A 288,358-nucleotide genomic window follows, 5' to 3' on the forward strand; every position below is an offset into this window, starting at 1 on the left:
TTTTTGTTCTTAACCAGCTACTGAGACACCCCATGGTTTTCCTACAGACCAGTTGGCCAAACACACAATAAATTTGGGCAGAATATTCAGAGAAAGGTGTAACCTTGGAAATCACAGCCAATGAAAGGGAATAAAAGATCATAACATGTTTTGGCAGAAATTTCACCCAGGGTTGTAGCAATAAAGACAAAAAAAAAAGTTATGGGAATTACTGCATAGTTCAGCCAGTTATTTTATTGTACAACCTTGCATTCAGAGCAAGGACCTTATCCAATTTCCCTCCGGTCTGAAAAGCCCTCGTCTTCACTGCATTCTGCTCAAGCGGCCGTGGGCTCGAGAGCCGGAGGACATCAGGGTCACAGGCTTTCCCTTTTTCTATCAACCAAATCCCAAGGAAAGGGAGCGACTTTACAAGTATGGATTTATTCTGCCCACGGCATTCACAACCATTATCGGACCGATTCCCCTTGTGAGGGTGACTTCTCAAAAACTGCCACCAGACAGCAGTCCTATCAACACTATGCATCTATTTCTAAAAACTCATTCGAACATGTTATACAACTTTTTTCAAGTGGAAATTTATAGTAAATGTGCGAAAGCAGGAGATGTATATCCCGGAATCTGTAGTAACTGAGTAACCGGCGTCATTCATATTGGCTTTAATTACTTGGTATTTCCTGATACTTAATATTCATTTATACTTTAAATGTGGAATAACTGAAGCGTTGAAAAGGGAGGTAAATATTTCATTTTAGACTCTTAAAATGAGAAATGCTTGATTTGAATAAACGGCGATTACAGTTAAATTAAGCGAATACTCATGCCGCTATTTTTATTTGCAGATCAGTTCCCTAATTTAGAATGATCAAGCACTTACATTCAGAGGTAATGTACTCCAAATTCCACAAATGACAAAATAAAAGAAAAATATTTTTATATTTCACGGTGGCGCAGCTGGTTTGGCCATGGCCTGCTCTCTGGTGGGTCTGGGGTTCGAGTCCCGCTTGGGGTACCTTGTGATGGACTGGCGTCCCATCCTGGGTGTGTCCCCTCCCCCTCCAGCGTCGTGCCCTGTGTTGCCGGGTTAGGCTCTGGTTTGCCGTGACCTCGCTTGGAACAAGTGCTTTCAGTCAGTGCGTGTGCACCACTTGCACTCCAGCTTCCCAACAATACTACGGTTAGGGTGCGGTGCACTGACACCTTATTACAGCTACTGCTATTCATTAGGCAAAGTGGTGCAAAAAGCAGCTTTTCTGCAGCGGTTTTAGTGATGCGCAACTCAAAATAAAGAGAGTGTGTTTCGCAGCAGTTTGTGTGTGTTCGATAGCACCATTCTGCTAGGACACACATTCCACTAGCTGCCCACAGAGTGCACACACAAGTAGCAAAACAACAAAACTACAAGTAGACAGAAGCAAAATGTGGTGAAGGGCGAAGATAAGAAGGTGTCAGAAGGTCAGGAAGGAGGGATATGGGTCCGACAAAGATGGGTTTTGAGGCCCTTCAGGAATGCTGGCAGGGATTCAGCAGTTCCGAGGGACAGAAGGACTTATTTCCCGAACTGAGAATTAGATTTGGATTTTTTTGGCCCTCATGAATGGGGCCATAAAGTGGCCAAGGAGCTCATGTAAACATTGCTCACTGACTCACTGATTACATTTCAGCTGCGAAGACGTTGGCCCACTGCGGTGAAGGGAGCTCTGGAATTCCAGCTGGCAGCACTGTATAATTATAAAAACTTGATTTTTTTTCTTACTTTTTTTTTTATAACTAGTTTTAATGGCATTTAAGTGAAGGTAAATGACGTTGAAATGCAATGGTATAACCATTCCGTGCAGAAATCTGAGAGAGGGATGATGACACAACAAAGAAATTTAGAATCGTGTCAGTAGAACCTACTCATATTTTCGCTGAAAAGCTTAGCCTGACTGGACAGTTTAAAACCTGTCTCTGGACAATACTCGTCATTTATGCTTATTGTTGCTGGACACGTCTTTCCTTGCTCATCCAGCCTCAGTAGTGCAGTCTTCGATCCTTCTGATGCGGCAGCATTCCATCTGTGGCGAGGTGGATTTGGAGAGTAACTGTAATATTTTACGGTGTATAATAGAAAGTGTATAAAAGCATTTAATATTTAATAACATAAGTAGATTATTAGTTAATTTATATGATTTAATCATATGTACTTTGTATGAAATACAAGTGTGAGAAGCGTTGGGCTGCAATGCGCTCATTCACCACAAGAGGGAACAATATCCATAAATAATAATAAAATTATTACATACAGACACAATATGCATGAAGAAAATAACGACGTTGGACAAAATGCTCCTTCACCATGTCTACTTTAATAGAAAAGTAATTAAAATACACTTTTTCCGACTTGTATGAGTGAATGAGTAAACCAGTTTTTTTTTTCTTTTTTAAATTAATTTCCAGTCCTTTCATTAATATTTCTTGCATTATATTAGTCTGACCTTGATCATGGAATTTTGCCTATTTCGGCTAATTATATGAACAGAAATTGCTTTTCATCTGGACCTTTAATTAACTAAGGCTTTCTATCTACCTGGTCTTGCTAACTTCAGATTTCTCGGAATCCCCCCCGTTCTCCCATAACTGAGAAAAATCAAATAAAAGAAACCACTGCATTTGCCTTGTTTAATAAAGTGCAGGGAATGACGTAGAATGATTTATTGTACTTTCCACACTGTCATCCGCTCATCTAAAAGAGGGTATTTATTCAGTCCCTCTTTCAAACGAACTGTCCAGGGACCCAATTACTCAGCAGGAGGTACAAATCCTGCTGCTTAGAGATTTTCTTTCAGGTTTCTGCTCTTTACTGGATGATCCCAACGAGGAAAAGCTCCTCTAACAGACAGAAAATAAGGCCCAACACGGCTGATCACAGAGGAATAACAATCAATATTGTTCCTCTTATGTGGGCTCATGTTACATTTCACTGACAGGTCCCATAAACATAATTTAATATGCCTAAGCTGTGATCTGAGAACGATTTCAATGTTTAAAATTAAATCCTTTCTATTCTTCTGTGATAATTTGTTTATAATTGTTTCAGCGTATATTCAAAGGCCTGACAAATCAAGGAAGTAATTTAAAACATTTTTCTTCTTTCATAGAATATAAAATGCTCATTGAAACCGTTCTGTTGGCGGAATGTGCGCTGCAACAGCGCTGGGAAAGAGTACGGGGGGAAATTTAATGTTAAAAAAATATTTTTGAAAATGTACTTCAGTTATTCGGGCTGGGAAATAAAACACTACTTCCAATGATTAAAAGAGCGCACTTTTCATTTAAGGGGCTAGAACTGAAAACTACATTTTTTAAACAAACAAACATGCCAGGTGGTCCACCGAGGTATAATACTGCATTTTTACTGCATCCCCGTTCACATCCAGAGTGTCCCCGCTGCAGGATGCTCCGTCACACGTTATTTCACAGGTACACCGCTCCTCATTTGTGGTAACGCAGTAACACACTTTTACCCCGCAGACACAGTATACACCAGACACTCAAGAGGGAGCATTTAATTACAAATACAAAATCACAGAAAAGTGTGCTTTAATATTTTTCATTTAAAATTATGGTCTTTTATGGTTTTAAGAAAATTCTGCACATCACATTCAAAGTTCAGCATATCTAACCCAAACCCACAGCAAAAAGGGGGACAAAAAAATCTCTGAAAAAAAACCACACGACAGTATCTGATACTAAATATTAAATTTAAAAAAAAAAAGAATAAGGAGACAAAGGTATTAACTGTAGTAATTTTTAGATAAGACTTAACTAATAATATCCTTTTTTTTGCGTTAAAACCATCTAATATGTTGTTGGTGTTTCCTTGCGAATATCATGATAGGTGCGAAGGTCCGGAGTCCCGCTATAAAAATCTGCGCTATTAGACGCGCTTTTCGCTCCATCCATGTGAGCGCAGAGACCTGTGCGCGTGCGTTTGCAGGACACTTCCGCCTGCCTCTCTCTCTCTCTCTCTCGCTCGCACACACACACACACACACACAACGATCAGGAGGAAAAACGGGTTATGTCAATTGCCGCACGCTGCGCGATGACAGTGGGCGGGGCTTGTTACGTCAGCGTCGCCGAGTGGGCGTGGAGGAGGAGGCGCGCACCGCCCGAGGCGCACTCGCGCTTGCCGGGGTGGCCCACATCGGCGTCAAGCGGCGCAGCACGCGCGCGGGTCTGGTGGCGGGTGCGAGCGGCGGCTAGATGCTCGCTGGACAATGTGAGAAGGGTGGCCTTTCGCGCGCGCGCGTGTGTGAGAGAGAGGTGTGCGCGCGCACTCCAATGGTGCTCCACGCGTAGGATGGGAGTAACTCCGCACGGCGCACACGTCGCGCTGCTCCTCGCTCTTCACTTAGGTGAGTTCCGTTCGGTCCTCTGTTCGCCGAGGGCACAACAAACGAGGCGCCGGCGGCGCGCGGATGGACCCCCCACAACGACGAGCGGAACTGTCGGTGCTTCAAGTTTCCTTCGGTGTCGATCGTCGCATTATTGTTTTTTTTTTTTAGTTAAATCAACACATGCCCGACATCTGTTTTACCTCGCAATCTTGTTAGAAACTCTAAAATGTCTGGCACGTGAATTCGTGTTACTCGGGAGGTCCGCAGTACGTACACATTTTTTTTGCGCGCGACCCGGGCTTGCGGAGAGCGCGCTCCTTCCCGCAGTGGGCGCGCGCCTCTCTCTCTCTCTCTCTCTCTCACCTCGTGCAATATTCGTAGGGCAGCATCAGACCCCGCTGTCTATAATATTTATCCGCTGAAAATAATAGCTGGAATACAGCAAAACATCACTCATTTCCCTCTAGTAGTGTAAAAACGTGCATTTACCACGGTATACCTCGCTCCGATTATGTACCACGGCTTCATTCTCCTGCAGCGGTAAAAGGTGAACTCACAAAATTAAGATTCCTAACAATTAGTGCTGCAAAAGTTAAATTCGGCCTTTTTTGTCTTTTATAACCTTTTTATTCTACATCTAATTATAATATATGCAATAATAAATAGTACAGCAGTACAATGGCACAGTTTTGGGATACTGGATTAAAAATTGGATAAATATATAAAATAAAGCAAGTAATAATTATCTAAATAATTCACAATATGACCAGACCACCACGGGATAAGAAACACCGATGTTTGAATTTTTTTTGCGCAAAAAATTATGCAAATATTAGCGGAGACGCGTATCTTACATCCAGGTAGAGATCGGTGTGTAATTTAAACAGAAATTTTATTATTTTATTATGATTGGGGTTGTTTCATTGCCAACAGATACCAGGTGAGGAGTAAAAGCAGCTCTTCTCTCCGTGCCTCGTTATTCCCGTTAAATGTCGCTATTTGTGTCACTTAGAATAAACTCGTATTGCGTGTGGAATCGGAAGTTAACACGTTTTACACGCTGTAGTGCGCTTTAAAAAATATGTAGAGGACTGCGGCTCTGGACGTTGTGTATTAAAAGCCGGAAAAATCGCCAGGCGTTTAAATACGTGTAAAAACAGAAGCGCGCGCGCGCGCGCTCACGTGAGGTGCGGTATTATGAAACTCGAGTGTTGCGGTTTCTTCGAGTCGCACGCGCGACTGATGAAATTAACAGCAAGAGCTGAACGGTGCCGATCCACGCCGACTGTGTCTGAACTGGATTACCAGGGTAAAGCGCGGTAAATACACTCTTCGTGTATCCGCGCTCATCCATTTGTCGGGCTCTTTGCGGACTTTACCATGGTACGCAAAGGGGCCAAGAGGAGGGAACAGTACAGCGGAGCAGAGGATCATCAGTCGGATATGATTTTATATGATATGATTCTTTCAATGAAGCGCTTTTTGCGTCTTCCTAGCGGGGTATTTACTGTGGTATTTTGTGCGTCCCTCAGGGGGCCGTGTGTCTCTGCTGAGATGCGACGGCGTTCCTGCAATTTGTATGGGATTTAATGAGCACATTTTATACTATAGTATACTATACAGTACTACACTGATATTGGACAGGCGTCGGCTAGAAGAATAGATGTAAATGTGTACTGTACTGTACTATACTGTACTATGGTACGGGGCGGAAATCGTATGCATCTGTGGATGCCATAATTTCATAAACCAGGAGGCCCTAATGCGAAGAAGAAACGGACCACGGATTGATTACTGCGGTCAAACATGGTTTTTTACTCCGTTTAATTATAAACTGGGGTTAATCAGCAGGCGCCTGTCTCGTGTAGGGTGTGGTGATGAAAGTGATGATTATTATTACTACTGTTGATTTTCGCACCCGTGTCTTGGTCCCTCCCTGGTGTCACGGTACAGTATGTCATAGGCTCGAGCCCCTCTTTACACACACTGCTGACACAGCTCCAGCATGAAACAGCATCTCAGATTCATTCGCGTGTTTAAGTAACTTCAGGTATCCCGCAATTCCATCTCTCTCTGTCTCTCACTCACTCACTCACTCACTCACTCACACACACACACACACACACACACACACACACACACACACACACACACACACACACACACACACACACACGTGTCCCGCTCTATTGCGCCCCAATTTGTATAGTGACCTTATGGTTTTTTTCTGTTATTTTTTTAATTCTTGTCTGATGGATTTCCTGAAAGTTATCAGTGTGTTTCTCTGGTTGATTAGATATTAATTTACTAATTAGTTATTAATTAGTTATTACATTTAAAAGTGCAGCTCTTCATTTTGTGACAGAGGGAACTTTCAGTGATGGACAAATGAAGGATGTTAGTACCAGTGATGATAGTGATGATATTAGTGTTGCTGATGATGATGATGACCTCAGTGCGTGTGTGTGTGTGTAACGCTCCTCTCTCTCGGATTGCAGCCCCTCTGCTCCAGGCTGCGGGAGCCTCGCCGACATGTGACTCCGTGTTCAAAGGTTTCTCCGACTGCCTGCTCGTGCTGGGGGAGAACATGGTCAGCTACCGGGAGCGCGCGCACCGCGGCCAGGACCTGCGCACGGTCTGCGCGTGAGTTCACGTGTTCATTTAGCGCCGCCACGCGAGCACTATTGAAAAATAGGGGACAGATGGCCCGAGACCACCGCCCCCCCCAACCCAACCCAACCCAACCCTCACTCAGTCCCCACCGCGTCAATGCGCGAGCTGGATCGCGGAAAAATCACTGCCACCAGCAGCGACGCGCGCGCGCACACACACGCAGAGCGCAGAGACGGAGCTTAATTGGATTTGAGATCTCTCCTCTCTGATGGTGTGTGTGCGGGAGACAGAATAAAACCCTTTTTCTCCGGGGGGACAGAGCCCATCTCATCCGCCCTATACGTGCAGTGCGCACGTGCTACACTCAGAACACACACACACACACACACACACACACACACACACAGCACATCCGTTACTCCGCGTCCGCAGAAGCGACGCAACAGCGTGAGTGTGAAGCGAGAGGGAGAGAAATTTGAAGCCAGTTTCTCTTCTGAAAACGTGGCTGCTTAAGAAATACTATAAATACCACGTGTTACCTCACGCACCCAAAAGCAGCACTTTAATACCCGCAAGGCCGCATATTTGGCGGGAAAAGAAAAGAAGCGACTGAACACGTTACACTCGAGCAGGTCGCTGCGGTAACTATAGCGCTCGAAGCCCCACGTGCCATTACCGCGCGCGCCGCAGGGTGACATACATGCCGATGACATGTCCCCCCGGTGTGTGCCGTTCCGTTCCGTTCGTTCGCAGGTACTGGGAGGACTTCCACGCGTGCGCGCACACGGCCATCGCGGACTGCGAGGAGGGCGCGGCCGAGCTGTGGGAGAAGCTGAAGCGGGACTCCAGAAAGCTCGAGCTCAGCGGGAACTTGTTCGAGCTGTGCGCGGGAGAGAGCGGCGCGTCCACGCCGGGGCTCGCGCTCCTTCTGCCGCTCGTCTCCGCGCTTCTGGCAGCATGGCTTACATTATAACAGAAAGGAAAAAAAAAGAGGGAAGAGGAAACAAAAAATAAAAATAATAATTAATTAATTAAAAAAAAAAAAAACCCGAACGGATTTATACACGGAATTGAGGTAAAAGCGCAAGTCAGAAGTGATCAGAAGTGATCAGAAGTGAGCGCCACCTGCTTCGCCTGGACTCACCTGAGGAAAGCGGCGCGTGAGCGCGCCGCGTGGGCCCACCTGCCCCCGATCCGTGAGCGCTGAGGAGAAAGCTTCACCTTCACCATGGCTTAACCGATCGGAGCCGAAAAACATTCACTAAAGTACCTATAAACCTCTTCGATATCAATTCCGTCATAGACACACGTGAGAAATGACGACATTGCAAAATGACGACACTGGGAGAAATATGACGACACTGATGAAGCCTAAATCAAACACTGGACTGGAAACAAGAGGCTGCATTCTCTGCTCCTTCCTTATTTCCACTTGTCATTTTCTTAGTGTTCTGATTTGCTGCCTGTTTTTTCGCTAAAAAAAAAAAGAAGGGTAATGTGTTCTTTCTACTTTTATAAGGTATAGTCGTCCTCAGAAATACAGAAGCGAGATGCAAAATAAGAGGAAAGAAAAAGAAGGGAAAATATCATTATGGGTTTACACCATTTAAGCCGGACTTCGCAAGGATGTGGACAGTTGCTGGAGGAAAACAATGAATGGGACACCAAAAACATGCAATGTCCAACTTTTAAAAATAATTACTTAATAGAAAAAAAAAGACATTTTAAAAATCCAAAGGGGTAGTATAGTACATGTTATGTTTCCACCTATATGATCGGAAATCCATCGTTGCATTTGTTTAAATGCTGAACACAAATACTCCTAAAGGCTGTAAATGAGTCAACTAGATTAAATTACATTTCCACGTTTTATTTCTCGTTTCCAGAGCACAGAGCACCTGTTGCTGCCTTTAAAAGTATAGCCTGTTTTATTATAATTGGTTTTGGAGGAGTGACCCTGCTCAGGACAAGTGGTTACTGAAATTGGATGGATGGTTGGATGCTTTTGGAGGATGTTGCATATGTAATATTACAAATTCACAGGTGAAAATAAGGACTGTGAAATTATTATTTTTTTGGGAGAATAGTTTAAAACAGATGACCTATTATATAGTCATACTTAAGATTGCTAAAAGAATAAGTAAATAAAGTATGAATAAATAACTTATTGATTGAACGTTGTGTGCTATGGTTATTAAGGATATTAATTGTGTTATTCTGGGTGTAACAATCTAGGAGGGAATAAATTTAAAAAAGAAATGACCACTTTCAGTAGCCTAGAGAATAAAAAGTGTGTTTATATGGGACAGTTTGGTATTTAAAGTATTGGACCAGAAGGGCAGAATGTCTCCCTTTTAACAGGACTAAACAGCAGTCACAGCTCCAGGGTTGGTGCTTTTCTTCAACTTAATGCAAAATGAAAAGCGAATTAATACTTTTCCCTTAGAAATATCTTCAATGTTTTTTCCCATGAAAGAGAAACACGTTGAGTGCAGAAATGAAATTACCTTGCGATTTAATTGACTGTGTAGTAATATATTTTAAACAAGTTATTGTGGAAGGCGCAGCGGAGTTTCTTTTAGATACGGTTTTTACTTGTTAATCATGCCATTTATGTCCCATTAAAGTTAAAAACAGCTTTTATAAGTCAAACACAAGTGCAATCCTGTCTAAAAACGGACTGAAATTTGCTCGTTAGTTTGGGGAGCTGAAACATTCGTTTCGCGTACAGTGGCTCCTTGTGTTACGAACAATCTACTTACGAATTTACAAAGATACAAACTTTTTTTTGCAGTTTTCTCACTTCTTGTTAATTTGCATTTTGTTCACTTACTGCTGTTTTGGTCAGGCATCCCATCAGCGGTGTACCCCTCCTAGCTTAGTGCCCAGTGATTATGGGATAGGCTCTGGACCACCGCGACCCTGAAAAGGACAAGGGATTGATAGCAGTCAGTGCGTGATTCTCTTCTCTTATACTTGTCTGAAATGTTGCACATTTCCACATCCAGGTATCAGGTAGCAGTAAAATAGCGAATAGTGGTAAAAGTGCCTTAGGAGTTACGAACAAATTGAGTTATGAACACAAACAAATGTGTTTGTAAGTTGAGGAGGCAACATAGTCACATATCAAGAGACATACTGTCCAGCGCCCACACACTCAGCATGACAAATCAGATTTTCACTCACTTTACAGATACCGCATTCTAATGTGTCTTACATGCTGATAAATTCCAAATCCATGAGGGGAGCTCTTTGAACTCCAAGTTTTTGAAATAATTACCATCAGCGCAGGTATATTCACATAAATCACTGAGTGTGTGGAATGGGTGCACTTAACAAAGCCACTCTTTCCAATACAAGGCTAAAATGTATAGCTCTTCCAAAGGTTCCCTGCACCCAAAGGGCCACTTATTCACTTCCGTTCGGTCCCCTGCTGCCCGGGTCCATAGAAAACGGAACAGATGGGACGCGGTAAATTCCACCCCGATTAGCATATTGATTAAGACTTTGACACCGTCTGTACCAACATTCTGCGAGTTGGTGGGCGGCTTTTCCCAGGCCGGGGGCGGGGATGATCTCGATAGACAGCTTTCCACTACCCGACCCCGCCAAGCCTAAGGGATAATGCCCAGCTGCCCCTGCTCGAAGCAAGAAACATGTCAGGTGGCTGGTTGGAGGAGCTCGTAAGAAAATGCTTTAGTTTACCTAGAAATAAACCCATATTTTTGGTGCATCTGCCCCCCCCCGATGTAGCCCCCTCTGCCATACACCAGGCTGCAACTGGTATTGTCGGAGTATTTAACCGTACACGGTCCTGCATGTAAGTTTAACTAACTGACAAACTGAATATTGTAAACCCGTTTAGATAAAGAATTCGTCAGCGTGAATACTGAAATACCTCACTTTAAACCCAGTATCTGGAACGAAAAAACTCACGGGTTGTGGAGTGTTACACTTTTGTGGCCGCTGCTTACATATACAGGTAGGTGTATTTCTAGCTGAGCAATAGTGCTCTTTACACCTCTGCTGGTGACGTGGGACCACCTGCGAGGTCATCAGCTTGGAGCGACCCGTCATAGATGTTTCACTCCTTTAATCCCGGAACATCACCTAGCGTTGGGCCAGCGGCAGGTGATGGAGCTCTAGCGCAGAGGCCGGTTTAAGTGCTCCTAACACATGCCGACCGAAACAGGATTTCTTTTGTTTGTTTAAATGAAATACCATTTAAAAAAAAAAAATTTCCTGGAGGTAATTTTGAGAATTACTGAGCATTACGTGAACATTGAGAGATGTGTTTTGACATTTCATTAAAGTATGTAGCGTGCTGCAACTTTTACCTTATTTTTTCAAACTGTTCGCCATTAAAACACACACATATGCAGGACATGAAAACAACGGTGGCTTTTGTCTGGCTGCTCTACATTTCTCCCACAAACCAAAGACACATTTCAAATGGATTCATCTTTTTGTTTTTTTTTTTTAATTCTTACAGTCAAGAATTTGAAGGTTCCTCTTCCTTGTTCAGATGCAATTGAAATTAAGAAAAAATTTACTTTTGTAGCTAAGCATGTGATTCCGTGTATGTATATGCATCTATATATTCATTTTTACTTTAATGGCAGCAGGTAGAACTCTTTTAACATTTAAGAACATCAATAAATGCAAACACTGATTGGCTCTGGGTATAAAAATGCAACTGAGAAAAAGGGGTTCAGTCGAAGCACCTCCCAAGGCCTGGTAGCCTTTGTTATCCACCCTTCTAAAAAGTGAGGAGTACAGTCGTCGCCCAGTTAATACCGTGGTTTGGGGCCGAGATCCTGCCGGTAACCATGGAAAACAAAGCCAATTCAGCTATTGCTAATGCTATTGGTAAAGACAGATGTGGTTTATTTCTCATATCAGCAAATATTATAGCCATTTGTCATCCTATTGGCATTACTTAAAAAATTTACAAAAATAACCTTTGACAGCTTGGATTTTTCTCAATTCACTTAAGAGCTTCTCTCTTTGGCTAAATATTCTATTTGCACAGTAAATCACAGCGTAAGCCCTTAGTCCCTGTAAGTGGAGACAGTCTTCTAGAATCTTCTAGACAGTGGAACAGGCAAAACAAAGTCCTCCGTACCTCTCTGATAGTGAAGTACATGCGACCCATCGCCTGATCCTCGCTGACCCTTACGAGGATGAAAGTAACCCACCTGGACCACCGCTGCACTGCCCTCTTTTGGTGTGTGGGGCTCCTCTTGTCAAATTCGATCGTTCAGGTTACGACGATGTCATGCCTTGTAGTTGCGGTGACCAATGCGGCGCTTGGACACCTTTGTCTCCGTTTCCGTCCCTGCACAGGGCTGACTGAGAGGTCACTTCGGACATCCAGGGATCCATTGCAGGGTCCGGCAGGAACGGTTTCACCGTGTCCTCTTAAAGATAGCGGGGGGGGGGGGGGGGGGGTTAGTTGGCAGAAATGGAGGCGCTGATCAGGAAGATGATGAAAGACAGAATGTCAGGTAGGCATTCGAGAGGGAGTGGAGGTGTGAGGTGATGGGCGAATAAATCGGCATCGTGGGGATAGATAATCAGTCAGTCTGGACGGAGAAGTCAGCCAGGAATCTAAATGTGTCCTAGTAGGAGGTGCGGAACAAGGGGCACTTCGGGACTGAGAGGCGAAGGAAATGTGAAATTTGCTGATCGAGTTTAAAAATGCGCCGTAGGAAGACAGAAAGAAGGAGTAAAAGGGATGAGGGGAATAAGAAAATGCAGAGAAACCACATTTTATTTGTGAAAATCATCTTGTACGCTGCCGGAAAAATGATGCATCAGGAAATCTAAACTAAAGGTATATTCCAATCATAAAAATGAAAGCATAAAGAGCAATTAATAACGTGATATTATCAATGGAATGATATCATTACTTAAGCTTTGCCCTAAAACGCCTTAACAAAGAGTAGATACAGTATACAGCTTTACTCCAGCCTCCACCGTTAAGGGATTCATACTGAATTTGTCAGCGTTAAACCTTCAGCCACACTGTACCTTAATCATCGTTTTATTGAAAATAATGCTCTAATGAGAGCTGGATTGCCATGGCAACCAGTCTTTGCTGCTACAGTCCAAAATACGCTCCAGCGTCGCTCATCTTTTGGCCCTCGGGCCGACACGAGCGAAGATCCTCCACCGTCTTTGGACGCCTCCGGAAGAAAGGTGAGTTTATCTATCCAGTGTGACTTTGTGTCCAAGGCTATGAATTTATGCAGTGATTTGCAAACACTGAAAATTAAAAATTGATAACAACGTCTGGTTGTTTTCTTCGAATGCAACCTTAGTTTCTCCATCTGCTCTTGTGGTTAACTTGTTATTTTGTTGTCATTTTACCGCGGGGAATTTGTTTGGAGTAATTCAATTATTTTGTTTGGCCGTGGAGTGTCATTTTATGCTTGGAAAACATATACCCATAAAGTACATACATTTTGTATAAAGTACAGTCATTATCGATAACGCTTGCCTAGCGCAGTGTCACAGTCAAAGGGAGAACATGCAACCTCCGCACAGAGCGAGTCCTCTTCGAACCCGTGTCAAAACACAGTGCGGCAGCTGTGAGGCACTGGCACTACCCACTGCACCGCCATGCTGCGCAAACTATTTCTGTACACACTGAGATTCAAGTTAAGACGGCAGTGCATTTCTGAATTTCTGACAATTTAAAGAAATGATCATTTGCACCAGTTCTGTACATTTATCTATATTTCCCTAAATCTATATCCTTAAGTATGTGAACTTTTCATTAAAAGAGAGTACAGACAGACTGTCCCCATACAAGGGCAGCATGTGGCCACGCTTCTTTCTGGGCCCACAGGAACCAGGTCCAGCAGGTCATCTCGACGTCGGCACTGGATCCATTCCTGTTCCTCCAAATATCTCCATCTGAATAATGGGAACTTTGACACCTTAATTATGAAGATTTTTTTAGTTTAAAAAAAAAATAAAGTACTGTAACATAAGACATCTTTTGGCCATATATCTTGCTCGAAATGCTCTTTATATTCTCATCTTCAGCTCCTCTACCTCAAATATATTCTTCATACAGCAGGGTTAAACTGTTCTTTGGAATCTGCCTTTTAGGAAAGTTCCCACTTTTCCAGGAATTGGATCACCATTATTTATAGGGAAAAAAGTCTCATAATGAATTAAAATGCCAAAAGTATGCATGAAAATAGCATCAATGTATTTTATATTTGTAAAATAATTATGTCTACCTTTTTTTTTTTTTTCCATTATTACATAAAAGTTATCCACTGCACTGTTAATTTAGCTCAGAGATTTTCATATTGCAAAAATGGTCCGAACACCAGTGGAAGAAACAACTATGGAGGTTTTCTCCTTTGGGTGAAGAGTCTATACAGAGAGCAGAGGAAAAGCAGTGCCTGTTTAAAATCTCTCATCATTTAATCTTACAAACATGCCATTGAGTTTTGAGGAAAGCTGCTGTTTGAACCTTTTTCTTGACCGTGTTTTAAATTGCGTGGTTCTCATTCTAAAGAGGCGTTTCGCTGCTCCGCTTTCCTCCTTTTCAATTAAAAACACATTGATACTAAAAAGCTCCTTTTCCGCAGCAAGTCCGGAGCACAGCACGTCGTCTCTGGTTTTAAAACGCCCCCTTTTGCTCATTTTAAAGAGAGTTTTTGAACACCGGGGGGAGTCCACTATTGTAACGGCCATCCGAGCTGAGCGTGGTATTTGCGAAGTAAACAACAACTTCGTAGTTTCAGAACGTTTTAGACGCTCAACAATGCCCTTTAAAGGACATCCGTTCTTCAGCAAGACATTCAGCTCCGAAGGGCAAAAAGTCCTTTATAAGATGCAGCTTTGCTTTGCGCTGCCATGCACCGGGACTGTGAAGCTTATTTAAAGTCCGGCCGTGGATTGGCTTCATGTAAGTCAACTCTGAATATAATGGGTTTCAGAAATACAGCTCTCTCAGGGACAAAGTGCAACGGGGAGTTTTCCTAACAGCATAATGAAAGAATAATTATTGTTCGGACTTCATGCCCAGATAGAACCCGAACGACCTTGCGTCCACCAGTGACCTCCGTTTCCAGCACGTTGGCTCCGTTGGACCGGAGGGACGTAACAAGCATGGAGCTCCTTGCTTCTCACTCCACAGAAACCAGTAAAGGTTGTCAGCACAAAATACTGGATGTAGTAGAAATCTTCATATTCCAATTTCTTCATCCCCACCTCAGATGCAATATGAGCATTACCATCTATTGTTTTTCCTTAAATTCGCTTTTCCTTTCGGCACCAGATTTTTGGTGCCGGGTGGCTATTCTTTGTATTTAGTGCGGTGGAGCGCAGCGACGCGGCTGGTTTGGCTGGATCGTGCTCTCTGGTGGGTCGAGGGTTCGAGTCCCGCTTGGGGTGCCTTGCGATGGACTGGCCTCCCGTCCCCTCCAGCCTTGCGCCCTGTGTTGCCGGTTCAGGCTCCGGATCGCCGCAACCCCGCTTGGACTAGCAGTTTCAGACAGTGTGTGTGTATTCAGTGTCACCAAGAGACAAAAACAACAAAGTCAAGCTCTTCCACTGTGTTTATAAAGACAAATGCAGCAAATTCAGCACAGGTAAATACAGACTGACTCCTTGATTATTAATTATTGTTATTACTATTATTATTTATTTCGCATCAGAACGACTTATAATGCTATATTTGAATACTGAGCTATAAACAGCATACGCAGTTATTTATCCGTTTATAAATCTGGGTCTGGCAGGGGTTGTGACATTCAGTGCACGGGAAGACTTGTTTTTCCCATGTAAGTTTTTGCTATTTAAGTCATTAACACTCAAAATAAGGAGATCATATACAAATGTCCACTGCTGCTCTGCTGCCATGGAGCGCTAAAGAGAACACATGAGGAGGTGTAATGATGGTGTGACGGTGCAGCTGCTGTTGGGGTCCTGAGTCATTCTGTGAAGGCGGTCAAGGCCAGCAGGGCTTCTTGCCCTGCTTGGAGCAGATGTCCAGATGAGTATGGCTTGCAGAGGTCAATACCTCCCCTGTACCCCCAGCTCCTGTTCTGCAGCAGCTTCGATGGCTCGGTGCAGCACTCGCACCTCCTCCTGTGTCAAAGTCCTCTCCATGTGGCGGTATGTGATTCGGTAGCAGTGGCTGGTCTTTCTCGTCCTGTGTGGAGACGGTGAACGATGAGGGAAACGGTAAATCGTTCTGGATAAAAGCATGAGAGAAAACTACAAAGTGTTAGCAGAACAAAAATCTGCCTTTTCCACTGAATTGCATAAAGCTAAAATATGTGTGTCATAAGCGAGTTATGAGCCTGAAAGGGAAATCACAGTGACTCCTTGCTATTTACACTGTTTGCAGAAACAAACCGAGATGCCGCACATTCCTGCTGAAGTAAGATGCTGCCGTAAGTGGCATCACTCGGGCCAAACTGTACTGAACCCGGGCTTTTAAAAATTCAGCCAGAAGTAGTTCAAGGCCGTACCGTCTGCATGCTTTCTCCAGCAGTCCTTTTGTACTTCTCAGTTATACAAAAAAAAATACAAAAGATGACATTTTTCCCTCTCAAATTTTAAAAAAGAAGTGTCAGTATGACTAAGGGGTATTTTAAATTCTCTGCACCTCAAATGCCAAAGGGAAAAATATGGATTTTCAAAGTTAATGATATCTGCTCTACATTTATTGGGTGTCTTACAAAATTGCCAGAGGTAATGCATCCATTAAACAATTTGGACACGTACTTAAGAATTACATATCTCACCCCTTTCTTATCCGTAAGAAAAGAAGTTACTCTGATGAGTGTAACAAAAAAAAAATAAAAAAGTGGCATTTTTGCTGAAGACAATGACTATATGAACATAATTCATGAGGATATTAAGACTTCTATTCCTTAAAAAAACCACTCCTTCAAACTAAGTACACTCAAGCCTCATATAATGAGATGCCATAAAATGAAAACCAGCTGAAGCAGCTTTTGAAAATATATACCCTTTTAATAAAACAAGTACACTATTCATTACAATGGCGTTTTGCCCATTATGCAACCATTTCACTTCCGCAGAGGGTGTAAAGAGTTGATAAAAGAAAGCCGGTCGCCTTTTCTCCAGTTTAATTTCAGCCTATGCCAAGTTTTTAAAAGGACCAGCTCAGTTCCACTGCTACACAGTTGCGGGAAGAACGAGTCTTTTAACAGCGATGCGTTTTGAACTAAAAAAGAGGCAAACTGAACACTCACCAGTGAAGCACTTTTTCAAAATATGAATCCCACAGTTCAAAACAAAAGTCGTCCAGGCAAACGTTTAAACAATATCTCCGCAGCCGTTTCTTCAAATGGTGTTCTGCACGTTTACACTTTAAAAACCCGGACCACTGCGACCCTGCATTGAACCCACTGCATTGGTTATTGACAGATGAAATACGTTTATTTTGTATTTTAATTTAACGACACATTTTTCATCTAAGAACCAGTTATTTGCTTCCGTAAGAAACGACGATAAGTCAATACGCTCCACAATGGGAATCTGCCAAGTGGGGTGATTTCACGGAACAAATTAACCCCGTTATTTGAGGGATGGGCGTACCGCTCTACCACTGTTCAGCTTGTAACTTCAATAGCTTCAAGGAATTTACAGTCAGACAGCTTTGCTTTCTTCACCTGGAAAACGTGACAAATTGAGGCCGCTTCCGATTGCCTCGGGGATACATGTTGAGAATTCACAGTGACACCTAACCCAGTTAACGGGAATCCTTCAAAGACGAGCTACCCCTCCTTCCGTAGTTGCATTAACACACAAAATAATGAACAGTGAGCAGAGAACATAAGAGCGAACAAAGCAAGGCACGAAATATCCAATGATTTTTTTTTTTTTCCCCACCAACTTTTATGTATTCAGAGTGTGAAAACACCCTAAGGCATTTACTTTAGAGATAAAGTTTGCCGGCATCAATTAATCAATGACTATAAAGCAGTCTTAGAACTGGCATTTATTCTTGTGTCAATCCTACTTATTAATGTATAGATTGCCACGTTGTCTCACAGCAAAAAAGCAACTGACATTTCCACAGCTAAACATGGCCTTAGAAGGCACCCAAAAGAACATTATAAATTACTCAGTTTTCTAATGACAAAGATTTAAGAAAAAATAAGGTCAGTGCATTTCTGCAGTACCGATAAAATAAAGGAAACATCATACATTTTGGAACCCATAACTACAGATGGCCAGAAAGAGCAAGATATATATTTTTTTTTAAAAAAACTTTGTTACTTTGACAGAAATAACTAAATATAAGGGGGAAATACACTGCCTGGCCAAAAAAAAAAAGGCACCACCTGGATTAAACTAAGCAAATAGGTAAGAGCCTTCCATTGCATAATTACTGCAGTGATTAATATGTTCAAGCTGGCAACAAGTTATTTACCCTAACTAATGCAGTGAGTAGCTTCTCATTTCTTATACAACCATGTCGGAAAACATATCCTGTGGTCGTGGAAAAGATGTTACTCTGTTTCAGAAGGGTCACATTATTGGCCTGCATCAAGCAAAGAAAAGAACTAAGGAGATTGCTGAAACTACTAAAATTGGGTTAAGAACTGTCCAACGCATTATTGAAACCTGGAAGGATAGTGGGGAACCATCATCTTCGAGGAAGAAATGTGGACGGAAAAAAATCCTGAATGATCGTGATGGGAGATCACTTAAATGTTTGGTGAACACTAGAACAGTAGAACTCACGGCTATGTTCAATAGTGAAAATAAGAGCATTTCCACATGCACAAAGCAAAGAGAACTCAAGGGATTGGGACTAAACTGTGTAGCCTTAAGAAAACCACTTATCAGTAAGGCTAATTGGAAAAAAACGGCTTCAATTTGCTAGGGAGTGTAAAGATTGGACTCTGGAGCAATGGAAAAAGGTCATGCGGTCTGATGAGTCGAGATTTACCCTGTTCCAGAGTGATTGGTGCATCAGGGTAAGAAGAGAGGCGGATGAAGTGATGCAACCATCATGCCTAGTGCCTACCGTACAAGCCTGTGGGGGCAGTGTCATGATCTGGGGTTGCTTCAGTTGGTCAGGTCTAGGTTCAGCAATGTTATGTGCCCAAAAAATGTGGTCAGCTGACTACCTGAATATACTGAAAGACCAGGTTCTTCCATCCATAGATTTTTTCTTCCCTGATGGCACGGGTATATTCCAAGATGACAATGCCAGGATTCATCCGGCTCAAATTGTAAAAGAGTGGTTCAAGGAGCATGAGACATCATTTTCACACATGGACTGGCCACCACAGAGTCCAGACCTTAACCCCATTGAGAATCTTTGGGATGTGCTAGAGAAGACTTTACGCAGCGGTCCGACTCTCCCATCATCAATACAAGATCTTGGCGAGAAATTAATGCAATTCTGGATGGAAATAAATGTTGCGACATTGCATAAGCTTATCGAAACGATGCCACGGCGAATGCGTGCCGTAATCAAAGCAAAAGGCGGTCCAACAAAATATTAGTGTGTGTGACTTTTTTTTTGGCCAGGCAGTGTACGTAAGAAAAACAAATCTGGCAAATTCGAAAGTTGGTAAAAACTTTGGTATATCGATACTTTCGTGTGGGTTTTTCGAAACTCTTCATCTGTATGGATTTGTGGTCTCATTTCCTAGTCTGATGACGGGATGGTTCTTGTGGAAACATCAGAGAGGGCTGTGGCTGCTCTCTGCCAGCTTAAGTAATCAGATCACCCCCTCCCCAACCCCCAACACAGCCTTCTACATCGCAGGCAATCCACCAGCACTTCGACTGGTAAAATACTGCATGTTTCCCTAACGTCTCGTGCATAAATCTGCCTCGTGAAACATCAGCGGCCAGAAGTTCCACATCTGGTGCCAGTCAAAAGAATTGATTCAGGTTTATGGGCGCAGAAAACCATTGATCCGAGAGCTTCATTATGAAGAGCAGACAGGAGAGTGGCATCTACGGTTTCGTTAATGGCGAGCCTGCAAGAGAGCATGCTGCAAACCATCACTTTTACTGGCCGACTTCTTCTCAAATGGGAAACGCGAAACTTACCCACAGATGCACTAATCCGCAAGTGCCGATGGAGGCGGGAACCTGAGCAGATGTGGCAATGCACCCCGATGCCTGGATTAAGAACATCAACACCCTGCGCTTTCTTGCAGCTCCTTTTAAATGTCTGAGGATATCATCAAGTACGGGAAACAACCTTCCCAGGACACAGTTTTACACATCATACTATGTTATATCAGCTACCTCTTATTTACTTTACTTTCTAAAGATATTTCGTAGATGCAGCTAACACAACGGAGAAGAACTACAGTAGGAGGTCAGCTATCCATTCATGCTGAGAGCAAGACGTCCCCAAAGAGTTACTCGACAACAGCGTGACTGTAATTCCAACAGTTTTTCCAAAACCCATTAACACGGAACATGGATCTAATTTCTTTACGGCTCATTTGGTGAACAAGCGTCCAGGAAAAAGCGTCTATCCGTCAACGCCTCCTTATGTTTTCAACCAGTCCGTCGGAGCGCGTACGAGGAACCCCTTTACCATAAGGCTGCAAAGGTCGCCTTCCTTGTCGTCGGATTCTACTCATTCGGGGCGATGGGCGGAGGCATCGCCAAGAACCATGAGCACGACCTCGCCACTGCAGGTCCAGTCACACGAGCGAAAGGTCAAGAAGAAAGAAGCACATGCCCCCTTCATGCCCCCCATTAAAAAGACGGCAGCATCTCCCCTGGCAGCGCTGAGCAGCGGATGCTCAGAAATCAATTTGCATCCCATTAACTGCAGCTGTCTGCATCCCATCAAGTGTTCCCACTGCACTGCTGGCAGCCAATCTCTCCCCCTGTTTACAGTCTCATTCATTTTCTCATTAGAACGGGGGCTCCCGGACCTCATCGCGCAACGCGAGGGACCGCGCATACCCCAAAAACTGTCTTACAAAGAGCAAATCCGACAAGGCGCGAACCTGGGGAAGGCCACGTCGGGGTTTACCTTTGGAATTCAAACGTTCCTGTCAGCCAGCCAGCGGTAATAAATTCCCATTAGGAGACATTTCATCTGCAGGGCAACATTTGAAACGTCATCGACAAGTGCCAAGAAAGTCAGATAAAACTGTTCAGTTACAGTGACCTTTCACTGGATAAGTGGTTTGTGAACATGGATAAATGCATACAAAATAGAGATAATACACTGAAGCACGTTCTAAAAATTAAACAGAAAATTATTTTGCTATGTTACACAGACCCAAGGGAAATGGGTATAATAGAGGCATGATTATTATTTGTTGCCATTATTGGGGTCTCAGAAGGGTCTGTACATCCCAACAATCTTCAGAGCCACGTGTGGTTTGATGAACATGAAAAAATACTTGAGCAAAGAAAGGAAGAGTTGTACTGTACTGTACTGTACTGGGGCGGCACGGTGGAACAGCAAGTAGCGCTGGTGTCTCACAATGCCTGGGTGGTGTGAGAGGACGTGGGTTCGATCCCCGCTCAGTCTGTGTGGAGTCTGCATGTTCTTCCTGTGTCTGCGTGTGTTTCCTCAGGGTGCTCTGGTTTCCTCCCACAGTCCAAAGACATGCTGTTCAGGTTCACCCATAGTGCGTGAGTGACAGCGAGTGTTTTCCAATGACGTATGGATGAGTGACCCAGTTTAAGTAGTGTATCTAGCAGTGTAAGTCACCGCGGTGAATAAGGTGTGTGGGCTGATAACACTACATAGAGTTCATTGGAAGTTGCTTTGTAAAAAAGCATCTGCTAAATAAATAAATATAAATGTACTGTGAAATATTTAAGAGCAACATCTCATGTTGTTCTCATTCATTATCTTACTTGAGATTTAAAAAGAAACTGTCAGCACAGTAAACGTAGCTGTTGTTCAACATTGAATCAATGGCTCTGCGTGGCTATAAAGAACAGGAGCTCAATTTCCTCGGGGAGCACAATCGGTGCCTTCGATTGTCCCTCACTGGTGTCATGCGGCGTCGCGGCCAGTCGAACTAATACATACAGCGATCCCCGAATAATGGAAACGCTACCACAGTACTATTATATGCCAGCGTATTAGCCTTTGACACTTCCGCAACTAGCTACTAATGAACGACTTCCAGAAAGACACGTTCTCCTTAATAAAAACTACCTACGTAGTTCCAAAAGGTATTACCAGGAACTGAAAAATACATAGAAACAAATTTTGTCTTGTGTTATATTTTGAAGTTAATTTTATACCTTATGGGCAAACTCAGCTATGCAGTAGCGGGTAACAGAACGCGCAGACAGACAGAAGAACTACAGATGCATGGGGGTACCATGAAAATTGCACAGAGTTATAAGATATGAGCATCATTCAAACACTGGAAGCTGGACAACGCAAATGCGATTATTACATTCTGCAGCTGGAACAGCTATGAACCTCCGCACCCCCCGGCTGCCTCCTGTCCTCCTGGCAGCCATACGCCGAGCTGCCGTAAATCATTCACAAGAGCAGCGGCTCAACAAAACTGACCGAGTGAGATAATCCAAAATTTATAAAAAAAAAAAAAATGCGAGAATCACAACTTGGAAAAGATGAGTGGGGACAAGACTAAATAAAATGGGCTTCAGCATTTAGACTGCATTTTCAGCTGAATTATATATTTAGTGTAACTGTGTAAGCTTTAATAAAAACTGAATATAATTAGATATAATCTTGCACTATCCAGAATTTGCACCGTACAACTGATGGTGTTAACCTCAACTAATATTTGCTGCACAACCCCATGTGGATCTCACACAGTAAAGTACTTCACAGTATACTGCAGGAACTGAAATATTTGGAAGTACAAATCTGGGTGCTGGAATCCCAGCAGTACCAACCCAAAGGCAAATCAATATTGTGCATTTATTTATTGTTGTGATTTTGCTTGGGGCAGATTGATTATGGCAGCTTTAATTTATGTATTCTCAGCATATCGAGGAAATTTGGAGCTTTAATTTCCCAAAATTTGCATTGTTCCCATAGCACAATATAAACAGCAAGTTTACCTATCTTGACTTCACTGTTAACCACAAAAAGCTTTTAAACAGTTTCTAGTCATTTTAAGTTTTTTTTTAAAAAAAAAAACACCTTCCAGTAAAGGTGGCAACACAAGACTGGAAACCAGATGGTTGAAATTTTTTTTTGTAAAACCGTCTATTCCCTGTCTTGGACACGATCAACTAAGATTTTCCAGTCACGTGACATGAAGAACATATGTTGAGAAGGGGCCATAACCTTGTGTCAGACAAATAAATAGATGAAGAAAACAGGGATCGAATCCTAAAAAGACAGAGCTCCTGCCATTTCCCCCCCAAATTGCCAGTGCCGAACAGCGACAAATTAATTTGTCACCCTTCATGTTGTGTGTCGGAAGACAGTTAAGGACCTGTCATGGCCACTGATGAGATGACCACATTTCCGTGGTGAGACCGCGCCCTGTCACGGTTGACGGCCCCCAATAAGCACGTCGTACCAGACTCCAGCTGTGAAGAACCAACCAAGATGACCGACCTTTGGAGAGTAAAACCCTGCCATTAACTCAGCCTTGCCCTTAATGTTCTATTTATGGCTTCATTTCCATAGTAGTTAATGTTAACTTGATAATTTTTTCTTTTGTTATTTTCAGACTTCTAATTAAACATTTCCCAATCAATAAGTTCTTTGAGAACATTTTTGAGAAATTTTTTCTGCTTCTTTGCATTACACTTAATTAAGAATAATATTGAGTAACACTAAGTGAGTCAAAGTCAACAAAGACACAACCAGTCAAACTTAAGAAACAAGGTTATATCTCCAAGATCTCTGAGGATTACATTACTTTTCTTTCCTTTTACCTACAATATTACTGGAATCAAATGTATAACATTGTTCTCCTCTTAAATTCTGGCATTAATTCAGACATCAGTGGTTTTTGAACGTTTCTACTGCTAAAAACTAAACATTTGTGACCTTTAATTGAACAAATGTCATTTATGAATTATCCATTACATATAAAGCTTAAAAACTGCAGCTAATTTTTAAAATATATTTATGGCTGATGCCTAAATTAACCGACTTACTCTGCACATTAAGGCTTCGTTTTATTTAACTACAAGTGTCACTAAATCTAAAGCAATTCGGTTTTTAATTCCATAAACACTGAATTCATCGACGTTTTCGTTGCATGAGGCGTAGGGGCCAGCTCAACGTCTCGCTGCACGAGGCCCGTGTCCTCCAACAGACTCCCCCAGCAGAGGACCGGGGAACGTGTGGGGTGCCGTGATTCTGTTGCCTAGAATTGGAAGCGCCTACAGAGAAATCGATGAGGGCAGAGGGCAGCCCTGGGCCCGCTAGAGGCACACACAGACACGGAGGATCACACACCCTGGACACACTATCACTACCACTTCTCTGCGATTTGTACCTACATTGTCTCTATTAAATATCAATCAACCGAATATTCCCTAATTAACACCCCCGGGAGCGTTACATTTTGAGAAGGGCGTTAAATAGAGGTCAAAAATCGGTAAAAATCGGTCTTCAGTTTTGGTTCTGTACGGTAACATATATTCCCAAATCACTTTATTAGAGCATAGAGCACGTATGGTAAAAGTCTTATCGTTCCTGCGATGCCTGAAGCCTTTCGTCTAAGCCGCAAGTCGTCGAAACTTGCACGCGCTTGCTAGTATTTTCGGCAACGTTGACACCTTTGATCTCGCCGGCTGCGTTATGTCGCGAACGGCGTCAAATGTCCCCACGTGATCGTGTCGTTCTTGCTGGATTATTGATCGGCAATACATGTACTCGCTCGCACGTACGAGGGCGTCGCGTGTTGAAAAACACAGGTCTTACTCTGCATCTTTCAAGCTGGAAGTTACAGGACGTTCAGAGCGAAAATGAACGAACTGTACGATCGGTGGTTGTTTGAGGGAACCGCTGAAAAAACGGCCAAGGGTAACCGCAAGCTGCCCGCAAAATCGATAATGCCACAATGGAGAAAGGAATCCTGGGCATATATAACACCAGAAATTATACGCGAATCGTTTAAGAAGTGCGGCATTACGTCGGCGCTCGATGGCTCTGAAGACCATTTATTCCTCCGGTCGGATGAAGAACAAGAGGATTCAAAATTCAAAGGGTTAGAAAACGCGGTGGCAGCAAACGAGGTCATTTTGTTGGAACACAGTGACATTGACAGTGGTTCCGAGGACGTGTTCCGATTATGATAGCCCCGGCCAGACATTGTATGCATGTTCAGTTCGTTTTAAAGAATGGTGTTTAAAAGTTTGATGGACTTTTAAAAAGTTTTAAAGCTTATATTTGCCTTCACTTATATGGATACGGATACAATAAAACAGTGACGGACTTAGTCATAACGGGTGAGTGATTCCCCCCCCCAGAAACAGCTGGGCGGGCGTTAAAAAGGGTGGGGGCGTTAATAAGGGAATATTCGGTATCTATATATTTTTTTTGCTGTTCATGGTGGAACAGTGACAGAGCCGATGAATCACAGCTTCAGAACAGTGCGTTCAGATGCACGTTTAAATAGGTTCTTGTAACATAATTACTGTAATCATTCATAATGCTTGCAACCCCTCTCTGCTGAACTATTCATAACATATCATGTTGAATAAAGGAATAAATAAAATCGCATAGTCATTGATAATGATATTGCCTTTCAAGATAATTCTATGTGTTTTATCAAGTTTTAAACTGATAGGTAAGGCTTTCCTTTGCCTTTTCAACTGACTTCAGCACTTTAAAACTTTTGTTTGTTGCAGGGGTCTTAGGACAGCTGAGGTTTTGGGCTGAAAGATAAGTGACAAGATTTCTGAGAGATACTTGCCATCAAGCACAGAGCTACAAGACAGATGTGACCAGCATGAGACAACATGTCCAGCATGGGGGGAGGCGGCTCACCTTGTGCAGTGCCTGATGTCAACAAGGCATGTATTTTGAATTGAAATTTGTGGTCTTATAAGGTGTTTCCCGTGCGAGTTCATAGCTTGCTATGAGAATTTTAGGCTCCAGATTACATGGGCTCGTAAGCATAAACAACAACAACACGACCGTTAACGTGAGGGAAAAATTCATCAAAGGGGATAAAGTATCTTCACGAACATACAGCTCTTTTTCAGATTCAGTCTCAGATGAAACAACATGGATTGGAATGATTTTACAATGGTGAAACACCATGCTGAACTAAGGGCAGCGCACCAGCCAGCTCGTGTACGGAGAACAACCTGAACCTACCGGGTCATCAATGGCCGGGCTGTGAGAGAGAGAATACGTTCAGCTTTCTTGGCAGAAACATCTTTCGCTTACAGAAATGAGAATTCAGCATCAGCCTTGACTTAGAAATCTGCACTTCCGACGAACAAAGCTGCAGTTTCTATGACAACTGAGGTACTCTGGGATCAATAAGAAATTATACAACTTTAAAGAACTGTAACTGACATGTGACCACATTCTCAATAACTATGTTGTATGTTAACACAACTGACCAAGACACACACAGCTGGAACAATCATGTGCTCTGTGTCCAAGACGACTACTGCAGTCTCCCTTCTATTGCCTTCATCTGTGATGACCATACCAAACCGTAGGGTAAGAAACTGCCCAGAAATCCCTACCCACCTCCCAACTCCTCTAGGAAATTTCCCCTCTTCTGGAACAATGTCAATTATAGAAAAATATTAAAAAACAGAACTGTTGGATTCCAAAGCAGAGCAGAACACTTTACATATGATGGTAAGAAAAGAAGCAGTGTGAACCATATTCTCAACAGAATACATTCAAAGCAGCCTGACCCAAGGTGGTGCTTAAACAAACACATACAGCACAAACAGGACAACACAATCTGATCTTGTTAAGCCACGTGAAAAATGTCATTTTTACATCTGATGAGAACAGAAGATATAAAAACAAAAACCAGTGAGCATATATTTAGCTTTACCATGAAATTTTACATATCGCACATTAACAAACACCATATTCTTTAAATTCTTCAAACAAACTTACAGTTTCAACAGGTCTGCAAAGTAGCATTGACGCAGAGGCCGGAACATCACATCATATGAGTTTTATGACTAGGTCAACACTGGATGACTTTGCCACCCCTAAAACAAGCGGTGTGTGTCACCTTCCAGCCACTTTCAAATCGATTTATTTGTATTTATTCATTCAGCGAGCTTTTCTCCAAAGTGACTTGCAATGTTACGCTACTTAATTGTTTGCCCATTTATACAGCAGGGTAATTTTACTGGAACAAGATGTGAGCTGTGGAAGTAAGTTGAATTAAAGTGGTCCTACAGTCTGTGTTCGGTGATTTTTACAGCTCAATCAGGAAAAAAAAGCATTTACTCAGCTACAAACATATTTTAGAAAACAGATAAGAAAATATACATTTCACTGTATAAAAGAAAAAAAAGCTTAATTAGGAGGGACAGTAGGGAGCAGTCTGGAACTTTAAACTTTAAATGTTTTCTCTGTTTTCATCTGTTAAAAATCATTTTTAAATGTTTACTAGGTAACTGTTAAATGAGTTGTTTTTTGCACTGAATCAAATTCCTATCAACTGTGTCGACATGGCAATAAAGTGGTAATAAAATACGGAACCGAATTAAATTACAGGTGGAAATGTGTTATAGGTTTTATTATAGGCTGAAGATAAACTCTAACAGACAAATACATGGTACTATTTCTTCGGTTGTCTTGAGATCAGTCATTGATTCTGAAAACTTAAATTGCTTTCAAATTACTTTTTTTTAATTCCAGCACCTCATTGTTACGAAACAATTATCATAGGAGGTTTGCCACAGTTGGAAAATAAACATAGTTCTACCTGGATGTATCTCAGTGCAGAGACAGGAGGGGGGGAAAAGAAAAAGAAAAAAAAAAAAAAAAAAAAGTGTTCAATCAATCTTCTATTTGATGTAAATTATTGCGGAAAACCTTTATTTCATTCTAGGAGTGAAAGAATCGCTCTCTGTTTGAGGTCTACAAACTCTACAAACCCTACAACTCCTTCCGACGGTCACCCCCCGGTTTTCCATTCTCTTCTCTTTCTTCGACTCTTGCCGCCAAACTTCTTAGAAAACTTTTATTAGCAGCTTCAGCTAATCTGGGTTCAGTTTGCTAGTCAGACATTGTTGAAATATTCAAAAGGTTAATGCTGGACACTTTTTTTCCAAAGCAACATACAACCCATCAACACAGATGAAGACTTAGACGATATAAGAAATATGAGTCAGAGATGCAGACGCACGACTCTCGGTCAAAGATTGACTAATTGTACAGACTAACTACACCCACTGGAGATGTACAGAATATATTATTTTTAAATACCCCAAAACAGCACTTCTGCTGAAGAGAATATTTAATGCCATTAATCAGTTCTACACTGATAGGTGTTCAACCTACAAAAGCTGAATAAAAACTAAATTAAAGACAATCTTTTTTCCTCCTCAGCGGCAGTGGTTCTCAACCCTTGTCCTAGTGTAAACCTGTGTACTTCTTTATGCTTCATTGAGATTGACTGTAAGGTATACTCCAACCACATAAAACAAAGCAATGGTGAAGGACTCTTGTTGGTCTAATATACAAATATTATATAGGTATATACATATTATATATATTTTACATTTAATTATTTATCAGACGCTTTTCTCCAAAGCAACTTCCAATGAACTCTATGCAATAGTATTATCAGCCTACACACCTTATTCACCGTGGTGACTTACACTGCTAGATACACTACTTACACTGGGTCACTCATCAATACATCAGTGGAACACACACACTCTGTCACTCACATACTATGGGGGAACCTGAACAGCGTGTCTTTGGAGTGTGGGAGGAAACCAGAGCACCCGGAGGAGACCCATGCAGACACGGGGAGAACTTGCAAGCTCCACACAGACTGAGCTGGGATCGAAACCACATTCTCTCGCACCATCCAGGTGCTGTGAGACAGCAGTGCTACTCGCTGTGCCGCCGTGCCACCCTATGTGTTATTATATATATTAAATATAGGTGCCACAGGTACATTTGTGCTTATAAAACATATTTAACAGAACTTTCAAAAAAAGTGAATTCAACACGACTGATTAATAATGACTCCCCATATGGCTCAATCAGTGACTCAGTTTGCAGCAACAAAACAGAGTTATGCTGGGATCAAGGCTGAGAACCACAGGAGTGGAACACTCTTTAAAAAAAAAAAAAAAATAAAAAAATAAAAAAACGGCAGATGGTGTTAAAGGCTGTCAAAACCATCCCGGTACCGCATCAACATTTAGCGAACATCCACTCTGCCAAGCAGCACAAAGTGTAAGATGACTCAAGGAGCCCAGGGGAAGAGACGCCTTTCTTTCCGTCACTCTTCGGCTGCTGACACGTGGTCAGCGAATAACATTTCCACAGGACTGCACAGCAGAAGTTCATGTAGTTAATAAATTTCCTGTACTGTGTAGTGAAGAAGTACTTGCCCTGTTACAAGTTTCCTCTATTTTATCATATTTTCACATTAATTTTGATGACATCTGTTCTAGTGGTATATGAACTTAGCCTGAGAGAGAAAAAGTGACACCAATGCTGTTTTATGGCGTTTCCTTAGTGTGGAAGATAAAGAAATGAGGGCCGATAGTGTAGTAGCTAGAGCTGCTGCCTTTGCGTCCGAAGGTATCCGATTCAATCTCATCTACTGCAAGGTACTTACCCTAAATTGCGCCAGTAAAATTACCCAGCTGTGTAAATGGGTAAAAAAAATTGCAAACAGCTTAATGCTGTAAGTTTCTTTGGAGAAAAGTGTCTGCTAAATGAATAAATATAAATCACAGCTGTGAGGAAAGTAATCACCTCTTTATAATAATCAATGACTGCAACTGAGTGCAACTCAAGTGGCTGTGGATTAATTTTGTTCTACCCTTCCATGCAGAACTACTTTAGCTCAGCAACATATGAAGGTTTTTGAGCATGAACATCTCATATCAGGTCTGATAGGATTCAAACAGTTTATACTAATTACCCTTCAATTAGGCTAATTAGAGTTGGGGTGGCAAATTACACATTTTCACACGTGCAACTGAACATTTATCTTCCACACCACGGAAATGACATTAAAAACAATTTTTTTTATTAATAATGTTTTACTCTATTAGACTTCTATTCCTATAGAACTAGATTTCACAAGACATCTGAACAACTATAATGCCAGAAAGCTGAAAAATACAGAAAACTGGAAAATACTTTGTAACAGCGCCATACCTCATGCTCCTGTCTCCGTACAGTATCGACAGGATGTCTTTCAGGTCCTTACAGTACCACACCACGATGGACAGTTTAGGTTTTGTAGGTCTCACCTCTACAGGGATTACGAGGTCAGTCGAATGGGATGGTTGGAGCAGTATATGGTACCTAGCTATAAATGACTAATTGCTATAAATGTTACGGTAAATAGTAATTGCCAAACATCGCAGACAACTTGGGCAGCGTATCTGTTTGTTCGGAGAGACTGATGAAAAGATGCTTTGAGCGTTGAGACATACACAAAGATTTCCGCTGTCTGTTAGGCACGGATTTTAAAAGACAAGACTGCCAATTTCAGCTGCTAATGTATTGGAGGGAAAGCCACATAAAACTGCCAGTACTTCGTTCTCGTGATTTTGCCAGCGTTTATTGTTTTTAAAGTACTGTTTACCCTTGGCTCATAAGGAATGTGAACACTCATAGATCCAGCCTCGACTACCTAGCCTGTCTCAAGAGAGAAGCAAGGGACTTATAAAAGAGTCCTCCTTTCTAAAAACAGAAAACCCTCTTCTCCAGCAGACCCAATTAAAGTCACATCTATACCAACTTTCGCCCTCCAACACAGCAGCAACAGCAGCAGAAACCAAACAACAGAGGAGAAAACTCTAGATGAAACAGGAATGGAGAAACATCTCCCTTACGGAAGCAGAATGCTGTTTTTGAAACCCTGAAGAGAAAACTCAGCACTTCTTAGGAGGCAGCTTTCCAAGGAGAGGAAGAACTTCCTAGGCCACACCTCCTAGGAGGCACTCTTATGGGGGCACAGTCAATGTTGCAAGAGAGGAAAAATAATTTCAGAACCAGATGGGATGGAAGGAGAAGGCAAGTCGCTCAATTAGATCAATGAAAGACTCAGTAAAACCATTAGCGTTGAAGTAACTGAGATGTCCGTTCATAATTTTGAAGCACGATTCAGATCAAAAGTTTATCCCTTTCATTTCCATGTCATCGCCAGGTCCTGGAGTGACTTGTAAGCGTTATCAGAAAAACCCATGTTCCATCTTGATGCTCTACAAAACATTCAGTATTCAACCACGGAATCCTAATAAGTAATCATGTGTCACAGAATAAGACATCTCAAAGTTTCATTCCTAACACAGAGAGATAACCTAACTGCTCATTTCCCCCAAGAATCTCACCATCAACAGCTATATGGAAACCGGTTTCATTTTGTGCTTGAAGAAGTTCACCCAACCGAAAGAGAAGTTAAAATCCACAAGGTGAGAGTTTTCAAACGGAGGCGCCAAGGTCAACGCTGCGTCATTTTCCGAGTGAACTTCTACTTCCCACCTGGGTGCCCATGCACACCGGGCTTCTGCTCTTGGGACCCTCAGGCATGTTATTCTCTCCCAGATGATGTTTCATTTGATCGAGAAGCCTTGATATTCCGATATTCTCTACCATTTCCACCACTGCTTGTACAACATCAGTCTTTCTGGCGTTCCTTTTAAAACCGTCAAGTCAAGTCTGCCATGACATAATTGGAGATCCTATAAACCTGGCAGTGTATTTATAAAACATAAAAACATACCTTCTGCAAATGTTTAATTGATCACCAAATCCCTGCATCAAAGGGACATGAATGGCTTAAACTCACCCACCAACACCAAATCAGCGTTCAAGAAACCTGTATCCTTCTCCATCAAGGGCAAAGCCCTACGTGATGATGAAAGGGCCTTTAAAGGAAGGTCTCTTCAATAATACATGAACACATTCAATGAATTTTTAAACCTCACATTGATCACACAGTATCCTACATGGGGAGAGCCATTTCACTATATCCTTCTACCAGATCCTTGGCAGCCAGCACACAACAGCTTCAGGTGAGCTTACTATATGTTAAAAGGCCAGGAGTGGACTGGCAATTTCCGCCAAATTAAATTCCAATTGGGGTTAATTTGTTCTTGGACAATATAAAGAATAAGATAATATAGCATAAAAATATTGTGGAAAAGATCAATGCCTGTGTCTTTCACTCTGCTGTTAGAGATGTTATGCCGCAACAGTAAAAAAGTTTCATTCCACATCCTGCTGTAGTACCACAAACAAGGTACTTACCCTGAGTACAGTAAAAATTTCCCTGCTCTGTACACAAGCAAATCATTGCAAGTAGCTTATGATTCCAAGTCACTTCAGATAAAAATGCCACTTAAATAAATTAGTAATAATAATGCTGTTTGAACAATATATATACAGAAACGTAGAGTATGTACATACTGTACATGTTTGTATGTGAAGAAACATAAGTAGATAAACAAGTCTGTTCAATTAATAGACAGATAATAAAATAAGCAAGTATATTTACACAAGTGAAGTGAGGTGGATTGAGAGGGCACAAGTACTTCAGCTGTGATTTACATTTACCTTAAGTGTTGCGACTGGCTGATGTACTGTCTGATGTGAAGCTGGAAGTGTATACAGTGGTTACTTTTATGCGAGAAGCATAGTGTCCGCATGCTTTGCGGAGTGAGACACACCAGGCAGTGAATAAAATACCCATTTTGGGAGTAAAATAACTGCTTTACGCAAAAAAATAAGCCGCTTCTATGGAAAAGAGCATATATTTTCATAAGCCATTGCAGCAGTTTTTCATTGCACGAAACTCAGTTATAAGAGGGAGGGGTGTATTATTCTTTCTTGGCCCAGAAAATGCCATCAATGACATATAAAGTCGATAACAGCACAGCGTACATTGACAATTCAATCTCTTTGTACCGATGATGTGTGAGGAAAGGGAACAAACAGGTGAAATTGTCCAGGAAATTCGAAATATAATAGGTAGCAATGCCATAACACTGCTTCAGTCAGACAACAGATTAATGACATGTTGCGTTTTCTCAGTGTTGCGCAGAGACAAGCCACAAAAAAAAAAAAAAACAAAGCATAACATAAGCTTGGCAATAGGAGGCCCTGTTCACATACTTTGTCTCCAATGTATGTTTTCCCCACTGTCCCATATTTTAACCTTTATTTTTCTGTCTAAGCAGGCTTCAACTGGCCCGATGCACTGAAAAGCCTTTGACAAACAAGAAGGGTCATGCACATGGTAAATGTAGCCTTTTCATTTTGCATCATTTGACAATTTAAACTCTCTGTGGGATCTTAAGTGATATTCCTAAATATACAGTATCTCATTATAGAGAAACGACACAACCGCCCAAAAGAAAAAGTGTTTATTACCAGCTGTCAGTGAGGAAATAATATAGCTGTTGATAAAAAATATAATACATATCTACGCAGAAACAATTCACCTATGGAACAATGATATACAGATACACCTTTGGTGTTCATGAACTATCCTTTAAAAGATGGTGCCAACGCTTTAGGTCTTTCTCATAAATCTCAATAGTCATAACAGGTGCAACGCTCAAATTTTCAAGCAGTGAAGTATGATAAAGTCTAATTTCATTCTTCTGCTGCCGCCGTACTAAGACAGCCATAACAGACATAACGCCTCCTCCGTTAGTTCACGTTGGCAAAAACTGCTTAGAATAAAGCACCAATAAACAGACCAGTTCCCCCAACTATAAATAGCCTGGTTGCAGAAGCCATAAGTTGCTTGTGGAAAAACGGTGTGAATAAATTTGAGCGCGTCTCCCTTCTTCACGCCTCCCTTCTCTTCATTCATGTCTTCCAGAACTTTTCACACCACCGCACAACTGCAAGGTGCATGCAACACCAACTTACTCCACAGCTCCGGGAACAGATGTGACAGCTGCAGAAAAATGGACCCCTTAACCACTCGTACATATAACAGAAGAGAGCATCTGCAAAGCCCTTAGCTTGGAAGAACACCACTTCATTTGTTACCTTCACAATTAATTTTAACCCTGCTTTTTGTTTGACCAAAATGTTTTTTTAACCAGAAAAAAAAATAAACAAACATATGAGGGCCAGAAAAAGGTAAAACACAAGTCTGTACTAATTCAGTATTCAATGCTGAGCAGATTAACATTCACCATTTAGAGCATGGACAATATTAACTATACTGCAGCCTCATTACACATCTATCAAAATCCTATTCCATAATGAAGTCAAAATCCCGTATTATAAAGAAGTCAAAATCTGCTACCATAATAAAGTCAAAATCCAGTACCGAAATGCTACATCTTCATGATGTCGACCTGCATGACAGTCAATCAATCAAAGTAACCCACTTTGTATTCAGCAATAATAAAAAAAAACAATGTCAACAGCAGGAAAACTGAGGCTTTTTCAATATTTATTTCCATCCAAACATGGATGGAAATAAATCCATTGCGTAGACCTTGAACCTGTAGAGAAGGGCTGCAAAATCAGCTCATAGCCAGCATGGTTTTCATGGTAAAGGAGGGTATAAACACACCCAGGGCTGGGGCTGGATTCAAACCTACACCTGAACACACATTGCAGGAGTTGTGAGGCACCAGTGCTACCAGCCTACCAGCCACCTCCCAAAAATTTGCAATGCATTATTAATGTCTAATAGTAAGTCAAACACAAGAGGCAGGAAAATCAGACTGTTTGAAGTTCTGTTTTGACCTTTTTAAAACACCTTTTGGAGAGTACGTCAGAGGTTACTCATGCAATTTATTTTTTTCCTGAAAGCATTTTTGGCTAGATGATGATGATAATCCGAGAGGGTGTGTAGGGGTATAATGGGGACTGGCTTATGAGGGCAGTGATAATGGATTTTTAATGCCATGCAGATGGTTCTGCTTCCTTCTTAGAGAATTCTTTCTTCATATATCTAATGTCTTCTGAGACGCACTAATTTTTCCCGTCTCGTGTTTCGTAAAATCCTCCATTTAGATAAACAGAAAAGGTATTAATTCAATTACTCAAACTTAGCACATTACAGCAAACGAACGCAGAAAAATTCACAAAAAAATGTATCTTCCTCCAGCGAAACGGATGAATTAATTAAAACGCGCTGCATCTGAAAAAAAGAATACAAATCAAAACTTAAGAGCATATCTACGGCAGACAAAAGGCGAGTAAAATCGATGTTTCTCAAGGTCACGCGTGAACTGTGCGGGGAATGTGAAATATAATACAAAACAATACAATAAAGCAAGCTGTGATACCCTAGTGTGGCCATTAAGTGTGCAGTATTTATGGCTGTCATTAACGGAGAGAGCAATGAGAAGACTCTGATAAAAGATTAAGCACGAGGCTGAAGTGCAATGTTGGTGTTTCTTGCAAAATGCAACTTTCTTTTAACGACTGCCCTTAATAGGTCCCGGCGAACAGTGCGCTGCACTTCTTCAGGATGCACCTCGTACATCTTTATCAACGGCCTTTCAACGGGAGAGGCGCAGATGGCCGCACAAAGGACCGGGGGGGACGCGAAAAACCTTCATTCTTCATCGCAACAAAAGGGGGGTAAATGATTAGGATGGCTGAGCCTCACTCTTAAAAATGATCGGTCATATTTGGACAAAGCACAAGCCACGCGTGTATTTCTGTGTCGGGAATGTATTGTGCTATTTGGTGCCACATATATGCCATACTGTGGAAGAAAAAGATGGGCCAGATCTGATGGAGCACTGCACCCATGGCGAGGTGCGACGGGAGGAAAAAGCCCTCGGTAAAGGATACACAAAAGCACGACTCCTGACTCTGACAGTGCAACATCATCTCCTTTGTTGGGAAGCATTAAAAAAAAAAAAAAAAAAAAGGGGGGGGAAAGGAAGCTTTCCACTTCCATTCTGGAGCTGTCTTTTATGGCTCCAAGTGAGAAGAACAATGTTTTACCACGTTTACAAGAAAGACAGCCCGAGACTCCATTCGTTCGAATCGTCGCAGCCCCACCGTTAAGTCCGTCCATTTAAAACGTCGCTACTGATGAAACACAACACAAACGTGGCAGCTAAGTGACCACATGTATTCTTCATGGTCCTAAGGCTGTTAACATGTCTTATGTCCAAACTAGAAACATTGGAAAAAGAAATTCCAAATTCTTCAGATTGATCCAGGATGATGGAATTTACTTTATTTACCTTCATCTAACATTTATTTACCTATCAGTAAAAACACCAAAAGAAGTACAGTTCATCTGCCCACAAATGGACAGACCTCAGGTGACCGGATATAGAATGACTGGACCAGTCCAGCACGTCACAACATTTTTTTCAAAAATCATTTTCTATATATATATTTTCGAGAATTTCAAAAAAATAAAAAAAGGAAATGGAAAAAAGAAAATTGGCAACGTGGAACACAAACTACCAGAAATTACTTTTCAGTATTTGAAGTAATTTACTTGTAAATTAAAAGTAATTAACTTTTAATAATAAGACTAAAAGTATTTTTTATAATTGCAGATTTGCTAAGGAAGTGTGCTATGCGCCATCTTCCAACATGGTATCATTATCATCAATGATGATAGTACATTTTCTCTTGAGTAGTTGGTTAATCAACTAAACGAAACTCAAACTGTACAAAAAAACTCACATATTTTCAAGCATACAACTGAGTACATGTCAAATAAATTATTTTATTTATGTATAACAAGATGATTACTGTCATATCAAAATGATTAAAAATGAATCACATATGTGATACACTGGAACGACATGTCAGTGGACCCCCATATATTAGTCTGATCATGTGAGGATGATTTGTACAGTATGAAAGTATGAAGAAACTACTAAAGTACGGTATGAAGTATGAAAATGTATAATTTGAGTGGACCTCATTAACTGAGGTGATTAAATGTAATTTTGTAAACATGCATGTTCTGCTACTGATATGCCATGATTGTTATTGGCAAAATAATTAAAAATTATTTAAAATTCTACGTAACATTCAAAGCCCCCTAAATAAGACGGGATTAATGAGTACATGGTGGAATCTTACTTTGGATGCGTAAACTGGTCCACCAGAGACACCTTCTCCACCAGATCCCCTCCAACTGTCCTCACGAGGTCATAGAAGTCATTTTCTCCGTATCCCTCGGTGGGTAACCAGAACGAGATGTCATTTGTCAGCGGAGGGTATTTACTCAGGGGCTATAAAGGGAAAAGAGACATTTAGTCGAAACAAAGAACCGAGACCCTGGAAGACAAGGAGAGAAAATAACGGAGGAAGAGTTTCTCAAAAAATCATCTCATATTAAAAACAAAGACAAAGTGATAATTGCAGCACGTGACCTGCATATTTCTTTCATTTTATTTCTTTATCAGCCTCTGAACCATTGTTTGATATTGTCTGTACATTTGGTTCTCCCAAAATAGGCGTCACATACAGATTTCACTTTATGAGGCTCAGTCTCATTAGAAGCCGCGCGAATAGACGACGGCTCTGGCGCTGCAGGTAGACTCACTCCCTACAGATTGGGGGCGAGTTATTTGCAAAAAGTGCAAGGGTGCCAATATTTTTGGCCACCACTGTGTGCGTCTGTGGAGAGGAGGTTTATGGAAAAGGCAGCGGAGGCACAGAGGAGGTTCTACAAAGAAAAGTGGGGAGAAATGAAAGACTGGAGGCAGTGAGGAGCCCAGCCATGAAGGAACCTGCAAGTCAGGTTGAGTGTCTTCTGCTGTAATGGGGAACAAGTGGAGTAGTGTGTGTATAGTGAGGGACAAGCAGAAGGATTTGGGGTTAGATTGAGAGACTGACTGCAAATGCAGGAAGACTTGTCCAAAGGGACTTGTTGTAACCCAGCTTGTAGAGAGCAAGGGATTGGGCACCAAGTAGGGTGATATGGTCAAGTGAGAAAGAAGTATATTTGAACAAAATTATAAACACAATGATATAAGGTTTTGTTTCATACAAGAGCCTCCTCCACTGCCCTTCTTAAAGTACTCGCACATACATGAAGCTTTACTTTGTAGAGCCTCAAGAACCAGTGCTGGGTCCTCTTTCAGTCTGCTTTTACATTAATTTCTTGAGTACACTCATATCCTCCCATAGCTTCTCCTACCACCTCTGTGCAGATGATGCACAGCTCTTCCTTTGAGTTCCATCCTTAAATCCTCAGGTGTTGGAACAGATATCCAAGTGCCTCTCAGCCACCTCCTCTCCCACAAATGGTCATCATCTCAAACTCTGCCACTCAAAATGAAACATCCTGTGCCTACCATCTGTTTCTCTTTATAAAACTTATTGGTTAATGTTTATCTGGAAAACACCCTTTCAGCAACACTTACTGTGAAGAACATGGGTGTGACCCCTCAAGTAATTTTTCAGACTGCTCTTTGCCCTCTTTCAGACTCATCATCTCTCTTGGTTGAACTACAGCAAACCCCTGTTGGCAAGGCTCCCAATTCTGCTGCATGTCCTCTCCGACAAATTCAGAGTACTGCTGGCCATCTGGTGTTCTCAGGCTCTTCCATTCTACACTTGCAGTACTGCCCTTCTTTAGTCTCTCAGCTGGCTTCCTACTGCTGTGAGGATGCAGTTCAAGATGCTGGTGCTGACCAACAGCTCTCTACCATAGATCCCCTCCTCAGAAGGATGGCTCATTCGAACTCCTGGGTGTAGGATGAGTTTCCGCTTAATATCAGATCAGTTCACAGGGTCTTGACTTTCAGGTGTCTCTTGAAGACCGACCTCTTCACAAGACAACGTGAGCCTGCCTAATGTCAACTCTAGTCTGACCTTTGACGTGACAGGCTTTAGCTAACACGTCAGTCTTACTGTGTTCTTGTTAATAAACTGACCCTGTAAAACAAAAAGTTTATTGTTGATCGTGGGATAACCGTAGTATTGTAATACAAAGACTGCATACCTCTGTGTGCTTAAAAGCACTTAAGAGCAGTGAACTGGGATTTTCCTGAAAATATTAGTCGCCTTAAACAGAAGCACCTTCTGAATAAACTGAACACATCAGTTTAATAACCCCCACATGAATTCAGATGCTGTGAGAAGCGATACATTCTGACACCCCATAACTTACTACAACAACTTAGAAGAAATAAATTATAGTTCCTACTGATATTCTGAAGGTCCTTTCTCATGTTACACAATTTACATGGATAATGGGCAAATCCACATCCGAATGTTTTATATTTTCCTCTCTTCTAACAGAAATACAAATATTTACAACAAATACTCTTCTTTCAATAAAAATTCTGAGTAATGATGGGAGAGCACACCTGAAGCTTGAACAGGGGGTTGAGCACCCAAGCCCTTCATTGATTCTTTTACCAGAAGTTAAGCGTGTCTTTTCACTTTTTCTTTTAAAAAAAAAAATAAAGTAAGGAAGTCAGTATCCTTCACATATATTAAGAAATTAATCTTGTCACATCTTGCCCACAATACTGGCAATTACTGACTGAACTTCTTAATTAAACATCCTTCAACCATCTGAAAGACTGCAATAGTCTGAAACAGTCTTCAGAACATCTATCTATAAAACACATACTACTCCTGATCTGGTAACAGAACTTACTGCTCTTCCTGCAGAGCTCAAAGTCCCTAAACTAGCAAGCTTGAGCTTCACACCCATCACATAGTGTAACTGTTTGGGACACAGACGCATGGCCTGAAGATCACCACTTAGGTCACCCTCTTGGAACCGTTAGCTTGGTATTACACTTCAGTTACACCAGTAAAATAAAGCTGGGCTGGTTAAAAGTATGAGTAAAGCAATGATTTTGATTCCCATCTATTCCCCCAGTGTCATATTCTGTGCTTACACTCAACATGGTTCAACAGCTTATTGCTCGGACATCTGTGTAGTTACAGCTGTAGGCTTATAACCACACCACTGGTGCCTGTCATATGGGGTCAAAGCCCAGCAACTCAATGACAGGCTAATCAATCAATGACACGTTTGTTGGGTCATTGTTCCAGAATTTCCGATACTGCCTTGAGCAACAGCGCTTTGGAGGGACTCGGCTGGAGAACTGTGATGTTACTAGTGTAAACAATGGCTTCATGACTGCAGAGCACGTTGAAGGGCGATGCCAGCCCAAAATCTCTCGTGAGCACGGGAGAGCATAAACTGACAGCTCCTTAGCAGAGAGTGACATGGCTATTAATGCAAAGCTAAAGAACTGCAGCAGAAAACAGACCTTCCAGCTTCCAGAGAAAAAGAGATTGATGCTTAATCATTTCTTTTCGCACAATCTACCCGTGAAAAGCATTTGCGCTGAGGATGAAGATGTGATGCGGAAAGTTAAAAGGTAAGAACTGTGAAGCATCACAAAGAGTATGTGATGAGCAATGATAAATTCATACATGAAATAAAAAGTGCACAACTAGGAAGCTAGCTGTAAAAAAATATCTGCCGTGAGGATTCAGGTACCTGAAAGGTGACAGGGTCATCTATGTGGGCCAAACGGAACTGCTTGAGGAAGCGCTCGTCTTGACTCCAGAAGAGGCGGATGTCGGGGATGCCGTAGAGAACCATGGCCAGCCGCTCAAGGCCCAGCCCGAAAGCCCAGCCCATCTTGTCCTCCACTCCGGCTGCAATGGAGACAGTTGTGTGCATTAAAAGCTAAGCTTAGCCATAGTCATCTTCACGCCCGGTTCAGCTGACATGTAGTACACTTGGTGGACACTTCGAACCAAAAGCTGTCAGGTTTTATGAGCCACATGTGAACTCGGTGAAGAATATGAGCGCACATAAATCTGAACACCCCATACAAAGACACAAAGGAATGGTTTTCAGGGCATCATCAGGAAGTCTGATCAGTCGTTCAAAGCAAAAAGATTTTCTACAGTTTGGTTTACAATGCTGAAATTCAAATTTCCAAGCTACCATGGGACCTTTTACCACGCTCAGCTAAAGTCTGGAACGAAACTTTTGACCGCGTGCATCTCGTGGCCACAAAGTGGCCAAAATGACCATTTTCACTACCCTCCAAAGATCACGTGAAATCCAGCACACCGGCTCACCTCAGCATTGCTCACCTGTGTTTTCAGTCATTACTTTACTAATTACTTGTAGTGAAATCTTTTAAACACTCTTAAAAAGTCAAAACTAAAGAAATTACACAGGGACAAGAAATTCAAATGTCAGGGCTTGGGTACTTAGGAAAGATACCGCAGAGCAGAGGTAAATGGAATCATTAATTCTACGCATCGTTTCCAAGGCTAGAGGGATCACAGAAAGTTATTAATGGGACAAACGTCTATATGTATTTCCATATGAGTGACAGGAGGATGAAATTGGAAAAGGTTTGTTGTGGCTGAGGTCCCTGACTTTGCGCAGTCATCATCATCTGTGTAATGACTATAATGACTAATTGCTTGAGCTAACGTGACCCCAAGGCTAAACGGAAGTGGGCTCTTCTATGTGCACACACCTTGAATAGGTAAGATATCTGTTTTATATGTTAATGAGGGTTGGACATGAGGTCTGGACTGCACGAGCACAGCTAACCTTGAGCGTTCCCCAAATACAAGAGGATAAATTGCACTTAAATGCATTTCTCTGCTGCAGATTACTGCACGACTGTGGAGATCCATGGCCTGCTTTGCCAATAATTAAAAAATGAAAGTAAAATTAAAAGAATGCAAGCAATTAACAAAAAAAAACTGATTTTATTTTGTATGTTGACTTTTTATTCCTTTAACAGAAGAAAGACGTTAACCGGTGCAAATGACCCTTACATTCAGAGCTTCATTAGTTTATCGTTCCTTGTCATTTCCACTTTAAAATCATAAATGCTACAGTTAGAACATTTAACAAAGGGATAAAGTAACTGAGAAGTACATTTGGGTCACTCAACTTCTAAGGAAATGGTAGTGGCATCTTAGCAACTTCTCCAAGGTTTGAATTGTCAAACAAACCTATCAATATTGCTGTCCCTACAAGGGGTGGTTTAAATATTTACAAATAAAGCATTTTACAGATAACATCATCAAAAGCAAAATTTAACAGACTTCCCTGTGAAAATGGTAGACCTTTTGCTCACTTTCAAACATTTCACTTCTAATTTACTATACTGAATTTACCGTGTATGCATTCCAATAGCCTCAGGCTCCCAGTGATTAGTCTTCCCGGGCATTCATTAATATGTGAGGAAGGGTTATTAAATACTCCAAACACTGCACAGCATTGCATCAGGGTAAAAATAAATCAAACAAATTATGATCTCGCAAATAACATCTTTTTTCCCCGTTTGCAAACAAATCATATTAGCTACATATGAGAAATTCACTGGTCGTAGGATGATGAATTTGAGTTAAATGAAATAATTCATACCTCTTCTTAACTTATACTTTCATACAACATTGTTAATTTCTAGCTAATTATGATGCATATTGCAGATAGTGTATATTCTGAGGCACATTAAAAACGTGATTTGTTAAAATGGTCATCTTAATTAGCCTTTCTTCAAATCTTGTTTACAAGTTTGTTGATCTCTGTCATTTTAATTAGTATTGGAACTTATTTATCAAGAATTCCCTAAAGAGAACCATGCAGCAGGTGTTTAAATCTCAATTTATGTACTATAAAGTATAAATGTACACAGCCTCAACACAGGGTCACGGCAAACAGTGGAAATTCGTTTTTTGGAAGATTTTCCAGTCTAATAACAGTCGGCTAGAACAAATTCATCACAGCGGTGAAAATTCCATAACGGACGTGTGAATGTTAAATATTGCATCAGATATCGAACAGCAATTCTGTACTGTACAGTACATTCAATTCTGGGAAATATACGAATGCAGTACAGCAGCAATACCATATATTTCAATTTCTGAGTTCAAACAAAAACCCGGGCACAAGTAACAATACCTCCCCATTTTGGGAGAGAATTTAAAAGGACAAAAAAAAAAAAAAAAAACAGTCTGACCTTGATAAAACATTCAGACTTTGTTAGGGGACTGCAGTGCAGCACAGTAGACAGTCAGATCATTGATCCTCTTAAATATTTAAGTGCCATTACCTATCCCATATCAGTTCTTCTTTCACTGGAACTGGAGACACCTATCGAATCTATCGAGTACTTATTTCTACCATTTAATCTCACATGAGCTAATTAACCAGCAAATGTTTCCATTTAAGTCACTATTCATTTTTGTTAAATACACTTAAAATCTTTTTTTTTTTTTTTTTTTTTTTAATTTCAGCAAGAACCATATCAATTTTTTTTTTTAAATCATTACCAAGACTGTCTGCATCAGCCAAACTAACTTTTCTTTCTGTCCAAACTTCTACATTTTTCTGTCCCAATATTTTATTAAACATTTACATTTATTCATTTAGCTGGCGCTTTTCTCCAAAGTGACTTGCAATATTAAGCTACATACAATTATTTACCCATTTATACAGCTGGGAATTTTACTGGAGCCATTAAGGGTAGGTACCTGGCTCAAAGGTACTACAGCTGGAGGTGAGACTCAAACCTGCAACCTTTTGGTCCAAAGGGAGTACCTATAACCACTACACTACCGTGTGATGACGTCTTATGACATATGGTTATAATCTGCCTCCCATGATATGGCTCAATGCCACGTGATGCAGTAAACATACCCTTTTCCCTCTGATTTAGGTATTTAATGTAAAGTGTAGCATGCTGTAGGAGGCACGGTGGCGCGGCGGGTTTGACCGGGTCCCACTCTCTGGCGGGTCTGTCGTTTAAGTCCTGCTCGGGTTGCCTTGCGACAGACTGGCGTCCCGTCCTGGGTGTGTCCTCCCCTCCTTCAGCCTTACGCCCGTGTTTCCGGGTTAGGTTCCGGTTCGCTGTGAGCCCACTTGGGACAAGTGGTTTCAGAAAGTGTGTGTGTGGCGTGCTGTATGTTGAAAAACATTGCCCCTTGTAGTCAACTGCCAAGAGCACTTCCTATCGGAGATGATCAACCGAAACCTTGATCTCTTTGTGATTTCATGCAGCGTGTTTCTGCAACCTGAAAGGAAGGGTTGGGGGTGTTCAGTTATTAAGCTGCAAAGAACATGAGAACGTTTCCAGTGACAGAGATGAAGGCTTTCAAAGCATGAATGGAAAAAGAAGCTGTGGTCTATCAAGCTTTGCTAGGAGAGCAGTGCAATGAAACCCCAACAGACCCAGCTTTGAAAAAGTCATAGCTATTTGTTTTCCTGAGCACAACCAGCCTTTTATCTTAGATTCTTATTTCATCTTCTCCAGCCAAGGTCATCTGATACAAGCAGGCAGTTAACAATAATCCAACATCAGCAACCACACTTGGACCTGTGCAGCACTGCGGTCCTAGAAACACTTATTTCATACAGAAGGACCACGACAAATGTGTCTTTTCATTGCTGCAGAACACACAATACTGTAATGGAAAAGATATGTACCAGTATTTTCTATAAATATTTATTATAAACACAATTACTAAATAAAAACAACAAAATAAGACCCCCCCCCCCCATTATTTTTTCATACAGTGTGCATCTACAAATAGATCTGTGGAGTAAAAGGTTTTTACAGCGAGACAGTTAAACATGGAATGTACTCACTTTTTATTATTTCAAATTATTATCATTACTATTTACTCTCTATTGTGTTACGATTTACACAAAATTTTTCTTTATTATATAATTCGCTATTACATGGTATTGATTTATGTCGCAAGGGAGGGAACTCTCATTTGATGTGACAGCACCAAGGCACGTATATTGACGTGAAATGTCTGATTTCATAAGGCGTTTCTCACATGTGAGAGCTGACAACTGAAATATTACGGTACAAATGAAATTTACCTTTAAGTCTGATTCTTTTGTTAAAGGGGTCTTTGGAATACAAAGGCCACCTTCACATACAGTCCCCTTGTTGGTTGAAATACGAGATTCTGACTGCAAAATTTTCACTGCACCATAATGTCCTATTGTGAAAATGACACAATGTAAAACTGTATTATTTAGATTTTTTTTTTTTTTTTTTTTTTGCATTTTCCATTCAGTTTTGTTAGATCAATCACACGCTTGGCATTAGTTTGTACTGTATGTCAGTTTTCAGAAAAATATTTCACATTCTTGAAATTAGCAAATTTTGGCACCGGGTTCCAAGAATCGAATATTCCAGGACCACTTAGTATCTTATACTGTCCTGAATGTTCCAGTGCCTTCTAGAATCTTCCGGTGGCTGTAAAGTACCAAACTAAAACTGACACTCTAGAAGAACGAGTGGTATTTTTGTAATCGGTAAACTAATCATAATCCACGCAAAAATAGTCATAAACTAAGAACTTTGAAAAGTTTTGTCGCGCTGCGCTATTTTTCCGAGACGATGCAAAACCCAACAAGAGACCAGTCACCATATAGCGCATCTCCTGACATCCTTGCTAATGAAGCTGCACAGAAGAGAACGTGCACCCAGCCACACACTGTGGAGTAAACTCTTTCATATAAAGTTCGCCCCTTTTTCGTACTTCTGTCTACGTCTGAATGAAACTCCGCGGGCGTCTCCACCATCCAGCTCACTTTCATCTTTCATTCATTCCTGCTCAGGCAAGCGCAGCGGCACGGAACAACACACGAACAAATTTTTTACTCTGACCCCTGGGCGTGGCTGTCTACAACCCAGACAATTAGGGATGCATTGGCAAGGGGATGAGGGCCCACCGGGGCTGGGGGGGGGTCTCCAGAAAGAGATGAAGGGGAAGCACTTGGATTAGTCGCAGACATGCTAACTCCAATCGGCCCCCATTGAAAAAAAGAAAAAAAAAAAAAGCTGTGTGATTAAAAACCACACACTGGAAAGAAACATCTTTGGTGGGATTAAGGTTGCCACCTGAAGCAGCCCCAGCTGGTGTCCCTTGGCTTCTCCATCCCCTGTGCCCCCAGGGCCTCGAGAGGTCCTTAATTGTCCCAGAACGCACATTTAATCACGCTGGCGTGGTCGGCGCGGCAGCTCCACCCCCCCCGTATGCGACGAACCGCGACTGCGACACGTGCCGTCATTAACGTTGGGTCCCATATGCTGCCGATGGCCCCGTGAGCAACCGCGGTCCCCAAGCGGCCCATGGGGGCCATCGTGAATGGCACTAATGGGGGGTAGCACTCGGGAGTAGGCGGTCCTTCTCTCCCACAACTTTAATCTTTGATTGCCCAGCCTGCGGCACACTTCACATATGGAGCTCGTGCTCAGGGACACACAAATAATGAGTCCCCCTGACCCCTCGCTGACTGCCGGCGGTGTGTGGCGAGCCCCGCCCCTCGGTCAGCATTCCATTGTCTCAGCGCTTTAAGGGGAAACACAAGGGTGTGTGTGTGTGTGTGTGTGTGTGTGTGTGTGTGTGTGTGTGTGTGTGTGTGTGTGTGTGTGAGAGAGAGAGAGAGAGAGAGAGAGAGAGAGAGCATAGCGTTGCCTTGGCAACAGGAGCCAAAATATCAGCCACAGCCCCCTACAAAGAGAGCCACAGACAGAGCAGCAAAGAGAGAGGGAGGCACAGGGGAAGTAACAGGCAGTGCGTTCCTCATCAGCACAAGGCCCTCAAGTGTCCCACAAGACGCGGTGTGCACTCGAGACAATGGTTCTCATCTCACGGCAAAAAAGCTGAGAAATACATCTTACACCAGCTCCTCAATTTACAAATACAACTGGGATGTGAAGTCTGTTAGTAACTGTATTATTTTGTAAATCTGACCACTGGGTCTGAGATTTTTCTACGGGATGTACGTCGCATTGGAGAAAAGAGTCCGATAAATAAATAAATGTAAATGTAAGTCACAGTCAACGGTAGCTTAATAACAGAGCCTTCCCTCAGCCGTCCCATTTATTCACAGGCTTGGTTCTCAGATATATCTATAATAAATTAAAAATTCGCTGCAAGACTTTATTTATTCCATTTTCTTCAAATCGTCCCACACAGGGTCGCTGTGTTCCAGACCCTGTCCTGGAAACACAGGGTGTGAGGCAGGGAACACCGAGGACGGGATGCCAGCCCAAGCTGCGCGCACTATGAGAGTGGGTTTAATTAATCGCATCCCACGCGCCTACTCTGTTTGGGTGCCATTTACTGCCAACTAATGGCTGCATGTGGAACTGCAGGTGACATTCGCTCCACAGGCAAAATAGGAAATTACAGTAAAAATAAATAAAGGGAAGAAAATTCCTATGTTTGTAAATTCAGATCTTCAACATATATAACACAAGGACTCAGGAACATATTTTCTCGTTTCTCGAAAGCAATCAATAAAATGTGTACTCGTTACTAGAACGTGTGTTCTTTATGAAGACATATACAGTACATTTGGCATCATCACCGTGTCAAGCTCCCTCAGTCAGGCAGACAGGTTCTGGGTATAACAAGGCCCCTCATAAATAATCCTCAATTATAATTAGTTTTTTAGCACACTAAGATTGACATTAAACACCTGAACTGGAGGTAAAGGTTAACATCCAGTGAGGTGTGAAAATTCTAGCATGTAATGACTGTCTCAATGAGCGTTGAGAGAGGTCCCAGGCGGAACGTAAACACAAAGGTGGGCAGGGACGTGGCTCTGGTATCAAATACGACTTCAGAAACGTCAGCGTTAATGAGAAACAGCAGACGGCACATTGGCTTTAGCCTGTTATGTCTAAGGAGAAGAGGGACAGAAATCAGCATCATTCTGACAACTCCATGCTTGGGAAAGTGATCGATCACGATTAACTCCTACGTGTATTGATCACGCGGGCATGACTCGAGCGCCACGTATAAAACTTCACGGCAGCTGTATGCACTAATAAACAGTGAACAGCTGTCAGATGGGATACTGGGAATTTATTAGAATGTGATCAAACTCTCACTTTTAGTATGAAATTTTACACATGGCGATCTGTTTTTTCCCCACTTTCATCTGAATATTCAGGAGGACAGTGAGACTGACTCGTACAAACTGGAGCTTGTTTCAGCGCGATGGCAGGAAGTGTAAAAGATATGATGAAGGCTAATGCAGAGATGATCGTGGTCCCAGAGCTGTGGGCTGCAGCACAGCCATTTGGGCCTTCTAACCCTGATCACATTTACACGCTATTTACCCTGCAATGGAAATTTATATGAATTTCCTCCTAAGTGCTTCGGCTAAACGGGATGAATTTTTAATTGCTCTCAGGAAGGAATACAGAAATGGAATATAGTCTGTCGGCTGGGCAGAGACTCACATAATTGGAGAAAGCCGATCCGGCTGCGGGCCAATGGGGACATTAGAACACTTATTCCGTTACCAGACTCACCGATACCAGGCCATTCCTCCCATGATTCCACTTCCTCACCGTGGCTGTGCTTCTCATACTGTGATTGTGAGCCACCGCAATATTTTTTTAGGCACTCAAAGTTACAAAAAAGTTATACATAAACTGTGAAATGTACATTAAAGCATCGTGCAGTAGTGTAACAAAACAAACTATAGTGAACACACACTATTTCAGGTACATTAGGTCCTGTCACTGGGACTCAGTATACGAAGCATTCAGATGAGGTTAAGAGGTCCAATTAGCACTCGAATGAACTTTGGAGGGGACAAGATGAGATTAAAGTGACTCTGAATGTGGCATGACCATTGGTGCCATCTGCACGGGTTCCAGCATCTGAGAAGCAGGCACCTCACTGAGAATTGTGCACACTGTAGTGTCAAGAGGTTATAGAGAAATTTCAATAAAATATAATAATACACACACACACACACACATTTTCAGAACCGCTTGTCCCATACAGGGTCACGGGGAACCGGAGCCTACCCGGCAACACAGGGCGTAAGGCCAGAGGGGGAGGGGACACACCCAGGACGGGACGCCAGTCCGGCGCAAGGCACCCCAAGCGGGACTCGAACCCCAGACCCACCGGAGAGCAGGACTGCGGTCCAACCCACTGCGCCACCGCACCCCCCTAATATAATAATAATAAAAAAAAAAAAAAAATAAACCTATCTAGTATCAGTCTTGGGGACCAAAATGCCTCTTCAATGAAAGAGGTGAGAGGAGCATGGTAACACTCATTAAAGTAAATAGGAAGGCCACAGGGGCAAAAATAACAGCTCAGGACAAAAGTGGTGAAGAGAAAGGCATCTCTGAAGGCACAATTTGTCAGTCCTTGAAATTGATGGCCTACTGCAGCAGAAGACCATGTCGGGTTTGTCTCCTGAGAGGTCAGAAGAAGAAGATGAAGCTCCAGTGCACATGCAGTCTTCAAAACTGTACTATTGAACGGGGGCAAAAAAAATGTTGCCTGGTCCGTCAAATCCCAATTTTTTTGTAACACGCTGATGGTGAGGTGAGAAACTGGCATAAAAAGACTGGACCCATGACCCTTCCTGCCTGGTATCAATGACACAGACTGGTGGTGGTGGTGTAATGATACGGGGATTGTTTTCTTGCCTCACATTAGGTTTGCACTATCAGCTAAGTGTACCTAATGAAGTGGCTGGTGAGCATACTGTATATAAGACCCTTCAGGAAACATTTTGTAGAACAACGAAAGCTTGATGACATAAGTAATTTATTGCTTTTATCTTAAGAATGAAGACTCCATCCCAAACATGCCTTTTATTTCATTTCATTAATCCTCACAAAGATTAAGGAAAAACCGAAGCAACCTTACTTGTAGGCAAGAGAAAAAGTTTTCAACAAATAAACGTATTTGTATTTCAGCAAAAAGGGAAATGTCGGCCTGGCCTTGTACAGTTTATTTTTGAGACGTCCTCACAAAAGCCCAAGAAAAACCATTTAAAGGGACTGCCGCAAAGATGCTCGGAGCCCTGTGTGTTAAATGATTAAAAACCTCAAAATGTCACGGAGCAGGACGACTCGCTTCAAAAAAGGATCCCAGCGGACGACACAAGTGCATCTTGCGAAAAGGCCGCTCTGCGTTCCACCTTATGCTTTTCTGTGCGCGGTTGCGAATGCGCGGCAACACGGCTTCTGCGGTGCCACGAGGTCCGGCGTCCTCGCCCGTTCAGGACCTTTTGCGGAATGAATTCCCGCAGCTTTCTCTGACACGCAGACAGAGTCCCTCATCCTCCTTTCTCTGAGCTTAGAAGCACTTATTTAGCCACCTCCTTCATATTACTACATCCAGTACTTATTATTACTGAAACTTTCATTTATTTTTAGAAAATAAAAATGATTTTACTCGTACTTTATCACAATTTAAATCAATGAGAAAAATTACTGAACAATTAATAAAATTGTGAATGTGGTACATGTGCGAGCGTGTGAAATATCAAATTTAATGCACTACTGACTGAAAACGCTCGGATTTGGGCACGTGTCATGCTGAGGATCATCAAGTTCGCAGTTTGGGTCATCTCTGGATATCTGCATCAAAAACCCTACTGCTGAACACCATGGCCTGTCCACATGTGATGCCACTGCCCTCCCCACCCCACCTTCCAACGGAAACATCCTAGTTTGAGCGGCCTGAGGCTCCCCCATGTTGCACCATGCTGCCATCTGCTGTGAGAGGCAAGAAGTGGCATTTGAAGGCCTCATAGGAGCTCAAGCTGTGGGCTGACATGGCCAATATTTTGGAGGCACTGATCCAGACCCCTGTAGGATGCAGTCCCTGTGCCTATGAGACACAAGGTCAAGAAAGATGGACAGAGTCACCTGATGGCCCCCAAACAAACCTCCGATAAAGCCGGCCCTTTGGAATGTAGCGTTGACGTCAACTGAGACGCCATGGCCTTTAATGGAACTAAATTCTGCTCCACAGGAGACAACATATCAAAGTGGAAAATATTAAGTCTACATTTAATTAAAAATCAGACCTTCTACCAAAGATTTGAAGTGTCTTCCGTTTTTGGCTACATACGCGTGACATTAAAAGCGGAATGTGCCAGATCTTGCGACAGAGAGTTACGCAGAGTTACGTCCTTGTTTGTGGAATTTACAGACCTCCTTATTGTGCTTATGCTGACAACATCTCGGAAAATGTCATTCATCTTGTATGAGTAATTCCCGTGGGGCTGGACAAATAGGCTGCAGTAACTCCCAACCCTTTCCAGAAAACATGAAGCAGCCACTGCCTCGTTACACTGCATTCAGCAGTCTGTTGCAGAGTCAGAGTCTACATTTCTATGAGGAGATCTGCATATTTCCCCACGCATATTTTACAGTGTGTGAGGAGCCTACTATGACTGTGTTTGTATTTCTTTGTCCAATATCTGTATGCATCTGCACACATTTATGCTACGCGTTTGCCTACGTTACTGGTGGGCAAAATTAAACCAAGTGTAGACGTGCTGTGGTCAGCATGGTGGTACCTGAGTGGACCAGCTGCTGCTCCATCACCCCGCAGCCCAGCACCTCCATCCAGTCGCCACAGAAGTTTACCTCCATCTCAAAGGAGGGGTGAGTGAATGGGAAATAGCAGTCCACCCAGCGAATTTCCAGGTCTGGTGGAAACATACAGCACCGTCACACAGTCGCTCACCTGCTCTACATGGTCATGAAACTGCTTGCATGCAAAATAAACAGAACACAAGGCAGGAAACACAGAGTGGAAAAAGAAAGAATCAGCGAAAACAGAACACAAGACAATGTAAATGTTGTACTTTAATACAGAATGCCAAAGTTTATGTCTAAGAGTACAAGGTTGAGGAACTCTGCATACAGGTGACAGTTGCACTGAGCTGAAGTCAAATCCAGTGTGTAAGGGGTGGACATAAATCACAAAAGAGGTTCATTCCCATCATTCATTGCACACAATAAAGAAGCCAAAACCCCACTGGGAGACAAAGAGGGGGTTATTTCCAATATCAAAGGAGATTAATATACCCGCCGGGGGGGGAATGGATTCTGCACCTAGTTCAATTCCTCTTTTCGAAACTAAAAGGGTCTCTATCCAGGGGAGTGCAACTGTCAACCAGAAGCGTCTCATCCAAGAAATGTCTACACATCCAGCTGATAATTAATGAAGATTAAAATTGCATATGATGCTCTAATAGACTACAACACACTGGGCACATTGACCTATTCTCTACACAATGTAGATTCTTGTAAATTACAAGTGATGAAAATGCTTTCAGGATACTGTACATAAAGGAGTGCAAGTAACTTACATCGCTCTCCTGCATAGATGAGCGAATGATTATTGGCATTTCGGTGTGGTGCATCTAGCTTTTTAGGTCACCCGTGATAAAGGTATCAGGTTAATACTAGTTAATTATCGCTGCAAGTCAAAGAGAAGCATGTAGTAAATGTAAATGAATTAAATTTCTCTTGCCAACCATCTGTTTGAAAGGAAGTAAAATTTGGTCACTGTAAACACAAAGATCTGCCTTCTAAGTCACAGCAGGGTTATTCAAAGAAGTTCCTCTTAAACTCAAGTTCTTTAAGCGACACAGTGATAAAGGGAGTTCCCAGGAAAGATACAGTACAGAAAGGCAACAGTTGATAAACAACTATTCAGATAATCCAGCTGACAGGTGAGGAGAGGAAAACAAAAAAACTCCCACTGCAAAGAAGGGGAGAAAAAAATAAACCTCTGAGGGTCCAAGTACCAGGAGCTGCCCATCCCTCCTTGGGATTCTACTGTGGTGACAGGGTAAACTGGATTACTGGTGAAGTTATTTTCCCACAATTTACCTGTTTTTATTGAGCTGATGTTTTTCTCCAAAGTGAGTTACAGTGGAGGCACATACGACACACATTATGGGCAATGTAGAGTCACTAATTAATCTGAAGCCTTTATTTATTTATTATTCTGTCTTTAGACTATAAAAGGAAACCCATGTGACCACAGGGACAGGTGGCCAATATTTATTTGTGTCAAAGCATTTATATGTATATTCATTTTTTGAATACTTTGTTGTTTTTGCAGTTTCTTTTTTTAAATTTAAAAATAATCACACACACACACACACACACACACACACACACACACACACACACACACACACACACTTGTCTTGATCGGGGTCATGGTGAACCAGAGCCTACCCCACAACACAAGGCGGGGCCAAAGGGGGAGGGGACACACCCTGGACGGGACACCAGTCCGTCACGCGTCACCCCAAGCAAGGCTCGAACCCCAGACCTGCCACATGGCGGACACTGGCCAAACCCGCCACGCCACCGCACCCCCCCCCAAATAATTATATTATGTTTTATAAACATGTTTAGTGTTATGTTTTATTTAGAGTCAATTTAGAGTCACCAATGTACTTGAAACACACAGCTTCTGACTGTGGAGAAAACATTAGCATTAGAAAAGAAACAGCTGAAGGAGCACACAAAGACAGCCATACAGCATTACAGAGTATTTAATGAAGGGAAACTGTATTATGACAACTCACGTTAGCTATAAAAGTAACTGCGTCCATTTTAATGAGGTTTTGTGGTACTTAAATTGGTGTGTATTTTGGGCTCAGGGACACAACATTTTTACCTTTTTTTTTACATTATGAAAATTCAGTATACAAACGGTTTTTCAGGAACTAATTATTTTTGTAAGGTGCGGAAAGGCTATATTTATTTCAACCCTGAAATATAACTGGGGAGCACGGTGGCGCAGCGGGTTTGGCTGGGTCCCGCTCTCTGGTGGGTCTGGGGTTCGAGTCCTGCTTAGAGTGCCTTGCGATGGACTAGCGTCCCCTCCTGGGTGTGTCCCTTCCCCCTCCAGCCTTACGCCCTGTGTTGCCGGGTTAGGATTTGGCTCGCCGCAACCCTGCTCAGGACAAGTGGTTTTGGACAGTGTGTGTGTGAGCAATATAAATAGAAATATATCAACTACGTGAAATTCCTGATGAAACAGAGGTGGCAAACCCTTTGCCTCTTGTACTTTCAAAACAAAGGACAACAGGACAACAAGCAAAGAAGAGTCAGAAAGGCACTTGAATCCGGACAGTAAGAAAGACTCTAAACAGCTGAGATGCCATGCTATACCCACCTTCACCAAACAGGTGTCTGATGAGGCGGGTGAGGGTCTGCTTCAGGTTGAACTCCACCAGCTTGACTGCCTCCAGTGTGTGTCTCTCCTGTTTGTCGCAGGTGCGCTGGCCGCCGCTCTCAAACAGGCACAGGTCCTCACCGTCCTTCACAGACGCGAACAACTGAAGGACAAGACACAGGCATGGGGAAAACAGACCGTTACAGGTAATTATAGCAGAAATGACAGGTGGAGTGCTTATTCACAGGATGACTTTGTCAGCAAGAGGCATTAACTACACTTCTTTATTGTAATTTCACACCTGTATTGTGGATCGCGACCTTATTGGGGTGCTAGAGCGATCCCAAATTTCCCGAAATTCGCGGTTGCATGGCAGTCAGAACTGTGGCTCTCCTCTTCTTATTCATCACTTTTAATCTTGGTCTCTCCAACAATTACCTTCCCCGGGAGACTCGACGTGACAGATTAAGATCTGGGTGAACCAGAACTTTACTCCAGGAGTCGAGACACATCTAGACCAACAGCTCTCGCACCTATGTTCTCCGCAATCTTCCTCCGTCTTCTACTCGAGCACACTCCACAATCCTCCCTTTCCCCACAAAACGCAGTCTGCGTTTTTCACCAGTACAGTGTGCCTAACCTGCTTGCGAAGCTTGAAGAGTTTTGAATTTGTACTCCCATCCTTCTATTTGGTCAACAACCCCATCCTCACATACACCCATGAGCTCTGGTTAGTGACTGGAAGAGCCCCATCCCACGGACAAGTGTTGGAAATCAGCTTTTTCCATCGGATGCCAAGGCAAGAACTTTGGTGGAAGTCCAAGTGTAGAAATGCTCTAATTCTGTAAGCTGCAGAAGCTACTTCAGAGGAAATCACCTTATAAAATGTTCAATATCAACGATCAAGTCCATAAAAATATTATATTTTAATTTTTGTAGGGACATGAGGGTGGTGCAAGACAAACTGGTGCCGCTCTCACCTCGTGCTTGGAGAAAAGCCGCACTCCCTCCATCTGGTGAAAAACAGGGTAGTGCGTGGCATCGATTTCATCACGCCGGTAGACGTCACCCGCCACCAGGAAGGCGTCCAGGCCGGAGCGCACGAGGTCGCGCTGGTGGGCCGACGTGTGCGCCCGCAGCATGTGTCTGCAGTTTAGGTAGTAGTTGTCCCCTTTGTTACGGCTCGCGTGGCCGGGAGGGATGAGGAGGCTGTCGAAGTTCTGCTCCACGGTCACCACGGGACTGAGGGTGTCGTGCACCGAGAACAGAGGGTTGCTCCTGCGGCCTACGTAGGTCTCGTAGAAGTGGGCCTTTATGCGCTCCTTGATGACCCACAGCGGGTGATGGGGTTGGCTGTGGATGTTGCGGCCCACCTTAGACAGGATCCCGCCCGTTACGTTCGTGAAGTCGTCCCGGGGGTACGAATGGCCGAGCACCTCGACGGAGTCCTGCCTTCCAGGGTGGAGGGCGGGGCCCTTGGTGGTGACACCTCGACGTGGGAGGAGTCTGCGAGACAGCGAGCGTGCATGGGCTCTTCTGCCGAAGGGCCACCACTCCAGCAACATTGGGAGGGACAAAGGGAGGGTTCTGCTGCAAAGCCTCATGATGCATCAACCTGGGAAAAAGAGTGAGCGAAATGAGCAAAGCAGTGAAGCAACAAAGAAAACGGGTGTCAAGGACAGACTCTTAAACATGAAGACCCACTCAACATTGCCAACCCTTCCCACCCTGTTCATGGCATGTTTCAAGAGCTCCCTTCTGGGAAGCAATACGTGGCCTTCAAGCAGTGTCCCTTGCCAACCCCTAAAGGGCACATTATAATCTATATCCACACTTGAATGCACATTAAGATTCTACTGGTTGGTCAACCTCACAAAACTGGCATACTTAAACAGATGTACTGTTTCTATTATAGTAATTCCATTTCTTCCACATTATGCAACGTCTGCAATGTTCTATCAAACTTGACTGAACGAGCACCAAATGTGCATCGCAGCCGTTACAAATAAAACAAACATCTGAGGAGCTGTAGCTGTGGATGTGCTGAAGTCGGTAAGGATGCAAAGGAAGGAACTGGGAAGAAAATCTTTTTTGGCGAAATTCCATCCTATACCTTGCTTTGAAATAATTCAAACGTTAAAATAATAATTTGTTGATCATATCTGGGCATAGCGATGTTCGAGCTTTTCACACCTTATTTCCCTGGTTTATTTCCCTCCCCCGTTCACGAATTCTCATGACACCTTCAGCATCTTGGGAAGGAAGAAGACCGACTAGCCATTTCCAAGGCACACCTTCCATACATACCTTACATGACACTCGTCCTGATGGCATTGGTGGTAAGAGTCTGCTGACTGAGTAAATATAAGTGTAGATCGTGTGTACCTATCGAGTAGGAAGGGTGGTCGCCGCAGCCACGCCACACTCTCCTTCTAACGCACCCAGTCTCCGTGTCCTTGTGTTTATAAAAAGCCACAGGGACAAATACCAAGAATCTGTTTTGCATTAAATTTTTTGTTAAAGACAGAGAAAAACAATACAAAGCAAAATAATTAAGCCAATTCTTCTGCAGAACAGATGTTATGATAAAGACCTCTGAATATTTTCCAAAGAACAGGCAGGCAATTATTTAAATGAGAAAACAATCAAGAATAATTATTTAAGACAACCAGTGGTGACAAATCCAAGATGTGAGATTTTAATGGAAAATACAAGGTGGGCCAAGTGACTATTTGGCATTTATCAAAGGGAAAATTTAATTAAAGAAACATTTTGATGGGAAAGTGGCATCTAATTTGGGTGTCATACTCACATTCAGGGAACTTTTTGATTTCCACAATGAGTTATTTCCACGATCACAAAACATGCTGAAACAGCTGTTACAGACTAGTGGTTAATGATTATTTCCCAGCTCTACTACCTTCATTCCCATTTACATTAATGTACAAACCAGTGCAAAGCATAAGCTTCAGCCTCAGGCTGGAATAATATTGAAATTTTAATCAATCAAATGTGCGGTTTTAGAGTTTTCGATATTAATATCAGCGTTTTCTATCTAGTAACACAGTCCCCAAGTGTATGCTTGCCTGAGAATTCAACACAGCTGTATGTGCAAAACCAGATGCACACGTGGTTCTCCTGTTCCAAACATCTGGAGATATAAACAATTTTCCATTTTGTCTGGTTTCAAAAATTTATTTGTGTCACCCTGCTGAGGATGAGCAGCTGCTGAAAGCAAATCTTAGCGTGAATTTTTTAATTCATTATAGCTTCATCGGAGGTTTTTACAGACCCTAGCCTGTGAATTAATCGACATAAAGGTCGGACTTATGAACAAACTGAGTTGCAAACAGACTTCCTGTCCCAGCTGTGTTTGCAAGTTGAGGACCCGGTGTACTTGCGTGTCCCCATATAAAATAAGCAAAAGCTGCAAGCAAACATAGGGTGGGGGAGGTAATGATCCCTCTCCCTCTCAACTCATGGCAAAAGCCCAGAAGCGAGTGCACAGGCTGCGACACGTTCAATACTGCACATCTGTCTGTCAGCAGCTGTTCAGGGTCTTGCTCCACGGGATCAAGCCCAGCGTCTGGCGTGAGCATAGTCGCAGACGGGAAAACTGGTGGGCGTTAGTAAACAGTGTGCGAGCGCAACTGCTCCTAGCGTCAAGAAAAGGCCACATGAATTTAGAAGGTCACAATCCAGCAGACGTGATCCTTCTGGCGGTTTCACGTGTCTGAACGGGAACAGCGAACAAGGTGTTTCATGCTACACTTACTAATGACGTCGAGGCTCTGCAAGTGTAGTGAATTCGAACGCAACAAATAAGTCGATTGCGCTTTCATCGATCGGATACTTTTCTCTATATTTACTCACTTATCTGACACTTCTCTCCAAAGTGACTTACAGTGATTTACCCATTTATACAGCTGGGTAATTTTAGGGGAGCAATTTAGAGTAAGCACCTTGCACAAGAGTACTTACTCCAGCCAGAGGTGGGATTTGAACCTGCGACCTTTGGGTCTAAAGCTAGCAGCTCTAACCACTACGTTACCAGCTCTCTCTAAAGGGACTTACAACACATCACACCAAGTGCTGCCCCCTTCCATGCACAAAGGGTGAACCGCTCCCGCTTTGGCAGTGTAACAGTGTAAAGTACCATGGATGTAACGCTGGATTTTTTTTTGGAAAACAGCACAGCTCATTTAACAAGCGACCAACTTCGAACAGAGTTCCTCCCTCCTACATCTTCAGCGGTGCAGCACTGCGCCCGAGGAACCATCTGCCTCATCGCGTCTCATTCTCACCCGCACCTTATTGTCAGCAGAGTAAATAAACACTTGGACCAAATTAGCCGATCCATCTGCTTAATGCATGCCATACGCAGGAAGAAATGCATTTCAAAACACTTTTTTTTGCAATAAATGTATAAAGGTGTGAAAACGGTCCTAAAATACATTAATTTTGAGGCTGTATTCAAAAATGAAAATACAAGGGTGGTGGACAAAATAAACACTAAATGAAAAGGGAGCTGAACTTCGAAGCAATTCAATAGAAGAGGTGAATCATACTAGACTGATTTCCAATTTTCAGTGTCAGCTATAAAAAGAAGTCTCACAATTTGTACTTCGATATGTGAGTGTTCAAAAGTTCCGACAATCGCTGCCCGAATCGCACTGGGTCACAAAAACTGCAAATTATCTGACAGCGGTCCCCGATTTACGATGGTTCGATTTATGATTTTTTCGATTTTACGATTGTGAGCTAGTGATAGACATTCAGTAGAAACTGTACATTGAATTTTGATTTTTTTCCCCGGGCAATCGATATGCGGTACTCTCTTGCGATGCTGGGCAGCGGCAGCGATCCGCATCTCTCAGTCTGTCACGCAGAGGTGTGTATTGATGTGTTAAATGCATTTTCACCTTACGATATTTTCGACTTACGATGGATTTCGCAGAACATAAGCCCATTGTAAGTCGAGGACCACCTGTATATGTTAAACGTTGACAAACTGCATCGGCGAAGAGGAACAGTGGTCGCGACTCAAAGCTCACCGACAAGGATAGACAAGACACTCCACAGGAGAGTTGGTAAATTTCACAAAAATTCAGCCTCAAAAATTACCAGGAAATTGAATCACCTGGCATTCGGAAAGTGCTTGTATCCAAAGGCTGGTGCACAAAGATGCATGAATGGGTATAAGGAACACAAAATCTGAACTTCTGTACAATGGAAAAAACAGTAGGATGGCCTGAGGAGTCACCTTTCACCCCATTTCCTACCTCTGGATGGATTTATGTTGGGAGAAAGCCATCCATCCATCTTCTGTCCCGCTTGTCCTAAAAGGGTCGCGGTGGCAGCAGGGAGAGCAGAGAGGCCCAACCACCCCCGTCCCCCGCAGCTTCCTCCAACTCAGCCTGGGGGATCCCCAGCCGTTCCCAGGCCAACTGTGAGATATAATCCCTCCAGCGAGTCCCGGGCCGACCTCGGGGCCTCGTCCCAGTTGGCCGTGCCTGGTATACCTCCAAAGGGAGGCGCCCAGGGGGCATCCTTATCAGATGCCCGAACCACCTCAACTGGCTTCTCTCAATATGGAGGAGTAGCGGCTCTACTCTGAGTTCCTCCCGGATGTCCGAACTCCTCACCCTGTCACGGGGAGCGAGTCCCAGCACCCTGGGGAGAAAACTCATTTCGGCCGCTTGTATCCGCGATCTCATTCTTTCGGTCATCACCCAGAGTTGATGACCCTAGGTGAGGGTAGGGACGTAGATCGACCGGTAAATGGAGAGCTTTGCCTTATGGCTCAGCTCCCCCTTCACCACTACAGTCCGGTACAGCGACCGCATTACTGCTGCCGCTGCTCCCGGTCTGTAGCCGATCTCGCGCTCCCTTCTTCCCTCACTCGTGAAGAAGACCATTGGAGAAAGCCGAAGGATGAATTCCACCACAACTTCCGTTGCCAGCTGTTAAACGCGTCCGAGAATCCGTAATGGTAGGGGTGGCCATCTCCCAAGATTCATCACATCCAACGATTGCTCTGCTTAGCCATATACTGGGCAAGAAATATAAGGGCTTTTTACAGGACCAAGAGCACCCTATGGTGCAATCACTGTTTCATCATGAGATTCCTATATTCCAGGATGACAGTGCCCGCATGGACACCAGGAGAAAGTCAAATACATTCCATGCCCTCCCCGATCACGGGATCTAAGCATCACTAAATCTTCACAGAAATTTCTGGAGCGCAGAACGCAAAGTCGTTTTCCACCCCCTTCATCCGTCAAGGAACTGAAAACTTGTCTTCTTGAAGAATGAGGCAATATCCCACTACACACAGTTCAGACCATATATGACAGCATTCTCAGGAGCACCGAAATTGTTCTGAAGGTAAAGGGTGGTCCTACTCCTTATTAGGTCCTTGATATTAATATATTATTTGGTAGCAAAACTGAATTTTTCCAATAACTACTCTGATCAATCTCTACACATGGGTTGAGCGCTTAAGCTATTTGGGGTGGCACGGTGGTACAGCGAGTAGCGCTGCTGTCTCACAGCACCTGGGTGGTGCGAGAGGACATGGGTTCGATCTCTACTCAGCCTGTGTGGAGTTTGCATGTTCTCCCCGTGTCTGCGTGGGTTTCCTCCGGGTGCTCTGGTTTCCTCCCACACTCCAAAGATATGCTGTTCAGGTTCCCCCATAGTGTGTGAGTGTCACGGAGAGAGTGTGTGTTTTGCTGATGTATGGATGAGTGACGCAGTGTATCTAGCAGTGTAAGTCACCACGGTGAATAAGGTGTGTGGGCTGATAATACTAGAGTTCATTGGAAGTCGTCTTGGAGAGAAGTGTCAGCTAAATAAATAAATGTAAACGTTTTGAATAAAAGCCTAAGCAACCAATAATGTAAATATTATCCGGCACTAATTATAATCACGTATTTTAAACATGGCAAATAAAATCAGTCCAACTTTAATGAGAGAAAGCTCGGGTTCAACGTGACCTAAAAATGAAAAAAAAAAAAACCTATCGCTCCTTCTTGACAAAAACACTAGAGCTGAAAATGCTGCGGCGCCGAATGACATTGAGCACTTTCTTCTGCCGGACATCAAGCGCCGAAATTTGAACGCGGTTCTAAACGCAGCCTTCCGCATCAGAGAGCAGGAGATTCCCTTCAACTTCACGTCTCTGGTTTAGATGTCAGAGCCAGGCGTGAGTCTGTACAGTTAATTAGGGCCCATTTCACTATTTTAAGGAAAAACATGCTGCCCCGCATAATTCGCTTACGGGCTTCTCGCTTTTTTCGTTATAAATGTTTCCATCCTGGGAAATGTTATGCTGCTTAGGTCTCAACAAAATCTGCAGAACCGCCTCACATTCATATATTATATACTATACTGTCCAACTGTATACATAATTGTACATACTTACATTTTTATCTTGTATTTTTCCACTTGTTTTATATGTTTTTTTTTCTTAAATATATATTGCAAGTATTTATCTGACTTGTGTTCTGCTGCTGTAACATAATTTCCCTTGTGGGATCAATAAAGTATATCTATCTATCTATCTATCTATTTTCATGATAATAAAAATACGTCATCATTTTTGTTAATTCCAATAAAATGTGGGTGTTACGGCCGTTTGAGAGAGGTTTTCCGTCGACTAAGAAAAAGGACGCCAACCTTTGTGGTGCGGAAGGTACCATCTCATTTAAAGCGCCTTCAAAATAACAGCCTTTCTTGCGTAAGAAAGCTGCAGAAATAGCCAATGTTTACTTGCTACAAATAGATGCTAAAAATAATCCTGCACTTCTGCAGTATCAAAACTCGGTTTCTCCAACTGCACCAATGCATCATTAGAAACCGCTTTTAAATTGCATCAAATGTGACATTTGGGACATTCATTAAAAAAAAAAAAAAACTTTCAGCACCGTATACTGCTGTGGTTCTGGCAACACGTCACTGGTTATTATTATTATCCAGTATTATTCACACTTGCTCTTCCTTGCTCCAGGGGCCTCCGCTGTGGAGGACCACGTTTCAATTCCAGAACCGTGGAACAATCCGGATCATTATGGCCAAGAAGCTGCAGTCCTTGCAAAACCACCTGGGAAAGTTCGGCGTGCAGCACAAGCACGCCTGCAATCGTTAACGTACAAAGCAATTCAAACTAAAGACAAAAAAACTTCAATTCCAAACCCTGACTTGAATAAAGAGCTCCGGAAATGATGTTCCCACTTTCATTCCCTCATCCTAGAGCGAAAAAGAAGAAACGGCTCTGGGAAAGGCGAGACAAGGCTATGACACCCCTACTCAACATTCCGGATCCGTGGGAAAGATTGGCAAAAAATCTCCTGCGGCACAGTGAGTTCGAGGGAATAAGTCTTTTAGGGAAACAGCACACGGAGGTCAGCAGGAGAGAGGGGAGGAAGAAGAAGAAGAAAAAAAAAAGATGAAGTCAGGGAACAAAACTAGAGCAAATGAACGTGATACTTACATTTATTTATTTAGCAGACGCTTTTCTCCAAAGCAACTTCCAATGAACTCTAGTACTATCAGCCCACACACCTTATTCACCACGGTGACTTACACTGCTAGATACACTACTTACACTGGATCACTCATCCATACACCAGTGGAACACACTCTCTGTCACTCACACACTAGGGGTGAACCTGAACGGCATGTTTTTGGACTGTGGGAGGAAACCAGAGCACCCGGAGGAAACCCACACAGACACGGGGAGTACATGCAGACTCAACACAAACTGAGCGGGGATCGAACCCACGCCCTCTCGCACCACCCAGGTACCGAGAGACAGCCGCCCACCCCTATTAAAAAAATAAGGGTAAAAAGACAACAAAGAAACCCATCTGTTTTCCACACCTACCCAGTACCAAGAGCCCTTTTGACTCGAGAGCACCGCAAACGATTCAACAAAGCGCAGGAAACGCTCCGCAGGGACCTCGGTCCGTGCTGACTCGCACCTTTTCCGCACATTGTTGGGCAGTACATTCATGCTGCGAACATCCTGTTCCACCTCATCCCAAAGGTGCTCTACTTGGCCGAGATCCGGGGACCGTGCAGTCGCTGTCGCGTTCCCGAAAGGACCCCGACACAATTCGCGCTTTGTGACACCGCTCATTATTCACCGGGAAGAATCCAACGGAAAAAGGTAGGCACGAAGGGATGCACCTGGTCAACTACAAGGGTTTTGGCACTTTGTGGCTTCCAACCAGCGCTCAGCCGGCACTAAAAAACGAACGTGCACCAAGGAAACACTCCCCACACCATGACACCACAAGCGACAGTCTGTGCTGTTGACACCAGACAGCAGGGGTCCATTCGTTCATATTTGACCTTCCCATCAGTATGTCTCAAGAGAACCTGGGATTTGCCAGCCCAGGCAACATTTTTTTCCGCTCTTCAATCCTTCGTCTTTGGCGACCAAGTGTGGCGATCACCCATGACAGTCTTATCTTCTTGTTCTGAGCAGCAAGCATGAACTCGGTACGGCCTTCTGCTGCTGTAGCCCATTTGATTCAAGGTTTGATCATCCGTTGTTCAATTCCAGGAAGCCTTCTGCCCGCCTGTGTAGAGCTGAGCAGTTACTTGCTTGCTTGCCTTCTTGCAATGAGACTAGTCATGCCTGTCTAACCTTTCTCATTAAGTAGGCAACCAACCTGGGTCTACCTGCCGATGGCAATAAGGAACGGAATGAGAGCACCTATTTGCTTCCAGTGTTTGAAGCTCAGGAGGGCGCGGTGGTGCAGTGGGTTGGGCCACAGTCCTGCTCTCCGGTGAGTCTGGGGTTCAAGTCCCGCTTGGGGTGCCTTGCAATGGACTGGCGTCCCGTCCTGGGTGTGTCCCCTCCCCCTCCAGCCTTACGTCGAGTTGCTGGGTTAGGCTCCGGTTTGCCGTGACCCCATATGGGACAAGCGGTTCGGAAAGTGTGTGCGTGAAGCTCAAACTGGCTCTTTTTCCAATTCCAGAAGTGCCAGGAAAATTTCGTTTTTTTTTTTTTAAACATTATACCGTTACCATGGAAACAAAAATGAAGACGCTAAAGAAACCTGAAAAGACGAGGAAAAGTTCCCACTGCTATGGGATAAACCGGTTAACAACTGGGGACTGAATAGTTATTCTCAGTCATTTTAAGTTAAATCCAATTTTAACTTCACTCAAAGTTAATACAAATAATGAAAAGTTTTTCCTTTTTTTTTTTTTTTTAAAAAAACAGCTGAAGTTTTTACAGAGCAGATCAGAAAACAAACAAATGCAAGTCTGTATTATTTTGTTTTTGTGATGTAAAAGCGGCTTTGAAACTACGAACTCTTCCGGTACCAAATGCGTTCACCTGTCGCGGAAGCAGCGTATTTTCGAAAGGATTCGATCTGAAACGAACACGGTTTCGCGACCGCTGTTGAACACAGACGTACAACGTGACCGTCACCGAGAGGCCCGACCCACCACTTTCGGGTCGGCTCACGCAACACCTACACTCCCCAATATCTCCGTACGTCTAAATTTAGAACGCCCGGGAAGGATGCGCAGCCAGTTGGCCTCGAATCCTCTGGGCTTTTTCATTCTCCTGAGCAGATTCGTTCTCTCCTTTCTGCTGCCTTCTGCCTTTTCTCCCCATAGATTTCTCCTCTGCAACACCGACGGACACGACATAGATTGCTTGTACGTCTCTTTGAACTTTGACAGATCACATGCAACTTGGGCAATTCGCTGAAAATGGTGCTATGAAAAAAAATAAAGCGAAATGCAACAAATCAGAGCCCTACACGACCGAGAACCTCACAGCAACAGAGAGCTGGATCCTAAGTGCACCGTAACGGAATGTATTATTCCTCTATTCAAATGCAGTACCGGTATAACTTGATCCGAAACGGCCCCTTTGTAAACGAAACCAATAAACAGTCAGAGCGGAGTCAAAATGAACAAAATTGCTCTCTTCCCATGCGTCAGGCGAAGGGTGGTCGGGTGCTGCGTTTGGAAAGAGCATCTTGCGCATCTGTTCTTTGTAGAGAGCCAAGCTGGCACAAGAGCGGAGCCATATGAGCTTTCTTTCCCCAAAAGGCTGGCAAATTGCGCGTCTAGCCCTGGCTACGAGTTCCACCGTATCACCCGGTACAACACAAACATCCATTTTTCCCCCCACATTTGTACCCAGACCGCACAGTGCAGGAGGCTGGGTGGGCTTATGGGCACTGACCTGCACCACTCCACTAGGGTCTTTCACAGTGACCACCTACATCTACATTCACATTTATTTAGCAGATGCTTTTCTCCAAAGCGACTTCCAATGAACTCTATGTAGTGTTATGAGCCCACACACCTTATTCAGCGCGGTAACTTACACTGCTAGATACAGTACTTACACTGGGTCACTCATCCATACATCAGTGGAACACACTCTCTCTGGGGGAACCTGAACAGCATGTCTTTGGACTGTGGGAGGAAACCAGAGCACCCAGAGGAAATCCGCGCAGACGCGGGGAAAACATGCAAACCCCACACAGACTCAGCAGGGATCGAACCCACGTCCTCTCGCACCACCCAGGCGCTGTAAACCCTGAAGACCTGACACCTGACCACCTGAAGATGAAGACCTAGAGCGAGGGAAGGCTGTTCAGTGAACATCACAGGCACAAGAAGAGACCAGAAGGATCTAATTTAAAGGCTAAAGAAATACAGCTCGCTAATAGTACCTGGTTATTCTGGTGGAGGGGAAAATGTGTGTAAACGACTTGGCAACTGATCAGTGACTGAAAAGAACAGCAGGCCACAACCGCACCAGCAATCTGTGGCTTCGATCAATGTGCAAAACCCTATGAAACATCAAGGTTGTCAGGGCGGTTTTGTTTCAAGTACGTCTCCGCAAGCCTATCGGATGTGTGAGAAACGGTTATCATGGTATTCATCTCCAGGCAGAGCAGTGTCTTCGGGTGCTCTCCGGTGGGTCTGGGGTTTGAGTCCCGCTTGGGATGCCATGCGATGGACTGGCGTCCCGTCCAGGTTGTGTCCCCTCCCCCTCCGGCCTTACGCCCTGCGTTTGCCGGATTAGGCTCTGGCAACCCGTGACCCCGCATGGGACAAGCAGTTTCAGATGATGTGTGTGTGTGTGTGTGTGTGTGCGTAAAATTAATTACAGACGAAATACAAAAATAATAAAAGGAATTTACAAATGACAATAATACCAACGTACATTACGATACTTACATTTATCACATTTTATTGATTTAACTGACACTCTTCTCCAAGGCAACTTACAGTGTTAAGCTACTTATAGTTATTTACCCATAAATAGAGCTGGGGAATTTTTTACTGGAGAATTCAGGATAATTACCTTGCTCAAGGGTACAACAACAGTAGGCAGGGTTTGAACCTGCAACCTTTGGATCCAAGTACTATCCAGTGGAATACAACTCCTAGTGAACACAAGCACAGTTTTTACAGTAAGTGGTTTACTGTTACCTTCTTGGATGTACGTATATACGGGGACAGCTGGTAGCGTAGGCGTTAGAGTTGCTGCGTTTAGATCCAGAGGTCAAAGGTCACAGATCACCACCTCCGGCTGTAATACCCTTGAGCAAGGTGCTTACCCTAAACTGCAACAGTAAAAAATTACTCAGCCGTACAACTGGGTAAATACTGGTAACCCTTAGCATTGTAAGTTGCTTTGGAGAAAAGCGTGAGCTAAATGAATACATGTAAATGTAGGAATTCGAGTTGGGAACGCAGCAAAAAAACTGCAAACTGCACACACCCTGAGCTGGATTCAAACCCGTGCCCAAACAAGCATCTCAGGAGCTGTGAGGTACCAGCATTACCTGCTGCGCCACTGTGCCAACCTGCTGTAAAAGAGGGTAGATCACTGTAAAAGGCTTTTACATTTACACTCTTCTTCAAAGCAACTTGTTACCTGTCCCTTGGGAAGAGGTGAGCGGTGCTGCATGAACGGGTCTGTCCGTGACAAAGGATGCTGGCGAACTGAAGCCGGCAGAAGACCAGGGACCGCGGTAAGTGCGGCGAGATGCTCCAGCTGGGCAAACACTTTGCCGTACGCAGAACAACGGACCGTGTCACAAAAGGACACACTGCACCTATATCCTTTAAATAATAACACATCACACACACACACACACACACACACACACACACTTTCTGAACCGCTTGTCCCATACGGGGTCGCGGGGAGCCAGAGCCTAACCCGGCAGCTCAGGGCGAAAGGCTGGAGGGGGAGGGGACACACCCAGGACGGGACGCCAGTCCATTGCAAGGCACACCAAGCGGGACTCGAACCCCAGACCCACCGGAGAGCAGGACCCGGTCCAAACCACTGCGCCCCCTCTTTAATAACACATCAAAACGTCAGAAATTCACGACTGGATCCCTCATCAATTAGTCAGGTCACTCCAGTACAGGGTTTAAATTTGCAGATTAACCAGCCACTCAAGGGAAAATTACTCTTGAAAATTACTATTGATCATCATACCCCGCAAGCATCTACAACACTTTTTTCAAACCATAACCGCATTTACAGTAAGACATATTTTATGTCATTACTGAACATTTTAATTTGTTTAGCGCTTTGCAGATTTTCTCCTTGTTTTTATTCTAGAAGGTATGCTGACATGGAGCTGAGGCACAAAGGATCAAATATAACCGACAGATGGTATATAAGCGGCCAATATAAGTGACAGCTGGAAGCGTAGTGGTTACAGCTGTTGCATTTGGACCCAAAAGTCGCAGGTTCAAGTCTCATCTCCTGCGGTAGTACCCTTGAGCAAGGTGTTACCCTAAATTGCTCCACTAAATACTACCCAGTTGTATAAATGGGTAAATAATTCTAAGTTGTTTTGGAGAAAACAGAGAGCTTGAAACAAAATGTGGCCAAACAATCAGGCCCGAGATATCGTGAGTGTCGGAGGAAAAAAAACCCCGTCTTTCCGATTGTGCCGATGCGTCTGATTCATTGGCCTGATTCATCTGTGCCAAAAGCAATGCATCTGAACTTTGCTTTTCACCCATAATACCGCAGTGGACAGTGATGGATTGAGGTCTCAGACAGGGCGCTATGATTTCTGGTGACCAAAACCCTCATACACATACAAATCATGTCTGGGTAGAAAATCGGAGGAGCTCCTATCAGCAACAAAGCCACAGTCTTGCAAAAGCATAGATAAACAAGAAAAGTTTATATTTATCCTTCTCAGCACAATTCCTGCCAGCATACTCTATCCTGGAGACAAAACCTGTTACATCTGTTGCAATAATATTCACACAAGCGTTGGGTACAAGGTCTCGAACAACCATCTGCACCAAAGTCGGACGTCCCACTTATCAATCGCTGCATATTTATTGGTTACGGGGGACGTTTTTATTCAAGTTGACTCTGTAAAGCACCAGGCAAAATGCATTTTCCAAAGGGAACTGGGAAAAAAAGAAAAACTTCAGCAAAAAAGGTCAAGAGTTTCCTAGCGGAGACTATGCAACCAAGAAAGACCGACAGGTATACGTTTATTTTACTTCACCTGTCAAGCAATGGCACACAAAGTCTGCGTCCAGTTGTTTGGTCACTCTTTTAAGTCTTTTTCTCATTTATAATGTTATCTGAGTGAAAATCTTTCTCTTCATTTCTGCGAAGAAGCAACTCTTTGAATACTAATAAGAATCTTACAACGAAAATCAGAAGACAACATATTTTTTTTTTTTTTTATGGATGCCATGAGTCACACCACCTTTCTGAATGTTTTGTTCTGCTTATAGTGCGTTCGTGTGTCTATATCTAGTGATGGCCTTCAGAGTCAATAACGTCAAGTAGGCCTTTTAAAAAAAAAAAAGTTTTTAAAAAAAATTTCTAAAACACTTGAAAGAAAACAATCAAGCAAAGTTTTTCCGGTCAATACTACATACAGTACTTTCTTCTTCGTGTTGATACAGAAAAAGCTGGCTGTGCAAACTCTACTCAGTTCCCAGAGTTCTTGGGTGTAACATGACCCCCGTTCTCCAAATGGGGAATGGGGGGGGGGGGGGGGTAGGGAGACAAGGCCAAAACCAGAGTTCTCATGTTTTCATAGGAGGACTTACCTTCTACCAACGTGCGTCCACCATCCCTCACATAACAGGGCTTATTTATTCTAACATCATCACCTTTGTCAAATCCCCACTGCCGGGGGGGTCAAATTAACATAGTGCCTTCTTGGGTAGGAAAAAAGTGGTCCCTGGATCACATATGTAACTAAAAAAATTCACTAAAATGTCACAAATAACAGAAAAAAAATATGACTATATAATAATTTTGAGTTTGGGGGTGCCTTGCAGTGGACTGGCGTCCCGTCCTGGGTGCGTCTCCACCCTGCTTGGGACAAGTGGTTTGTGTGTGTGTGTGTGTGTGTGTGTGTGTGATTATTTTGAGTTTGTTTTTAAACCCTATCTGTTCATTCATTCACCAATAAGTACTCGTCTAGTGCAGGTGACGGGAGTGCAGAGTCTATCCCAAGAGCAGATGTTGTGAGGCAGGAACCATCAGGGATGGGGACAGCAGACCTGTCACGTTGCTGACATCAACATTACGTTAAAGGCGACGTCCAACTCTAAGTAGACAAAAGCGAATTTCGCAACGGATGGATATCGGCGATACTCAGACACGCAATTCTCGCAGCAGCCGCTTGGCCCAATACCACCGTCTTTGCTGCTGCACGCAGAACTGAAGAAGAGTCCCTGGGTCTCTCCGTGTCACATTTGACTAACCAGTCTTGAATAATGAACCAAGGTCTCGGAACCCACAACCTTACTTGGTCAGCCCAGGAGCAAAACACATCGTTATCGTGACACAAACAAGTCTGCGGACGCATCCACCACCTCTTCAAGGCGAACCTGCTTTTCAATTTCAAACTATTCCATTATACTTTGTGGGGAAGGAAAAGAAAAAACAACATCACTGCCAGAGTTATTTTAATTCTGTTGAACTGCGCTTCAGTTTCAGCTTACGGACTGAAGACCGAACAGTCTCCTTTAGGATTTTCTGGTAGGAAGCAGAAGTTGTATTTTGAATATTTATTGGAAGTTGCTCAGGCCCAGAAGCAGCAAAGCATCCCCACACCATTATACTGCCACCACTGTGCTTGACAGTAGTTATGATGTTCTTTTGTGGAATTTGTTTTCGGTTTACACTAGGCAGGGGGTGCGGTGGCGTAGTGGCGCAGTGGGTTGGACCGGGTCCTGCTCTTTGGCAGGTCTGGGGTTCGAGTCCCGCTTGGGGTGCCTTGCGACGGACTGGCGTCCCGTCCTGGGTGTGTCCCCTCCCCCTCCGGCCTTACGCCCTGTGTTATCGGGTAGGCTCCGGTTCCCCTGTGACCCCGTATGGGACAAGCGGTTCTGAAAATGTGTGTGTGTGTGTGTGTGTGTGTGTGTGTGTGTGTGTGTGTGTGTGTGTGTGCAATGCTGAAAAATAAAAGAAATTCTAGAAATATTACTGTGACATTATGAATTGATTAATAAATACTGTACATCTGGGCATCTTTGTGTAAAGAGCGTGTAACCCAGGGGGCGCAGTGGGTTGGACCAGGTCCCGTTCTCCGCTGGGTCTGGGGTTCGAGTCCCGCTTGGGGTACCTTGCGATGGACTGGCGTCCCGTCCTGGGTGCGTCCCCTCCCCCTCCGGCCTTACGCCCTGTGTTGCCGGGTTAGGCTCCGGCTCCCTGCGACCCCGTATGGAACGAGCGGTTTCAGAGACTTTGCGTGTGAGTGTAACCCACCAGTTAGACTATTAGTCACAGTGCCGGGCGCACGTTATACACAAGGCTAACACGTTCTTCTCATTTCATTACCGAGAAATAGATTTACACAGTTGCTTAGGACATCGTTCCACTAGTTACACAAAAAAAACTACACGTTTGAATTAATACATACATTAACAGCAATGATCATTTTTATGAAGCAGAATGAATCGCTTTCTGAGGGTTGTTCTGTAAGCTTATGAACAAAGGTTCAAAAAAATAACTTGCAGACAATCGCACCCAAAAATGAGTCAGAGTAATTTAAAACTATTCAGATTATCACGGTGTGACCGTTCAGTTGCTGCTAATGTTAAAGATGGACTTTGATCGCGCGCACCGTGACCCCTGCCGACCTCCGGCAATCTCCTCCTCGCTGCACACCCCCGGTGCCTCGCAACTGCTCAGATTAATGGCCAGCCTCCCACCCAATGCTCCCGACAGCTTTTCCTGCTGTCCGTGGAGAAAATGTGCGCGTGTGTATGAGACAGAAAGGAGGCCTTGGCATCTCAGGGCACAGTAAAAAAGAACAGCCAAAAAAAAAAAAAAAAAAAATGTCTGGAACACCTCAAAACTAAAAGGGATGGATGAGGACAAAGGTATTCAAACTGAAGAAGTCCACAAGAAGCAAGAAGTTCAAAATGAAGAACGTACCACATTTACACTGCAAAAATCTGCTGAGATGCTGATCTTTAATAAGAAGATTAAGGCTACAAAATGCACTTACAACACAGCTCACATAACTAGTTTTGGGGCCAGCAGGTGGCGCAGTGGTTAAAGTTGCTACCTTGGACTTGAAGGACCCTGGTTTGAATCCGACCTCTTGTCGTCGTACCCTTGAGCATGGTACTTGCCCTGAACTGCTACAACAAAAACTACCCTGTCGTATAAATAGCTTATCAATGTAAGTTGCTTTGAAGAAAAGCTTCATAGACATGAATTAATGTAACATTAAAGATCCCTTATATATAATGTGTGGTTTATTTTAATCCAGATACACATTACTATGTAATTTGTAAAATCACTCAACGCACAGCGAGCTGATTTAATCACTACCTGAACGGAGAAGTAGTAAGGGAAAACATAATGGAACACAATACTGTTTACATTTATTTATTTAGCAGATGCTTTTCTCCAAAGCGACTTCCAACGAACTCTATGTAGTGTTACCAGCTCACACACCTTATTCATCAAGGTGACTTACACTGCTAGATACACTACTTACACTGGGTCACTCACTCATCCATACATCAGTGGAACACACACACTCTCTCTCTGTCACTCTCACACTACACGGGAACCTGAACAGCATGTCTTTGGACTGTGGGAGGAAACCAGAGCACCGGCAGGAAACCCACATAGACACGGGGAAAACATGTAAACTCTACAGAGACTGAGCGGGGATCAAACTCACATCCTCCTCCACCACCCAGGCACTGTGAGACAGCAGCGCTACTCGCCGTACCGCCGTGCCGCCCTCTATGAACGTCGCCCTCGTGCCTCTATTTCTATGAATTGTGTGTGGTGAGGAAGACCTCCCTCAAACTGCTCGGTGGGGTGGTTCTCTGCAGCCTCCTACTCCGCTACCTGCAAATGAGCCTCAGTAAAGCAGGCAGGGCTGGATCCTTCGCTGCCGCAACAGGTGCACTGAGCTGCACTTGCTCACTAAGCCTCCGACAGGCCCAGCAAGCACTTCTCTGAGCAGATGGGCAAGAGCTAGAGTCCCTGCCATCCCAGAATTAAGAAGCACCATCCAAGGAGCTGGCATCCACCCACTCTCTTTCTGCCCTCTACCAGTCTCATAATTTATCCTACTCACTTCTTCCCTCTCGCTTCTGAAAAAAGGCCAAAACTGGTTTACTTTATCATATATATTTTAAGAAGGGTCTCAAAACACCTCTTTCAGACTCAGTTCTCCCCTGATCTCCTAAGTGCTCGATAAACGTGAAATGTTATCTGTTTCACAACAACTTTTTAAAAAAGCCGACATGCAGCTACTTGTGTAATCTACACTGGTTCATGCGGCGGTACGTGAAAAATTGACTGTATTAAAGATTCATGTGTGTGCATCCAGAGTTCTCCATCTGTGAACGTAATGACCTTTTTGTGTTGTTTTCTGAAATGTATGTCACTTTGTAGAAAAGCATCTGCTAAATAAGTAAATGTAAATAATAATAATTAAAAAAATATTCTGTTATGGAATTGTGGTTTTAAAGACGTATTCGTGATAAGTACAGCTTGGGATGCCTGATGTTAAGACATGCAGAGAGAAGAATCAAATGTTGCATATGAATGTCACAATATCATTATCAATTGCCAAACAACATTCTTTAAAGTGTCTCTGCCCAAGAATACCCATCAAAGTTCTGCCTGGAAAGTCATTCCAATATTCCTCAGTTATGTGTGAAAGGTAGAAAAGAATAAGGGACCTATATCGGAACCCTGAGGAACCCCATACACATTCAAACTATGGCAAAGTAGCACCTGAAGCTCAGAAACTCATACTGACGCCAAGGTGACTAAACCCTGCCAGTTTAAGCATGACACTGTAGTGTAAAGGGCGACTTTCTTGTCTTTTGATTTGGACCGGACCCAATATCACATGAGGATCTTGGCTAGAAAAGGCAAAGTGAAGATGGGTTTGCACTTACTGAGGGTCAAAATCCATTTATCATACATTTGCATGAAGTTCACGTCATTTGATGTAATAATTATTCAATCATTTTCAATCATGGGAGGGAAGAACACAATATGAAACTGTCCCTCCAGAGAGTCGCAAACTTGTTAAGAATTGCAACAATTTATGCAAGCTCAATCAACCCCTACATTATTGCAACAGCTTGCAATTTTTCCCGCTCCCCACAATATTACTACAGAAGATGGTCAACTGAACAATAGAGAAATAGATTTAATAAAATTTCATAAATAATCATCCAATCCAGAACCATGGTTTGACTCAAATTCATTAACACACCATTCACGTTTAAATCAGTACCATTTACCAGCAAAAACAGCAGCCAAAGATTGTGCGAAACAATTCCCCAACGTTTTGCATGAGAGTTCGGAAAAACTTTTCTTTTTCCCTACTCTGTGCAATATTGCATTGGAACAAACGAAAATCGATGACCAACTATCGCTTTCTTACTGCAAAACACGAGAGAAGGGCGACTGAAACCACAAATCAGAAACAATCGACCATGACACAGGCTTTTGCGTTGATTTCCACAGCTAGTACCGAAAGAACGAAGGTGAGCCAAAAACAGTTTTTCACGTAAATCATTCATTAACACAATTAGAACTTAAAATATAAAAGAAAATGAGGTAGCAGACATGCATGCATGTGCCTGGATGAATTAATATTTTAATCTAAATAGGCATATGTGTCATTCATTGTGTGCTTAGATTTGTGAAGGATGGATCTCCACCTGCAGAGCTGTCAACGTTCCACTGTGGAAAAAACAATAATCCTGTAACGAGGACGTTTCTGAAGGAAAGGCTTCTCAGTGGAGATGCCACCTCTGGTGCTCACCAGCTTCAAAACAGTTACCTGAAGGTAGTCTATGAGAATGAAAAGGAATCGCTGAAGGCACGTCTTGGGGCAAAACTTGTAGATGTGGTATCTGCTGAGACTCCAGGTGTAGAGGGCAAATGCATCCCGAACGTACTTTTTAGCACCACTGCGGAAGGATACGTCTACCAGGGTCTTCGTCTACCTCGCAGACACTTTTCTTGGCAACTACTCCACTGGTTCCATGGCTGTGGTAAAATGCCTTCAGCATTTTCGTATTGCCAGTGTTCGATACAGATAATGCAACATACATGAGGGCGGCTTATACTGCGGCACTGAAGTCCTTTTCCCCAGAAGCATCTAGGCCAAGAGTTGTATTTAGAGAATTCCCTCAGTGACCAGCTTGTGCTCTACTCTATGCCAAGAAAGAACTTCCACAGAGTGTAAATGAGTCCTCAGCAGTAGTACGTGGTGTTGGGTGCACATTTTTAGGTAACAATGTATTTCAGTCTATTCCCACGTTCTACTTCTATTCACACACACTTGATGAAGCCGCTTGTCCCAAGCAGGGTCGTGCGAGCCAGAGCCTAACCCGGCAACAGAGGGCGCAAGGCTGGAGGGGGAGGGGTCACACCCTGGACGGGACGCCAGTCCATTGCAAGGCACCCCAAGCGGGACTCGAACCCCAGACCTGCTAGAGAGCAGGGTCTGGCTAAACCCACTACGCCACTGCACCCCCTACCTTTATTCACATAAACCTATATTCATAAGACTTCCCAGACTACTATTGAGTATTACCTTCGATTTCCCGCACGTTCTCTCTTGAAAAACTGACTTCCGAAAACTCGATTCACTTTATTTTGCAATTGCAAAGTTTGCATCTTCTGCCTGATCACCCCACAAGGTGCGTATTACACCACCGGTCAAGCGGCCAAATACGATGCTACGCCCCCGTGATAATAGACTGTTAAAAAAAAAAAAGGAACTTTAAGCAAAATTGAATGACGTGATACGAAAACGAGTAACAGACCATTTTCAAGTGCACTTCGCTCGCGCATATGTTGTAGTATGTGTACACAAGGGGATCCACACCTTATGCAGCATATTCTTATAAACTCCATCAAAACACACACACTCACGCTTGTCATAAACACCCACTCGCACAAACGGTTATGCAAATGCACACCCACACATTTTAAAACCTTGAACGTCTCCCATTTTTTTTGTGAATTCTGTTTCACTTGCCCATCAACTCCAGAATTCACGTTAAATATTTGTATTGGAATAAGAACAATAATTATTCACAGGTTTTGTCTCCCTGGCTAGACTTTCTGCTTAGTGCGACTATTGGCATCTAAAGTACCAAGTTACATGATAATATGTGTTGCATTCAATTACAGTGACACGTATCAGAAGAAACAAACTTTTTTTTATGACAACAATTGTGTTTAGGGAGGAACGGACTGGGCTGTTTGGGCATAGGTTCAAATTCAGCTCTGTTTCTGTGGAGTTTCCATGTTCTCCCCATGACTGCATGGGTTTCCTCTGGGTGCCCTGGTTTCCTCCCACAGTCCAAAGACATGCAGCTTGGTTAAATAAGTGTCACTAAACCGCCTGTAATGCACGAACAGGGTGAGTGAGCGCATGCATGTGTGGCTACGCCGCGATGGACCGACCTTCCACCCAGGGAGCCTCAAACCCGAGAGATTCCTGGATTATCTCTAGACTGCCGCAACCCTGACCAGGATAAACAGTCAGCAAAGGGGAGAGAAAGTGGGTATTTTCAGTTATGCAGATATCCACATAATTTACATTAGCTACTGGGTAAGAGCGGGGGGTGCGGTGGCGCAGCAGGTTGGACCGGGTCCTGCTCTCCGGTGGGTCTGGGGTTCAAATCCCGCTTAGGGTGCCTTGCAATGGACTGGCGTCCCGTCCTGGGTGTGTCCCTTACGCCCCGAGTTGCCGGGTTAGGCTCTGGTTCCCTGCGACCCCGTATGGGAGAAGCGGTTCAGAAAATGTGTGTGTACTGGGTAAGACAGAACTAAAGAGGATAGTAAAGTATGAAGCATGAGCTTATCGTTCTGCTCTTTGTATCAAGACAGGTGGCGTAGCGGTTGAGACCGTCGCCTTGCGGTATGAATCTACACAAATGTACAAATGGGTGAATCATCATAATTATACCAACGCTGTCGGTCCCTTTAGACAAAGTCACCAAATTAATAAATAACTCTTACTCTTTTTTTTACTGTCACTTTTGTTGGGTGACCTTCATCTGCTCAGATGTTTAGTATCAATAATCCCTCCGAAAAATAGGAAGGAACAAAGGACCCCGGGTCTTTCAAAACAGACATGGCACCATGGTGTATGCTACGAATTAAAAAAGTACTCCAGAAGAGCAGCGCACTCAAAAATAAATCAGAAAAAAAACATTTCAATCTCTGCCTACGCAGCAAAGCCAATGCCTGGAGGAAGGTCGAACAGTAAGAGAGGACAGCAAAACACACGGCTCCATTAGCATGTCAGCATCCATGGGCAGAGTGGAGCGATCAAGGCATTCTGGCAGAATAACCACTTAAAGTTCACCGAAAGGTCTCGTAGCGTCATTGTTAGCAAAGGTCGTATTCTAACGTTATTAGAAAAATAAAACAAAATGAGGAATAAAAACTCTTTTCACCCTCTCCCCATTACTGAGCTACTATTAAAAATACGCTAAACCATTATACCTCACCAAGTTATGAATTATATACACCCACCCCTGAAAACACAGGGTTCCTTTGTTTAGTCCAGCTACATCGTTAAGAAAATTCCCTCTATGAGCTCATCGAATTTGCATTATTTCTCGGGAAAGGAGAAAATGTCACCCAAAATTAAGCAGGACGACAAAATGAAACGATGATAAAACACTGACATATTTTGCAACAAAACTAATTTCTTTGCAGCTTGTCGTTGAATGTTATATTTTCATTCGTTGATTATCAATAACCAGTTGTCCAGATTTACATCTTCAATATGTAGTTTGAAACAACTACGGAGCTTAGTACTTAAAAATTCCATAGTAAAAATAGACAAAAGATTTTTAAAGCCTTTTTTGAATTATTATTCTTGTACCTTATTTATATCTTAGTAATAAATCTGCTTTAGCCTATTCCCAAACATGTTACATTTTAAACCGTGTGGTTCTCATACTGTAGAAATGCATCACTACTGCATGTTATGGAAGTAAAAAAGCAGAATGAAGGGCAAAAATGCCATTTCAGTGTAAAACAAACCCACTGAATTTAGAAAACAGTGTATTTTTTGTACCTCATTTTTGCTGTAGAGGTTTTTATGGTACAGAACCCTGTTATCTGGGGACTGGAGTACCTAATATTTAGTAAATAGGATTAAAAATAACACACACACACACACACACACACACACTTTCAGAACCGCTTGTCCCATACGGGGTCACGGAGCCTACCCGGCAACACAGGGCGTAAGGCCGGAGGGGGGAGGGGACACACCCAGGACGGGACGCCAGTCCATCTCAAGGCACCCCAAGCGGGACTCGAACCCCAGACCCACTGGAGAGCAGGACCCGGCCCAACCCACTGCGTCACCGCGCCCCCTTCCTATTAAAAATAAAATCAAAGCAAAAGCTTTCTTATTTTCATATTTTAAAAAGCGGCACGAAAGCAGTTAACGAAAACATACTGTCGGTCGATACTCTTCGGCTGCATGTAAATGAAATCCGTCGTCTCAAACTCAATTGCGGGATGTAATGAGGAGGCACTCTGTCTAATTGCTTCTCATAAACAGCAATCACAGAGGTATTAAAGGCTTCCGGCAGCTCGTGTTCTTCTGCGCTTGGTGCCCTTCCTTAGGCGACTGCAGGCAAAGGGAAAATAACTTATTTATGCATAAGTGAAATAACAGCCATTAGGCCTTTGAACGTCACATCGGCTCCTGATTTACAGCTCATTCCTCAATATAAATGTTAACTTTGCGATGCCCTAAGCAGCATTAACTTTGCAAAAGCAAAGGAAATTAAAAGATGTGGGCCAAGTGCATTCTACTCTCCACGCAACCCACGTAGCCCAGATGGGAGCGGATCTCCCGCGAGCCCTCTCTGGAAAGCAAAATAATGTCACTACCTCCTGAGCTGCTCACAACGACGACTCCTCCTGACAGCTGTCCTGCAAATCCCGGGCCAAACACATCATCCTGCACTGAAACGAGATTTGGCTTTCAAACAAAAAAAATTTTTTTAGAAGTCATCACCTCACATGGGTTCACGTTTTGCAGCTCAAGGAATAATTTTAAAAAGTGAAATGAAAAATATTACAAGGTATTTTATTAATATAGCTATATCTACATTTTTTTCCCCATAACCTTACTTGCAAAATAATTAATAGATCTGATTTATTAAGCTTTTACCGGTTGCGCAGGTAATAAAGTTGAAAGCGGCCCGAAGCTGACAAACATCGCACGTTTCTGTGATGAATCGGTCGACATCACCGAGCGGGAGGTTGTGCAGATCGCATATTTTTATTTTCAGTCATCTTAAATGAGTTGATGTAGTGGATCACCGGCCAGTTGTACCCTCAAACGGTGCCGTTACAGTACGTGCCTTATTTACCACATCATTGTCTTCTGTTACACTGCAATGCAGAGACATCACATCAGAGGCGTACCCTGCCAGACTCCCTACGCTTCCAGGAGCCTGCAACCGCTGCGGCAAGGCAAGAAAATTGTTGCATGAATTAGCAATCTTTTTTTTTTCCAAAAGCAAGTACAAAGCATTAAGAAATATTACGATGCTTTGATTTGTTTATTACATACATGCAGCAAGTATAAACATGACCTTGATTAATGAATGCAAACAAATTCGATATCTCCACAGCACAGATGGCAAGTTTTCATCACATATGACTACTCTGTACCTCTCAGGTGACTCTTTCATTAGTGACAAAACCTTTGATGGCAAAGAGAAAGATGCTCCATGTACTCGATCTCAAGGTAAATTACCGTACAATTTTAAAACAAGGAAAATCAGAGAGAAATCGAAAATAAAGATAACAATCATCACCCCTTACTTCGCCGATGCTTTTGTCCAAGGCAGTTTGCAAGCATCTTGAGCGTGTTTTATTAACGCGAACATTAGATTATCCTTCCGGTGTCAATTGAGGGAAAGCGCCTTGGCGAAGGGGACTAGAGCACAAGCGGGATTCAAACCAAAAACATACACACTTTTCCATGCAGCGAGCCACGTTATTCGTTCCCCGTTACACGATCATGTTATTTCCACACATATCTTCAGCACGCTTCTGGGAAACACGCAGAAACCGATGACTCCCAACAGCCCGACTCCCGTCCCTGGTTCGGGGCAGTGATCCAACACAGCAACTCCGTAAACAAAGAACACTCATGGGAGCGTTTCAGAAAACGACACAATACACACACACACACACACACACACACACACACACACACACTTTCAGAACCGCTTGTCCCATACGGGGTCGCGGGGAACCAGAGCCTACCCGGCAACACAGGGCGTAAGGCCGGAGGGGGAGGGGACACACCCAGGACGGGACGCCAGTCCATCGCAAGGCACCCCAAGCGGGACTCGAACCCCAGACCCACCGGAGAGCAGGACTGTGGTCCAACCCACTGCGCCACTGCACCCCAACGACACAATAAACACAATAAATTAAATTAACTACGTACACAAAATTATTTAAGCTGAGCTCAAGGGAAAAACGGGAGAACGATGTCCTGTCACTCTAACAGTCTCAGAGTAACTCAAGAGCTGACAGCAGATTCAATACTATTATTAAATCATGTAGCTGATGCTTTTCTCCAAAGTGATTAAGACGCTTCCAATGTTTAACCCTTTTCATAAAACAGGGCAATTTTTTTTACAGTAGCAATTCAAGATAAATACTATATTCAGGGGTACAAGAGCAGGAGACTGGATGTGAACCTTTGCAACTTTCAAACCCATACAGAAAAACAGTAAATCACTGCCCCCCTCCCCCCACCCCATTTGTGCTGCATATGAAGCTTTAATAATGCAAATATACTTACAAAATCATAAAGGGATTTCTTTTAGTGATACCGTGAAACAAACTGTAACACTACACAACACCCTGCTGCCATGCACAAAAATACATCTTATTCTGGTTTTTTATTAATTGCAGGTGACACATTTTTGGTCTGGGAATCCCCCCCCAGACAAATAATGTTATTTTGACCTCCCTCACAACAATTTGCTTCATGGAGGGAATTAACGCTGACAGCTGAGGGATAGGAGCACTTGACAGTAGCTACATCTCAGAGGAGGGCAGAAGACACCTGAGCAGGTGTGTGAGCAGCACTGTACTACAGGCCACCTGTCACCTGCAGCGACCACCATGTGCCACGACGACACACACACACACACACCTGTTTTTGGCTCTCTGAGCACTTGTCATTATTAGTTGTGTCCCCAGCTACTTTTAGGATTTCCAAACTGTATTATTACATTTACATTCATTTATTTAGCAGACGCTTTTCTCCAAAGCAACTTCCAATGAACTCTATGTAGTGTTATCAGTCCACACACCTTATTCACCATGGTAACTTACACTGCTAGATACACTACTTACACTGGGTCACTCATCCATACATCAGTGGAACACACTCTCTCTGTCACTCACACACTATGGGGGAACCTGAACACCATGTCTTTGGAGTGTGGGAGGAAACCAGAGCACCAGGAAACCCACACAGACACATTTACACTTTTATTTAGCAGACACTTTTCTCCAAGCAACTTCCAATGAACTCTGTGTAGTGTTACCAGCCCACACACCTTATTCACCATTGTAACTTACACTGGTAGTAGATACTACGTCATTCATCCATATACATCAGTCATCAGTCAGTGGAACACACTCACAGTCTCTCTCAGTCACTCACACAACCTGCTGCTGCAGATTGTGTTCCGTGGAGCAGCAGGTGTGAGACCAAGAAAGAACAAGGATTGAAAGGAGCATGATGACGAGTACATCATCATGACACGTCGTACACTGGCCCTCGACGACAGGAAACACACGGACGTAGACGCATAATTCATTGTATACTACCGTGCAAAGGAGCTTCTGCGGTGACGTTCCGCCAAGTCGCTCACCTTGCTCCACACGCAGCCGCGTTCGCGAACGATCGTCGATTTAGACGTCTTCACATGTGCACGAACAATATAATTAATACTTTCTGTTTAAATTAATTAAAAATTCCGTGTTGTACAATATTTTAGCTTAAATTTCATTTGTGCCGAATCGCTTCTGTTTTAATTTTAAAAAACATGTTTTTAAAAACAGCGCAAAGGGGTATATGCACAGCGGCATTGCGCGTCCCCTCAATTTCAGGGTCCTGCGCACGCGCCGCGGGCCTTTTCCGGCAAGATGGCGGCCTCCAGTAGGAGCCAGGTGCTCTCGCTGTACAGAATGCTACTGAGGGAAAGCAAGAAGTTCCCGTCGTACAACTACAGGTAGTCGCGGTCGGGCGCGCGGCGCGAGCCGGGGCGGGAAGTGTGACGTCGCGCTCGTCTCGAAATTCACTCCTGTATCGAACGTGTATCTAGATCCGCTGCACCTATAATAATAATAAATAATATTGATTCTATGATCTGTTCCACTTGTTGTAGCCGGTAACACATGATCAGTTCACTCGAGTCGGGGTTCCAAAGTTGCAATGGTGCAAACAAATCAGTTTGTTTTAGTTTACTTTGTATTTTTCTAACTTGTAGTACAAGTTGTTTATGTTCATAATCATATGATATGTGTTTTGTTTGTTTATTTTTTCCTTTCCATTGGTGACCAAACCCCGCACTGACCCCGTTCATTCATTGTGAAGCGCGTGTCATATTTGCTGTTGGGGCAGAATTCAGGTGACACTGGTATTAATCATGTGCAAATACTAATTAATTCTGGGCACTGCGAACATGATTAAGTTAAAATACATATTAAAATACATCTTTAGAAATGCTCTGGTTAGTTGAACTCTGTAATGGTTGTCCATCCATCCATCTTCCTCCGCTTTATCCGAGGCCGGGTCGCGGGGGCAGCAGTCCGAGCAGAGTACTCCAGACTTCCCTCTCCCCGCACACCTCCTCCAGTTCCTCTGGGGGAACCCCAAGGCGTTCCCAGGCCAGCCGGGAGACATAGTCTCTCCAACGTGTCCTGGGTCTGCCCCGAGGCCTCCTCCCAGTGGGACAAGCCCGGAACACCTCCCCAGGGAGGCGTCCAGGAGGCATCCGGAACAGATGCCCGAGCCACCTCAACTGGCTCCTCTCGATGCGGAGGAGCAGCGGCTCTACTCCGAGCTCCTCCCGGGTGACTGAGCTCCTCACCCTATCCCTAAGGGTGCGCCCAGCCACTCTGCGGAGGAAACTCATTTCTGCCGCTTGTATCCGCGATCTCATTCTTTCGGTCATGATCCAGAGTTCATGACCATAGGTGAGGGTAGGAACGTAGATCGACCGGTAAATTGAGAGCTTCGCCTTACGACTCAGCTCCCTCTTCACCACAACAGACCGGTACAATGACCGCATTACTGCGGACGCCGCACCGATCCGCCTGTCAACCTGCCGCTCCATTTTTCCCTCACTCGTGAACAAGACCCCGAGATACTTAAACTCCTCCACTTGAGGGAGCAACTCCCCCCTAACCCGGAGGGGGCAATCCACCTTTTTCCGACTGAGAACCATGGCCTCGGATTTGGAGGTGCTGATTCTCATCCCCGCCGCTTCGCACTCGGCTGCAAACCTCCCCAGTGCACGCTGCAAGTCTTGACTTGATGAAGCCAACAGGACCACATCGTCCGCAAAAAGCAGAGACGAGATCTCGCGGCCACCAAAGCAGACACCCTCCGTTCCCTGACTGCGCCTAGAAATTCTGTCCATAAAGATAATGAACAGAATCGGTGACAAAGGGCAGCCCTGGCGGAGTCCAACATGCACCGGGAAAAGGTCTGACTTACTGCCGGCAATGCGAACCAAGCTCCTGCTCCGGTCATACAGGGAACGAACAGCCCGTAGCAACGAGCCCCGAACCCCATAATCCCGGAGTACCCCCCATAGGATGCCACGAGGGACACGGTCGAATGCCTTCTCCAGGTCCACAAAACACATATGGACTGGTTGGGCAAACTCCCACGAACCCTCCAGCACCCTAGTGAGGGTATAGAGCTGGTCCAGTGTTCCGAAAACCGCATTGCTCCTCCTGAATCCGAGGTTCGACTATCGGTCGGATTCTCCTTTCCAGTACCCTGGCATAGACTTTCCCAGGGAGGCTAAGGAGTGTGATCCCCCTGTAGTTGGAACACAATCTCCGGTCCCCCTTCTTAAAAAGAGGGACCACCACCCCGGTCTGCCAGTCCAGAGGCACCGTTCCCGAACTCCACGCGATGCTGCAGAGGCGTGTCAGCCAAGACAGCCCCACAACATCCAGAGACTTGAGAAACTCGGGGCGGATCTCATCCACCCCCGGAGCCTTGCCACCGAGGAGTTTTTTGACTACCTCAGCAACTTCAGCCAGGGTAATGGACGAGTCCCCCTCCGAGTCCCCAGCCTCAGCTTCCTCTACGGAAGGCGTGTCGGAGGGATTGAGGAGATCCTCAAAGTACTCCTTCCACCGCCCGAGAACATCCTCAGCTGAGGTCAGCAGCGCACCACTTCCACTGTAAACAGTGTTCGTGGAACACCGCTTCCCCCCTCTGAGTCGCCGGACGGTTTGCCAGAATCTCTTTGAGGCCGACCGAAAGTCTTCCTCCATGGCCTCACCGAACTCCTCCCAAGCCCGAGTTTTTGCCGCGGCGACTGCCAGAGCCGCGCTCCGTTTGGCCCGTCGGTACCTGTCAGCTGCTTCAGGAGTCCCATGAGCCAGCCAGGCCCGATAGAACTCCTTCTTCAGCTTGACGGCATCCCTTACTTCCGGTGTCCACCACCATGTTCGGGGATTGCCGCCGCGACAGGCACCGGAGACCTTATGGCCGCAGCTCCGAACCGCCGCACCGACAATGGAGGCACGGAACATAGTCCATTCAGACTCGATGTCCCCCACCTCCCTCGGGACCTGGTTGAAACTCTGTCGGAGGTGGGAGTTGAAGACCTCTCTGACAGGGGCCTCCGCCAAACGTTCCCAACAGACCCTCACTATGCGTTTGGGCCTGCCAGGTCTATCCAGCTTTTTCCCCCGCCATCGAATCCAACTCACCACCAGGTGGTGATCAGTTGACAGCTCAGCCCCTCTCTTCACCCGAGTGTCCAAAACATATGGCCGAAGGTCAGAAGAAACGACTACAAAGTCGATCATCGACCTCCGACCTAGGGTGTCCTGGTGCCAAGTGCACTGGTGGACACCCTTATGCATGAACATGGTGTTCGTTATGGATAAACCGCGACTAGCACAGAAATCCAATAACAACTCACCACTTGGGTTCAGATCAGGGAGGCCGTTCCTCCCAATCACGCCCCTCCAGGTATCACTGTCGCTGCCCACGTGGGCGTTGAAGTCCCCCAGTAGAACGACAGAGTCCCCAGTGGGAGCGCTTTCCAGCACGCCCCCCAAGGACTCTAAAAAGGCCGGGTACTCTACACTGCCGCTAGGCGCATAAGCACAAACGACAGTGAGAGACCGTTCCCTGACCCGAAGGCGTAGGGAGATGACCCTCTCATTCACCGGGGTAGACTCCAACACATGGCGGCTGAACTGGGGGGCTATTAATAAGCCCACACCAGCCCGCCGCCTCTCACCTTGGGCAACGCCAGAATAGTGGAGAGTCCACCCTCGATCGAGAAGAGTGGTTCCAGAACCCAAGCTGTGAGTGGAAGTGAGCCCGACTATATCTAGACGGTATCTCTCAACTTCCCGCACCAGCTCAGGCTCCTTCCCCGCCAGTGAGGTGACATTCCAAGTCCCAAAAACCAGAGTTGGCGCCCGAGGTTTGGGTCGGCCGGGCACTCGGCCCCGACCACCGCCCAACTCACAATGCACCGGCCCCTTACGGTTTCTCCGGCAGGTGGTGAGCCCACCGAAGATGTAATGGTTGTAACATTAATAATTATAAGTGGAGTCTAAGATGTACTTAACAGTCAGTGAATTATTATTATTATTATTATTATTAATAATAATAATAATATTTAAGAAAAGTATTAAAAAGCTTTTTATTACTGATTATTTAAAAAAAAATTGTAGTTTACACAGGGGAGCAAGTAGGCTGTTGGTTGGGGCTGCCACCCTTGAACCCAAAGGACCGGGTTTGAATCCCACCTTCCTGCTATATACCGTTGAGAAAGGTGCAATACCCTCTGCAGTAAAAATTACCTAGAGGTTTAAAGGGGGGGGGGGGGCAGCAGCACAGCGGTGCAGTGGGTTTGACCGGCGGGTCCTGCCATCTGGTGGGTCTGGGGTTCGAGTCCCGCTTGGGGGGGCCTTGTGATGGACTGGCGTCCCGTCCTGGGTGCGTATATATTATATCCATCCCACCTGGAACTTTTACTTTGTTCAATTCTGAATCAGTGTAAATAACCCCCTTTCCTACCAAATTCACCATATTCGATCTAATATTCCCCCCAAAAAAATCAGGCCCAACTCTTTTCTCCCATCATTTTGCGCATCGCCGTTCTCCATGACGTCACCTCCGAAATATTAACACGCGAAATTTGAATAATTTCCCGCAGCTTCATTATGCATCGAGCACCGTATACATTTATGAACGACTGGAGGTTTTTCCGCAGCGACTCCGACTTAAACCCGCCCAAGCGTCCTGCACAAATTTGTTTCATATGTCGACTCCAAAACAAAAAACTGGAGCTTATGGTCAGTTAAAGAATATTATTTCTAAGAGGTAGTTTTTATATGTACTAGAAGGCTGATGATGGCTTAAGTATTTGCTTCGATAGTCATATCTTTATTTAATTTTTTTTTTTTTCCTGCCCCCCTGACTTAAATGTACATTAAATTTAAAAGGTTGGGGTGACGGTTATTTGGTGTCTTCCAGGAAGGCCAGAATGATTAGCATCCCCCCCCCCCCCCCCAAACCCCCCCAGCCAGTCTCATGCCACATGGCTCAGGAAGGCATTAATTATCCACGGCGCCTCCTCTGCACACCCTGAGCGGCAAATGTCAGCAGCTTGAGGGGTGGTAAGTCATGAGTGGCGGTTAGTCATCTCCACCTCCCCGAGACAGCGCTGCCTCTCCTCTCACTCCTCCGCACAGCTGACACACACACACACACACAGAGTGTCATACAGGCTCTTTTCATAGTGAAATCTGTCATTTTCGGGTGTGTGTCCAGACATAATGAAAACACACGCTTCCCGAAAGCATTACGCTCATTTGCATGGTTTACATCTACTTCTTTATCGGAACCAATTTAGTTATTTACCCGATTTTACTGGCACAATTTAGGGTAAGTACCGTGCTCAAGGGTACTACAGCAGGTGGTGGGACTTGAACCTGCGACCTTTGAGTCTAACGGCAGTAGCTCTAATCACGACGCTGCCGGCTGACCCGGTGAGCGTTTTATTGCTTGTGTGACTGGACTGGTCAGGATGGGTGTGTTACAGTGTGGATTCCATACACTGATGCCCTGGGGCTCAAGCTCACCCCCCCCCACCCCCATGGATGAGCACACCTGTACATTTGATGCACTAGGTGGTGTTGCTGTTAGAGCCGCTGCCTTCGGATCCCCCCCCGTATTCTGAAAGTAAGAATTGCTTTGCTGTCGAAATAGGTAAAGTTGGTAGGGTAACAGTAACAATTCGCTTTGGAGAGTGTAACATTTGCACGTGCTCAGGTGTGTGTAACTGCTTCTTTCCTCACCCTCGCTTCGTTCACAAGGACGCACCCCCCCACCCTAGCTTTCGGCAGGGGCATATCCCCGTCTGTCCGGTCGAGCGCTCTTCCCGGCCAAACAGTCGCTTTGATCACGGCTTGGTGCTCGCTGCCGTACGAAGGGGCCCGGGAGTCTCTCTTTAGCCTTTATGTTTCCGGCATGTTCCCTGCAGCCCTTAATGAGCGGGCTAATAAAATACAGGCTGTCAGGAGGTGGGGGGGGGGGGTCTCACTGATCTTTTTATACCGCACCCTTTGCGACTGAATATTTCTGTCTCCACTACAGCTGCCGGATGTCTCGGGCTGCCGTCATAAGGGTTCCGCTAGTTCGACTGGTCGTGAACCCTCCTAATCTGGTGTTTTGAACATGCTGGCCTCCTGTACGTAATCCCACCTAAATGTACTTTTTTAAAGATATTTTAAAGCCGTTTTAGACTATTATTATTGTTATTAATAATAAAAATTTGGGGGCGTGGTGGTGCTGCCGGGATCCCGCTGTGTTGCAGGTCTGGGGTTCGAGTCCTGCTTGGCGTGCCTTGTGATGGACTGACGTCCCGTCCTGGGTGCATCCCCTCCCCCTTCAGCTTTGTGCCCTGCACTGCCGGGTTAGGCTCCGGCTCACCGCGACCCTGCTTGGGACAAGCAGTTCTTGACAATGGATGGATGGAATAATAATAATAATAATAATGATGATGATGATGATGATGATGAGCTCATGGTCCCAAATTTGAAATTCCTCACCTTTCCCAGCATGCAGTTAGAGTAGCTATGGAAATGTACATTATACACAAGGTTACCAGTTTGAGTCATTCCTCTAGTGCCCTTGATGGAGGTGCATGAAATACAGTGATGTGTAAATGGGTAAAAATCTAAGTCACATTTAGCATCACTTAAGTAACTCTCTGCACCTGTGATTACAATCACGATAAATATTTTTAAAATAAGAAATCTATATCGCTATAACTCTTGAGCCATGCGTATTTTTTCCTTTATCTTCCCCATTAACCTTTAGGTTCAAATATAATGAGATTTATATATATATATATGGATTTGTACTTTTTTTTTTTTTTTTTTTTAAAAATTGATATTAAATTTAAGAACTTGCATTATTTAAACTTATGTGTTCAGTGATGAAGGGGAAATGAAATGGGGGTTAAAAAGGAGCTTTTGCGCTGTGTTTCAAGGACATACTTTACATCTGAGGCACGGAGGGTTTCACGTGGAGGGAAATGTACCAACCATATGAACTCGTACCCACAACACTCCCGAGTGCTTAATTGGGAAAGGGCAAAAAAAAAAAAAAAAAAAAAAAGACTCTTTGTAGGTTGCGTTTCTGTTTTTGGAAGTAAAAATAATATCCGACTGTGTGATGCTGAAATTAAATGAGATGAAAGAAAATATTGTGTGTATGGTAATATGTAGTGTATTGTGTGTGAATAATACACACGACTTCATGATTCACGAGCTGCGCTAAGAAACCTTTTGCTTATTCGTCCAGGCAGTGTGGCGGATGATATTTTGTTTTTCATCTTTTGTAGTTGCGTATCCACCTTTTGTGTGAGAAACCACCAGCGTGTCTTTTCAACATGTGACATTTCCATCGGGGGGCTTTTAACTATTTTAACCTACGTGCTGCTATGGATTCTCACACCATTGGTTGATGCACAAAACACAGTACGGCGACCTGAAAAACCCTTTTATCATATTTCTTACTCTGTAATTTAATATATCTTATTCAATGGATGGGCAGACCGAGGGAACGTGGGTTCGATCCCCTCTCGGTCCGTGTGGAGTTTGTAAGTTTTGTCCGGGCGCTCTGGTTTCCTCCCACAGTCCAAAGACATGCAGTTCAGGTGGACTGGTGACTCTAAATTGCTCTTAGTGTGCGAATGAATGAGTGATTCTGTGTGTTTGTGTATGTGTGTGGCTACCCCGTGTTGGACTGGCATCCCATCCAAGGTGTGTCCTCCTCAGCTTTCAACCAATACTTCCAGAATGGTCTGCAGATCACGTACATTTATTTACTTAGCTGATGCTTTTCTCCAAAGCAACTTACAATGTTGACATTTTTACAATTGTTCACCCATTTATATAGCTGGAAAATTTCACTGGAGCAATTTAGTGTAAGTACCTTGCTCAAGGGTACTACAGCCAGAGGGGGGTTCAAACCTGCAGCCTTTGGATCCAAAGGCAACAGCTCTAACCACTATGATGGATGGATGGATAGATGGATGGATGGATGGGCGGGCTATACATAGAGGATGGCTGGATGGATGAGGCTGAGCTATACATGGATGGATGGATGGATGGATGGATGAGCTATACATAGAGGATGGAGGGATTGATGGATGGATATTTCATTGACCGTTTTCATTTTTTGTAATGCGGTAAATCAGATTGTGTTGTGAGCATTTTCGTGTTGCTCATCTCCAGCCCTATTTCATACACTCTTGACCCATTAATTATAAGTACTGTACACTTCACCACTGTGCTCCGCAAGGCCTCTCCTTTCTTTATAACACATTCTGTTTGAACAAGGTGCTATTTCCAAATGTATATAAATGTCCTGCATTCACACCGGTGCGAGGTGCCTTAAAGGGTATGTCTCGATTATTTCACTTGGTTCCATTTCATGTGACGTCAATGTAATTTTTATCAGTTCCAGAACGAGAATAAACATGACAGTTTACCATGTTTGAGAGCGTTTGTTTTGCGGAAAATTGTGATCGTCCCGGTGCCGCGTTTCCTAGAGAGCCAGACAACCTGGATGTTCATCAGAAAACATGTTCCTAAAGACTTTTCCGCAGTTAAAGCAACCGCCGGACTGTAGACGCAGCTTAGCTACGATTTACAGAAGTTTTACTACTCTTCAAAGGATATGAAAAGGGACAACCAACATTTTAGGGTACCAGGTGTTTCTTGTAGCCATCAAAATAGATGAAGTGTTGGTAATGGAAAATACATACATGAAATAGCTGGTATTGTATAAAACACCAAAACAAGTTTAGTGTCATTGTATAATGTTTAGATGTTCCGTTTAGTTTCATCCAGTTGTGGTTAAGGGTGATTTTGGATTTTGTTTCTTCAGGACGTACGCCTTGCGCAGAGTGAAGGACGCCTTCCGAGAGAACAAAAACGTGAACGATCCCAAAACGGTGGAGATTCTTCTGAACCGGGCCCGGGATAACCTGTCCATCATCCAGCGCCAGGTAAGCCCACCCGAGGAAACACGGTAAGACGGCCGGTAATTCCATCGCTCAATGACGTTACCAAGAGCGGGTTTGCAGAACTTCTAGTTTTGACGAGAGGACGATTTCCCAAAATCAGCCAACAAATTGCATTACAGATGGAGACAAGTCTGAGATGCACTTCGTGCCTCTTGTGTGTCCTGCACCACTGATTCCATCTTTCTTTGTCTTCCTTTCTGTTACGCGCTACGTTCATGACGTCTTCATTCTGCCTTTCAAAACGTAGAAAGATTTTCTGAATTTTTTCCTTTTTTTTTTTTCAAAATTTCCCATCTCTCATTATGATTCACCTGTCAAATATAATATCATAATGAATATTGACTGGTTCATTGACTGGCTGCTGAAGTGTGTTTTAGCAGAGTATAAGGCTGTGGTCCACACAAAGACAGCATTCATTAGGAAATAAGTGACATTCAAAGAAACTAGTCTGAGTTTTTTTTTTTTTTTTTTTTTTCTTCCATATTTTGAGAAGGAAAATTAATGTGCAACAATAAATAGCTATTACAACCTGTACTGTCAGTAATAGAAAGGTGCGCAAAAATTGGTAGATGACGAGAAACGTCGGCAGCGTACTGGTCAGGGGGTAAACATCTGGCTCTCGGCGTGAAATCCGTTCCGAAGGGAGGTGCCAGCAATGGCGCAATGTGGTGAAATGAAGTGTAAATTTTCACCGGGGGAAGTAAATTGTGGGAAATGTGATGAGCCGAACAATGAAAGAACGGGAGACACGTTGGTAGAAAGTAAAAGAGGATTTTCCCAGCTTGTGAATAACTGACGTAATCAGGACGTTCAAACCCGCACCACACATTTCTTGCATTTTGTCTTTAATTCTGACGTGCTGCATACAGCTGAACGTGTTTCGATGGTCAGAGTGTCGGTCGGAGGTGGTAAAAAGAGGGTACAGTGTTGGGACAGAAGTCAGATGTTATTAAGCGCTCTAAAAGGAAAAGATCACAATGACTCGGTGCCTATTTTATTATTTTAATGTGCTTTATCATTTATTAGCAACAGGTCATGTGTTTGGTAGGTCTTTGTTAGGTTTTGCCTTCCTTTTCTAATGCAATGTTAACATGTTAATATTAATTAATTATTACTAGGTGATGATTGTGTTTAATGTTCTCATCTCATTTTCCTAATTAAAACTTTTTTTATTACTGGAATTAGCATAACATAGAAACATAGGTATCACGTTATAGCACAACTGACTGTACGCCTCTAATATTTTAGAATTTTTTTACCATGATGGTTATTGGTAGTAGCAATAGGGATCTGTACTGTTGGGATTGATGGCAATATAGTGACACGGTATTTTTTTGAGCTCAGGTAATATGTACTGTGTTATTCTGGGAAATAACTGGTGGGCTGTGGGGCAGAGACAGGTGTTTCAGACAGTACCCCCCCCATTAAAGAGAGGCTTTATCTGCAACATTGTGGTTATGGCCTTTTTTAAACAAGGACCCTAAGAAAGCACCCAGAATACAACTGAAGAGTGACCATAAAGTCCAAAAAGCCACAAGAACCAGTACCCTGGAGCCCCGACCCAGCACTTCCCTGGTCTCCTTCCCAAAGCCCTCAGACCAGCTGCCTTACTTATTTCTCACAAAACCAGGCACCCGATTAAAGGAGTCCCTTCTGGCCGACACAACATTTTCGACATGAAGCTATGCAGCAAAGGTATATAATAAGTAAGGAGAAAACAAGAGATGTCCATTTATTCATTTAGCAGATAATTTTCTCTTAGAATGTTAATCTGCTTACAGCTATGTACCTATTTACACAGCAGGGTAATTTTACCGGTGCGATTTAAGGTAAGTACCTTTCTCAAGGGTACTACAGCCAGAGGTGGGACTTGAACCTGCAACCTTTGGGTCCAGCTGATCCCTGTTCAGTCTGTGTGGAGTTTGTATGTTCTCCCCGTGTCTGCGTGGGTTTGCGCCGGGTGCTCTGGTTTCCTCCCGCAGTCCAAAGACATGCTGTTCAGGTTCCCCCAGAGAGAGTGTGTTCCACTGATGTATGGATGAGTGACCCAGTGTAAGTAGTGTTTCTAGCAGTGTAAATCACCGCGGTGAATAAGGTGTGTGGCCTCATAACACTACATAGAGTTCATTGGAAGTCACTTTGGAGAAAAAAAGCATCTGCTAAATAACTAAATGTAAATGTTTTCCATGTCTGTTTGAAGGTGTGACAGTGAATAGTGCAGCACATTCGCATCCCTGTAAAATATTGGAAAAACGTATATATCCTGCATGATCCCGGTGCAAACTACGCCCGAGATGTTTCAAACATCGTGTTCCTCTCACCGAGAGCAAATGTGCAGCACGTATTTTTAATTTAAGACAGTTTTACCTGACATATTACCGCACTTAACAGCCTGTTCACCGTTCCCCGTCTTATTGAATGTTACCAAGGCTGCGTTTCTGTAAATCATATCCATAAGCGTAAACGGCTTCCTTTCCCCCCGGGGTCCGATTCCCTCGGCCGCGTCCGGTGAAAGATGGCGCTCGATGGCGCGCGTCCTCAATGAAAGTGAGCGATTCCGTACATCCAGGCCTGCTTAGTGGAATTTAAATGAGTCCCGCCACTCGTGACGCGGTATCGCCTTTATCGGAGCCATCCGCGCACGGAAAGCTGGGGGGGCGAGGGGCGAGGGGCGTGGGCCTCTGCGCTACGGGTGTGGTAAATGAGGTACTAAACAGGTCGGACTTGCGACCGGGATCCTCGCTCTCGATGCACGCGGCGTCGCCCGAGGGCGACGACTTATACGCTGGAAAGGGACATCGGGTCAAAGACTTGCTTTTATGAATAACGTATGTTTGAAACCAGTGTTTTCTTCGGAAGTCCTACGTTTCCTCGCTTTTCTCCAAAGCAACTTGCGCCGTTAAGCTACGTACGGTGATTTACCCATGTATGCAGCTGGGTAACTTTTACTGGAGTAGGAACCAGGCTCAAAGGTATTAGTAGAAGATGCAATAAATATTATTTTAAAAAAAATTAACCCCCCCCATCCACTGTTGGTTCTCCTTACTGTGAAAATCCACATAATGGGCACAACTCTAACATTTAAAATAGTTGACAGTTGTTTTGTAGAAAGAATGTAAATTATTCACACACATACATTATTTGAACCACTTGTCCCATACGGCGTCACGGAGAGCCAGAGCCTAACCCGGTAACGCAGGGCGCAAGGCTGGAGGGGGAGGGGACGCACCCAGGATGGGGCGCCAGGCCGTCGCAAGGCACCCCAAGTGAGGACTCGAACCCCAGACCCACCGGAGAGCAGGACCCGGTCCAACCCACTGCGCCACCGCACACCCCTAAAATTATATTTATTTTCAACTTACTTTATTGTTTTAAATGGTTTCAACTATAAATCACAAAGGAGTTTTTATTTTTCCGTAAATCTGTGCGATTACTGCTGTAGTCGTAAAAAGTGGTGATCTTTACACGGGCATTGACGGCTGGGGGGGGGGGGGGTCCGTACTAATTAGGTGTTTGTCGCCGTTTCTTGTACTTTCTAGAGTTACAGCAATTCTGCGTACATCAGTATTTATTTAAAAACAAACAAAAAAAAAGGGCTAATATCCAGGCTGTCACCTGTCTGGTTTCCCGCATCGGAGTGGCGCGGCGGGAGGGACGCGTTGTCGCTTCAGAGCGGTGAAACGGGCAAAGAGACTAGGGAAATAGAGAGGGTCCCCTGCAGCGAGGAAGAGGAGAGTGCGAGGCCACACGCGTCCAACCTGCTGTTCCTCGCCTTTTTCACCACTCTTGGGCGTGTGTGGCTTCATGCAGCACCTTCCCTGTCCATTCAGAGTTACTGCATGTCGACCAGTCCACCACAACTTACGGACAAAAGGTGTGGCCCGAATGTCCCTCGGAGCTGCTGAATCCCTTCCAACGTTGCCAATGAAACCCGTCAGTTTCGCACTCATTTCGCTCCTGATCTCACACAACCTCCATAAATAAGTCCTGGACCTGCCTGCTGCCTTTATCTACCTAATATTATTATTATTATTATTATTATTATTATTAATCTCTTCCTATTTGTATGTCACTTCAGAGGGCAGCTACTGGAACACGGGCGCTGTGATGGCAGCGGTGTGAAACAAGTAATCTGTCCTTCAACGACGGCGTGTTGGAACGTAAGGCCTCTTGCTTGTTCGAAATACATCTTAGTTTACTGCGAGCTGTGCGTCACCTTGGCGAAAAGCGTCCGCTCTGCATAAATATATCCAAATCGGTGAAGTTTGAAAAGTAAATGCATGACAATACTGAGATTGCACCTAGTTTCTTGTTTCGGATACTTGCCGACTACGAAAGACCTTTTCGAAGCCATAGCGAACAAAAAGAACCTTCCGGACATTTACAAAAAAAAAAAAAAAATTTAACGAATAGTCACGTTTTTAAGCTTCAGATCGTGAAGCCGTGCAGTTTCAGTCGTTGTGTTGCCCCGCCGGGTGTAAGAGCACCTCCGTGCTTCCTTGGAGTCGGAATGCAGAAGGACAACAGATTTGAGTGAGCGGTTGAGCGACGGCGTTTCGTCTGCCGTCATCTGACGTGAGGCTCTGTGACGCGGGAGTGTGAATCGTTGGGCGCAGAGCTGCGTTTTCCGGAACGGTTAGGAGCGAAGGCCACGCCGGCGGAGCGCCACATGTCGCCGCGGGGAAGGAAAATAAGGGGTGCTGCCTTTGGCCTTGGTGTGTCTGCGTAGGAGCCTAGTTTGCAAGATGCCACTGCCCTCTTGTGGGTCCTCTGGAAAAACACACACACACACACACACACACACACACACACACACTCAACACATACAAATGTAATCCAGCTTTCTGTAATAGCCAGTCCCCAAAGTAGAGCCAAAAAAGGAAATTGCTGTCTTTCAGTTACTCTATACCAGCACTTGAATTATTAATTTTTCGGCTTTATTAATATTGCAAAAAAATGCTAGATGAACGTTTTTCAGTATAATGATCTACGAAATGTAGAATCTGCAAGTTTCTCGTCCGACGTTTTATGGATTTTCTGGGCGTTTAAATTGCCAGGCTCTACGGTACACCCAGTTAGGTACGGTAAGGGTTAGGGTTAGGGTTAGGGTCAGCCTTGCGGTAAATATGGACTGACGGGCTGCTTTTCGCATGCCAACGTTTGACGCGTTCTAAAGCGTCGAGCCACGCGCCGCAGCAGCTTCAGATGCGCCAGCACGCCGCGGGGAATTTTCCACTGCCGTACGCCGGCATTGTCTCCGTATCCGAGGCTGCTGCCTTTTCATGCCCTGCCAGCCGTTTCCCGTCCTAAAACGGCGGAAACATCTGTCCGCCCACCTGCTAGGAGCGGAGACGTAAATGGCGCTCGCTCGGCTTGGACGCAGAGACACAGGCGTGCGCCTGTCCTCCCGTCTTGTGACATCTGTCAAATTTCACTCGGGCAGAGCATTTGCACAACAAAAAGCACGTTTTCATTGACTGCCAGTCTTCACTTACAGTCTCCAGAGTTTTGGAATATATATTCCAAAATATGCCCTTGCAGCGGGAATTTTCCTGACGAATTAACTCTCTCATATGAGGGCTGAGTGTAGTTTCTTTATTTGTTTAAGAAATAATCAAACACTGTGACGGCAACTGTGAATTGATTGCTCAAGCTGACCTCTGGATCGCGTAGCCCTGTCCCCGTTTGGAGCTGCAGTGATTTTTCGAAGCCCTGCTGGCACTCGTGTCACACAGAGTGGCTACGCGGCCGTGGGAGGCGGACGTTTCCGGAGGAGGCCACGCGTGTGCCAGGGAACGCATGTGGCTACGTGCCTCGTGAAACGTACCGGGACGTCCGGTTGGGCGCCCCTGATGGGCGACGGCGCACGGGCCGGTGCGTGGAAGCAGAACCAGGGATGAGTCGCTCGTGGAGGCGTTTCGTTGGTTGCGCTGCACCGGATTGGAAATGGACGGGAAACGAGCGTGACGTGCGCTTCCAGCGGGGTTCGCTGGGTGATCGCATGCGTTTCGGGTGTCGTGCAGATGTGTCCGAGCCTACCTCCGGACAGTATAGCCTCCGGGTGCAGACTCTTCTAGAAAAGTGCCAGCAAAGCAGAGCGGCTGTGTCAGAAAGCACCCGTCATCTTTCGGGTGAAGCCATGGTCGGAAGTTCTCTGGGGGGCCCACCGAGGATGTCTGTCAGCGGGGAAGCGTCTGGCCCCTGCTTGATAAGCTCACGAGTGAAGAAATCCATCTGTTTACACACAACCGAATTTCACAACGAGACGCCGAACGTTGGCGTGACGGAACATGTGGAGCAGAAGAGAATGTAGGGCAACAGGGGTTCGGGAAGTGAAAGAGACCGACACGTCACATCTTCTGCTTCCAGGAAAGGCTCCAGATGATGTGATCCTGCATAGGACAGTTATGGGTAACGGAAAGATGGAAGATCAATTAAGCTTAAACTTACCTCATTTGTGGACTTTCAGACCCTTTGTCTCATCAGAGCTTCTGGCCAAGAACTTCGCTAGCTTATGACATGTTAGCGCATTTTTACAGCTGGAAATTTAGTGAAGCAGGTGAGCAGTTGTACTGTAGTCAAGGGTGTTGTCTTGCTGAGGGTCTCCGGTTGAACTCGTTTCAGTCCCGAGGCCCCCGTCGTCCTGCGGGCGTACATCAGACCTTCACGCCTCACTCTGGCCAAATGAGCGCTGACTTCACCCCATCGGCCTCCAGCGCTGAAGCTCTAGGTGCACAACTGGGCTTCTGCGTCCGGATTTCTCAAGCTGTCGTTCACACGTACGGTTCGGCTCCTGAAAACGGTGCCTTGAACACATCCGAGTGAGACGGACATACGGTGTTTCCTTAAAGGGGTGCAAGCTCACGAGGCAGCAGAGTAATGGTGGCGTTGACTTTAACGTGAACTGCGTGACGGAGCTTTGAACAGCGGTATCGGCATCGGCGCTTTCCGTGATTAAGCATCAGCGATCCGTGGCATGCCCCTTTTTTTTAACGCCCTGGCCTCTGGGTTACGGCAGTTTGTCATCTTAAAATGTGAATATGTTCATTAAAAGGCATCCTTTTATGCACGGTGTAGCTGAGACGGTCAACGGAATCACGTGGATCGCTGCTCAGCTAGAAGAAAACGCTGAAACTGGCCCAAGTTGAGCAGCTCGGTCGAGATCAAGGCACCACAGCACCAAGTCACAAGCCTCTTCACCAGTGTGCTCTAGGCATCCTAGCATCCCAAGAATTCCTCCTTTCTGCACTGGAGGTGTCGATATATGCATTCTTGAGGAGGAACACTGTTAAATACCAAGAGGCAACGTAAAGAATAACACCCTCTACGTTGAACAAAGTAACTCTCACTTGGCCCTAATAGAGGGAAACTCAAAGGATTGACCAACACCCCTTCGCCATACCTCCACAAGCACTATCCAGAGGTGTTACATACCTTCTGTGGGATCGATCCTGCAGAGCCTACGTAACACCTTTGGATGGTGCTTGTGGAGGTATGACGAAGGGGTGTTGGTCGATCCTTTGAGTTTCCCTCTATAAGGGCCAACACCCCTTCGTCATACCTCCACAAGAACCATCCAAAGGTGTTACATAGGTTCTGCGGGATCGGTAGTGCTTACGGATCTTGTAAGGTACCCTATTTGGGCTTGGAGTCAAGCTTGCCATCACTTTGCTCCTCATACCTACTTCCAAATAGTTTCGCCCTTATCCAAGGTAACCAGTGAACCATGCAGTCATGCGAAGGCCCTACCCCACTCTAGCTCTTGGACTCTGGTGTAATTTTACCCAGAGGTGTACACCGCTTTAGAGTGAAGTATCTGCTACATGAATCAGTGTAAATAGTTAATTGTGTTTGTTTACCTCAATGACTCTTTCTCCGTACAGGTGCACATCGGCAGGCTGTATAGTGCTCAGAAGACAGTTGTAGAGGATGAAGGCATGAAGAAGACTCCATGAGTTTTGGGAGGGAACCTTGATGGGTCACCTGCGGGAGGGAGAGCAGCGCTCACCTCAGGGCGGACTCGGGGGTTTCTAGGGTCTCAGCATGGTACAAGCGAAAGGCCCATCATTCCAACTGGACACCAAGAGTGCTCATCTCTTATTGTCTGTTGCCAACCTTCCCCTCAGGCCTTTCAGCAGCACACTGACCTACCAAATGTAAGTCGTAGACACTTTTGTAAGTTTACAATTCACTGTGTTCGCCTCCTGTTTTTTTTTTTTTTCCCTTTCCATTGTCTATCGTGTACAGCTGTATTTTGTCGTTCCAAGTCCTCTAGCAAGTTGGAAGAGGACAATAAAATGTTCTTGAAACACTGCTGAGGGCGAACAGCTTTGAATGTCTTACTTTGTCGCATGCAGCACAATGCAGATTTCAAAACGATGAAATGTTTTTTTTCACATACATTTTGATGGGCGGAGCCAAGCCCCTTCTTTCCATTTGCAGGGAAAGCGCACGCAATACTCGACCCCTCAAAAACAGCTGTGCGTGACTGTATTTACTCTCTGGCCTCTCGGTCACTTTGATTCCAGCCCTCGAGACTCGTACACCCCAATGTACATATTTTCATCTGTGGCCCTTTTACCAAATATTAGTTTGTGCACAGTCTGGGGGAAAGGTATGCACACAAAGCCAATTGTGTAAAAATAGTCCATGTGTTATTTTTTGGGGCCCTGTGTGCTTAATGTGCAAGAAAAATGTGCAAAGGTTGCGTTACTCAACAGTCGCTCGGGGCTCCCATGGGGGTTTCGTGCAACGGGAACGGCCGGACTTTGCACAGTTTTTTAAAACTACAATGCAAACCAGCCTTGGGGATTCAGTAGCGATTGAATTTCTTTATTTATTTTAAATAATCAAAGCACCTTCTCAAAGAAAATATCTTTTGGCATTTGAACCAGCAGGTTACATGTATGTTCTTAATCCTTTTTTTTTTTTTTTTTTTTTTTTTGTTACTCAAGGCAGTTTGAAAGGGGGCGATGCCACATCTACTCAATGCCCTGGCGGGAATGGCTGCCACGTGAAAAACGTTTCACGTTTTATATAGCGTTGTCTTGTAGATTTGGTGGTTATGGAGATCAATACACCAGGCTGATCTATGGCACATCAGGCACAAGTTGCTCTCAGTCACACTATGTGAAGGAAGACACATAATGACCCAGACTCTTGGCTCCAAGACATTATTTTGAATAAAAGGTTGTTATAAAGAAAATTAAATTTGGGGGGGGGGGGGTTGATTTTCTGGAAACAATGTAATAAACCAATAAATATTGATGTTATTCAGTATTCTGGTAAAGTTTTAGGCAGCTATTTGTGTGGTGGCGCAGCGGGTTTGATCAGCTCCTACTCTCCGGTGGGTCTGGGGTTCGAGTCCCACTTGGGGTGCCTTGTGACGGACTGGCATCCCGTCCTGGGTGTGTCCCCTCCAGCCTTACGCCCCATATTGCTGGGTTAGGCTCTGACTCGCCACGACCCCTCTCAGGACAAGTGGTTTCAGACAGTGTATTTGTGTGATGAACGTCAGTGCATATGGTGGAAAGAAACAAACTGTACTTAAGAATCACGCATCTGCAACTATGTCTCTTTCTCCTAATGTAATGCAATGTATTTTCTATTAGATGTACGTCGCTTTGGAGAAAAGCGTGTGGTAAACAAATAAATGTAAAAGAATAATTCATGTAAGGCTGTGGACTTTTGCAGGCATTTTAAAGGGTGAGATGCATGTGGACCAAAGGTCTGTCTGCAGTGGAAATGAACAGCTTGGTTGCTTCTTAGGATGATGCAAGGATTGGACTATCTGACATCGTTTTACTGCTAATGTTGGTAACGCTGATGTACGTTACCGCTTTTTACACGCGACGCAGAGAGAGCATCGTGACGGCCGGCACGCGGTCTCATTCGTTTGTTGCCGTGCCGCCGTCCCTGGGGCTGAATGGTAGACCTGGGTTGCAGGTCAGACTTCTGTTGACTTACAAGAAAGTAAACACTGTCAGTCACTTGGATGATCTAGATTTTTTGCTCGAAGTCCAAGAGGGTGAAAATGATACCGTGCGCTGGAATAATTTCCAAAAGAACGGGGTGAAACTGTACAGGTAAAGCAGTTAAGGTAATAGGGCAGAAAAGCAGCTCAAAGTCTCCATGGATTGAAAATGTAACTACAAAAAAAAAAAAAAAAAAACTTTTTTTTCTTCCTCCAGAGGTTCCCGGTTTGAACACGTTTCGCTGGGTTGAACGACAGGGTCCACTGAGCGTCCTTTACGTCCGTAGCGGCCCGCAGCCCACAGAACAGGCTCATAGGGAACCACGTTTCAAATTCAATGGGCTGTTTGGGGTCCAGGTCCCACTGACCCATATGGAAGCAATAGAAAATGATTTTCTAACGGAAAAAATAACGAGTTTAATTCAGATAGCCTTAATTATGCTTTAAAACATAAGATTTATCTGATGCCCCCACCCCCAACCTGTCACACGATCAACTTCTGCATGATGAACCCATGTGTACAGCAGGGTAATTTTACTGCCCCGCTTCAGCAAGGAGTTGGGATTCGAACTAGGAACCTTCCGTGGCGCTCGGCGACAGCTCAACCGCTTCACCGTCAACCTTCCAGCCGTGGAAGATTCTAGAAAGTTGTTAATTTGTCCAGTGTGTGTTGCCGTCCTTCCAGCACATGTAGGCACCTGCCCGCTGAGGGGCACGTGCAGTATGTGCAGCACGCGCGAGGCACTTGGGCGGGTGAGCCGTCACTCCAAGTCGGCGCTCTCGCGCCACGGGCCGCGCTGGTAGCGCAGCGTGTAATTGTGCCCCCCGTTGTTGTCCCAGAATTCCCCCTGCTCCGTCCTGCAGTAGACGGCGAAGTGCACCGCCGAGCTGCTGGCGTCCAGGAGCGGGGGCACGAGCATGGTGAAGGCGAAGCGCTGGCACGCGCCGCTCCCCTCCTCGTCACCATTGTCACAGCAGTCGTCACGAGCGCAGTCCCCATCGTCGGCGCTGCCCCGAGCGTCCGGAGGCGCGGCGCGCACCGCCTGCGCGTCCACAAACGACAGCCACTCGTTGAAGGTGTACCTCACGCCCACGTGCGTGGCGGGGCACCACGCGGGCACCCTGATGAGCCCCGTCACGTCGAAGAAGCCCGCGACGACCTGCTCCAGAGACACGTGCCGCTGGCTCGCGAGCCCCTCGAAGCTGCCGCACTCGACGGGCATCGGGAACGCGGGCACGAGGCGCGCGGCGGCCGGCGCGAGACGCGAGTTCTCGCGCGGCGCGCGCGGGAAGCTCCGCAGCCGGGAGAGCGCCGCGGGAGGCACGCGGGGCTCCTCGGCCGCGCTGTAGTGCCTCACGCTGGCCAGCGAGAACCCGAGCGAGTCGGCGAAGCGCACGGACTTGTTGCTGCCGCTGCAGCGGCGGCGGGACAGCGCCTCGAGCGCGCGCGCCTGCTCCGGGTACGCGGGCAGAGACTTGGCCCTGCGCCGCTCTCTCAGAGAGTCTCTGAACAGCATCTCCTCGTGCTCGTCGTCCGAGTCGGCGAGACCGTCGCGCGCGCACTCCGCCGCGTGCTTCTCCGCGCGCTGCCCGTCGCCGGGCTCTCCGCCGGGCTCTCCGCCGACCTCCGCCACGTTGCTCTCCATCTGTGTCCACGGCTCTCCGCGGGGCGTTCGGCCTCAACCGTCCTTCGCACCTGAGGCCGGAGCTGCCGTTGCGTCACAGCCACGTCACCGACACCTGGTTCGCAGCCGGTGCCGCGCTGTGCGCGTGCGCGCGCGCGCGCGCTCCTGCACCCTTCACTTCTGACCGTGGGGAAAAAGTTGAGGCGAACGGAAAGTGACGGAGCTCTTTCTAACGGTGGGTTTACGGGACGGTAGAAGTGGGCAAAGAACCGGAAGTAGCTCTGTAACGGCTGAAAAAGAAAAAGAAAAAGAAAAAAAAGGAGCACGCGCCGGGGGAGCGAATTGAGTCGCGCGACGGGAACGTGAGAAAGGAACAGAGGGGCTGCGAACCCCACACCGGGATTGTTGAGTACAGTTACCACCTACCACAGTATAAACCAATGTAAATGTAAGGTAGTAACTCAGCAGCTTTCTGGGCTCTGATCAATATATCCCTTGACAGGCATCATTTTAATTATATATGTATATATTTAAAATAATTATTAAACAGATACACGTGACATAGCGTATGTGTAGCGGTAAATAACGGTTTAACAGAATAATTTTTTCCCAATAAGGTGCTTTCATAGCACCGGTTGCTCAGTCATTAGTTTAGCTGCAGTTTGGCGTTTAAAAATGTATTTTAACCAAAAACAATTACAATTTTGTCCTCCGAAGCTCCCGCGTTTTACGCTAAACCCAGATTCTGTGTTGTCCGGAATCACCAAACTGCCACCAACAGGTGACTTTTTTCTGAGGTTTATTCATAAACCTGCTCTACACCACGTTTAGCTGAGGTTTAGGCAGAGGACGCCGAATTTAAACGCATCTCCAGCTCAAATACTCTTAATATTTAAAAGCTTGAAATCTTTCGCCATGTTGCCATCTATGGTGCTGCACAAGAAGCCCTCAGATAAAGTGTGAACCAAAGGCAATACTGTGTAATTATATACATTTAAAATTTTAAGGAACCTACCTTAATTTTTATATACTACTTGATTTTTTTTTTTTTTTAAAAAAATCTGCAATTGTCAAGTTCTGAGAAACCCAACAGGCCCATACAGCAGCTGATGAAGAAAAGGAGAAATACAAGCTGCGTTCTAAAATCTAAAACAGCATAACCTGTTTCTCCAATAAACCTTAGTCTATGGCACCAAAATACAAAAAAGCAGTAACAGAGCATGTAATTAAATTGATGAAAAATACATTGTAATTACTTGTACAATAAATACAAGACAGAAAACAAATATTACATATATTCATGCACGCTATTCTGTTCTATAATATCTTTCGCCATTTTCACTTTTGCACTCTCTCACTGAGACGCTGAGAGGTATCAGGGTATCAAGAGTCACTCAGGACAGCGTTGATGTACCTTCCTGGCTCTGTTGGTGTGCATAATCCATATTTGCATAGTTGTTCTGCAATGCAAAATTCAGGGATCGCAAAGCTGAAGTCCTGATTGTTGAACGCTGAGAACGCAAAGCTTTGCCATTTGTCTGTCATTCCTGTTTCGGTAAGTTGGACGCGACGCGGACGTTAGACATCCGTCCACACCGAAACACTCCAGTACAAAGAAGCCTCGGTATGAAATCCAAAACTTTATTTAACCCACTTTACAGCTGAATATTTTATTCTATAAAAAAAACTTTACATATCATACAATATACATATATTATTTATATATAGTCTCAACTACAACAAAAGTAGGTCCCAGAGATGGAAAAATATTGTACCACTCATTGAGGCAAACTAACACAAGTTCTGTTTGGGGCAGGGTGTTATGAGTCAAATCTATCTGACATACAAAAATACGGATCATGCCTTCCCTTCTTTTCATACCAGCGAGACGCCGTCCAACATGGTCTCCAGAGACGAGGACGAGTCACTGTATGTGGTAACGGGTGCGGTACGGCCCTTTGCGGGAGTTCGCCGGGCCGTACCACAGCCCTTACCGCGGCCGCCTGCCCAAAGGAGGCGAGGAAGAGCTACTCCTCCGAACGACATCCTGGCAACGAAAGCCCATACGCAGACCTCGCACCCTCGAGCCGCCGGGATCAGGCTGCTCACTGTAACGGACCATCTCGCACCCTCCAGTCTTTCTCAACTTTCTCCACTTGTTAACTGCACGTCACTGTGACAGGAAGGAAGTTTGGGAAAAGAATAAACTGCGAACGTGAAGCCATCGTAATTCTCGATTCGTTCTCGAGGAGACGCAAGTGTGCGCACATCTCGTGAAACTCGGTCCCCGACGCCGGTGCGTCGGAGCTGACAGCTCGGCGCTAAATCTCACACCGACGCGAATACGAGACGAGGGACACCACCGGGGTGTCACTCGGGACGAAGTCTGTCCCGCACCGCGCTAAGGAACAGTGTGAGAATGATGTTGGTGGAAGCGGCATCACTGGAAAAAAACTTTGAGAAATGTCCTCTTTTTAATCGCGTGCTTCCGCACCTTTTGTAGAAGTTAAATTATACGCAAAGACGAAACCCCTCGAAGGGCACTGACACACCTCACATTCCAAGAGTACCTTTCACCCAGAGCGGAGCATCCTCACCTTGACCAGGCCATCTCAACACAAGAGCTGGTCTTCAAGCTGACTTTACCGTGATAAACTTAGTAGTCGAACGATTTGACCCTAACCATCCCTGCCAATTCAAAATCCGAGACGGCCGTTGCATTTGAAAATTCTGAACAAACTCTTTTTTTAAAAAATTCCGAAGTCAGCGGAATTTTCTTTCGGACAGAATTTCATTAACATGTGGTTTCGCACAATACGAAAGTGAAAACGGACAGATAAAACTTATACGTGCACGTATTGCATCACGTTTTGGCCTGCCGGATTCACGTAGCCCTACTGAGCAGTACCGAACGAACGTTCTTTTTGCAAGGACGGGAGTTACCCCCCCCCCCCGCCTTTTTTAAACTTCAAATATTTCAAGCATAAGCAAGGCAAAATTTAAGTAACAATAAAAAACATTTGGTGTAACTGACCCGAAGGAAGCAATGCAGGAAAAGCCCTGAAGACATAAAAAGTTATTCTCAACCAAACGGCAACAAAACGCTGGATATAAATATAAAAACATTATATATACATACAGAGCTATAGCGTTAAAAGCCAATCTTCAGTATTACCTACAATAAGCTTAAGTTTTCTTACAAACTTTACAGTGTGTGCTGGGTCTGGTTGCACGAGTCAACGGAAGTTAATATATCCAAAGGATTAAGAAAAGCGGAAAGGCATAATTCTGTTTCCGTGACAACTGTCTACAAAAAGGAGGAGCAATTAAAAAAAAAAAAAAAAAAAAAAAAAAGCCAACGTGAGACGTCCCCGTTTGAGGTAAATAAAATACAAAAAGCTGTAGCCTGGCAGTACCTCACGATCCGTCACGGCGGACCGGGTAGCGAAAGCCCGGGTCAGAAGCGTGGACTCCTCTGGGCCCCAGAGATGGCGTAGCCCAGGTTGCCCTTTCTAAAGTTCTCACATATTTGGATGAGCTTCCCATTGCAGTGACGATTAGACGAACGCAAGGCAGGTGTCCCGGCATCTTGCGTGAACTCGGCCCGTCGCTCTTCCTTGGGCGGTTCGAAAAGGGAGTCGCGAGGGTGGCGCGCTGCAGTTCAGAACCCGTCAATCTTCTTCTGCAGGTAATTCAGGATGGAGTCCATGCCCTGTGGTGAACCCCACACCCGCTTCAGTGCCTCGCACTCCTGCTCGTTGGCCTGCTCCAGGGCTGCCCTGCTGGTGCCACGCAGCAGAGCTTTGGACTCCCGCAGCACCTGAGTGCCGGTAACGCCATCCAAACCGTACACAACGGGGGAGAGGGGAGGGGAAGGGAAGGGAAGGGAGGAAAATGGGTTATGAGAAGGAATACGCTCAGGGAGAACACAAATGTGTGAAAACACATGCTGGAGTGCTGTGCTATTCACGACTAGCAAACCTTCGTACGATCAATCGGGGAAGGTGCAAACTGGGGCGAATATATTTAAGACACTCCGAACGCTCAGCAGTGCCACTGCGATCATGAGTTTTGGACAACCGGGTGAAAGAAATTAATGTCGAGAGTGACAGTAATGGCATGGTGGCCAACGCGTGGCAAAAATCTGCATGCCAGCTCCTTCCATTCAGTTTCTTTACCACCAATGAAGTAAGAGAAGAGGTACGTTTCCAGGTGAAGGCTGAGCTCGGATGTCGGTGGAAGTGACGTGATATCGAGCATAATGACCGTGACCGTTGCAGGGATGACATAACAACCACACGGGGGTGCTGTGGGTATGAGCTGGGGGTGGCAAGAGGATGCCACGAAAGAAAGAAAACAAAAAACTGGAGGATGACTTACAACTGAATGACAAGTGACAAGCTCCCTAACGCGCACCATCACCTCCTGATTGAATGTGCCCGGCCAGAACACCTGGGACACCAGGCCCTTGGCGCAGGCCTCCTGGGCTGTTAGCTTGCGGCCGCTCAGCAGCATCTCGTTGGCCTGTTTTGGGGGGGGGGGGGAGGAAACAGACATTCAGTGCGGGTTCGAGGACCGCTGGTTCAGCAGACGCTTCGCATCGGGGGCATGAAATTGCGCATGGAGAACGAGGTATACGCTCGTTTCCGCTGCATGTGTACTAATTGTTAATTATAAATTATTTCAAATATTAAACTGTACACAGGGTTAGACAGCATCAAGCGGGAGTTTAAAAAATAAAAAAAATAATAAGAAAAAAAACCTATACACCCTTGCTCATTAAATGACCCCAAAAAACATATTCTAATTACACACATTCCTCAAATAAAAGGCTTAATTCGTCTCTTGGTGGAACAGCGCAAGTTGAATTCCCATTGTGATGGAGCCAAATTACTTTTATTTCTTGGTAATAACAGTAGGAGTAATACTAGTAATATTTCTGAGCAAAATAATTGGTTCCCGGATAAAATATGTCACATTAATGAAACCTGAATTAAATGTTTTCACATGGCAACAATACAGCCAACATTTTATTGCCGGCTTGTGTTTTAACGTTATATATTCATTCGTTCATTATCAGTGACCACATTTCAAATGCCGAGTTGCTTTGGCCCAGATTTTTACAAGACTTCAAATGCAGTTTGAACACCAGTTAAACAACAGGAAATTTTGTTAACGGGAAAAAAAACTCGAGAAAGTGTTTTTTTTTTTTTTTTTTTTATTATTATTTTTATCATATTTATATTTTATTGTGTTTTGAAGGAAACTGATGTTTTACCCTGATCCTGGACAGTTTGTGTTTTTTTTTTTAAACTGTGATTCTCAAAAAAGTGCTTCACAGGCGAGTGCTCCGTTTCCCTCTTTCGGAATTAAAAACGAGCGAGCTGTTTGTCAGGTGAACAACGGCATTCCGAACACGCTCGTAAGTGGAAACGCACGGAAACACAGAAAGAAAGTCTTATCTGAGCATCTCTGATCTCTGCCAGTTTTTTTTTTTTTTTTTACAACTTCTACGTGGAGGGAAGGATTAAAAGTGTATAAACATACATTTTGGATAGAAACTCGGTACTTAGAAGTTACAGTAGAGAGTACGCTGATTTTTTTTTTTTTTTTTTTTTTAATTTGGAGTGAGACAAGGGGTTCACATGATACTGGAGCCCCGCAATCTGACTCAACTACTCAATGTGCTCTTTGATATGCTGCCGCCCTCCGGAGCTCTGTACACCACACCACGGCTTCCAATCTGCATCCAGGCCTCATCAGATACAGCACCAGCTCTATAGAGAACTTTTTTTTTTTTTTTTTTTTTTTTTTTTAAATAAAACAGCACCCGCATTTAATGACTTGAAAGGGATTTAAAATGGGAATCCCAGAGCACATCACAATTACTATATAAAATGTAATTCCGTGTTCGCGTTCCACTGCGATTTGGAAAGTAATCCGATGGCAGAAAAAGAAGCAAAGCAGGAGACGGCGGCAGGGAGGAGCAACGGATAGATGCGAAACGAAAGAAGGTTGCGATGCATTAAAATACGAAAGAAACGGAGGGGAAAAAAAGAAAAAAAAAAAAAAAAAACAGAACCTCCAAGGATGATGAGAGGAGAAAAGCCTGGAGGACGACCATGAGCCTAAGAATCTCGTTTCTATGCCAACTCACCGAGGCCACCCCCATGACGCGGGGGAAAGTGAGGGAGGTGCACGCGTCGGGCGTCTGGCCGAAGGCGGCGTACGGCGTCTGGAACCAGGCCTTCTCGTTGGCCCACACGACGTCGCACAGCGGCAGGATGGCGGCGCCCAGGCCCACCGCTGGCCCGTTCACAGCCACGACGACGGGCTTCTTGAACTGGATGAAGGCGTTCACGAAAGACCTGAGGAGGGGCAGGGAGGAAACTCGGGCTCACCGGCGCGCTCCGTACCACCGGAGCGCGAGTCGCGAGACGTCCACGCCGCTAAGCTGAAACGTCGCCCGTTCCGCGAGCGCGGCTGCGAACGGTTTCGATCTAAGTGCCGCCTTTCGACTTTCGCAACCCCGTGTGACGTCGGTGAGCTAAAACCTCTCCCTTTTTGATCCGAGGCACAGGAAGAATAGGTATATGGGGAGAAATCTTTACTTCCAGCCATTCAGCGCGAGAAAGAGCGCAGATTCATTCCGGCGCAGCGGAGCAGAGCAAAGGCTGGGAGGCAAAGCAAACCGACGCTGCTTTGTTACCCGGAGACCTTTTCTCACACGGCTACTCTTGTTGACATTGAAAAGAAAGAAGAAAAAAAAAAAAAAAAAAAAAACACCAAATGTGCAGCCACAACATTAAGAGAGGGGGAAAAAAAAAAAAACCGTATGGTCAATAAAGGTAAAACCAAACTGATAATTTCCCGTTCGACTGAAACTTCTCCATCGAGCCCGAAAAGTAACCCTGTACGTGTGTTATTTGCATGGCCCTGTTCACACGCTGAGGGAGATCTGTGGCTTAAACGCATCCGTGTCTCGATCTCATATACAATATTCTGTAAAGAACAAACAGTGACAGCTGCGAGTACTGGATATACCCTCTTTTGCTTTTTTTTCCCAGAAGACTTGGCCCGCATTGCGGAAATCTTCCCTCGACATTTGCGGCGAGCGCATGTTGACACGCACACGCACGCTGGCCGAAACCCCTCGCCCCGAGCGGGGTCGCGGCGACCCGGAGCCTAACCCGGCAGCACGGGGCGCAGGGCTCGAGGGGGAGGGGACACACCCGGGACGGGACGCCAGTCCATCGCAAGGCACCCCAAGCGGGACTCGAACCCCAGACCCACCGGAGAGCAGGCGCAGGCCAAACCCGCTGCGCCTCCTCAGGGAGTGCATATTAAATCTCCTAATTCCAGCAAACGCAAAACTGAATTCGATACAAAAAGTCCGTACGGCGCATGACGTTCAGCTGACGCTTCTCTCCGAAGCGACTTCTAATTATTCACCCATTCACGCAGCTGGGTAATTTTACTGGAGTACTTTAAAGTAAGTACCTTACTCAAGGGTACTACAGCTGGAGGTGGGAACTGAACCCGCAACCTTCGGGTCCACAGGCAGCAGCTCGAACCACTACATTCCCAGCCACCGCATACATCCATAACTATATTCATAAACTAGCTACTTTTATGATAAGGGAGCAGCGTGTGGGCGCTCGGTGCAGCAAGTCGGAAATGTGGCGCAGGTGCTTTCGGGTAGGTTCTGGATGACGACGACGACGACGCCGCCGCCCGACTCGAACGTCGGGACGCGAACCGTCGGCCGCAAGCAAAGAGAGCAGTCGCACGAGCCTGGCAAGCGCCTGCACGGTCGCTCCGGGAGAATGTGTTCGGGTGTACGATGCGGGGTCTCGCTGCCCCCCCGCGGGCAGGGCCTCTTCTCGCTCCCTTCTCCTATCCGGCAGCGTTTCGGCGCCCCGAGAAGTATGTTCGGCACCCGGCGCGTTGGTGCGGCGAGACCGTTTTCCCACCGCGCTACAATCAAAAGATAAGGAAATGAGGTTTTGTTCCTGGCTGCCTTCTTGAGGCCAGAACTTCCTGAGCCGAAAAAGCCGTTGCATGTTTTCGCTCCAATTGTTCACCTCGGCGGCGCGAGCCCGCACGCGGACGCCGGCTTCGCCCGTTCCCTCCCTTAACGGACGAACGTTTCTTGCACCAGCCGAACATCTGGAGCACTCCGGCTGATGCGCGTTTCGCCGCAATTTACGAGACTGTGCTCAGGGCCAGACAGCAGCAGCGTTAGGATACAGTATTTTTACCTTATTGTCGTATTTTCGGACCGGCGCCACCCGGCCAGTCAAAACAGTCCCTCCTCTAAGGATTCGTTGGTACCCAGTTGGCCTCCATGTGTGCATTTTTACTTTCTTATAATAGCACAAACTGGAGAGTAAGTGGAGAGGTGCTGACCAAATCCACCTGGTACACTGCTGTGTGTGTGTGTGTGTGTGTGTGTGTGTGTGTGTGTTACCCGTGAGCACGAGGGAGCCTCTGAAGAACAAAACAGGCTATTTTTGACACAAAACTCTTACTGCACCCTCACCGCTTTTCATAATTGCAATTTTTTTAAATATAAACAAGTAAACAGACAAGAGGTATTAAATCGCTCTCTTGCCAACGTAAACAGTAAAACGTAACAAAAGATGCGTGTAAAAAAAAAAAAATACCGAGGAATCGTATAAACCACCGAACGACAAACTTGTCACTATTTAACTTAATAATGGCTAACTTTTATGGAGAGATTCAGAGCGAGTTAAACGTCATCTTGAGTTCAGCTCCACCAACAGTGCAGAGTTTTACTGGAGCAGGGGTGTTGAGCTCAGGTCCTGGTGAGTCTCGTCCCGAAAATTCTCGCTTCTGCTCTGGCGCGGTGGAACGAGCGCTCCCTCTCTCACTCGGAGCTGCTGAATCCTTTCCATCCTTCAGGAAGAGCCTCAAAACACCTCTCTTTCAGATCCACCTCTGTCCTAATCTCCAATCTGCTCCATAAACTTTCAAGGCATTTTAATGACTTGTGTAGAAAACTCTTGACTTTTTTCTAAATTTGTTTGTTATTATTTTTACCGTCCTTTCCATAGTTGTGCATCTTTTCTTACCAGCACCATCACAGCTTTTCGCACATATTGTACCGGGTTAGTCGTTGGTAGTAGTTGGTACAGAACATGACTGCAGCGCAAAACCTAACCTGACCAAAGGACTGTTTTCCCCCCACGGACAAGAACTCTGCTTTCTGACCTGGCCCGGGAAGCAAGTAACATTTTACACCGTGCAATATTCTGCCAACGCATTTAAGCTGAATATTTTCGAGTGTATTTGTTTATTTTTAATTGCATTTTCTTTGCCGTTCTATTTTCTGAAATTTCTGCTGCAGAGAAAAAAATAGCCTGCAAATACACTCAGAAAGGGGACAGGGAGTAAGTGGAGAGGTGGAGGGGCAGCACATGGTTTACGGCATCTCCTGAATCTTCTAAGCAGATTTCACTGAGGGTATTTTTATTATAGCTGTATCCAAAACTTTCACCGAAACTACCCGGCAAATAGGCCGAGGTACTTGATTTGTTATGGTTTTTGATTGTGACAGTGACTAAATGCTGACAAATACGTTTATGTGTGGAATCAGCTGCTTCCTCAAGGCCGGTACAATTATAGTCGGATTGTACGATGAAACGCTTTTAATACTTTCTCCAACGTACTATGCTTTTTCGCCTCATACATTTTTGTGGGGACCTTACATTTATCTGATGTTTTTCTCCAAAGCAATTTACAATGTTAAGTTACCTACATTTATTGACCTATTTATGTACCCGGGTAATTTTACAGGAGCAATTTAGGGTAAGTACCCTGCTCAAGGGTACTACAGCCAGATGGGGGAATCAAACCTGCAACTTTTGCATCCGAAGCCAGTCTCACTAACCGCTATGCTGCCAGCTGTCCCCTTACCGCTCCTACGACTCCACTATTTCATTGTGCCGCAGCACCTGACGCACAGAAGTAACGTGGCACCGTCTCACGTGCGTAAAACAGAACTCAACCCAGCGAAGAGGAGATGGTGAACATCATTTTTTTTTTTTTTTTTTTTTAAAAAACAAACTTCTCGTCCCACTTGCGTTCCTAAACAATAAACGGAACATTTCACTACCGCTGGGGGTAATGCATTCACATACAAATAGGGTCAGAACAAAAATACGATCGCACGCTACAGTCTCCCAAGGATTCACTTCGTGCGGCACGAGCGCCTTTACCTGATGCAGTCGGCCATCCTGGTGCTCTCCTTTTTCCTGTCGTCGGTGAGCCGGCGAATGAAGGACAGGAAGTCCAGGCCGCAGCAGAAGACGCTGCCCACGGCGCCGAGCAGGACCAGCTTGCTGTCATCTGCCGCGGCTGTGGTCATTGCATTCTGTATCTCCTTCATCACCTGCACACACATCGCAACCAAATATCACGCGACGACATTCCGCGCTCTTCTCTATTAGAGCTATGTTACGCAAAATAAAGGGAAAACCAAAAAAGGCAGTCCTCAGCGTGGCAATTAGGTAAAATGTTATTCATCTCGACTTTGTAGGAGAATTTGAATTTAGAAAAACGGGCGGTCCCCGACTTGCGCTAGTTCGATTTACGATTTTTTCGACTTTACGATGCTGAGCTGGCCATATTTTTCGACATGCGGTATAATACTCTCTCGCGATGCTGGGCATCTCCCAGTCTGTCACACAGAGGCGTGCGTCGCGCATCCATAATGTGACAGAAACGCCCATCTGCGTCTCCTGCCACTGGTGGGAAAAAGAAGAGGAAGACAATTCCTCTTGAGGAGAAACTCAACATAATAGCCCAGCATTAAGGCGGCAAGCCGGTAATTGCCATCGCACGTATGCTAGGCTATGACGTTCGGTAGGTTAGGCATATTAAGTGCATTTTCAGCTTACGATATTCTCCACTTATGATGGGTTTCGCAGAACGGAACCCCATCGTAAGTCGGGGACCAGCTGTAGTTCAACAAAAATGAAGACGAAAGTAACCCTAACCCTTAGGCCACAGTTAAGTAGCTTAGACAATTCCAGCAGTGTACGTGGAATGCGTTACATCTTCCCGTTTGAAAAAGTAACATTTGGTCCGCACGACATCCAAAGGGAATTTTGGAATGTCAGGACACCCTTCTGGAACTTATTAGATAGTACTATGTGACTGCACCTGTGTGTAACGCTGCACACCTGCGTAATACCACTTGACCTTCTCCCCTTCTTCTATACAAAAAAAAAAGTGAGTTAGGAGAAGATAGAAATAGTAAAACAAATATAAGGATTAAAGCACCCATAAGCTCCACTTCTGGACATAACTAAGTAGCTTAATGTAAAGGGTGTATCAGAGTGTTTTTGTTTTTTTTTTTTATTTTTAGTCATTTCTTTGAGTAATTACAATGCTTTTCAATAAATGTTTTGCTTATTTTTTTTTATGTCCTGCTATTGTTTTCTGTAACTATGATTTCCCACGGACTTTATATGGCGAAGAGGCTACAGGCAATTTTGCTCTCTGTGCCATGTCAATACCCAGTTCCCACGCGAGATGACGGTCTGTTATAATAGAGTGTTTTCCAGATGAAACCACATTATGAACACATTTGCTATTTCAATAATGAAGAGTACAGGTAAAATAAACGCACTGTACCATGAGGCCATAATGATCCTGTAAACACACACAAGGATAATTCCAGCCAAACCAAATGGACGGCGCAGGTATTAACATGACAATCTCAGCTTTTTACCGCCTGCTCGAGCTTCTCTGGCACCATGGCGCACTTTACGAATATAATATCGGTTCCAGCCAAGCTCGCGAATAATTTGCCGTGGCCGAGCTCTTCACCGAACGTTAGATTTTACCGTATTTACTTTATCGCGCGCTGCAAATTTGCCTTCGGCTTCTACCCAAGAGCGTGACTCACTTCTGGGCTCAGACAGTTATTCTCCGTGGACTTTGTGGACAGGAGGATGTGCGTGAAGCCGTCCTGCTTCTTCACCACAAGGTCCCGGTAGCGGTAGGCGCTCTTGGTCTGGCGCACGCTGAAGCGCAGTCGCTTGTCAAAGGCGACACACTCGTCAAAGCGTCGCTTCGTCGCCGCCGTCGCCGCGGGCACGTTAGTCACCGCGCCCTGCGCGCTTGCCGTGCCATTGGCCAGCACAGCCTCCAAAGCAGTCGGCGTACCTGGAAGGACGGACGGTGAAGGGGAACACAATGCAAAAAGCCGATAAAAAATAAAATTTATGTGAAAATACGCTGTCAACGGATAATGAATTAACGGTTGTGGTACAGTGTTGTAATTATTATCGGCTAGAATTTAGCTGATGCTTTTCTCCCAAGTGACATACAATGTTAAGCAACGGAGGTGATTTACCCATTTATACAGCTGGGTAATCTGTACTGGTGCAATTTAGGGTTGGCGCCTTGATCGAGGGAACGACAGAGGCGGACGAGATTGGAACCGGCGACCTTCGGACGCAAAGGCGGCCAGCTCTAACCACTACGCTGCCAGCCGCTCCATTAACATACCCCAATGATGTAATGCTGTCCCACAAGAGAGTTAGTGTTCCCATAAAAAGTAATGGTAATCTGATGTCCTCACAACAGGAATGTGCACATCAGTGTAATTTCTGAATGAATTCACCCTGTTAGGCAAGGGTTAAGCGCAGATGAGCTCTGGTCAGTCGTAGCTTCGGCACCGCTCGTACTGACCAACAGGCACAAGGAGGAGCAATATCACAATAACCTGTGTAGAAATCCACGTTTCCCCTATTACCACATGACCTACTGATGAATGATGAAACTGATTTTATGCAACTTATGTCAAAGGAGATAATTTTTTTGTAAATTCACACTCATCTGCCACTTTCCTCCGAACAACTCGCAATTATTTACGCATTTGTGCGGCAGGGTAATGTTACCGGCACAACCGAGGGTAAGCAACTTGCTCAAGGGTACTACGGCTGGAGGTTAAGATCGGAAGCGGCAACCTTTGGATCTAAAGGCAGCGGCTCGAACCAGGAGGCTTTCAGCTGCCCCTTCGCATAGTAAATAATTCACACAGCGTATCACTCATTAAATAGTACAATAGTGCAAACATCAGGTGGCTACCTGGACCGTAATATCCAAATGAGCGGAGCGTAAAACACAGTTCTGAGCAAGCAGGCGCACGACAGGTTGAGCAACTTTGTACTTCCAATAAATGTACGGCAGAAATACTCTTTAAAGAGATATTTCATCCATCCTTTTGCAATGTCACTTTTTCTTAATTTCCACACCTTTCCTCACTGAAATAACTGGAGGACCCCCCCCCCAGAACATACGCAGCAGGACCTGCGCGACGGCACCGAAACTCTCGTGAAAGCAACGTCAGCCCTGCTCCTAATTGGTGTCTAGAAATTCTCGATTTTGTTCGGTGGCTCCATTGTTTTGTCTGCTCTCCGCACAACCGCTCCCTGGATGCTGGCGGCAGCAGGTGGGTTTCAGTGCTGCTGGTCCACAGGGGTTTTGGCTTCTGGGTTAATGACACCTCTGAAAACCTGCTGGCACTTTCAAAACCTTTCATTACATGTAGCAGTATTTAATTATATGAGTCATAATTCTGACAGGGTTACTGCAGGCTGAACGCTTCCATCAGACATGTAACATCTGGAACACCGGTTTTCCCCAATCACTGTATGAATGGAAGCGCGCGTGTGTGATTTTTATATGTGCTACATTAATCCATTCCTCCTCTCAACCTTTCTACATTAGACTTTAAAATTCAGTGTTTTAGAAAGCAGAAGCTCCGAGACATTTTGCTCGACATTCCGAACGCAAATATCGCATCCCTAATGATGAAACCGTCAGCTCTACCGCTTCCGAATCGGACAATTTTTTCAGGGAAGCCGCATCGGGAACGCGCATCAGTTCCGACAAATTTGTAGTGCCGCACCTCCGTCAATGGTCTTCAGCACAAAACTTGTACCTGTAACGGTAAACACCACCACCGAAGGTCCTACCTTTCCCGCTGAGTGCCAACACGGCGGCGGGCGTGATGGGGACCTGTGGCGGCGGTAGGGTGCCGTGAGCCCGTGGTCTCATTCCCATGCGCGCCCTCTCCTCCCCGGGACCAAGCGGGGCCCCCAGCGGCTTCTCCAGGAGCGCCACCTCTGGAGGCACGGTGTCCGGCTCCTGCTCGGTCTGCTCCAGACTTTGGGCCGCCTCGCTAGGTGACTCCTCTGCCTCTACCCGGTTTTCCATGGGGCTCTTGGGTACAAGGATTTTGATCCCAGTCTTTGTCAGGTCCATGCTTTTCCGGCCTGGGCCAAGGGAGTGAGCGGCCGCTAGCTCGGTGGCAGCGCTTCCTAGGTGGCTGGAGCGTTTGTATTTTTGACCGGAGATTATCAGCTGGGATTCCATTTGAGATCCGGCGCCCTTAGCGCCGTCATCCGGGGTCAGCTGCCGTTCGGCCCCTGAGCTCGTGGTGGCAGCGGTGGGATCTGCGGATTTGGCCGCAGCCGGACTGCCGCTATGCTGATGGGTTCTGTGTATTTGTTTGCGGGCACTGCTGGCTATTTCACCGGCAGGGCTGGAGGAGCTGCGTGCGGAACGTGGGAGCGCACCTTCTCGCTGTCGTTCGCCATGCTGGCCATTGAACTCGTGGATGAACTCTACGCAGTTGGCTAAGTGCGTCTCTGGTTCCCAGGTGTCGTCCTCAAAGTCATAGCCCCTCCAGCGTACCAGGTACTCAGTCTTCCCTTTCTTGTTTCTTCGCTTGCCTATGATTCTCTCCACCTGGGGAGCAAAACACTAGACGATGAAATCTGAGAGAGACTTTGACTGCTAAGCATGCAAACAAATCACAGAATATCTACTGCAAAATAACAGTGATTCCCAGAGATAATTATAGTCATTGAAACAATGCAGTTGGAAGAATACGGGATGTTTAGGATGACGGCATGGTTTTACAAGTAAACAAAAACAAATTCTAAAAGAACAGGCACAAAGCATCACTTTAGTATTCAGTGAAACACATTTAAGCATACAGATACCATGGTTGATAGAAGAACTGGGGAGGACTTACTCGCTTGTTCTGTTAAGGCATAATAAAGAACATTATCAATGAAAACTCTAACTAAAAGGTATGGGACCATTTGCCTTCATAATAAGACACTTCCTATCTAACTGGGAAACATTTACATAACTGCTGGGAGCTGAGCAAAAAAAAAAAAAAAAAAAAACACACTTCTCCGCAGTGATCATTAAGAAAATGTACTAAACTGTACAAGGTTTCTTCCTGGATGCCTCCCACATTCCAAACGTGTTTCAGTTTCACCGGTGACTCTAAATGACGAGAAGCGCGTGTTGCACTAGCGAACGAAAGGAGCACTCAGCGCTGCAGGTTACCTTGGATAAGCGTGTCAGCTAAATACCGCGTACCAGTCACTATTTGTCACTTTTACATTTATTCATGTAGCTGATGCTTTTCTCCAAAGTGACTTACAATGTTAAGATTACAATTATTTACCTATTTACACAGCTGGGTAATTTTACTGGAGCAATTTAGGGTAGGTACCTTACTCAAGGGTACTACAGCCAGAGGTGGGGATCAAACCAGCAACCTTCAGGTCCAAAGGCAACACGTCTAACCACTAAACTACCAGTTGTCCACTTGGGAGAGAACCATCTGCTAAATGAATGAACGCAAGTGTGCCATCTGATTATCATTTATTAGCAAACCCCAATTTAAACGTAATAAACGCCCCGTTGCTCTCCTGCTCCAGCGTTACCGCAGCCTTCTCACCTGACACAGTCAAAAAGAATCACGACCCTCAAAAAACAAACAGCACTCAGAGTATAAAACATCTGGATCCATACGCTGACACTTTGGAGAAGTCTAAATGTCTACCAAGGATCGGGGAACCATCACAACATGTATTTACCAACACCATGCTCAACTAAGGCACTTGACTCTGACTTTGAGTGTGCAGGTAATGCACCAAAAGTAATTGATAATAATGATATAGGTAATGACATTTCTACTTAACATTGGCCTAATTTTTAAAAATTTAAAAGAAAAAAAAAAAAAAACCAAACCAATGGCACAGAAGCTAAACAAATACGTGTAAACCTTCAAGGGACCCATCTTGTCTACGTCACTGAACAATAGTAGGAGCCAAGAGGGGCGGCATGGCGCTACAGCGAGTAGCGCTGCTGTCTCACAGCATCTGGGTGGTGCAACAGGGCGTGGGCTTGATCCCCGCTCAGCGTGTGTGGAGTTTGCATGTTCTCCCCGTCTGCGTGGGTTTCCTCTGGGTGCTCTGGTTTCCTCCCACAGTCCAAAGACACGCTGTTCAGGTTCCCCCATAGTGTGTGAGTGACAGAGAGAGTGTGTGTGTGTTCCCCTGATGTATGGATGAGTGACCCAGTGTAAGTAGTGTATCTAGCAGTGTAAGTCACCGCGGTGAATAAGGGCTGACGACACTACATAGGGTTCGTTGGAAGTCGCTTTGGAGAAAAGCGTCTCCTAAATAAGTAAATGTAAGAAATACACGTATTTCAAGAAGCAGTAATGCACAGCCACTGTAAGAAAAAACATCACAAGAAATCTCCATATATAACATATCACACCAAAAACAGCGAGAGGCCAAAATAGCGAGAGGATGACGACTTGCAGCGCGTGCGGAAAAAAGGCATTCCAGGGCCGGACTGAGAGCGACGGAAGACAAAACTACAGACCGCTCAGATTGCTTCCAAAAAAAAAAAAAGAAAAGAAAAAAAAAAAAAAACAGTACAACTTGAACTGCAATTTCTGCAAACACAGAACACCTCCGTCTGGCCGTAATGGAGCCATATGGATAACAACTGTGGACAGGAAGGGCGGCTGTGCAAGTTTCTTTCTTCGGGTTTACAGCTCAGCAAAACAGCAAAAGCACCGCATCGTAACACCAGTATTCAAACATTTCACAGCGTTATGCAGACTTTACTCCGTGCATCTTGCATGTATGAATACGAAGATGAATTTTCCAAACTGCGAAAGACCGAAGCGTTACTTTTGCTTACGCGGTTGCAGGATCGAGTGATTTAGGGCAGGTTGCTGGCCCACGAGAGTACAAATTTTCAGAGCACATTCTTAATTACGGCCAGAACTACACCCGGAACATCGGTTAAGGACATAAACTCTCCCAATATTTCAGTGGAGGACTTGGGAGCCGAGTGCAACCTGGAGGCTCCAACTTAAGGACGTTGGTCTATGGAAGAGTTCAGTTTGCGCTCAGATGTGGGGTTTCGCACGAATGGCACGACGGCGCAGCGGGTAGCGCGGGTGCCTCACAGCGCCTGGATTGCGCAACCGAACGTGTGTGCAATCCCTGTTCCGTTTGTGTTCGCGTGTGCTCCCGACGTTAGTGTGGGTTGCCTCCTGGTGCTCTGGTTTCCTCCCACAGCCCAAAGACACGTGTTTCGCAAGCCTAAATAACCCACGGCGTGTTACCGTCCGCGCAACTGCATGCACGCACCCCGATACACTACCAGAAATTTATTGCTAACCTTTTCAGCACCTTGGAGAGCAACAACCTACCTTTAAGATTACCATGATACCGGTTGAAATCCCTGCTCACGGATCACAAATATCCTAATCGGTGAAGGAAAGCATGATGGGAGCACGGAGATGAAACGGGTGAAGAAACGGCGCCCGTCTCCCGTTATGTGCAGCGGAAGCGCTAATGCCGTGTCAGCTGCCACAAATTATTCTGCAATAAATATAATCCGCTGTAATAAAAGAACCCTTCCTTTGTTTACTGGTGACACTAAAGGGAACAGAAGCGCTGTGACAAGAGCGGCAACAATTCACCGCCTTCGGATGCTGCTTGACACCCAACCAAGAGGGCGGGGCTCGGGGTTGGCGTCGCTCCGCGGACGGAGGACGCGACACGCCGGCGCCGCTCCCCACGGGACCTCCGAGGGGTCGCACCAACATCTGCAGGTTCAAATCCTGTGAAAGGAAATGATGTAACACCTTTCGGCAAGGCGTTTACTATTTACTGCACCAATGCCACCCAGCAGTTGGTGTAAAGTGGAATTTACAACTGTAATGAGAGCACTTCCAAATGACCGTTATAAAAAACTGTTAATAACCAGTTACTGGGATTCTAAAGCATCTCTTAATGCCCCTGAAAATGGGGGGGGGGGGGGGGGAGAAAAAAAAAAAAAAAATCACATAAGGGAAATGTAACAACTCAAAATATGTTTTATTTAAAATCACAGGGCAAAAATCATTTTTGGACAGGACTGGCCACCAGATACCCAGTTTTGGTGTGTTTCTCTACCTGAGCGTAATATACTTAAACGTACACAAAGAAAACTCATTTATACAACTTATCGCAGCACTTTTTTCTTGACACGGCTGTTCTGTGAAATCATAGTTTTACCTTAACTGGTATTTGCTTAAAGCTGACTTTAAAAAAAAAAAAAAAGATTATGTGAAGACACGCAGTGCAGAATCAGGATAGGAGCTGGGAAACACAACCCTGAAAAGAATTTACATAGAGCCAATTCAATCCCATGCGATGCAACGGAAGGGCTGCTTACGAGTGACCCCCGGGGGGCTAGTGGAATCGCCAAAACAACTTAAAGCTTAAAAGCAGAACACACATTTGCTCAAAGAACGGGAGCAAGAGCCACCTTACAAAAATCGTCCATGGGACGCGACCCTACACCCTTTCGGTGTGCGAGACCATTACACTACAGAAAGGATGTGAAGTGGCCCAGTCCATTACAAAGCAAAAACAGCTGAAGAACAGATCCTGTTCACCTTCAGACCTGAAGATCATAGGTTTGATTCCCACCTACTGCTTTAGTGCCCCCCAAATACAATAAAATTTCAGCTATAATTCACATTCATGTACAATGTGCACCGCGATCTTATTTTGTTATAATCTAGAAATAACTATGTATAATGCGGCTGACTTCTGCGTCACTTTAGAAACTGCCTCATTATATGTGCACTTACTACTTCCGGGATGTTCTTTGATTTATGCGAATATCTATGTTTATGAACATCAACTTCCCGTATAATATTCTGCAATTACCGATGTAACCCCAGAAGAGTAGCGTCTGTTAAAATGAAGGGAAATTTCAAAGCGCGTTCAAAGATGAGTATCTGTAGATTGTGTGCATTTATAAATAACCATGCAAAAGTTACACTGTTTCTACCTCGCTGTCAAGTTGGGGCAATGTGATGATCAAGTGGTCAGGGACTCCCCCTCACCGGGTCTAAAAATAACTTACGCATAGTGCGCACCTACACCGTGCTCATAATGCAACTCTGTTTCCCTCCAGACGTTCGATGGGAGAAAGTAACATGCATACAGCGCTGCTCCAAAGCGTGTCACTCGGTTTCACCACAAAACGGGTATTTAGAGAGAATCGGCGTTTGTCATGCGACATGACATGTGTGCAATGAGCAATTCCATGTGTTGCTTTAGAGGAAATCGTGCGTGTAGTAGAAACACACAAGTAGCGAAGTGTAAAAATGAGTGAATCCCAAGCTGTATTGGTCAAACCAAGTAGGTAAGTAGGATCAGGGGTGTAAATCACAGTCATTTATTCATTTTACGATTTAGATTTTATTTTTATTTTTCTGTTTCGTCTCTTAAGTTCATGTGATGTGGTAAATGTTCATGCTCTTTAATGTTGAGATCATAGCTTGAATCGACGGATAAACTTTCACACAGCCACTCAAGTAATGTAAATGTTTGGAAAAAAACAAGATGTCGTAGCTCCCTGATGATGCTTCCGACGGGAGGAGCGAAACGTTGGAACCAATGTCCCGCACGACGCGGTTTAATCCAGAAGTACAAAACTCCCAGCCAGTTGACACCAACCGCGGAAGCCTACGGGTTTTAACATGCAAATGTCTTTATATTTTATACAAGAGTAATGAGCATCCCTACAGGGTTCACATACTTTCAAGCAGGATTGCAGCTGCATGAACGAGCCCAGCTCGCCTACGCCCGTTCGCGTCCCGGTTGGACCGCTGACATTACCGACGCGAAGCCGACGGCGCGTGGCGAGACTCTCCGAGTGACCGCTTACAGACCAGGGTACTTGGCGCTGTAAAACCTGCCCCCGGAAAAAGCACGAGCAGAAAAATCCCTCACTTTTCATTCCGTCGCCTCGATCCACTAAACGCAGAATTAAAGAGACGAATTTGTGTGGTTCTGCTATTCGGATATTTCGGAGAACGACGTCAACAGAGAGACCCCCCTTCATTTGTTTCGTTGCGTTTGGGCTGATTTATGCCGTTAAAATTGCGTTCTCTTTGTCCTTCTAAAGCAATCATCATTAATTTGGGATGTGACAAACTAATTGGGGGGGGCAAATTCAAGGAGTTAAAGAATATACACACACACACATTTTCAGAACCGCTTGCCCCATACGGGGTCACGGGGAACCGGAGCCTACCCGGCAACACAGGGCGGAAGGCCGGAGGGGGAGGGGACACACCCAGGACGGGACGCCAGTTCGTCACAAGGCACCCCAAGCGGGACTTGAACCCCAGACCCACTGGAGAGCAGGACTGCGGCCCAACCCACTGCGCCACCGCACCCCCCGAGTTAAAGAATAAAGTAATTTTATTATCCTTCAGTATAATCTGAAAAAGCTGCCATGGAATTATCATTAAATGACAGTATATTGCTACAAATATGAACACTTCAAAACAATTTTCATTCACTCGGTCTCAGATTTATGATTTTAGCCTGAGAATGAACATATTTCACAAAACAGTTCAACAGGTTATCAACTGGATAAACTAAGTTGTAGAAAGTTATGAAAATATGTCAAGGGTACAACACAATCGTACAACAGCGCAGTAAAAATTTAACGTCCAAGAAAACAGCAGTTGAATGCAGACTTATTATTCAAATACATGGGAAGAAATGAGTGGAACGCAAACTAATTTTAAAACTACTTTTAGGCCCCAGTACCAACAAAAAGTACTGTCTAATATATGAATTAATGGAACGGGATGCTCTTAATTCGAAAAGATGGCAATCAGGACACTACCTGCATAAAAATGCAGTTCAAATTGTGTTTCTCACTGAACACACTCTTTCATAAATGTTACAATTTAATAAGCATAGCTGTTAATATTTAATCAAACCCAACACACAAATACAGCCTATAATGATCACCCCTATTATGAATTATTATTAATTCTAAGAGTTATTAAGAATTCAGACCCCCTTGTGTCTCTGAGTTTTATCATGAAATAGCTATTTAGTGAGAATCAGCGTTTCCCATGTGCCATAAAAGGTGTGTAATGAGCAATTCCATATGTTACTTTAGATGAAATCGTGTGTGTAGCAGAAACACACAAGTAGCGCAGGTGTAAAATTAAGTGAACCCCAAGTTGTATTGATTAAACCAAGTAGGTAAGTAGGATCGGGGTGTAAATCATAGTCATTTATTCATTTTATCAATTTATTTTATGATTTAGAGTTCATATGTTTATTTTAATATTTCATATGAGAATAATTACCTTCCCTGTATGGCTTTCAGTAAAAGCACCTCTGATTAGTTTCTTGAAAAGTGCTGCACACTCAGTGTACACTACATCCTTGCCTAGGCGACATCCAAGGGGTTAATACACAGGCGGTCCCCAATTTACGATGGGGTTACATTCCGCGAAACCGCCGCCCAGCATCGCGAGAGAGTATCGCTCCGCATATCGATTGCCCGGGAAAAATCAAAACTCAAAATTCCAAGTACGCTTTGTACCGAATGTCTATCGCCAGCTCGCCATCGTAAAGTCGAAAAAATCGTAAGTCAAAGCATCGTAAATCGGGGACCGCCTGTACAGCGTTTTCAACGTGCCTTTCGTACGAATAACGGCAAACCACAAAACTGCCAACTAGCTTCTCTCGCAGCTTCAGCCCTTTCACGCGTCACCACCCGCTGTGCCTCTTGTGCATAATGGTACCAATATTTCATTCAAATGTTCCCGAGAGATTGGGATGATGACACGGGTGCAGCGGGTAAAAAAAAAAAAAAAAAAAAAAAAAAAAACTGGGCCGCGGAGTAAAGGTTACAGCCGCGGGGTCACTTGTTGAATTTCACACAGGGAACGTGGCTGACTTATGAAAAGAGGCAGCAGAAGCTGTAGGTCTAAGACACGCAGGAAGGGGAAGTCTGCTGAGTAAACAAGATGCAATGAGACATTACTCTTCATCACACTGAGCCTGAAACTTAAACCCGGAATATTACATTTATCTGAAATGTTTCTCCAAAGCAACTTACAACACTAAAGTTACACTGATTTATACAGCTGGGTAATTTCACCGGAGCAATTTAAGGTAAGTACGTTGCTCAAGGGTACAAAGGCCGGAGGTGGGATTCAAACCTGAAACCTTAGGATAGGATCCAAAAGCAGTAACGCTGATTACTATGCTACCAACTTTCCGCAGATGACACATACCCAACTTTCATTTCCTTATTATTCATTTATTTAAATGTGGCACACAGCCTTCGTTCCTCAAGCCAGTCCATGGACGCCATCGCAGAAAGTTTACTTTATGACATTTTTTTTTCTTTTAAATTCTTACACTAAACCTAATCTGAATAGTATCAAAATTAGCATTAATTATTTAAAAAAATATTTTAAAAATTCTTAGACCCTTCGTGAATAGTGTAAATAAAATTAAAAATACAGAAGCCCCTTTGTAAATAGTGTACAAATATATTTCTTCAAAAAAAAAAATTTTTATACAACACCCTGCAGGAATAGTGATAGCGGTACCCTACAGGCTCAGAGCATGTGTGCTCGATGGGGGGTCATGACGCCGCCATCACGGCTGCAGCAAACAGGCCTAGAAAGAATAATAGCAACCATAAAGTGACAAATCTTAAAACTAATTCCTGTAATTATGTATAATTTAAAGAAGAAGAAAAAAAGTTCAACAAAGTATAAGGAAATAAAAATTAAATTCGTTGTCCTTGCTTGTACTACAAGTATAAAACAGAATGGCAGGGAAGCTTTTTAGATTCAAGCCCTTTTATCGCACCTTTCAAACATGATTTGTGGAAAAAAAAAAATTATTTTTTTATTATTCTCCTGGAACACACCATGAAAAAACTAAAATTTTTGTTTCATTTTTTTTTTTTTCTTATGATATTAAGCATATTTTAGAGTGATTTTGGGGTGAACGGATGGGCCCTGACCAAACTGAAAATTTTAAACTTTTTTTAAAAAAAATAATGGAACGAGTAATTTCATTATCCATTTTTATTGGATAAATTTGGTATAGTTGATATTTCTACGTTTACCTCTGACCGCAGTAAGAACACAGTTAATACCCCATAGAGCTCAACGTCTAAAACCGCCGCTGCGAGCAGAAAACGAGAAACAAAGTTCCCAGCCCTGCAACTGTTAACTATGGCACATGGTGGGAAAAAAAAGATAAAATCTCCAAAAAAAAAAAAAAAAAGAGCCAAATGTCACTTTGATTCTTGTAGCGGTACAGAAAGGTTCACGTGGTTGAACGCAAACAAGAAGCCCAGAAGGGCTTTAGGTCGTACCTTCCGTGGCCCGAACGTCAATTCAAAGCTCCGCCACCCGTCCGAGGTGAACTGACGGTTAAACGCTCGAGCTCGTGTCTCTACCCAGCATTCACAGCGGTTCGGGTTCCAGACCACATCACATGTACAGTGACAATAAAGCACCAGGCTCTTCCCTGAAGCGCAAGCCATGCAGAGTCGCGACCACACACTGCTCATGCAGCACTCTCGCACCAAGGACCGTGGAAGCCACATCAGTCAGGCACCATATTCTATTTCATCCAAGTTAAAAACAGTTGAGGGTAAGTACCTTGTTCAAGGGTACCACACCTGGAGATGGGATTTGAACCCACAACATTCAGGGCCAAAGGCAACAGCTCTAACCACCACACTATCAGCTGTCTTTGTGGAAAGGTTAGAACTGCTGCCTTTCCACGCAAAGGTTGTAAGTTCAAAGTCCCCTTAGACAAAGACCTCTAAATAAACACTGTTTAATAACTGTATGATTAAAATGAATAAATGCACTCATTAAAGAGCCTTTTAACAGTAATATTTTTGTTATTATATTTTTAGAAACTATAGAATGTTTTGAATATATTTATATTTACACGAGGGGAGCGGTGGCGCAGCTGGTTTGGCCGAGTCCCGCTATCTGGCAGGTCGGGGGGTTCGAGTCCCGCTTGGGGTACCTTGCGATGGACTGGCACCCCGTCCTGGGTGTGTCCCCTCCCACCCTGCGTTGCCAGGTTAGGCTCCGGTTTGCCACGACCCCGTTTGGGACAAGCGGTTTCAGCCAGCGTGTGTTACATTTACATCTATATATTTCCTTAAATATAAAGAAATTTTTAATCTAACTTGAAAAAAGGGAAAACAGCCCTCAGGCTGTCTACAAATAGGTTAAAACATCTGCTTTCATCAAACACAATAAGATATATACTGTACATATAGGATTGAAAAAAAAAAAGATTTAAAAAAGAAACTACTTTCTGAAAGCAGGGGGTGCGGTGGCGCAGTGGGTTGGCCCACAGTTCTGCTCTCCGGTGGGTCTGGGGTTCGAGTCCCGCTTGGGGTGCCTTGCGGCGGACTGGCGTCCCGTCCTGGGTGTGTCCCCTTCCCCCTCTGGCCTTATGCCCTGAGTTGCGGGGTTAGGCTCCGGTTCCCCGCGACCCCATATGGGACAAGCGGTTCTGACAGTGTGTGTGTGTGTGTGTGTGTGTGTGTGTGTGTGTGTGTGTGTGTGTGTGTGTGTGTACTTTCTGAAAGCACGGGTACCCAGAAGATCTTGGGTTTGAATCCTGCTTCCTGCTGTAGAACTCTTGAACAAGGTCCTTACACTGAATGGGCACTGAATACACACACGTAAAGGTGACCACCTAACAGTATCAACTGCCTCGGACAAAGAGGTCAGCTAAAGGTCAACAAGAATAATAATATTATTATTAACGAGAATAATTTTGTTCAGAAGATGGGTGGGTAAGAGTCCGGATGAACCACACGGTGCCGTTCCTCTCCCAAAAGAAGCGGTTGCGTTCGACGGGCGTAGGGGAGCGCTGGGAAGGGAGAGTCGACACTGATGGCATCATCATCATCATCATAAATCATCATCATCATCATCACCATGATGATGATCTTCATTCCCCCCTGGAGCAGCAGGATCCCCACAAGTACAGCGACAGCTTTACTGCACAAACCACAAGTTTACCGCACAGCGAGACGTCAGACACAACACACACCCCGCACACACTTCAAACACACCTCACACACATCCCACACACTCTGCGCACACACTCCCTACACCACTTGTTACACAGAAACACGTCCTACGAGTGTTACACACTAACTGACTAACTTACACGTCAAACTCAAAGCAGTTCCTGCACTTCTCTCTCTCACACACACACACACACACACACACACACACACACACACACTTCCCTTGCGCCCCGTCACCAGTACACCCCCCACCACACACTTACTGTCCGCTTTCTTTCTCCCCGTACACACGGTACAGTTCGCTAAAGTGTGCGCGTGCTCGCCAGATTACCGGGAGCGCGCGCGGGCGGGGGGGGAGTGGAGTGGAGTGGAGCGGGGGCGCAGCGGCGTCCTTCTCCTGTTACTCCGCTCTTACTACTTAAAGTGCTCGGCTCCAGCACGAGCGCAGCACTGCGCCTCACCGTACCTCGTAGAGCCCCTCCGTGGCCATGCTGCGCGCGAGCGACGAGTGAGCGCGCGCGCGCGAGCGTGTCCCCGCCGTGGGCTCGGTCGCTCGAGCGCTCCCTCCGCGCCGCGGCTCCTCTTCGCGCCTTTCTCTCACAGTCCGTCCGTCGTTCGCTCGGTCCTCCAGTCCCCGCAGCCCCCCGGCGCGCGGCAGAGAGCGAGGGAGCGCGAGCGTGCCCGAACGCGCCCTTCCTCGCACCGCGAGAGCCTGCTTCGCTTCGGCGGGGCGCGCGAGCGGCCGCGCGACGGGCTCCTCCGCGCAACTCAAGGAAGTCCTAATCGAGCTCCGAGCGGAGCGCCGACGTGTTGCGGGATTGCGCTGCCAGTCGGGCCGCGATGGCGACGCGTCGGGGGGAGTCGACGAACAGCGTGTGACACACACAAACACACACACACACAAACAAACAGACAGACACACAAAGTCACCCCCAGCGGGGCTCCCGATCCCTGCGCCGTGCCCTGCTCCCCGGCGGTAGCGCGCCCCCGCACGGTGGCGTCACTCGCCGCTGCTGTAACTGCTGCCACTTCCTCTGCTGGAGCGAGTTGAGCGCGCAGCGCGAGCGCGAGCACGTGTCCCTCCTGCACCGTGACACGCTGCGAAATGCCACCACACGCGTGTCAATATATCAGTATAAACGAACAGATATACCGCATTTTCTCGAGTAAACGGTTCCGCGGTAGCTTCCGTCAGCAAGGGCTCATTATGTCAATTAATTTTAAAACCGATCAGTTGATCAGCATTTAGGGAAATGCTTGACCCCCATAAGCGCACACTCTGGGCCTGTACCGTAGGGTCCCACTAACACTATTCTTCACATATATAAATATAATTTTTTGTTTAAAGAAATTTTTTTTACACTGTTCACGAAATGTCTACTTTAAAAATAAAAATAAAGTATAAATAAATAAAAATAAAAAAGTAATTAAAATTTGAAAAAAAAAAACATAAAGTAAGCTTACTGCAAGTAAGTTTAAAGTAAAATGGGACAGCTGGTAGGGTAGTGGTTAGTGGTACTACCTTTAGACCACCAGGTTGCAGGTTTGATCCCCACCTCTGACTGTAGTACTCTTGAGAAAGGTACTTACTCTAAAGTGCTCCAGTAAAAATTACCCAGCTGTATAAATAGGTGAATGATTATAAGTACTTTAACATTATAAGCTCCTTTGGATTAAAGTATCGGGTAAATGTATTGTGATGGTTTCTGTGGTCTGGCTTGAGTAATAAAGACTAAATGCCTGCATCTACTGTATTCTAATAACTCTTGCCATTTTGCTCTTAAAACTGTGCCTTTTCTGTTTGATGAGACCTATATTACCTTCTTCTTCTTACAATAAATGTGCAGTTATTGAAAGAACTGGACATTTCCAAGGCTTTTGCCATGTCTGCTTCAGTACACACACCTTTTCAATGAGTAATCACACTGATCCCAAGGATGAAGGGTCATGTCATGTCATTGTCTGAACTGCTTGTCCCACACGGGGTTGTGGGGAGCCAGAGCCTAACCTGGCAACACAGGGCATAAGGCTGGAGGGGGAGGGGACATACCCAGGACAGGACGCCAGTCCGTCGCAAGGCACCCCAAGCAAGACTCGAACCCCAAACCCGCTGAAGAGCAGGACCAGGACCAGGACCAACCCACTGCACCACTGCACCACCACGCCCCCGCACCCCCTATAGGATGAAAGGTAGCTAAAGTATTATTACGTAAGGACAAAAACAGTCACTGCAAATGATGCTAAAGTGCTCCTGGGTAAGACTACCCGAGACAAAGGGAAACACATTCTTAGCAGTGAGAAAAGAAGGTTTTCACCATATCTGTAACCCAAGGAAGAACTAGGACTTGAGCCAAAAAAGCTGTAAAGCTTCCCAACACAGAGTAAATTACTATATATTAGCAGCAGGTGGAACAGCAGTTAGAGATGCAACTTTTCTCCAAACCTATTTACAGTGTTCAGTTACAATTATTTAAACCATTTATGCAGCTGGGTAATTTTTACTGGAGTAGCTTTAGAGTAAGTACCTTACTCCAGGGTATTACAAGTAGAGGTGAGACTCAAACCTGTGACCTTTGGGTCTAAAGACAGCAGTTCAAACTACTCTGCTACTACACTTTAAGAACCCAAGTTTGAATCCCACCTCCTGCTATAATACCCTTGATCACGTTTCTTACCCTTAACTCACACACAGTTTCCGAACCGCTTGTCCCATACGGGGTCACGGGGAACCAGAGCCTACCCAGCAACTCAGGGCATAAGGCCGAAGGGGGAGGGGACACACCCAGGATGGGACGCCAGTCCATCGCAAGGCACCCCAAGCAGGGCTCGAACCCCAGACCCACCGAAGACCAGGACCCGGTCCAACCCACTGCACCACTGCACCACCACACCCCCTACCTTTAACTCCTCCAGGAAAAAACTGCCCAGTTGTAAAAATGTTGCAAAAAAGTCATTGTAAACAGCTTAAGGTTGTAAGTCACTTTGGAGAAAAGCATCAGATAAATGAATAAATGTAAATACACACTTCATAGGCGCGGTAACACCTTCATCACCATGTATGAAGCACAGAAAAGAAGGAAATGCCATAAAACCATATTGCAGAAGTAACCCATACAGATGAACGGCGTCACTTTGTCCTACATGGAGGATCTCACACTGTGCAGAGCAGCACGGTAACACAGTGGTAAAGGACACACACTGGAAGCGTAGAGGTTGAGGAGTCATGCTGTTGCGCAATGCTGAAACACACTTCGCCTTAAAATACTCAGGTAAACAAAGTTTTGTAGATGGGGGGCAATGGAAAGGCTCTTTGAACACAATTTCCAGCTATGCAACTTCAATAATAAGATATTTAATAAAAAGATATTTGTGCCAATGCAAAGAAAGACAAGGCAAAGTAGTCAAAATTATGAAATTAAGCAACTTCCTAACTTAACATACTTGGTAATACTCAACCAGCTGGATAATTGAGTTAAAATTAAAGGTGAGGGTTGCTAGTCCTGAGCCGCCAATTGTCTTGCCGTCAAACTCTGTCGCAACGAGTACTTTGTAGAAAGAATACACATTCTGAATGTAAAGTTACTGCTGATTTTCTCTCCAAGCAGTTTTGCTTTATAAAGTATAGCATCTGGTTCCTCTGATCCTCTGGTGACCATTCCTCATGACAGCTGCTCATTTCAGAATTTACTTTCTGAATATCTACAGGAAAAAAAAAATCAGTCAGATTTTTCTGTGTCAGCTCGTTGTTGTGTGTTACAGTGCCTGCCACTGTATTTTACAGTACCTGTACTGTGTTTATGATAAGCATCTTCATTCTTCTGGGAAGTGAGTGAAATGGTTTGCGCTGCTACTTCCTTTTCCAAAGGTTGTCTCTTCAAATCCCACCTACTGCTATACTACCCTTGATGAAGGCACTTGAATTAAAATTAGCAAGTTGCATAAATGGGAAAAGAACTGTAGGTGCCTTAATATAAGTTATTTGGAAGAAAACACACATACGCACATTGGCTGAAGCCGCTTGTCCCAAGCAGGGTAACGGAGAGCCAGGGCACAGGGTCAGCAGGGGAGGGGATACACCCAAGATAGGACACACCCAGGATGGGACACCAGTCCATTACAGGGCACCCCAAGCGGGACTTGACCCCCAGACCCACCAGAAAGCAGGACCTGGCCAAGCCAGCTACGCCACCGCACCCCCCGTTTGGGAGAAAAGAATCAGGTAAATATGTATAACTGGTTGAAGATAAAAATGCTCCCGCCCAGTGTACCTCCTGCATTCTGACTAGATGCCTGAACCACCCTAACTGGATGAACCTCATTACCGCCACTCATGATCTTATCATTTTGCTCAGGGTCTAATGCTCATATCCATATTTACGGATAGAGGTGTATACAAAACTGGAAACAGCAAGTATTGACGGAGAACTCAAGTCCTCTACCTAGCGCACTTGGAGAGAACACCTTCTCAGGGAACCCTTTCTGGGAACCATCCTCTCAGATTTGGAGGTGGTGACCTTCATCCTGACTTGGCCACACTGAGCCACGAACCGTCCCAACTCAGGCTGAAAATCAAGTTCTTTCGGGTCAAACAGGACCACACCGTCCTTAAACAGCAGCGAGGAAAGCCAGGTGTACCCAGCTCAGCGCACTCAGACAAGACACACCCTTGCCAGCATCCAACATCCACAGTACGTTGAACAAATCTGATGAGAATTTGGACAAAGTTCTCGCTCTGCAGACGCAAGGAATGAATTTCACGCAAAGGTTGTGCTCACATCTGACAGTTAGAACATTACCAGGGAATGGGTTCCAGTAAATCCAGTTCCTTTGATGCAAGCCCATTATTACCGCTTTGAACTTTCATAGACGTGATATTTGGATGGCATATTGCATAGCCCCGCATCTTTGACTCAACTGCCAAGGGTGGCCCCCCGAGGCGGTCGAGAAACAGGATCCACAATGGCGAAGCTCTGATCCTCATAGGGGAGAGAAGAGACACCAAGGTAAAAAAATTCTAGCTGTGTGAATGTAGTATGTCTTTGTTTAAAATAAACGTTGCTGAAGTACATTCTAGAAGGTGGCACCACCCACTTGGACACAAGCTATTTAGCCAAAAGCCGCTGGTTCGACATCATCTAGGCCTACCCCCTGCCCTTTCCTGGAAACTGGTCCCAAAAAATATGTTTTGCACATCTTCAGGACCCATGTAGTACCTGTAAAGAAAAGTCAAGAGTCCTTTACACATTTGGAAAATACTTAAAAAAATATCGGAAAATGTCACCTATCGTTGCTAGAATGACGGATCCCTGAATGCTGAGCCCGTTGCCTTCAAACTATAAATATTGGCCCTTACAACACTACATTGCATGCTGCACATATTTTTTTCATGTCTTTTAAAGTTTCGCTGGATTATTTGATTAACGAAGCCCAATTTTCCACAGAGGAATTTTACAATGTAAAAATGAAGTGCAACCCAGTGCTTCCAGATAACAGAAATGACATAGGAATATTAATATATTACTAGTGTCTCCAACAAACCCTGGAACTCAGATATGGGTTTTATGTATGGAATGTAAAATAATAAATACGGGATGTAAAAAATACACACTTTTGGGCCAAATCTCTTGCGACTCCCTTGCCTTCAGGCATTACGGATAGAGTGTGACGAAGAAGATATGGATGGGCTGCAGAATTACTGTGGCAGCTGGTGTGCTGTTTGTCCAGGAGGCACCAAGTCATCCATTTGACAACAACGAAAGCCGGAAACGCGGCATAAACATGTGCATGTGACAGCATGATTGATTTCGGCGTATCTGAGTTTCTGTGCTCCCGGCTTTCTAATTCCCTCTTGAAAATGGATTGTTAATATATTGTCAATAAGTTCTGTTTGAAGGAAAACGTGACAGTTTGCTTGCTTGGCTTGCAAATGTTTTTCTCAGCAAAGTTACCGGTTTGTGTTGGAGTTGTTTTCCATCTGAATAAATAAAAGTGGTCCCTAAAGTGAGTGATTGTACAGAATATATTCCACCGTCAAACACCCGGACAGCTATGTAAATTCCACATGCAACAATAATATTGTAATAAAATGCTTAAACTGTAAATAGTGGGCCTCTGATGTTTGTTCACGAACAAATAAAACCGAATGCGTTACAACAGCCTGCACGCAAAGGTATAATTGCTTGACATTCTGTAATACTGTGATTAGCTTGGTTTTTAAGACGTTGCATTTCGGTTAGGTAGGTGAACATACTTACTCTGGGTGTGGAATTAGAAACTTTGTAAAACGAAAGTGAAGTAGGAACATGAATATCAAGCGAAAGAAAATCCTGTTTAATTTGAAACTGTCTGAATGTATTGTGGGGGGTGTGGTGGCGCTGTGGGTTGGATCGAGTCCTGCTCTCCGGTGGGTCTGAGGTTCGAGTCCCACGTGGGGTGCCTTGTGATGGACTGGCGTCCCATCCTGGGTGTGTCCCCTCCCCCCCCAGCCTTACGCCCTGAGTTGCCGGGTTAGGCTCTGGCTCCCTGTGACCCCATCTGGGACAAGCGGTTCAGAAAGTGTGTGTGTGTGTGTTATCGCTGATGGCCAGAAATTTTGAACTTGGTGAATGATTAATTATTCTTTTGATATTTCTGCATTTTTTTTATCTTACAAAAGTTTATTTTCAGTCATTTTAATTCCAAAACAGGCACCCTACATCTGATGAGCACTTTGTGAGAAAGAAACAAGTACAGACTCATCCCCCATCTTTTGGATTCCCGATGTCTGGTTTTCCACATATCTGATTTGAGATCAATACCACTTATCGTTAATCAACCCAGATTTGCACTGATCCAGTCTCTGACTTCGAATCAGGCCACAGCATTCACTCCGCTGTGATAAACTGAGAGACTGATAGATGCATTGTGCTTTCATTTTCTCGTTATTCATATATTTAAATGTGGCATATAGTCTTCATTTCTCAAGCCAGTGCATGCACTTTCAGTGTTTACATTATAAAATTATTATTCAGATGAAAGCAGATATATTGCACCAGAGTCTTCATGATTTGTATTTAGTCATTTAGCTCACACTTTTCTCTAAAGTGACTTACAACGGTGGTGCGGCGAGCTTGGCCGGGTCCTGATCATAAATATATGTGAATAAATATTCAATACCTCTGGGAATAAGGGGGAAAAGGTCAAAAAATTCTTGAATAAGCACAGGTGAAAAGGCTGATTCGTAATGTGAACAAATATACTGTATGTACAGTATTTTAAGGGTCAGTCTAGGTTCCCTTGTAAGTAAGGCTGTCCTGTGTGTGTTAATGAGAAAATGTTCAGATGGAGACGCTTTGCATCCTGGGCAAGTCCGACATGATGGAGCTCAAGGGAATGGAAGGACCGAAACAAACAGACCCGCGTCCCGTTTTTCTTCAGACCGACAACCTCCTGAACTTGTCTCTTTTTCCGTCACAGTGATGCAGAGCGTATGTTCTCGCTCGCCACTTGTCCCGAGTGGGGTCACGGCGAACCGGAGCCTAACCCAGCAGCACAGGGTGCAGGGCTGGAGGGGGAGGGGACACACCCAGGACAGGACACCAGTCCATCAAAAGGCACCCCAAGCGGGACTCAAACCCCAGACCCACTGGAGAGCAGGACCCGGTCAAACCCCCTACGCCCCCCTTCAGCTGCAATTAACGAACCTTTAACTTCTGTATTTATTTCTAGTCATAATTAAAAGATAAATACACACACACACATTTTCAGAACCGCTTGTCCCATACGGGGTCACGGGGAAGCGGAGCCTACCCGGTAACACAGGGCGGAAGGCCGGAGGGGGAGGGGACACACCCAGGACGGGACGCCAGTCCGCCGCAAGGCACCCCAAGCGGGACTTGAACCCCAGACCCACCGGAGAGCAGGACTGCGGTCCAACCCACTGCACCACCGCGCCCCCTCAAAAGATAAATAAATAATGATAATTTCATTGCTCTTTCTGCTATTCTAGATGTAGACTTTAAAAAACACACATAAAATTATGAGGAAGCTTTTTATATGCAGGACCATGTTTAGTGCTATAACCGTGCGTACAGTTAAACATTGAAGCGATGCAACAAAAACATTCAGTTATTTTAAAAGGAGCTTTTGGAGACAAACCACAAAAGAACAAAGAAACCTGCAATTTTAATGTGTTACATGACCTTTTCCTTATGATATTAGGCATCATTTGGAGAGATCTTGGGGTGAACTTGGCATGGGCCTGGAATGAATTGCAATTTTCCCCATTTAAAAGAATTAAATAATAATGAAAAATCAGCAAGTCCACTGTCCGATTTTTTGATCTTCTGTTGGTTTTCAGGAACATATTATGACTGTATAATGGGGGGTGTAAAAGTAATCAACCAATACAAAATCATGAAATAATTCGGTAGCTGTGCACGTGTTGAGATTAAACCAGCAATTAAAGAAACAATGCGACTGAATAACGTATTATTATGGACAGTATATTTTATTGCACCCAATCAATGAAACAAAATCACAGTGTATAATCGAATGCAACAATAGAAGATAACTATTCTTGGTCTCTGGACAAACAAAACAAAAACACGTACATTCTGAGTCAGTCACATCAGCCCCCGCAAACACAGCTTTCTTTTCGCACCCCTTGCTTAAGGAATCTTGTTCAGAGCTCTAGGTCGAATACCTTATGACACCAAAAAGACATCTTAAAATGTTTTTTTTAATAGATATATGCACAGGTCACACCTATGACTGGAGGCATTATCATAATCACCATCATCGATATTTATCCATCAGTTTGGATCAAATCGGCTGGTGAGTTACACAAGTGCTGCACATAAAACAGACACAATGTGACTGGTTTTATTACTTGCCGGAGGATCAAGGGCCCATAAAGGACCTCCTGTGAGAGAGTAGCTTTAATTGAAGTTACCAGTTTAGTGTTTTAAGTTTATTTGTAGGTGCACCATATTTATATTCTGCCTTCAGAATGAACATTCATTGTGGAAATCTGCCCAGCTTCCGTGGTCCTGAGATATAAAGATTTAAAAGGGGAAAAAAAAAAAAAAAAACTTTTGCATACATGACTTTAAGGAATGGTTCATTCACAAGCCTACAGCTGCGATTTCATACGCACAAATCAAAAGAAAATAAAACAATCTTAAAATATGACCAATTATAAGTACGACTTTATCGGGAACTTTCTATGACGGGTAGAAGAGGACTGTTTGAATGTTGTTCAATGGTGTGAAGAATAACGTGAATTTATTTTGGCATACTATATACAGTCCCTGTATATATGTGCAGTAAGCAATGATACTACAGTAAATCAATACAAAATCAGTACTATTTGGCGGCTATGCTGGTACAGGAAGTCTTCAAGTCGTCATCCCAAGTCTTCAAGCTCATTCCTCCGACATGTACATGCGGTACATGAATGTTACAACGGCTGCGGCCAAAGCTGGGATCACCCAGCTAGACCACCAGCTGGAGAAAAGCAGCAATAGGGGAAAGGATGAAGAGCAGGATGACGGCACCTTCACAAGGTCCAATTTCTAAAATACTAGTCACTCATTTTATTTTCTAGCACAACTAACTAGCTTATTGATTTAAATGAAACACACAATCTTTTTCCTACAAATAGGCCTTTTCGTGATCCTTAGAGGGTGCTGATCCATTGACTTTGAGAAAAGTGCGGTCTCACAAAATAGCAAACAGTGCCATGACTAACAGTAAATCTGAAAATATAAGTAATCAATTTACAGTACCTTGTGCTGTCTGGTTCATGGTTCCCCTGAGGCATCTGGGATATGAAGATAATTATTTAAAATTAACAGTGACATAGAAGAGTGTGAAAAGTGCTGGAAAACTGAACACAAAAAGGTTTCCAATCTTTATAATAAGCCTATTTTGTGACCTCTGTGAAACGGCGGGAACTGTAATAAATAACCAGTACAACCAGCCTTAAACTCGCTGAGTTAATTTGTTCTGTGGGATCGCTCTGTTAACTTCATTCCTGTTGTGAGGGGGTCGAATTACCATTATTTCTCATCGGAGGGAATACAGTGGCATCTCAGACAAAAAAAAAAAAAAATCACCTAAAATTAAACTAAAATGCACAACAATAATAACACCAACACATTTTATACTATAAAAAAAGGAGCAAAATATTTTAGTTTGTCTTTTAGTGCTATATTTTTATTCATTCATGTTCTGTAATCACTTGTATACTGCACTGATTATTTGGTTCACTGGTTTTCAGGATAATTTAATCATGGTTTAAACACCAGGTTAAATTTACATATATTAATTTGGCATTTGAACTGAATCATAGTGGATTTAACTATGCTTTTTTCATACTGACCATAAAAAGATTCTTTAATGTCAAAGTGGAAATGAATCTCTACAAACTGATCAAAATTTCTTACAATTATTAAACACAAATTAACCGACTGCACAAGTATTCACCCCCTTGAAGTCAACAAAGCAGTAGAACATGAAAAAGTCCGGGCGGGGGGGGGTGTGAATACTTTTTATAGGCACCATATAGGCTTTATATAACAGTAGAAATATTTTATTTAACATCAGATTATCACACACTCATAATGAACAACATTCCCTTAATTACCTGAATGCTCAACAATCCTGATGGATATTTCTGTTGATCTAAAGTTCTGAGTTCCTGCTCTAGTTTGCCATGAGCAGTCACTGGTGCCACTTAGTACCCTGATTCCAACTATTCGCTCATTGTGTCTCATATCGCTACAGCTTTTTGCACAGTCATTTCAAACAAAATATACCACAGTAAATTGTTCTGAAAGGGAATCCAATCAGCACAGAGCTTACCGCAGGCTTTGCAATTTTGGGCCGATCCTCCTGTGAATACAAAACAAACAATGATTTTAGGCGAGAGCCTGTTGGCACGCATGTCCTCCATTAGGCCTGCCTTCCTTCCTTCCTTCCTTCCTTCTTTCCTTCTTTTTCTGACTGCATATGGATGACAGCGCACACTGCAGCTTTTTACCCCGACACAAACTGCTAAATTACATAGCCGCACTTATCAATTCGCTGATGCGCAGGTAAATATTTACTTAGCATTACACAACTTCCCTTACACAGCAAGAAGTGCATTCTTTACTGAATACTAAAAGGAGCACAGTGATAAAGAGGTCACAAAATGTACAAGTAATGTGTGCCTAAGGTTTGGTCCATCTACTCTATACACGCTCACTTACAGCAGGGGTGCCTGGCTCTGGTTCTCAAGGTGCGCTGCTTTTGCTCAGTTCGTTTCATCTCATCGTTATATTGACGTACGTCACCAACAACGTGGCATCGCCGGTCCAAGGCACCAATTATAATGTGTTGTACACTACCTGGGGACCACAGCTGCACAGTCATGACTCTTCTGAAAGAGTGGTGTAGTGAGGACGGTCTTGGATGAGACACTTGTCACAAGTTATACTAAACAGTAGAAGACCTGCAGTATATGAAGCAGGATAGACAGTGTTGTGAAAAAGTATTTGCCCCATCCTCAGTTCTTCTGCTTTTGTGTATATCTCATACTAAATAGTTTTAGATCTTATCTAAAATCTTAGATCTAAACATAAAACAAAGGCAACCTGAGTTAACACAGAATACAGTTTCGAATTTTTATTTTTTTATTGAAGGGGAAAAAAAAAAAAAAAAGTTATCCAATGTCTATCACCAATGTGAAAAACTAATTGCCCCCTTAAACTTAAAATCTAGTTGTGCCACCTTTAGCAACAATAACTAAAGCAGCAACCAAACGCTTCCGATAACTGGAGATCTTTCACAGCGCTGTGGTGGAGTTTCGGCCCACTGTTTTCTTGCAGAACTGCTTTAGTTCAGCCACATTAGTTTTCGAGCATGAACTGCCCGTTTAAGGTCCTGCCACGGCATATCAATTGGGCTCAATCAGGACTTTGACTAGGACACTCCAAAACTTTAATTTTGCATTTTTTGAGCCATTCAGAGGTGGTGTTACTCCTGTGCTTTGGATCATTGTCTTGCTGCATAATCCAGTTGAGCTTGAGTTTCAATTTACGGACTGAAGACCGGACACTCTCCTTCAGGATTTTCTGGTAGAGAGCAGAATTCATACGTCACTCAATTACTGCAAGATGCCCAGGCCGTGAAGCAGCAAAGCATCCCCACATCATCACACTGCTACCACCATGACTGACTGTAGGTATGATCTTTTTGTGGAATTCGGTGTTTGGTTTAAACCAGATGTAACGGGATTCCTGTCTTCCAAACAGTTCCACTTTCGACTCACGAGTCCACAGAGCATTCTTCCAAAAGGTTTGAGGATCATCAAGGTGCGTTTTGGCAAAATTCAGACGAGCCTTAATGTTCTTCTGGGTTAGCAGTGGTTTTCGCCTCGCCACTCTTCCATGGATGCCATTTTTGCCCAGTGTCTTTCTGATAGTGGAGTCATTAACAGTGACCTTTATTGATGCAAGAGAGGCCTGTAGTTCCTTCGATGTTGTCCTTGGCTCTTTTGTGACTTCCTGGATGAGTTGTCGCTACGCTCTTACTGGAATTTTGGAAGGTCGGCCACTTCTGGGAAGGTTCGCTATTGTGCAGAGTTTTTTCTATTTAGAGAAAACGGCTCTCACTGTGGTTCTTCGGCATCCCGGAGCCTTTGAAATAGCTTTGTAACCCTTCCCAGACTGTATTTCAATCACCTTCTTCCTCATCACTTCTGGAATATCTTTCAACTTGGCAGTTTATTACTAGGTAAGACCTTTCACGCAACTTAATGCTGTTGAAAAAGTTCTATTTAAGTGTTGATTTGATTGAACGGGGCTGGCAGTAATCAGGCCTGGTTTGCATCTATAGTCCAGCTGAACCCTACTTTGAATTCAATTTCATAGATTTGGGGAAATCTACTATGGGGGCAAATACATTTTCACACAGGCCCAGTTAGTACTGGATAACTTTTTTGCTTGAATAAATAACATTATCATTTAAAAACTGTTATTTTGTGTTTACTCAGGTTGCCTTTGTTTAATGTTAGATTTTGTTTTAATTTCTGAAACAATTTAGTATGATATATACACAAAAAACAAAAAGAAATCAAGATTGGGGTAAATACTTTTTCACAGCACTGTAACTTTAAAAGCCCCCTTAAATTAGTCCTTGATGTGGACTTCGGTGTGACTGGCAAGTTTTCTTTAGGCAATGAGTTTTCTGCAACCCATTTGGATCATGAGCAGCTCGTCTGTGCTTTTCTTATACTTCAGGCTTACAGAACCTTTTTTAAAAGTCAGGAAAGTCTTAACAGTTAAATTATATGTTTAAAGATTTCAATCTACAGGTAGTTTCAAAATCAAGTTCTGTCCAGAAGTGTCTTACTTTACACAGAGTCAATGTTCACCCTGGTTGCATGGCATTAGGATGGACTTGCTAAGAAGACTCAAAACATTCCCTCCTTTTCAAACGAATAAATACAGAAGCGAACGTAAAAAAAGAACAAGACTATGACATTTACACTACCAGGTGTTATGTTTGTAATTTGTAATCAGGTGATGTGTATTTAGTAACAGTAATACACTCTTAATATAATCTATAAATGGCAATGTGCACCTGTATGAGATTTCATGAACATTCATGGAATAGAGTTAAGTGACGGAACACAACAGAAATTAATGAAGAGAAAAAAAAAAACAAAAACAAGGCTAGAAGGCAGACGCTTTAAGAGGTAGAGTTGGGCTGCATTTCCTAAAATGGGGCTGTCCTCTTACCGGGTGCAGCTCTCCTATAATGTAGTTTTGCGCCATTTTCTTCGCATCAGTGGAATGGCCAATGTCCTCGTAGGTCTCCGTGGCATCGCCTCCCGCCTGCTCACGCAAGACCTCCTCACCTCCCGGGTGCTGGGCACACAAAGCATTAGTGGACAAAGTATTAGTGGGACTGTATGGCTGGTTGAGACATCACGATCACAGCGGTATGTGTGGGGCTCCAATTGAATGTATCTGAATTCCAGGATGGAGAGGGTGACAGGGTCATTCTCCGCTTTTATTTGTGTCCCAAGGCTAGCAAAACAGAACAACAACTGCTGACATTAAAAAGTACAGTGCTCAGCAACAGAACATACACTTCCAAGAAAAACAGACATGAGACACAAACACAAAAATTTTAATGTAATGTATCAGCCAAGACTACAACATGCCCAGCAGCACTGGACTATAACCAACTTCCACTACTCATCATTTTTGATTTTTTTTAATCTACGAGAAGATTCACAATAATAAAATTATAGTTATTAACTCAAAGTTGAGGGCACCCTTCAAAGCAGCATTTCACCCTAGCCAACAGACTGAACTGAATTTAAGGGGACATTTCTTTGGCTGTGGAAAAATTATGTTAATACATTGTTAGACTTCATCGCTTATAGAAAATGTTCTTCCAGTTCATGTCAGTTGACCTCAACTTCTCTACAGTCCCAACCTGAGCTAAACTCATGATTAGCATTGCTCTAATCCTTATAGGCTTGTTGAAGATAAGGTAGCAGCCGGTAGCATAGTGGTTAGAGCTGCTGCTGCCTTTAAACCCAAAGGCTGTAGGTTCACGCCTCACCTCCAGGTGTATGTAGTGCCCTTAAGTAAGGCATTTACCCTAAATTGCTCCACAGGGGTGGGGGAGGCCAGCCATGTAAATAGTTCTAAGTTCCTTTAGAGAAAAGCATCAGCTAAGATCTCACTGGTGGGAAGCAATGCTATGATTAATTAAATGAATACTGAAAAAAGTTGCATTTCTTTTCAATCTACGTGCCACACAAAGCATACCGTGTACTTTGTAAAACGAAGATAAATACAACGGACGAGTGCAGTACACAGGCCAGAGTCCGGCAACAACATACACAATATATAATGTACACAGACAATGTACACAACACTGTAAAAACACCTGCAAATAATATGAATGCAAAAATTCAGATGGTCAAAAGGCTGTTAAAGCCTTGGCTCAACTCAAATAAAAGCCAGTGTTATTCTGAAAAAAAAGTATCCTTTGCCCTAGATCAAGCACACCTGCAATCTGTGGCACTTTGTCAAACTTAAGGCTGACTACTTTACCCACCTGTGGCCTCTCTCCCAGTTTTTTTGGCACAGACTTGCAATGCGTCAGCATTTTGCAGATCACAGATTACAGAACTTGACATCTCATTATGATTTTCTGCAGATTTTACACAGATATACTCTAAACTGGAGACAGAAACGCAGCTCACCTCAGGATTTCTAAAAGAATACTCATAATAACATGACCACATAATTAACACACTTTATTAATATACTTTTGCTGAAGGAAAAAGCACTGAGTACTGTTAATGAGGAAATAATAAGATGCAGATATTAATTTGGCAAATGCAAATAATTTTTGAAAACTGAAATAAACCATAGATCAAATGAAGTATATATATATATATATATATAATATACACATAAAACCTGGCTACAGGGCATTTAAAGGGAAACATTAAACAATCAATTTATTTAAAAAGGGCAAAAATGAATACAAAAGCCAACAAATCTTTTGGTTCATAACAATGCAGATATTTTAACTTGACAAATGCAAAGTACTTTTGAAAACTGGAATAAACCCGACATCAGATGGGGTTACTATATACAACCTGACAGCAGGGAATGAATGTCCCAGCAAAGATTAAGACACTTAGTCCTGCAAACAATATCACATCTATGTGTATGTAACTGTCAAATTTTAAATAATTTTTAAAATTGTCAAATAAATAAATTAATAATAATAAAACTCTCAAAAATGAAGATGAAAGTCAAGAGATCCTTGTCAATAGCTGGACGAAACAGCAGCCCATGACGGTGCAGACGGACCTTGAACCTGGATGAAGTTCATGAATGACTCCCTGATTGAGAGCAGGTGCACGTGCGAGCCTCCCCGCAGCGCTTTCTCGGTGCGAGCCGCCCCGCAGCGCTTTCTCGGTGCGAACCCCCCCAAAAAAAAGGTACAGCAAGCCACATTCCGTCACACGCCCCTCTCACCTGCTCCAGAAACTTGGTCACGTCGTACACTTTATAGTTGATGATGAGCCACGTGCTTTTCGACGTGTTGCGCTGTTGCACTTCTGACAGTCTGTAGTATTTTACTGACGTGTCGTTTTTGTCTTGTTTTTCCATTTCTAATGATGATGCTGATTATGATGACGATACCTGCTATATATATATATTACCTCCCACGGCGGATCCCACGCAACTCCGTTGCGACAAAGCGCGGCACAGCGCCTTTAACTAAACACCGCCCCCCCCGAAACTGGCGTCAAATTACATTTCCTACTACTCGCCGTTGGCGGGACTAAGTGCAGCTCGGCGACACTCATTGGTTCATTTCTTTATTATTCTTTGACGGGCGATACGATTGGCCCACACAGCTGTCATTCCACTTCCTCGCTGGAGCGACTTTGGCACACGCTCCACACGCAACCGCAGAAAAAAAATGTGCATAGTTCCCGTGTAAGATCTCCTTGCACGCAACCTCAATGGCTTTCTCACGAACACCGCTCCACTGCCACGCAATCCTCTTTTAAAAAACGTTTTAAGTGGACGTTTCAACAGTTCATTAGGCTTAGTGTTTTTGTACAGTTAGCTGTTCACCAACAAAAACATTTGTATGAATAACTAAACCACTGGGATTGTAGCATGATGAGCTAATAATTTGGGTTTTCGACGGCGTGGACTTTATCTTTTTACTTTAATTTAATCTCAGCACTTTACATTTACCTCCAGCACCACTGTATGTGCAGTTTCGTTGAAAATAATCATTGAACTTGCACCTTTGCCCAAGGTGAATCACTGTTATTAAAGTAATTACAGTGATTTACCCATTTATACAGTATGGTCATTTTACTGAAAAAAATGCAGGATAAGTACCTCTATAAGTAACACAGTGTAGAGATTAGAGTCACTGCATCTAGACTCGGGGGATGCAGCTTTGAATCTGACCTCCTTCTGTAATACCCTTGAACAAGATGCTTACCCTAAATTGCTCCAGTAAGAATTTCCCAGGTGGATAGATTACTGTAAATTCCTTTGGGAAAAAGCATCAGCAAAATAAATGTAAATGTTTCACCAGTGAGGCACTTAACAATGTTAGTGATAAGTATCTCCAACAGATGTCACGTAGAAACTCCAGGCTGCATGATTCTGAACTAAATAGCATGACTACGGTGCATTTACTGTTAAGTATGGTCAAGTCAGCTTTGGTGACCACATATAGATACCGTACTCTCAGGTCTTCTATTTACCACTTTGTGTCCTGAAAGTGGTGTATCCATTGTAGTTGAGTCCATCCATCTGCTTGCTGGTCGTTCCTTTTACATGTTCCTTAGAATATGCAGTAATACAAATGTTTACTTGGTAACAGGCAAAGGTTTGGGTTTTAAATCTTACCTAAATTGCACCAGCAGTCACTGGAGGGAGGTTCTGATGTGTTCATCTTGGGAGGTTAAAATCCACACCAGCAGTTGCATTTTGGATAAGACAGATACTGTAGACATAAGGGAATTGCAGTAGGAAGGAAGTTAAAGGTAATGATAAGACTGTAACATCTGTAATTTTGGAAGGTCTTCGTGAAAGATGAGAAGCTGAAAAAAGTGATGACAATTAAAAGAAAAAACGTCCTTACTAATGATGACAGATGGGTTTCTATCCCTCGTCCTGTTTACTATCATTTTAATTGTTTCATAATTTTCGTGTCTCTTTATTTAGTTGACTGCTTATCTGATAGGAGTCCTACAGTGCAAATTTTAAGAGGCTGATTAATACTAATGAGATTCAAAAGTTGGGGCAACTGGTAGCGCAGTTGTTAGAGCAGCTGCCTTTGGACTCAAAGGTTGTAGGTTTGAATCTCACCTTCAGCTGTATTGCTTTTGAGCATGTATAAAGGGGGTATGGCGGGGCAGCGGGTTTGGCTGGGCCCTGCTCTCTCCGGCAGGTCTGGGGTTCGAGTCCCACTTGAGGTGCCTTGCGGCAGACTGGCGTCCTGTCCTGGGTGTGTCCCCTTCCCCTCCAGCCCTGCGCCGTGTGTTGGGTTGGGCTCTGGCTCACCGTGACCCCACTTGGGGCAAGCAGCTTCATAGAGTGTGTGTGTATTTACTGTATAAATAGCTCTAGTAAAATTACCCAGCTGCCTAAATGGTTAAATAATTACATCACTTTGTAGAAAATAGTCATCAAAATAAATCAATGCAAAACACTTCGTCCAGTATTGCTTAAGTTTCAGAATTGCTCAGGAAAATATTTTACTACAATGAACACCTCATGCCATTAACAGAGAAAAATAAATGATCCCCTGCCAGAAAAGGTTTGGCCATTGTTTAAATAAAAAAAAAATGTAGAGTTCCTGCCTTATTGTTCAAACATCGAGAAAATCACACACCCACACATTGTCTGAAGCCACTGGTCCCAAGCAGGGTTGTGGTGAACCGGAGCCTAACCCAGCAACAGAGGGCGTAAGGCTAGAGGGGGAGGGGACACAACCAAGACAGGGCACCAGTCCATCACTAGGCACCCCAAGCAGGACTCAAACCCCACACCCACCAGAGAGCAGGACCCGGCCAAACCCGCTGCGCCACCACGTACCCCTCAAGAAAATCTAATTAATCAATTCAGAATATCAGAACAGCTATGGGCGCCTTTAAATCCAGGCTTAAGATCCATATATTTAGAATTGTTACACCAAACTCTTAATGCTACCTGTAGTCATAAACCTTAAGCAATTACCCAATTAATTAACCCAAACTCCTAACAGTTGCCTAAGCCCTGACACTATGTATTATATTTAGAATTGTTCATAAATAACATATCTGCATGGTTATTTTTCTATGCCTTTTATTATCATTTATCCTATTATCTGATTTTGTTGTTTTATTCTGATGTTGGGGGTACGACCGGGTGGGTTCGAAGCTCACTGACTTAGTCTGTGGAGTTGGCATGATGGTGTTCTCCCCGTATTTGCGGGGCTTTCCTTCGAGTGTTTCCTTTTTCTTCCAGAGTCCCAAAAAACACGTGTTTTAGGTAGATTATTGCTGTCTCTGACTTATAACATTACAACGCGATTTTTTCTCCTTGCACGCTGTCAGCACCGCTCCCCAACCGGCCATGAAGATCCGGACCCTCCGCTGAACACAAACACCTAATTTGCATACTGTTCCGCCATTGGTAGGTTGGTGGGCACGTACAACGGGCGGAACAACACGTACACAAACGCACGTATCTGTAGTGCGCGTGGGTCACGGCGCGAGCAAGGGGTCACGAGCTGACGTCCTGACTTACTCGTACAAACTGTTCTTAGCTACTTTTGGTACGAAACGGTTTTTTTTTATGTAAAGCTTTTATAGCAGTGAACATTTACAGAATTATCCGGAAACGGTGGTTAAAAAAGGGTAGCCTACTGCAGACTTGTTTGTTGTTTTGAGTTACACCACGAAATAATTCCACCAGGCTGTTTTTAAATTTTAATTCAAATGTCAGTATATTCTGAGGAAAAAGTTAAACGTACGCATTAGGTACTTTAATATTATTATTGTTATTATAATATCAATACTGCAGTGCTGCTACTACTACTAATAATAATAATAACAATAATACATTTGTGGCCTGAATTTGAAAGCTGTGCGGCTGACAGGATGAGAGGAGAGCGGAAGCCGTCCCTGTACTTTCTCACACTCCCAGACCTGAGGAAGCTGTGCCGCATTTCCTCGAACCCGCGCTGTGACCACAGCAGCCGGGGAGCGAGGAACAAGCAGCTGAAGACCTGCAGGTGAAGCCACCTGAAGGACACATTTTTAGCGGACACACGGTACTGTGCAAAAGTCTTAGGCACGTAGATGTTTCACAAAAAGTATTTGTTTTAGATGGTTATAATGTCTTCTGCAGTAGTGTCAGATGGGAACGAGCATATTTTTTAGATTTCCAAGCATTCCTTTTGCAAAAAAGTTACAGTGTTAAAGTAACGGTTTTGAATGTCGTAAAGAAAGAAAGTAAAATAGTAATATAAACCACTTTCCAAATAGAGAACTTGAGGTCTTTGTGGTCCACCGATTAACTGAAGCAGAAACAGCTGTATAAAAGCAATAAAACTGGATGAGGGGCAAACATATTGAAAATGTGAGGTTTGTCAGATGTGGCAGTCTCAGATCTTACACCATGGCAAGAGTGAGTATCGCAACAAGACACAAGGTGGTCATCCTCGGGACAAGCGCTTGTTGACGATAGATGGTTACTAAGCTTTGTAAGACGTTTATTAATTAAGGGTATTGTTTTTGGAACTATTTCTCACTTTACAGCTTTTTTCCCCCCAAGCGCCTAAAACTTTTGCACAGTTCTGTAAGTGACACAATTTTACATTCATACACTCATCTTGTGAGCTCATCTGCCTTAAGGTGAACAGCGGGTTGGAATCTACATGGACTGGATCCTGGCAAATGAACATGGAACACCACCTCTCTTGAGGAGAGGAGCTGAACTGGTGGAGGAGATGCAAAAGTACTGACCGTTTATAGTCTCTCCTGTATGCATAGCAGACCCATAGCAAAGTCCTGGGGCAGACCCAGGACTTTGTGGGCTTTATCGCCTTGGTCATCTGGAAATGCCTGGGGATCACCTAAGATTGTAGCTGGGGAAAGAAAGTTTTGGACCTGCCTGTTCAGCCTCCTAACATGTCAGCCCTCACCAGGACAAGCAGAATGAAACTGACTGACAGAGTAAATCTACTCTTTGGAAGAGAGTGCTGAAATGGCTTATCTGCAGGAAGCTCATCTTTTAAGACCTGAATCTTTGTGAATTGGCCTACTTCAGTACTTTTAAAAGCACTGCAGATTTATCTGAAGAATGTTTTATTGATATATATATATATATATTATATATCATAGGTTGGCACTGTTGTTGAAAACTCTGGCCGACAATACATTCTGTGATCGATTCTAGATTTTTTCCTTTTCGGTATTTTAATAATTTTAATAATTAATATTGTCTTTATTTGGAGTAGGTCTATGTGAAATGTAAAATATGTAATTAGCTTTAACACTTTTCTTTAATGTTTTCCAGAGAACTAATATTAAAGTTTCCAGATGTTGTCGCATCTCCTGTGTTAGAGTCATCTGAAATTATTGTTGTGATGTCTGTAAGTAAACTGCTGTGCTGTCACTTGACAAACATAGTTCCGCTAATCCGTCACATCACACACAATACATGAAGGATATGTGAACAACATTCACAGATGTGTATATATACACAATTTATCTGACTTTAAATAGAAAATGTTTTAAACTGAGGTTAATAAACAATGTCAATCTAAGAATTCTTGCTATAAAGCAGTTTTTTATTTTTATTGAGTTTTATAAGCATGAAATGGAAATCAGTAAAGATACCTTGATATAAAGCGTTTAATCCATAGTGTCTGTTACTTTAAGGCAAAAGGCGTGCAGGTCACTACATAGATAAAGATGGTTGTATGTTATGAGACTAATTGTTTTTCTTAATATTTCGATTAATTGTTTTACGATGTCTCAAATATTAGGTATTTTGGAAATAGTAATTCAAAATTAAAACGTGAAGCTCATAGATTTTCCTTCTGTTCATTTCTAAATGTCTTGCAATTTTAGATAAGTGTTTTGCAGTGTCAAGCAGGCTATACTTCCAGTATTAATGTTCATAAAGGTATTTCTTTTATTGTATTTATTTCAGTTGCTGATATAAGGAGGATAATGTTAAAACATAAAATACAGCACATATTTATTAACCTTCTACTCATTATGCCATAAACTTGAGCAGCTGCAAGCAGTAGAATGATATTTGGTGTAACAGCTGCATAATCTGTCTGAAACTGTCTTTCAGGTAGACTTTTTCAAGACTGGAGTAATTCAGGCATACATGCAGAGACACGATATACAGGTAAGATGAATACTGTAACATGTTTAAGATAAAGATGAAGAAGGTAAATTGTGATACTATACTAATCCAGGTAAAATGTAAATTATGCAATTTGTAGTTTGTACACCAACACAGTTTAAAGATTTGTCTTACATTGGCCTTCTTGGAAACTTTATGCATTAGTCCATACATTCCTGTGGAATAACATTTATCTTCATAGCTCTTTTCTGTGATTTGGCAGACAGGAGCTCTCCAGCAAGTCCTTCCAGGCCATTTACAAACCTGTTTGTCCTACACGATAACCACCAGACTGGCACCGAACTGGAACCTGGCAGGACAGTTTCTCATCGCAGGTTGAAAACTCCTACAGGAAGAAGACTAGATAAGAATAATGAGATATCCAAGATTTAATACTCCCTCAGAACCTTATGTGTCAGATTACAACAGTGGACTAAGTTCATTTGTGACAAAATAAATTGATAGTTTACCATAGATGGATTAAAATCACACACCAAATGAAAATGGGTCAGATTATGTGAATTGACTAGATTGATATGGGTTACATTAAAGAGTCTAAACTGATTTGGGCCAGGAGGAATTATATTTTAGTATTTTTAGACTCCTTTCCCCATCAGTTGAAGCTCTGATATGCATTTAACCATTATGAGATTGTCTGATGTGGGCTGGTCAAGACTGCTTCCACATAGTGGCAGTGTTGCACCTGCAATACTTTTAAGAGGGAACGCCTGAACTGATGTGGATTTGAACAGTGTACAGGGTTTCCCTATTATACAGCACTAATATGGGCTGAAAATGTGTACACCCAAACAATGAATAGCAGGGATATTTATTTTTCTCTTAAGTGATAATGGAAAACAAATTTAAAGTGAACTTATGTGATGTACCTAAATGCTTAAAAAGCATTTAAACTTTTAAAGATGCTTGGGATGGATAAGAAGAAGAACTGAAAAAAGTGCTCTGCATAAATCTAGACATTGTGTACAAAACACAAAGCGAGTACCACAACAAAGGCACTTTTATTGTGAAAATATGCTCTTGTTATATTCATTAGATTTCATCTCCTACATTTCATGTTAATCTGACCATTTTGTATAATAATTTCTGTAATTGATATTTCCCTTCTTAGTTATTTCACAGATGTTATAAGGGTAAAAGTTATTGTATTTGCCTAAATTGTTTATACTATGTTGGTGTATTATCATATCAGTGCATCAAACACAGAAGTAGCAGGAGACAATAACAAATTGCTTTTTTTTATTGCTGTGGAAAACAAATACTGTTCTATGCTATAAAATATGCACCTGTAATGACCCCACAAAAAATCTCCCCATTTTAGAAAATGAGAACTATACATTTTCACAGATTCTTTTTCCCCCCTTTATTTATATTTGATATTATAGGTGTTGTGTCACTTTAAGCCCTACTCACCCTCTCACTTTGTGGTTAGGAATCATGTCTGCTGATTTGTATATCAGTACAGTGTTTATAAACACCTTTTATGATAATAAAATACAATTTAAAATATAAATAGATGTATAATATAAAAAAATGCTTATTTTTGTTTTTTGTAACTTAGGAATTCAGGTTAAATCATATTCCTCCTTGGGTCCAGTGAACTATCTAGTGTTAAAGTGGTTTATAGAGAAAAATGGGCACAAATAACAAGCAACGTGTCTGCAAAACAAGGTGTTGTATTGGTGCAATATAGCAGGGACAATCTGTAATGCCATAAGCGTATCAGTTCAGTTTTTGAGATAAAACGTCAGTTTCTTGCTGTATCTCTCATAAATATATGAAGCGGTGGTAATAAGTTAGAAAGACCTGTTTATGCTCTTAGTGCACCACTTTTCGTTTGTCTTACACGTACGTAACTTGAGACTTAAGGGTCTGGGTACACTACGAAACACAACGGAAAATATTTTATTTATCTTTTTATTTACATATAATGGTTTCCTGAATAGTGATTTATTATGTAGCAACCTCTGTTATTTTAGAGCTGTTGCCTTGCACTTAAAGCACAGGTGTTTTAATCCTTACTCCTGCTGTAGTACCCTGGAACAAGGTACTTGCTGTGAACTCCTGGGGTTAAAAAAACACCCATCTATATAAATGAGAAAAATGTAAGTCACTTAGTATGCAAATGTAACATTGTAATTTAGCACGGACAAATGTATCACCTACTGTAAATGCATAAGTGTAAATGGTTTTGTGTAACAGTTTGCAGCTTCCATGTTAATGCATTTTTATATGACATTATTTCATGTATGCTACTCTTTTTTAATTTTTAGGAGAAGGATTTTTGACTCACTCAGGCAAGCAAAATGCCATTGGTAAGTAATGTGAATGCTAAGCTCCTAAAAAAACAAAAATACATATGCATGGCTGGCCTATGAGGTCACTGCTGGTATTCTTTTCCAGTGATGGAGCTAAGTGCCTGGGAGGGTCAGCTGTGTGTCAGCCTGGAAGGCCGAACTGTGCGGCTACCTCCCCCCACTGTAGGTAGCTGGGCATTAATAGAAATCGTTGCCCTCTTTATCTCTAAGACTAAATTAAAATGATGGGAGACTTGTACTGCATTAGCTGATAATACAGTTACATATCTTAGCTATTCAGCTTGTAATTTTAATTTAAAGTGGTAAAGACACAATTAGCTCATATGTTTGCAACAGGAAATACCTCCCAAGAGTTGTGCTAAGATGAAATGCTTTCATAGGCTGAAAGTTACAGAAATCTAGCTTTTAAAAAACATATATTATTATTTATGCAAACCAAAATAAACACAGATAGTACTGAAATGAGATCTCTAGGGTCTTGTATGAACACATTGTCACTTGCTATAATTATGAGGTTGTGTTCTTCTTGTTTTAGCTGGAGGAGTTTGACGTTGCACCCAATGTCACAAGGAACTTCGCAACCTCTAAGGATGCCGTGATTCAAGGCTTCTCTATACCGAATAACTGGTGCTATGTGCTTCCCAGGTTCCATAATTTGATTAATTTCTTTGCCGGGTGAACAAAAACCTGCTCATAGCTTTTTACGGCAGTTGATTGAGCTCTACTTGTTTGCGTGCGTTTCTTTGAGCTTTTTTTTTGGAATTTGGAATGTTGGTGGCCTGATTTGCTGTACTTTACAGTAGACAGCCCATTCTGAGATTATCTTTTTCCACAGTATGAAGCAGGGCCAGATTATGCGCATCAGCCACCAGCCACCCCCCGACTGTCCATTCCAGTCTTACGTCGAAATGAGGCAGCACTGGAAATGCTTGGTACGGTAGGCGCCTCAGCAGTGCACACTGAGATCAGTTATCTGTTAAACCGCGGTCATGGTCTTGTCCTTCAACTAGTTTGTATCAGTAATGTTGTCCAACTGGTTCCATCAAAATGACATTATTTGCACATTTGAAACCTGAGACCACACGTGTCAGTATGACTGTTGAGACACTGAAATGACAACATTTTCTTTGGTTCTGGTGATTCAGTATGGGTACGAGCTCCCCCACGTCGCTGAGAAAGAAGTGGTCTACTGCAGTGTACGCTTCCAGATGGTGGGAGTGAGGCTGTTTACGTATCTTTGTCCACCTCCAGCATCACAGAACGGAGGGCAGTGTGTGCAAGAAAGTGTGTAATTTTAAATTGTTTAACCTGCTCCTTTTCTTTTGTTCAACCTGTAACATGTCCACATATGTTTAGGTACACCTATTCTTTTATGCAAAAAATTTAGCTATGCAAAGAACAATAGGTACTAAAATAATATGGGCAATTTTTAATACTTGTCGAGTGAAAACCTACAGTTTTTTTACATGATTTTAGTCAATATTCTCCTAATTTAAATAAAGATTATAGCTGGATTTATAGTTAACTGCTTATATGACCAGTCAGAGAGTAATTATTCTTTAATTTGACATTTATTCATTTATCTGACACTTCTCTCCAAAGCAACTTGCAATGTTAAGATACTTAGAATTATTTACCCATTTGTGCACCTGGGTAATTTTACTGGAGCACTTTAAAATAAGTACCTTGCTCAAGGGTATTACAGCTGGATGTAGATTCAAACCTGTGAGCTTTGAGTCCAAAGGTTACAGCTCTAACCAATACACTTCCGGCTGGTTTTATGTGGATAAACCTTTATGTAGCTGCTCGTGTGATGTACGTTGGGTTATATGGTGGAATGTGATATATTAACCGTGCTTTAGAGTCACTCATTTCCATCCAAGTCTCTCCTTCTATTGATATAATGCACTCATAGTATTTTTATGTGAGTTGTACGTCGCTTTGGAGAAAAGCATCTGCTAAATGAATCATCCATCTTCCTCCGCTTTTATCCGGGGCCGGGTCACGGGGGCAGCAGTCCGAGCAGAGTCCTCCAGACTTCCCTCTCCCCGCACACCTCCTCCAGTTCCTCTGGGGGAACCCCAAGGCGTTCCCAGGCCAGCCGGAAGACATAGTCTCTCCAACGTGTCCTGGGTCTGCCCCGAGGCCTCCTCCCAGTGGGACAAGCCCGGAACACCTCCCCAGGGAGGCGTCCAGGAGGCATCCGGAACAGATGCCCGAGCCACCTCAACTGGCTCCTCTCGATGCGGAGGAGCAGCGGCTCTACTCCGAGCTCCTCCCGGGTGACTGAGCTCCTCACCCTATCCCTAAGGGTGCGCCCAGCCACTCTGCGGAGGAAACTCATTTCTGCCGCTTGTATCCGCGATCTCATTCTTTCGGTCATGATCCAGAGTTCATGGCCATAGGTGAGGGTAGGAACGTAGATCGACCGGTAAATTGAGAGCTTCGCCTTACGACTCAGCTCCCTCTTCACCACAACAGACCGGTACAATCACCGCATTACTGCAGACGCCGCACCGATCCGTCCGTCAACCTGCCGCTCCATTTTTCCCTCACTCGTGAACAAGACCCCGAGATACTTGAACTCCTCCACTTGAGGGAGCAACTCCCCCCTAACCCGGAGGGAGCAATCCACCTTTTTCCGACTGAGAACCATGGCTTCGGATTTGGAGGTGCTGATTCTCATCCCCGCCGCTTCGCACTCGGCTGCAAACCTCCCCAGTGCACACTGCAAGTCTTGAACTGATGAAGCCAACAGGACCACATCGTCCGCAAAAAGCAGAGACGAGATCTCGTGGCCACCAAAACAGACACCCTCTGTTCCCTGGCTGCGCCTAGAAATTCTGTCCATGAAGATAATGAACAGAATCGGTGACAAAGGGCAGCCCTGGCGGAGTCCAACATGCACCGGGAACAGATCTGACTTACTGCCGGCAATGCGAACCAAGCTCCTGCTCCGGTCATACAGGGAACGAACAGCCCGTAGCAACGAGCCCCGAACCCCATAATCCCGGAGTACCCCCCATAGGATGCCACGAGGGACACGGTCGAATGCCTTCTCCAGGTCCACAAAACACATATGGACTGGTTGGGCAAACTCCCATGAACCCTCCAGCACCCTAGTGAGGGTATAGAGCTGGTCCAGTGTTCCACGGCCAGGGCAAAAACCGCATTGCTCCTCCTGAATCCGAGGTTCGACTATCGGTCGGATTCTCCTTTCCAGTACCCTGGCATAGACTTTCCCAGGGAGGCTAAGGAGTGTGATCCCCCTGTAGTTGGAACACAATCTCCGGTCCCCCTTCTTAAAAAGAGGGACCACCACCCCGGTCTGCCAGTCCAGAGGCATCGTTCCCGAACTCCACGCGATGCTGCAGAGGCGTGTCAGCCAAGACAGCCCCACAACATCCAGAGACTTGAGAAACTCGGGGCGGATCTCATCCACCCCCGGAGCCTTGCCACCGAGGAGTTTTTTGACTACCTCAGCAACTTCAGCCAGGGTAATGGACGAGTCCCCCTCCAAGTCCCCAGCCTCAGCTTCCTCTACGGAAGGCGTGTCGGAGGGACTGAGGAGATCCTCAAAGTACTCCTTCCACCGCCCGAGGACATCCTCAGCTGCGGTCAGCAGCGCACCACTTCCACTGTAAACAGTGTTCGTGGAACACTGCTTCCCCCCTCTGAGTCGCCAGACGGTTTGCCAGAATCTCTTTGAGGCCGACCGAAAGTCTTCCTCCATGGCCTCACCGAACTCCTCCCAAGCCCGAGTTTTTGCCGCAGCGACTGCCAGAGCCGCGCTCCGTTTGGCCCGTCGGTACCTGCTTCAGGAGTCCCATGAGCCAGCCAGGCCCGATAGAACTCCTTCTTCAGCTTGACGGCATCCCTTACTTCCGGTGTCCACCACCGTGTTCGGGGATTGCTGCCGCGACAGGCGCCGGAGACCTTATGGCCGCAGCTCTGAACCGCCGCCCCGACAATGGAGGCGCAGAACATAGTCCATTCGGACTCGATGTCCCCCATCTCCCTCGGGACCTGGTTGAAGCTCTGTCGGAGGTGGGAGTTGAAGACCTCTCTGACAGGGGCCTCCGCCAAACGTTCCCAACAGACCCTCACTATGCGTTTGGGCCTGCCAGGTCTGTCCAGCTTTTTCCCCCGCCATCGAATCCAACTCACCACCAGGTGGTGATCAGTTGACAGCTCAGCCCCTCTCTTCACCCGAGTGTCCAAGACATATGGCCGAAGGTCAGAAGAAACGACTACAAAGTCGATCATCGACCTCCGACCTAGGGTGTCCTGGTGCCAAGTGCACTGATGGACACCCTTGTGCATGAACATGGTGTTCGTTATGGAAAAACCGCGACTAGCACAGAAATCCAATAACAACTCACCGCTTGGGTTCAGATCAGGGAGGCCGTTCCTCCCAATCACGCCCCTCCAGGTATCACTGTCGCTGCCCACGTGGGCGTTGAAGTCCCCCAGTAGAACGACAGAGTCCCCAGTGGGAGCGCTTTCCAGCACGCCCACCAGGGACTCTAAAAAGGCCGGGTACTCTACACTGCCGCTAGGCGCATAAGCACAAACGACAGTGAGAGACCGTTCCCTGACCCGAAGGAGTAGGGAGACGACCCTCTCATTCACCGGGGTAGACTCCAACACATGGCGGCTGAACTGGGGGGCTATTAATAAGCCCACACCCGCCTGCCGCCTCTCACCTTGGGCAACGCCAGAATAGTGGAGAGTCCACCCTCCATCGAGAAGAGTGGTTCCAGAACCCAAGCTGTGAGTGGAAGTGAGCCCGACTATATCTAGACGGTATCTCTCAACTTCCCACACCAGCTCAGGCTCCTTCCCCGCCAGTGAGGTGACGTTCCAAGTCCCAAAAACCAGAGTTGGCGCCCGAGGTTTGGGTCGGCCGGGCACTCGGCCCCGACCACCGCCCAAATCGCAATGCACCGGCCCCTTACGGTTTCTCCGGCAGGTGGTGAGCCCACCGAAGAGCGGCTCCACGTCATGGCTTCGGGCTGAGCCCGGCCAGGCCCCGTGGGCATAGACCTGGCCACCAGGCGCTCGCATGCGAGCCGCCCCCCCCCCCCAGGCCTGGCTCCAGGGTGGGGCCCCGGTGACCCCATACCGGGCGGGGTAAACGGAAGCCTTGATTTTTTCTTCATAAGGGGTTTTTGAACCGCGCTTTGTCTCGTCTGTCATCCAGGACCTGTCTGCCATGGGAGACCCTACCAGGGGCATATAGCCCCAGACAACATAGCTCCTGGACTCATTCAGGCACTCAAACCCCTCCACCACGGTAAGGTGGCGGTTCACGGAGGGGCTAAATGAATCAACGTAATGTAAATGTGTTTTTCCAGTTGAACTTTGAAAGATCTTGAAGACCCAGTATAATTTCCATGAGGTGAGACATTTGGACAGTACAGTAGGTATAGCTGTAGACAAACACTCCACTGTTTATCACATGGTTTTTGCATGGGTCTTTAACCACTTCTCAGATACCCCCTGTCTTGCATCAGGACTCAGCCTATACAGCTCTTTCCCAGAACAGACCAACAGGGAGCGCTAAGCTCCTTCTTACTTGACCTGAAGAACAAACTGCAAAACGTCTGTGGATTTCCTGCCCAAGTATCCACCAAGCCCTGCTACTACACTGCAGGTTTGATCACCTCTGGTTCACAGGTACATCACAGTGTCTGTCTACAGGTAGCCATAATTATAGTGAAACACAAAAAATTAAATACAACGTAAAAAAAAACATACAAAGAGATGGAGAGGTACAAACATACTTTATCAGGTCTGGTTTTCAAGACTTTTTGGTGACAGCAAGGTCTCCTATTCACTGCCACACAAATGTTGACTTGTTTATTTATCAGTTGAGTATGCTAAAATAGAATCAGTTTATGAAACATTTATGCTGTTATCATTCCAAGGTTCTCCAATTTAGGATCAATATAGATATGTATTTCAAGTTGCAATTTTTGCAACAGTATTATTTCAGTTTTTTCATTATTTTTTGCTTATTGAGGTCTGCCATCCATCATATATTAATATGATTACAAAATAATCACACAAATATGGCTGTACACCAGAGGAGGTAGGAGGGTACTACTAGAAGGAAGTTCCATAGCATATCTTGGCATGTCTTTAATGTAATAACAATGGTTTTTCTCTGTATAAACTTTAAATGCATACTTGTGATAACTGCAGGGGTCAGCAATGCACAAAATTGCTTAAAAGTCTAAGCTTAGTACTTTGAAATTAGTTTGTTATTCTCTCAGTGGCACAAAATAGCTGAATTGCTTCCACTTTTGACCAAATTACATGTACTCATTTGTGACCTCTGTGCTCCACTCACTGGACCTTTATGTAGAACTGTTCCCACACTGAAAACTGCCTTTTGTGAACAAAAACTCATACATGAGTAATCGTTCCAGAAGAGATGTGGTCGAAACCGTATCAGACGTTAGGTAATTTCCTTCAGGCTGTCAACGTCTACAGATCTAGAAGGACTGCTGCCAAACAAAATAGCAATTAAACATATATTCGGTCTGGGAAACTGGCATTGCGTTTTGATGAAAGATATATTATAGAGCTGAAGGATGTCTTGCTGGGTGTTTTGAAGCGTGCATAGATAGCAGTAGAAACGTTAACGCTTCTGTGCCGTTTGTTTGTTTGTTATATATGTTTTCATGGCAATGCAATGATTTACACACATGAATCTTACAGCAGTTTGGATTGTGGTTCTAAAGCTGTGAATTGGCATGAAAGGTTTAGTTTACTTGACGCTGCAAATTGTTCCAGTTTTTTTTATTGTTAACAGTGAAAAAAATGCAGCTTGCTTTTAAACTTCAGTAACTACTTTATTTTGGCACTGGTCAGATGTTCCTTAAAGAAATCACAGCTGAATGTTTGATGATACTGAGTTGATGCTTCTTTTGCCTTGTTTTTAAGGATTTTAGTACCAGACCACTGAACCTGACCAGCATGAATTCTGACAGATCGGTTCTGATGCAGCTTCCGAAAAGCTGCCCCCAGGTCTCCTCTCTGGTGAGCCTTCCTCTTAGCCCAAGCACCTCGTGGTACAGAGACCATCAGGGCAGAGGGATGGATCGGGAGCACCAAACTGCCTCCACGGCAGCTCACGCTGGCGTCACCAAGAATGTCAGACCTTCCTCTACTGCTCCTGCTGCTGTCTCCACCCTTTCCCAGCCTGTGCAAATGCACAGTCTCCAGAGCAGAACCCTGGAAGTCTTTGTGAGCAAGGCTCTCACTCAGCAAACAGGAAGCCGAGAACACAGGAGCGAGGTGACCCTGGTGTCCTCCAGTATGCTGAAGGAGACCGACCTCGTTCCCAGCCCTGCCCCGGACCCTGCCTCTCTATCATCACGCAGGCTAGAGACACACAGGGGACGTAGACAAAGCTGCCAGCTCCTCATGCCACAGTGTCTCCCTCCGTCACATCCCACAGAGGAGTGTCCGCCTCCCTGGGAAGAGCTTGCTGTGAGTATCAGGAGTTGCAGCCTGAATATATAGAACGAAACTACAGCAAAGCCCAAATGTGAGCAGTGTGCTTTTGAAACATTTCTGAAACAACAGGCCTGATAATCCTCAAGAATTTTAGCCCTTTTAATAGACCCTTTGTTTACTCACTGTAAGGGTTAGTAATGAAAGAAAAATGATTGATAGGGAAACCCTGGAATTTGTTGATCTTATTCAGGTGGTACGATTTATGTCCACTTGGACTTACTGTACGACGGCCATCCATTTAACCTTAGTCTATTTTTTTGAGCTCCCACGTCATAACATCTAAGGATGACTGCTTCACGTTCTGTGCGATAACATTGGCTGGCCACGCTGCCGCAAGGCACCCATATTTTGTCTATCAGTAATTGTGTTTTGTTAACAAAACTTCTAGTTTGTGATTCCTGTCAGGTTAAATTTTATGTAAATTGGCTTTCAGGCAAAAATGTGAGTGTTGGTTATTTACCTTTACTATGTTTGTTCTTATAATTTTTGTGCTGTGTTTATATTAATACTCTGTATGAGTATTTTAACATGAATGATTTGCGAAAAAATATAACAAAGGCCTGTTATACAACGTAGTATTCAAGCAGGTTAATTGTTTATACTGTATGTCTTATGGTTCATATAATTCTGTATCGGGGGTGGTGCGAGAGAACGTGGATTCGATCCCCATTCAGTCTGCGTAGAGTTTGCATGTTTTCTCCATGTTCGCATGGGTTTCCTCCAGGTGCTCCGGTTTCCTCCTGCAGTCCAAATACATGCAGTTCAGGTGGATTGGTGATGCTAAATTGCTCTTTGTGTGTGAATGGGTGAGTCGTTGTGTTTGGGGGTGTGAGTGGGTGTTTGGCTAAACCTACGATGCACTGGTGTCCCATCTGGGGTGTACTCCTGAGCCTTGCACCCAGTGCTTTGCAGGATAGGCTCTGGATTACCATTACCCTGCTCAGGACGAGCCGTTATTGAAGTTGGAAGGATGGATGAGCACGAGGGGGATTTTAGACTAATGAGAAAGTAGGTTTACAATGCGATTGTCAGAGTGTAACCCTGTTGGAAATGGTGAACTACCTGTACAATGCAGTGAATAGCACAGTATCCTTTTCCCCATTTTAATTATATGATTTCTGTTTTCTTCCCTGCTGACAGTTGAACATTTTCCCTTGTTTTTGTGAATCACTACTGTTAACAGCTTTTTTTACGGTTCCTCCCAGGGAGAACGTTATAAGTCCAGACTGAAGAGGCTGAAGCCCAGTATTAGGGAAGAAGATGTGAAGAACTATGCAAGAAGCAGTCAGGTAGTGGCGTGTCGCTCCTTGTGGGACTCTCACGTAATGCACTGAAGTGTAGCCCAGTCACACACCACTAGATTTTAATCAGTACTAACTGTTACACACTAGGCTCCAGCTGCAAGGTGATAGCACTGAAGAGAAGCATGTTTACCAAGCCTACGTGTCTTGATAGTTGATCCTGATATACAGTGGATAATTTTCAGTAGAGAGACACTGTCAGACATTTAAGTCATACCTGTTTACGGTGTGGGCAAGCATACAAGCAAAACACACAGCGTCAAAATAACAGAATAGTACTGATTTTAATGGGTAACAAGGTTTAAACTGTGAAAGGTCTTGCATGTGGCTCAATTGCAATGTAGATCATCCCTACAACTCAAATCACACTTCACATCAGCACTGACAGCTAGGAAGGAAAGCATTTAAAGCAAGTTGAAAACTGCAAAGTTGTTGAACTGGCCTTTTTAAAAGACCTTAGGTCTTTTTGAGGTATTTGTACTGGCTGCTGCCAGGGGCTTTGTCAAACTTAGACACACACATCCTGCACCCCGCTTTCACAACCCTCTTATCTACCTTCAAGAACTTGCCCCTCATGTCCCTCAGCTTCTGGAATATTTTGCAGAGACACAAACGGTTTGAACTGGAAGAAACACACTATCTGCTAATGCAGACAGTCTAACAGAGTAAACACATAGAGTGTATATGGCAAAGTATATATGAACAACAACCCAAAATGATAATTCGTGGCCGTGTAATAAAGTGAAAAAATCAAAGAGAAACTTAAAAGGGTTAAGTTGTTACTGAAGTTAATTAGTAAAAATATTTTCCTACACCCACCTACTTCAAGGCTCAGTAGTGGTCGCCGCAGAATCAATTAAGACCATGTAGAAAACTGAGGGGAAAAAGGGAAAAGCATGTTGTAAAAATGTTTGTGCGTATGTTTATGTTCTGTAATTTGTCCATCAGTGTTGGAATCATCTCAGTTCAAAGAGTATATGCCGTTCAGCAGTTGACTGCATTGATTTGGATGTGAGAAAGCCTTGAAAATGATGGAGAGGGGCTGGGTGAGGCACTGAGGGGCACCTGTTTACTGACCCGCAGCTGTCGAAGGTCCCTGTGGCAGTGCTGCGGACGTGGCTCAACACGAGAGGGGTGGCATTGCGCTCAAAGGACACCAAACAGCAGCTCATCACCAAAGTATTGCGCTGCCTCAGTGAACCCTAATGCACACAAGCTCATGAGAATCTTCCTCCATTTAGTTGTTGCTCCTCCACAGTTACAAGGACAAAAGGTTATTTATTAGAAATTTGTTTGAAAACAATCTAATCTAAATATAACTCATTACAAGATCTTTCATCCATTTGCTGACTTTCACTTTCATTCATTTTACTTTTACATGTACAGTTCTGTGCCGTTTAGTTCCAGTTAGCTGAAGTTTAACCAGATGAATGTAGCAAGTAAATAAAAAATGTATTTTAGATCTTAACCAGGTGCTGCATGATTACTACGATGTTCACTTACCAGTACAGCGTTTAGGTGTTTGTCTACCAGGTGTTTGTTCGGCGGTTTGCTTAAATTCAGTTTGGTGACCTGTTGTATAACCATTGTCTTTGTTGAGTGCTGGATCATGGTGGTCCCGACCCTATCCTGGAAGCATAGGGTTGAAGCAATATGGACAATATGTATGGTTGCACTGAGAATGTATTCTCAATTTGTAAAATAACAAAGGGGAATCATATCCTGTAAAATGTCCTTTCTCAAATGCACTTTTATAGATGCCGATCCAGTAATATCAGTAACTTGGTTTTACTTCCTATTCCCTGCACACTGTCAGAACTGAAGTGGAACATGGCCTACGTGCCCTCCCGGAATGACTCCGTGGAGCTATGTTTGGAACATCAAAGTGTACCTAAACTACATTCCTGTTATGAAAGGTATTCATCATATCTGCCAGGTTGCTCAGCTCACGTGGCATGGCACTCTGTGGACAATGCGCTGACCTCAGGTTCTGGCATCATTAAAGCCAGCCAGGCTTTGCAGTCTCTAGTGTCCCACTTTGTCTCATTGCTCTGATTGTTTCTAAGTCCTTTTGAGGTCCTTGTCCCCCTACATGTGTCATTGCCCCTGAAACCCCAAGTTTGCCTCTCAGCAGTGAGTGCAGTTGGCTCACATCACATGCACTGTAAAACACTGTACCTCAGAGATGAGAATGTGCTTTGCCACAATTCTGATCGTTTTGTTAAGGGGTTGGTTCAGGCGATGGGTTCTGAGAAATCATTATGATGCATTATAGAACAGGGTGCTGCAGCCTTTCGAATTCTCTTTTTCTCCTGCTCTCCCATGAATTAAGCTCTGCACAAAAGTGGAATTAGAGACATTTAACTTGGCATAAGATGAGCCTCCCTTCAGCATTGGGTAACACCCTTGCCTGCCTCAAAGAGTAAGCAAGAAAAACCAAGAGGACAACCTTCTAAGGAAACCAAAAAAAAAACAGATTTACTGTTGCTTAGAATGAGTAAATCAGAATTAGTAATATTCTGTGCTTCCAATGCTGTTTGTGCCTCTGGCTCCGGTAAGTTCTCTGAGAGCTGAATTGCCCTCCATGGCGCCATGTCCTCCAGACCCAAGAAGAAAACACAGCAAGGTCTCTCCAACTGGCAGCCCCTTTAGAGTGCACCGATAGTGATGAGTCAAAGCTGGGAAAAGTACCAGCATCGTTTCCTTTTAGTGGCTGGATTTCAGCAGTGGTGACAGATGACCTTTAATATAATAAACACCAGCAGTTCATTTCATTTCCTGAATATCTGGTCATTGTCAAGTTAACTTAGTGTACAAACAGAGGGTTAGAGTACAAATATTAGCACTCATATACTACAGTCCAAATATTACTTATTACCAGGGTAATCCTTTTAAATAACATAGATCAATTCCACCAGGAGGTCCCTACTGAAATGGGTAAAGTTGTCAGTGATCAAACAGATCCATGTGTGGGGTACATGCTACTTTACTTTCTTTGCCATACTCAGCTGCCACCGGTGGTGCTCAGTGTCTGCAAGAAGTATTTGCTTAAGCCTAATTAAAGAAATAGGCCATTTAATTAAATATTTAATAACTACTTGTGCAATCATGTCTATCAGCTACAAACAAGTATCTGGTTCTCAAGAATATATTATATACTAACAGAAATTCTTTATACCATGCAAATGCACAGTAGTGTGATGGAGTGTAAAATACTGAAATGTGTTCATGCCATCAGACATGCATTGATAGCAGAAAAAAATTATTCTACAAAGGAATACTAAGGAGCTGAGTAGCTGGAGAAGGGTAAGGTACAGATTCAGCATTTACCGGCGCCTCGAGCTGCTCTTTGACACTGAGTCTCAGTGTGAGAAATCCCTGCCTGCTGTGATCTGCACAGGTACAAACATGCATGTGGAAAAAAACGGATTCATTAATACAAGTTAATACATCTGCAGCAGTTAATACATGGCAATAATTTCTCACTGTATTACAAAATAAGCCTGTTTATTTCATGACCAAGGAAACGAGAAAAAAAAAACTGTTCCTGCTGGCTCCTCATAGCTTGACTCGTCTGAAGTGAGATGGAAAGTGGGCCATTTTATTCTTGGGGGTGGCGGAGCAGAATATCCCTCTGAACTCATAATTACAGCAGCTATTAGATGGCTTTTTCATTCTGCACCGGCTGTCAGCTGGGAGAAAACCTAGCGATGGAAACAGCATAACAACAAAGTGCTTACAAAACACGAACAAGTGGTGGCCTGCATATTGCTTCTTGAATTGGCCCCACCCACCTGGCAGTGTGAGCCCAGCAGAGGGCTGAGATGCTAATGATCTCCCTTCTCATGGAAAATGTGCACTTTTTACCTCTCGGGAGGCCACAGCCAGCGGTGGAAGAAGAAGACACCTTGGCCATTTTGCCCACTTAACGCAATCAGTTTGGGCAACAGCTGTTGTTAGCTAGTAAAATGAAAATAATCTCTGTTCATATCACAAAAAACTAGAATTAATTTCTCTCCGTGTTTGAGGACTGCTGGACTTGTGCTGAAGGTCAGAAGGCGTTTACATTCAGAAGCAGTTCCTGATTTTATGGTTAAGTGAAGTTGACCTGTGGTAAGCACATATTTCCTCATGAGGGTCGGTTCGGGTGGCACTTCGGAGCACATAAGATATTCCACAAGCAGTATGAATTATTGACTAATCATGACTACGCTGAAATCATTTTTTGTACAAAAACCAAAACACCTGGGATTTCATCAGCTCATTACTTCCTTTTATTTGTGTTTGGAATGTTTTTACTACATTTATGTGACACTTTTCTCCAAAGCTACTTAGAACATTAAGATACTTATTTTACTTACCCATTTATACAGCTGGGTAATTTTACTGCAGCAATTTAGGTTTCAGTACCTTGCTCAAAGGTACTACAGCTCAGATTCAAGATTGTGACTTTTCATTCTAAAGGCAGCAGCTCTAACCCCTACACCATCTACCAACCACCCCTGTTTCACATGTGAAATTATAATCAGTTCTTCACTTGTGCTTCGTTATAAAGCTTCTCAGAAAGTTCTTCACACTATTCTGCTTTCACTTCACTGTCTAAAAAGAAAATGTTTAGATGTCAAATTACCGGGATGCTCAATTCACATTCAGATATATCATTTCCTCAAAATAAAAAGAAACAAACAAAAACTAAACAATTGCAGAATACCGTACAGAACAACAAGTCTGCCAAGTGCTAAACTTGTTTACTTGCATTTGTTTGTGTAGTTTCTAGAGTGTTGACTGGGACGGGCAGAAATAACAGTAACATTTAAATTCATTTCAGCCTAATATGAGAACATGCATAAAAATGTAGCCCTGTGCATAGGGTAAAAAATACCCCAGTATGTTTTAATGCAGTAGTGTGGGCATGGTAGGTATTTAGGGGAAGAGGGGGTCGATGGCAGCCGTATAAAGCTGGCACCCTAACTCAGCTTATAAAGGCTTTCTCCCCTCTTTGCTGGGTGATACTGTGCATACATCCCTCCAGCCCGTTGTCACGGAGACCCACTGTTTACACAATGAGGCAATTGTCGAGAGTGAGCCTGTCTCCAGAATAATAAATACACTTAGACTTTTTCTACCCTCTTCTCCTTGGAGATATTTCATTATTTTGCAGTATCTGATGCAATTCTTTTTCTGCATTCCAGGATATCTAATGTTGCATATCTAAGAAAAGTGACCGGTACAGCCATACAATGATACACCTTCTGCATTACAGGAGCAGAGAACCTCTTAAAATACTGGTAATTTTACAATACAGGACCTACTTTGTCAGATAATCTCAGCTTTCTGTGCCCTGTAATTGAACGCCTGCAAACCGCAATGTGTATCTCCCACTTAAACTGAATTTTATAGAGCACAGGTATCTAATAGGACCACTGCAGGTGCTGATATTACCCTCTTCAAAGTACTTCCATTGAACAGTTACAGTGAGAATTGCTCAGCTGTTTAAATGAGTCAAATATTTTTAAAGTTATTTTGGACAAAAACATGCTTTAAGTAATGAAATTATATTATTATTGGTTAGAGCTGCTGCTTTGCACTCAACACCCAGGTTTCAGTCCCATCTCTTGCTGTAGTTCCCTTGATCAAAGTCCTTACCCTAAATTGGTAAAGTGGAAATTACCCAGAGGTATAAATGGGTAAATCATTGTAAATAGCTTAAAGCTGCAAGATGCTTTGCAGAAAAGTGTCAGGTAAATAAATGAAAATGCGTTACAAGAATTTGTTTTATAACGTGTAAAAGCATGGTAAGCTTTAAAGTGATTTTCTACGTGGGTCATGTCTGAGGAAGGCAACCATTGCATGTTTTAAAATGTTCTAAAATCTTAGGGTAGGGGGTTAAGGTTAGACATAGGCCCCCCATTCCTTCTATAATGAAGCAACAAATATGTACCATTGTGGGTTATAGTTCTTGAGTTTAACATATCATGAACTGGACAGGAAGATGGAAATAACTCCTATGGAGATGTCATTGATGTCTTTGATATTATCTTAGTAAAGGTGCATGTTCTGTTTATGACCCAGCATTTTTCCAGTAAACAGACACTTTTGACTGATGCTTTAAAAGATTGTTATTTAAGTTATTTAAGTAGACTTTGGAATTGCCTGCATGTTTTTACAGCGTTCCAGAACTGTGATGGTGTGCTCTTCAGTTTTGCTGCTGACTTCAGTGTTTGTGAATTTTCAAGACTAACCAGTCCTAGCCTGACAAGCCCCAGGGGCTACAGTGAGAATAACTCCACTCACGAATAAAGTTACAACATTTCTTAACAGTTGCAAGAAAAAAGTTAGTGAACCCTTTGGAATTACCTGGATCTCTGCATTAATTATTCCTAAAATCTGGTCTCATCTTCAACTAAGTCACAGTAATGGATAAACCCAACCTGTGTGAAGTAACACACAAAAAACTGTACTTCTTGTTACCATTGAATACATAATTTAAACCTTCATAGTCCAGGCTGGAAAAAAAAGTATGTGAAGTAATGTAATTTATGCAGAAATCAAGGTAATTTGAAATGTTTTAAAAATCTTTTCTTGCATCTCAACATCTTCTAATACCTGTTCACGAGGCTTGGGTCTTTATCAAGGTAAAGTAGATATACCCTTCAGTTTTTGGCAGTTACATCCAGAATCTGGGTTGCAGTCATTTGGAATCAACAAGGAAGTGTGAGGTGCACCCTAGAAGGAAACATACCTTTATATATTCATTGAGAAATATCTATTAAGGCCGGTTTTGAACCACTAATTCATGTGAACAACATGCTCTTGGAATGCAGGAGCTAGATCTGAACTCAAAACCCTTGGGCTGATTCCCCATAAGTAAGTGCTAAAGGTAATATGTACAGTTTAGAACTTGTGTACAGTTTTAAATGACCTGCTTTAGATTTCCACATTTTGATAGAAAACATTCTGGTTATACTGTATAAATAGGTTTTTGCAAAATGAGAAACAATGCAAGACCAAATCCCAGACTGGAAAATTGTATGACAATGGTATTTAACTGGCGGGGGCGCGGTGGCGCAGTGGGTTGGACCGGGTCCTGCTCTCCAGTGGGTCTGGGGTTCAGGTCCCACTTGGGGTGCCTTGCGACGGACTGGCGTCCCGTCCTGGGTGTGTCCCCTCCCCCTCCAGCCTTACGCCCTGAGTTGCCGGGTTGGGCTCCGGTTCCCTGCGACCCCATATGGGATAAGCGGTTCAGAAAATGTGTGTGTGTGTGTGTGTGTGTGTGTGTGTGTGTGTGGGGGGTATCTAACTTTTATAATCGACAAATAACTTTACCCATATGGATGTATTTGCAGAATTTACATTTTAATGTGTGGTTCTGGTTCAAATTGTTTGAATCTTTCACACTTTTCATTGATTCTGAATTCAGGGATTCTAAATTCTATTACCATGTTACACAAAAAGGAGAACAAATCAATCCAAATGTAAAATGTAAAAATGTGGCTTTTTAGGTATCTGTCACACTCTTTATTGCACTGCAGTTCAGTCTGTTTGGTTCTGCTCTATTTCTCAGTGGTTGCCATAAATCTGAAATAAGAAAAATGTAATCTTTTCTGGCATGCTACAAAATCATTGCAGACAGTTTTAACGCTGCTTACAGATTTGCAGAACGACAGTCACATTTTAGTGACACAGTGTTTAAAAATGAGTAGGCTGCCACAGGAGGACAGCTGCTGCTCATTTTCCTGTAAACATTTTTGGGAAGTGATGTGGAGCCGTTACGCTTCCTCTTTACAGAATGGTTAAAGGGAGAGACAATTGTGCTACTATTTCATTTTCATAGCTGATTCCTGACTAATAAACAAGATGATCCTGATCACAGAGGGTGAGAAATTAGGGATTTTTTTAAACGGTAAACTGATCATTTTCAGTGTCACTGCTTTCTTACTCTTAACTAATTTGGTCAGTAGTAAATGATTGGAGCCTGAGAGAAAGTGACACTGTTGTTTTTATAGAGAAACAACCATAAAACCTTTGTATGGAAGATAATGAATTATAGAGTCATAGGCGTGAAAAAGTAACTGCGCTTTCACAATCAAACTGGTTGTGCCACCTTTAGCTGTAATGACTGCAACTGAACACGTCCTATATCTCTTAATCAGAGGTGCACATCGCTGTGGAAGAATTTTGGTCCACTCTTTAATGTTCACCTGTTATAGCCCAACTGCAGTTGCAGGTTTTCAAGCATCATCGGGTTTTTTCAGGTCTTGCCACAACATCTTAATCAGAATCAGCCTAAAAATAACTTAAGGGGCAAATACTTTTTTGTAACATTTTAGACTGTTTCTCTCATCACGTTCTTAATTATTCACAATCCCTCTGGCATTCATTGAAGCACACCCAACCTGAGCACCCCTGGCAGACTCACTGCACTTTTGGCCCTCGTCCCATTTGCCATATAATATTTCCCATCCTATCTGCACTGTGATGGTCACAAAACCACTTTAATGGAGAGACAGACAGGGAGTCATGACTCATGGCATCATAGAAAAATTAGTCTCATAGTTTATTCTCAAGCCATGTCATTAACATGGAATATATTGTTTTAGTCAACTGGGATGTCAATATACATTTTAATAAAGAGAATTGCAGGATCAAGATGAGTCTTTATACATTCCTGACAGAGTCTGCCTTTAAAAGTAATCTTAAAGAATTTCTTTGTCAGTATTTTAGTGTGTGTTGTCAGCATGGTCTCGGTATTGACCAAACTAAGCCTTATTTTGCAAAACAGGTTAATAATAATTTATGAATATATTTGTTAACAATTGGGACAGGCGTAGCACAGAGGATAGCACTGCAATGTCATAGCACCTAGACATTGAGAAAGAATGTGAATCAGTTCTGTCTCACTCTGTTTGGAGTTTTATGTGTTCATCCTGTGTTGTGTGTGGATTTCTTCCGTGCAATCCAGTTTCCTCGCACAGTCTAAAAACACAGTGCCATTGCAGTGGTAGCCTAAGTGAGTTTCTCCATGGGGATTAATAAAGTAGAACTATCATTATCTGTTGCTGTGTAAAATGCTTCAGAATGATAGCTGTAGAAGACATCCAGAGCCTTATCAAGAGTTTTCATTTGTTTGTCATTTGCTTGTTTTTGAACAACAAACTTATATTTGAGCATATGTGATGCACTAGCTTATGTCAAACAGAAGCCAAAACCTTTCACTAAATTTGCATGTATCTCAAATTCAATAGCCGCAGTGAGCACATCCAGAAATCCTCGGAAAAAACCCAAGAGTTACAGCTAATCTGCAGGGGGCTTCAGGGTATTCATTTTACAATTATTATGTCTGCTATGACATAGCGGGCCAAATGCATAGTTTGGGTCTGTGACCTTGTCTAGTGGTTTGGATGAGTGAGTTGTTCTTGAAAACAGCCTGGGTACTCAGGCAGATCAAATGTTAAAAAAACACAGTATTATAAAACAATTTATTGGCTTTTTCCATTCCTGAAACAACAGCAACCTGTGTTTGTGCATATGCAGCTTCTTTTGCAACAGCAGCTCCAGTGGGGGCCATGTGCAACCCCTTGCCTTCCCAGATCCTACACACTAACATCTGCTTCTAATCTAGCCCTGACTGCTTCCTGCTGCCCTGAAAGGGACTGATAGCTATTGAAACCAGCTGTACTGTTAGAGAAAAGAAAAAGCACAGGCAGATATGATGTGACTGAGTCTGTAGTGAATTATCACTGCCCAGTTGCTTAATTAATTAATGAAAAATGTATAATCTCTAACCTCACCGCATGCAGCATGTGGTGTGTATTAAATACTCAATTATGAGTAAGCCACATCAAAAACAATATTTAAAAGGAAACAATGAACAGCACCTTCCAGTTCTGCAATTCTGTTTAAAATTATAGAAATGTGTAACCATTTTGTCATAGAAATGAACAACTGCAGCTGCTGCAGTGAGCTTTCTTTTTAATGTTGCCAATGAAGGACATTTAGTATGTATATATATACCTGCTAAAAATATCTTAATAAATAGAAGTGATAGTAAGAGAACATTTTAATGCTTGGTGAGCATGCAAGCAGTAGATCGTCCTGGAGAAACTAGACGGATTTTAAAACACCAGTCAGTCAGTGTTTTACATATGGGGGTATGTCATTAGGTGTGCTATTTCTTGACAGAATGTTACTTTTCACACTTCACTGAATCTAAAATAAAAAAAAGACATTGGGTGAGTAATGCACTTATGGGAAAAAGGCAAAAGAGTTTTGGTCCAGTACAATTCCTGTTAAAGCAAGGTATCGGAGCAGTGGTACAAAATAACACTGGAAATATTAACTCAGAGTTTCTTTGTCCTAAAAGATATACTTAATTTTCTGTGATAAGCCAGCTGACAAATAAAAAGAATTGCAGCGTAGTTAACTTACAACTTTCTGATGTCTTATCTCGGAGAGAAATTAAAATGATAAAATGCATATAGTGCCATTTCCTCTGTATAGAATAACACACATTCACATCCTGTCCTCTATACAACAAACCACATCCAGCCTGATAGCTGTATATATATTCAATTTGAAACTATGTATTTATAATGTAAAATATTGAAAATATTATAACAGCTATTATATTTGTATCTTTTATATTATTATGAATACATAGTATCAAATTGAATATATTTATATATACTGGGGGGGGGGCGCGGTGGCGCAGTGGGTTGGACCACAGTCCTGCTCTCCGGTGGGTCTGGGGTTTGAGTCCTGCTTGGGGTGCCTTGCGGTGGACTGGCGTCCCGTCCTGGGTGTGTCCCCTCCCCCTCCGGCCTTACGCCCTGTGTTGCCGGGTTAGGCTCCGGTTCCCCGTGACCCCGTACGGGACAAGCGGTTCTGAAAATGTGTGTGTGTGTGTATATGTACTGGATGCAATATATATTTAATTTGATACTATGTATTTGTAATAATATAAAAAAAATACCTTATTCTGCTTTAAAAGAGAACTTATTCCACTGTAAAATGCGCTGCGGTTCTTTACAGCATTGAAGCATGAGAAGCTACTTGACTGTGTTAAGCAAACATGACGGGATTGTGGAATCTGACCAGAATATCACGTTTCCCTGACAAATTGACATTGCAAGTGTGATGATAGTGTTGGGTCACACTTCTGCTGCCAGCTGTGAGTAGTTATTGCCAGCTGCAGTACGGAGCAGACGCACAGCATACTGCACATTATTTACAGAGTAACTACTCATTCCTAGTTGAAAATGCAGTCTGTAAGAGTGGAAAATTGCTGTTACCTCGGCGTTATGTAGTAAATGCGTCGTTTTTCCCCTTTTTCACGTTTTGACCAGTACTTTCAGAGTACAAGATCTTGAAAACTTCAACTGCTGTTTTATTTTCACTTCATTTTAAAGATTTGATTGCTGTATACTGGTTACTTGTGACTTTGGATTCTTAGTAAAATGTGAAGAAAATTGTTAACAGACACATGACTGTATGGAATAATAATAATACTTGTGTTTGCATTAGGGAAGGAAGCATTAAAAAGACATTTGAGATGGCTTTGTTTTTTCCCTTCCATGATGATGACCTCTGAGGTCTCGAGGGTCTCCAGTAGACGAAGCAAAGGTCGCCTGTGACTTCCACACAAATCTGCTGCAGATTGCCGCGAGCTATGAAAATTTCCGCTAAACAAAATTCATTAGTCGGACAAAACGGCACTTTAACTTGAAAGTCGGGATTGCTGATTGATTGGAAGGTAATTTAAGAAGCGGAAAGGTGGCCGACCTTCGCTAAGCGTGAAAACTGGAATGTGCTCTGCTTCGAGGCATCTCTCCCGCTGCACTTGGCGGCCTTCTTCCCTCGGGGGCACAACGCAACCAGAATTTCGTTGTCATGGAAACTGTAGTGTGCAGCGACCCCCGGGAACCTATGTAAAGGATAGCAGGAGAAGAACTGAACTGGAGTCCATTCGTGAACGAGACGTTGCAATCGCCCTAGAACCTCGGCGTGCTCCAAAAACATTTCCTTTCACCCCAACCCTCTTGCTTCTGTGTCATGTTTAGTCTTTTGCTAGTTTTGGCTAAAATCTATGATCTTGTGATGAAATGCAAACTTCACCTGGCTTCCATGAACGTGTCCAGCATGGACAACATGTCACAGAAAGAACAGGTACACGAATGGAGGTGACAAGCTACACGAGTTGAGGCACTGATCCAGGTGCGCAGAGCTCTATGGCACAGCGTAGTGTGTGCAAAAAACTTATTTACCTCCCTTTAAAAGACTTGGCAAAGACATGAATGCATGCACATGTCCAACAGAACATTCCGGAAACACGTTTCTAACAAAAGAGCATTTTATTGATCACAAAGACTTACAAATCCCAGTTGGTATATTTAAAAAAAATGTATAGATGTAATTATTAGTATCTGAGCCAACATTCCAAACCTTTAGATTAAAAAATGTATATGCTAAATTGACATGGGCTGAATAATCATATGCATCAGTACGCTACTTTTGTTAATTCTCAAACCAAATATGTAATTATGTGTAGTGCTTGTTAAGAGTTACTCTAATCAACCAGCTGGCATACAAAGACCTGTTGCAATGCCAAAAATATGGCATAACATAAAGATTCTGTTAAACGCTATGTGCTGGTGGAAGTAGTTTTTGGCTTTTTTTTTTTTTAATCATTTCTTGCCTTGAATATTTGTCCTCAACTACATGTAGTTTGCAGGCTATTTATTATGAAAATTTATATTATTTTTACCAGTATTTTCCTGTACTAAGGTTCAAAATGGAAGTGAGAGATGATCTTCGGTTTCTGTATATAAATAAAAATAACATGGACTGTAAGGTTATACTTTAACTGTGTGGTTCTTTGGGCCTAAAGCCCTCGTTTTACACCAGTGTGAGCAATTTTCTTAACCTGAAATGAATGATGTGAACCGTGTTTTGTACTCTTGGCATGTTTTCCTTTCTCTCTGCCTTCATTTCATGACACCAAATTAATATATGTGCATAAACATCTTGGAATGAGGTGATTAATAAAACATTTGGCAGGGGGTACAGTACAGCCTGGGAAAGTGAGAAGGCACTTTAACGTCCTGGCTCCTTGCACGTGGAAGAAATGCTTGCTGATGAACGGAAAGTTCAGTGAAAATTTTCCAGAGACTGAAAGAACACAGTAAACCTATTGTCTAGATATGCATTCTTCATCACACTGTTAAAAGAATGTACGTTAGACCTATTCCATTCTACGCTTCACACGTTCCGCATTTATTATTACTCCGCATCCATTTAGACACACCAGAATGTCCCAACATTTTAAACAGCAGTGTGTCTTGTAATCCTAAATCTGACCTTCATGTGGAAATCTCCTTGCAGCAGTCTGTCTTGTAATAAGTTAGTCCAAATAATTCAATTAATTAGTGTAAATGCCAGTTCAAAAAGTGATGTTTCATGTAATATGTATCTCAGCATTATCCTACTATAATAATTAAAAAATTGCTCAGTAATTGGAGATACAAAAGAGTGGGTTTGGTGCAAAGTATTAGAAATTCAGGGCGGAGTGGGGATGTCCCTGTGTGTCTCCCCGTCCTGTTTTCTGTGCTGATCCATCCTCGAGGAGCTGTGTGAGCACAGAGAGGAGGCGGCGCCAGATGGCCCCGCTCCGCTCGGTGTCCTCGCCACTCGCAGTCTCCACGCACTCCTGCACTGCATGCTGCAGTTCAACCTGCAGGGGGAGCTCTGCTCCGGCACCCAGCAGTGTGGGTGAGAACCAGCGCCTGAAGATCTTGTCACATATCACCTGGGGAGAGAAGGGAAGACTTGGCAGTTTACTGAGCTCAAAGCTGTCTGTTGGGAATGATCTATTCTAAATAGTTTTATCTTCAGACACGATCGTGGTAGTAAAATGGTGTACACCCTGCATCCATAACAGCAGTCCATAACAGGCCTCTTGGCTGGACAAAGTCACACACTGAATGTGTCCTTAGACTGGTGAGATTCACCCTGACAGCCTGCCTTTATTCAGTGCTACTTGAAAGTATGTGAACCCTATAGGGATGGTCATTATTCTTGCATAAAATATTAAAATAAATGTATAAAATTAATAAATGATTATGATTTAGAAACCTGTTCCTACTTACCTGCTTGGTTTAACCAATGCAACTTGAGTTTCACTTATTTTTGCACCTCTGAAGAAATTTCAAAACATTACATTTGCTGAATATACTAATTGATTGGATAACTGAATATACCTGCATAGTCACAAGATGACAAAATATACCTCTGAGGCTGCAGACTGAGAGACAACACTTGAGAAACTCAGAACCGTTCAATAGCATGGAGAAGCCAGTTTCCCTGAGGTCATGAATTGACTTCAGAAGCACACACCACATCATACTCTGGGTTTCATACAACTGCAGAAAATTTAACCTCTGGAAATGGTGCTGTAACTTTTTCATGACTGTTTATGGAATGAACCCAGTCTCAGAAAACTGACGTTCAGTAACAGCTGGCCTGCACACCCTATAGTAATAAAAAGCATACAAGTCAGTCCATTTTCAAAGTCATGCTTTTAAGTTATTTTATTGAATTCTAGTATTTTTCTTGCAAGGCTTATGAATGTAACATAATCACCCTGTGGAGCAGTGAAAGTTCAATGCTTTTGTAAATAATCCCTTATAAAGTTCTCTGACAAAGTATTGGCACAGTTTTCTCATTTACTTGCCTAATTCTGCTTTACTGGACTGATGACCTAACATTCTTCTTTAAAACTTTTATACAAAGTTAAACTTATGGTTCCTTCACTGATAGTAAGGGGCTAATATCCTGTGGCAGCAAAACATCCCCAGGCCATGGCACTGCCACCACCCTTCTTAAGTTCTTACTCTGAAATATATTTGTTTTTCACCAGACATTTCAGGGTCTGTGTAGACCAAAGAGTGATACTTTCAATGGAGCAGTCCAAAGAACATCCTTCCAGAAATCGTGTTACATATTTTGAACAACTGCAGACAGTCTTTCATGTTCTTTTCAGTGAGCGGTTCTTTTTTTTCTTTCCCTCTTCCGAGTGACATATTTTCGCACAGTCTTTGTATTGCGGCATCATCAACATTGATTTGAGGTGAGGCGAGAGATGTGCAGTTCCCTGAAAGTTTTTCTGGGGTTTTTTTGAGCTTACTAATGATTTTACGTTTTGAATGTGGAGAGATTTTGACAGGATGGCCACTCGTGGTAGATTCATGCTGTAACCATTTGACTAGTATAGCTGACTGTGGTCCAGCTGAGGCTCAGAGTCTTAGCTGAAATGGCTATATCACCAGACTCATATGCTTCAAAATATTTTTTCCCAAGGTCTTCAGTAAGTCCTCAGACGGTTGCATAACCATGTCCCTCTAGGGATTAATGTATTTCCAACTGTACTTCTGCCTGGAAGGTTTAAATAGCTGGAAATTATATTGGACAAGGTTGGCCCAAATTAGACTTGACTTTATTCAAACTGCTGACTGTAATTTTCCTTTAATTATGTTGATAGAGAGAATTTTAATTTTTTCGCTCCAATGATTGTGCATTTCATTACCTTCAACACCATGAAAATGACATATAAACAGTATGGGTGTAATTTTCCTGTCAGTTTCCATTTATATACTAATAGAATGTCAGAAATATTGGACCAATTTTAATGTCAAGAAGCAGATAAAAGAGAAAAATTTGGAAAAAGGACACATACTTTTTTCCCACAGTTCTTAATATCATTAACTTGTTTTCTCTGCTCAGTTTCATTTTAGTCCTAGACAACATTTTAGGTTCCAAGATGATTTTTTCACTTTCTGGGACCAAAAAAAGTAATAACTAAAACACATACAATTCAGTACTTTGCATAAAATATGGTACTTTTCCTGCATTTTTATTTAGATTATCACCCCGGCTGTGCTTCTCAGTGCCCCGAAGGACTCCCCTTAACAAAGAACAGTTTATCAGTTCATACCTGTAAATTGCTGTTTACACGTTTAGAGCCACACTTGTTTCTCTTCAAGTCGCACTTGGAAACGCAGTCAAAAAAGTTGCAGTCATCATCGTGGGTACAGTTCTGCTCGAGGATGTCTTGCATTTTGGGCTCAAAGAATGCCATGTCCACATCAATAGCTACAACCTGACCGACAGTGAAGAAAAGTGAGAAAACCAGAATCATGCCATAATAAATCAGTCTAGTTATGCACATTACCATTTAAAACTTCAACAGTTACTGACAAAAAGATATATTTCAAGAAAATCTGTTTTGTAAATGCAGAAATGAATACATACATCAAGCCTATAGGTAATTCTGGAGCTCTGTTATTCCAAATTCTGAAAGATTACATGAAAAACTACCTTTTTTTAAATTTTTTATTTAGATTAAACCTTTGTCCAGTGCAACAAACAAGCTTTGGTTTGAATACTAAGCTACTCACAATTATTAACCCCATTTATACAGCTGGGTAATTTTTAAGTGAATAGTTCACACACAATTGCTCAAGGGTATTACAGCAGGAGAATCTGTTTGAATCCAGAACCATCTGATTATGTGTTGATGGTTTTAATCACTATGAGACCAACTAGCCATGCTCAGAAAATGCCTAATATCTGAGATAATAGTACATTCTGGTGGTTATTGGTTGGTAACTGTTCAACTGTGACATAAAACTGAACATATTTTTCTTTCAAGCACTCTAGTTTCCCAGGGTTAAACTGACAATGAACTGAGGTGCCGGGTTATTTGTTTATTCAGTTTTTGTTTTTCATATGTGCTGTATTTATGTATGCAGCTCAGGTTAATAGTTGTTGTTGAATAGGCATACATATATACCTTTAAAATCGACTCAGTGAACTCAGTCTTTATTATTTCAGGAGACAGTGTCAGATGTTGAAAACATGTCTCCAATTCACTTGAAATGCAAGTCTTTGGACTGTGGAAGGAAGCCCAATGGCCACAGGGAGAGCAGGCGAATTCTGCACAGGCTGAGTCAAATTTGAACCAACACCCCGGCTGCTGTGAGGCACCAACGCTGCACCATCATGTCACCCTATTAATGAAATATGTATAACAAATACTATTGGGTTTGTTTCCACACCTGTTAACTGTCAAAGCAAGCTGTTAAGCATATGAGGAGCTTGTGAAAGTCACGGTAAACTGTCAGTTTTTTTAACCGCCTTAGGGTCTACTCCTCTACCATGTCACACTTTCCAACATATGGTGTTAATGTAAATGAATTTATATATATATATGATATATATGTAATAGAAACTCCAGTAGGGCAGTGGGATAGCCTTCATTCCATGTGCTTCTCACAGAGTTAGTGTTTACAGCTGCTGTCTGGTTTTCCTGAATTTGGTGATCAGTAACAAGATGAGGAATGCTACACATGTTTATGGGCAACAATTGACAATCTTTAAGAGTCTGTGGAGGAGATATATTTTTATATTCTCTCACAGTGAATTACTTTTAATTTTAATGTCTCTTCTTCTGGTGTAATGCACTGTTTTTTCTTTGAGATGTGCATTGCTTTGGAGAACAGTGTCTGCTAAATGAATAAATGTAGATGTAAATGTAGTTGAGCTTGAAGTTTATACAAATGTTTGAGTAAGTCAAAGCGTATTTTTTATTTCATAGCTGCATTGCTTTTACAGAAATGAATCAGTGAATACATGAGTTTGGTGGATTTGTTCCTGTTTGACTGCATAGATAAAGAAGACCGGAAAGCAAAGTGACCCAGATAATAAGGAACTTTGCACAAGCCTGGGTGATAAATCAGTCCCATCCAAGGTGCCAGCTTTGTTGTGTCCTTAGTTGCAAATAAGTATTTATATAATTGGGTATTTAAAGTCGGACACTTTTCCTCCTCCATTGTACTCCATTACACTCAGATTCACTCTCGCTTTTCAACACTACTGCTTCATTCTGCTCTGGCACCTGCTGTGCAGGAGGAACATAGCACTGTCTTGCATATATAAAGCAAAGCACAACACACTGAATAGGAGGTTTTGAAGATGATGCATTTTTAGTTTCAGTCATTTTAATATAGACTTTATTATTGCTTCAAGTTAATAAAAGTGAATAAAATAAAATTCGAGTGACAGGCAAGGGGCTGGTGGGGCCCCATCCATGGTGTATCCTGTCTCACACCCTGTACTCCCAGTATAGACTCCGGAACATTAAAACCCTGCAAGGGATTTACTATTGATGAAAATATATATATCAACAAAAGTCTTAAGGTAAATGTTTAATTCATTCTAGGATTATCTAACAGAACATAATACATTAAAAAAATTGAGAGACATCTGTATTATTAAACTTTCATTGACTGTATGTTCAACAACCGCATCACAAACAGTTCAAGTTATAATCGGGGTTTTGGTGTTCATAAGTTGACGGCCCACCTCATTCTCACTCGCTAATAGCTCATTCTTATCAGAGTCACTGCTCTGTGGGGCTTATCCTGAATCCCTGGGCTCTGGGCTAAGAGTGGAACACCCTGGATGGGACACCAGTGCATTGCAGGGGAGCCACATAGACACACGCACACAAACATACAGATTCACACTTTACAGGCAACTTAGCACTGCCAGTTAACCTCAGATGCAGATCTTTGGACTGAGGAAGGAAACCAGAGCACCTCAGGAAACCCACACAGACATGGAATGAGTGCACAAACTCTTCACAGATTAAAGTGGATTCAGATCTAAGCCAAACAGCACAGACACCCTGGGGTGGCTGCACTACCTGCTGTGCCACCATGCCAACCCCTCTAAATGGCCTCTGAGTATCAGTATTATACATGCAGAAACAAAATGCCCTGCTAAAGAAAGTTGCAGCTCAGCTTCATATTCACATAGGGCACGGAATACACAGCAAAACATTTTCCGGAATCCGTTTTTATCTTTTTTGCAGATTTCTCATGTAGCATTTCCAGCAGGTGCTATTGCAAAACACTTTCCTTTCTCTGTCAAAACTGCCTCAGCATGGTTCTTTGGGTTTTTCTGAAGTCATGTGAGCAGCCCTGGGCGGTTTAATCCTCCTTGGCTTTCAAGCCAAACTTGGACTTACTTGACAGTCCATAATGACTTTGAATATTAAGTCCTGGAACAAACGTCAGCAGAGAAACAGGAGAAAAAATCTTGGAATACTTTCCTAACCCTAATGGCCCTTTCAAGCTGTAGGCATTAAAAATCTGTCTTGAAAACAATTCTAATATGTTTTTAGGGCTTTTCTGAAAGAACTAAATTATGTTTTTTTTAATAAAGAAATGGAAAGCTGTGAAATCTTTCATACCCATAGGCGAAGGTTTATTCTATACGTTTCGGTTAAAGTGCAGGTTTAACTTGTATAACAAAGACTTCTTTCACAAGAATTATGAGCAAATGTAATTTGTACCCAAAAATCTGAATAACCAGCTGTCAGCTCTCATGGGAAAGGCATTACGAGAATAAACACTTCAATTAAAACCGTCAGCCTTTGTGACACTAAACACCCCCTAAGGTGAGCGCTATCCCCACAGGGTGTTGTTAGGTACCTGTGCCAATTCGTGAACATACCTCAGACATATCTTGACTTTTCATCATCTATGATAATAATGATCCGTAAAACAAAAAGTTGTAAAGGAAAGTACTAAGAACTGGAAAAAAACCAAGCAAAGCCTAATGTAAAATGTGAAGTGATAAAATGCATAGAATTCTCTTAAAAGGCAATAGAATTATGAATCACTTTGTATCATTTTATTTACTACTATTTCACTGCTTTGGGAATGGGGGTTTATGAGTGTTACAAGTAATTACAAGAATTGGTTTCAAAGTGTAATAATAATAATAATAATAATAATAATAGTAGTAATAATAATAAAGGGAGTGAAGGTTGTGGCTTATATAAAACCACACTACTTTCCAGACTCACGGCTATATCTGATTTTGTAATCATGGGATAAAACTGGAATAAAAACGTAAACTCGAACCACTGTCCACTTTCATTGCCCCGACTGAACACACCCCTGTCTGTCACACTTACCTACATATAAAAGCATAAGAAAAACAGAATGGGACCTTGGTCAGATACTCACTGTGAGGTCTTTCCTGATGGCAAAGTTCTCTGGTTTGATGTCACAGAGGTGAAGGTGGTGGGAGAAGTCATTTTCAAAGTGGCTGACCATGTCCAGGAAGCTAAGGGCAATGCGGTTCACCATGTCCCTTTCAGCTTTGTGGCCATGCCCACCTACCCATCCATCCACCACCTCATCTGGTGGGCCCAGGAGGTCTTCCAGTGAAAAGAGGTTCTGATTCCAGGCATGGCCGGCCACCAAGTGCTCCACAGCATAGAAGTGCCCACAGGAGCCCAGAACCTTCACCACATGTTGGCTAAAGTCCTGTAATGCCTTGAAGAAGATGTACTCCTCTTGTTGGAGCAGGGCCCACAGGGAGGCAATCTCGGCCCGGGAGTACGGCTGGCTCCTCTGGTGCAGTTCTTGGCTCCACAGCCGGGGTCCAGTGGCATTCCTCACCTCTAGCCCCAGGGAGTTTTTAATCTCCAGTGTTGCATAGAAGACCACATCCATGGAGGATAGCTCAGAGGCATCTTGGTATTCCAATGGACCAAAGCCTTCATAGGAGGAGAAGTTCTCCAGCTTGGACTTCAGGACCACAGGCATACCATGCCACTTTGCCTCCATTACTTTCTTGCCTTTTTCATAATAGAGGCAGCGCTTGTACTCCAACATCCTGTTGACACAGAGGTCCTCACACAGGTCTCCAGTGAGAATGCCCTGCTGGTACTCACCACACTAGAAGACACACACACAAAGGAAATCCTTCACATTAATTTCAGCAAATGTTGACTCCTGAGACAGAGAAGAAATAATGTCAATAAAAACCAAGGAATGGAAATAAGAGACCAAGAACTGGACTTTTTTGCTACTTTGGATCCATCCAACTATTTATTTTTTTTCCTGATTTTATTAGCCCGACAAAAGAGTAAGTCATTCCGCATGGAAGCAGGGTAGCTATTTCACTGTTGCAAACAATGTAAATACTTAAAATACCTTTAAATTGTACTGAGAAACAAGATTTCTTGTGCATTGGACTAAAAGTTGTTTCTTTTATTCATGTTTTGGCCTGAGACTGTATCCAGAGAGGATTTCTTTAACAGCGGTGACCGCAGACAACTTTAACGCCCCGATACCTCGCAGAACACATGTAGAAGCGGCGGCCTCCCTCAGTGGACTCCTGCAGGTAGATTCCCTTGTCTTTGCAGCTCGAGGATGCTGCTACATGTTAGTTTCTGTAATATGAAGCTGAGTAATTTACATCAGCTGGGAACCAAAACCAAAAACTATTACCTGATTAGAGCATAAACAATGGGGCAGTACGATTATTTCTTAACCCAAGTCACATGACATTGACATTGAGTTTGGGAGCGGACTGGCAAAGTGGTAAATAAATAACTACTATGCAATGCACAAAATTAGATTATACAAATTAAATATGGATTTACACTTCATAAAAGTATGCCAGGTATAGGCACAGAATAAACTTACAAGACTACAGTGAAAACTAAAGCGGTGACCCTCCAACGAGATGTAATGCGCAATATTTTCCAAAGCCTGATCAAGTAAACAATTGTCCTTTTGTCATATGATGGTGTTCAACATTACAAAGAAGTACTGAGACTTTGCCACAGGTTGCAACAGGACTGCAATAACATCTGTAACGCAGACTGTATAACTTGAGAACAATTTTTTAATGATATTTCATAGAGCTTAGACATAAAGAGTCTTCCACATTCTTTTAAGAGCTTGTATCTCTTACAGTTTGCAGCTGCTACAAGATTATGGAGCATGAATTCTTTTCATAGGGGAATATAAATCACACTCCACATATCTTTAGTTCCTGTCTATTGTGTGACTTTCTATCACCGACATATTTTTTCCAGAAGGTAACACAGCTGTCCACTTTTCACAGTTGATCTAGCGGGCAGCAAAATCTCTCCGTTCAGATGTACGGGATATTGAATCCGTTCCAGGCAAAGCTACACAGTTTCCCCATTGTCACAGATTACAGTCGGGAAACCCCATTTTGAGCCTCTTGCCCTTATCGAAATTTTCCAGCAAAATTTCCTCTTCTCTCTCCTTCCTGTCAGGCTAACCTGTTTTGAGTTTCACTTTGCCTGATTTCAGAAGACCTGAAATTAGCCGGTATGGGGTCAATTTTGTTTTTAACTGCCCTGATGGTTTCAGGAAATCCTTTAAACTACAGTGGATTTCCTTGGCTTTCATCATGTCATGTCATTTAATTCATTTACTGTTTTACATTTTTCGGATTTAGTGAAGCAATTACATATTTGTATACTAATGTTTTCAAGCGAATCCGTATCAATAACTGTTTTTCTTTATTTGTACTCTTTGACATTTATTATAAAGATTATTCAATAAAGTTATAATTAAAAGTGGGATTTAAAGCAGATAAAATCTACACGGATTTAATTTCCGCTAAAACTCTGATAATTTCATGTGATCGTCTGTTCTAGAAAAGATTATACAGAGGTTTTTAATTTAAAATTCCAGGCTCTCCAGGCTATTTTATTTGACATCTATCTGAAAGGACAAGGTTCACAATTTACTGGTTCAGTTCACACTGTTTCACTGTTGAAGTATTATAAGAAGTACATGAAGTCATTGAAGACCCAGCGATAGAGCATTTGTACAGGCATGACAAATCATTTGGTTTTGTTGTGATGAAAAGTAAAATGTCCTTGGAAGAAGTCCATAGTGTCAGCGTTTGAACATAAACTTGATCTTTTTTTTATCAGCTTTGGCAATCTAATTGTGGTCAGTGAAAATCAATGAACTTTTGTTGGACAGAGCCGGCCTTAGTTCACAAACACATTCCATGTTAAAGAGCTCATATAAATTTGTCTAAGAGCAGAAATAAGAAAAAAAAGCATACTGAAGTGGATTAGGGTGAAAACAAATATTTTCAGAACTCAAAATGGAATAAAACATGTTTGAATAAACCCTTAAATAAGTAAATATCCCTTGAAACAAAGTCCGATTTGCATTTGTCAGATGCCTGTGAATTTTCATTGAGTATAGACCTTTGTTTCTTTCTCATTTCTTAATTTTTGTCAAAGAAAACAAATCAAATCACACCATGAATTTTGCACCAATGAAACATATGAAGGAAATAAATAAAGGACGACTTAAGAATTAAAACTGGATACTTTTTAAAGAATGTGCTACATTCATTAAAAGGAAATAAGAAACTGAACTGATTCCATATAATCAACCAGTTTGTTATTACCTAAAAAAATTGCCCGGGGACTGGTCAGTAGTGGAATGTGAAGAATGCCCTGAAACACTGGCCTGGGATCTTAAATTTCTCATACATCACTGGATGAATGAGCATGTGTTGAAATGCAACATTTCGAAAAGCTCCTTTGTTTTTGAGCTCCCCTTGGACAGTGGAACAAAATATGATTTTCGTCCTTGTTTTTGTCCCACTCGTAAAGTGCTAAAAGTCACATAACTGAAAAGTGTGTACAAGTTAAATCCATAAATTGTGACAAAATGAGAGTGATTGTGCAGAATTTAACTGTTGAATAGAGTACATTGTGATGTTCACTCTGCATCAAGCAATAGATGCAATTAAATAACCCAATTCATTGGCGCAAGCTGTAACTATGGTAACAGCCGACTAGTTCTCCATGACCTCCTCTGTATGCATACATTAGATTGAGGCATTTGCCAACAACAGTACGTCAGATGATGATGTTATTACAAGTCATCACGAGTCATCATGTGCAAGAAACTCTTGATCAAGACAGCTGCACTCCAGACACGAGCAAATGGTTTTCGTTGAGTAGTATGGTGATGTGGCTTAATTGTACGGCTGGAAAACTTTTTTTTTTTTCTTTTAAAAAAATTGACTTGAAATGGCAAGAAATTGTCGGAGTTAAATTAAAATGGGATGGTCTGCTGATCGGTTATCCCATTCAGTTAATACATAGAGTAATGTATATAGGTTAGGTGTTTAGTTCAAAGACTCACACAAGAATTTTTTTTCTTTTTTATGATACATTCATTTCATATTTTCCTTCACAAAGATTTTGAATATGATAGTACTTCATTTATTAGTTTCATATTCTTGTTTTATGTTATCGCTATGTTATTATTATCATACATGATGACTTCACTCCGTAAGTTGTTATTCTTAGATTTTCTTTCCAGCACTGAACGAAATAAGGGAGTTTTTATGAGATTCCAAGTCTTCTTTCAACACATTGTTTTCTGTTCTTGTGGTAAATCTCCTCCCCACACTCCACCAATGTGTTTTCCCCAGCAGACCTGGGCCAGCTAAAACAGATCTAGAATCTACATTAATTGCTCACCTCAATGTTGTGTCATTATACGCATTATACAAAATTTTCCTTTTAATTATATGAGGCTTTACTGCACTGAGTCACTTGCCCTAGGTGCTGCCTGTAATTGGTTGGCTGGTTTACGTTTATCACGAAAACACGTGCTGTGGGCTACACGTGTAGCAGATAATCATAATGGCAATAATAGTCATAATTTATGGAGGCCGAGGAACGTACACTGTTGACATATTAGAGAATCACGATTTGGCCTGATGAGTAACCCTTCGCTAGAACCAGTCTAACTTTCTGCAGCTGAATGTGTTCGCTATCAGTTCTCTAACACCGGGACCCAAGAACACATTTAGTACACGGATTTGTTTCAATTTCCGGAGCATCTACTTGAGTGTTTAGTACAATTCGGCATGTCGAAACAAACATTAACGTGAACCAGAGGGTCAGGAGGAGGGAGTAATTGGACCGGGTCAAGTTCCTTGGCAGCGCTCATGAAGTGTGATGGAGACTCACTGTATTTCTTCATTAAACGGTTCCACAGACTCTCCAAAACTTGGCACACCCTCCGCACCATTACCGTGCTGTAAACATTGAGGAATTAAAAAGATTTCCAGCATCTTAACTTTTCCATCCATGTGGTTTTGTCTTTCCAGTTACACAATGGACGCTTAAGCACCTCTGGAATTTTGCAATAATGCCAGAAGTTTTCCAGTGTTTGAAGCACTGCTTTTAGTTGTGCGTTACATGTGCTTATCAGTATTTGACAATTATTCTTGTGCAGCCAAGGAGACGTTTTTTTCACCAACAATTGTAGCAGTTTAAGAAGCCCAGTGTGTTAGAGTGTAGGTGACTGTCTCGCTTGGGTACCAGAGGCGGGTGTCTCCTGTGGGAGGGACACTCACATCTGCCGCTTCTCAGTCTTTAAACACCACTTTGCCTGCCGCCCAAGTGTGAATATCTTGTTATATTTTTCTTGTAAAGAAAACACATTACAAGCAAAAATCTTTGGAGGAGAACATTTCCATAAAAAGCAGCCTCCTGAATGCGATCTATATAAATACAGTATTTCCCTAACTGTGCCTTTGCTTTATTATAAAATCCAGGAGCTGCAGTGCAACGATGTAGCAGAAACCCATTAACCTGCAAAGTAAAAAAAAAAATTAACTTGCATTTATGCCATAACTCAAGGGAAGAGAGTGATGGCTAAGATCCGAATCCAGAGCACGATGAGCTCTCGACAGATGGTAGCAGAGTTAAAAATAAGGACGACCCTTTTCTGGGCTCCATCGGTTCAGAATGAGAGCATCAGTGACAGCGAGGGAAGTGCTCCAGGTACGAACCTGTGAGATGTGTGTTCATGTGTGTGCGTGTGCATCTCAGGACAGCAGGCGCACTGGTGTTCTGGGCAACATATATTATTGATAGCCGATTTCCAGGAAGCGACAGTGTTTGTATATGGTACGCCATGCCCCGAGGCTGGTGTTTTTATGTTGTAGGCTCTCGGTCTGCTGGACCCTTTGCAGGTAACATTTATCAATGAGGCTATATTGAATATAAATTAATGTGTATGTTAGATGAGGGCGAAACGCATATAACTATGAACTAAGTCATGTGACATCAAAAAAAAGCAGAATACACTTTATGGAGCAACTTTTGGGAGTAGACACACATATTCCAAAATTGCAGAAGGTTGCACTGGCTCGTTAAATTAAGGAATTAAGAGGATTTACTATAATAATTGCAGTAATTATGCCGGCGGTGGTGTGCTCTAAAAGAAAAGAACAGTATACATGGCGTATATTGTTTATTTTGTGTGAGGACACTTGTATTGAAGCCTTCAGTCTTTTGCGTCGATTAAAGTGTAATTTTCTCTTGCCTGTACCGTGTTTACACTGTACTGCATCGGGAAACTTTAGCTCTCTATGTCAGCCAAATTATGTGTGTTCTTTCAAATTTTTTTGCATGTCTGAGATGCCCATTTTGGTAAAATACCAACAGAAGAAAAAGCTGTTTGCATGTTTGGGTGTGAATTTATTCTGGGCATTTTTAGTGGTTTTTACCCACATTTTTTTTTAACAGTTTCAGTTTCTTCCTCCAAGACGACACCGAACATTAATGCGCATAGGCATCTGGCATATTGTCATTATTGAGCCAGTGCTCATCCGTCATGTGTTGAGTTACTTATGGTGGAAAGCAATTTAATTCACTCCTTTTCTGTATTTTTTTTTTTTTGTAAATCTCATCCTTCAGTGTAACTGTGATAAGAGTTCTGCTTGTACAATAAGAATTACTGCGAAATGCCAGATACAATAATGTAAATAATATAACTATACAAGCAATATAAAGAATGTGAAACCAACCATGATAACAATCATCCAATTATTTTCATGCTCCAGGTAAAATAGGTCGCTGAAAATGCAGTGAATGATAGATAAATTGGCCCGCTCTCCAGAACCATCAGGATTTAGGAAATCATAATGATAATCTTCTGCACCTGGCCGTTTTATTGTTATTTTATCATGCCTCAAGAGTTTATGGTTTCTTGCACAAATGGGGAGTTTGCTGTGCATAATTCGGCATGCATGACGAAACAAAAGGACCCATAAACCTCTCGTATGGATAATTGCACAGAAGGGCGGGATGCCAAAGACGGTGCTGTCTCATCTGTCTGGTGCACGGAGACCCCCCCCCTTAATTTGCCTAATCAGCATGACTGGAAATGATGTAGGAGCATTGAACACAAAGGGTGTCATTACTGAGGGTTAACCGCGTTTGTCTGCACAGAAGAAGCGAGGGTTTCCGACACACCCGCCGGTCCAGCAGTTGAGCTCGACACCCACTTGTTTGAGCTCTGCAAGCTCACTGAGACTTGTTTCAGCTCGGTCTCGCTCTTTAATTCTGTGTGTGTGTGTGTCAGAAAGAGAGGACTATAGTAGAGGTGGGTGTCTGTGTGAGGAAACCTCATCTGAGGTTATCTTTACACCGATTTGTGCGAACGGAGGTGTGGCGCAGGACCTCTTTACACCTGTCTGTGCCATCGTGTAGTTCTGCGTGCACCCGGTGTCGAGTCGGTGTCTACGGAGAGACCTACCAGCCTCTGGAGGATCCGCTTGCTCCTGTCGTCCGTGCAGAAGTCAGAGAAGATTGTCCGGTGCATGAAGAGCAGGCTGTTGAGGAGAGCCCAGAGCGCGAACCAGAGGAAGGCGACGAGTACCGTGGTCCTCCTGCACGACCTCGGTCCCAGCCACCGGAGGACGCAACCCCTTCGCAAAGGCCACATGGGCAGAGGAGTGCGGGGGCCGGGCTCCGTCAGGCCGGAGTCCACGCAGCTTCCCGAGCGTGGGCCACGTCGGCCTGAGGGTCAACGACAGGGCTCGCGCCTCCCTTGGGGGTCTCCACCAGCCACCTCCTCATGCTGCTCGCGCCTGGTCCCTGGACGCATCCGCGTGCACGTGCATGACCCTCTGAACTCGTGTCTCCCTGGGGCGACGGCAACTGCGATGAGTGTGTGTGTGTGTGTGTGTGTGTGTGTGTGTGTTGCCGGTGAAGTTGAGGGAGCCAAATGTGCTCCTTCTCTCTCCGTCTCTCTCCCACTTCCCCCTCTCTCTCTTTCTCTGTCTCTCTTTCTTTCTCTCTCTCTCTCTCTCTCTCTCTCTCTCTCCACCACCCCCCTTCCCACACCCCACTTTATTATCACTCGACTGCCCGCCCCCTTTCCTTAGGCTTCCCTCTTCACGGGTGCATGAACAGCACTCTTTTGTTTGCGCCGTAGGAGGGACTTGGTCTCGCACAGGCACGGTCCCTAGTGAGCGGTGCCGCTCGTCGTGTCCGGGCCCGGACGGGGCGTCCCCGTCCGCTGCTCGCCAACCGGGCACAGCGCTTCCACCGCCCTTCAGCATGCTGTCAGAGTCCCTCCCAAGGGCAGCAATGCCCTCCGGTGCACTTTGAGCACAATAAGGCGAGATCCAACTCGCCCTGGTTGTCATGGACATGGAGGGCCGCTGTCTTGTCCCCTCATAGTGATGCGTTGTGCTGGCGTGTCCCTAAGAGCAGCTGCCGCCGACTGGAATTCATAATTACTTTCAAATAAGGGGAGCAGCCCCCAGCCAAGCCGTGTGAATACTTATCTGTCCTAAGTGCTTCGCCTCACTTTAATTGCCAATTAAACAGGCTCGTGCACTTCATGTGCATGGGGATAAAATGCGTCCCCCTCCCTCACCCACTAATGGTATCATCGGTACTGGAAATTCTTATCCTCCTCCATGATCCAACATCCATCTCAGAGTGCTGAATTAACGCAAATTTCGTCGCCTCCGTTCTCAAAGCCAGCTCTGTTAATTAAATAAACCCATTGTGTAATTAAAACCAGAGTATTTCTTCAGCTGCTTACTGAGTACACCCAGGTTCTGCAAATAATTGGTGTATCATTTCACAGGGCAGCGGTTTTGCTGTTTTTGAAGGTGCATCACAAAATATATATTTGGGGAACAGTGGCAGCTGAAATAAATGTGCTTTAATGATGTAAACTATGAATGTGGTGAACAAGGTTAAGTTAAAGGGAAGGGTGTTTGAATGTTGATGATCGGCGCCATCTGTAGGTGCTGCTCTGGAGTTACATGGGTTGTGGGTTCGATGCCGCTACAGGTGGCAGGGCTGCCATGTGACAGCAAAGTTATTTTCTCAGCCGTGGGGATCCACGTGTAGCCAGTAGGGTATGGGGTCGATGCCCATCAGCAATGGCCCTCCTGGACTCTTCCACCTATCCTCCAAAATACAAATACTTTGCGTTCAATGTCCTTCACACGGACATTGTGTTTTTCCGTTGCCATCCTGTACGTGAGCTATCAATGCTGTCAGTCAGGGGTCATGCCACTCACAGTGTAGTGCGTCCTCCTGAAATTTCGTTACTAGTGATCATCGCATTATGCTGACCACTGTTGTGTGTGTGTCTGTGTGAGAGTGTGTGTGTGTGTGCGTGAGAATGTCAACCAGCCGTGTTGCGATGCAATGCCTCTGCAGGAAGTGCCACTTGAGAAGATATGCAGCATGAGGGGATGTGGAGACGAATGGAAAGAGCCGAGCGGAGACACCCCAACGCTCCAACACCACAAAACGGACAGAAATGTCAAAGGTTCAAAGGTCAGTCGCTGTAAGTGTGTGTTTCCGGTTGAACTATTAGATGGTGACGTCTATGATATTCAGTCCGACAAACTTTTCTACATAAATTTATACAGGATACAACTTGGGTATTGTTAAGCTGTACTTTGGACCTCAACAGCTTTATTAGAAAGTGTGTGTCTAACACACTGCGGTTGTGTGCTCTCTATAGGTCTTAGCAGTTGTACTGTGATACATCTAAGATTATTTTTGTCTAATTGCTGCCTGGATGCACCTGGCCTCCATATTAATGTCACAGTAAATAAAAAAGCACCTGGATCCACCTTTAACTCAGCTGCTGGCATCCTCAGAAGCTCTGAATTATTACTGATACAGCAGCTTGCATCAGACAAATACATAATTTAAATAAAGTGTTACTTCTTGGACTGTCATTTTTTCTATTTTAAGCCTTTGTTCTGTTTGTTTAGTTCAAGCCAATTACCGAGTTCTTATTATCCCTCTTCATAGCACAACACACGTGCTAGCTCTGGAGCGGTAAACACGGTATGTTTCAGGTCATCATCGTGCTGCATAATGAGCTGCTGCCCAGTTAGTCTGGTGCTTCCGCACAACTTGCCAAAGTCATGATACCTCCTTCACTGTGCTTTATTCTATTCTATTCTATTCTATTCTATTCTATTGCCATTATACAAGCATAAAAAATTAAATTTCTACAACTGATGCAGCCTAGGTAAATGTAAATGTGATATTAACAACTCGAAATCACATTTTCTTTGCTGTCTCCAGAAAAGGAGCCTCAGTCCTGTTTTCTTTTCCTAGGATCACCATAATATAATGAGCATAAAACATTCTTTATAATTTATATATAACTATGGCATACATTTTTAAACAGCAGGACTTTGGAAAATCAGCTGACAAAGCTCTGTTCTTCCTTGCTTCGCTCTGGCCTTTGATTTAGAGGACGTCCTGTGAAATTGGGAGGCGTAGCATCAGGTCTTGATCATTTTTTACTGCCCAGCATCCCTCAGGTCAAATCATTTTCAATTCTGTATAAGACGTGGGCGTCCTCAATGCCCTCCATCTCAGCTTCGTTTCATTTTACAGGGTCATGCTACCCTGTGGAAGTGACACTTTTGAATTATCCAGTGGAACATCTCATTCATGGGCTGTCAGGTCCATTTAGTGGCTCAAATACCAAGTAATGTGACGCTTTATCATCTGTTAATCCATTATTACTATTTATTAATTTCTTTATGCTTTATTATCGCTGGCTGTGAGTTACCCAGACGCAAGGACCTCTACAGTTCTAGGACCAGAAAGCGAGTGGGAAAAATCACTGCAGACCCTTTATTATTTGAATAAAAGGTCTCCAGATGTTGGCAACCTGCCCATCATAAGTGTTTTATACCCCAGCTTTGCGCACACTTTGTCCGGTGGAGGGCATCACATGCAAAGGAACAACTCTGAGACTTTCCATTGATCAGATGAGTCAGTTAGCCTTATATGGCAATATCTTCGTAGCGCATGTGTGGGCCCATCTGAGTCTCCTCCTCCACCCCCACCCACACACACACACATTTGAAATGCCATAACAGACTATAACCAATTATTATTTTAGTTGCTCAGTAGACTTAATGGAGTTGGCAGACGTGCGTGCCTGACATAGATCACATTTTTACCAATTTATACATGTTATTTGTTTGTTTATTTCTTCCCAAGCACACCCCAGACACTTGTCTAACTAAAAAATTAACTCTTTGTCAGTTGAAAAACTTCTGCAAGCCTTGTGAAAAGCGATGGATTTTGATACAGTTGGAAGGGCCAAAACTCAGAAAATCACAGAGAGCTCTCAGATATGTGTAGATAAAATCATTAATAAAAAAAAACCGCTTTACCTTCTGTAATGCTGTGATTTTATCTGTACGCCTACAGTTGAAGATTATTATGCGCTGTAATCAGTTCTCTTTTGCTGACAGTTGTGCAAAACATTCACTTCTCTTTGTAATGAAGGCATAATGTCCTGCAGTCCAGCTGAAGGCCTTCTGTTCGAGTGAACTCTGTTGTTAGTTTTCCGTCTCCAATCACAGTCATACTCAACATAAACTTTTCAACTGTAACATTTCGCAAATATTTTTTGACAATTAAATGAGCCAAAGAGGGGGTAAAGAAATCGTGTGCGCTTGTTTAATGTTGCAATCCAAAGGCTGTATCACGAGTTACAAACCCATGCCCAAGAGCATCTAAATGGCAGCAGGTGGCACAGTGGTTGCAGCTGCTGACAGGTTGAAATCCCAACTCCTGCTCTAAAACCCTTGATCAAGATAATTACCCCACCGAGCAAATGGTTAATCACTGCAAATAGCTTGCTTTGGAGAAAGGCATCAGCTACATGGATTAGTAATAGTACTGAATCTGTTATTTCTGGGGCGATTTAGATTTACCATAATAGACAGCTGTGATTTGTTTGCGCTTAACGTTTATGAATAAATAATCAATACCTCTGAGAACAAGGGGGAAAAGGTAAAAAAATTCTTGAATAAGCACAGGTGAAAAGGCTGATTCGTAATGTGAACAAATATACTGTATGTACAGTATTTTAAGGGTCAGTCTAGGTTACCTTGTAGGTAAGGCTGTCCTGTGTGTGTTAATGAGAAAATGTTCAGATGGAGACGCTTTGCATCCTGGGCAAGTCCGACATGATGGCGCTCATGACTGGAAGGACCGAAACAAACAGACCCGTGTCCCGTTTTTCTTCAGACCGACAACCTCCTGAACTTGTCTCCTTTTCCGTCACAGTGATGTAAAGCGTATGTTCTCGCTCGCCAACGAGTTATTCCGCCTTCGGAATCTCCTCTCACTTTAAACACGCTGCTTGTTTCAGTGTGTAAAGTTTGTTTGTGTTTATCTCATCCATCCATGCCCTGTGCCTTCAGCGACTGGCTCTAGATCATCACGAAAAGCACTGGATTAGTATTTAAAGAACAGTTAATGGATCAAATATACATAGCTGGCAACCGAGCAAATTTACATATTTGTGTTAAAGTACCAAACCAGCAGTTGCATGCAATCCTCTTGTTAATTCAGTTTATTCTATTTATTTTATTTCTTTTTCTATTTCACTTCAGCGTCATTACATTACTTCAAATTAACTGAACTTGCTGTGGGGAAAACCTCTTTAAGACCCACAGACCCAGATTTTTGTGTGGCTCAGATTCAAACTATTTGTGCGCCTCTTCTGCACATACGCATTCCCCACGGCCTGATTCAGCCGCTCTGCCTCCCTCGCTGTGTGTGTGCTTACCCAGCTGTGCATTCCTTAACCGCTGAATACGAGGCGCCGCAGCTCTGCCCCGCAAAAAAACCCCCCACCTCCACAAATACACTCCCATCATAACATAAACCTAATCTGTGGTATGTATATGTACAGTATATCCACTGCATATACAAACGGAGGTTTCTCATTTAGTATTGGTGGCGTACGGCACTCTTGTGATGACTCACTACTTGGTCTGCTACTGTACGTTCAGTGACCGCTCCCCACCTCCAAGATGAATATACATCACTGGGACCCTTGGCATTTTTACTCAGACCTTCTGTAAAAGCACTCATAATATATGAGTGCTTACATTACCGGTGGCATGATGGCACAGCGAGTACTGCTGTTGTCTCCTAGTACCTGGCTGGTGTGAGAGGACATGGGTTCGATCCCTGCTCGGTCTGTGTGGAGTCTGTGCGGCTTTCCTCCGGGTGCTCTGGTTTCCTTCCACAGTCCAAAGACATGCTGTTCAGGTTCCCCCATAGTGTGTGAGTGACAGAGAGAGTGTGTTCCACTGATGTATGGATGAATGACCCCAGTGTAAATAGTGTATCTAGCAGTGTAAGTCACCTTGGTGAATAAGGTGCGTGGGCTGGTAACACTACATAAATTTCATTGGAAGTTGCTTTGGAGAGAAGTGTCTGCGACATAAATATATGTAAATATAGGTTTCCGGTACATTCTTTAAATGCACTTGTGTCAATGCTCTGAGAAAAAGTGAAAACACTTTCTGGTTCTGTATTACCATGTTGTACTCTCTGCGGTATTTGATGGAGATGAGCAGTTGTGGAACAGAATGTTCCAGGTTTCACGGAGCAGCCCTAAGCTGCTGTTTACCGTTGCGAGTGCCAAAAATTCAAGATTCGCACTAGGCTGGACATAGGACGTCCTTGGCACTGAAGCGCTGGAGTTCAGCAGAAATGAGTCCATATGAGGCTGGGGCTTTTGTCTACACAGTGACACTAAAATGACAGTTTGAAGGCTCTTTCCTCCGTGTTTGACTTTGTAGAAGTTCCGTAACATTGTAGAGACAGCTGACCCCATCCTCTACGTTTTAGGTCAGATATAGCGCGTTTATTTATTCAGCTGATGCTTTTCTCCAAAGTGACTTACACTGTTAAGATACATACAATTATTTACCCGTTTATACAGCAATTTCGGGTAAGGACGTTGCTCAAGGGTATTAAGGCAGTAGGTGTGATTCAAACTGGCAACAGTTGTATTACAAGGCAGAAGCGCCAACTGCTATGTTATCATCAGCTCTGTAGTACATGATTTCCTTGGCTTAAAATACTTTGGGGTTAAATCACACACACTTTCTGAACCGCTTGTCGCATACGGGGTCGCAGCGAACCGGAGCCTAACCTGGCAACACAGGAGAGGGAGGGGACACACCCAGGACGGGACGCCAGTCCATCACAAGGCACCGCAAATGGGACTCGAACCCCAGACCCACCAGAGAGCAGGATCCGGCCAAACCCGCTGCACCACCGCGCCCCCTAATGGTTTAAATCAGAAAATTATATTATTTCGGAAGACAAAAATGTCTGAAAATTTCTAAAAATTTGGCAAAAGCATTCTTTGGTATATTTTGTGTTTATTTATGTCTTTATTCACAATATACTTTCTACACTTATACCTCAAGTCATGAAGACGTCAGTTTCTAACTTAGTGTTCCTTTCACATACTACGTAACAATCAAGGAAATGTTTAATAATACAATTCCTCAATTGAGGGAGGCATGGTGGCCCGGGTCCTGCTCTCGGGTGGGTCTGGGGTTTGAGTCCCCTGTGGGGTGCCGTGCGATGGAATCGCGTCCCGTCCTGGTTGTGTCCCCTCCCCCACCAGCCTTATGCCCAGTATTGCCAGGTTAGGCTCCGGCTCCCCGCGACCCCATATGGGACAAGAGGTTTCAGACGATATGTGTCTGAATTCCTCAATTTATTACCGGGTTGGGTTCTACAAATAATATTAGATAAAATTAAAAGGAGTGAAAAATTTACCATAAGACTTTTTATTCTAGTGTTATCAACAGCTCATGAAATGCAAGCTCTCGGTGTTCCTTCATCCTGGAAGCAGCAGGTGCTTAAAATTACCTGCTTTAAAATGAATTAAGAAATACATCATCTCCAGAACCTCCTATTCACAGTGCTGCGTTCTGCTTCACACACGAGACGGTGCCATGTTTCTCCATCGAGCACCACAGGGGGACAGAGTAAGTTGCACTGCAATACACTATTACAAGGGGAGAACAAATTAAAAACTGCTCCACCTTCAATCCCAACTGCGTACCTCAACATAAACTTTAACAAAACCAGCCACGAGCATGCATCAGATAAATATATCCATCAGCTCCTGGTTAATGTTTGCAGTCCAAAAAAAAAAAAAAAAAAAAAAAAAGACAGACACCTAACTATTTTTCCACTAAGTAGTTTCTGTAGAATTTTCAGATCTAGCAATAACAAATTTTTTTAAAAAAAAAGGTAATTGTTATCCTTCTGTGCAAAGTGCAAAGATTTTGCAGTGCAGGCAGACATACACTTCTGATGAATGCTGCATATTTTGAGCATGCTGGATGAGGATATGCTAGTCGGTGGTCCGTTATAACCAAACTTCAAAGTTAAGTTTCCTGTAGCTCCTTAAACAAATGTATTGACTGAGATCAGCGATTTCTCGTTAATACAGGTCGTTGAAGTCTATTTTTATGTTGTATGTACCATGGTTTGTAAGCTGAGGTCCAAGGGTTAATAAAGTATAAAAACCACACTTTAGCATCTTCCCCTCACGACTGAAAACTCAGGAGAAGATTTTGCTAATGATTTTTATTGAAAATATTCCTCACATCACCTCAAGAGGCTTTCAAGCTCTTTTGGAAGCAACTTCAGAGCTTCAAACATTTCACTATAATACTTTGATGTAACTCAGTGCATTACTCCACAGGAAGAACAATCTTGCACTTTAAAGAGGTGGCAAACTGCCCATCACTCGTTGATCTCCTCTTCCTCATCCTCAAACGCCTCTTCGCCATCATTGGCCGTGGCCTCCTGGTACTGCTGGTACTCGGACACCAGGTCATTCATGTTGCTCTCGGCCTCGGTGAACTCCATCTCGTCCATGCCTTCGCCCGTGAACCAGTGCAAGAAGGCCTTGCGGCGGAACATGGCCGAGAACTGCTCGGAGATGCGCTTGAAGAGCTCCTGGATGGCCGTGCTGTTACCGATGAACGTGGAAGACATCTTGAGGCCGCGTGGTGGGATGTCGCACACGGCCACCTTCACGTTGTTAGGGATCCATTCCACGAAGTAGCTGCTGTTCTTATTCTGGATAGCCAGCATCTGCTCATCCACCTCCTTCATGGACATGGGCCCGCGGAAGACGGTGGCCACGGTCAGGTAGCGCCCGTGGCGCGGATCGCAGGCCGCCATCATGTTCTTGGCATCGAACATCTGCTGGGTGAGCTCGGGCACAGTTAGGGCACGGTACTGCTGGCTCCCCCTGCTGGTGAGGGGAGCGAAGCCCGGCATGAAAAAGTGCAGGCGGGGGAAGGGCACCATGTTCACGGCCAGCTTACGGAGATCGGCATTGAGTTGGCCCGGGAAGCGCAGCGATGTGGTGACGCCGCTCATGGTGGCCGACACCAGGTGGTTGAGGTCCCCGTAGGTGGGCGTGCTCAGCTTGAGCGTGCGGAAGCAGATGTCGTACAGCGCCTCGTTGTCGATGCAGTACGTCTCGTCGGTGTTCTCCACCAGCTGGTGCACGGACAGCGTGGCGTTGTAAGGCTCCACGACCGTGTCGGACACCTTGGGCGAGGGCATGACGCTGAAGGTGTTCATGATGCGATCAGGGTACTCCTCGCGAATCTTGCTGATGAGCAGGGTGCCCATGCCGGAGCCCGTGCCGCCACCCAGCGAGTGCGTGAGCTGGAAGCCTTGCAGGCAGTCGCAGTGCTCGCACTCCTTCCGCACCACGTCCAGCACCGAGTCCACGAGCTCCGCCCCCTCCGTGTAATGGCCCTTGGCCCAGTTGTTGCCCGCACCTGTTTGCCCTGTAAGTGGCAGAAACATGAGATGCTGCGACAAACTACGCCCACCCCGCTGCCTCGGCCCACTGGAACATACGCGGACCGTCACGTGTTCAGGGATGGGTCAGCGGGAGGAAGTGGTACGATTAACACGTCTAATTAGACACGTAAGCCCCTTTGGTGGAAGAAAGGAAAAAACCCAACACCGCCCCCCACACACACACACACACACACACGTGTTACATAATAACCGTAACTGTTACCATGAAGGGCAGTTGCCCAAAAGGCATTCGTGTTTGACACTACACATAACTGGTATGCAAGTCGGGCGCAGAACACGTTGTGATCCTTCCAGCTCACCAAAAATGAAGTTGTCCGGTCTGAAAAGCTGCCCAAAAGCCCCGGAACGAACACTGTCCATGGTTCCTGGTTCTAGGTCCACCAAAATTGCTCGAGGTACATATTTGTGAGCTAAAGAGGAGGGGGAGGGGAGGGGAGGGGAGAAGAAGAAAAAAAAAAAAAAAAAAGACATTTGTTGATGGTGATGATGATGATGATGATAATAATAATAATAATATTAAGCTCTATACAGATGATGTCTGTCAGGAAGAAAGTTGGATAAACCAGTTTATGCACAAACTATTATTTATCCATTTATACAGCAGGGTATTGTTACTGTATCAGTTTATGGTAAGTATCTTGACGGGGGGAGCAAACTATAAACAATCTAGTCATCGATATTAAGGTTCTACTGTTGGTACTGAGGTACATACTAATACATCAAATTAAACAAAGTTTAAGTTGTATTATTAAACAATACAATCATAAGTTATATTAATAATGCAATTATTAATTTGCACTGGTAAGTGTATATCCTAAAGTTTTTTTTAAAACCCAGTTACACATTTGTATTTAATCCTGTACTAATTTTCACTTCTGTTCTCACATTACTTAGATTTACTCAAACTGTGTGATTTTTATCTGTTCTCTTAATAGAACAACATGCCTGGATGAGCATCCTCCACATGTCCAAACATACGTACTTATTTTCATCTGATGCTTTTCGTGAAGCATCAGCCATTTACCCTTTTATACAGCTGGGTAATTTTTACTGCATCAGTTCAGGGTAAGATCAAGGGTACTGCAGAAGAAGGACTTTGTGTGAACCTGGTCACCGAAATGGAAGAAGCAGCTCTGACCACTAGGCAACCGCAACCGCACACACACGCCATCTGAAACCGCGTGTCCCCATACAGGGCTGCAGGGAGCCAGAGCCTAACCCGGCAACACAGGGCGAAGGGCTGGAGGGGACACACCCAGGACGGGATGCCAGTCCATCGCAAGGCACCCCAAGCGGGACTCGAACCCCAGACCCACTGGAAAGCAGGACATTGTCAAACCCACTGCGCCACCATGCCCCCCCTCCAGTAGGCAACCGACTTGTTTAATTGCAAGTTCTTACAATAGCTTATAAATATGCATTATTATGTGCCGTAGCGGTTAGAGCTGCTGCTCTCAGATCCAAAGTTTGTAGGTTCGGGTCTCACCGATAGTTGTAGTAAATTGCTCCAGTAAAATTACCCAGCTCTATAACTGGGTAAATAATTGCAAACAGATTGACATTACGAGCGGCTTTGGAAAGAAGTGTCAGATACAGGAATATAAAAGCAGGGTTTTTACTGCCTTACAAATGAGAAAGACACGCCAACAGGAAGTGTGGTGGTTAAGGGGAAGGAACAAGTCTGGACCTCATCCACACCAGTGCGTGGGCTCTAGCGACAATCCATGTGTACAGTGCAAAATATGGTAAACTGAAAGTGCCTTTGGATTTGAAGGGGTGTGGGGAGGATGACAGGCATGCTGAGTCACACACACACTCACAGTGACACACACTCACAGGACGCCTCGTTGTAGTACACGCTGATCCTGTCCACCTGCAGCGCCGAGTCGCCCACGTAGTTTCCCGCGGGATCGATGCCGTGTTCGCCGCTGATCACCTCCCAGAACTGCACACATGGCCAGAGCGCGCGCACGTGAACGCGGCGGAGGGAGGCGCGCTCTCGCCCCCTCTGTCTCTCTCTCTCTCACACACACACACACACACACACACACACACACACCGTTTCCCGTCCGATCAAGCGGCTACACTTTTCCCCACCGCTGTCTGCCAAACACACACTGGACTGGAAACAAATACACGATCATCTTTCCACAATTTTTTTCTTTTTAAATAATTTTTAAAAATTTAAAAGCTTCCAGTCCAGATATTTCCACTTTTTTTTTTAATCTGTGGCACTTCTAACAAATAGAAATGATCCGACCACGTTTTCATTCATTTATTTGTAGCCCCGGCTGTTACTGAAGTTTGAAACAATCATGGAAAGTTGACTTGTGACAAACTTAGTTACCCGAGACTAAGAAGGTAAAACTGCAGTTAGCACCAAAGAACAGAAGAAGTTGCTGGTAACTCGCCTTCGTTCCGATCTGGTTGCCGCACTGGCCCGCCTGGATGTGCACGATCTCCCGCATTGTGATTGTGCGCCTCTCAGTCGCGACCCCACACACACTCCTCTAGTCTGCGCTGCGCTGCGCTCTTTACAGGCAGTCGGGAGCGCGCAGCGCACAGAGCAGCCACACCCGGAGCCCGTGGGCTGGACCCCCCCCCCATGAATGACAGGGCAGCCGTGCAATGGCGAGTCCGGCCACGCGCGCTCTTATTAACCGCACCATCGCTCCGCATCACTACTCTACCACTAATAATTAATCGAACCCATTGGTTCTTCACCGTGTTGCGCTCCTTATAATTATTTAACCTTTTCTACAACGGTCTTTTTTTTTTTTCGGAGCCAGGTCCGTACCTCGAGCGAGGCTTGCTACATACAGCAAGAGTAGGTTTCGAACCCGTCTCTTTTCAGTCTTTTTGAGATATAAACAATGAATGAACTTGAATCAGGTCCCTCACTTTCATTTCTGTGGCATGCTGGGGTCTTTCAGGGAGCAGGACTGAGGACACATCAGGGTACGTGTGAAATTTCTTTTATTATGGACACAACTGGTAGTATAGTGGTTAGAGCCTTTGGAACCAAAGGGTGCAGGTTCGAATCCCACCCTCCAGCTACCCTGGAGTAAGGTACTTACCCTCGATTGCTCCAGTAAAATTACCCAGCTGTACAAAAGGGTAAATAACTGTAACCATTACACTAAGTTGCTTTGGAGAAAAGTGTCAGCTAAATTAATACAGTAAGTGTAAATTTGTACTTTTTACAAACGGTGACTGGAAAGGGACAACAGTGAGGGACTCGACCTGGTGAAGGTCTGCAAAGTCATTTCTCACCGAAACAGGTGCAGGGAAGGGTTAAACAAAGGGTGATGAGGACACTGACTGCTACTTACCCTGAACTGACACAGGAAATATTACTCAGCTCTTTAAATGGGTACATATTTGGGTAAAAGTTCCTGAACATGCTGTCATTTTGGAGAAATAATCAGGTAAATAAATGTAAATCTGTACAGTGTTTCCTTCTCAGAACCTTTCGTAAAAAGGATGGCACAGCTGGCAGTGTAGTAGTTAGCGCTGCTGTCTTTGGACCCAAAGGTTGCCGGTTCAAATCCCACATCCAGCTGTAGTACCCTGGAGCAAGGTACTTAACCTAAATTGCTCCAGCAATTACCCAGCTGTATAAATATGTAAATAACTGTAAAATATCTCAACATTGCAAGTCATTTTGGAGAAAATTGTCAGCTAAATGAATTAATGTAATAAAAGACCAGTTTAAATAAATAATCTTGTGTTTTTCAATTTAAAGTAAAAACACATTAGGTCCAGGATAGGTCTAGCCACATATCAGCTGGATTAAAGGGTTTTATATGAGATTTTTACAAATAATAGTGTCTAGCAGGGTACCATACAGTCTCTGTACATGTTCAAGAGTACAGAAAGGAGGAGTTCAAAACCAAGAACTAAGTTCTAACATAGTGTCAGTTCTGTAATTAGAAGAGAACTGAGTTAATTTTACACCGTACCGGAAATCCCAGGCTGACAAGGTTAAAAACCCCACAACCGCCGCCTCCCGCAAAGCCACGGAAGATCAGGGATTTGCACCAACACCACATTTCCCATTGTTTCTTCAGCGAAACCGCCTCTCTGCGGGACATTCTGCGTCCGACCACCTCTCAGCAGCACCCGCATGATTAGGAGATTACGGGGATCAGCAACCCCACACAAAGAAAGTCATTACTCCATGGAAAGCAGCGCATTAAGGGTTTAAAAATGGAATTTCAGAAGCGGTGCACCGAGTTTTGAATTTGGCCTGTATTTTAAATGCATTCTATTAAAAGAAGCAAGAAACAGAGCCTTAGACAAAGTTACCCCAGATAAAGAGCAATATTTAAAGAATTTTTTGCATGCACTTTTTATTATATATGAGAAGTGAGCAGCACATTGTACTGTCAGTAGCTTTAGACATTCAGATCTAATCCAGCTGCCTTCTTTAATGATTAAGGCTCATGGGGGTCTCATAACTGAACCTTTTGTTTTATGTACAGCACATCTATTTTAGATTATTTTGATTCCAGCCCATCATCATAACTTCAATTATGAGACAATCTGGTCGGCTATTCAAACCGCAAGCTACAACCCAAGTGAAACATTTTAGCTCGATGACCACAATAAGAATATCAATGTACAGGAATTGATTCGTTAGCAAAACAGAAAAAGTGAGAAATCTGTTCATGCGAATGAAAGAGAGATGTTAGATGTTTTAGTTTCAGGTCACCAGACACAGTACTTTCAGTAATCCATTGTGTTTAGAGTTGCTAAAGGTGCTTAGATGGTTCTTAAAGTGCTGGGTGGCAGGGAGCATCTCCTTGGTCCAAGGGATACTACATCATTTGAGTCAGATGCAGCACTGCAGAAGGACAGAAGGCAGCACACATGCCCATGGTCTAGTCATCCTCCCCTACATACTGCAGGAGGCAGGATGAGCTGCAAATGAGCAGGTGACCGGCCACCTGAGACACGTACGTCAGACACCGCAAGATTGACCTGGAAGTTGGAGACATGAGCAAATCAATTAGTCAACAGCACTGACAGCTCTTTGCTTTTCTTCACATGCTGTAAACTGTAGTGCCTAAAACTGATATACATTCGCCATGCTGCTGATGGCTCATGGTGAGATACAAGAATTTTGCATCACCACAAATCATCATAAATATCTCCTGAAGAGGTTTACTTTGAATTTTTGTGAATACTGGCAATTATGCAAGTTTTTGGCTTAAGTAGGGAATTTTTTTTTTTTTTTACATATAAATTTAAGTAATTTGCTGATATGGGGGGAGAAAAAAAAATCACAGGCACTGGGATGAGCCAAAAAATGATGACCCACTTCAATAGTAGATTTTCCACAGCTGAAGTTTAAATGAAACTGTTGCTCTTTTCTGCAGGTTATCGTTGACCTGCCAAAGCACTGACATCCCCCATCCTTGTCTATTTCCACTGGTTTCCTGTGCCCGTATCAAGTTCAACACGGATCTGCACCTTGATACCTACAGAACCCAATTTACCCACTACACCCCAGCAAGAATACTGTGCTCTTCCGGCTGCTTGTTTGTCCTGCTCACAAGGAGTCCAAAATTGAAACACTGTAGGTTCTCAGGTTTGGGGGTGGGATGAGATCCCTCTGTCCCTCAGAGCTGCTGAATCCCTATTAACATTCACAAAGGGTCTTAAAAGCCATCACCATTCCTTTCATACTCCAAAGACATTTTAGGTGAACCGATGGCTCTAAATTGCCCTGCAGTGTGTGTACGAGCGAGTGAATGAGCGTGCTTGCCCTGTGCTCAGCTGCCATCATTCAGGGTGTACCCTGCCTCTTGTGCGAAAGTTGACAGAGTAAAACTTCTGTAAGGTGGTGTCCGGTGACAGTCGTACAAGTGGTCTTTTCACATGCCTCGCGATCACTGCTCAACTGTCCCACAGTACGATATATTCTTCTATTGTCTGTACTCACTTGACAATCTCTTTTGCCCTCATGAACTGGATGTCATATGACAAGGTGTAAGCATCATACAGAGACGCTTTAATGGTCAGGCAGCCAATGAAGTCCTTTGGATTCAGCTTGTAAAGGTCAAAGCTCAACTTGGCAATTTCATTTTTCCTGGGTCGTCGGAAACCTGGGAGGCCCTATAACAGAGGACAAATAAAGCCATGTTGTGTTTGTCTTCAGGATGATCTCAGTAAACAAATGGGTTCACAGCTGAAGTTGAAGGAGGTTGTCTATGTAAAAAGTTTCCCAGAATGCACTGCGAGTTCCACAAAGTTATTTAAATGAAGCCGCACTGCCCTCTTGTGAGATGTAGAAGAAACCAGGCCTCGAGGTGTCCACCGAAGGGTAATATAGTACAGTTCATGTGCGTGCAACTGGACCTGGGGCAACTGGATATTGAACTGACTGGACAATCCAATGAATCTCAATATTTCTTTAAAAAATGAAAATGTGCAGGTTAATGCTCTCAGAAACCACTTGCTTTTTTCTGCTGTCCCCCTATGACATTTAAACGTAATATTTGTTTGAAATTATTATAAATACATCACCGTCATGAATAATATATTTATATATCTAAAGTGATTTTCAAGCACATAACTTCCAATACATTACTTTTTTTGGGGTGGTGCACAATTGGAAGGAATTGCCATATTCTTTGCAGCAGCCTCCTCCCTCTTTTTGCTATCAGTTATTTTTCTCCCCAGTGGTAAGATATTGGGTGAAATTAAAAATTTGTTTAAAAAATAACTTTCTGCATGCACAACCAGCATAAAAAATATCATTTTAAAAAAAATTTCATTTACAAATAAAATTGCTATGACATAAAAATGACAAACTATGCGGTATATTGGAATGAGCAGTCAGTTGTATGAGCCTGTTAGTGTGGTCACGGAGGGATCAACTGTGCCATGATACAAATGGAAATTTTCCTTTGCATCTTAACCCCAATTGAAATAAAGCATGGAGAAGAAAGACAGTAGTCACTGGTGGCATTTAAACAGCAAGCACTACAGTCAGCAAATCTGCAAATTAATTTAGGGCTGACGATCCAACCAGAGTCACCTTCCTTTGTGTCCACATCTGCCCCCTCTCTAGCACCATGAGCTGAGTGTTGGCTGGCAGAGACTGGAAGAAGGCCTCGGTGTCCACCACGGTACCGTCTTCCTCCAACACGAGCGTCAGGAAATGACACGTCAGCAGGAAGACGCTGGAGGTCTACACAGCAGACAGGCACCGAACGGAGTGAATGTGGGACCGGATTAACCCAACTCCCTTCCACAGTGTTTACAGCTTGCGTCTGGTGTTCCTGCGTGTCAGTGATCAATAAGATGGGGAACGCTGTACATGCTTATGCAATGAAGCAGTCAACAATCAACATTAAACTGGACTATGTGGAGAATATGTAATTTTTCATCATTTGAAATTAGTTTTAATGTAGCTTGAATGTAAATTGTGTGAGACAGAGTGTGTTCCACTGATGTATGGATGAGTGACCCAGTGTAAGTAGTGTATCTAGCAGTGTAAGTCACTGCGGTGAATACGCTGTGTGGACTCATAACACTACGTAGAGTTCATTGGAAGTTGCTTTGGAGAAAAGTGTCTGCTAAATAACACACACACACACACACACACACACACCTGAAACCGCTTGTCCCGTACAGGGTCACGGAGCCTAACCCGGCAACACAGGGCAAAGGGCTGGAGGGGGAGGGGACACACCCAAGACAGGACACCAGTCCATCGCAAGGCACCCCAAGTGGGAGAGCAGGACCCAGTCCAACCCACTGCGCCACTGCCCCCCCCCCCGCTAAATGAATGTAGTGCAAATTTAAAATAGGACAACTATTATTCTGCTTTTTATACATTGTACAGATAATAAAGCAAACTGAAAGTGGCCAGATGCTGATGAATGATACACACATTGTTTCAAGTTAATAATAGACAAGTCTTGTGATGGATGGGCATTGTGTCCGTAGTGTTCCCTGCGTCATGCTCTATTCTTCCACGATAGATTCTGGTACCAAGTGACCGTATGTATATAGGACAAGCTTTGAGAAAAATGGAATAAATAAGTCTTATGCTGGAATTTTCAATTCATTATAGCTTCACCTGAGGTTTTCCTGAATCTAAACTGAGAATATATGGAGGGGCCTGTGCTGACTATTAAGTTTTATTGATTGTGGTGCCGTGGGACTGATTTACAAACAAATTGAGTTATGGACAGATGAATGGTTCCAACTGTGTTTTGTAGGTTAATAACTCCGTGTCCTCAAATGTGTCCTCCAACTTATACTTCTTTTTGGAGGCATTTTACTACCATGTAAAGCCTATCACAGGCTGTTTTTGTTAAATTTTTAAAAAAAAAAAAAAAACTTTCAAAAGCCTATAATCCTCCCCATAAATCCCATGATGTGAGCCTAACTATTGCACACGGTTTAGGGGGTGGTGAGAGGGATATATCAGAGATTTAGAGGGGAGGGGGTGCACATGAACCCTCTTGGACACAATGTCGTGAGTGTTGAGCCAAGGCTAACACGCTCGAAACGAGCCTCCCACCTTGTTGACAAGGTCCTCCAGTGAACTGGCCACCACACCCCTCCGCCTGCTCCGGTTGTGAGTGCAAATCCTGAAGGGCCGGGGCTTAGCCAGGGGCAGGACATGCTGGCTGAGGGACAGACCCACCGAGGACACGGACCTGCGAGACAGCGCCAGGTTAGATCCCTGCGACACACACCTGGTAGAAAGGATTAATCACACAGGACAGGCACACACACTCCTGTAATTCAATCACTGTTACACTGAAACAAAGTGACCACACCAAAACTTGACACACAACAAAAAAAATCAGTTACCAGTCCAGCACAGTATAAATTACTAATTTTTGATATTTAGGTCCAATCTTGAATGCCTAAGAAGAATCCCACTTCACATCTCACAAACCTGTTGTTGAGCATTTAGTATAATTATTAAAGTTAAAAATCCTCCTGATGAGTTGTATTAGAGACGTAGTGTTGGCGCAGCCTCACCTGAGTGATTATAATAAACTGAAATACTGATTATGGATAGATAAGGTACTTATTGCCATTGTATGCAATACAATGAATGAAAATTTGTGTGGCAACCCAGGGAACAGTGGCAGAAGGAACACTTAAGTAAATGACAATCTGTGAAAGAATGAATAAAAAAAAAAGAAAAATAAATAAAATAAATCAATTATTATTTATAACATTTTCCATTATGTATAAATAAGACGCACCAAAAGAGACTGAGCGGGTGCGGTCCGGACAGTTTGCTTTTTACTTTGAAAATGAAACATTCAGTTTTATACTAGTATACACCGGGGGAAAAAAAAAAAAAAAAAAATCAAATGTGCGTCCAAACCAAAGAGCTTTTAACTTATTTTCAGCACTTAGTTAGTTATTTCAGCCATTGCTGTTTTCAGAGTGGAGTTAATTTATTCGGGACAAAACTAAGAAAAGGGGTAGAATTAAGTATTATTAAGGTGTACTAACCGCAGTACCGACACGGGGGTGAGCGCTCTCATAAACTCCATCACGCGCAGCCGCAAAAATCAATATTCCATGGAGAGGGGGGAAAAAGAAATCACTGCGGCACAAGACAGTAACAAAGAACACATCTAGTCGCGGTGACGACTCGCTTTAATAACACCGGTCGAATGCGATTGGCTGTTCCGCGGCTACGACTAATCTGATTGGACAGGGGGTGGAGTCCTGGAAACGGCGGCATTAAGATCTCCGTGTCAAATCCCACCTCCTGCTGTAGTCCCGTTGAGCAAGGTGTTTACCTTGAATTAATATAGTAAGAATACCCTTCCGTGTAAATGTGTAAATAACTGTAAAGTGACTGTCTAATTATTATAGATTACCCTGACGAGAACCAGCCAAATGGACCGTTATTATAATTAATACTTTTTCGCGCGCTCAAAACTGCGCTTTTGATGTTTGGAGCGCTAGTCGGTCCCAGAGATTAATAAAAATGGATAAATATGGCAGAGAACGTCGTTATTTCAGATTAAAATTGATTTTATAAAAAGTCACGTGTGAGGCTGAAAGGCACGTGCACGGTATGGTTTATCAGCAGAAGACGTTTCTGTCCACTCACATACAGATAAGTTCTGCAGAAGTAAAAAAAATCAAATTTGTTGAGTGTCCCACAGTTTCCCTTATTTATTAGTCGTACACTTTGCCTAATATTATGTAAAAGCCATATATTTCAGCAGTAACATATCAATGTCTGAAAATATGTTCTAGGACATGGAGATCTGAGGGTTATGCAGAAGTACCAGCTTTACACAGACTGTGTAAGAAGCTTATTTTGCCCTGGCCGTGCTGTTTCAACATGATTATTGGAGAACAATCAAGTACAAAGTTTAGGATGCCCAGAGCTCATTCAGCAGCCACCCTTCCTCCCAAATTCGACTCAGATGACAAGTTTTTGAAAGGAAACGTCCAAAAACGTAGCCAAAAGGCTGAACACATAATAATATTTATACCTAAATAATAGCGCTTCAATTACCCGCCCGCTAAACTGTCTGCCAAGCCAAAGATACACTTTTATTCAAGAGTTTATTGTCATGCATACAGTAAGCAGTTTGTTACACCATACAATGAAATTCTTACTCTGTGAATCCTCTCAGCAGCCTATGACATAAATTATAAGGATGTAAAGAAAGAAAAGCGCAAGGAAAACACAAGGTGTAAATCACAAATTTACAAAAATTACTATTAGTGCAAAAATCCAAGAAACAAGGTTATATACGTATATAAAGTGTGCAGTGCACAATGTAAACATGGAATTCGCACATGTGCAAAGTCCTGCAGAGGTAGATTTGTCTATTGGCAGTTGAAGCGGGGGTGTGTGTTTGTGTGCGCAAGGTATGCGGAGGTAGTCTGTGGTCTCTGATGTTATTGGCATTGTGGATGTGTATGTGTGTGTGTAGGGGGTTTGGGGGGTAGTTGACACCTCTCAGGCTCAGAGGGTAATCTGTGTCTGCCGTGATGGGTGGAGAGGTGAATGGGTGTCGTTCACAAGCCTGATGGCCTGTGGGTAAAAACTGTTTTTCAGCCTTGAGGTTCTGGCTTTAACACTCCTGTAGCATCTGCCTGATGGTAAGGGTGTGAAAAGGCTGTGCTGGGGATGACTGTTGTCCTTGATGATGTTAGTGGCTCTCCTGATGGTTCTGGCCTGGTATAGGCTCTCCAGTGATGGTAAGGATGTTCCAGAGATGGTTTGAGCAGCTCTCACCACTCGCTGTAGAGCCTTACGATCCTGTACTGTCCAGCCTTCAAACCACACTGTGATAGAGCTGGTGAGGACGCTCTCGATCGCACACCTATAGAAGCTTCTGAGGATTCGGCTTGGCATGCCAAATTTCCTCAGCCTTCTCAAGAAATGCAGACGCTGATGTGATTTCTTGACCAGATGTCTTGTGTTGTGAGACCAGGTGAGATCTTCAGTAATGCGAACACCCAGGAATCTGAAGCTGCTCACTCTCTCCACCTCTGTCTCACCAATATGCAATACTGAGTGCTGCTCCCTTCTCCTCCATGGATTGACAATCATCTCCTTTGTTTTGCTGACATTCAGGGAGAGATTGTTGTCCTGGCACCACTTCACTAGATCCGCCACTTCCCTTCTATATGCTGACTCATCGCCTTCCGTTATCAGTCCAATGACTGTCGTGTCATCAGCAAATTTGATGATGCTGGTGTTGTTCCAGGGGCCGCACAATCATGGGTGAAGAGTGCGTAGAGCATGGAGCTCAGCACGCAGCCCTGCGGAGTCCCTGTGTTTATGGTTATTGACCTGGATATGTGGTTCCCCATTCTAACGGACTGGGGTCTGCCCGTTAGAAAGTCCAGAACCCAGCTGCAGAGGGTGGGTGGCACACCAAGATTGTGAAGCTTGTTGATGAGCTTCGAAGGTATTATTGTGTTGAACGCTGAGCTGTAGTCAATAAACAGCATTCGAACGTAGCTGTCCTTGTTTTCCAGGTGGGTGAGGGCAGTGTGTATTGTTGTGCCGATGGCGTCCTCTGTGGATCTGTTCCGTCTGTATGCGAACTGGAGAGGGTCCAGAGTGTCCGGAGTGATGGTCTGGATGTACCTCATGACGATTCTTTCGAAGCACTCATCACTATTGTAGTCAGTGCAATGGGTCGGTAGTCATTGAGGCAGGATGCTTTGTTGTTTTTTGCCTGTGGCAGGATAGTGGTCCTCTTTAAGCAGGTGGGAATTGAGGCTTGTGCAAGGGACAAATTGAATATATCCGTAAAGACATCGGATAGCACCGATGAGCAGGTTCTAAGTGCGCGTCCAGGGATGTTGTCTGGGCCGGCTGATTTCCGTGGGTTTGTTTTCCCAAAAGTCTTTGCCACAACTGCAGATGTGACCGTGAATGGTGGGTTCTGTGTGTTCCCACCAGTCAGTTTAACACCCAGTGGTTCGTTGTTCAAGACCTCGAGACGGGCAAAGAATTCGTTGAGTTTGACGGGTGTGATGCGGCTGTCAGTGATCTCACTCCTGCTTCTGCTCTGATCATCTGTGATGTTCTGTAATCCCTGCCACATGTGCTGGGTGTCAGCAGTAGTGTAATGACACTCCAGTCTCGGTCTGTATCCCCTCTTGGCAGCCCTAATGGCTCTTTGAAGATCATACCCGGCCTTCTTGTAGTCGCTGGCATCGCCTGAGACGAACGCAGTAGATCGGGCACGCAGCATGGATCGAACTTCACAGTTTATCCACGGCTTTTGGTTGGGGTACGTCCGGATCTGTTTGGTGGGCACAGCGTTCTCGACGCAGGTGCTAATGTAACTGGTTACCGCTGACGTGTAGTCATCCAGGTCAAAGGTACAGTCCTCGCGCATGGCAGCATTCTTAAACACCTCCCAGTCAGTGCAGTCGAAGCAGTCCTGTAGCACCTCATCAGATTCTTCAGACCGCACTTTAACAGTTTTACTCACTCGGGGGGCTTGCTTGAGGAGCTGTCTGTATGCAAGGTAATGGAACACTGAGATGTGATCAGACTGTCCAAAGTGGGGGCGGGGTGCAGCCTTGTATGCGCCCTTCACGTTATTGTACACCTGATCCAATTTGTTTTTCTCCCTTGTAGGGAAATTAACATGTTGGTTATATGTAGGGAGTACATTTCGTAAGTTACAGTGGTGAAAGTCGCCTGCGACGAGAAACACAGCATCCGGATATGCGATTTCTTGCGTGTTTATGGTGTTTAGTCAGCGTTTAGTCAGTGTGCTCAGATCTAGAATTAAAGCATGTTATGCATTAGAGCGTTAAAATATATGCATGTTCATCCCTTGGACAGACATTGACAGGTGAAGACCTGGAAGCTATAGGTGACAGGACCACCTGCTATCTCTACAGGAAAAGTGTGAATGACCACTAAATATCCAAACAGCTACTTCAGACACTGCTTACAAAATATCCAAGAGAAGTGACCAGTGACTCCGACAGCTTTTCTTGCTTCTTCACATCATGATAGTTATTTCAAAATGTGGTTGAAGGTCATCCAGGGTCATGTAGCACCATGTGGGCAGGGACTCTGTAAAAAAAAAAAAAAAAAAAAACGATCTGAATTGTATTGAATTAGTTAAAAGGCATGGATAAAGTTAACTGTTGTTATGTAGGGACTTTGTAATGAAATAAAATTAGTTTATTTTAAGGAAAGTCACGCACCTGAGGCTTCTGCCCGTAGCTCGTCCTTGACGAGCGCCTGCGAGTTATCCTCCGAGCAGCAGATGGCGCTAGCTTCCCATTGCTAATATGAAGACAGCGCGGAAGGTAAGTAAGAAATCCTGGCGATGCTGTAGACCAATAGCCGAGCCGGAACCACTAGAGGGCGGGGTTTGTTCCGCTCGCCACGCCCCTTTATTTTGTAGCAGTCAAACTTAAGCCACTGACTTGGTGACAATGGCTGTACAGTTGCTGCTTTATCCTGCCAGGTAACACCGTTCCGTTATTTCTAACGCTCTGTTCTCAGGAGAAATGCCTTCTGCTTTGTACATTAATGTTCAGACTTTGAAGTTGAAAAGCGTTGTGGTGTGTGTGTGCGCGCGCGGCTAGCAGCATGATGATGAAACTCAGAATCGTTACGACGATTACTAACAAACTTAACAATGTTAGTTTGCGATCGACGGCATGGCTTTAACAGTCTCTCGTCTTAAAAAGATTTCTCTACAGGGCTGTGTCTAACAGTGAGTTGCCACGAAATCATGATTCATGGGCCCATTGATTGATTGGAAGACGTCGTTTCCACGATTCCACATCAGTCACGTTGGCTTTTTTTTCGCGCCCTTTTCTTTTACTGTGTCTCGCGCCACCCACGCTCTGTAATTGTGGAATGATCATCATAATTATAATTATTATTTTTTAAGAAAATTGTTTTCATATATGGACCTACAGAGCCTCTATGTGACTGTAGCTGGAGGCAGGAACATGACATGATGTCAATCAGCCATGTACTGAATACTAATAGAGTGATTTTGTGCTTTTGTACCATGTTTTGGGATCTAATGATGAGGTCAACATGTTACCTTTTCCTTCTGGACTCTCCCTATAGGTTTCCATGTCTGTACCATAGTTTGGTTTTTCCCTGTGAACATAAGGCACCCTCTGAGTCTAGTGTTACTGTAAAGAATATTCAATGTTTGCACCATTATAAAGGTGTCACATACAGTTATTAATTTATCTGACACTTTTCTGCAAAGTGACACAGTGTTAATCTGCTTACATTTATACATCTGGGTAATTTTACTGGAGAAAATCAGGGGTGGTACTTTGCCCAAGGGTACTACAGCTGGAGGTGAGATTTGAACCTGTGATCTTTGGGTCCAAAGGCATTTATTTGTATGACTTACATAATGATTTGTTGCATTTTTGACTGTGACTAAATATCACCATGAGTTATGTGAGCTAGGAATAAAAACACACTAATGACTTAAATTGGTAAATAAATTAATGTGCCTATGCTAAGAAATGCAGTAACAAAGTCCATTTAATATGCAGCAATACCAAGAAATGCCCGGCAATATCTTAGCAGTGGGTTAGTATTTTATTTATTTTCAAAGTTTTTTTTTTTTTTTTTTTTTTTTTTCTCTTGCCTGCTTATTGCCATTGCAAAAGTAGGCACTGTCGTGTGTTCCAAAAAAGTGAAAGAACTTTGGTTTTTTAGCAAAGTGAATGAAAAGCCAGCGTGTTTGCTTTGTTCGCTGCAGGTTGCCGTTGCCAACAAGTGCAGTGGTTGCAGAAATTTCAAAAGCAGTCATTTGGAGACCTTTGATCGATAGGATTACTGTATATTTACATATGGACAGAGTTGTTGAGCTGGGAGGGGAAAAACAAACGTATCTCAGTCACTGTTTATGTCCTTGTCAATGAAGTGGCAGGTGAGGTACATAATTCATCAGCTAGCGCTGGCATTGCGTCCCTTTTCCACTGGATCACTCATAAAGGAGTGGATGTTAGCGAGTTCAGGATTCACGTGTCCACATAAACAGCAAGGCTTTCAAAGTACCTTCCTCGGCACTCCTGAAGCTTGCCACTGCTCGGTGCCTTCCATCGAATTTTGATTCTGCAGTGTCAGACATCAGGATTGAAGCAGCAACATAAAGTGCAAAAAGACATGGTGTGATGGATACTTTAATAAATCATTTATACGTTATATAAATAATTAAAATGTGCAAATAATTTCTCTGTTATTGTTTCAAAACATAAAGTTTTTGGTACCATTAGTGCAGGTATGTCAGACATACTGCTTGACAAATGAACAATATTAAATCAATATAAAGCATTATAGGTGCATATAGCTTGTATAATGTACAGTGGCTATGAACTCTGCTTCTCATTTCTGACTATTTATATTTTTCTCCAAAGCAGCTTACAGTGTTACGATACCAACAGTTTTTTCCCGCTTATACAACTGGGTAATACTGCTGGAGCAATTTAGGGTGCGTACCTTGCTCAACGGTACCAAAGCAGTAGGCAGGATTCGAACCTGCAACCTTCAGATCTGAAGACAGCAGCTCTATCTACTATACGATCCACTGCCCACGTGGTTGTTCTCATCATGTCTGTTCTTATACAGATATGATGTACAAGACCGGCCTGCAGCAGATGTCGTGAGCCCTGTGCGGCCAGTGTGGTGAAAGTACCCCAAACGACAGTGTGCTGCTGTAGCAGAGGGGAGGGGATGTGTTGCCTTCAGAGTTTGGCCTCTGGTGGGCGCTAGGGTTTTTATATGGTGGGTCATCGATGCAGCAATAGCGTAGTACGGCCTGGAGTGTCTTGCACACACAGAGCTAGCCAGGCCAGCCACTGGCTGTAATTTGTGTTCTTTAATAAAACAGTAAAAGGGATAATTAAGTGTGCATATTCCTTCCAGGTGGACGACACCACACAATGATTTTGGATTATTGTACAATTCCAGGCTAATAAGAGTTCCGCTGTGGCATTAGGCTCGTTCAAGTGCTGCGGACACCCGTGCTTCGATTACACGTGACAGCGAGGACGATGGGGGCCACCGTGGAGGACTTTAACCGCGCGAAAGACCAGCTGGGCACGCTCAAGAAGGACCCGGGCAATGAAGTCAAGTTAAAGATCTACGCCCTCTTCAAACAGGTATGTTCATATTTACTTATGCTCGGAATCAGACTCTCAGCAAAATGCCTACAGCAAACTTGGTAACTTATTTTTCTACTTATGTTTTCTAATTTTATGTGTGTGTGTACTTTACACGCTGCGTTTGTCACATGTATGTTGTACATTGTATGCTTTGCAGCCGAACTCAATTTCTTTTCGGGTTGAATAAAGTTTCATTCGTTTGTTCATTCAAAGCATTTTCAGGAATGTGGTTTTTGGATGCTTTAGTGAAACTGAAAACATATGATTAGATACTGGCTTGTTAAATGTTTGGGAATAATCAAAATAATAAGCTTAAAAATAGATTAGAAAAATGCAGACGTTCCATCGGCGAATGAAATATATTGTGGCACAATATAATATTGCTTGAATTTTTGGGTGGTTTTAGTTTTCTTTCCTGTAATACAATTTATTAGTTTTATTTATATGTCGGGGGGCGCGGTGGCGCAGTGGGATGGACCGGGTTCTGCTTTCCGGTGGGTCTGGGGTTCGAGTCCCGCTTGGGGTGCCTTGCGACAGACTGGTGTCCCGTCCTGGGTGTGTCCCCTTCGCCCTGTGTTGCCAGGTTAGGCTCTGGCTCCCTGCGACCCCGTGTGGGACGAGCGGTTCAGACAATGTATGTGTGTGTGTATTTATATGTAATATATACATACATACACACACAACATTCTATCCTGTGCTATACCAGTTACCAACAATGTACTTTATGGTAATGAAGTGCCTGGCCAGCAAAGGTGGAGCGAAAAACAAAACCGAGACTGGCATCACACTGAAACTGGCACGTAATTTTCATTGACCACTGCCAGTTGGCTACTGCCCCTTGAGAAATGGTGTACTTGAAATGAATTACAGTATGTAATTGTCTGGAGCAAGTTCCGTCATGTCGCGAGGTCTCTTAACGTTGCCAGTGGAGATTCTGAGAACCTCCCACGCCACATTCCGGCGTGTGAAGCACTCTCTCCGGCATATCTATGGGGCACATTCCACCAGCATAACTAATGCAGGTTCATTATTGTAGTAACTAAAGCGTGAGCACAGAATGTACAGTTTTTGTAAAAGCTCTACAAAGAGTATGCTAAGCTAGACAAATAGGTCTTAAGCCTGGATTTAAGAGCTGAAACTGAAGGGATTCCATTTCTATAGCTGTGAGGTCATTCTAGAGTTTGGGTGCTTTACTGCTGAAGTCTCAACCTCCTACTGAAATCTTAGTGATTCCGGGCACTTTCAAGACACTTTAAGATTGTAGGGAACACTCTGGGATGTGGGAATCAGTAATTTCGCTAAAATAAGCTGGAGCGAGGCCGTTAACTCGTCAAGAAGGAAGAATTGTTTTGAAACCCTGAAGAACACAATGCATGGAAGAGAAACCCAAATGCAGAGCACACTTTATTTTCATTCCTTCAGCTTTCTCTCTTGGTATCATTGTTACTTCAGCCTTTCGTACAACACAGGCAACTCAGGGACCGTGTAACACGCCAAAGCCGAGCATGCTGGACTTTGTCAACAAGGCCAAGTGGGACGCCTGGAAGTCTCTTGGCAGTGTGTCTCAGGTATGTGCTGCAGGTGATGTATTTACCAGTGTAAAACTGGGTGGCACAGTTCATGCTGAAGGATCAAACACAGTTAGTTGTAAAGCTGTGTGTTTGATATTGGGACACCATTTTTCATCCATAGCAGTACTTCAGTTCTGAATCTTACACCTGCTGTGGCCGTTGGTTACAGCTGAAGAAAGACACATCGAGATGGGATGGCATTTTAAGAGATTGGAATATTTATTGTCCAGTGTGAAGGCTGTTCTGCTAAGTATATTTAAAGCCAACCCCCTCTACTCTGCAGGAGGAAGCCAGACAGAAGTATGTGGAGCTCATTCGCTTGCTGATTGGTGATGAAGAATCCATCCAGGCTGCCCCAACGTCAGCTGGGAGCTCAGCAATTTTCAAGACGCTGCTGTTTAACACGGAGGACAACATCACCACTATCTGCTTAAACAGGCCAGAAAAGAAGAACGCCATCACGGTTCCGGTACAAGGCTTTTGGGTTTCGCCATGCTGTACTTGGGCTTTGTGCGCACCAAGAATTTTAACTTTGCCTTCATTTGACCTTAGGATGGGTTTTAGGGTAACGTGGTGGTTCAGGACTATCCTGCTGTGGTGCCTTTGAGAAAGGTACTTCACCTAAGTGCTCCAGGAAAATATATAACCTAATTGTATGAATGGGTTCATTTATGTGACTGTTACAGAATTGAAGTGGTGGTTTACAGTGATGTATTTAAAATCACTGCTTTTCCACTCTGTGTTTCTGCCAGATGTACAGTGAAATTGTGAAAGCCCTGGAAATGGCCAGCAAAGATGATTCTGTCATTACTGTGATCACAGGTGAATATACCACATCCTGGAAATTTGATGGAGCTGCTCCATGGCAGTGAAGCTCTTACTGTTTGCATATGCTTTAATGGTTTAATTATTCCTTTTATTTTTGGCTTTTTGCTTTTTTTTTAGTTTATGTCAAGAATTTTTGCAGTCAATATATTTAACTTTCAGAAGTAATAAATCTGCACTTATTTTTCCTTCGATTTTTATGTACTCTGAAGGGCAGTCATTTTCATAACTTGAAAAAAGTTCAGTTATGAGCTTTTTATTGTTATATATATTTAAGATTAGCGTTTCTTTTTCATAATTGTCTTTGTGGGGAATACAGCAGTCCGGTGATGTTACTGGAGTTGCACCCTTAGTTCTCTTGTGTTTCCTACTCCAAAGTTAAAGTGTCCATGTGAACCTTTAATAACCTCTCGTGTATTTCCATGGCGTCTTAAAGGCAGTGGCGAATATTACTCCAGTGGCAATGACTTGAACAACTTCACTAGCGTTCCAGAAGGTGATATCGAGAAGAAGGCTAAGGACGCTGCAGAGCTGCTCAAGTAAGGCCTCTGGGTGGCAGTTGGGTACCTGTTGAGGGGACTCTTTACCTGGGTCTAAGAGGTCAAACTCTATTGCTTGAGAGGGTTCTCTTGTTTTTAATGTTAACCCAGTGAATGTGATGCCTCTCGATTTGTTGCTGTTTCACTCTTTTCTATATATTTGATGAAACAACAACAACTCGCGCGCACACACAGAGTACTATGCAAAAGTCTTTGGCACTTAGATTGTTTTGCACTATTTTTGTGAAACAGTGCATTAATGTCAATGGGAAAGGGCATATTTTAGATTCCAAGCGTTCCTTTTTGCAAAAAGTTACAGTATTACAGTAAGGGTTTTGTATGTCGTTAAGGAAAGTACGTACACACACACACACACACACACACACACACACTGTCTTATCCCAAGTGGGGTCGCGGTGAAACAGTCTGAGTAACACGGCGCAAGGCTGGAGGGGGAGGGGACACACCCAGGACGGGACACCAGTCCATTGCAAGGGACCCCAGACCTGGCAGAGAGTGGGACCCGGCCAAACCCACCGCAGGGGACAAGTGGTTGTTGACGATGGATGGTTACTAAGCTTTGTAGGAAGTTTATTAATTAGGAACATTATTTTTGGAAGCATTCCCACTTTACAGCTTTTTTTTTTTTTTTTTTCCTTTTCTTCAACTAACCTTTTTTTTTTTTTTTTTTTTCTCCTATGAGATATTATGGTAATTTGACCCCCTAACAAACCCGAATTTGCCTGAAGAAGTGATGTCACAGACTGTTTTAACCCCATCATGAGAGGAATGGCCACATTTGCTTTTCAGCAAACTACATCTCTCACACACATCATTAATTCCTAAATCAGCATTTTCTAATTTGACCTCAGCATTTACCCTCAGGAATTTGCTTTTACCCTGCAAATTTATATTGTTTTAAAATGATTTAATTCCATGTTACTTTTATATACTTGTCTTAAGAAGATGCCACAGTGCTCTGACCAAGAGCACAAACATTATTTGACTGTTCTGCTGCCTAATTTAGACTGTTGAATGCTTGCTACAGTCGCCTGCGGTAACAGATGTTGTCCAGAAGCACTTACGAGCGCTGTGTTGCGCACAGGGGCTTTGTGAAAGCGTTCATCGACTTCCCCAAGCCCCTGATTGCTGTGGTGAATGGGCCTGCCATAGGGATATCTGTCACTCTGCTCGGACTGTTCGACGTGGTTTACGCCACTGAAAGGGTATGAGGTTCCTTTCACAATCTGAACAAGCCATTAAATCACACCTCTGTTGTACTGCTTCAGTACATTAATAAATTAGACTTTTAAAGGAGAAAAGAATGGTATAATGATAGAAAAGAAGTAACCCTGTGAATTTTTTTTTTCCTTCAATGCTTTGTGTAGATCTTGATTCTTAACATACACTGATGGTATGCAAAATATAGAGACTAACACATGCTCCATTTGTGAATGTTCACAAGTTTACCATTGGTTAATTACAAATGAGATGTAATAGATTGTGACTGCGCAAAGTGGCGGATCATTCTAGCTTGTACAGGATTGCCCTTGGTACTCGTCTGTCGGGGGAGGGTGTAAACCAAGAAGGCGGGCGTCCACTTCTGTTGACCACTCTCCCATCCACAGGCCACATTCCACACACCCTTCAGCCAGCTGGGGCAGAGCCCGGAGGGATGCTCCTCCTACACCTTCCCCAAAATGATGGGTGCCGCCAAGGTGACGGCCTCTTCCATCTTCTGCCTCCATTCATTCATTTGTGTTGTGTTCTCGTTTGTTTTTTTTGCCCTACATGGGGAAATACAGTACCGTGCAAAAAAGTCTTAGGCACTTAGATGTTTCACAAAAATATTTGCTTTAGATGATTGTCTTCTGCAGTAGTGTGAAATGGGAAAGAGCATATTTTACGTTTCCAAGCATTCCTTTTGCAAAAAGTTACAACATTACAGTAAGGGTTTTGTATATGCTTAAAGTACACATAATTGGGGGTGTGGTGGCGCAGTGGGTTTCACGGCTTTCTGGTGGGTCTGGGGTTTGAGTCCGGCTTGGGGTGCCTTGCGGCAGACTGGCGTCCTGCCCAGGGTGTGTCCCCACCCCCTCCAGCCTTATGCCCTGTGTTGCCGGGTTAGGCTCCGGCTCCTCACGACCCCGCATGGGACAAGTGGTTTCACTGTGTGTGTGTGTGTGTGTGTGTGTACTTTACACACACAGAGTCAGAAACCTCTTATCCCAAGCAGGACGCGAATCCCAGACTTGCCAGAGAGCGAGACCCAGCCAAGCCCGCCGCGCCACCGCTTGGGACAAGTGATTGTTTATGATGGGTGGTTACTAAGCTTTTTAGGAAGTTAATTAATTAAAAGCATTGTTTTTGGAAGCCTTCTCACTTTACAGCTTTTTTTTCCCCCTCAACTAAGTGCCTAAAATTTTTGCACAGTACTGTGTGTGTTAATAATAAGTGTTACAAGGATGTGCCACTTTGGTCCTCAAAGGCCTCAGTGTGTGTTTATGCTGTAACTTATTTTTAATTACTTTAAATTAGTTGTACATAGTAACTCAACTGGCTTGGTATTTTATAGTTCAAATCACATTACAATAATACGCATTTATTATTAAAATGTGTAGATTAACATAGCCAGGGAACAACTTAGAAGGGATATAGTTGGAAAATGTCTCATAAATATAATTGACTCTTTAATTTTAATAAGTAACTTTCATTATTCTTGAAAAGATCATTATATTATTGATTGTTTAAACACACACCACCAAATGCTTTTTACTGAAGAGAGAGTATTAAACAAGACTCAGAATCAGGGATGTTCTTATAAGAGGGACTTCAGTAAATATGTTAATAACATTGAGTTTCTTAGTAAAATACCATATGAGCTTTGAGTCACAACTGGATAATCGTCGCTGAATGGGTTAAGTTGTGGCGGATTTAGTTGGGTCTACTCATGCCTGGTAGGGAAGGTGTGTGAGAGGATGTATGTAATGGGTGCGGGTTTGGAGCCTATGTCGGTGAGTGTGTGCGTTGCGTGCGTCTCCTCCAGGGCGTTGGCTTTGTCAACAAGAGCGAGCAAGACGGCCGTACTCTACGCTTTGGCTCATCACCAGGTTTGTGTGATGAGCGCGAAGGAATGCGAAATGTACAAATGGGAAAGGTTTATTCAGCATGTGGTAACACACATGACCAGTTATCCATGGTCATTATAGTGTATTAGCTTATCAATGATCAATACAGGTAACATAGTCACTCCTCATGTAACGGTGCCCCACACAACAAAGGATGTTGGATATTGTCATCTCACAATCAAAAGAATAACTAATGTCTGCTTCCTTTAACAGCGTAGTGTTCGTGTGCTTTGAGAGTGAAAGACACGGGCAGTGATCTTGTGAACTTTATTTCTTTACATGAAAACATCCCTGAGCCGAATTTTCAAGATGTGCCGACCGTGTACCCCGTCCCACGCTCTATGTTTCCAAGATAGATTCTCTACCGCCTGAGCCTGCGTTTGAAAAGCAGTTATTTGTTCTGAGTTAAAATGTAACATTAAGACAGACTTGAATTATTTTTCTTGCACATGTTATCAAATGTTTCAGTTCGTTGTCTGTTGTTGGCTGTCAGAAAAACTTTTATTTCTGAATTTGAGGGGTTTTTTTTTTCTTTTTCCTGCAAACTGGGCCCCCCATTAGAAGTAATGTTAACTCAGTGGGACAGCTATAATGGTTAGAGCTGCTGCCTTCAGCCCCAGTGGTCTTACATTTGATTCCCACCTCCAGTATTAGTACCCTTGAGCAAGGTATTTACCCTGCATTGATCCAGTGAAATTACCCAGCTGTATAAATGGGTGAATAGTTGTAACATCAACATTGTAAGTCGCTTTGGAGAAAAGCATCAGCTAAATGAATAAGTGTAAGTCTGTCTCAGTGGGAATTTGCCTCACAGGGTAATTTCATGGAACCAATGAACCCAGTAATGTGAGGAATGGGTATATTTAACACAGTGACTTTATTCAGTAGAAGAAGTATATTGGACAGAGTGTACTCCTACTGTACGTCAGTATCTTCAGGCGTGACGCATGATATGATGATCGTAGGTAATGAGGTCGAGCCTAAGTCCGGTGTTGAGGAGGGACGGTAATTTTAATTAATGACCTGCTAAATGAAGCTAAACTTTTCTGGGGAATCTGCTAAAAAGCATGGCCAGGTCTATGAAGTTTTCCACGAATGGATGTTGCGGTCACTTCAGTGCTGTTATGGAGACACGTCTCCTGTTATGAAACGGGCGGGTGCGCAGCTCCCAAATCCTGCGTTCGCACACCCCCCGCGAAGCAAATTAACACAGGCCATAATCACAGGGGCGTGTTAATAATTTGCAGACATGCACTCGGATGAATTGCTCGGCTCGCAAACGAATGGAATAATTGCAGCTTTAAAACCGCGTCTCTGTGAGCAAAGTGGAGGGATGATCTTTGATGCTTTCGTCGCATGCAATTGCGGTGATGAGTAACCACCTCCAGGGCTTTCAAAATATGATCAGGAGTACTTAGATGAAATTTGCACCATCTATAAAGCCTGCCTCTTTTTATTTTTAAATTATTATAATTTTTTTTTTTTTTTTTTTTTTTTTTTTTTTAAATGATGCAGTTTTGGGTTTAACATGCATGAATCTTCCTGCAGCATCGAAGGCACTAGAGCAGGAATTTTTAAAATGATTTTTGCAGATCATTAGGTGAATAGGATGATTTAAGAAAGATTGAGCACCCCTCACACTGTGCCCACCCCCCCCACCTGTCCCTTCCCTTCCCAGGCCAGCGAGGTGCTACTGTTCAACAAGAAGCTGACCGCCACGGAAGCCTGCGAGCGCGGCTTGGTGACCGAGGTGTTCCCTGATGCCACCTTCCAAATCGAGGTGTGGAAGTGGCTGAAGGCGTACAGCAAGCTGCCGAGGAATGTAGGTATCGCCCCGCTCGGCTCATTAGGAGGCCTGCTGAGACTTGGCACGGGGCTGGAGATGAGGCTTCGTTATTTGAGCAAAACATTTGTCGAAGCTCCAAGCATGAGATGGGTTCTGTTTCGCGATGTTTAGAGTTAAGTCCATTAAGTGCGGATCCCTATTTGATTTTGCTGGGAAATGACAATGGAAAGCTTACGGGCCAGAAAGTAATTAAAAATAGAGAAGTGTGGTAAATGTTTCTTCTGAAAGGTATATTATCCAGCATGTTTTAAATATTCATAGAAATAATCATTGGTGAACTCCGGGTTCATTTACTCTACATCAGTGGCACACAACTTTGAGGACGCTGCAATTGGACGGACACCTGCTTTTGAGTATGTACGGTAAACATGGTACAGAGGGAACAGAAATACTGTTCTTTTTTTAACTATATTTACCAAAATCTCACGTATGTAGTAGTTATGCAGTGATTATTAATTAATACGCTAAAATTTTTATATCTGGGAGAGCTGACTCCTTGGACATGGGTAAAATATATTCTATTTATATGAGATTTATATATGCAGAGCCTGGCTTGTACTTATTTTAGACTGCCAAGTGAAATGAATCTGAAAGAATGTACTGACCAGATTGTGATCATTATGAGATTATGATTTTGAACGTTATGAAACTGCTTTTTGTGGACTCGACGCCTCTTCTCTGCGGCAGTCCCTTGCCTTGTCCAAGCAGCTCATGAGGGCCGTGGAGAAGGAGCACCTGTATGCGGTCAACGCCCAGGAGGTCCAGCGTCTGGCAGAGTGCTGGCAGTCGGACGAGTGCTTGAACGCCATCGTGAACAGCTTCTTCCAGGCCAAGGCCAAGCTGTGAGCATGCGGTGGTCCATGTAGCTGCTCACTGAAGACTCGCTACCTGCTGTAGCTTTACCTGTGCAGAGCACTAACCCTGTGCAGGTGCAGGAGGCTCACAGGTAGACATTTTGGCATGATGACATGCCTTCTGTTTGTTCGTTTGTGTGTTAATTAATAGGTGCCTTATATTAATATAATACCGAGCAGTACGGGTTGAGTGTAATTATCAGTGTCGAACTTTAGTCTCCTTATTTTATTCATATTAAATAGAAATTAAAGATGCTGCTAACTTTAATTTGCAGCAGAGGGTTAAAATGGCAGCGATGTCATGTTAAATACCCGAGTTTAGTTGCACAGCTTAATTACAGGTTCAGTTAAATTTGCAATATACTTGATTCAGTTGGTGTAATCATAACTGTAAAACTGCTAATATACTTTGGAATTTACATATCAGGTATAGCTGGTGTAGTTTGTCTGTGATTGGCATTTTGCATGTCATTTGTTAATTTGCAGTTGCTATAAAATCAGTTTATGAAGATGTGAAGTTTTTAAACCTTCATTATATTCCTGCACAATGTCTGATCTCTGCAGGTGACCACCTGGATAATCTGTATGTTTAACCGCAGGAAATGATTTGTATTTCAGTCCGTTATTGGAAATAAACCGATAACTCTGAGGCAAAGGGTGTTTTTGTTGTGTAACTTTTCTATGGTATACTTCACACTCTTTCCAGTGTTTAGTGTCTTACAGTAGATTAACTTTATTCTGTCTTCTGTGTCCCTGTCTTCTCTGGAAGAATTGTCATAAAAACAAAAATTCCAGTTTGACTCAGACTGAAGAGGATTTGTGATGTTATTTTAAGTTTGGCCATGAGTAAATTTTATTATATGTGAGATATTTAGCATTAGAGCAAACATATGATTATTCATAGTTATTTTAGTTAAGCTGATTTATCAGTTTATCTAATTGAATGGGCATTGGACAGCTGGTAGCATAGTGGTTAGTGGTTTAGAACTAAAGGTTGCAGGTTTGAATCCCACTTTCAGCTGTAGTACCCTTGAGCAAGGTACTTACCCTAAACTGTGCCAGTAAAATTTCCCAGCTGTATAAATGTGTAAATAACTGCAGGTTAACCTTAACATCTTATCACTGTATGAAAAAATATGTCTGGAACCGGAGACACAAGCTGACACCTCATGTTATGAACAAACCAAGTTAGGAACAGGCAGCTAGTCCCAACTGTTTGTAAGTGGAGGACCTTACATATTTCCTTATTCCTTCATGGTTGCGCTGTGTGCAGGTACAAAATCCCAATTTAAACAATTCATAATTTAAGAAATGAGAAATACGGCCACATTGGTGCAATAATGATAATTTGCTCAAGGACTTGATTAAAAACTTTCTGGTTGAGGATGTAGAGAAAAATCGTGATGCACTGAGGGCACCGCCAGCACTTGTCCACTAGAGGGCACAATATACCAAACTTAAGCATCTGCAGCATAAAGTTGCATAAATTTGAAGACCCATTTCTTCTTACTTAATAAACATATTCAACATCACTTACAAAAGAAGACACACTTGCACGTCTTTGTTTTTCTTTTATTGTATTTTTTTTCGATTTTAAGAGTAGCTACGTACATGTTAAAGAAACATTTAAATGAACTAAGACAGGGGTTTACATGGGGTGTGCAGTGGCGCGGTGGGTTTGACCGGGTCCTGCTCTCTGGGGGGGTCTGGGATTCAAGTCCCACTTGGGGTGCCTTGTGATGGGCTGGTGTCCTGCCCTGGGTGTGTCCCACCCCCTCCAGCCTTATGCCCTGTGTTGCTGGGTTAGGCTCCGGCTCACCCTGACCCCACTTGGGACAAGCAGTTTCAGAAGGTGTAGGGGTTTACATACTATTTTATTTACCCTCAGCCTACAGTTACTAAAAAGATATGCACTTATTGCACTTCACTTCATATTAATGAGAATTAAGGTTTTGGGCTGGACCAAAATGTGCTTAGAGCATGATACAGAGCATCGGTTGCTGCAGTAAATGAGTTCCTCCAGTATTTAGAGGCAGCCGGTGGGGTAGAGGTTGAAAGCTCAAAGGTTGCAGGTTCAAAACTTACTCCTTGCTATAGTACCCCTGAGTAAGGCACTTACCCTGAAGAACTCCTCCACTTAAGGAAAAAAATCGGCATAAATTTAAAATCACTGTAAGTCACTTTGGAGAAAAGTGTGAGTTAAATGAAAAAATGCCGTTTGTTCACTTATAAAAATGCACGGGAAGTGAAAATATTCGTGTTTCATATGGTTTTATAATGTTCATAACCATCCGTGTGAATCGGCTATGAGGGCAAAACTTTTCATCCGTAAAAAATGCATGTGCACAACCCGGCTTCTACTTATATTTGTATAAGTATTTGCATTTCTTTTTTGTATTTCCTACTGACCAGATTATGATATATTTTTAGAAGCTGACCTGACAGCAGACCGGTCTTGAGCTCAACACTGTTGCTTAAGTAAACAATATCCAGCTGCATAAATGGTTAAAGAAAAACTTTGCAGGCTGCTTTTCATAAAGGCGCGTGCTGCAGTATATAGCGTACGAATTTTCGTTTGGTTTAGATTTGATTGCTGTTTTTTCATGAGGACAAAAGGGCTTTTTACTGACGAAAAGGTCACTGCAGAATATGCCGAAGCGAATGCAAATTGCGTCTGACGCCACAGTCCGGTCTCTGAAGTGTGTCAGTTAAAACTCCCCATCCCTGCGTCATTGACCGTGGTTAAAACCGCAGCGAGGGACAAGGCCTCGGTTTTTTTTCTTTTTTGGTCGCGTCAGTCCGGTGAACACGACGTCAATGACGTGATCCCAGAAGGATGCCGCCGTGAATCTGCTGCGGAAAACTGGCGTTATTGTGTTGTCCGCGCAATGACTCGCGTATCCAGCGCTGCGGCCTGAGCTCTTTTGTCGGTTTCGATGCATTTTGCCCAAGCCGTGTGGCCCCACAGCTGGGGAACATGATGCGAAGAAGCAGGGGCAATAAATTCCAATTTATCCTCATAGACACAAGTGTTGTCCGGACCTCCGCGCAGCCGCAACCCACAGCTGGAGTGCTTTTGACATCTGGGGTTGTGCCAACTCGCTTTCTGCGGCGCACGAGTGACATGCGGTTAAAATCATACCGGAGGGAACACCGATCCCCCCCCCCCCCCCCCCATGGCAGACCGCCCCGATCTGCACTGTCTGGCCTCGCATGGAAAGAGAATCAGAAAAAAAGAGAAAGCAATGATTTTCACGTGGTGGTCTGGCCACTGTGTGGTCGTTAATATTCCGTCGCTTCGCTGACGCATTCGTTCAAAGCTGCTTGCAACTTTTGATCCATTTACGGCAAGAAATTCCGCCAGGGCACTTGGGTTAAGTACCTCGATTAAACCCGTGCTCTGGCTGCAAACACCACGTTAGCCTCACTTTAAACCGCGCTACGGCTTCTTGCGCTATGGGCGCAACACACAAAGGGGTAGAAGGCGGAGTAACAGCTGAGGACGTGAGCTTGTGTACGGTAGGCTGCTCCTTCAAAGCCCAGGGAGGACGCCGCCGCGGTGCTTCTCCAGCGCGAGGACTTGGAGGCCTTCGGTAACCTGCATGTAGAGTGTGCAGATGCAGGGTCATTCGAGTCCCCTTGCGGTGGGTCAGGACTGGGTATCCGATTTAATTTCGGCAACGACCGAGTGTTTTATGTATTTACCAGGGATGGAGGCACCGTCGTGAGGATTAGCTGGGGTTTATGCCACTGTGAGTCAAGGGCTTAAAGTGTTTGTTTGCTTTGACGGGACCACTTGATCCAGGGAAGCCCCGCAGTTACCGGATGGTGCAGGGTTCTGCTTTTGGGTGACTCGCGTCCTCGGTCCTCGAAGGAAGCCCCCCACCCTCTATCGATCGTGCTGCTCGAATGTACATGAACCCTACGGGGATGGCCGTTGCTCTTGTGCAAGAGGTTACATTTATTCATTTAGCTCACACTTTTCTCCAAGGCCACTTGCAGTGTGAAGTTACTTACAGTTATTTATCCATTCATACAGCTGGGTAATTTTACTAGAGCAATTTAGGGTAAGTACCTTGCTCAAGGGTGCTACAGCTGGAGGTGGGAACTGAACCTGTAACCTTTGCGTTCAAAGGCAGCAGCTTATAAAATGAACTTATAAAATCTAAATATTAAAATAAACGCATACAATGAATAAATGACTATGATTTACATCCCTGATCCTACTCACCTACTTGGCTTCACTTATTTTTACACCTGCACTACTTGTGTGTTTCTACTGCACACATCATTTCCTCTAAAGTAACGTAATGTGAAGAACTGAAATAAAAGGAACATTAAGGAAAGAGTCCCAATTTGACATAGAGCAATATGCCACTGCATTGGGGGCTTTTGTAGAGCTATTGTCTATGAACTACACATGAGTATGATTCCATTGCATCATGATTTACATTGATTCACTTATCAGACACTTTTCTCCAAAGCAACTTCCAATGAACTCTATGTAGTGTTATCAGCCCACACACCTTATTCACCACAGTGACTTACACTGCTAGATACACTACTTACACTGGGTCACTCATCCATACATCAGTCTCTCTGTCACTCACACACTATGGGGGAACCTGAACAGCATGTCTTTGGACTGTGGGAGGAAACCAGAGCACCCAGAGGAAACCCACACAGACACAGGGAGAGCATGCAAACTCCACACAGACTGAGTGGGGATTGAACCCACATTCTCTTGCACCACCCAGGTGCTGTAAGACAGCAGCACTACTCTCTGTACCACCCAATGTTTGTTCTTTTTCCTCTTCAGCTGCCCAATATAGAGACTGAAATAGAGACTTTGCCTGCTGCACGGTTTCTCACTCTGCATAATTTGTACGATGGGTGGAAACAGAAAACTATCATTATTATTATCATCATTATTATCATTATGAAGAGTGCAAGTGGAATAAAAAGCCGCCTCGTCTGCGGGCAACCAGAACATTAATAGGACTGATAGCCGGTGCTTCCCCCCAATTTAAAGCACATGAAATATGTCAACAAAAAACTGCTTTTAATACTGGTTATCAATAAAAATGGTTTAACTTGTTATCCTGGTGCCCCACTTAGTCAAAACAGTCTGGTTATACTATGTGTGTGTGTGTGTGTGATTAAGTTTATGTAATTTCCTTAGTACTTAGTACTTGTATTGATATTAAACCAACCATTTTTGTAGTCTCTTACAGTTGTCTGAAACATAAATATACAGAAGCACTGAAAAATTCCCTAATTTTGACAGGTTCCTGTAAGTGCAATGCAACAAAAGCGTAATTCAGGGTGTAATATCCACCCGTTGTCAAGAACCGTTTGTCCCAAGCAGGGTCGCGGTGAGCCGGAGCCTTCCCGCCAGCACTGGGCTAAAGGGGTAGAAGGACATACCCCGGACAGGATGCCAGTCCATCACAGGGCACCTAGCAGGACTTGAACCCCAGGTACTGCAGACAGCAAGGCATCGGATAAACCCGCTGCACCAACACACCCACTCAGGGTGTAGCGGTCCAGTATTTTACCTTCCCCCATTGTTCATTATGTGAACTTTCCCAAATTAGGGATTCAATCATTAAGCCATTATGAATTTTCTGGTTTGCAATAATATGCAGACCTTCTAGGGGTAACAAACTTGTCTTTTTTCTTCCATGTCTCCAAAAAAAGAGCACTAGCCCAAGCTCGTTGTACCATGATCCAGATTTACACTACTGTTTACACCACCCTGAAGGAGGCTTGAATTTGTCTTAAAAAAAGAGAAAAGAGAAATAGGAAGGAGAAGTGACCCTTTCCATGGCGAGAGGTCTACTACAGAGTTCTTAACCCATCGCTGAGGTCGGGAGCGGTCACACGGGGTGACTGTCTCTCACCCACATTACAGGCCCCATGAGCGAACCGCTCCAGTTCCAAAAGGCTCTTCTGCAGTTTATTCACATTCGTGTAAAACGCTGCGATTAAAAAAAGAACGCGGCGGGCCAAGGGGTGGCGCGACGACACGAGCGGAGCTGCTGAAACGCCGATGATTCAACCGACGGGGGACTAGTCTTGCTGCTCCGAAAGCCTCTTTCATCCCTCAAATGTCAGGACGGCACTTCAGACCCTATGCAAAACTGACAAGGAGAGTCCCTCGTCACCTCCGCTCTGTTTGCGTATCACGTTTACCCAGGTGTCTCTGGAAATACCAGCAGCGTTTGCTTCGGCAAAGAATTGCGACGTGTAACGGGTGAACCGTGGCCACGAATACGCAGCGCTGTCACGAGGGGGGTAAATATCTTAATTCTGAGGCCGCTACCTGAACAGATCACTGAAAAGATGCAAAAATAAATTTCCATATCTGCCGATAACAGGTGCCGGCTTCTCGCGGTGATCCGGAAAGCACGTTAACGTTTGAATACACCCGCGGACGTCGACGGGTGTTTCTGCACTGGGAAAGTTCCCAGATTAGAGACGTGGGATGATTTCAGTCATGTTTTCATGTAAAACCGAGGAATTCCATGTTACCGGACACATCGGGTGTTGATAAATACGTACAGGCTGTCATGACCCACTCTGTTTTTAATAGGGGCTGGTTATGATCTTGAGTGTTACTGCAATAGGTGGGGTGTGGTGGTGCAGTGGTGCAGTGGGTTGGACCTTGTCCTGCTTTCCTGTGGGTCTGGGGTTCACGTCCTGCTGGGGGTGCCTTGCGATGGACTGGCGTCCCGTCCTGGGTGTCTCCCCTCCCCCCTTCAGCCTTATGTCCTGTGTTGCCGGGTTAGGCTCCGACTCCCCACAACCCCAGATTGGGATGAGCGGTTCAGACAATGCGTGTGTGTTACTGCAATACGTGTGAACCCATTGTGTCCCTTGGTTTTACCACAATGGGTATTTAGAGAGAATCAGTGTTTCCCATATGCCATAAAAGGTGCGTAATGAGCGTTTCCATATGTTACTTTAGAGGAAATCGTGTGTGTAGTAGAAACACGCAAGTAGTGCAGGTGTAAAAATAAGTGAAGCCCAAGTTGCATTGGTTGAACCAAGTAGGTAAGTAGGATCAGGGGTGTAAATCATAGTAATTTATTCATTTTATCAGTTTATTTTAGTATCTTACACAAGATTACTGAGCATCCCTATAGGGTTCACATCCTTTTGAGCAGCACGGTATATGAAACAGGGTTTTGCTGACATGACTGCATTAGAGGGTCAAGGGCAGCATGTTGCCACGAAGAGCTATGAAAGGCAGCTAAATGGGCTGAACGAAGACAGTATGTCTTTTGTATTTACGTGAGAGAGGAGGGGACCGGCGGCTGATGCAGCCGCAGCCCGACCTCAGCGAACGGTTCCACACGAATATCTGCCGGGATCTTTTATTACGAGGCACTGGTTGCAGAAAGGAAAATAATTTGCTTTATCTGCGTGGTGCTTTCCTTACTGACGCCGTGTGTACGAAGCGATAGGTCCGTCACGCACGGGCGATATGCAAACGCTACACGTGCGAGTTAATGGCACAGCGTAAGAAAGGCCTGTCCCCGGGTCGCCCCCCAGAATCCCTGCCGCTAGATGGAGGAACCGATGGCGAATCTTCACGAGCGTCATGCAAAATCATTCTTTCCTGCTGCCCTCCAAAGAGCGGCGGTCCCTAAAGGTTAATCGAGATTCCTTCTCCAAGCCCAGGTTTGAACTCGGGTTGCTCTTTCAATAAACGCTGCCTGGAAATGTTTGTCGCCAGGAAATCTCCGCCACCAGCCGTTTAAAAAAAGGGCCCGAAGTCCCCTTGTTTCGGTAGAGAAAAGCATTTCCTCTTGCATTTTATCCCACGGTAACTTTAACGGCTGGTCGACCGTAGGGCACAACGCGATAGGTTCATATCAGCGTTGACAAATGTATGACATTTGGGAAACGTGAAAAGGCCGAGGTTTTCCCGACGGTAACGGCGGCGTCTCGGCGCAGTCTGACGTCAGTAGCCGCACATCGCATTTAAACACGTTGCAGGGCATCCGTGTATTTATTCTGTGACACGTTTCATGTTTTCTTTTATTATCTCCGCAAAAAAAAATCACGTCATAATCCTCAACCCATGCCGACAAAAATTTTTCCTTTGTTAAAACAGAGTGCTTTCCTTGTGTACCGTGTTTCATCGCAAAAAAAGTAATAATGCACGAAATCCATCTGGTCGATCGATCATTCGATTGGCTCAGTGAGTAAATTTTATACCGCGTCTGAAAATGTTTTCTGACGGCAAATTACGCCGCTATTCTCTACTTTCTGGTGTCGGAAATACGGTAAAGCAGTGTCTGGAGAATCCAGAGAACAGAGTGTGTGAAAAAGTGTAAAGTGTTTTTTTTTTTTTATTTTTTTTTTTAAGAATTACTGCACTTTCCTAAAAACATGCTGCATTTTTCGAATGGAACTTCATACACAGCCCCCAAAATTGACAACATTTACACTCAAATATTACCAGCTGCATTAAAACGAACAGTTACTTTAATAGCTAGAAGAAAGCATAAAAAGACAGTTACCCTTCATGAATTAGTCTATAATACAGCATGGCTGTGTCACCTGCTGTTTCCTACCGCCAGTACTCACAGGCACATGTTTATGCAGTAATTCGACCTTTAGTGCCAGAAATGGAAAAGTAAAGACAAAAGAAATCACGTGAAAAGAATGCAAATGAATTCAGAGCCAGTGAAACAGGGGAACGGGGGACCTGATTTGAATAGTCCAAATGGGGGAATGATTAGCGGGATTAATAGAGGTAAAACGGGCAAGGAAGGGCTAATGGGGCGGGGAGGGGTCCAGCCGAACTGGGACCGAGAAGAAGGCCTCGTGACAGCTCTGGTCTCGCGCCACCCAGCTGTTGGGAGGCACCCAAAATCCAAATTCAGGTCCGGTAAAGGTGTAGAAATGTCTCGTAAGCGCTGCCACGAAAGGGTTAATGAAGTTAGTTAAGGGTTAACCACGAAAGGGTTAATTTTTCTATGGCATCAACATCCTCATCCTATCCTAGAATACGATCGTACCCCGCGTTTTCATTTTCGCTTCTCCCCCAAGCAGATACGTACCACCGAAGCGAGTTACGTAACTTTCGGAATCACACTTCATTAATCTGAATATATTTTTAATGAAGCGCTTCGGATTTAGTACCACGCTGGGGAATCGGTGATCTTCGGGGCACAGGCGCGACTCCTCATCCGACATGATAGCTGCTCTTTATTTAGCTTCAACGCAACATAACAATAATTCATCACTCTTGGGTATGTCTTAGGTGACACATCTTCCCATCGCTATCATTTGTCTGTTTATTCACTTAGATGAACTCACTTCTCTCCGAGGCACCTTACGTTGTTAAAGTTACAATTATTGACCCATCTATACAGCTGGGTAATGTGACTGGAGCAATTCTTTTAGGGGGAGTGCATTGCGCTCAAGGGTACTACAGCCAGAAGGTGGACTCACACCTATAACCTTTGGACCCAAAGTCCATAGCACCAACCATTATACTACCAGCAGCCCACAGCTGGATACTTATTTCATATCATTTATGGCTTCATATATATGTTGTATGCTGCTGCAAATAATTGCAGTTTCCCTCTGGGTTCATTCATTCATTCATTCATTCGTTCATTCGTTCATTCGTTCATTCTGGGACAGCCTCGCTCGTCGTTCTTCTCTCGATGGTACAGCAGCAGTCTCTCGCTCTTCTTCAAGCACCAACGCATCCGTCTGGACAAATGTGCAGAAGTGATAATAATGCAGAACGCGGAGGTAAGAAATAATACGAAACATGTGACTTAAAAGCCTTGCCTCTCGAGCGCGTTTCCACGGTAACCGGAGGAAAAAGTCCAGCGAGGAAGCGCTGCGATGATCATACGGAGCCAGAGCTCATTAGGAGTCTCTGTGCGCCGGGCTTCCTCGCAGTGCAAAGTCACGGCCCGCCGAGGGCCCGTGACGGGGCTGCGCTTCTCGCGCTTGACAGGTGGGCTAAAGTTTTATTCCTGGCCTTAGGCAACGCGTAGCGCGCGGTCCCTGCGGCTTTGAGCACGACCTGTATTAGATCGTGGCGATGCGTCACAGCGCCAGCACATTAGCGTTATATAAACCGCTGCGACTCTCTCAAGTAAATTGGGACATGTTGGTAGGAAAAATCAGGAGGAACGTTGATGCACAAAACACTGTGAATCAGCTTCTGGGAGGTGAGGAAAGAAGTACTACGAAAGTACTGAGACATTAAGCACACTTTACATATACTGTACATTTATTTAGCAGATGCTTTTTTTCTCCAAAGCGACTTCCAATGAACTCTATGTAGTGTTAACAGCCCACACACCTAATTCACCGCGGTGACTTACACTGCTAGGTACACTACTTACCTTGGGTCACTCATCCATACATCAGTGGAACACACTCTCTCTGCCACTCACACACTATGGGGGAACCTGAACAGCATATCTTTGGAGTGTGGGAGGAAACCAGAGCACCCTGAGGAAACCCACAGAGACATCATGCAAACTCCACACTGACTGAGCAGGGATCGAACCCACGTTCTCTTGCACCACCCAGGTGCTGTGAGGCACGATAATATGATCTTTGGAATGATAAAGACTTGATATTAAGTTCAAGGTTTAAGTTATTTCGCAACTTTAATACTACTTTTGGGAGACAATGATTTCCCTGCTCTGCTCCCCTTTCCTTCTTTCCACATCCATCACATCCATTCTCGGTGATGGATAATAAAAGGGTGAAACAGAAAGGAAAGTCAAGGGAAATCTGGAACAAGTGACTCGGGAGTCAGGCACAAAGTTTCCCATTAAAGCTCTAATTGGTTGCTTCTCTGCATTTTCCTTCACGTGACTTTTATTTTGTTTACAGTCGGGCAATACGGCTGGATCAACAAATGAATAGATGAAGTGAAGCATGAAAACAGACCAGTCACATTCAGAGCAGCAGATTTTCCCTGAGAAAGACGCACTGCTTGCCTAAAATGGTTATTCACATGAAAACATGCAAAAGGATCCTGAAGAAATATGCACAAGGCGCAGAAAGGAGGTGAAAGAAACGCTGTACAGTGATTTAGAAGGTGGGACTGCATCAAATTCAAATTAAAATACCAACTTTGTCTTATTTCCCTATTTATTCAAGGCAGAAAAAAATTCAGCATAACACACCTGTGTTGGCATAGTAAAGACCTGATGATAAGTTCAAGGTTTGAATAATTTCAGCAGGTATTTATTCAACACGTTGCAATGAAATGTGTGGAAAAAGTCTGGCATCTGTAGAGTGATGGAATCATTCTCTGTGTGGATGGAGTTATTGCCACGGATCATTCGATTCCTGAATTTTCATTTTCATCTTCTGATGTACGGCTGTCCTGCATGTGATACACTCTCAGAGGCTGAACTCACTTTCAGGTGATTTTCCATTAAGTTTAGATTTATTTTTTTTATTGATTTTGCAAACATGCTTCTTTTTCAGGCAGAATGATGGCACAGTCAGCAGCACTGGGGCCTCTCACCTCCTGGACTATGGGTTTGAAGCCCTGTTCAATCTGCGTGGAGTTTATGTGTTCTCCCTCTGTCCATGTGGGTTTTCTCCGGGTGCTCTGGTTTCCTCCCTGAGCCCAGAGATATATTTAGAATGAACTGGTGACTCCAAATTGCCCTCATTGTGTGTGTATTTGATTACCCCTGCCTCATGCCTTATGTTTCTGTAATAGCCTCCAGATCAGTGGCTTTCAAAAGGCTTGCTTGGAAAATAGCACTAAAAAAAAATACTGAGCTATTGTTATCAATGACATAATTGTATGTGAAGGTAATCAGTTGTCAGTACAGTAAATTGAGTGTGCTATGTTCTCTGGATTTATTTATGGACATTTTTTTAGAAAAGGGTCCTTTCATCAGAGGCCTGACTTCAAAAAATTTAAAATTATGACGTCTTTTCGGGCACATAAAATAAATCCATAACATCTAATTTTTATTAGAACCTATATATTTAGACATCTTACAGATTTAAAAAAGTACGTGATTCATTGCGATTGTCCTTGTGCTCGTAACGATGCCTGCCCCCTAGTGTACACCTTTAAATTTAAGGCAAAAGATCATTTTTGTGTTAAGCCCTGGTACGTCCTACTCCACAGCATATGCAGTTTAATGTCATAAATCATCTTGGACAAAGTTTTCTGCTAAATAAACAGTGATAATAAAAAAATAAATAAAAGGCAGCAGAATTTACTGTCATAAAGATTTGTATGAAGAAATATGTGTATCTCACGTAACATTGAAACGCATGCATTTAAGCATCTAGGAAAGCATACATATGCAGACAAAAATCATTAAAGATATAGTTAGGGTATGTTTGAGACCCAGTATTGGAATAACAAAAAGGTTTACTCTCCTCTGCCTGCCATGTTACGAAAGGACACCATGCTCCTGTGCTCCTCTCAAAAGACTAAGACATATACGTAAGACATGACCATGTCTAGGGCTGGAACTGCCGGGCAAAATGGCCGTAGGGCAGCGGAGGCCACTTGATGGTCCTACCCAACATTGCGACGGATGTGAGATGGCAGGAACTCTCACATCCTGCACCGCGAAAGCAGCCGGAGTCCCCCGGGACCCTCCATCAAACCGAACAGCACGAGTACAAACTCGTGCATTCCTTTTCAACTTGCTTGTAGCCTCTCCTGAGAAAGTCCCCAGGAGGTGCATGCCTTCAGTTTCTGGCTCGTGTCTGAAACATGATGGGTGCTCTGACGGAGTCGCTGGCGTCAGAGCGCCCGCCCAACGCGGCCAGAAAGCAGATAACAGCGACTGGACAAGTACCACCCTCAACCATCTCCCTTTGACCACGGAAATGAAATTTGGAGTTTGAGAGCTTCTCTTGCAAATTCTCCTCCACCGTCCATTGTGGAAGATCTGGAGCTGCACATCTTGAGCTCACCTCACATCTGGGGAAGCTATGACATCTTTGAGCCTCTTCCTTCCAGTGGGCGAAAGAGGTCTGAGCTCTTGGATTTCCGAATGGGCTTTTCTATGGCTCCTGTGGTGAAGATGAAGGATGGGGTAATAAGAGCACCCAAGGGCTTTCACCCTGGTGGTTCCAGATGCCCTCCCCCATCCCGGTGTCAGGCTGGAACACATTTGTCTGCTTTACAACTCTGGGGTTCCATCTGTCTACATCGCAGGTGTCAAACTGAGTTCCTCTCAGGACCTGAGTTTATACTTTGCTTTTCGGCTCCAACTCTCTTCCTGAGTTTGAATAAACTGCACTCTTTTATTTCTCCTCATTTACTGGCATAACTCCATCTTTTCACAGGTGACTCTTTCAACTATACAACACACTTAAGGATCGAGTCTACGTTTCTAAACACTGCAAATTCACCGCATTCTCACTAAACGCCATATTTCAGTGGTGTTTTCTGGCACGAACAGTAAAAATATTTCACTACTAACCGGACCAATTAAACCAAGGCAAAGGGGGTCACATGAAAACCGGGGCAATTTATCCACACTGACAGTCTCAGACACAGCAGATGATCTCATTCACACCGCGAGGAAAACCGCTTCTTCCTGCATCCGGACTTTTACTGCTGCTCTACGAATACAGGATTTGTTGAGATTTATAACTGTGTTTTGCTTTAGCTGGTTGAAACTCACGTGCAGACTTTAATGAGAACAGCGTGTTTTAGCCATATCTCCTTTGTCTTCCACCTGTCTGACCGAATTGCCCCCTAAACAGCAGCACATCACAGCCGCAATCTCCCACCAACATAAGCGACCCAGCGGGAGTATGATGCTGACCTGCACCACCAGCTCATCATGGATGCACACAGAAAGGGACATTATTGCCAAGGCTTAGTCTAAGCCTTTACAGCAGTAGTAGCAGGTGGTGTAGTAGTTAGAGCTACCACCGGGTTTGGATCCAGGTTCAGATCTGACTTCCTGCTGTAATACCTGTCATCAAAGCACTTACTCCGCATTGACATTGAATAACTAAATCATACTATATAGCTGGGGGGTGCGGTGGCGCAGTGGGTTGGACTGGGTCCTGCTCTCTGGTGGGTCTGGGGTTCGAGTCCCGCTTGCGGTGGACTGGCGTCCCGCTCTGGGTGTGTCCCCTCCCCCTCCGGCCTTACGCCCTGAGTTGCCGGGTAGGCTCCGTGACCCCGTGTGGGACAAGCGGTTCAGAAAATGTGTGTGTGTGTGTACTATATAGCTTAACATTGCAAGTTACTTTGGAAAAGAGCATCAGCTGAATCAATAAATAACAGAAATTTTACAAACATCTTGTAGTGGGTTTTCTTTTTTTTCTGTTTCTTCTTCTGAGGGGCATGGTGGTGCAGCAGGCTTGGTCAGGTTCTGCTCTCTGGTGGGTCTGGGGTTCGAGTCCTGCTTAGGGTGCCTTGCGACGGACTGACGTGCCGTCCTGGGTGTGTCCTCTCCCCCTCCAGCCCTGCGCCCTGTGTTTCTGGGTAAGGCTCTGGTTTACCGCGACCCTGCTTGGGACGAACGGTTTAGGACTGCGTGTGTTTCTTTGTCTTATTTTTTTACTTAACCTGTTTCATGAATTTTCTGAAATAACAAAGTTATAGCAACATAATTTAAATGACTACATTTTAAAACAAGAAAGGGGAAAAAAGATGAAGTTCATTAAAAAGAAAGAGAGAGAAAAAACATTTTTGTAATGAGTATGCAAATCAAGCTATTTTTAAGGTAAAAATGATAAAGTGCGTGTGCAATACGCAGTGTTACCACTAGAGGGAGTGTTCAGCTGTGTGACTCATAGCCACCAACAGGTCCAATTGAGTGAACAATGTTCTCTGATTCACCACAGTCACCCAGCCAGATATTTAGCTTTAACCTCATTATATATATTGGAAAAGTATTTTACCACTGAGGGGAAAAAATACATACATCTATTAATCCATCTTACGATATCCATCATTTATTTTGGACAAACATTCTAAATTGCAGTGAAATATGAGCAGGTAACAGTTTAAATCACTGACTGCATAAATCAATTGAAAGACATGATGCAAAGTTATTAAACTGTAAAATTTATTAACTTTATCTGAATATAATTATAATATCCGGTATGATATGAACTCAAAACTATTTACAAAAATTTCCCGGACTCTCTGGGCGGCGCATGGAGGAAAATGAGTTTGGCAGAAAATATACCGTCCACTTCCTTGACTTAAATGTCAGATTTATTACACTTGCAATACATATCGCTCAAAATGTTCCACCTGTTCACCAAGGCTCTGAAAGTCAGTCACATATTGATGTCCACAATGACGTTTTTTGCAGTACAGCCAAGAAAATAACAGTTAATAAGCCACTTGAACAACTTTAAATTGAAGCATTTTTCACTGGCTGGCAGACTAATACTAGAAATACAATTTTCTTTAACTTGACCCATTTATATACAGTTTTTGTGTATATGGTGCAAGTGATCCAGAGACAGGATCGACCTTCAGTACTTCATGGAGATGCCATGAGTAAATCAACGGTAACTGAAAAAAGACCAAAGTGACTTTACAGTTATGGATTAAAAGCAAATGTCACCTCAACAACAATGAAAAAAACTTTTTTAAAAAATATACTTTGGTCTAATTGGTGCATGAATAGAAGTAAAGGTTATTACACTGTTAAACATTTATATTTAATTAAATGACAGCTTATGGAATTCACTCACTAGGAAAATGAGGGAGGAACCTAAAATCCTTAACGGAGTCCTTTAAAGCATCGGATGATGTGAGGAAGTGTTTCGTGGGTGATGTGCGGCTGAAGGACAGCGGAGGGAAAAAGTTCATACATGATTTACAAGATGACTCGCTTTGACAGAAAAAAGGGGGGGGGGGGGGGTTGGTGAAAAAGAAAATGAGTCACAAATAGTGAGATAATAATAGAGGGGTGGGGTTTGGGGGGGTGGGTGGGGGGGGCGAGAGGGAGGGAACAAGAAGAGAGAGGGAGGTATAATTACAGTGAGAGGAGCGGACGGATCGCGGGAGAACGACAGAGTGAGGAGTGGAGAGGAGAGGAGAGCGAGGACTAACCCGAGCGGGAGCGTGGCGCCACCCAGGGGCATCACTCACGGCGACGGCCCGCCGAAAACTTCCCGGGAACACTTGGCTCCACTCCACACACCTTCCCCAGCACTCCTCTCACAGCAGGATCTCACTGTGCTCCATCTGACACACACACACACACACACACACGTGCACACACATTCATGCGCTCATATTCAGCCACAGACACACACCGCTAGGGTGTTTCCCAGCAGGAGGCCGTAGTGCTGCTGCACTTCCCTCTTTCTATGTAAGTTTGTGCTCTGTGGTGCGCCTCCTCCGTCAGGATGTCTCCGGAAGCTCTGCTCGGTGGAATGCTACTGCTCTTCTCGGGGATTCGGGCCAGCACCTGTGAGCCGTCCGCGGCCGGTCCGGCGGAGGGCGTCGACGGGCCCCCGGCTGCACCCGCCACCGACTGCTCGTCTTGCGCGCTGCCCCGGTTCGAGGAGGGCCCGTCGGGCGGCCTGCCTGATGTGGTGGAGGCCGTGAAGAAGCACATCCTGAGCGCGCTTCGCCTCGAGGAGCGGCCCAACATCACGCAGCCGGTGCCGCGCGCCGCCCTGCTCAACGCGATCCGCAAGCTGCATGTGGGCCGCGTGGCCGCCGACGGCAGCGTCGAGATTGAGGACGAGGGCCGAAACCAGGTGGAGATACAGGAGCTGGCCGATCAGACGTCCGAGGTCATCACGTTCTCAGAAGCCGGTGAGTGCCCAAGGTGTGTGTGTGTGTGTGTGTGTGTGTGTGTGTGTGTGTGTGTGTGTGTGTGTGCCGCACAACATAACAGCCAGATTTACACACGCAGTTTATTCTAAACGTAGAATAAAGGTGGCACCCCTGCCGTTAAAGAGACCTGTTGACTTTAAGTTCAAGAGGCCCATTGACTTGAGTGCAGGCAGAAAGAAAAGGAAAGAAAAGAAAAGAAAAGAGGTCTGGGCACTTCTGAGAAACCATGTGGCTCCTGGGCACCCTGTGAAGGATCACTGAGTGTGTGTGTGTGAAAGGCACAGCCACACTCGCACTCCTGGGCTTTTCTGAGTCACCATGAGCCCCGCTATTTTCCGAGCTCCGGCACCGAGACAGAAAGAAAGGGGAGAAAAGGCCCTTCGGGCTGGAAAGAAAAAAAAAAAAAAACGTCTTTCAGCGTCACCCCCGTTTTTTAAAGTACTTTGAAAGGTGCCAGCGGTCAGCTGAGCCGCGCATTCAGAGGTGCTGTCAACAGCTCCAGCCGCCAGCGCGCTGCCCGGGAGGGACGCTCTCGGCACCTGTCGACGCAGTAACCCTTTCCCCCCGACGGACAATTTAGTTGCGAAACCGCGGCAGAAAAGAGAGGCGACGGATGACGATGCCCAACGTAATTCGCCGCATGCAACGGCGACACGGGGACGCCCAGAGAACGGTGCAGGTGCAGAAGAGCCTCCTACAGCAAACTCACACACCCCATGGCACGGATGGGCCTTTAACTTTGAGCCCGAGGACCCTTAACGCTCACCTAAAGTCCGCACCTGCGAATGAGCGGAAAAAATGCACAGGAGGGCCGCAGGGAGCTCTTGTGTTGTGCAGCGACTCCCGTATATTTATTTGAAGAGCTGCTCTCAGCGGATTAGCGGCCACACCTGAGCGCTTTTGGGCTTCGGCATCTGCCGAATGGCTGAACGTACATGTAGAAATGAACCGGACTCTTTCTGCTCACCTCCTCGAGTCGAGTTGGCCGCAGTGCGCCATGCAAAGCAAAGATGTGGTCTTTTAATCCCTTCGAGGGGGTTACCAGTGTCGAGAATGCCCGGGATTTACTCCTTTACAAATATAAAGTGGGTAGCGGACCGCTTGGTGTCTCATAGTACCTGGACCGTGCGACTGGATGCGGGTTCGATCCCCGGACGGTTCGTGCGTTGTTTAAATTTCTCCCTGCGTTCCTTCCCTGGTCCGAAAACGTGTCTCAGCGGAACCGGTGACTTCAAGCGTCCCATAGTGTGCACGGCAATGTGTGTTATATTGCCCTGCTGCATGAACGGGTGAATGATTGTCGGCTAATATCTAACTGGGCGGAGCTACAGCCTGGCCCCGCCCACCTCTGACTGACGGCTTGCTACGAAAAAACAAGCACCAGGTGCGGCCAACTAGAATCGCTGTGAAAGCGAATAGAGAGAAAGAGTATAAGGACTGTAAGCTGCCTTTGAAAAATGTGCCACCTAAATCTGAACTAATAAGTAAAAGTGAAGTAAGAGCTTTGCCGATCGCTTCATGGGAGAAGGAAACACCTGCCACTTTAGCTAAGAGCAAATGTGCCCTGGGCTTCTGCTCGGCGGCGTCGTCCCGGTCGAGGGCCACTAGCGCTGCAGAAGCGACCCATTCCCCGGGCGCGACTGTGACACGGGTCGCTAGCTGGAGATAATGGCCACTGTCTGCCATCTCCGCTGCGCCTCTCATAATGATAGTATAGCCTCGAACAGAAAGAACGTCCATCTGAGCAGAAATAAACTCGTTTGCTCCACTTTATTTGAAGGCGGCGCGGTCCGTGGGAGTGGGCGCCTCGTCCGGCGCTGTCTGCTGCATCTGGTTCCCACCGCGTGCCGTCGTTGTTTGTGTTGTTGTTTACGCGAGCTGCTGTACGTCAACATCGCCCCCTAGCAGGGCTCAGGGCAGCATCGTTGCACATGTCCAAAAGTACTTCTTGCATGGTTCCACTGACACAGGCTGCGAGGCCACGTCCTTGACCGCTGTGCAAAGGGTGTGATGCATCAACAAGGCATTGAATACCCATAAAACAGGATATATGGAACATACGTCGCCCTAGCAACCACAAAATGCATGTACTTAATATCTATGTTAATTCTAATAAATATTATGCTGATAATCATATGACCTTACAAAAAGGACAATTAGATAGATAGATAGATAGATAGATAGATAGATAGATAGATAGAAGTTCATATTATCATATACAAAACCATATTATTCCTTCACATTATTCATGCGCTGCACTATAACCCCTATAATCTTTCATATTCCAGACAATCCCTGCATTTCAAGGGTAAAGTACTAGTGCCTGTGATTTTAGCTACATCTGCATGCCTTCATTATGAAGCGGCGAGTGAATATGTCAGATCATGTCAGATGAGACAGAAAAAAGACAATGCACTAGGTGATGGCGATGCCTATGATGTATTAATAACCTGGACAGTTATGCAAATGAATAAGGCATGAGCAGAACGGTATGAAAAGGCGAGAGGAGGTTCCTACCTGCTTAAATCAGAACCGGGCTCATTCGAAAGCGCTACAGGCAAATGGAAGGAGCGTTTCTGCAGGTTCTGTCTCTCCAAAGACACACGCACCTGGAGTGTGTGCAGGAGAGTCGCGGGGGGGGGCAGTTCCGAGGGCCACCACACGAGGGCGCAGTTCAGGAGTCTATACAGAGCTGCTTGAAAGCAGAAGAACCCTACAGAGATAGCCATTATTCTTGTATAAAATATTTAAACAGACTTATTAAGTCAACTTTTTAAATCTTGAACTTATGAAATGAATAAATGACTGTGATTTACACCCCTGATCCTACTTACCTACTTGGTTCAACCAATGCAAGTTGGACTTTACTTATTTTTACACCTGCACTACTTGTGTGTTTCTACTACACACATGATTTCATCTAAAGTAACATCTGGAATTGCTCATTACACACATATTATGTCACAAGGGAAACACTGATTCTCATTCAGTACCCATTTTGTGGTAAAACTGAGTGACGCCAGGGGTTCGCTTTCCTCCAAGCAGCACCGTATGAATATTGTCATCAAATCACTTCATGAGAACTAACTGAACAATACACACTTGAGTAACAGTGGTGAATAAACAGTGTGTTTCAGATTGCATGACATGTTTATATACCTAGACAAGTCAGTGTCCACCCATGGACTTCCAAATAACTAAGTCACGCATTTATTGCATATGAAAACTTAAATGCTTTGCATTAAAAAGATAATTAATGTACCATCCATCCATCCATCCATCCATCCATCCATCCATCCATCCAATTTCAGCCACCGCTTGTCTTGTTAATTCAGCAAGGAACAAAAATGACATGTCACGCTCTGGATGTGTGGTCTCTTCATGAATGCACCTCCAAAGTGTTTGGAGACATTTTAATCATCCATCCCTCTGTCTCACTGTGCTTTTGCTGTGCTTTTCCACTTGCATAAATACCCACAATGGCCATCTGCTAAAAATAGCCCCCGAAAGACGCTCTGATAAAGAGAGAGAGACCTCTCACACGTTTCCGCCAGAGCCTTTCCCAGTCACCCGTGTTAAAAATGCACCTGGCGTACCGAGACTGTGCCTGGGACTCCTCGACCCCCCCCCCCCCCCCCCCCGCTGCCTGTTCATTGGGCTCTTTACCAGGTTGTTTACTGTGCTGTTTGGTGGGCATAATTGCTTCTTTCACTGAAATGCATGAGTCAGGATTTTTTTTCCTTTTTTTCGGTGGAGGGGTCGTTGGGAATGAGAGCGGGCGTCTCAAAGAGCTGTGTAGATGAGAGAGGACACAACTGGCCTCAAACTCAGGCAATCGCTCAGCAGAACAGACGACCACTAATGAAACTGCACCACGGAGATCCATCGTGCCTTTTAATAACGATCAGTTTCAAAGATCTTTTATTGAGTTACAGGACAAAGGAAATACCTCTTGCCTGTTATTCACAAAGACCACAATTCCAGCATCTCTGCACTCTTTCAGTAGATCTGACAAAGCAAACATAAGCATGCAGTATAATTAAAACTTGCAGTTTTTAATACTTTATTAACTAAGTGCAAGGATAAACATGACATTTCTCCAAGGCAACTTACAGCGCTAGATACCGTACACTAACGTCCCTATAATCTCCCCCACTATTAAGCTTCTTAATAACTTCAGTTGGCCACACCTGGTGCTTGTTTCTTCCTAAGTATAACCCAGCTGTATAAATGATCACTGTGATTCTAAGCCACGGAAAATCACTGCAAGCCACTTTGGAGGAATTTAAAATAAATGAATGTAGAGTGATTTGTACACAACAACATTCAGAGACTACTTTCTTTAACAGACCTGGGTGTAAGAAGTCATCACCCAGCGACCTTGCAAATTCTACGAAGAGCTCGTATTGTTCGTTTTTATATTCGTGGGCTGCCTATATATAGTCTTGTTATTGCAGAGGACAGTAGGTACCGAGCCATTAAACTACAATTCAGCCTCCTGGCATGCTGTTGAAATATTTTAACATTTGTTTCTTCAATGTTTCCTTGCGTTCGTAATGTTTTTCGCATTGGTATGCCTGGTGAGAACCTGCCTCGACTCACAGTGGGGCGGCTCATTTGCTGTGATGGAGTAGAGTGCCTGTGGAGAGAGAAAGAGGGCCGTGTCACTCAACTGCAGAGAGGCTACTTACTTTGAATGGAACGGCACACCCTTGGCATGCCTGGACCGCAGGTTTAAGTGGTGTGTTAAAAAGTGGAGCGGATGTCAAACCCGCTGATGAATACCCTACCAGAAAAGGCAACTGTAGCGTCCTCCTTCTTCTTTTCTGAACTTACAGCGACCTGGAAGGAAAACCAATCATCTTCAGTGGCTTAATGAGGGTTCTGGATGTAATTAATTTACACAAATATATTACAGGGCAATTTTAATTGAGGTTAAATATTAACTTTAAGATCATCCCAAGATGATAAACCTTTACGCAGCTTCTCCTGTAATGTCCTGTAAAGAAACAAACTGACTGTACTTAAGAATCACATGTCTGCATCTGTCTCTTTCTCCTAATGTAATGAAAACGTATTTTATATGAGATTTACGTTGCTTTGGAGAAAAGCGTCTGCTAAAAGAATACACACACACACACACACACACACACACACATTTTCCGAACCGCAAATGTAAATATTAAGGCAACTTTATAATTATGTTTTGCTGGGATAGCTGCTGTTTCGGTTTTATGAATGGGCCGGAATGTCAGGAATGTGTATTAATACCAGAAACATGTTGATGAGCTTGTAACTTTCGCATGCACATCATTGACCATGCTGCCCACTCAGCTCATTTTTTTTGGGGGGGAAGTGCTTACATGTTAATAGTAAAAGAAGGAATTGTTCACACTTGGGCCTAGAAAAAAAAAAAACTGCAGTTATCACACTGGATCAGGCTATAGAATTAGTTGCGTAGAGGGACTTAATACTCATATAAAGAAAGGAATCTTTAAATTCCTTAATGATCAAATTCCTTAAATGGAGGGAATCATTCACACTTGGGCCCCAGTGAGCAACAGCAGTCATCACGATGGATCAGATAATACAGACTATTATGTCGAGGGTCGGTTCAATATTCATTTAAACAAATGGTTCGCTGCTTGTGAGTGGGGCCATTAAGACTCCATTGTACTGTCAGAAAACGTGAGACGGATCGAAGATTTTCATCCTTTAGGAAAAACAATGTGAAGAGCAGCATTACTTATTTCATTAAGTGAGTCAGTATTTGGAAGAAAGATTCTAGCTGGAGGTAAAGTAAGCCAACGGGTGCTGAAGAACCCCGAGTCCTCAATACGTGGCAAGAATGCGTAAACGCTATGTCATCGGTCTTCGTGCAAACTGTACTATCGCGGACAAGCAAGCTTTTAGGGTCAGGTTATACAAAGCAAGACAGTGCTTATAAGGTACCCAGTCGATCACGCTGTCGGATGAATTTTACCATGGAGCAACAGGACGCTGACGTTCACATTCTTCAAGAACTGATGAACGTTGTGATTCCTTGTTATTTCTGACAACCCAAGCAAAAGTGAAGAACGAGACAAACACTGGACATGTCTGAGAGTAGATTAAAAAAAAACCCTTTACTAATAAAAATCATAATTCCAAAGGAATAACTTATGCAATAAGAAATTGGGTTCTAGATGGGTCCTGTAGTCCCGATTATCCTCCAGCTGAGATCGGTTTCACTTACTGTTTCGCCTACTGCAAAAGAGACAATGGAAAAAGCTGCTGCAGAGAACTGCAAAATTACTTTAAAAGGTTCCCACCTGAATTCCACCCCAACTTGCCTGCTGATGTCCTACAAGGATGTTGTGAAATCAGGAAGATCTCAGTAAACACAATATTTACCATGGTTTTGCTTACTTCCTCCCAGTTTACGCAAAGCGAAAATTGATCTGTTTGACTTCCACAATCTGGTGCCTACTTTTCTGGTGGCTTTGAAAGGCTGAGAATGGTTCATCTAGGTATTTGAATGAAGTGATTTTGTTGTTGTTCTTTCCTGGTTTTAATACTCTTTACAGAACTTTTAACTTATTGGGTGGGGGTTTAACTCTTTTTATTTGATATTTACTGTTTCTATGGTGGGTCCTGGGAAGATGGTGCAGCTGGTAGGTAGTAGGAGGTAGGAGAAATCCCTGACTCGGCAATATCTTCAGATGTGTGGACACTGAAGTTGAAGGACTTGCACAGTTTTTGTACAACTAAGAAGCTGTAAGCATGTGTACAGTCGGTAAAAATTTCAGCTACATAAACATCTCTTAACAGCCACTTCTGTATTCGCTTTGTGCCACGTTCCTAGCCGGAAGTAGAGGGTCGGACACAATTGCAGAGCACCGGATTTTATTGAAGGGAATCCAAGAATCGTGGTCTCAAGACAGGCAAGGTTGTCGATGCGCAAACGTGGCTATAGGGACAATCCAAAGTCGTCGTCGAAGTACAGGCACTGGTCAAAACACGCTAAGCAATGAAGGGGAGGTCAGGAGTTAGGCGAAGGCGTTGTGTCGACGGTGGTGTGGGCGTGGCACTTTGTGCTGAAATGTCCACATGGCAAATGCAGTATGTAATAATCTAAAAAGCAGCTGGAATTCCCCTATTTATAGTTATGTTGTTCCACATCTGTGCCTTTAATATTTGCATTTTTATTACGATGATTTTGGTTTACGATAAGAAATGAAGACAATACAAGGGACTTCCAGGCCAGCAGTGATGCACTACTATTTGTCTGCTGCGATATATTTAAGAAAGCGTGATTACGTAAATTTAATCAAAAGATGTATTGTTTGGAAGGGGGATGCGGTGGCGCAGTGGGTTGGACCGGGTCCTGCTCTCCGGTGGGTCTGGGGTTCAAGTCCCGCTTGGGGTGCCTTGTGACGGACTGGCGTCCTGTCCTGGGTGTGTCCCCTCCGGCCTTATGCCCTGTGTTACCGGGTAGGCTCCGGTTCCCCGCGACCCCGTATGGGACAAGCGGTTCTGAGAATGTGTGTATTGTTCAGTTTTTTTTTCAGAAAAATCTTAGCTGTAAAACACAGCGAACGATCCAGTCAATAACACTTTTTCGATGGTTTCCATCTCTCTCCCCAGGCGAGTCTCCAGACACAATCAGTTTCCCTGTTTCCAGGGAAGGCAGTGAAATATCCATCGTGGAGCAGGCCAACATGTGGCTGTTCCTCAAACTGGCCAAAACAAACCGCAGCCGAGCCCGAGTGACCATCCGGCTGTTGCGGCAGAAGCAGCAGCGACCACTTAGCCTGGGGGTGGGGGAAGATGCTGAGGAGGCGGTGGAGGAGGCCGTTACGGAGAAGACGGTGGACACGCGGCGCAGCGGCTGGCACACGTTGCCCGTGTCTGGAATCATACAGGACGTACTGGACAGAGGAGGCGAGACCTTGCGCCTGCGGGCAGCTTGCGATGGGTGTGCCGAAGCCGGGGCGACGCTCCTGTTGGCCGTGGGCTCCGAGCGCGGCCAGTCCCATCGACCTTTTCTAATGTCCGTCGTGCGGCGGGTCAGCGGTCAGAGCCACCTGCGGCGTCGGCGGGGCCTGGAGTGCGACGGCAAGATCAGGGTCTGCTGCAAGAAGCACTTCTACGTCAACTTCAAGGACATCGGTTGGAGCGACTGGATCATCGCACCGCCTGGCTACCATGCCAACTACTGTGAGGGCGACTGCCCCAGCCACGTGGCCAGCATCATGGGCTCCTCGCTCTCGTTCCACTCCACGGTGCTCAACCACTACCGCATGCGTGGTTACAGCCCGTTCAGCGGCATCAAGTCCTGCTGCGTCCCGACGCGCCTGAGGGCCATGTCCATGCTCTACTATAACGAGGAGCAGAAGATCGTCAAGAAGGACATCCAGAACATGATCGTGGAGGAGTGCGGCTGCTCCTAGACCGCACGCCACGTGCATAACGCTCTATGAGAAACTGCTTGTGAGACTGAGGCGAGGAAAAAATAACGAGACGTAAGGAGAGCGGGTGAAACGCTTCCCTGTTTTCTCTGGAGAAGAAAGCCTATTTATTTCTCGTTTTCTTTTGAAGACTCCATGGCGCGACACTGATTTGCACGCAATCATCGGCAAATCTAACGGATATCGGCGGCTCGGAGCGCTCTCTGAGGCACTTTTAAAAAAAATCTATATACATATAATATATTTTTGTTACGAAATAGAAGGAGCGGAGAGGGATAGTGTGTATATTTATGGCTGAACTTGCAGTGCGGCCTTTTTTTTCTGCACCTCAATAAAAGTGATACCTGTTGATAAGGTGCCTAAGGAGAATCTCAAAACTATGCAAGATGTCAATTATCACGGTTTGATTTTCTGCTAGTTTTCCCTTTTTTTTTTTTTGTTTTCCTTTTGTTTTTCAATTGTTTACTTTTCTAACACAACGAGAACGCTGTTTTTGATACTTTTTTTCGATGTTAATTTCTGTCTTTGCTGTTGGAAGATACTTGAAAGAAACAAGTTTGACCAGCTGCTGGAGCCAAACAGTTGTCTATATAATTATTCTAATTACGTTATTATTATTGATAATATTATTGCCATCGTGTTTCTTATTGTCTCATGTTTTTGACTTGTTTTGTATAAAAACAATGCGTGTTTACAGTTTGCACTATACCATCATTTTAGCCTGGCCACAGTTATAACGTGTGTTGGTGTTTGGGGGAATTGCACTTAAGAATGGATTAATTTGCAGAGCATATAAGTGAAGTAAAAGCCAAGAGCGAGGATATTTATACATGTGTATGTATACAAAACAGACTTTATCTGAGAGAACACCAAAGAGGTTGTGTGACGCGTGGTGGTTTTTCGGTGAAAAACGAAGTTCATGACCATGTTGGGTTCAGTGAAGGAGTTGCTGGGGACCCTCACACCCACAACCATTTCTACTGGGTTTCTTCATTGCTTTTTACACCCAGTCAAGCAAACCTGCATTTTTGCACCATCACTATGTTCAAGAGCAGGTCACTGTTGAAAGAAAAAAATTCACTCACGGTCAACACTGCGAGGGCGTGTAAAAAAAAAAAAAATGTTGCTGTTACACAAGAAAATTTAAAAAATAAAAGTAATAATTTGGAGCACTCCACATCTGAAAGGAAGGAGGGAGGGATGGAAGGTAATTCTTACAGTGACATGAACAAATGTTGGAAGGCCCATCTACCAGCCCTCAGTATTTGTTCTTCATGTTAAGTGTTGTTGTTTCCTGCTTATTGCATTCGACACTGTACCACTGTGCAATGTGTGACATTAAGTAAGTACAATATTTTACGTATAAAGTTTGCTTTTGCATTATAGGCTGAAAAAACAGTTGTATGCTGTCAGAATGTTCCTGAAATAGATGTGTGCAAAATGACAAATATGAAAAGACTAAAAATAAGAAAAAATATATAAACAGAAAAACATTTTTTCCTCTTTCAAAAAAAAAAAAAAAAAAAAGAAGAGAAAAACACTGAAGAAAGTCTGTGGACTAAGGCTTAAAAACGTTTTATTATATGTATATGTCGAGGTCCTGATATTGATTTGTGCATTGCTTTGTTGTATAAATCAAAACTTGTGCTTGTGGCTGTTTTCTATCTAATTTATTTTACAGTATTTACTTCACTATTAAAGCAAAAGGCTCATGCACTAATTTGTTTGAATAATTAATTTTACATGCGGTGTAGAAAAAGATCTTTTAAACTCTGAATCGCACTTGTCTTGCACAAATGAATACGCACAGACACTAAAGCAAAGGATGTACCATCGTATTAAAAAGTGGACATGAAGCTACATGTAAAAACAGTGTTTTTTGAATCTTTGGATAAAAACATTTGATAAATATAACAACATAAAAGTAATTTTTCCATAAATAAATAAACAATATTCATTTGTTCAAGAGCTGTATACCATTAGGAATGAAGGAGATTTTTGGCCTCCTTTCCAAGGCTGCAGAACTCAAAGCATGATCCGGAGAAACCTAGATCTTTCTATAGCTCGCGTGAGCATACAAGCAAACACCTAGACTTTTGGACTTGGTAGATTTTAAAACCTTTTCCCTGGAGGCCTGTTGGCCCTTAGGATAAACTATCAAATCATAGAATACAACAGGTTCTGGGGTGACATAATGGCACAGTTTCATAAGTCCTCCAGTATAAATAAATGCTACCATGTGGCTGGAATGTCTCTTGGGTCCACGGCAACGTTTCTGTTCTTCATTGTAGGCTGGCAGGACTCTTGTGCAGAATATACTGAAAATACATTTTGAAGCCTGAGCTCTGTGCTTTACGTTCCTTTTATTCTGAATTTCTCAGCGATCCCTTACCGTGTGATGTTGCAAATAATTTATGTATGCAACATACTTACATTTACATTCTGATAGAACGGATTCAGGGCAACGGCAAGGAAAATATCCGTAGTGAAAATAAATGAAGGATGGAAAAAAGGTGTTGCCTTTATTTCCAAATAGTTTGAAACCTGACACCCGCTTCCATGGCAACCTACAGTATAATGTTAGGTTTGTATATTAAACTAAACTTTGATTTACCAGGTAAAGAGTTGGCTGTTTTTACTGAAGTAATTCAGGAGCTTTAATCAAGGTTGAGACCCCTGGGCCCCTAACCATGACTGTACGTGGTGCACTTTAGTGGTCAGTCACATCAGAAAATAAATTTTATTTTCTATTTATAGAAGTAATGATTGCAGTATTAGTTAAAGTATTGATAAAGGTAGTTCAGTGGATGTAATTAATTATTCTTAAGCCTATTTATACCTGTTTTTTAATATTCCCAGATTGATATAAAATATTTTATTTTGTATGATGGTTTATGTTTTGTTGATATAATGTCATAGACTAGGTTACATTACATGAGAAAGACAGCTGCTCCACGCATTATTATTATTTACTTTATTGCTGACCATTTCACAGCATTTCCCCTCCCTCAATTTTCATTTAATGACAATCCTCTTGAATAGAACCGCATATGAGTAACACACACACACACACACACACACACACACACACACAGAGTCTGAAAATGCTTGTCCCGAGTGGGGTTGTGGTGAATCAAGCCTAACCCAGCAACACGTGGCACAAGGCCGAAGGGGGAAGGCACACACTCAGGACGGACATATGATTAACAGCTGAATTTTTTTTTTTTCTCTCAAGTATCCACTTTAGCTACCAGTAAAAGTTTATCCAACTTAGAGTGAAATAAATGGTAGTTCATGAAAAAGTGAATCAAAGCTCAAGTTAAAATACTTGTCCAAACCCAAAAAGTCTATGGCTATTCTACTTTAGTTCTCACTATTAAATGTGTTTTGTGGCTATAAATATACATAAATATAAAGATATTAATAGACATTTACATAGAACTGTAAACTGCCGCTTTCACATTACCCTGTTAGTATTTAAGTGTAGTATTTAATTTAGTATTAGCCTATTAATAATTTAAGAAAATAACAGCTATGTGAATGTGTAATCTTCATGACATCTGTTTGCAGAGAATGGCGTGAAGTATTGCTATAAATTAATTTATTTCTGTTTCGCTTTCAACAATAAGCTACACTGGCAGACTTTGGTCATTAATTTTCTCCTCCTGGTCATTTCATCCGAACAGTTCTATTTAATGGGTATTTATTTACATGACTGAATGGGTGCTAGTTATTTCAGATTTACTTTAATAATGCCTGTACTGACATGAATGCACCTCCAAGGCTGGGCAGAAATCCCTTGGCAAGATAAATGACTGTTGTGCTGTCCTACCATGAATGTGAGTATATGCATCGCGGTAACACCATGGTGCAGCAGGTAATACTGGTGCCTCACAGTTCCTAAGCTGTGGGTTCAGATCCCGCTCCGGACTGTGGAGTTTGTGTGTTGTCCCCGTGTTCCCATGGGACTGCTCTTTGTGCTCTGGTTTCCTCTCACACTCTAAAGAAGTGTTACACATAATGAGAATGCATACATCACAAAACAATATTTTAATAACTGCCTTATTTGATTATGTCTGACTGCATCTTGGGAAATGTGTGTAGCCTCCAGTGTTGGCCATAACGAATGACTCAAACTCTTAGTGTATCTCACCAGGGTAGAACATTCCACTGGCTCAAGGGTTCGCTAAATAAAGGCCCTCTGATATCCTCAAGAAGATAGTGACAAGCCAGAAGCTCTCTGATCAGTTTCTTCCAAACAGCTTCGCTTAGACCCTTCAATGGTAAAATATACCATGATCACTGAAGTAGCTGTTATGAAAATGTTGCAAGAGCGCGTGTCTTTCAGCACACTTAAATTGAAGAAATATGCTCTCAGTTAAAACATGCATTTCAGACTAATATTCCAGCATCTGTGGATTCTCTATGTATTTCAACCAGGGGTAGCAGATAGTGTAACAGTTAAAGTCATGTCCCTGCGCTGGAAAAATCCGGGTTCCCAGATCCCTGCTGTAGCCCCCTACAGAGTACTGAAATTGTTCATGATTAGGGGATTAAATTGCCAATCAGCTTGCGGAGATGGATTTTCTTTCATTTAGCTGACATTTTCCCCTAAAGTGACTCACGATGTTCTACCTATTTACACAGCTAGGTAATATTTAGCACTTCAGGTAGGATTCAAACCTGGGTCCCTTGACTTCAAAGGCAGCAGCTGAAGCCACCACCCCATCTGCTACCCAGTATATTATGGGTTTTTCTTCCATGTCATAGGAAAAAAGGGTGGTCAGCTGAATTTATGGAAATCTATAGCATATATAGCAAAGATTCCCAAATGGTGTCTTTGCGCACACGTCTCTTGGCTCACTTTTTTTGTCTGGGTGGCTCTTTTCCCTCTTAGACAAATGCACTACATTAATAGGTAAAGGGCTGAAAAGGGTTTTCTGGGTTTAACAGGATCCCACACAACATGGTTCATTCTTTCCACAGCTACATATCGTTAATTCTGCTTTCCCGGTTGCTTTCCAGTGACACAGGGGGTGAAGGTGAGCTGGAAATTCAACGCTTACCTCTTTGTTTTCCGAGTAAAATTAGAGTGGCGACACCCAGACTGTATGACTCCTCCGTTATCTGTAGGAATCTCTTTTCTTTTTGTCTCCCAGCTGCAACACTTGCAGGCTTCGAGTGAACTAATCGCTGCGATTTACTGTAAGCGAATACTCAAGTCACAATAGAAGAGGCTACCAGAATCAACGAAAGTCAAAAACTCATTATCGAATATCAGGAGACAGTCATAAAATTCAGACTACAATAAATTCACGTGATGCTGCCAGTTTCAAAGTATCTAAAACCTAACAATGCTTCTTACCCATGTTTAACCTCTACAGTTAAAATTCTTCTGTTACAATATACAATAGCGTGAAAGAATAATTTGCCAGCAGCAGCAACAACAACAATGAGAGTAACAATAATAATAAAAATGAATTGTTATGTCTAACTATTTAGACATAACTCTTAAACAACGCATGGGAATATTAGCACGTAACATGGCCTAGTAAGATTAAGCACAATAATCTTCAGAATCAAAATATATCTGACATATATTCAAAACAGATTTTAAAAATCCTGACAAAAAAGTGCATGAGCCAAAGAAACAGATGCATTTCTAAAACCTTTACTGTTAAAAATTATTTTGAAGAGATTTGCTCTTATGTCTGTTTGCAGTTACTTAATTTCCTTAACAAAAATTCATGCTCCAGTTTCTGAAGCAAGGATTAAGGAAAAGGCTGTTTAATTTCCTGGTTAGCTATCATTTTACGTATTTTTCCTAGAGGACAGTCAAAATAAGATTATGTATTTATTAAAGAATGCTTTCGAATTTAAAAAATATATTACACAAAGGAATACATCTAGCATTACTTCACTATCTTAAATCCAGATTCAGCTTCCTAGAACAGAAACTAAGAACACCTGGTACTCTTGATGATATGAAATACCGAATTATAACATCATATTCTTCCTAAAAAATTCAGATCGAAACTCTTTGTTCCACACAAGACAGAATGAATATTATGTATAAGAAGGCTGGGTATAATAATGTAAAAGTACAGTGCAGTAAGGTGCTGTAGCTGATCAATACCTGCATCACATTATTTATTTGCTATGCGGGCAACAAAGCACTTCCTCAACATGACATTTTACAATTCTACCCAATTAACACCCACAGATTGAAGATGAAAATTATTATTTTATGTTGGATGGGCAGCAAATTAAGCTTGGGAACAAATTTAAATATTTCCCTTTTTTGGTATCACCTTCATAGTTTATATGTCCCCTGTTCTTATCACATACTTTCACTCAGTTTTGAAATAGACATCCAAAACTTTTCAGTCTGTCTGTATTGATAAGTACTTTATTGATCTAAGAGGGAGATTTCCGAGTTACTGCTACTGTACACCTTTAGTGTAAATGCCCATATTTGTGAATGCTACATTATGTATGAGACATGCAGTATAAAACTGAAAGACCTGCAACCCCAAAAACCCGGTAATACGGAAACTGGAGAACTTGGGCATCCAGCGAATACAAAGAACTTGGAGGACACAAAATGCAGGTTCCTCTAATGAACTCAGGAGCAGGTACGAAGTGTAAGGGATTGGTACACAGAACAGGATATTCAAGTCAGTTCAACTCAATTTATTTTTATAGAGCGCTTTAATGTAGGCATAAGGCAAGAAAAACAAATACATCAAACAGAGAAACAAAGAAGACAGTTGACTAATCACTACCATAATACAGTATGTTTATAGAGATATAAGTATGCCTACTGGCCATGAAGGAAAGGAACAAAAACTCCCAATTGAAAATCGAGGGAGAAAAAAACCTCTGGGGGTCCAAGGGCCAGTGGTTGCCCACCCCTCCTGGGCATCTAGATTAAGCAACAATCGTAAGCCAGTTAACAAGCAATAATGATATTGTCACTATATGGTATCTTGAATCCGCAGCTCAGCATGGAATGTCTCGTCCATCATGGATGTTGGTCATCATCTTCAGTCAGCGTGGGATTAGTCTGTCACCACCGGCCGGCCTCCTCAAGTTTTATGTAGCGAGACAATGCTCAACAAGAAGAACGTACTCAGGACTGGCTTTCTCAGTAGCTGAAACAGCAGCACCACTGATCAATGATCCACAATTATTTCCTCATCTGACCTTTTCTCTTTCATAGAGCTGGTTGTTGGTAGAATGGACCGTTTGTTCTTTGGGACCACGTGTGCCAGTCTCAGCCAGGTGACCCTGAGTGGGACCCTTGATGATCGCAGGGGGTACTGCTTGTAGGGGCCATGCCACATATTACTTAGCCATATTATTTCTTGACTTGGTGTGCTTTTCAGCACACTTTCAGTATTCAAAAGTGTCTCGAAACTCATCGCTTTTGGATCCACTCCTCTCTGAGACTCATAACTGTTCCACAGGCTTGCATTACATCACCTCTCACAATCACCTGTGTTTTTCCTGCAAATTCTATGGGAATTCTTGAAGAAAAGCATCTGCCAAAATGAATAATTGTACAGTACACGTAAATGCAATGCAAGAAGAAAGGCTCTTGTCTCACATTTCCATCACCCTAGAGCAGCATTATGAATGTATAAATATTTTCACACCTTGCAGAAGAGTCACACAAGCTATGGCAGATTTACTGAACTGGGGATTCTATCTATACTCCACTGGTCTTGAGGGCCTTTCTGCTGGAGTGAGCTGGAAAGCATGTGTGGAAGAACCTGCTTGACAGCGCAGAAGGTTGTTTAAATTTGAGGGACCACCCCAGGGGGTACCATTCTTTGTGTGCTTTGTTTCCCAACGCTGAATGATGACATCTGTATATGTTCTGCTAAGATGAATCAGAACCCCTTCCTGATTTCAAAATCCAAACTAACCATTTATTTTCACCACATCTCAGTGAAACCTTGAAGTTTGGTTGGATATTTGGGACAAGTTCTGTTCCATGAGCTAGACAGCTAGTAGTACAGTGGTCGGAAGTCTGCCTTTGGATCCAAAGGTCACAGGTTTGATCAGTGCCTTTGGCTATAGTACACTTCAGTAAGGTATTTACCCTAAGCTGGTCCAGTAAAAATACCCAGCTGTGTAAATGGGTAAGTAATTGTAAGCTGGCCATTGTAAGCTGCTGTGGAGAAAAGCCTGTGCTAAATACGTAAGTAACCAAACACGTGTGTGTGCTGGACTTCCAGTATTTTTGGTTTCAGGCAGCTGCTTTCCATAGTGATGCTTTTGTCTTTTTGCTTGAGTCTGTCCTCAGAGCACAGTGGCACAGCGGGGAACCAGGAAGACCTTCTAATGGCCCCGATAAATCGTTGGTCTTTATGGTTGCGGTTAAATACACTGCAATAGGAATGCAAGTTTAAGGAATCCTAAACAGAAAACTCCCAATGGTGTTTTTAAATGTGTGGCCGTCCAATAGAATACGTTCCACCTAGTCACCTCCACATGGATTAACAATCTAATATTATTCAAACAGAAGCTGGAAAGGTGTAAAATATGTTTTCAAGCGGGAGTTATTTGGAGAAGCTGTAAAATTTGCAGTTGTGGGTTTTGCCTATTTAAATGTATTTCACAGATATTGACGTTTGAGTTATTTTTTCCACATTTCAGAGAAGAAGTGTCTGTCTGCAGACAACATTCATGTGACTCATACAGTCTGCACATCTGTCCAGGCAGTTGTGAAATTTTCATTCAGCTCAATCTGGCATCCTGCATCTATGCACCTGCTTTCATTGCATATGACAAAAAACTTGGCAGCCAGCCTGTCCTGTGTCTGTTTTTTTCATGCATGTTTTTATTGACACAGTGTCATAACAAAAAGTTTGTAATTTTTCATCTTGTGGATTACAAGATTACATGGGCAGATGCAAATAGAATTATAATGCGCTATTTATAGCACTACATGAGTAGCACCATATAGAATTGATAGGAATTACAAAGGTGACTGTAAGAAAAGGACAATATATTGCGGAATTTATGGAGAAGACAGGCGATCCGCAGGTAAGCCGACTTAAAAAAATTAGTTTTGAGACTCCTGTTGAACGCTGAAAGAGATTAAACCGTCATTCCCATATATGAACAAGAACCGAGAGCTTTTGGATTTGGATTTTTGACTTCTTTTACATGGGATCATGGAGGTATCTTGGAGCAGATCCATTGATGGTCTTATAGGCCATAACAAGAGAGTCAACTTGGGCAGCTACAGGGATCCAATAAAGAGGGACAAGGAATGGGGAGGTTACATGGGAAGGCTTTGGCGGGTCAAACACAACCCATTCGGGAGCATTCTGTATCAGCTGGAGAGGTCTGGTGGAAAAGTCCAGAACACCAGAGAGGGGAGAGTAGCAATAGTCCAAGCAGGGTATTCCACCTCCTGCACTGAGCTACGCCACCCACCTGCTCACACTGCCTGTTCTACAATTTTGTTGTCCATTTCATGTACATTTTTTCGCTAAATAAATAAAAGACCCTTCAGAATCACATTATTTAGGCCTAACATTTAATTATACTGAATTATCAAAATTTGTAAGACTTAATTTGTATTCATTAATAAAGGATGCAGATGAAAAAGCACTGGAGTATGAGCAGAGGCTTTAAATCTTTCTTGTTGAACTTCGTTTGTCCAAGAAGACACCACTCAATGAAGGATTAGAATAGGCACAAAAACCAGATCCTCACATAACACATGCCAGGAAACTGTGCCCAACACTAACATTATTTATACATGACTCATTGTACTTGTGTTGTGGACTTGATTAAAATTAGCTTTCATAAGCCAAATTCCAAAAAGTGGCTTGATATATTCGGTGCAGGTTTCAGACAGATACATATGTAGCCTCAATTCTCAGATTATAATGCTATTGACCAAATTATTGAAATACAGGATGTGGATTTCGCCATAAAAAATGATGGGTTCACTGTCTAGACTGTTAATGGACTCATTCACCTAAAATGTGCACAATTTTGAATAACTGTATTTGGCTAAGCTTTAAGCATCAGAATTGGATTGAGACTTCAGATCAGAGGCGGACAACGACCGTGGATATGGCGGATAGCCGTGTAGTAGTTAAGGTCATGGAAGTGTTACCTGAACGTTTCTCAGTTTGAACACCACTCCGCCATTGTTATAGTACCTATAATCCTGAATTGAAGCAGTAAAAATATCCAGCCATAAAAATGAGTCGGTGTAATTTGCTTTAGATAAGCACAAATTAGCAATAATTACGACGAGTCAGGCAAAATAGATAAGTGAATGTTGCTTATTTCAGGAATTTTGGATGGTTGGTGTTGTGCAGTGGCTGCCATGCTGATATTACTTCATACAGGTGGTCCCTGATTTACGATGGGGTTACGTTCCATGAAATCCATCATAAGTTAAAAATATCGTAAGTCGAGAATGGATTTAATGCACCTAATACACGCCTCTGCATGGCAGACTGGGAGATGCGGATCGCTGCAGCTGCCCGCATCACGAGAGAGTATCGCACCGCATATCGCTTGCCCGGGGAAAAAAATCAAAATTCAAAATTCAAAGTACAGTTTCTACTGAACGTCTATTTCCAGCTCACCACCATAAAGTCGAAACAATTGTAAGTCGAAGCATCGTAAATCGGGGACCACCTGTGCCACGTCAGCACTACCGGCACAACGAGCCGCACCTGGGAACCAGTCAGGACGGGGGCATAAAAGGCAACGCCAGAACCAAGTCTGACGCGGAACCTTGTTCGCCTCCGTCCTCACGAGACACCTGCGCTACTACCTATCCCGCTCCTCGCCCGGTTTCCCTGTTCCTCGTTCCCCAATCCCAGTTTCCTTCTACCTACTTGGCTTCCCAGTTTACCGACTCCTTGCCTCCCTATCGACTTCGCTTCTTGGATCACCCCTCCGAACGACGTATGCCCCTCGGTGACCTTTGCCTGTCTGCGACAACGTCTTTGGATTTTCCTAATAAACGTCCTGTTCGTCTTGCGCTTGGGTCCGTCCTTTCTAACCCGGATACGGAACATGGCAACCTGTATATGTCTTCTCCTTATTATGCAGCGTAAAGGCACATTTTGTGTGAACCTGACATAGGAAAAAACACAAATACGACTCTTAAATATTGAAGTACATCAAGAACAAAACTAGATAAAGTTTCACTCAGTTCCTTCACAGCTGGATAACTGCTTTATTCTGATTTGCCCAAGAGTGTTACCACAAATTCTTTTGTTGTAATCTATTTGCCTCTTTTGGCATGCATTAATTGTACGGCTGTGAACATTTTTCAACATTTGCATGGATGCATCAATAAAATAGTTTTTTAGCGTTGTCCCTGATAATGGATCTAAAAGCGGACAGAGGAAACCAGTTATATGGAGATATGTAACTGTTTTACACACATGGTTTGCAGAGGGAGGCAGTGTTGCTATTTCGGTGGCTGTTCTGTTCTCACTGGGTGCGACACCCACACACCTGCGAGTGTCCTTTGGCCTCATCCTGGAGATTTGCTTCCGGTCATCAGAGCAGGGCTCACAAGGACAAATGGCTGTGGAAAACATTAGGAACAAGCATAACTGTTTCCCCCACCCTCCAGATGGACAAATGATCTGGGAAAGGAAAAAAAAAAACTGTATGTTTGCTAGAACTTTCTTAGAATTTTCATAGAACCAATCTGGGCTCCTGCAGCATTTGGATCACTGTTGTTGTTGTTTGTCATATTTGATTGTTCTGCCACATATTGTATTCATAATTACAAGTGCTCTCAGATGGAAATGGTGAGGAAACATCATCTGAAGAGAAGCGCAGTTTCATGTCCCTGTCATGCCATTCTTCTTCTAGTTGTTGCTGAAACTCTGCTTGAGAGGTGTTTTAAAAAAAAAAAAACCCTTTTCCAATAAAAGCGGAAAGTATAAATCAAAACAAAGTGAAGAAGATCGGAAGCGCTCATGACACTTTCAGCAGTTCTGCACACTAAAACAAGGGATAACACTCACAGAATTGTACATATTTAGGCCTACTACATGTGTGCTCCTTTTTTCTAGTGCTTCCCCCTTTGTCACCTGAAGGCACCGAAGTACGAACAGTTTTCCAAGATCCCACGTCCAAAACTTTGGTTCAAGCTCCTCTCTTTATCCGGGGCTCTGGGAACCAAAATAAGATTTCATTTAGACCTTCACGTAACTCCCAACATGACACAATACCTTTCTCAAAAGGCTGAAGGCATGATAGTACAGAAAAAAATGAAAGCCTGTTTCTATAGATATTGTATTTCGATTCAATTCAATTCAAGTCAATTCAATTTTATAGAGTGCTCTTTGGAACAAAGGGAAGCAAATCGCTGAACAATGGTGCGTAACTAAGCAGAAAGAAAAAAAGAAGTAAAGCAGAGATAATATTGTACAAGCAGTAACCAAGAAAGCCAACTGGCAGCTGAGGAGTGGAAAATAAGAAAATCAGAACCACAAAGAAAGGGCGAACATGACCTTCGGAGGGTTCAAGTTCCAGTGGCTGCTCAAGGGACCCAGCAGTGAGCCCTGAGGTAACAGTTAACAGTTTACTGTGGTAAGTGGACTTAGACAGTAGAGGAATGATCAGTTTGTTCAAAAGCTCAGCATTGCGGTTAGCACATCTCCTGTTCTGTTTGGGAGATCTAGCAGGTCTTGGTGAGGTAGCCTCATCTGCAGGAAGCAGTGAATTTTCCTGACATGGAAGGCAAGTCAGATTGTTCAAAAAAGTCCCAATGCAGGGTGGTTTAAGGTCTCGATGCTCAAAATAGTGACGATGAAATGATGACGGTCAACCGTGTCCCCACCCCTCTCCTTTCTCTGCAGTCCATCCTTTCCTCCACTGCTGACCTACCCTGCTATGGAAGATAAAAAGAAGGATCAGCAAGATATTAGGACAGGCATTCGGAGAAATTCGTCAACACTATTGGCAGTGAAAAAACATGTGAGATTAATATTTGATTTTTTCCTATTACTGTGCCAATGGCATTTGTCTTCTTTTAAAATTAGCATCTTAAAGGGTGACATACCCAGAATATTTTGTGCTGCAGGCAATTAGCAGGATGAAACAAGAGCTTTATGACTCTGAGCTTTATGATGTTTTCCATTGTTTTCGATTAATTAAAGGCAGCGCTAACCTGGACAAAGGTACATTTCGACTTTTGAAGTATTTTGTCTTCAGACCAAGCCCTCAACTGTAATGTGCATACAGTTTAAGTTCTTAGCTTTAATTTAAAACTAAAACAGGTGTATTTCTTTTTATAAACGGACTGAACATTCAAGAAAAGATGGAACCATTTTCCTTTGGTCACTCACCTATGTCCGGAACTCCGTTAGTTTGGGTTTTATGAATGGAAGACAACGGCAGAGGTAATAAAGAGTTTGGATTCTGAGACTCTGAGCTGATCTAAAAGGTTATTCTGGAGAAGATGAGTTTGCAGTAGTTTTAAATGTAATTATCCATTTCTTTGACTACCGAATAAAATTCAATATTATAGAAGAGAAATTGCTCAGAAATGTGAAAGAAATTTGTTAATTTGTCCATGTCAGATGGAGAAAGACAGTCAACTAATATGTAGAACCGTGAATTGTAATAGTAACTAGCTTTTTCACCTCCATTTTCAAATCCATTTAATACTTAGTGGCTTTTTCATATCAATTTCAACTCGGTCCTCATATCAGGGTCCCTGAGAACAAAAAAATCTAACTATGGCGTATGAAAATGCAATCCCTTGTAAAAGCAGCCAAACTCTTTCAAATTTATCAGTATTGCTTGGACTACAATTTACACTTATACATACTTCTGCGTTTTTATTGTGAACTCACATGCTCAAACGTTACATTGTCAGAGCCAAAATAAGTTGAGAAAGAGAAATTTCAAAAGTGCATTTAAACAGTCAACAAGGAGCAAAAACCACAGAGGAAAAAAAGCAGAATATCTATGGGCAGAAACAGCAGCAGCATGACCAAAAAGAAACATCTTTCCTAAAGTCATACCAAGTGGTATTTCTAAAAAAAAAAAACCAGTTTGTCAAGTGTTGCCAAATTTACAGTTCCATGTATATTAAAAAAAGAGCTCCTCAACCACTATGCTGATTGACCACAACCTGCGGATTAACATAAAAGTCCATGTTTATATACATATTCAATTCAGTGTAGTTCAAAGAGAATTTAGTTCTATAAATATAATTACAGCTTTTGGAAAAAGTAAGAAAATTGGTGGATCCATATCCAAATTTAGCTGCTTATTGTTTAAGGCTATAATGAAGATTGTAAAATACAAGATAATTTTGTACATATGAGTATTTTTTTGGCTACAGATTATATACTTACAATACAAATAGTCTCAGGAAAAAATCAAAGTGTAAATATATGCATTCAAAGTGTGATGAGTCACCAAAATATGAGTAGCTCGCAAAGAGATGCTTAGAGCTGCAACCAAAACAGATGGATGATCTCCAGAAGCTGTGAGACATCTTTTATCTCGCTGCTTGGTAGATGAATTAACTGACTGCAGTGGATCAACAAAACTCTCACCTATCACCACCTGTACCCTCTTTTACTTCCCCTGCCATCTACTCCCATCTACTGTATTACCTGCCAGTACCTTCTTCAAGATCGGCTCACAGGACCTCGCAGATCCTCTAAAGTGAGAGGTCCTTTGTGAAGGAACCCAGCCTGAAGACCTCATGAGTAGCCAAGTGCAGCAGCCACGCAAAGCTGCCTGCTGCAGGAGTTGAAGCTGGCCTCCTCAAAGTGTTCCCTCATCTTTTGCTTCGCCAGCTTCCAGATGACAAGAGGCTTTCGGAAGACTATAAATCTTACTGAGAATTTCAAAAGCTTACCCATAGTTAGAGATGTGACTATAAATGTGACCTCTGAAAGTACCCCACAGTCATATATTACAAATGCAAAATAGAGCACTAAGGCCCAATAAATGACAGATGTTTTTTTTTTTTTTCCCTCCTTTTCTTACAACCTTCCAAATACAAAAAAAAGAAAGAATTACTGAGATCTCTTGGAAAGCAAGAGAGGAAAGAGTCTCAAGAAGTGTTTCCCACAGTTGAGAGGCTGAAACCAGAGCGCCGTGCGTGTTGGGTGTACGCTGCCGTGTGCTTTGTGGTGGCTGGGAACCCTGCGAGGACATGGTAAGGAATGCAGGGGCGAGCGAGGACGTGGGACGATGAATTGGCGGCCAAGTCGGGAGAGGGAGGGAGGGAGCATGCGGTGTCATTTATGTGTACCGTAGAAGGCCGGTAACCCTTTGTGGTGGAGGATTCTGATCATATGACATTGATGGCCTATTTTCGCTGAAGGGATTTTTGAGAACCTCCAGAAGCTTAACACTGTTCCCAGTGTAGATACAGATGAACAAACTACATTTATAAGCACCTTACAACAATGCGCTCTGCACATTCTTTACAGCATGGTCATTTTTACTAGAGAAATTTAGGGCAACAGCAAGAGGGAGCTGGGACTTCCATTTAAAATATTAAAATAAATAAATATTTAAAATATTCCACTGAAAATATTATCTAAGTAAATTAACTTTTAAAAAAAATTAATTCATTGAATTAATCAGCTATGATTGGGATAGGTAATGGATACAGTGAGGATAAGTAAGAGAGCAGGTCTGTCCCAGCGAGGGGTCGGGAGAAAAATCACTCGTTCATTTTACGGTTAAGGTAACTTAGTGGATGCACACACTGAATTCGCAATACCATTTATATCATACTCAAACATACACAACATATCCACCCAGCTCTTACTGGTATGTCTGTTTCTTACATTTATTTATTTAGCAGACACTTTTCTCCAAAGCAGCATCCAATGAACTCTATGTAGTGTTATCAGCCCACACACCTCATTCACTAAAGTGACTTATACTGCTAGATACATTACTTAAAGTGGGTCACTCATCCATCAATCGGTGGAACACACACTCTCTCTGTCACTCACACACTATGGGTGAACCTGAACAGCATGTCTTTGGTCTGTGGGAGGAAACCAGAGCACTCAGAGGAAACCCACACAGACACATGGAGAACATGCAAACTCCACACAGACTGATCAGGGATCAAACCCACGTCCGCTTACACCACCCAGGCACTATGAGATTGCAGCACTACATGCTGTGCCACCTGTTATACATGTTTGTGTTTTACTAATACCCCACTTACCCATCTGTGCTGTTTTTAGGCTGGGTAAAAGACCAAAGTAATGTTTCAGGTTGCCTTAAATACTCATTATACTGTATTTTATGAAAATGATGAAGGGTAATGTTAGGGAAAACTGCATTTATGCTTCACCGTACCTGGCTTCGGGTCCTGCTCTGTGGCAGGTCTGAGGTTCAAGTCCCGTTTGAGGTGCCTTGCGACGGACTGACGTCCTGTCCTGGGTGTGGCCCCTCCCCCTCCAGTCTTGCACCCTGTGTTGCCAGGTTAGGCTCTGGCTTGCCGTGACCCCGCTTGGGACAAGGGCTTTCGGCCAACGTGTGTGTGTGTGTGTGTGTGTGTGTGTGTGTACCTGGTTTGCAGATCACATTTATTCAATTCATCAGGATCTTTATCACTGATGCCGTTTATTTAGTGGAAATGGTTCAGTCCTTCATATAAGAAAAAGGGAGCCTATTTAAAGGCTTTTTTTTCTGGAGCTCAAGAGAAACGGGTGAAATGCATATGATGTGTGTGCTGCTGATGGCAAATGGGAAGTATTGTGGACTTGTGTAAATATTGTATATCATTTTGTTTCTCGCTTACTTGGATGCTTTAATAAATGCTTAGGTACTAACAAGGTTTGTTATGACTTATCACTGTTTGAGGAAAAGAAACAGAAGAAAAACACATTCACCTCAGCCCAAGACATGAGGATGTGACCAGGGAAAAGTCTATAAATTTGTTTTAGTAAAAATGAGAAATCTATGGTAACAATATTGACAATGACGTATTTCAGCCTTGGGAATTTTATTAAATATATTTATACATACATACATATATATGGAAGGGGGCGCGGTGGCGCAGTGGGTTGGACCACAGTCCTGCTCTCCGGTGGGTCTGGGGTTCAAGTCCCGCTTGGGGTGCCTTGCGACGGACTGGCGTCCCGTCCTGGGTGTGTCCCCCTACCTCTCTCCAGCCTTACGCCCTGTGTTGCCGGGTAGGCTCCGGTTCCCCGTGACCCCGTATGGGACAAGCGGTTCTGAAAATGTGTGTGTGTGTGTGTGTGTATACATATATATATTTATAAATATATTTTTAACATATTTAAATATCCCTATTCAAGTAACATCGTTTTATTCTTTTCAGAATTCAGATAAACATGAGAATGATAAACAAACAAAAAAACAAAGGCAACCCAGGTAAAATATGTAAAAAAAAAAAAAAAAAAAAAAAAGAGAAGACCCCCAAATGTTTTGTTTCTCTTACTGTGAAAAAATTAAGAACATTTCTTTGTAATGGTAAATTGAAATTAATTACAGAGATGATGTCTTTGGCTCCTCTAGGGCTGATACCACTGTGAAGAAACAAAAGAGTATTTTTTGCACACAGCGTGCCCTTGATTCTTTCTCTACGTGGGCCAGGGGATATTATTTTCAGACCATGATATGATCTGTGGTTATGAAATGTTTCCATGTAATAATGTATTAAATCTTCAGGAGCGATCGTATAACCACGGGGGGCATGTTTCTGCTGGAAGGGGAACCACATGGAGGCAAGGGGGGGTTAACTCAATAAAGCAACTCAAAGAACAGCCCAAGCAAGGGTAACAGACTGGGGAAAAAGACCTCACAGACCTGAAACATGCAACGATGGGTCCTGGAAAGCAGTTGTACCAGAACTAAGTGCTGTATGACAGGGGATTCCTCAGTCCTCAATATTAAATAATGACACTGGAAAATCCAAGATTGCGGGAACATTTTTACACCAAATTGCCCTAATTTGTAGATACTTTTCATAGTTTCATAAAACGCAGATGAAGTTATAGAATTCAGATGAAAAACTATACGGTCTTTTTTCAAATTTCAAAGAAAAATCTAAATATAAAAAGAGGATATAACTGCTCATATACAGTCATTACTCGTAAATAATGTGATTTAATTGTACTGCAAGACATTGCATGTGAAAAAAATTTAAACCTGTCCATGATGATATTAATGGAAATTACTGTAGCGGTGCACTGGAGGCCATCATTTCTAAGTTTAACATTAGCTCATTATGATATTCAGCAGAGAGATGAATGTCCTTGCCTAGAGATGGAAGAAAAAGGTAGGTCTAGATGGCCTGTTCATGAAAACAGACTGCGAAACATCATACTGCCTTTAAAATGTACTGTAACACATCACCTACATTTTTTTAAACCTCAAATGGGTTACATGCATTGACTACAGTTTTACTTGCTTTGGTTCATGTATGACAAATATTCATTTGATTTTCGTGTAGTGCGCTCCCCAGAGAGCTTCCTGAGGGTGTTTAACATAAATGCAGAAAGTGTGTCGAGCAACGCATACGCTCTTAAAGATATGCAATAACTGATTATTTCAAGCTGGGCTCTTTGACTGAGACCATGGTATTGACTCTGGGATGTGCAATTAACCAAGCAGGGGTTCTTCCAGAGGGAAAGATAACTGACATTTTACATCACTTGACATCACGACATCACATTTTAATGTAATGGCAGAGTTCAGCTATAGTGCGGTTTATGGTTAGCCAGGGAATCTCGCCAACAGCTCTATCAGAGCTTCTTGTGGACAAGTCAGACGCCTGGGGCTTGGCAGCTGGGACAGGATGCTTTTCAAATCAGTGCAACAAGCTCTTGGTGCAAAAAAAAAGTCAGGCTTGCAGGAGTATGAATGAGAGCATTACACATCAGCTGCCCTTAACCAGGGCAGCCTGGTATTGGCTGTCATAGTCAAACAAGCACAAGCAAAATCACTTAATACCTTTTTAAAATTGATAAAATACAAGATGAGTTTCCAAGTAGCCTGAAAATATTAATATTCGTTATATGTAACATGTGCCTTTTGGTATGTTAAAAGAAAGGCAGTGGTGACAATCTTACAATTTTTTGACCTTCTGGTTGGAATCATTGATATAACGAACGATCATGGTATTTAAATCAAAGATTCAGAAATAATTCATAGCAGAAACAGTCTCGTCATAAATTGCGAACGTTAGGATAGGCTCTGAAAGGAAATTTTTGATTTGTAGCTCACCTGTGTTTATGCTCACAGTCTTCTTTCTACAAATTGCAGCAAATTACAGTAAAATTTTCCTGAGGGTGAGCTCAATACTTAAGTCATCTGGAAGAATTTATGAGCATCTATTCTCCCAAATAAGAAAGGTCTATTGATTCAATGCAAGGCCCTGTTGTCAAAGGACTAACCCTTTTAGACAATTCGGTAGGGCTAGACTGGATTCCCAGGTGAGAAGTAAAAAAGTAAATGATGAAATATTGCTTGTTTCCAACCCCAGCAAAACTGTTCACACTGCATCTGTAGATGAGTCGGTGGACATATGATGTTATTGAACTGAATTCTGTAAAATAAGTTCAACACCCTAGTTATAGTTACAAAATCATCAGTTCATCTGCACCCTGATCCTTATAGGACCTGGTCAACCCTTGCACTGAAAGAAGAGCACCGCACTCTTCCACCTCCTGCCATTTGTTTTCAAAAGTCCACCAGTCGGATTGATTTAACCAAGTGGGTAAGTAGAACCAGGTGCATAAATCATATTGTTGATGTTGGATTTTACCAGTTTATTTTAATATTTTATAAAAGAGTAATGACTGTTCTACATACTTTCAAGAAGCGCTGTATATCCACTATCTGAAGGTCGCTTCTATAGGCAGCTGCTAGAATAAATCAGCAAAACGGTAATGCAAGGACTCACCTCTCTGTTTGTGCCTTTGAATATACGTTATACACTTCGAGTTGTATGTTGCTTTGGAGTAAAGCACCTAAAAAAAGCCTAACATTGATGTAAATGTAATGGTTTTGTACTTTTCTCCCATCAATGATCAAGTCTTTGAGAAAAGCTGTTGGGAGAGGAACTATAAAAAATGGCCTGAATTTAATACACACACACACACACACACATTTTCAGAACCGCTTGTCCCATACGGGGTCACGGGGAACCGGAGCCTACCCGGCAACACAGGGCGTAAGGCCGGAGGGGGAGGGGACACACCCAGGACGGGACGCCAGTCCGCCGCAAGGCACCCCAAGCGGGATTTGAACCCCAGACCCACTGGAGAGCAGGACTGTGGTCCAACCTACTGCGCCACCGCACCCCTTTGAATTTAATACATATAATCTAAAATGACATAGCAAAGTACTATGTTTCAAAGTAATTTTATAACGCAGTAAATATTCTCAGAATGATCTCAGCAGCACAAAATAATCTCAGCAGGCCATTGCAAACCACTAAACAACTTAAAAACACATAATTAAACGAACCAGCTATAAGTTTTTCACAACAATGTGTTGGGAAGCATAAATCAAGCTCTCAGCCCTGCTACTAATATTTCCGTATAGCAACCACTTACCCCTTGCCTTGAAAAATTTTTTTGTTTTGTTTTCTTCAGTTTCTAAAAGTATAAAATGTCAGAACAGCGTAAGCACTCCTACATACAAACTTTCCCCCAATTAGAGCCTGTCCACAAACCTGACCACATAATAAGTTTTTTTTTTTTTAAATTCTATTTTTTCTCTGTATTTTAAAGCCGACTTTTTCATTGCAAGGTCCACCACATCAAGAGGAGCCTGTCCCGGCTCACTGTTCACAGGCAGACAGCCCTGTGCAGCTGAGTCCCACAGCGTCTCAATGTCACGAGCTGAGTGACTCCCCACTGTCTGCATCCCCTTTTAATTCGAAACCACCTGCAGGCCTAAAAGTGAAGGAATATAATTTAATGTAAAAACAAATGGCCATCCATCCAGTTGCACCACATGAAACAAGATATACCAGCATTAGGTTTAGAAGTCAACAATTTATCCTAAGTTCATTTCAACAAATTCAATGGTAACCAGTATGGCTAATACTACAGTAAAATAGGTAACACTTTTTAATCCAAGTATAATTGCGTTCGACTTTTGATGCAAGTATAATTGCATTCGACTGCAATTAATTGGATTGTTCAAATACCTGTACTGCACAGTTCATGATCAATTGGACAACTGGTACCCTTTCAGTGTGTAAAACCCTTCCAGTCTATTCCTAATATCAGCAGAAAGGGAAGACAAGTGCTAACCACTGTCAAAATGCTCTGCTTATTCTCCCAAATTCCCCTGAATGTCATGCTGGATGGGTATTGGCGCACGTCCCTGTGGACATAACAGACTTTCATAGTGTTCTGACACCACAGTTTCATGCCTGCAGTTGGAACCATGGCTCCTTCCTTCACCACAGAGAAGTCATGACTTTAGATCTCAAGTAAATCAATCTGTCCTTCTAAACTGATCACTCCAAGATGAATGAATGAATGAATGAATGAATGAACACTGATAGAATATTAACCTGCTGGTTATCAAAGAAAATATGCGGGGGTGTTTTGTAATTCAAAACTCATGCCACCTTTATCAGAATTTTGACAGCAGCCTGTCTGCTTTTCCACCAGGGTATTTGATCCCTTTGGAGTGAATTGCAGGCTTTCTTTTACTTTGCAAGATAGGGGATTTTTACAGAGTGGGTGAGAGTTGGAGTCATGTTGTCAGTTCAAACAGTGAGGAACTCGCCATGGGAATACTGCTATATTTGGAAAAAAGTGTGTGGTGTTGCATCTTTCACAAGAAACTCCAGGCATTTTATAAGGGTGAAAATTATGAATGAACACATTCATCACAATGGCTTATTGTTCACCACTTGGTAGCTCCACTATATATTTGATTCTTGATGCATGTCTTCAGTGTCCATCGACTGATTCCTATAAGATGGTTATAAGACGCTGAAAATTGTGCCACTACTAAAGTACCGGTACCACTAAAATTACAATGCTGTAGTACAATGTAGTGATAGTGAGAGGTGTTAGAACACCTGGGCAGCCTTTGCAACACCTGTACGAGACAAACCTGATAGTGTTTGCCTTGCAAACCACAAATCAGCATGTCAGGGAAAAACTGCAGAAGAGCTGGGAAGATCTGCCAGCTCATTTCGTGACCAAACTTATTCCCCAAATACACTGTGAAAAATACTTAGCAAGTGTACTCATACTTTGGACTTCTATGCATGCTTTGATATAACTTGTAAAATTCATTTGCTTTGCACATGAAAATGGTTTTCAACAAAGAGTTTAGACCATGAATGATAGGATGCAGTAAAATGCGAAATCTTCCATTTTAAAAAAACTCATTTACATGGCAAAATATACATATTGTACATACATATGATGCAATGATATCTACTTTCTTTGCATTACAGACTTTAATGTCCTTTTAATCGTTCTGCTTCAAAGCAGAGATGCTTGAACAAATGCTAAGACGAATGGTCGCCTACTTTAAAAATGACATAGCCTCGAAAGTGATATTCTAAGTCACTTTCTAAAATGTGTAAAAATGTAGCCAGAAAATACCCAGACAGAGTAGGTGCAGAGGTTCCTGTAAAAACTTCTCTCCGTCAGATATCTGCAAAGTTCTCTTAAATGTTTGTTTGATGCTGGTGATGCCATTCCATCCAACACTTCCATTTCCACCCCACCACTGACCTGAGAAAATCAGGTGCGGGTGTTGCAAGGCTTCAATCGATCCCGATGGCAGGAGACATCCTGAGAGAAATCTATTGTGTGGTGTCATCTGGCTGGATTGGTGCGCTGTCTAGGAGGAGAGTGTGAATGCAACGACTACCAAAAATGTGACATCACCACAGCGCATCAACAGAATGTCTTTGTTCATCATGTTGGGTAACAAGCATCTGCCTTGACCCTATCTGCTCAGATGTATGTTCAACCATTAGCCTCTCTCATAGGTATGCGGGTTTCTAAATCTGTCTGGGTGTGCCTTATGACTTCATGGGAACAAAACTTTCTAAGTGTTTTTCTTCATTTTTAAGGATGTCACACATTTTCTATTAATAGCAAATGCAGTGTTGCTGTTATTTCCTGTGACAGACTTGATGCTGCTTAATAATTACAATCAATGATTGTTTTATAAAAATTAATGATAATTTTGAATTCATCTCCGAAAACACTAAACCATGCGCTGGCATCCCGTCCAGTGTGTGCCTCTCTGAACCTAGCATCCAGTGATTCCGGGACAAACTCACGACCTGTGCGAACCTGACAAGTGAATGCACACTGAACCTGCAGCCTTGTCTGAACCACACTGAACCAAAGCAATGTCTGTTTTTTTAGTCTGAAGAGGGAATCTGGGAGGGGACTAGGGGCACTTAGTCTTTGGGAAGCATGTTGACAATTCTAGATATGGAATCACGTGATACACTGTTAAAAAAAAAACAGGATGAAGAAAAAATAAAGGAAATACAATCAGAACATTTCTATAGTAATTTAGTTAGAATTGATAGCTATGCCATTCAACTGTACTGAACAAATCACAACTCACCAGAACATATCAGAGTAACACATTTTTATGTCCTGCATTATTTATTTTTCTTAATTTCAGGTAGAGAGGGAAAAATTGTACTGATCTATGTTCATTGCACAACCCCAGTACCTGCAGTATAAAGTTTTCCAATTAATAACGTTCTAGGATTTTGTGCTCAGCTTGAACTTCTTCACACAAAGTTCAGCTAAAATAAATTAACAATAATATTTTATGAATAACCGATCTGTCATGTATCACGATTCAATTTCAATGCGATTCATTGCAGTGGCAGTATCATGTTTTCATTTTTTTTAAATCATGATCTTATTCCACTCTTTTCTTCCTGCCAGTGGTTGGAGAGACACAGTAATCAAAATAATGATAGAAAATTGTTTTAATCATGTTTATAGTTCATGAACTTTCATGTTGCCAACTGGGTTTATTCAGTGGAAGACAGTCATTATTTTATGCAGTGGCGCGGTGGGTTTAGCCGGTGCCTGCTGTGGGGTGGGCCTGGGGTTCGAGCCCTGCTGGGGGTGCCTTGCCACAGACTGGCATCCTTCCCTGGGTGTGTCCCCCTGGGCTCGCGTCCTGCGTTGGGCTTGGCTCTGGCTTGCTGCGACCCCACTCAGGATAAGTGGTTGCTGATAATGGATGGATGGATTTTTTGTAAGCCAGAGAAATAGATACAGCATGTTTCTTAACTTCAGTCTTTGCTAAGTGACAAGTTACACTGGATCCTCGGCTTAGGAAAAAAGACTTGGCGAGAAAGAATCTCTTCATAGCTTGTCATTTTCCCCTTAAATTACTATCAAGAAAATTTTATCAGTGCAGATGTCTCTGAAGCTATTCAGGGGTTAGATTCACAAAAACCTCACACATCTCTATAATAAATACTTTGTAAGATTTTATTAGAAATATCATCTTCACACTACATTAAAATTAAAACTAATTTAAAATAACTGAGAATAAAAATGTGTTGTCTTCAATTTTTAGACACTCGAAACATTTGAGGTGCTGCTGGATTTCAAATGAAAATGTCACATCTTAGTTCAGCATCAGTTCTGCAAATAAAGGTTATTTTAAGCTAAAATTATTTGTTTTCCTGCATAATAAAAAAACTAAAACTCAAATAAGATATTAATATTTACTTCTTGAAGTATTCAGACTTTGCCCCATTTATTGAACAAAAACCTCACAGGGATCCTTTGTCAGACCGAATACATGACAATAAGGACCAAACAGGATCCTAAGGAAGGTATGGATAAATTTGTGCAAATGCACAAAGAAGGAAAATAGTACTAAAGAATACTTAGGTGTATGGATATCCCAGTGAGGGCCCCTCTCCTATTAATCAAAAAATGGAAGGTGCATCAAAAAACCTTGATCAACAGTCACTTTTAAATAACTGGAGCTAAAGTGCATTTGGCAACTATATCAAGAGCTCTGCATAAATGCTGGTCTGTATGAGAAGAAAGCAGGAAAGAAGCATTTACTCAAGAACAACCATCTCATCTTGTTTGGAGTGATATAGAGCACAGATGTGAGAAAAGGCTGAGTACTTTGACTCCAGTGCAAAGTACTTTGTGTGTACTGGTAACAGCAGCAGAGCTCAAAGTCCAAAAAATCCGATTGGTGATGGCTGGTGGTGGCAGCATTATGGCGTGGGGTTATGTGATTCTTATTAGCTGGTACTAGTAATCTTGTCAAAGTTTAATGAAAGAAACAAAAAAGCTGAATGTCCTGAAGTGACCCATCTGAAATCTGACTGCAGCCCCGCTGAGAACCTGAGGCACGCTGGTCTGCAGCACACCAGTGCTGTCAAAGGAACTTTCACTTTGACTTCTCCAGGTGACAGGGCAGTGATATAATGTGATATAGTGTGATATAACAAATCACGAAAGAAGGATTATAGAGAAAAAGGGGATTATGCAGCAAATCCCAAAACCAACATTAAACCTTAACTGTACAAGCCCTTCCTTAAAAGAGGAATAAAAGAGAGTGATGCGACCTCACCGCTGAGATTATGGCTGTTCTCCCTGATTGACTTGAGAGTAAAGCACAGTGGGTTCTAACAAGTGAGCATCTTTCCGCTGGGATTTAAATAGACTAGCTAGCATGCCGCTTTCAAGGAAAAGTGGTGCAATGCACTTTTTCTTATCATGCTCAGAGATGTATGTTGCTTTGGAGAAAAGTGTCTGCTAAATGAATGAATGTGAAAGTGATGTAAAATAAATGAAACCTTGTGGGTGAAGATCCCCGTTTTCTTTACCCTGTTTGTATTTCCTAATGTAATGTCATCTGTTTAATATACCAGATAATGTCATGAACAGATACTTATTTAACTGGCACTTATTTACGAAGCTGGCTAACTGATTGAGATGATCAATGTCTTTTTTTCTTTTTTGTCTTCGCAGGGTTTCTTGTCTTGCACAAGGGCTTCTTGGGTGCTTGGTGTTGCTATTACGGGACAACTTTCCACTCTGGAAAAAGGAAATCCATGCCGGACTTAGATAAATCATTTGGCCATTACAGGCCTTTTTGGGCAGCACTGGGGCACAGCGGGTAGTGAGGGTGCTTTACAGGCCCTGATGGCACTTGATCTTGATCACTGGGTGTTGCGTGACTAGCATGCTAGCATGGGTTCTTGACTTGCATGCTAGCATGGGCTCTTGATTAGCAGCTAGCATACGTTGTTGACTAGCATGCTAGCATGGGCTGTTGACTAGCAGCTAGCATGGGTTCTTAACTAGCATACTAGCAAGGCCCAATGCTGTGACCCTGACTTGGACAAGCAATTTCTGATAGCATGTGAGAGTCCACTTTCCACTCATAATTTTCTAATATTATAACAAATAAGTCTGACGTGACTCTTCAGTTTGTTCCAAGGTTTAAAAATCAAACAGTCCACAGAATTGGCTTCCATTAATCCCCATCCTCATCAACCTAACTGGAAATGAAATGTTTCCGATTCTGTCCATGTTAGCTTTTCTTTAATTCTGTTATTTTGTCTATAAGAAGAAATCACCTGTTTTGGGAAAGGAAAATATTTTTCCCATAGCGCAGATGTTGAAACAGAAATTAACAAAATCCATTACCACACATATGGACACAGTTAAGAAAGAATGTGTTCCCTGTCAGTATTATTTAAGCTTTTATAAAAGGAAACTCTTCATATGTATTTTTAAATTATAAATAAATATCCAAAGATCACAACCTTCAGAGCTTTGTAACCATATCCACAGTCTCCGATTAGGATCATCTCAATGTTATGTGCACCTCAGGAAATAAATCAGGCCTTGAGAAGTACTGTGTTACTTAAGTTTGATCTCGAGACCCTTCTCAGAGTCACCTGACTGAACTTAGTACACCTGCTGTTGGATCACATGAACACTTCAGCTTGAATGAACTCAAGTGCAAAGTTTAGCTCTGTCCTGTGTTTTTGTATCCTGTTCCAGTGCATTCCTGCATGTTGTTGCCCAAGTTCTCCGTTTACCTCATCTCCAAGTCTCCATGGCCTCAAGTTCTTTGCAAGTTCACTAGTCACCGTGTCTTGAGTTCTCTGAACCCCTGAATAGCTGAATTCTCAATTCTTTCCATCACCACAGCACAGAACCTGCCCTTACGCGCTTTGCACTTGTAAATAAACTCTGCGCTTGAGTTCAAAGCAACCCACATCCCTTCGTGATCATGAAATTAACACAATAAATGACTGAATGAGACCATAAACAAAAACATCACACATAAAATTATAAATGACATTAGTTCTAAGTGGTAACTGAGGATCCTCAAATCCATCTTATTGCACTGAATTCCATGGAACTGAATCATCTTGTTTTTGTTTCAGAAAATATGTTTCCTTCAGCATGGATTGAACAATTGCGTTGTAAAAGCTATACATGAACAGATGTTGGCAGTTCTGCATGTAGTTTTATTAAGATATTTGTTATTTCATCTTTGCAGTAATGTTGCTATATTGATAAGCCTCAGGATTTCTTTCTGTATTACTATTGTGACCAGTACCATCCTACTGGGGGAAGAGTGACACATGATAATAGAGGAAGGAAATGATGGGAGCGTGAAAAACCACATTTGTACATACAGAAGGGAAAGTGGTGATTGTGAAACATCTTCAATTCCAGCATGAAAAAGCCAATGTGTTAAAGAGCAGAAAAGTAAAAATGGGTTTTCAACTAGAGGAAAATATGGAAACAGTGAGTGGGCAAAAACATAACCATAGACTAAAGAAGGAACACACACACACACACACACACACACACACACACACACACACACACTGACTGAAACCACTTGTCCCAAGTGGAGTTGCTGCAAGCTGGAGCCTAACCTGGCAACACAGGGCACAGGAACACACCCAGGACAGAACGCCAGTCCATCACAAGGCACCCCAAACAGGACTCAAACCCCAGACCCACCAAAAGCAGGCACAGGCCAAACCTGTTGCACCACTGCACCCTCCCAAAGAAGGAAGCACACACAATAATTGTTCATAAAACACTGATAAAGTCAGAGCACAACAAACGAAGGTGTCTATATAAGCAACAGCTGGTAGTGTAGAGCTGGTAGGTTAGAGCTACTGCCTTTGGACCTAAAGGTTGCAGGTTTAGGGTTAGGGTAGTACCCTTGAGCAATGTACTTACCCTAAATTGCTCTGGTAAAATTACCCAGCTGTTTAAAGGGGTGAATGCTTGTAACCTTAATGTTATAAGTTGCTGGACAAAAAGCATCAGCTAACTGAATAAATCGAAATACTCAGGAGCAATGAACTGTCAGCTAAGACACCCTTGATAAGCTGGTCACAAGCTATAGTAGACTAAAATCTTCAATAAGATGCCTGAAATAATTTATTAGTTTAGTGGAATGGAGTAGGAATAGTTGAGAGAAGAAAATAAACTCACATATAAAGGTATTTTTTGGCTCTGAACCAGCTTTACAAAGCTCCAGGGATTCAGTGAATGGGCTTTTTAGGGCTAATCAATAAAATGCCAGTTTTTCTCCCATTTTCTACCTAACATTTGGCAGTAATTGTGGTATAATCAGATATTCACTAATGTGACATCATCTAAAATGGGGGTGGGGGGGTGAATTAGAACAATACATTTTTTTTTAAAGCAGAAATCACTTATTTGACTCATCTCAGGAACAAGGAGGGGTAACTGGCACTTAAAAAGGATTCTTTACTTATATTTAAATATTTAAAAAAGAATGATAATGTACACTTCAGCTGACAGACATACCTACACATGGAAATTCTGCACTGGGCTGTCTCTGGGAATGTGTGTTGGAGTATTGTGTGAATGACTTTGTGTGAAGTTTAGTTCCTTGATGCATCGGGAGGTGGTGGGCAAACGACAGAAAACCATCCATTGTCACTGAAAAGTATGTCAAGGTCATGTTCCCACATCTCCCTCAATGCATTTTAAGAATAGAAACCAAAGCTTGTTAAAACACGATACAATGCTGAGATGAAATCCCTGGAACTGCCCAGTGAGATGAGCTGGTTTTGAGTTTATTTCCTTGTGACTGTAGTCTATTTCCTCCTTCCAGGGATATAATGAAAGGACACAATTGCAAAAATTTATAGAAATCGGTATAACACCGACCAAAATTTGCAACTAAATTTTGCTAATTCAAGTCTCAAAAAAATAAGAAGCGAAAAAAGCCTTGATACTGATTTTAAAACACAGTCCTAAGCAAAGTGCTGTTTTTGTTACCAGGACCAGGAAATAAAGATCAGATTCTGGAAAAGCTATAAGCATCAGAAATGTGCCTTATTTCTATTATCATTAGTAAAAATGACCAAATAGCACAAAGAAAACCAACACTTGTCCTGGGTTTTTTCATAGAGTTATTTTTAGAATTGTAGCTGGATGTTCTCACTATGTAAATACTGGTAGTCTAATATTAAATGGTATTATATTAGTCTTTATTACAGTAATCTAAGGCATTGTGTGAATAAAAACAAGTGCTCCCAATATTATTTATTTTTTCTGATTAAAATCAAGGCTTTACTCTGCTGTTGGAGATTTATATTCCAAACCTGCAGTTGTTGGGAATCTGTCCCAGTTGAGTGTGTGACCTTGGAGGCTACAACACAGTCAAGAACATTATCATCTGTGTATGAACTTAGCACATATTGGTAGAAGAAAAAAAGATTGATACATGTATCCCTCAAACCACCCACTGTCAATATGTGCCTTTGAGTACTGCTGAGTCGGGCGACATCCCTTCCAGCAAGGAATAAGTGCGTGACCAGGCAATGATGGACTTCGCTGTATTAGCCCCACTTTGTAATTCAATGAGCGAACCCAGGCAATGCCAGGAAAAAGAAAATCTTTCTTTAATCTTTCACCACACCCAGTGTTGAGAAAAACATGGTACAACATGACTCAAAACCACATCACTTGTTTACAGTGCTCATAAGCTCACTGGTTCTATTCTTTGTTCTATGGATCAGCTAATGTCTACTGACCAATGTGTTCCAACAGCTTCACAGCAGTTTCCAGTCCTGAGAAACACACTGACCAGTTTGACTGACCGGTTCAGCTGAGACATTATTTTTGCAGTCCGTCGTGAACTCAGTTCAAAACTCCTCTACTTCCACCTCTCTTTGCTCTCTTACGTACTCGGTGAACTGAAAGTATTCTAGAAAGTTACTTTAATATTTAAATTTGTAAACTACTCACAACTAGTCACTCCTTCATATTAGGTATTTTTTTGTTGGTGTAATTTAGGATAAATACCTTGAGCAGGTACACTACAGCAAAAGGTGGGATTCAAACTCAAGACCTTCAAGACTAAGGTGGAGGTTGTAACCACAACTATACCAGGTGCCCCCAGAACCATGCTGTCCTAAACATCATGTTATGTAAAAGTCATATATACTTTGTATCCCAAAAATTTTTAGATGTTTTTAGAAATAGACATATTACAGATATTATCTCACATATTACATATATTTTTTTATTTACATACAGATTTTTTAGGTGTTGCAGGTAGGACCTCTGGTAGCATACTGTTAGTATTGCTGCCTTCAGACCCAAAGGTTACTGGGTTGAACCTCTGGCCATACTACCTTTGAGCAAAGTACCTATTCAAAATTACCCAACTATACAAATTGATAAGTCATTGTAAAGCGTTTTGGAGGAAAGCGTAAATTCTGCGTTGACAAGGAACCGTGACATAACTCTTCGATAAAAAAAATGTGTCGAGATAATCATCAAAAGTGTATGAGTTGCTGCAGTCCGCACCTTTTCACTGTCACTAAATTAGAAATAAAATGTGTAAAAGAAAGCCGTCACACAGATACTCAACTCTGCAAACTTATGTAGAGCAGAACTCGGAAAACACTCCTAATAAATTATAGTTGTGCTTCTTATCTGAAGGCCAACATTCCGTTGCAGCTGGCAAACTGTAGGATATTTTGAAAAAATCTTACTCATACTCAGTCCCACTAAGAACTGCAGTTATACTATATCCTAGAGGGACCTCAGTGATACTTCCAGTTAACAGAAGCTATAATTATAATAACTGCTGCTATTAATAAATGATTCAGAGACCCATTTCACATGAATATGATGTGCCATCTAGACCTAGAGGTAACTAATTTTGGGTCAATACCTTGCAGGTTGTAAATGATGTTATAAGAAAAGAAGAAAGATAATCATGTGAGCCTGCAGTGTTTTAAGGGAGATACAACCACATTTTTCAGCGCCATCTCTGTAGCTCATCTCTGCTCCTACACTGACCCCTGCAGTCCTCACTATCACTTACCTGGGGTGTTCTTCTGCATGATGAGCACAAGAGCAATGATGATTTTTAAAAAAAAACTGTTTAACCCGAACACCACAAAAAGGATCCTCAAGACAAATGGGAGACCCTAATGCTATTCACACCACACGGGAGCCGCTTTCTTTTCACGTGCATGATTTTATGAGTTTTTCTATTCTTTATATCGTCCAGATCTAGGCTTAACAAATGGGTAAAAGTAAGGCAGTCCATATCTGTGCAACGAAATATCTGACGTTTCCTCCGCCCTGCAAAAATGACAAAATGAGAGTAGGAATTCTATCGGTTAGACGTCCCTCAATTCGTACTGAACCACAAATCAAACATATTCATTCCCCAGTGGGCAGGCCAGCCTACATTATTAACTGCGGTTTTGGTCACTTTATTTTAAATGATGCTTCCAGAGAAATGTAATCTTTTTTATCCCAGGAATGCCTACACTGGTTTGGGAGAGAATCGAACAGAGAATTAGGCCAGACACGAATGGTACCGTGCGCTTCGGACCTCATTAACCGCAAGCAGTCCAGACAACGCCCGTTTCCTTCTCATCTGCGGGTTTCAAATTTGAGGATCCTCTTCCCCGCATTCTTTGAAAAACACAAGCAGACACAAATCTGTCCCAGACTCCTGAACAAAAAGCAACAAAATATGATCTTTGCACTCTGCTGATGTTCGCTTCATGCAATTCATGGTGAAAATGACTCATTGCAGTGCCTGAAAACATACAGTGTTCTTATGAACCATTTCTCCTACCTTCGGTATCACATTTCTGCCACCACTGCTTTAGGCTGTCGTTAATTTCAGCTCATTTCAATAAACCAATTCCTCAGTTGTCACTGCAATGCATATTATGTAATGCATAATATCACGGCTTTTAGAAATTAAGCACATTCGTAGGGCAGGGAATTGTTTTGCTGAGAGTGAGGTATTATTATTACTGTGTTACTATTGCGAGTTATGATTTTATTAATAATGTAAGCCATTTCTGATGAAAAAGACAAGAAACACAGCCAGCTGTGTGACTCACAAATGAAGAGGAGGCACATTTTCCCTCATATTTACATCTGAGCGAGTCATCTGTGGAATAGTTGTTTACCGCAAGCTGCCGAGAGAACGCAGTGGAACACAAACGAATAAAGTTGCTGCTATGTGGAGTGTGCAAAGGTCAAGTCCTGTTCCTCGTTATAAGAAAATCCAGACAAACAAATTCATTAGAAATGTAAGAAATATGAGGGAAAAATGCTGGTTATTTTTCAAGAAGGGACAGTGAGAAAAGGGAAGGCTGGGGTTTAATGTGGCAGAATTGCAGCATATGACTCAAATTAAATATCCATTTGATCTAAAATGAGAATTTACAATAAAGGAGTGGCTCACTAAATAGCCGCAATTCAGACTCTTAGCGGCGCACCTGGTGCTCAGACTATTTGACTGAAGCGATGAATATTTCATGCTACTCCAGCCACATTCACATCACTTTTTCGCTAATAAATCTGAATAAATCCAGGATGCTGAGACACAGGTTGTGGTCCAGCTGGTTTCCTGTCGCAGCCCATACTCAGTTCAAGACTTTCATTACGGCCTACGAGACCTCCACCCCGATATACAGAACCTGATGGGGTGGAAAAAGCTTTTCAGTATCATATGACCAGATGAGCCTATAATAATAATAATAATCATAATAATAATAGTAGTAGTAGTAATAGTTATTGCTAGTGGCAGTAATAGTGTTGGTAGTGTGGAAAATCACTAACTTAAAGCAAGTAAACACAATTCATAAAGCCACTGGTGTTCTTTTCACCAAATGTTCTGAATCACACTTAATGCATTGCAGGACTTGTATTATTTTGTTTTTGCTTAAGCGGCTTAAAATTCAATTATAGGTGCCATACTGATTCAATTGAGAAAGCACGATCAAAGTCAAACTCTTACTTATAGAATTAAAACGTATTCTGCAATGCTTTCACGAGGACGACGCTACCTAACAAATCAGCGTTGCCTTTAAGACGCAGTAACCTGATATTATTCAGATGCCACCGGAAAAGACATTTTCAAGTCACATTTCCAAAACATAGAATGTCAGTTTAATTTAAGATCATAGAGCACAACCTTTTCCACCTTAGCAGCTAATAAAGTGCAAAAAATTCCTTCAGTTAAATTAATAAAATGAAGGCATAAACGAACAACAGATGTGCTTAATGTCGCTGCTGGCCTTTTAGCCTTACACTCCGACGTCTGAGAGAAGGATCAGTTTCCAAAGATGCTCTTAATTTCAAAAAATGACTGAAAATGAAGAGAACAGTATTACAGGTATGGAGCACAGAGAACAAGTGAAACTTTAATGACCGATGAAATCCCAAGAACGTATTTCAGCAGCGGTGCTAGGAATTTATTGTAAACCCTAACCGGATTATCACGGCAATTTTAGGTTTTCGGATTCCTGTTCCCTGGAAAAGGAAAAAAGTAAATGAGGTGACAATGAGGTTTTACAGAGGTTTTATTTGACTTTATGGGAGGAAGCGAGGCTGCAAGCTGTGTCAAGTTGATTGAATTAGGTGGATCAATTCATTATAAACACTGTAATTCCCAAAAATGAATAGCGTTCCATGTTCACTTAGTTTTTGAAGGAATGCTCTTATTCTGCACCAAATGGCCATAGCGAGCCAGCGATGTCTCCACACTGCCTCCCTTAAACCTGCTTCGTAGAAAAGCCACCAGGGATGGTGGAAAAAATAAGAAACCAATTATAGTGGTTATTAAACGGAATTTTCCTTGACTTTTGAAGGAATAAGGATGCAATAACCTATTAGGGGACACAATGTTTCATGTATCGCTTCAAGTGTTTAATTTTTGGAGTATAACTGTGTAAACTGCCTTTGGGCAACAATCAACACATCCCAGATATGCATCTTTAAAATCCAGAACGGTAAGCGATGATCCCTCTTGACAGCCTTTTGTGAATTCCCTGTGTAAACCTGTATCATCGATCCCTTGCTTTTTAAGGCGTTTGTAAAAATATAAAACTCTCTGTTGAGAAGATCAATAGGCTTTTCTCCTCTTTCTAAAATGCTTTTGTATGGAAAATGTCTTGCAAAGAAATTGCATTTGGATTGGAAAATGAAAAGAACCACAAAAATAAATAAAAAAAAAAAAACAACCCTTTTTATCCCTTATTTCATTTTAGATCACTGACAGGTGTTTATAGAAGAGTTAAGTAGCATGAAAACTGAAAGACTGAATGAAGTGAGTTAAGGGAAGAATATGAAGATTTATGCAGCTCTCCAGCTTGGGACATGACTGTATTTCTTAGTATTCCGTCTTCTTCTTGCATAATTATTCAGCAGATTATTTTAAAAAGACACAGCCACCACGAAAGCACTGTGTGAAAGGTAACAATAATCACTTCCCATAATTCCAAACAGCCCTTTTGATGGGATTAGCCTGAGTTTAGAGGAACAGATTAACGCATGCCGTGCATCACATGTGCAGTGCGCTTCTTCACCGCACCTTGTTCTGACACACTGTCCCAGCCTTCAGGAGCTGCTCGATGTCATCATCTTTGTAGCCCAACATTTCTCTCAAAACCTGCGCCGTGTGTTGGCCAGTCAGTGGTGGGGGGGTGGGCTTATTGATCTTAAAGTCACTGAACCGCACCGCTGGGCCTGCGAACAAGCAGAGATCAAGAAAACGGAGACAGTTACACATATTGTAATCCATGAATTGTTGGGCAAATGGAGAGGTGGGTAAGGAGATAGATGCAACTGCATGAGACTACAGCAACACAGACATGCTGTCCAAGGCGGCTTGCCCCGAGTGGGGTCACGACCAACTAGAGCCTAACCCGGCAACACAGGGAGCAAGGCTGGAGGGGGAGGGAACACACCCAGGACGGGACACCAGTCCATCGCAAGGCACCTCAAGCGAGACTCAAACCCCAGACCCACCAGAAAGCGGGACCCAGGCAAGCCTGCTGCGCCACTGCACCCCCCGGCGAGATGAATGAACGAATGAATGTATGTATGAATAGAGTAAAATAAGTTAAAAAAAAAAAAGTAAATAGCTCAACAGCACTTGTCTACCACTTAACATTTATTCATTTAGCTCATGCTTTTCTCTCTCACACACAACTTACAATTATTTACAGAGCTGGGTAATTTAACTAGAGCAATTTTTGGGTAAGTACCTTGCTCATAGGTACTACAGCCAGAGGTGAGGCTTGAACCAATGACCTGTGGATGCAGAGACTACAAGTTCCCCCACTTTACATACATACAGAACCCATTCCTTACTCACACTTATGTATGACCTCATGTACAATGCTTCACTACTACTGCATTTATTATCTTTAACTCTCAGGATTAACAAACAATGGGTCACATATCAGCTCTGGTTTATGGGTAAAAATACATGAAAGTCGTTTATTTGAAGATATTTTCCACAGTGTATCTAACGTATAAAATACACTGATGCATCTGGGCTTTTAAAAGATATTTTCTTGAAAGAGTACAAAAAGAGTAAGAGTTTTTTTTTAAAAAAAGTGAATATTGCAGCATGTACTTTAGACTGAGATGAAGACTTTCATCAAAGTTGTATGTCATGAACTGGCAACTGGAGCATGATCTAAGAGATTCGTAGAGTGCTTTCATTCAGTGACATGTCTTTCCACAAAAGAAGTTTTCAAAGTTTTCATCTATTTTTTGCAGTTACAAATTGCATGTTTCGCTTCTATTGCTACATCTGCAAAAAAAAAAAAAAAAAAAAAAAAAACTAAGAAAGCCATTTAATTTCCCACTCATACTAATTGCACACAAATTCGCTTCTCAAATTTGCAAATTCGTTGAGGATTTATTGTGAATTTGGCAACTTCAGCGAGCAGAACATGAATAAACATCAAATACATTTATGTATACTTGAACATGATGTAAAAACGATCTGCAAGCCACAGAACACACTGCAGATGCCGGCTGCCAACCAAAAAAGATGTTATGTCTCACCAATCTGCACTTGAATGTCATTTGTGATTAAAATGTTCAACAAATAAAGAACAGAAAACCACAGGAAAACAAAAATAACTCTAATGCCTTCTGCGAAAGTATTTTTAGCAAGTTGGAATGTGCACGACCATGCCTGCCTTCCTAATCCTACTTGCGGCACCTTGTTCTGTTTCCCGCTAATGTATTTAAAGTGTTTTAAATTATTTCCAGGTTACTTAGTATGTTAATGGTTTAAAGTGGATATAACTTTCAAATGTGGTCTTGCCTGGTCGTCTCGTATGCCTCGGCTCTAATTTGCATTTCCATCATCAGAGAATAAATAAATTTGGTAATTTGTGTCTACTGGGATTGAGATGTACATTAGAGAGAGTTTGGAGGTGGAGATTGATGAATCAAAGTGGTTAAAGGCGCTTTGCTCAAGGTTGGGTTAGAACCCACTGTCACTACAGCAAGTCCACTTATGGAAGTGTTTTTTTAAATTATTTTACATCCTGTGACACAAAGCAACTTTTCCGTCATCTAAGCAAAGGCATTATATTGGAATCATTTATGTTACGCATCTTGATACATACAAAAGTGAATTTCAGCACAGTGGTGCAGCAGATAGAGCTGCTGTCGCACAGTTCCCAAACTGTTTGAGAGTAGGTTCAAAACTGGTTCAGTCTAGGTGGAATTTCCATGTTCTCCTCATTTCTGTGTTGGCTTCCTCAGGTTGCTCTGGTTTCCTCCCATCGTCCAAGGACATGCAGTTCAGATGGATTGGTGATGCTAAATTTCCCTTTGTATGTGTGTGTGGCTGCCTGGCAAAAGACCAGAATTCCATCCAGGGTTGACCCCCCCCACAGCTTCGTGCCCAGTGATTCCAGGATAGGCCCCTGACGAGAGCGAGCGGCTAATAAAAATGGGTGGATGGATGCCCCCATTTACATTGATCCATTTAGCAGACACTTTTCTCCAAAGAGACATACATCTCATAAAAAAATACAATGAGTGCATCACAACAACAATTGTACAATCGCGACGACACAACTCGCATGTCGACGCAAAAACGGAATAAACAAAAGCGCTTAGGCAAATTACTGTGGAATTATTCAAGAAAACGTTCAGTATTTTGTTTGTAAAAGGAGAAACCTGATGACAGAAGCCCGACACCAACATATTCATGTTTTTCCAGCAGTCATAACCATTCATAAAACTTATTCATGTACTTCTGCTACTTCCATTTGCCCATCCCTCAGATGGAGCCCTTCCTTGTCTGTCTTTATCGTTTGGATGATGTGTTGCTCTACATCCCTTTCCCCCCTCTCCCCAGCTCCCATGTGCACCTCTCTTCAAGAGCAGGCAAGAAGGAGCATACAATCCGTTCTGGCAAGCGGAACAAAACACGGTCCTTCCAAGGGAAACGCTGCATATATATAAAACGCCCTTGACAGGCACCGCAGTTATTTGTAGCCTCGAGCGGCGTCAACATGACACTCGCTGACACTGAGCAGAACTGCTGACTTATAGACATAACATCTCTCTCCGTGAAACGACAAGCGCTTTATGACTCACCTTCTTTTCTTCTTCAGTTAAACCACCATGGCTTTGAGGGCATCACAAAGACCCCAAAAGCGTAAGGGAACAACAAGCCAAGTTGACATTGCTGGAGCTACTCGAAAACGGAGGTTGAGGTGGGTGATGGCGAATGGGAGGCATCGGACGGACTTTGCAACAAGGCTGTGCTGAGAAAACCCAAAGACACTAAGCACCACTGACTGAACCATGACCACAGTAACACAACTTATTTCATGAAAATCTCCAGCCTGCTCTTGAGTTTTGTCGGCACGTTCAACACCCAACGGCAAATCTTGTCCAGGGCGGCATAGAGCACAGGGTGGCAGTTGGTGGGCGAACGTTTCTTTATAAACATGGATTTAAAGGTGATTTTTTTTAGGTCATTATTATTCTGATATTCTGAATTTGGTTTTAATTCACATTTTCTCTGCGTTTAAAAGATAAGGTAGGGATTTTGCATGTTACATGAGTAAATTTGTGAGGAATGCATTTTTACCTTTACATTTATACTGTTCAAGTTAATGATACATAAGTGTTTTGTTGATGAGAATTCACTTTACCAGCAGATTTCAGGTTTGGATTATGACTGTTATGTGAGAGAATCCTGTATAGGATGCACAAAGCATCCAGTATCCAGTATCCAGAGACTAAAACTCTCAGTTCCTGGGGCTCTTATGCCTTTCAGATAATTGTAAACACACCATTTGTGCTGGGATGAACACCAAGATCCGTCGGGAACACAAGAGTAAACCAGAGACCAGTGTTGCCAGTGTGAATCCTTGATTCTTCATACGTTACTTGACAGCTGGTAGCGTAGTGGTTAGTGCTGCTACCTGCAGACCCACAGATTCAAATCCCACCTCCAGCTGTAGTACCCTTAGGCAAAGTATTTATCATAACCCTAGCTCCAGTAAAATCACTCAGCTGTATAAATGGGTCAATAACTCTAAGTAGCTCTGGAGAAAAATGTCTCAGTGTAATAAATGTATTGAATAATGCCAGTCTGTGAGAACAAATTAGAGATTTAGATAAATACTTTATTGATCCATAGGGAGAATTTTCTATATATATTTATATATATAGGGTATATAAGGGTATACACACACATACATATATATACATACAATTTCTCAGCTATGTCAGAATACAACCATTTCCATAAGTAGGTGTGCATAAGCAAGAGATTCAACAAAACATATCAAATTCTGAATAGGTTCCTCTCTCTATACGTACACACATGGGCAAAACAACAGGTTCTGCTGCCTGAGAAACCACCGGAAGTTCAGCCTTCCAGGTCGCGAGCGCAGGCTTTTTGAGAAGTGTGTGACTTAGTGCTTGCAGCCAATCCATGACCTTGGAAGTGTCACACTCATTATTACATGGGCACGCCATTGCAGAGAGCGACTCTACACTCAGATACATAAAAGCAGCAGAAAAACCGTCAACGTTCTTTGAGGTCGAGACAGCCTTTATGTCCATGTCTCTGTTTCATCTCATGTCTTTGTATTAAGCGGGAACTAAAGTTATGGCGTCACAGAATAAATTTTAAGTGCCCTCCAGGGACAGGCTGGGTGTAGCTCCACGTTTAATGTTTCGCTTTTCTGCATTTTGTACTCTTTATTCCGTGCATTCTTTATATGCGAAAGTCTGTGAAAATCTGTGTGGAAATCATTAAAAATGATGAAGTTTTGCTTCGAAGTTCCTTTTGAATGGTAAATGGCTAAATCATTCTGCAAGGTGAACAGGTCCTGAGAAAAGTCATGATCATATCTGGTTCATCACTTGATAATGAAAGTAATTCCTACTCCTTTTGTGTTGAATTGGGTATAATTACATTTGAATTCTATTGCCCACCTGTTCACTGCCAAAGACAGACAGAAACCAGTATATAGCTGTTGAACACACACTTTACCTACACAAATTCTCTGAATGCACATTTAGCTAATGCTTTTCACCAAAGTGACTTACAATGTTAAGCTACTGACAATTATTTACCAATTTGGGTAACTTTTACTGGAGCAATTTAGGCAAAGTACCTTGCTCAAGGGTACAACAGCTAGAAATGGGATTGAACCTGTACCCTTTAGGTCCACAGGGAAAAGCTCTAAGCCATACCCTACCAGCTGTCCCCACTGAAAGTCTACTGTCTGCTAGATTATCAAACTTGTAAGATATAGTTTTATCTTGCTGTAAATTGAGACGTCTGTAAATAAGATACGGACCCATGTTGTAGACATTAACAGGTAAAAGAACACCGACCTAGAAGCAGTTTGAAAGTGGAATGTGTCCATTCCTATTAAATTCACTTAAAAGGAAGCTTTCCTAAAGTTTTATGGCTGCTGTACATGTTTCTTTAATTTCTTACAGACCGGTAATGAAAATAATGTGGTGTTAAGAGGCGCTCTTGGTTACGGACATGGGCATCGACTAACCTGGTATAACAACTTTTCCAGCTGTAGGATGTTCCATCTTCATGATGAGATCATTGTGA

At 43.3% G+C, this 288,358-nt stretch overlaps 13 protein-coding genes across 34 annotated transcripts in view; 5 read left to right on the forward strand and 8 right to left on the reverse strand.

Moving 5' to 3' along the window:
• Positions 1 to 4,047: 4,047 nt before the first annotated feature.
• Positions 4,048 to 9,095, forward strand: nrn1a (neuritin 1a). The gene is made up of 3 exons (XM_018765288.2): positions 4,048 to 4,400; positions 6,881 to 7,025; positions 7,749 to 9,095. Exons 1-3 carry the CDS (start codon positions 4,064 to 4,066, stop codon positions 7,966 to 7,968), a joined length of 702 nt encoding a protein of 233 aa, XP_018620804.2. The 5' UTR covers positions 4,048 to 4,063; the 3' UTR covers positions 7,969 to 9,095.
• A 6,483-nt stretch (positions 9,096 to 15,578) lies between these two features.
• Positions 15,579 to 81,740, reverse strand: fars2 (phenylalanyl-tRNA synthetase 2, mitochondrial). Of its 3 annotated transcripts, none has more exons than XM_018765703.2 (7): positions 81,484 to 81,739; positions 55,020 to 55,654; positions 54,040 to 54,202; positions 51,413 to 51,544; positions 40,559 to 40,719; positions 37,168 to 37,319; positions 15,582 to 16,173 (listed from the first exon to the last, which is right to left on the reverse strand). In XM_018765703.2, the coding sequence occupies exons 2-7, from the start codon at positions 55,641 to 55,643 to the stop codon at positions 16,035 to 16,037; spliced, it is 1,371 nt and encodes a 456-aa protein (XP_018621219.1). In that variant the 5' UTR covers positions 55,644 to 55,654; positions 81,484 to 81,739; the 3' UTR covers positions 15,582 to 16,034. The 3 variants fall into 3 exon arrangements, with proteins under 3 accessions (XP_018621220.1, XP_018621219.1, XP_018621218.1); XM_018765702.2 differs by having other exon boundaries at positions 81,440 to 81,739; XM_018765704.2 differs by lacking the exon at positions 37,168 to 37,319 and having other exon boundaries at positions 15,579 to 16,173; positions 81,440 to 81,740.
• A 12-nt stretch (positions 81,741 to 81,752) lies between these two features.
• On the forward strand, positions 81,753 to 99,612 carry lyrm4b (LYR motif containing 4). The gene is made up of 3 exons (XM_018765705.2): positions 81,753 to 81,843; positions 90,279 to 90,399; positions 98,301 to 99,612. The coding sequence occupies exons 1-3, from the start codon at positions 81,758 to 81,760 to the stop codon at positions 98,370 to 98,372; spliced, it is 279 nt and encodes a 92-aa protein (XP_018621221.1). The 5' UTR covers positions 81,753 to 81,757; the 3' UTR covers positions 98,373 to 99,612.
• Positions 99,613 to 100,578: 966 nt separating this feature from the next.
• Positions 100,579 to 102,241, reverse strand: ppp1r3g (protein phosphatase 1 regulatory subunit 3G). The gene has a single exon (XM_029252125.1). The coding sequence runs from the start codon at positions 102,034 to 102,036 to the stop codon at positions 101,152 to 101,154; it is 885 nt and encodes a 294-aa protein (XP_029107958.1). The 5' UTR covers positions 102,037 to 102,241; the 3' UTR covers positions 100,579 to 101,151.
• Positions 102,242 to 103,415: 1,174 nt separating this feature from the next.
• Positions 103,416 to 128,334, reverse strand: LOC108942401 (chromodomain Y-like protein). Of its 3 annotated transcripts, XM_018765755.2 has the most exons (7): positions 117,060 to 117,192; positions 116,028 to 116,802; positions 113,951 to 114,210; positions 112,257 to 112,429; positions 108,173 to 108,383; positions 106,396 to 106,539; positions 103,416 to 105,835 (listed from the first exon to the last, which is right to left on the reverse strand). In XM_018765755.2, exons 1-7 carry the CDS (start codon positions 117,159 to 117,161, stop codon positions 105,677 to 105,679), a joined length of 1,824 nt encoding a protein of 607 aa, XP_018621271.2. In that variant the 5' UTR covers positions 117,162 to 117,192; the 3' UTR covers positions 103,416 to 105,676. The 3 variants fall into 3 exon arrangements, with proteins under 3 accessions (XP_018621271.2, XP_018621270.2, XP_018621269.2); XM_018765754.2 differs by lacking the exon at positions 117,060 to 117,192 and adding an exon at positions 127,745 to 128,334 and having other exon boundaries at positions 105,760 to 106,539; XM_018765753.2 differs by having other exon boundaries at positions 105,760 to 106,539.
• Positions 128,335 to 135,747: 7,413 nt separating this feature from the next.
• On the reverse strand, positions 135,748 to 143,556 carry cyb5a (cytochrome b5 type A (microsomal)). The gene is made up of 5 exons (XM_018765220.2): positions 143,316 to 143,556; positions 141,045 to 141,173; positions 138,124 to 138,153; positions 137,046 to 137,080; positions 135,748 to 136,764 (listed from the first exon to the last, which is right to left on the reverse strand). Exons 1-5 carry the CDS (start codon positions 143,448 to 143,450, stop codon positions 136,683 to 136,685), a joined length of 411 nt encoding a protein of 136 aa, XP_018620736.1. The 5' UTR covers positions 143,451 to 143,556; the 3' UTR covers positions 135,748 to 136,682.
• Positions 143,557 to 146,561: 3,005 nt separating this feature from the next.
• c5h18orf63 (chromosome 5 C18orf63 homolog) lies at positions 146,562 to 177,707 on the forward strand. 8 transcript variants are annotated; one of them, XM_018765718.2, is made up of 14 exons: positions 146,562 to 146,631; positions 146,941 to 147,090; positions 148,377 to 148,452; positions 149,166 to 149,222; positions 149,443 to 149,554; positions 151,511 to 151,552; positions 151,641 to 151,717; positions 152,091 to 152,200; positions 152,391 to 152,487; positions 152,701 to 152,786; positions 157,051 to 157,234; positions 158,507 to 159,055; positions 160,288 to 160,371; positions 177,271 to 177,707. In XM_018765718.2, the coding sequence occupies exons 2-14, from the start codon at positions 146,957 to 146,959 to the stop codon at positions 177,394 to 177,396; spliced, it is 1,734 nt and encodes a 577-aa protein (XP_018621234.2). In that variant the 5' UTR covers positions 146,562 to 146,631; positions 146,941 to 146,956; the 3' UTR covers positions 177,397 to 177,707. The 8 variants fall into 8 exon arrangements, with proteins under 8 accessions (XP_018621234.2, XP_018621233.2, XP_018621236.2 ...); XM_018765717.2 differs by having other exon boundaries at positions 146,567 to 146,836; XM_018765720.2 differs by having other exon boundaries at positions 146,567 to 146,836; positions 152,091 to 152,182.
• Positions 171,806 to 188,388, reverse strand: dipk1c (divergent protein kinase domain 1C). Its single transcript, XM_018765726.2, has 4 exons — positions 187,866 to 188,388; positions 180,474 to 181,190; positions 176,372 to 176,536; positions 171,806 to 174,187 (listed from the first exon to the last, which is right to left on the reverse strand). Exons 1-4 carry the CDS (start codon positions 188,052 to 188,054, stop codon positions 173,930 to 173,932), a joined length of 1,329 nt encoding a protein of 442 aa, XP_018621242.1. The 5' UTR covers positions 188,055 to 188,388; the 3' UTR covers positions 171,806 to 173,929.
• Positions 188,389 to 196,015: 7,627 nt separating this feature from the next.
• On the reverse strand, positions 196,016 to 199,830 carry tubb6 (tubulin, beta 6 class V). Its single transcript, XM_018765727.2, has 4 exons — positions 199,702 to 199,830; positions 199,127 to 199,235; positions 197,590 to 197,700; positions 196,016 to 197,253 (listed from the first exon to the last, which is right to left on the reverse strand). The coding sequence occupies exons 1-4, from the start codon at positions 199,756 to 199,758 to the stop codon at positions 196,190 to 196,192; spliced, it is 1,341 nt and encodes a 446-aa protein (XP_018621243.1). The 5' UTR covers positions 199,759 to 199,830; the 3' UTR covers positions 196,016 to 196,189.
• Positions 199,831 to 201,577: 1,747 nt separating this feature from the next.
• cidea (cell death inducing DFFA like effector a) lies at positions 201,578 to 206,887 on the reverse strand. Its single transcript, XM_018765415.1, has 5 exons — positions 206,786 to 206,887; positions 205,830 to 205,968; positions 204,336 to 204,488; positions 203,238 to 203,410; positions 201,578 to 202,273 (listed from the first exon to the last, which is right to left on the reverse strand). Exons 1-5 carry the CDS (start codon positions 206,824 to 206,826, stop codon positions 202,174 to 202,176), a joined length of 606 nt encoding a protein of 201 aa, XP_018620931.1. The 5' UTR covers positions 206,827 to 206,887; the 3' UTR covers positions 201,578 to 202,173.
• A 4,272-nt stretch (positions 206,888 to 211,159) lies between these two features.
• Positions 211,160 to 223,341, forward strand: eci2 (enoyl-CoA delta isomerase 2). Of its 4 annotated transcripts, XR_001966684.2 has the most exons (11): positions 211,160 to 211,251; positions 213,763 to 213,925; positions 215,398 to 215,496; positions 215,783 to 215,968; positions 216,252 to 216,321; positions 216,761 to 216,863; positions 217,969 to 218,089; positions 218,492 to 218,581; positions 221,670 to 221,813; positions 222,525 to 222,783; positions 223,256 to 223,341. XR_001966684.2 is itself a non-coding variant. In XM_018765201.2 (10 exons), exons 1-10 carry the CDS (start codon positions 211,220 to 211,222, stop codon positions 222,681 to 222,683), a joined length of 1,167 nt encoding a protein of 388 aa, XP_018620717.2. In that variant the 5' UTR covers positions 211,160 to 211,219; the 3' UTR covers positions 222,684 to 223,341. The 4 variants fall into 4 exon arrangements, 3 of the variants coding, with proteins under 3 accessions (XP_018620717.2, XP_018620719.2, XP_018620720.2); XM_018765201.2 differs by having other exon boundaries at positions 222,525 to 223,341; XM_018765203.2 differs by having other exon boundaries at positions 211,176 to 211,251; positions 213,735 to 213,925; positions 222,525 to 223,341.
• A 15,304-nt stretch (positions 223,342 to 238,645) lies between these two features.
• Positions 238,646 to 249,372, forward strand: inhbaa (inhibin subunit beta Aa). The gene is made up of 2 exons (XM_029251678.1): positions 238,646 to 239,471; positions 247,119 to 249,372. Exons 1-2 carry the CDS (start codon positions 239,057 to 239,059, stop codon positions 247,922 to 247,924), a joined length of 1,221 nt encoding a protein of 406 aa, XP_029107511.1. The 5' UTR covers positions 238,646 to 239,056; the 3' UTR covers positions 247,925 to 249,372.
• Positions 249,373 to 259,182: 9,810 nt separating this feature from the next.
• The window catches only part of sugct (succinyl-CoA:glutarate-CoA transferase), an 81,500-nt gene continuing 52,324 nt past the window's right edge, over positions 259,183 to 288,358 (reverse strand). For 5 of the 8 annotated variants that reach the window (XM_029252295.1, XM_029252299.1, XM_018765786.2 and 2 more), the window contains 2 exons: positions 288,300 to 288,358; positions 281,641 to 282,978 (listed from right to left, as the gene is read on the reverse strand). The exon at positions 288,300 to 288,358 is cut by the window's right edge and continues 5 nt beyond it. In XM_029252295.1, coding sequence (XP_029108128.1) covers positions 282,815 to 282,978; positions 288,300 to 288,358 — 223 coding nt within the window. In that variant the 3' untranslated portion in view covers positions 281,641 to 282,814. Of the gene's footprint in view, positions 260,838 to 281,640; positions 282,979 to 287,129; positions 287,729 to 288,299 lie in introns of those variants that run through there. The other 3 variants (XM_029252298.1, XM_029252296.1, XM_029252297.1) reach the window with 3 other exon arrangements.

Source organism: Scleropages formosus, chromosome 5, assembly GCF_900964775.1.
Source record: "Scleropages formosus chromosome 5, fSclFor1.1, whole genome shotgun sequence".
In the NCBI taxonomy this organism is placed as follows: Eukaryota; Metazoa; Chordata; class Actinopteri; order Osteoglossiformes; family Osteoglossidae; genus Scleropages; species Scleropages formosus.

Bases quoted from the DNA above. Each gene is read 5' to 3' on its own strand.
- eci2 (XM_018765201.2), top strand. From the start codon at position 211,220: ATGGCTGTACAGTTGCTGCTTTATCCTGCCAG. The intron at 211,252-213,762 runs GTAACACCGTTC...CTGTGGCATTAG, and splicing joins TTGCTGCTTTATCCTGCCAG to GCTCGTTCAAGTGCTGCGGA. The intron at 213,926-215,397 runs GTATGTTCATAT...CGTACAACACAG, and splicing joins TCTACGCCCTCTTCAAACAG to GCAACTCAGGGACCGTGTAA.
- c5h18orf63 (XM_018765718.2), top strand. From the start codon at position 146,957: ATGAGAGGAGAGCGGAAGCCGTCCCTGTACTTTCTCACACTCCCAGAC. The intron at 147,091-148,376 runs GTGAAGCCACCT...AATGTTTTCCAG, and splicing joins AAGCAGCTGAAGACCTGCAG to AGAACTAATATTAAAGTTTC. The intron at 152,787-157,050 runs GTATCTTTGTCC...ACCACTTCTCAG, and splicing joins GTGGGAGTGAGGCTGTTTAC to ATACCCCCTGTCTTGCATCA.
- nrn1a (XM_018765288.2), top strand. From the start codon at position 4,064: ATGTCAATTGCCGCACGCTGCGCGATGACAGTGGGCGGGGCTTGTTAC. The intron at 4,401-6,880 runs GTGAGTTCCGTT...CTCGGATTGCAG, and splicing joins GCTCCTCGCTCTTCACTTAG to CCCCTCTGCTCCAGGCTGCG. The intron at 7,026-7,748 runs GTGAGTTCACGT...GTTCGTTCGCAG, and splicing joins GACCTGCGCACGGTCTGCGC to GTACTGGGAGGACTTCCACG.
- lyrm4b (XM_018765705.2), top strand. From the start codon at position 81,758: ATGGCGGCCTCCAGTAGGAGCCAGGTGCTCTCGCTGTACAGAATGCTA. The intron at 81,844-90,278 runs GTAGTCGCGGTC...TTGTTTCTTCAG, and splicing joins TTCCCGTCGTACAACTACAG to GACGTACGCCTTGCGCAGAG. The intron at 90,400-98,300 runs GTAAGCCCACCC...TTCTCCGTACAG, and splicing joins TGTCCATCATCCAGCGCCAG to GTGCACATCGGCAGGCTGTA.
- tubb6 (XM_018765727.2), bottom strand. From the start codon at position 199,758: ATGCGGGAGATCGTGCACATCCAGGCGGGCCAGTGCGGCAACCAGATC. The intron at 199,236-199,701 runs GCGAGTTACCAG...CCATGTGTGCAG, and splicing joins GCAACCAGATCGGAACGAAG to TTCTGGGAGGTGATCAGCGG. The intron at 197,701-199,126 runs GTGAGTGTGTGT...CCTCCTCTTTAG, and splicing joins GTACTACAACGAGGCGTCCT to CTCACAAATATGTACCTCGA.
- ppp1r3g (XM_029252125.1), bottom strand. From the start codon at position 102,036: ATGGAGAGCAACGTGGCGGAGGTCGGCGGAGAGCCCGGCGGAGAGCCC.
- LOC108942401 (XM_018765753.2), bottom strand. From the start codon at position 117,161: ATGGTCCCATACCTTTTAGTTAGAGTTTTCATTGATAATGTTCTTTAT. The intron at 112,430-113,950 runs GTGAGTCACGCT...ATGTGTGTGCAG, and splicing joins ATAACTGTCTGAGCCCAGAA to GTGATGAAGGAGATACAGAA. The intron at 108,384-112,256 runs GTAAAGGCGCTC...GCCCCTCCTCAG, and splicing joins AGGATGGCCGACTGCATCAG to GTCTTTCGTGAACGCCTTCA.
- fars2 (XM_018765703.2), bottom strand. From the start codon at position 55,643: ATGAGGCTTTGCAGCAGAACCCTCCCTTTGTCCCTCCCAATGTTGCTG. The intron at 37,320-40,558 runs GTACCTGAATCC...TTCCCTTTATAG, and splicing joins ATGACCCTGTCACCTTTCAG to CCCCTGAGTAAATACCCTCC. The intron at 16,174-37,167 runs GTAAGATTCCAC...GTCTCCACACAG, and splicing joins GACCAGTTTACGCATCCAAA to GACGAGAAAGACCAGCCACT.
- cyb5a (XM_018765220.2), bottom strand. From the start codon at position 143,450: ATGGAAAAACAAGACAAAAACGACACGTCAGTAAAATACTACAGACTG. The intron at 137,081-138,123 runs GTAAGCTCTGTG...TTCATATCCCAG, and splicing joins CCAAAATTGCAAAGCCTGCG to ATGCCTCAGGGGAACCATGA. The intron at 136,765-137,045 runs GTACTGTAAATT...GCTTTTCTCCAG, and splicing joins CATGAACCAGACAGCACAAG to CTGGTGGTCTAGCTGGGTGA.
- dipk1c (XM_018765726.2), bottom strand. From the start codon at position 188,054: ATGTGGCCTTTGCGAAGGGGTTGCGTCCTCCGGTGGCTGGGACCGAGG. The intron at 181,191-187,865 runs GTAGGTCTCTCC...TGTGTCTTCTAG, and splicing joins AGCGGATCCTCCAGAGGCTG to TGTGGTGAGTACCAGCAGGG. The intron at 174,188-176,371 runs GTATGAACTGAT...TTCTCTCCCCAG, and splicing joins GTGTAAACAGCAATTTACAG to GTGATATGTGACAAGATCTT.
- cidea (XM_018765415.1), bottom strand. From the start codon at position 206,826: ATGGAGTTTATGAGAGCGCTCACCCCCGTGTCGGTACTGCG. The intron at 204,489-205,829 runs GTGGGAGGCTCG...TCTGCTGTGTAG, and splicing joins TGGAGGACCTTGTCAACAAG to ACCTCCAGCGTCTTCCTGCT. The intron at 203,411-204,335 runs GTGACTCTGGTT...CCTCTGTTATAG, and splicing joins AGATGTGGACACAAAGGAAG to GGCCTCCCAGGTTTCCGACG.
- inhbaa (XM_029251678.1), top strand. From the start codon at position 239,057: ATGTCTCCGGAAGCTCTGCTCGGTGGAATGCTACTGCTCTTCTCGGGG. The intron at 239,472-247,118 runs GTGAGTGCCCAA...CTCTCTCCCCAG, and splicing joins CATCACGTTCTCAGAAGCCG to GCGAGTCTCCAGACACAATC.